This window comes from Salvelinus alpinus, chromosome 27 (assembly GCF_045679555.1).
Source record: "Salvelinus alpinus chromosome 27, SLU_Salpinus.1, whole genome shotgun sequence".
NCBI lineage: Eukaryota > Metazoa > Chordata > Actinopteri > Salmoniformes > Salmonidae > Salvelinus > Salvelinus alpinus.
The window spans coordinates 29,983,926-30,272,283 of NC_092112.1; the positions used below are offsets into that span (position 1 = coordinate 29,983,926).

Consider the following 288,358-nt stretch of genomic DNA (forward strand, 5'->3'; position numbering starts at 1 on the left):
TTTGTTCATTGTAAGTAATTGGGAGGATGACATGAGGAATTGGCTGCCAGTAGATTACTTGTGAGGATATTTACTTGGTGTGGATGGCTCAATGCAAAACTACAGTAGGCTTACAACTGAGGAGGAGTATCAGTACTTGCAGCGGCAAGGGACTGCACGTTATTTATAATGAGGGACACCAGGAGAAAATCTGACCTCTCTTAAATGAAAATGGATGGCCCTCCCTTCAGTAAAATATATTTTTACCCAACCCTAACTGAATGATTGAAAAAAAAGTGACCCTCCCCTTGAAGTCGGAAGTTTACATACACTTTAGCCAAATATATTTAAATTCAGTTTTTTACAATTCCTGACATCTAATCCTCGTAAAAATTCCCTGTTTTTCATCATTGTGTCAAGAGATATAATACTAAAACACTTGAGTGTTGTCAGGATCGTCTTGCTGAGAGAGAGTGGACCAAGGCGCAGCGTGTGCAAAATACATTCTCTTTTATTTTAGAGAAAGGAAAAACACACAACGAACACTTTAACCAACTGAAACAAACGATCGTGAAGCTATAGACGTAAGTGCACACACAAGCTACAAACGTACAACATAGACAATTACCCACATTAACCTAGTGCCTATGGCTGTCTTAAATATGGCTCCCAATCAGAGACAAGTAATGACATCTGTCTCTGATTGAGAACCATTCAGGCAACCATAGACACAGCTAGACACCTACACTAAACACAAACCCATCTACTCTACTTAACCCCCTAAACCATACAACCACCCTACACAATACAAAAACACATACATTCCCCATGTCACACCCTGACCTAACTAAAATAATAAAGGAAACAAAGAATACTAAGGCCAGGGCGTGACAAGTGTCTCCCTTGATCCTAGGTCCTGGCAGAGTTGTGCAGACTCAGGACAACTGAGCTTTGGAGGAATACACAGATTTAAAGAGTATGTAATTTGCTTTCTAATGATCATGATCTTTTCCTCAAAGAAGATCAGGAATTTATCACTGCTGAAGTGAAAGCCATCCTCTTGGAGAATGCTGCTTTTTAGTTAGCTTTGCGACAGTATCAAAAATACATTTTGGATTGTTCTTATTTTCCTCAATTAAGTTCGAAAAATAGGATGATCAAGCAGCAGTGCGTGGTACCGTCTTTCCAAGCTAGTCCAAAGACTTCCAGTTTGGTATGGCGCCATTTCCGTTCCAATTTTCTGGAAGCTTGCTTCAGAGCTCGGGTATTTTCTGTATACCAGGGAGCTAGTTTCTTATGACAAATGTTTTTGGTTTTTATGGGTGCGACTGCATCTAGGGTATTACGCAAGGTTAAATTGAGTTCCTCAGTTAGGTGGTGAACTGATTTTTGTTCTCTGACGTCCTTGGGTAGGCGGAGGGAGTCTGGAAGGGCATCTAGGAATCTTTGGGTTGTTCGAGAATTTATAGCACGACTTTTGATGATCCTTGGTTGGGGTCTGAGCAGATTATTTGTTGCGATTGCAAACGTAATAAAATGGTGGTCCGATAGTCCAGGATTATGAGGAAAAACTTTAAGATCCACAACATTTATTTGACGGGACAAAACTAGGTCCAGAGTATGACTGTGGCAGTGAGTAGGTCCGGAGACATGTTGGACAAAACCCACTGAGTCGATGATGGCTCCGAAAGCCTTTTGGAGTGGGTCTGTGGACATTTCCATGTGAATATTAAAGTCACCAAAAATTAGAATATTATCTGCTATGACTACAAGGTCCGATAGGAATTCAGGGAACTCAGTGAGGAACGCTGTATACGGCCCAGGAGGCCTGTAAATAGTATCTATAAAAAGTGATTGAGTAGGCTGCATAGATTTCATGACTAGAAGCTCAAAAGACGAAAACGTTTTTTTTTTTTGTAAATTTAAATTTGCTATCATACATGTTAGCAACACCTCCACTTTGCGGGATGTGCGGGGGATATGGTCACTAGTGTAAATCATCAAGTTTATTTTTTATTTTATATAGCCCTTCGTACATCAGCTAATATCTCGAAGTGCTGTACAGACACCCAGCCTAAAACCCCAAACAGCAAGCAATGCAGGTGTAGAAGCACGGTGGCTAGGAAAAACTCCCTAGAAAGGCCAAAACCTAGGAAGAAACCTAGAGAGGAACCAGGCTATGAGGGGTGGCCAGTCCTCTTCTGGCTGTGCTGGGTGGAGATTATAACAGAACTATGCCAAGATGTTCAAAATGTTCATAAGTGACAAGCATGGTCAAATAATAATCATGAATAATTTTCAGTTGGCTTTTCATAGCCGATCATCAAGAGTTGAAAATAGCAGGTCCGGGACAGGTGGCGGTTCCATAACCGCAGGCAGAACAGCTGAAACTGGAATAGCAGCAAGGCCAGGTGGACTGGGGACAGCAAGGAGTCATCATGCCCGGTTTGCCGTGACGTATGGTCCTAGGGCTCAGGTTCTCCGAGAGAGAGAAAGAAAGAGAGAACGAGAGAATTAGAGAGAGCATACTTAAATTCACACAGGACACTGGATAAGATAGGAGAAGTACTCCAGGTATAACCAACTGACCCTAGCCCCCCGACACATAAACTACTGCAGCATAAATACTGGAGGCTGAGACAGGAGGGGTCAGGAGACACTGTGGCCCCATCCGATGATACCCCCGGACAGGGCCAAACAGGAAGGATATAACCCCACCCACTCTGCCAAAGCACAGCCCCCACACCACTAGAGGGATATCTTCAACCACCAACTTACAATCCTGAGACAAGGCCGAGTATAGCCCACAAAGATCTCCACCACAGCACAAACCAAGGGGGGGCGCCAACCCAGACAGGAAGATCACGTCAGTAACTCAACCCACTCAAGTGACGCACCCCTCCTAGGGACGGCATGAAAGAGCACCAGTAAGCCAGTGACTCAGCCCCTGTAATAGGGTTAGGGGCAGAGAATCCCAGTGGAGAGAGGGGAACCGGCCAGGCAGAGACAGCAAGGGCGGTTCGTTGCTCCAGAGCCTTTCCGTTCACCTTCACACTCCTGGGCCAGACTACACTCAATCATATGACCTACTGAAGAGATAAGTCTTCAGTAAAGACTTAAAGGTTGAGACCGAGTCTGCGTCTCTCACATGGGTAGGCAGACTATTCCATAAAAATGGAGATCTATAGGAGAAAGCCCTGCCTCCCGCTGTTTGCTTAGAAATTCTAGGGACAATTAGGAGGCCTGCGTCTTGTGACCGTAGCGTACGTGTAGGTATGTACGGCAGGACCAACTCGGAAAGATAGGTAGGAGCAAGCCCATGTAACGCTTTATAGGTTAACAGTAAAACCTTGAAATCAGCCCTTGCCTTAACAGGAAGCCAGTGTAGGGAGGCTAGCACTGGAGTAATATGATCAAATTTCTTGGTTCTAGTCAGGATTCTAGCAGCCGTATTTAGCACTAACTGAAGTTTATTTAGTGCTTTATCCGGGTAGCCGGAAAGTAGAGCATTGCAGTAGTCTAACCTAGAAGTAACAAATGCATGGATTAATTTTTCTGCATCATTTTTGGACAGAAAATTTCTGATTTTTGCAATGTTACGTAGATGGAAAAATGCTGTCCTTGAAACAGTCTTGATATGTTCGTCAAAAGAGAAATCAGGGTCAAGAGTAACGCCGAGGTCCTTCACAGTTTTATTTGAGACGACTTTACAACCATCAAGATTAATTGTCAGATTTAACAGAAGATCTCTTTGTTTCTTGGGACCTAGAACAAGCATCTCTGTTTTGTCCGAGTTTAAAAGTAGAAAGTTTGCAGCCATCCACTTCCTTATGTCTGAAACACAGGCTTCTAGCGAGGGCAATTTTGAGGCTTCACCATGTTTCATTGAAATGTACAGCTGTGTGTCATCCGCATAGCAGTGAAAGTTAACATTATGTTTTCGAATAACATCCCCAAGAGGTAAAATATATAGTGAAAACAATAGTGGTCCTAAAACGGAACCTTGAGGAACACCGAAATGTACAGTTGATTTGTCAGAGGACAAACCATTCACAGAGACAAACTGATATCTTTCCGACAGGTAAGATCTAAACCAGGCCAGAACTTGTCCGTGTAGACCAATTTGGGTTTCCAGTCTCTCCAAAAGAATGTGGTGATCGATGGTGTCAAAGGCAGCACTAAGGTCTAGTAGCACGAGGACAGATGCAGAGCCTCGGTCTGACGCCATTAAAAGGTCATTTACCACCTTCACAAGTGCAGTCTCAGTGCTATGATGGGGTCTAAAACCAGACTGAAGCATTTCGTATACATTGTTTGTCTTCAGGAAGGCAGTGAGTTGCTGCGCAACAGCTTTTTCTAAAATTTTTGAGAGGAATGGAAGATTCGATATAGGCCGATAGTTTTTTATATTTTCCGGGTCAAGGTTTGGCTTTTTCAAGAGAGGCTTTATTACTGCCACTTTTAGTGAGTTTGGTACACATCCGGTGGATAGAGAGCCGTTTATTATGTTCAACATATGAGGGCCAAGCACAGGAAGCAGCTCTTTCAGTAGTTTAGTAGGAATAGGATCCAGTATGCAGCTAGAAGGTTTAGAGGCCATGATTATTTTCATCATTGTGTCAAGAGATATAGTACTAAAACACTTGAGTGTCTCCCTTGATCCTAGGTCCTGGTAGAGTTGTGCAGACTCAGGACAATTGAGCTTTGGAGGAATACGCAGATTTAAAGAGGAGTCCATAATTTGCTTTCTAATGATCATGATCTTTTCCTCAAAGAAGTTCATGAATTTATTACTGCTGAAGTGAAAGCCATCCTCTCTTGGGGAATGCTGCTTTTTAGTTAGCTTTGCAACAGTATCAAAAAGAAATTTTGGATTGTTCTTATTTTCCTCAATTAAGTTGGAAAAGTAGGATGATCGAGCAGCAGTGAGGGCTCTTCGGTACTGCACGGTACTGTCTTTCCAAGCTAGTCGGAAGACTTCCAGTTTGGTGTGGCGCCATTTCCGTTCCAATTTTCTGGAAGCTTGCTTCAAAGCTCGGGTATTTTCTGTATACCAGGGAGCTAGTTTCTTATGACAAATGTTTTTCGTTTTTAGGGGTGCAACTGCATCTAGGGTATTGCGCAAGGTTAAATTGAGTTCCTCAGTTAGGTGGTTAACTGATTTTTGTCCTCTGACGTCCTTGGGTAGGCAGAAGGAGTCTGGAAGGGCATCAAGGAATTTTTGTGTTGTCTGAGAATTTATAGCACGACTTTTGATGCTCCTTGGTTGGGGTCTGAGCAGATTATTTGTTGCGATTGCAAACGTAATAAAATGGTGGTCCGACAGTCCAGGATTATGAGGAAAAACATTAAGATCTACAACATTTATTCCATGGGACAAAACTAAGTCCAGAGTATGACTGTGGCAGTGAGTAGGTCCAGAGACATGTTGGACAAAACCCACTGAGTCGATGATGGCTCCGAAATACTTTTGGAGTGGGTCTGTGGACTTCTCCATATGAATATTAAAATCACCAAAAATTAGAATATGATCTGCTATGACTACAAGGTCTGATAGGAATTCAGGGAACTCAGAGAGGAACGCTGTATATGGCCCAGGAGGCCTATAAACAGTGGCTATAAAAAGTGATTGAGTAGGCTGCATAGATTTCATGACTAGAAGCTCAAAAGACGAAAACGTCATTTTTTTTTTGTAAATTGAAATTTGCTATCGTAAATGTTAGCAACACCTCCGCCTTTGCGGGATGCACGGGGGATATGGTCACTAGTGTAACCAGGAGGTGAGGCCTCATTTAACACAGTAAATTCATCAGGCTTAAGCCATGTTTCAGTCAGGCCAATCACATCAAGATTATGATCAGTGATTAGTTCATTGACTATAACTGCCTTTGAAGTGAGGGATCTAACATTAAGTAACCCTATTTTGAGATGTGAGGTATCACGATCTCTTTCAATAATGGCAGGAATGGAGGAGGTCTTTATCCTAATGAGATTGCTAAGGCGAACACCGCCATGTTTAGTTTTGCCCAACCTAGGTCGAGGCACAGACACAGTCTCAATGGGGATGGCTGAGCTGACTACACTGACTGTGCTATTGGCAGACTCCACTAAGCTGGCAGGTTGGCTAACAGCCTGCTGCCTGGCCTGCACCCTATTTCATTGTGGAGCTAGTGGAGTTAGAGCCCTATCTATGTTTGTAGATAAGATGAGAGCACCCCTCCAGCTAGGATGGAGTCCGTCACTCTTCAGCAGGTCAGGCTTGGTCCTGTTTGTGGGTGAGTCCCAGAAAGAGGGCCAATTATCTACAAATTCTATCTTTTGGGAGGGGCAGAAAACAGTTTTCAACCAGCGATTGAGTTGTGAGACTCTGCTGTAGAGCTCGTCACTCCCCCTAACTGGGAGAGGGCCAGAGACAATTACTCGATGCCGACACATCTTTCTAGCTGATTTACAGGCTGAAGCTATGTTGCGCTTGGTGACCTCTGACTGTTTCATCCTAACATCGTTGGTGCCGACGTGGATAACAATATCTCTATACTCTCTACACTCGCCAGTTTTAGCTTTAGCCAGCACCATCTTCAGATTAGCCTTAACGTCGGTAGCCCTGCCCCCTGGTAAACAGTGTATGATCGCTGGGTGATTCGTTTTAAGTCTAATACTGCGGGTAATGGAGTCGCCAATGACTAGGGTTTTCAATTTGTCAGAGCTAATGGTGGGAGCCTTCGGCGTCTCAGACCCCGTAACGGGAGGAGTAGAGACAAGAGAAGACTCGGCCTCAGACTCCGACTCGCTACTCAATGGGGAAAACCGGTTGAAAGTTTCTGTCGGCTGAATGAGCGACACCGGTTGAGCATTCCAACAGCATTTCCCTCCAGAAGCCATGAGAAAATTGTCCGGCTGCGGGGACAGTGCGAGGGGATTTATACTAACGTTACTATCTGTACTTACTGGTGGCACAGACGCTGTTTCACCCTTTCCTACACTGAAATTACCCTTGCCTAACGATTGCGTCTGAAGCTGGGCTCCTAGTGTAACCAGGAGGTGAGGCCTCAGACTTCAACTGTATAAGTGGATAGCAGAGAACATGCCTACCATTTACCCTCACTCATAGGAGAGACCAGAGCCTTAGTTAAGCGGTTCTAGAAACAGTTTTTTTTAGAAGCATTCAGAAGGTTGTGATTCGCAGACAAGGGTTGTTGTGAAAAGATCTCCATTATAATAAAGCAGTGTATGAATCTATTATCTTATTAGCCCCCTGAGATTTATTTATTTATTTTATAAACGCATTTCATGCAATTCTACGTAATTTTACATGACTGGAGGCAAGTGGAATCTTTTTTAATTTCGCAACAGAGCATGACCACGAATGAGCGAATGCTGCATAACCTGGAACAGTGCTAAAGTTGTCTGTCAACTGTACAAATTTAGCGCAACAGAACCAGTTACAACTGATCATCTGATCATCAATGAATTCGAGAAAAAGTCATTTGTTTTTTAACACAGCAGCCACATATAATCAGGTAGGCCTGCATGCAATTATAACTTTTTGTTCATTTGGGAAACTATCTGTAACGGCAGTCTACGTCGTCCTCCTCCTCAGACGAGGAGAGGCGAGAAGGATCAGAGGACCAATGTGCAGCGTGGTAATTAGACATAATGAATTTAATCAAACAAAACACTATACAAAATGACAAAACAAACTAACCGTCACAGTCCCGTGTAGCACCAACACTGACACAGGAACAATCACCCACAAACAAACAGTGAGAACAGCCTACCTTAATATGGTTCTCAATCAGAGGAAACGTCAAACACCTGCCTCTAATTGAGAACCATATCAGACAACACCTTAAACCCAACATAGAAACACATAACATAGAATGCCCACCCCAACTCACGCCCTGACCAACTAAACACATACAAAAACAACAGAAGGTGCGAACTCCGGGCGCACCCCTAAAACTCAAGGGGAGGGTCTGGGTGGGCATCTGTCCGCGGTGGCGGCTCCGGCGCAGGACACCACTCCACCATTGTCTTTGTCCCCCTCCTTAGCGTCCCTTGAGTGGCGACCCTCGCCCCCGACCATGGTCCAGGAACCTTCACCAAGGCCCCTCCTAAATATAGACAACTCAGGACAGAGAGGTAGCTCAGGACAGAGAGGTAGCTCAGGACAGAGGGGTAGCTCAGGACAGAGGGGTAGCTCAGGACAGAGGGGTAGCTCAGGACAGAGGGGTAGCTCAGGACAGAGAGGTAGCTCAGGACAGAGGGGCAACTCCGGACTGAAGGACAGCTCCGGACAGAGAGGCAGCTCTGGACAGAGAGGCAGCTCTGGACTGAATGGCAGCTCATGACTGGAGGGCAGCTCATGACTGGAGGGCAGCTCATGACTGGAGGGCAGCTCATGACTGGAGGGCAGCTCATGACTGGAGGGCAGCTCATGACTGGAGGGCAGCTCATGACTGGAGGGCAGCTCATGACTGGAGGGCAGCTCATGACTGGAAGGCAGCTCATGACTGGAAGGCGGCTCTGGCAGCTCCTGACTGGCTGGCGGCTCTGGCAGCTCCTGACTGGCTGGCGGCTCTGGCAGCTCCTGACTGGCTGGCGGCTCTGGCAGCTCCTGACTGGCTGGCGGCTCTGGCAGCTTCTGACTGGCTGGCGGCTCTGGCAGCTCCTGACTGACGAACGGCTCGGGACAGACGGCGGTTCTAATGGCGCTGGGCAGACGGATGGCTCAGATGGTGCTGGGCAGACGGATGGCTCAGATGGCGCTGGGCAGACGGATGGCTCAGATGGCGCTGGGCAGACGGATGGCTCAGATGGCGCTGGGCAGACGGATGGCTCAGACGGCGCTGGGCAGGCGGCGTTGGGCAGAAGGATGGCTCAGATGGCGCTGGGCATGCAGGCAGCTCAGACGGCGCTGGGCAGGCAGGCAGCTCAGACGGCGCTGGGCAGGCAGGCAGCTCAGAAGGCGCTGGGCAGGCAGGCAGCTCAGACGGCGCTGGGCATGCAGGCAGCTCAGACGGCGCTGGGCAGGCAGGCAGCTCAGACGGCGCTGGGCAGGCAGGCAGCTCAGACGGCGCTGGGCAGGCAGGCAGCTCAGGCGGCGCTGGGCAGGCAGGCAGCTCAGACGGCGCTGGGCAGGCAGGCCGCTCAGACGGCGCTGGGCAGGCAGGCCGCTCAGACGGCGCTGGGCAGACGGATGGCTCAGACGGCGCTGGGCAGGCAGGCAGCTCAGACGGTGCTGGGCAGACGAGCAGTGCAGGCGGCGCTGGGCAGACGGCAGACTCTGACCTGCTGAGGCGCACAGTAGGCCTGGTGCGTGGTGCCGGAACTGGTGGTACCGGACTGGAGACACGCACCTCCAGGCTAGTGCGGGGAGCAGGAACAGGGCACACTGATTTCTCAAAGCGCACTATAGGCCTGGTGCGTGGTACCGGCACTGGTGGTACCGGGCTGAGGGCACGCACCTCAGGGCGAGTGCGGGGAGAAGGAACAGTGCGTACAGGGCTCTGGAGACGCACAGGAGGCTTGGTGCGTGGTACCGGAACTGGAGGTACTGGGCTGGAGACACGCACCACAGGGAGAGTGCGTGGAGGAGGAACAGGGCTCTGGTGACGCACAGGAAGCCTGGTGCGTGGTGTAGGCACTGGTGGTACTGGGCTGGGGCGGGAAGGTGGCGCCGGATATACCGGACCGTGCAGGCGTACTGGCTCCCTTGAGCACCGAGCCTGCCCAACCTTACCTGGTTGAATGCTCCCCGTAGCCCGTCCAGTGCGGGGAGGTGGAATAACCCGCACTGGGCTGTGTTGGCGAACCAGGGACACCATGCGTAAGGCTGGTGCCATGTACACCGGCCTGAGGAGACGTACTGGAGGCCAGATATGTAGAGCCGGCTTCATGGCACTTGGCTCAATGCTCAATCTAGCCCGCCCAGTGCGGGGAGGTGGAATAACCCGCACCGGGCTATGCACACGTACAGGAGACACCGTGCGCTCTTCCGCATAACACGGTGTCTGCCCGTACTCCCGCTCTCCACGGTAAGCATGGGAAGTGGGCGCAGGTTTCCTACCTGCCTTCGCCACACTACCCTTTAGCCCCCCCCCAATAAATGTTTTGGGTTTCTTCACAGGCTTCCAGCCACGCTTCCGTGCTGCCTCCTCATACCACCGATCCTGGGCTTTCGCTGCCTCCATCTCCTCTCGAGAGCGACGATTCTCTCCAACCTTAGCCCAGGGTCCTTCTCCGTTCAATATTTGCTCCCATGACCATTCCTCCTGGTACCGCTGCTGCTGTCGCTGCTGCCCATTGCCCCGCTGCTTGATCCTTTGGTGGTGGGTGATTCTGTAACGGCAGTCTACGTCGTCCTCCTCCTCAGACGAGGAGAGGCGAGAAGGATCAGAGGACCAATGTGCAGCGTGGTAATTAGACATAATGAATTTAATCAAACAAAACAAGACACTATACAAAAGGACAAAACAAACTAACCGTCACAGTCCCGTGTAGCACCAACACTGACACAGGAACAATCACCCACAAACAAACAGTGAGAACAGCCTACCTTAATATGGTTCTCAATCAGAGGAAACGTCAAACACCTGCCTCTAATTGAGAACCATATCAGGCAACACCTTAAACCCAACATAGAAACACATAACATAGAATGCCCACCCCAACTCACGCCCTGACCAACTAAACACATACAAAAACAACAGAAAACAGGTCAGGAACGTGACACTATCATTTTCTAATTTATTCTATTTTATTACATGATATGGTTGTTACAAAGCAGATTTGTGTTGACTATAACTAGGGCATGGGAATATAATAGCATCTTAAATGGCAGGCTATAGCCTTGAAATAATAATAATATAGCCTAAATAATCAATTTTAATTTATTTCTCAGGCTACCTGGCTTGCAATGCTTGAAATGTTGAACGTCAATTAATAGTGACAGAATCACACATTACTTCCCAAGCAAAGTACATTTTTAGTCTTCTCGGCTGTAGAAGGTTGTAGCGCAGCCTCTGAATGTCATTGAGACAATGGCCCACATCAACACCATTATCCCAGAAACCCTAGACCCACTCCATTTTGCATACCGCCCAAACAGATCCACAGATGATGCAATCTCTATTGCACTCCACACTGCCCTTTCCCATCTGGACAAAAGGAACACTTATGTGAGAATGCTATTCATTGACTACAGCTCAGCGTTCAACACCATAGTACCTTCAAAGCTCATCACTAAGCTAAGGATCCTGGGACTTAACACCTCCCTCTGCAACTGGATCCTGGACTTCCTGATGAGCCGCCCCCAGGTGGTGAGGGTAGGTAGCTACAAGGCACTACAGAGGGTAGTTCCATCAGCCATTCCTGGGCTACAGCCACCTATCCGGACCCGTTTTTTTGTTGTTTTGTTGTTGCTGCAGATACGGAGCCCCACCGGGCCTTCACGACTGACTGCCGACGTTATCTGCCCGAGGGAGTTATCCAACTGGCACCTCCGTCCCGACGTTACCTGAACGCTCATCTGGGGCCCGCTAACCGTTAGCTGTCTTATCGGCTGCTATCTGAATAAGTATATCGGACAATTATTATTATTATTATTTATTTTTTCTTTTTTTCTTGGGTCACTATATCTATTTTGCCAATTTGGATTGATCCCCTCTACCACACGGAACCCCACTAACCTACCGACGGAAACGCACGAGGTATCTACAAATAGACTTCCATACTATGCTATCTTGCTACCGATAGCCATCTACCCGGCCAGCTGTCTGGATCGCCGTGACCCCAACCAACCTCTACTCACTGGACCCTTATTGATCACTCGATTAAGCATGCCTCTCCTTAATGTAAATATGCCTTGTCCATTGCTGTTCTGGTTAGTGTTTATTGGCTTATTTCACTGTAGAGCCTCTAGCCCTGACCACTATACCATATCCAACCTCACAGTTCCACCACCCACATATGCGATGACATCACCTGGTTTCAATGATGTTTCTAGAGACAATATCTCTCTCATCATCACTCAATACCTAGGTTTACCTCCACTGTATTCACATCCTACCATACCTTTGTCTGTACATTATTCCTTTAAGCTATTTTATCGCCCCCAGAAACTTCCTTTTAGTCTCTGCTCTAGAAGTTCTAGATGACCAATTCTCATAGCTTTTAGCCGTACCCTTATCCTACTCCTCCTCTGTTCCTCTGGTGATGTAGAGGTGAATCCAGGCCCTGCAGTACCTAGCTCCACTCCTATTCCCCAGGCGCTCTCTTTTGATGACTTCTGTAACCGTAATAGCCTTGGCTTCATGCATGTTAACATTAGAAGCCTCCTCCCTAAGTTTGTTTTGTTCACTGCTTTAGCACACTCTGCCAACCCGGATGTTTTAGCCGTGTCTGAATCCTGGCTTAGAAAGACCACCAAAAATTCTGACATTTTCATCCCCAACTACAAGATTTTCAGACAAGATAGAACGGCCAAAGGGGGCGGTGTTGCAATCTATTGCAAAGATTGCCTGCAGAGTTCTGTTTTACTATCCAGGTCTGTTCCCAAACAATTTGAACTTCTACTTTTAAAAATCCACCTCTCTAAAAACAAGTCTCTCACCGTTGCCGCCTGCTATAGACCACCCTCTGCCCCCAGCTGTGCTCTGGACACTATATGTGAACTGATTGCCCCTCATCTATCTTCAGAGCTCGTGCTGCTAGGCGACCTAAATTTTAACATGCTTAACACCCCAGCCACCCTACAATCTAAGCTTGATGCCCTCAATCTCACACAAATTATCAATGAACCTACCAGGTACCACCCCAATTCCGTAAACACGGGTACCCTCATAGATATCATCCTAACAAACTTGCCCTCCAAATACACCTCTGCTGTTTTCAACCAAGATCTCAGCGATCACTGCCTCATTGCCTGCATCCGTAATGGGTCAGCGGTCAAACGACCTCCACTCATCACTGTCAAACGCTCCCTGAAACACTTCAGCGAGCAGGCCTTTCTAATCGACCTGGCCGAGGTATCCTGGAAGGATATTGATCTCATCCCGTCAGTAGAGGATGCCTGGACATTTTTTAAAAATGCCTTCCTCACCATCTTGAATAAGCATGCCCCATTCAAGAAATTTAGAACCAGGAACAGATATAGCCCTTGGTTCTCTCCTGACCTGACTGCCCTTAACCAACAGAAAAACATCCTATGGCGTTCTGCATTAGCATCGAACAGCCCCCGTGATATGCAACTTTTCAGGGAAGCTAGAAACCAGTATACACAGGCAGTTAGAAAAGCCAAGGCTAGCTTTTTCAAGCAGAAATTTGCTTCCTGCAACACAAATTCAAAAAAGTTCTGGGACACTGTAAAGTCCATGGAGAATAAGAACACCTCCTCCCAGCTTCCAACTGCTCTGAAGATAGGAAACACTGTCACCACCGACAAATCCACTATAATTGAGAATTTCAATAAGCATTTTTCTACGGCTGGCCATGCTTTCCACCTGGCTACCCCTACCCCGGACAACAGCACTGCCCTCCCCTCTGCTACTCGCCCAAGCCTTCCCCATTTCTCTTTCTCCCAAATACAGTCAGCTGATGTTCTAAAAGAGCTGCAAAATCTGGACCCTTACAAATCAGCCGGGCTAGATAATCTGGACCCTTTCTTTCTAAAACTATCTGCTGAAATTGTTGCCACCCCTATTACTAGCCTTTTCAACCTCTCTTTCGTGTCGTCTGAGATTCCCAAAGATTGGAAAGCAGCTGCGGTTATCCCCCTCTTCAAAGGGGGGGACACTCTTGACCCTAACAGCTACAGACCTATATCTATCTTACCCTGCCTTTCTAAGGTCTTCGAAAGCCAAGTCAACAAACAGATTACCGACCATTTCGAATCCCACCATACCTTCTCCGCTATGCAATCTGGTTTCAGAGCTGGTCATGGGTGCACCTCAGCCACGCTCAAGGTCATAAACGATATCTTAACCGCCATCGATAGGAAACAATACTGTGCAGCCGTATTCATTGACCTGGCCAAGGCTTTTGACTCTGTCAATCACCACATCCTCATCGGCAGACTCGACAGCCTTGGTTTCTCTAATGATTGCCTCGCCTGGTTCACCAACTACTTCTCTGATTGAGTTCAGTGTGTCAAATCGGAGGGTCTGTTGTCCGGGCCTCTGGCAGTCTCCATGGGGGTGCCACAGGGTTCAATTCTTGGACCGACTCTCTTCTCTGTATACATCAATGATGTCGCTCTTGCTGCTGGTGATTCTCTGATCCACCTCTACGCAGACGACACTATTCTGTATACTTCTGGCCCTTCTTTTGACACTGTGTTAACAACCCTCCAGGCGAGCTTCAATGCCATACAACTCTCCTTCCGTGGCCTCCAATTGCTCTTAAATACAAGTAAAACTAAATGCATGCTCTTCAACCGATCGCTGCCTGCACCTGCCCGCCTGTCCAACATCACTACTCTGGACGGCTCTGACCTAGAATATGTGGACAACTACAAATACCTAGGTGTCTGGTTAGACTGTAAACTCTCCTTCCAGACTCACATCAAACATCTCCAATCCAAAGTTAAATCTAGAATTGGCTTCCTATTCCGCAACAAAGCATCCTTCACTCATGCTGCCAAACATACCCTTGTAAAACTGACCATCCTACCAATCCTCGACTTCGGTGATGTCATTTACAAAATAGCCTCCAAAACCCTACTCAATAAATTGGATGCAGTCTATCACAGTGCCATCCGTTTTGTCACCAAAGCCCCATATACTACCCACCACTGCGACCTGTACACTCTCGTTGGCTGGCCCTCGCTTCATACTCGTCGCCAAACCCACTGGTTCCAGGTCATCTACAAGACCCTGCTAGGTAAAGTCCCCCCTTATCTCAGCTCGCTGGTCACCATAGCAACACCTACCTGTAGCACGCGCTCCAGCAGGTTTATCTCTCTGGTCACCCCCAAAACCAATTCTTCCTTTGGCCGCCTCTCCTTCCAGTTCTCTGCTGCCAATGACTGGAACGAACTACAAAAATCTCTGAAACTGGAAACTCTTATCTCCCTCACTAGCTTTAAGCACCAGCTGTCAGAGCAGCTCATAGATTACTGCACCTGTACATAGCCCATCTATAATTTAGCCCAAACAACTACCTCTTTACCTACTGTATTTATTTATTTATTTTGCTCCTTTGCACCCCATTATTTCTGTCTCTACTTTGCGCTTTCTTCCACTGCAAACCAACCATTCCAGTGTTTTTAGTTTTATTTTACTTGCTGTGTTGTATTTACTTCGCCACCATGGCCTTTTTATATTTTTATTTATTTATACATATATTTGTTTGCCTTCACCTCCCTTATCTCACCTCACTTGCTCACATTGTATATAGACTTATTTTTTTTTCACTGTATCATTGACTATATGTTTGTTTTACTCCATGTGTAACTATGTGTTGTTGTATGTGTCGAACTGCTTTGCTTTATCTTGGCCAGGTCGCAATTGTAAATGAGAACGTGTTCTCAATTTGCCTACCTGGTTAAATAAAGGTTAAATAAAAAATAAAAAAATAAAAATAAAAGTAGTGCGTATGGCCCAGTATATCACTGGGGCTAAGCTGCCTGCCATCCAGGACCTCTACACCAGGCGGTGTCAGAGGAAGGCCCTAAAAATTGTCAAAGACCCCAACCACCCCAGTCATAGACTGTTCTCTCTACTACCGCATGACAAACGGTACCGGAATGTCAAGTCTAGGACAAAAAGGCTTCTCAACAGATTTTACCCCCAAGCCATAAGACTCCTGAACAGGTAATCAAATGGCTACCCGGACTATTTGAATTGTTTGCAGCCCCCCCCCCCCCTCTTTTTACGCTGCTGCTACTCTCTGTTTATCATATATGCATAGTCACTTTAACCATATCTACATGTACATACTACCTCAATCAGCCTGACTAACCGGTGTCTGTATGTAGCCTCGCTACTTATATAGCCTCGCTACTGTATATAGCCTGTATTTTTACTGTTGGACGCAAACGTCCCACCGGCCAATAGCCAGGGAAAATACAGCGCGCCATATTCAAATAACATGATATAAAAATCAAACTTTCATTAAATCACACATGTAAGATACCAAATTAAAGCTACACTCGTTGTGAATCCAGCCAACATGTCAGATTTCAAAAAAGCTTTTCGGCGAAAGCATAAGATGCTATTATCTGATGATAGCACATCAGTAAACAAACAGTGTAGCATATTTCAACACTGCAAGCACGACACAAAACGCAGAAATAAAATATAAATCATGCCTTACCTTTGACGAAATTATTTTGTTGGCACTCCAGTATGTCCCATAAACATCACAAATGGTCCTTTTGTTCGATTAATTCCGTCGATATATATCCAAAATGTCAATTTATTTGGACCGTTTCATCCAGAAAAACACAGCTTCCAACTTTCGCCAAGTCACTACAAAATATATCAAAAGTTACATGTAAATTTACCAAAACATTTCAAACTACTTTTGTCATACAACTTTAGGTATTTTTAAACGTTAATAATCGATCAATTTGAAGACGGGATGATCTGTGTTCAATACAAAAAGAAACCAAACTGACGCAACTTTTTTCATAACGTGACTCTCCAAAAATGTACTTCATGTGACCCTCATTTACGATAGCCCTACTTCTTCACTACACAAAGGAATAACCTCAACCGATTTACAAGGACTGGTGACATCCAGTGGAAGCGGTAAGAACTGCAAGCAAGTCCATTAGAAATCTGGTGTCTCTAAAAAAACTAATTGAAAAGACAGTGACATCAAAAAAATACAAAATTCTGAATGGTTTGTCCTCAGGGTTTTGCCTGCTACATAAGTTCTGTTATTCTCACAGACATGATTCAAACAGTTTTAGAAACTTCAGAGTGTTTTCTATCCAAATCTACTAATAATATGCATATTTTATATTCTGGGAGTTGAATTTTGGCATGCTATTTTTCCCGAAAGTGAAAAAGCTGCCCCCTGCCCTCAAGAGGTTTTTAACACACCAAGCCCTTCACTGACACTGAGATATTTAAGGAGTGCATGGTGACTGAAGGAATTGGCTGACAAAATCTATGGATAGTAGACTATAATTTCTTCTGTCAAACAGGAAGGTCTACCTCTTCTTTCTTGAATAGGAAGAAATATGCTCCAACACAAAGCCCTCGTGTTGTTAGTAGCCTAAAGTCTAATTAAAATTAAGACTGTTTAAATGAATTAGGCTTCGAATAAACCTACTTTCAGCACCCATGCGCTGTCCATCTCCGCAGCTGCTGCATCATAATAATGTAAATTATGTGAATTACTTGAATATGGCTTATTGTGAGGTCAATAACTCTGATAAATAGCTTCATTTTGGGCAACAAAACATATTGTTTTTATTAAAAGCAATTATAGCAGTAGCAAACTTACCTCATGTCCTCATCTTCACACTATCCCTCTCAAACTGAACAGGACCTCAGTAGACCTAGCGCATAGATTTAGCATTTCTTGGACAAATGAATGAAACAAATTCATAAGAAGACTTTGACTCGCCTCCTAAAGTGCCACTGTACACAGCACAGTCATTGGTTAGGCAGCACAAAAGGGTTCACCTCAGCAAGAGCAGGGCAGGCCAGGGCCTCTGATTAGGATAGCCTATCTATTGCAGTGTGTAATGCAGTGTAGCCTAGTTTTATATACACCATCTCAGCAGCACAAAAACTCGGGAAGTAAGCACATTTTATTAGAAATATAACTTTTCCCTGTGCCATTCAGAGCATGTTCTTCATATAGCCTAGGCCTTTAGCCTATAGTATAGGCTATGGATCATTTTATTGAGACCACACTAGGCGCACTATTACAAGCCCAGCAGAGAATCCGGGATGAGGGCCAGCATCATGCACGTCGAGATAGAATAAGCAACTAATTCTCAAACACTGAGCAATATGATATTTAATTGATTACAAATTATATGACCCTCCACTGTGTCACGTCGTATAACTGATTGGAGACAGGTGCAAAAATACGTAATAGGGAGGTTTAATACTCCACCCAGATTATAACATGTCATGAAAAGGCACGGGGACGAAGCCCAATACAAACACGTATACAAAACACAGGGATGTAACCCAAACAAAAGAGTGAGGTTAAACCTCTAATAAATACACAGGACGAGACCCGTAATGACAATACACGGGACGAGAACCGAAATAACTAGTGCACAACAATACATGGGACGAGATCCGTAATAACAAGTGCACAATATACGCAGCACGAAAGCCGAAACAACAAAGCACAGGTACTCACAAGACCAACGGACATGGGAACAATAAACGACCAGGGCAATGGGGAACAGAGGGCACAATTATACACATACTAATCAGGGGGAATGGGAATCAGCTGTGCGTAATGAGACAGTTCAGTGACGCCTAGAGGCCGGTGACGTAGACCTCCAGGACTGGTGCACAGAATGAGCAGCAGTACCGGGGGAATCCGTGACACACTGGACTGAATAAAAAATAGTAAACCGTCATGCTGACTGAAATTGAAAAAGCATGACCCTCCCCTATTTAAAAATGGTGTACATTTTGACTGCTCCCTAATAATAATAATAATAACGATAATAATAATAACAATAATAAATAATAATAACTTATTACATTTCTATAGCGCTTTTCATAAGAATCTCAAAGCACTTCAAAAGCAAAAAACAAACAACCTGACTATAGACCTGACTATAGCTAGACCTAACTAACTATAGTTAGGTCAACCAATAGAGGCCAAGTCTTTGAGTGCATGCATCCTCCAAAGATGAAGAGGGACAGTTCATGGCTTAATCAGAGGAAGGTGGTCTGGGAGATGGTTGGTGAAGAGTCTAGTGGCGATCATGTAGAGGGCTACTCTGGGAACCAGCCTGTTGTGTAGCTACTGGACTTATCCTCCTTCAATCTGTGTATCACCACTTGGGTGATGCCTCAGCAGTTCTGGGCGCCAGAAATCTCACCACACACAGTTCAGAGTGGTAGCCAGTCGTCCTCACTATGAGTCCTCTGCCTCAGCACTGCATTCCTTTACTGCATCTCCCATTCCTCTCAAGCTTCAGGTGACTCTTCAATTGATGTTTTCAAAAGATCAGGAAATAGCAGCCAGGTGAAACAAAAAAGCTGGTACAGGGTCCAGATGCATCATTCAAACAAAAACAATTACCCAGCTATCTAGCTAACTAGCCAAGCCAGTCCATCTGCAAATCTGTATGTCAAAACCACCAGAAATATGCAATAAAACTAAATGTAATCAAAAACAAAATACATGATTAAAAAACACAATTAAAAACACTTACAAATAATAAAAAATTTGCATATTTACAGGAGCTCTCTGCTTAGGCTGCTACCAGGGCACCATAAAGCTTTCGACTAAGGTCTTCACCAATAAAATTACTGTTCCAGTGCATGTTCCAGCTTTTTCATTGTCAATAATTCCATATTACTTAGACACTTGAGACCCATTCAAAACCTTTGGGTTGTGACCCGCCAGTTGAGAATCGCTCCTTTATGGGATATGATATTGTTAAAATCAAAAGCTTTCTCCAATGTGAAGTTGTTTCCACGGAAACATGAAACAGTAAATATGTATAAATATAATAAATTGACCAGTGAATTGAAATTGAAAAAAAATACCATAAATAGGCATAATAAATCAGCTTAGCATATTGCTACTATATGTCACCTGTAACGTATAATGCTAGTTCTTTACTGGTTTATAAAGCTGTTATGGCATGTTCATTATTTAGACATGCCTCAAGGAGATTTTATAAATTGAGACCCATAGAAATATAATTATTTCTAACCATAAAATCCAAATTAGAGCCTCTTAAATGGATGCAATGCATCTTTGAAGTGCTTTAGGGCTGTGTTGCAGGGATTTCAGCATATTCCCTTATTATAGTTTTAATGACACAAATCCCTCATACAGGAAAGGATGCAAGACAAGAAATCCCCTAGATGCAATATGCCCCCTTCTATCTACAGTTTTCACTGTTGCTAGGCGACCTCGTTGTGATGAAGAGTGACTTAATGTTTGGAGGGTTAGGTTAGGAATATTTATTGACAATTACATTTCCCCGTCCACTCCTTGTGAAACACTATCTGTTTGACCTCTACCGTCTCACCACACAGTATCAAGGTCACATTTCTGCCAACAATTCTACACTCACAAATGGTTTAAATTGTTCAAAATCCCCAATTAGTATACAGCATGTTATACAGTGCCATAATGGAATAATACCACTGGTACTTTACTGGAAGAATCAAATTTAGATTGTCAGAGAAAATTTCTCAAATTCTTATTAGGGGATTTCTTATTTCTGTCATAAAAAGGCGTTACAAAGAATTCATGTTCACAAGACAAGGCCAACATAATTAGGCCTGCGCATGGAGGAAGGAACCAAATCACACCAACCCTAAAGAAAATAAACACTTCAGGCAATCTACTTGGTATTATAACCCTCTTACAACATGAACATAGAGGATCATGCTCAATAAACCAGCCGATCAGAGAAAAATGTCTAAGTGGTGACTTCCAATAAGGCAGAGGGGCACTGTACTAAGGTCAGAGTAAAAGGTCCTCCTGTCATATCTAATGCCTGTCCTTGTGTATTTCTGGGAGGGTGCCATTGATTTGGACCCATACAGCCCTTTTGAGAGTGTCCTCTGATGAATTATAGCGTAAACCCAAGGTGCTACGAGGAGCTCTGATAGGATAACTCTGTGATTTAGAGTCCGAGTGATGTCAGTTCTGATCTGTGGGCCCACTGGAGACATCAGGCATGATGGCACAGCAGCAGCCAGGGAGCCCTAAATATTGTCAAAGACTCCAGCCACCTAAGTCAGAGACAGTTCTCTCTGCTACCGCACGGCACGCGGTACCAATGCACCAAGTCTGGAACCAACAGGACCCTGAACAGCTTCTATCCCCAAGCCATAAGACTGCTAAATAGTTAGTTAAATAGTTAACCAAATAGCTCCCCGGACTATCTGCATTGACCCTTTTTACACTAACTCTTTTGACTCATTATATACACTGGTACTACTGTTTATTATCTATCTTATTCCATACCTATATGTACATATGTACCTCAATTACCTCATAACCCTGCACATCGACTCGGTACTGGTACCCCATGTATATATCGTTACTCATTGTGTATGTATTATTATTTTTCTATTATTTATATTTATATTTTCTCTCTGCATTGTTGAGAAGGGCATTTCACTGTTAGTGTACACCTGTTGTTTACGAAGCACGTGACAAATAAAATTTGATTTGAGAGATTTGAATTTGCAATACGTATGATATGTTACGAATTCCAATTAGTTGTGGCTAATGTCAGCTAGGCTAGTGTTTAGGGTTAGGGGTTAAGGTTAGGGTTAAGATTAAGGTTAAGTTTAGGATTAAGAATTAGGTTAAAGGGTTAAGGGAAAGGTTAGCTAAAATGCTAAGTAATTGCAAAGTAGTTAAAAAGTAGTAAGTAGTTGCAAAGTTGCTAATTAGCTAAAATGGTAAAGTTATCTGTGATGAGATTTAAACATGCAACCTTTAGGTAAAGCATGTCTGGTTGAAAAGCATGTCTGGTTGGAGGTGTGTAACATTCAGAAATCTTTCAATACACATTGCTTGTGAGCATCAGAGGTGAACCAGTTGCATACACAGCTTGAGCAAGACATTCATCAGCATTTCTCTGACTACATTCCTCCATTGAGTCAAAAAAACTTCTGATTCCAGGAGGACCATGAGCTGTTGCTATCGATAAGGTGTTCGATTCATAATTTTCACTTCGAATAGAAGTAGAAGGACTTTTGTCAGAGGTTGCTTGTTGTAAGCGCTGAGGGAACTTTATGCACTTGGCCAGATGATTCTCCATCTTGCTGCATTTTTCACATATGATTTGACACAGTATTTGCAAATGTACCTAGCTTTTCCTTCTATATTAGCTGCAATGAAATGTCTCTACACATTAGATAGTGCCTAAGGCATTTTCCTGTAAAGATTTGAAAAACATGAGTAAAAAACAACAAATACAATTCCATGTACAGATAAATATTTAAGCAGTTATATTAAACAACTCCTTTGTGAGACAAATGTTTAAAATGAAACATGTATGGAAACAGGTGAATTAACACTCCTCATGTAGCAGGCTCAAGCAAGCTGAAACCCACATGGTAGAAAAAACGAACTAGCAGAAATTGTTAACAAGTTAGAAATTATTTAAACAATAGGCTACTATTTACTAGTTAACAAAAATCATGTATGTCATATAAAATATATTCACCCCACCCAGTATTGTAATCAAAGCTTACCAGAAAGCATGTAGTCCTTGGCTCAGACAGTGTAGTAGTGTGGGCTCAATAGCATCTCATTAGTGTGCAAGGTCTTGAGAATCAGCTGTACATGTGATTGAAGAGTGCACTGCACATGTGATGGAAGAATGCACCGTGCATGCAGAGGGTTGCAATTCCATTGAATTTGGGATAGTTTAACCAAAATATGTCACAAGACCTAGAATTGCCTTGTGTATCCCATCAAAAAAAGGTTACTGCTATAAGCTAACTTTTTTGATAAATTTAAGCAAAATTACCAAAATTCCAGGGCTCAACTTCCCATGGAAAATTTCAAGAAATTTACCGGAAAGTGTCCGACCCTTTGCAACCCTACATGTAACTATAAATTCCTTGAATTTTCTTTTGCGGATGCCTTTTCATTATCTGGATAGACACTTGCAGTTTTTAGCTAACTTTACACCAATCAAAGCAGTGGAGCGTGTTGTGAAGCAAAACTTTCGTGGTAAAAAATATTAATCTTGGAGCGATAATTATACCAAAATGGTCAGATATACAGTATATATTTCTAATACACACTAGCAAAAAACAAGTGAAAATTGACAAATTATCCAATAGATTATGAAAATATTCTGGTAAAAAAAGTGGCAAAGTGGAATAGCTTTGCAGCGGTTTCTGATTAATAAACAATGCCAGTGAACAAACCCAGTCCTGAAACAAAACGTATGCTGATGTAACGGCTGTCGTCGGTGGACGAAGGTGAGGACCAAGGTGCAGCGTGGTAAGTGTTCATGATATTTAATAATAATCAAAACTGAACACTGAATAACGAAACAACCGAAAACAGTTATGTCTGGTGCAAGACACACAAAGACTGAAAACAACCACCCACCAAAACGCAACAGAAAACAGGCTACCTAAATATGGTTCCCAATCAGGGACAACGATTGACAGCTGCCTCTGATTGAGAACCATATCAGGCCAAACACAGAAATAGAAAATCATAGAAAAACTAACATAGACAACCCACCCAACTCACGCCCTGACCATAAAAACAAAAGACAAAACAAAGGAACTAAGGTCAGAACGTGACAGCTGAAGAATTTGTATGTCATATTATAGGAAAAGACACTGCATTCACACGGATTTGCACAAAGTCGGCAGTTTGGATTTGTCACTTCAAGCCCAAGTATATCATACTTTGATTAAAACAATAACTTATTGACTTAAATCATTGTGCAACATCATGGGTAAGCTCTGGCCATAGTCTTTCAGCTCAAACAAGTGGATTTCTACTGGTGTGGGCATTTCAAGTAACCTTCTATCTTATGTAACAATACCAAAGGTAACATATCATGCTAACTTGAGTGTCGTGTCTGTTGTTTACTATGATACGTTTAGTCTATGAGACCAGCCTAATTGTCTTCGGTCTCTCTTTATGTAGTGTTGTGTTGTCTCTCTTGTCGGGATGTGTGTTTTGTCCTATATTTATATAAATATTTTAATCCCAGCCCCCATCCACGCAGGAGGCATTTTGCCTTTTGGTAGGCCGTCATTGTAAATTAGAATTTGTTCTTAACTGACTTGCTGAGTTAAACAAAGGTTAAATAAAAATAAATAAATAGTTGAACTGTGCAAGGGAGCAGATGCTCAGTGCTTGTTAGTGATGGGCATTCCCAGTCTTTTTAGTGAGCCGGATCTTTTGGCTCCGTTTACCTTATGAACGCCTCTTTGTTCAGTAGCACAGTGCTTTAAAAAATTATGAAAAATATAAACATTCTAATGTAAAGGCTAAAAAGTTGCATACCGTTATGTCAGATTGTGAAATGTGAGTTAAAATAAAAAATGTACATGACGAAATGAAATCGCTTGCAAAAACATTACTTTTTGCTCCCGCAGTGAGGATTTACCATCTTCAGATAATGTTTTTTATAATATATACATGTAATGTCTCGCGCTCAAAAGGCAGCAGTAGCAGTATGCAAATCAGTGAGTCAAATGAACGGCTCCTTCACAGATGCGATTCGTTTCCCAACAAAAAGAGCCGTTTAAAAAGAGCCTTTCGTTTGCGAACTACCCATCACAAGTGCTTGCGCGCCGCTTACGTGCACACAGTCCACTTCATGCAGTTGGTCATTTTTGGAGAGGTTTGCTCATCCTGTGTTGCGGAAGGGAGTCTTTGACAGATAGAGAATAAACAGTAATAAATAGTTCACACTTTGCCTGTTTACGCTCAACATGGACCAAAAAGACACCGAAATGAATGAGAAGGGAGTTACTTCTTCGACCAGTGGAGTTGTGGTCCAAGTAAGAGAGAAGAAAGGACCTTTGCGTGCAGCTATTCCATACATGCCATTCCCAGTAGCTGTGTTATGCCTATTTCTCAACACTTTTGTACCTGGTTTAGGTGAGTTTACACTTTGATGTTGCTACTTTTTAATCACATCATGTGTTGTAGTAACACTGTCGAAAACGTACAGTGGGCACATATGGCACTGTTTAGAATGTGATATCACATATGGCACTGTTTAGAATGTGATACTTGCATCATTTTTGTAAACGTTTTGTTGTCATCAGAACTTCGTTTTTATTATCACTGTATTTTACCATTACGCTCGCCTGGGGTGTATTCATCACCGTTTACCGTTTAAGAACAAATGGATGCAAATAGAGCAAACGGAACGAAACGGGGAGGGACTTACCAGAATTTGTCCAATAGAAACTCTCGTTTGCGTTTTCCGTTTGGAGTTAACGATTTCTGTTGCAAAACGTTTTGTAGCAACAGAATCGGCGTAATGATTACACCCCTGATGCATGTGGCGTTGTTGTAATGTTTGCGCTAGGAGTAGCCGAAACATTTTTTGAAAACGAGACAGTAAAACTGATAGAAGTGTCTCTTTTGGTAAAAGTTTACAACCTCAGGAGTTTGGACAGCATGGTGCGAACCAGTCCCCTGGTGAGACGTTCCCTCCTTTGCCAGTGATGCAAGAGAGGTTATAGCTTTAAACAAAGCAAAATACACATTAGTGATACAAACCCCCCAAAAAGCAGGCTTATGGCAACAGTTGTGGCAAACCTTTGGCCAGTTTGTCACAAATTTGCTGCATGCTCATACTTTAACATTTTAAATTAGTTTTGTGGCAAACTGTTGTAACTTGCGAAATACTGGCAAACAATTCTGGGAAACTTGTGGAGAACATTTAGCAAATTTGCTGCAAACTCCGTTGAATATGCAAATTAGATCCGGTTTTGGTTACTGTGTGCTAACAACATTTCAATGTTTTATCTTCATGAACCAAATCACATAACTTAGTTCTCTGAGAAAAAAACTAAAACATTAAATGTGGTAAATATACTAAACATTTGTCCAATACAACTTTTAATCATCAGCATGATAATGAAGAAAAGAGCAAAGACTGGATATTTCTCAAATAAATAGTTTAATGTTTTTATGTAGCTACAACATTTACATGAGAGAAATGTGAAAACTATGGGGATGTTGACCTTAGGATGTTTAAAGGGGCAACTACATAATTATTTACATGAGCCAAGTGATAACTGAGCAATAGATTTCAACCAATGGAAGTTTAAAAGATAATTAACAAAATGTTCTGAATTAAAAACAAAAACAAACCCAGTTCAGAATTATTGCCTTTTTAGTGAACTTGAGATGGCAGCCCGGTGGAAGTCCTTTGTCCAAAGCTTGTTGAATGTATGCACTGAAACAATCAGAAAACACAAAACAAACAAAATCAGGACACTGAAAGCAATTACTTTATTTTGCTTACACACTTTTGATTTCCCTACCATCCCACCCCCTCCATTTCCTACATACAATCAAGGTACAGTGTTGAATTTTAAATCATTCATTTGTTTTGCCTGCATTTCAGAAAATACATCACGTCAGAGAATTGTCCTCAATGTACAATAATATATACATATTTTAAATAGCACATTGAAACAAAGCCCTATTGTCTAAGTATGTGTTATTTCATAAGATAACAATCAATCATATCTTATGAAATCTTAAAATGTATGTATATTATTTCATGAACAAAACAGTCCAAACATCAGACTAAAGCCTCAGCTGGACTTGATGTTCACACTCAGATTGCAATCTGATAAAAACAAAGCATGTGTGCGTGTTACACTGTCCTAAGTGGTATCAACACAGATCTGTCTGTCAGACTGTGCCAGAGCAAATCCATAGATCTTCATTCACTGACACACTTCAGCTACAGTATCTTAGGTGACAGCACACACATACATATAACGTTCTATATTTGGGCAGAGTCAAAACATTGTTACACAGATAACAAGTGTAAAATATTACGTTTGAAGGTCACGCTACTAAGGACATGGACTAATGACTGTCATTACTTATAAAGCACTTTTCACAATTTCCAAAATGTAACATTTCTATTTAAAATAGATATTTGTGATAGGATGAAAGGGTAGAGGAATGTGCTTCAGCCCAGCTTGAACAAAAAATGTCATTATATATGTTAATCAAAGAGCTTCCTGGGGTTAGAGGCAGATGCTTGGAATTTAGAGTGGTAGAAAGTGGCTTTAGCAGCAGAGACAGAAGAGGAAAATGTAGAGAGGAGGGAGTGAAAGGATGCCAGGTCCGCAGGGAGGCGAGTTTTCCTCCATTTCCGCTCGGCTGCCCGGAGCCCTGTTCTGTGAGCTCGCAATGAGTCGTCGAGCCACGGAGCGGGAGGGGAGGACCGAGCCGGCCTGGAGGATAGGGGACATAGAGAGTCAAAGGATGCAGAAAGGGAGGAGAGGAGGGTTGAGGAGGCAGAATCAGGAGATAGGTTGGAGAAGGTTTGAGCAGAGGGAAGAGATGATAGGATGGAAGAGGAGAGGGTAGCGGGGGAGAGAGAGCGAAGGTTGGGACGGCGCGATACCATCCGAGTAGGGGCAGTGTGGGAAGTGTTGGATGAGAGCGAGAGGGAAAAGGATACAAGGTAGTGGTCGGAGACTTGGAGGGGAGTTGCAGTGAGGTTAGTGGAAGAACAGCATCTAGTAAAGATGAGGTCGAGCGTATTGCCTGCCTTGTGAGTAGGGGGGGAAGGTGAGAGGGTGAGGTCAAAAGAGGAGAGGAGTGGAAAGAAGGAGGCAGAGAGGAATGAGTCAAAGGTAGACGTGGGGAGGTTAAAGTCGCCCAGAACTGTGAGAGGTGAGCCGTCCTCAGGAAAGGAGCTAATCAAGGCATCGAGCTCATTGATGAACTCTCCGAGGGAACCTGGAGGGCGATAAATGATAAGGATGTTAAGCTTGAAAGGGCTGGTAACTGTGACAGCATGGAATTCAAAGGAGGCGATAGACAGATGGGTAAGGGGAGAAAGAGAGAATGACCACTTGGGAGAGATGAGGATCCCGGTGCCACCACCCCGCTGACCAGAAGCTCTCGGGGTGTGCGAGAACACGTGGGCGGACGAAGAGAGAGCAGTAGGAGTAGCAGTGTTATCTGTGGTGATCCATGTTTCCGTCAGTGCCAGGAAGTCGAGGGACTGGAGGGAGGCATAGGCTGAGATGAACTCTGCCTTGTTGGCCGCAGATCGGCAGTTCCAGAGGCTACCGGAGACCTGGAACTCCACGTGGGTCGTGCGCGCTGGGACCACCAGATTAGGGTGGCCGATGCCACGCGGTGTGGAGCGTTTGTATGGTCTGTGCAGAGAGGAGAGAACAGGGATAGACAGACACATAGTTGACAGGCTACAGAAGAGACTACGCTAATGCAAAGGAGATTGGAGTGGCAAGTGGACTACGCGTCTCGAATGTTCAGAAAGTTAAGCTTACGTAGCAAGAATCTTATTGACTAAAATGATTAAGATGATACAGTACTGCTGAAGTAGGCTAGCTGGCAGTGGCTGCGTTGTTGACTTTGTAGGCTAGCTGGCAGTTGTTGACTTTGTAGGCTAGCTGGCAGTGGCTGCGTTGTTGACACTACACTAATCAAGTCGTTCCGTTGAGTGTAATAGTATCTACAGTGCTGCTATTCGGGGGCTAGCTGGCTAGCTAGCAGTGTTGATTACGTTACGTTGCGTTAAGAGAACGACAATAGCTGGCTAGCTAACCTAGAAAATCGCTCTAGACTACACAATTATCTTTGATACAAAGACGGCTATGTAGCTAGCTATGTAGCTAGCTACGATCAAACAAATCAAACCGTTGTACTGTAATGAAATGAAATGAAAATGTGATACTACCTGTGGAGCGAAGCGGAATGCGACCGGGTTGTTGAGTGCAGAAGTTCTATTCGGTAGACGTTGGCTAGCTGTTGGCTAGCTAGCAGTGTCTCCTACGTTAAGGACGACAGATAGCTGGCTAGCTAGCCTCGGTAAATTAAGATAATCACTCTAAAACTACACACTCTAAACTACACAATTATCTTGGATACGAAGACAGCAAAGACAACTATGTAGCTAGCTAACACTACACTAATCAAGTCGTTCAGTTGGGTGTAATAGTTGCTACAGTGCTGCTATTCGGTAGACGGTGGACGTTTGCTAGCTGGCTAGCTGCTGGGCAGATGGCAGATAGCAGTGTAGACTGCGTTAGGACGACGAAATACGATAATTACGCAATTATCTTTGATACAAAGACGGCTATGTAGCTAGCTAAGAAGAAATTGCTAAGATTAGACAAATTAAACCGTTGTACTATAATGAAATGTAATGAAATGTAATGAAAAGTTATACTACCTGCGGACCAAAGTGCTGCTATTCGGTAGACGGTGGACGTTTGCTAGCTGGCTAGCTGCTGGGCAGATGGCAGATAGCAGTGTAGACTGCGTTAGGACGACGAAATACGATAATTACGCAATTATCTTTGATACAAAGACGGCTATGTAGCTAGCTAAGAAGAAATTGCTAAGATTAGACAAATTAAACCGTTGTACTATAATGAAATGTAATGAAAAGTTATACTACCTGCGGACCAAAGTGCGAAGTGCGACCGCTCGCTCCAACCCGGAAATACCAATATATTTCCAATATATTGGAAATACCAATATACAAATGTTTAAAGATATTAAAACAAAGGGGATACCTAGTCAGTTGCACAACTGAATGCATTCTGCATTTAACCCAACCCCTCTGAATCAGAGAGACACTCATGGCTCATCCATTCAATGATCTGTTAAATCACAGGAACACAAACACATCAGCCGGAAGGCTGCGCTTCCTCCTGTCACTTCTCACACTACGTACAAGAGCAGATGCTTATCCACTATTGTTCAGTGGAAAAAAATACATGTTCACAATCAATGGTTTAATTTCTTACCGGTACGGGACACTTTTTTTTCTCTTCATACTACAAAAATGACAGGGTAGGCTACTCTGCTGACACTGACAAGATCAATGAAAACGATGTCTGATCCATATAAACGGCCTACGAAAAGTGGAGACACAAATAGAAAATGACGACCATCTAACCTGGAGGAGGAAATTATTGTACAAAACAAATAGAAGTGGCACTGACCCAATGATAAAGAGATTGAATATGCACATTCACCAGGGATATGGCCGATGTTCTCCGCTGGTGCCAATAAAATAGGCTACTGTTTACTCAATAAAGAATTTTGATAGCGAAAAGACAGATTGGAGTCTTTTCATTGTCATCTCTTCACAGCAATAGCCGTTTGCTTTCCAATCAGATTTTCTGTGATTGTATTTTTAAATACTGCGATATGCCTGGCTGGGTCTCTATGCTTTTCACTGACAGTCACAATTCAACAATCATCTTGTTGGTATTTGAAGTACGTGCAGTCCCAAATTGTGGGCCCATCTCAGTGGCGGATTTAGGTATGGGCAGCAGCCCAGGGCGGCATCTTGCCGGGGGCGGCATGGGGTGCCCACATAAAGAAATTGTAATGGTGACATTTGCCCTATCGGTTTTCTATCACTCATTTGAACGTCACGTCAATGATATGTCACCGTGTGGGACTGTGGGTCAATTAACCTTGGGGCGCGGGGGTAGGTTGACCTCAGGTCTCCCCACTGGAAGCCCAAGATAGGGGGAGCAGGGGAATCTATCAAATAGCACACCTCTAGCTTTGTACAGTACTAATACAATTAGTAAAATCAGTCACACTATGAAATGCTACCTAATAAACCACAATTCATTCATAATACTGTGAATATATAGTTTCACAGACATATTGTTGTATTTTTTTCTGGTTTGTATGAAATCGTTAAGAATAATATAAAACCTGTCTGCACACCACCAAGGTGAATTGGTTTAGTTTTGACTCTTGGTTGACAGTGTTGGGGGGATGGGTAATGTATTGATGCTCGAGTGCCAAATCAACACAAATGGATAAGAAAAGGTCTAAGCCATCAGGTGCCCAGTTTAGGAAAAAGAGGAAAGAAGAGGAGAAACGCAAAAGATAAAGGTATGCAGCCATGTCATCTCTTTATGAGTATAATATTATGCATGTAATGAAGTAGGCTAGTATAACACTTATGTTTGTTAGTCTGTTGCTTGCTATGCTATTACACATAGGGCGAGTATATTAAATTTTCTGTCCAACTAGCTTACACAACATTGGATATAATTTCACACAGTTTCATCATGATAATGTGTGTAACCTGCAGCAAAACGATTACAACCTAACTAGCACACCATTGATTTGGTTGACTTTCATTAAGGTGACAAAGGTTTTGTGTGTTTGTATTGACTAGGTCCTGAGCTCAGTAAGGGGAATTTCCAATGCTGTAGGTTAACTTAAGACGTATATATTATGCTGATATCTTGTATCTTTTGTGATATATCACGTCTTTTGGGGGGGTCTTATGCCTAGAATTAGCCAAGGAGGTTGTATGATTCATTTGGTTCCTATTCTGAAAGTTTGATAAATTGTACATAATGACATGCATATTTAATTGTGCAACAAATGGATTTAGGGTGTCAGACTCATATACTGTATTCCAATGCAAATTCAGGGGCACTTCTGAAATATTTTGGAGCACCCTCTGGCACTGGCCAGGAAGAGAAGCCATCTACCTCCTCAGCCACACTGGCCAGGAAGAGAAGCCATCTACCTCCTCAGCCACACTGGCCAGGAAGAGAAGCCATCTACCTCCTCAGCCACACAGGCTTCTTCAGAAATTATCTTGGAGCCTCAGGAGGAGGAACCATCCACCTCCTCAGCCACACAGGTGTCTTCACAAATGTTGCCTGAGTGTGTTTGTGCGCATGTGTGTGTGTGTGGGTACACGCACATGTGTGCATCCCTGCATAACAAAAAATAATAATAATTTCCCTTTTGCAAAGTTGTACGTTTCCATATTGTAGGTGACAATGATGATTTTATTATGTATGTGGGATGTTCCACCACGATGAATGCTGTGAATAACGTGTGTAAACTAATACCCATGTGCTCTCCATTAGAAATGCCTGTAGGGGCATCCCCACCAAAATCCTGCTGCTGAGGATGAACCACTGTCTACAGACCCTGCTGACTGGCCTTCAGTTTTGACTGACAGAATTCGGACACAACTAGTTTGCAAAGGACCAAGTGAGGTACCACCTCACTTTGTTTTCCCAAGGAATGAGAGTGATGGAAGAAGTTGCCTCCACCAGTATTTCAGGAAGACCTTGGTGAGTGGTGAAAAAAATCCCTAGAAAGTTGGTTGGTGTATTCTGAAAGAAACAGCCTCTTCTGCTGCAAACTTTAAGAAGAACATTTATTTAGCAAACTCTGGACTGACAGACTGGAAACCTGCAAGTTCTTTGCTGACTCCACGACAGCAGTCCAGAAAACCAAAACTGCATGAAAACATGGAAAGAACTGGCAATGAGGATCAAAAAAGGGGAAACAATTAATAAGCATGAGATGGCACTTATGGAGGCTGAGAGGATAAGATGGACAGAGGTGTTGACATGTCTGACTGCTATTGTGCAGTCTCTGGCAATTAGAAATCTGGCACTAAGGGGACACAGAAATACTGTCCTCTCCGTCAAATGGACATTTCCTCAGAGGTTGAACTGATGGCACAATCTGATCCAGTCATGAAAGAGCACCATAACCGTGTTCAAAAAGGGACCTCGAGTCACACCACCAGCTACCTTGGCCACCAAATATAGAATTAACTCATTGATTTGTTGAGCAGCAAGGTCACTTCAATAATGGTGAGTGACATCAAGCTGGCAAAATTATTCTCTATCATTCTAGATTGCACCTCAGATGTCAGCCACACTGAACAGTGTGATTAGAATTGTCACTGAAGGAGGAGCCCCACAAAGGAACATTTTATGGGGTTTCTGGAGGCAGAGTCCGCGGGCCAACATTTGGCATCCCTGATTCTCAAAAGATTAGAGCTAAAAATTCATTAAGGACTGCAGAGGACAGTCTTATGATAATGGGTCCATAATGGGTCACATGAGAGGCAAAAACAAAAAGGTGTCCAGACCAGACTCCTGGAAATTAATCCAAGAGTTCTATTTGTGCCATGTGGGGCTCACACATTGAACCTGGTTGTGGCTGCTGCCACCAAAAGCTGTCGATGCCACAGGTTACTTTGGCATCTTACACAAACTGTACACCTTGTTCTCAGCCTCCACACAGCGATGGGCCATCCTGAAAAAAAACATGTGGACATCACTTTGAAGATGTGGACTGAGACAAGGTGGGAGAGTAAAGTCAAGAGTGTCGAGCCACTGAGGTATCAGACAGCAGCGGTGAGAGAGGCACTGATTGAGGTGAGGGATCAAACCAAAGACCCTGTGATAAAGATTGAGGCCCAGTCCTTGTCAGAGGAGGTGGGATCATACTGCTTCAGCATCTGTACAGTGGTGTGGTATGACATCTTGAGGCAGATCCAACATGTGATCAAGCTGATGCAGTCTCCCAGCATGCATGTGGATGTTGCAGTCAGTCTTCTCAGAAAGACAGAGAGAGGTCTCAGCAAATACAGGGCGACAGGCTTTATGACTGCACAAACGTCAGCCAAGGATATTTGCGAGGGTATGAATGTAGAGGCCGTTCTACAACAAAGGCTGAGGTCCACAAAGCGGCACTTTTTATACAAATCATTTGATGAGCCTTTGAGTGATGCACTGAAGAAGTTGGAGGTGACATTTTTCAATGTCGTTGTTGATGCTGCAACCTCAGCCCTTCAGGAAAGATTTTCCACATTGGAAAATGTGAGAGAGAAGTTTGGAGTGTTGTCAACCTTCCAACGTCTCTCTAATGAGGAGCTGACAGAACAATGTGAGGCCCTTAGTGTGACACTGCACTATAAAGAACACTCAGACTTGGATGGCAAAGAGCTTGCCATTAGTGGTGTAACGGACAGTAGTTAATCCTTGATCCTTGATCACCCCCCATGGTTCGGCACGCATGTGAACCGCGGATCATTTGCAAAGTTTAACTGTCATATTGTGCAATACAGTTTTACTGCCGCTGTTACTTTATAAAGTAATAATTCCCTAAATCTCGATGCAGAGTTGCAGTGAAAAGATAAAGACAAGACAGATATGTGCTGTGTTTTACTCTGAAGCCTGAAGGTTGACTTGATTTTTTTTTTTAATCAGTTGTGTGTACTGTTCACGTGAACGGGGCATGTTGAATCCCAATGAATCAATCCTGCTCGCGTTGCAATGAATAAAAAAGAGCAGTGACAGACATGGCTAGTGGAGGATCTGAAGAACTGGAAAAGGCTCCTGCTTCATTTGTCTCATCTATGGGAGCATTTTGGCTTCCCTGTCAAATATAATGACGGAAGAAGGGTGGTGGACAACACCATTACGGTGCGTAAGCATTGTGCCACAAGAAAGCCGTATGATCATGGAAATACATGGAGCATGGCCACACATTTAAAGCGTCATCACCCTGGTGTGTCAGTGACGGGAGCCAACTCAGCCAAGAGACAACTTCTCACCGCGGCATTTAAGCCCTTTGCTGCAGAATCAGATTGGGCTAAAGCCATCACCAAATCTATTGGGATGTTTATCGCTGCAGACATGAGGCCATACTCTGTTGTGGAAAACAAAGGGTTTAAAAATATGGTGTAAGTGCTGAGCACTGCTACGAAATCCCCTCGCTCACCCACTTCAGTATGAAGATCGTGCCAGATCTTTATGAACAGGAAAAGGTCAAAATTGTCGACCAATTATCCAAGACATCCTATGTTGCACTCACCACAGATGGGTGGACTTCCAGGGCAACGGAAAGCTACGTGACTGACGACTCAATACACCACAGAGGAGTGGGAGATGTGAAGTCCGGTGCTACAGACACTCCCCCTCTATGAGAGTCACACAGGCAGAAATCTGGCGCAGGTACTGCTAGGAGCAGTAGCAGAGTGGAAGCTATATAGCAATAGCAATTTCCCAATCACCACAGATAATGCCAAGAACCAAGTAAATGCAGTGGACTGGGGCCACAGATAGCTTGCTTTGCACAAGTGATCCATTTAGCATCCCAAAGGGGAATCTCAGTGAACCAGATGGACCGCCTCCTTGGGAGGATCAGGAAGGTGGTTTTCTTTTTCCACCGAAGCACAACAGCCGCTCATGTGCTTAAGACCAAGCAAGAAATGTTACAGCTACCGACCCACAAGCTCATACACCATGTCACAACAAGATGGAACTCCACATGTAGGAGCGCTATCTTGAGCAGCAGGCAGCTGTATACTCTGCACTGACAGACAAGACCCTGAAAAAATATAAAGACCGTCACCTTGTCTGATGACGTGAAAGTGGCAGAGGAGGTCCTCCAGGTGCTAAAACCCATCAACAGTTACAACCCTATTGAGCACTGAAACTGCACCGTCTGTGTCCATGATCCTACCTCTGAAAACAAGGGTTCTACAATCCATGGCCCCAAGCGAGGAAGACCGCACCATCACTAGAGATGTCTCTTCTTTATAAGTGTGTTATTCTAGTTGTGTATTTGTGTGATATAGGATTCGTGCAATTTAGTTTTATTTGTGTTTTTTGTTAGCAATAGGGAAATAGTGTAATAATTTGATTCTAACTTTTATTTGTATTTATATAGTACATTTTGTTTCTATTCGTCTTTGTTATGATTATTAATTTGTGTTGTTCCAAATGTCTGAATAAAAATTACAGTTAGTGCAGAAGGGTGATTTTTATTTTTATTTTGGCGGGGGAGTTCGCACAGGGAGCCATACAAGCTAGAACCGCCACTGGCCCATCTGACTGTAGGCTATGGGATTTAAAACAATCCAGTTTTTTTAAAGAAGCTAATGATGCTCTGTGGCCAAATCATGCTTTCTGGTGTAGTAGCCTATTTTGAATGATTGTATTTATTTCTGTATTGACAAGAGTAAGCTAATTAGGCTATATCATTTTAGCAATTCAGTTTATTTCAGGGAAACCTTAGCTTCCCATAGCCTTATGGAGACGGCGCCTCTACCTTTTAAAGTGGCATTAACACAACCAGTCATGACGTTTTCATCTGACTGTCAAACAATCACTCAAAGCCGCTCCTGCAGGCTACTCGCGCACATTCCTTCACTCGAAATGATTTTACCATCCAAACCTCAACAGTGAACTGTGCACCCGCAATTTGATGAATGGAAAGAGACATCTGTTACAAAACACTTACGTGTAGTGTAATGAAGTTCTGCGATTGTCATTAGGCCTACACTTGTAGCCTGAATTGATGCATCCACTGTTATCCACGCGCGCCTCGGTCTCGGCCACTCATCTCTGCCTTGTCGAGAGCATCTCTGCCACTCATCTCCGCCTTGACAAAATGTAAGTGTTCTCCTCAAACCACAACTCAATTTGGAGCGTATACCACCCGGTTTCCAGTCAATTCACTAATGTTTCATGCGGCTGACGTGCATTAATGTTAAATAATGGCCTAAGGGCCTTTAGTTTTTTGGGCATGTTGTATTCATTGTGATAGGCTCACGTTTTACCGGTACAGTATACCCACAATATTTATTTTACTGGACACCGTACCGTGCCGGACTGTACTTCCACCCCTGCTCTTAACAGTCTAACTGCGGGGGATTCTGTTCCTGATATACTGTGGTCTGTATAAAAGTTGATATCAAACACATAATAGGACTTGAAACACACATCCAGTGCCCCAAGCAATGTACCTTGCTCCAATGCCTGTCCACTAATGACTGTAAACACCTGTGAGCAGAGACAATTATCCCCAAGAGCTAACACAAATGGGTAGGATCTGGTCACCTCTGCCTGGTGCAGTTAATCAACCATGTTGGTCCCATCCTGTTAGAAAGAAATCATTGGATTTTAGAATATGAGGACTTGTGCATAGCTTGGAGACACACTGACAATGCCATCTCACACCATTTATTATTGTATACTATTTAGCCATTTACACTTCAACATCAATATAAACACCCAATCCCTGTTTGATGCCTACATCTTCCATTCATTTGGGGCTTAGGCTCATAGGTTCAATTACACAACAATGTCTTGGAGTGTGCATTTAACCGATTTTGCAATGCTGTTCCTTTCAGTCAAGGTTTACAAATGCTATCATCTAATTTCACCATCTATCTCCCTATGCCTATCCACTATTTAAACGTACAGGCCGCAAGTCAATGAAGGACGTTCTGGTCTCTTTGAAGGTGGGTCGGAATGTCTTTCTGCCAGACTTACAGACTGGTGATGGAAGGAGCACTTGCAGAAGTCTTAAAGCGATGTCACCTTGTGTATCTGGAGAGAAGAATGTTTAGTGAATAACTTGATTGTTTCAGGCTAAAAATGAATGAGAATCTGAGGCACCACCAGCAGGGTCATTTCTAACTATACCTGCACTTCAAAGAGAAGATCTTGGGCCTGCAATGTTTTTTGTCCTTGAAGACAGCGATCCAGTTCTCAGTGAGTTTCCCCGAGGCATCGAAGCAATTACTTTTTCATTGCAGTTCATCATTAGTCTGGCTAACACCTAACTTTCAAAGTCCTCCTGACTTCTGTCTGGAATGGCTCTTTGATGTTTTCGTCTCAATGCGACAATAATGAAGGGGGCTGTGCTTTTACTGGTTGGCTCTCCTCTGTGTCTTTCTCACTCAAATACCCACACGTACAGCCAGACTCAAACCCGAACGCTGCCCCCTTGTATTACAATGGTTGGATATTCAAATCCAAACAATGTGAGGTCTCAAACCAAGGAAAAAAAAACATTTGAGAGAACCAATCAAACCCTGTCGCACAATTTATGAGCGCATTAACAAACAGCCTCCTCTCCCTACGCTGAGACCCGTGGGTCGCCTCAGCCAGGCTAGTAAATCACAGCAAACAGAATCATATTCAAGTCTAATGCTTTTGTAAACAATTAAACCCACCGTGCCTGGAGTATCCAGCAGACGCGAATACTCTCAAACTATTTAGACTGTCTTGGCCCCATTCTGTCTCGTCCTCTGAGCCCACTGGATCGCAGTCTACTTCATGTAATCTGCAACTTTGTTTGTTAGCTAAAGGTTGTTCTTCAACCACTCAGTTATCTGGGCTGTCCTCTCGAGCACAAAGTATTCAATCAATTAAAAATTAAAACAATCAGTTTTGAAAATAAACAATGCTTTCAACATGTACCTGGCAAGACCCGGCTAAAGCATTATGTGTCGCTTGGTGTGTCCACAGTCCTATCTATTCACTTGTGTCCCGAGGACCTTCCCTCTTGTATGAAAAAAGTGCCATTTACAGAATACTCACTGCGTGTAAGTCTTTCATATTCTTCCACTCCAGTCATTACCATGAACCCGTCCTCCCAAATTAAGGTCCCACCAACCTCCTGTGGTTTCCTGGTCTATCTCATCCGCTGCAAAAGAGAAAGGGGGTACCTAGTCAGTTGCACAACTGAATGCATTTAACCAAAATGGATCTTCCGCATTTAACCCAACCCCTCTGAATAAGAGAGATGGGGGTTGGGGGGGGCTGCCTTAATCGACAACCACGTCTTCGGCACCCGGGGAGCAGTTGTTGTCGTTGGGGGTTAACTGCCTGCTCAAGGGGCAGAACAGCAGATTCTTCCACCTTACTGCCGCAGGGATTTGAACCAGCAACCTTTCGGTTACTGGCCCAACGCTCTTAAATGCTAGGCTTAACCACTATGGGGGACATTTTACGGAATAGTTTCACCCACATTTTTAAATGACATACTTTAAGGAGTGAAGGGTTGATAAGACAGGTCAAATGTTTGAACAAAGGCAAGGAAGTGAATGACTTAGCAAAATGAACAGGGGCGGCAGTAACTTTGAGGTTAGAAAGACAGGCTGATTACCGGCAGATTATCGGTTCGAACCCCTAGCTGCATGCGGGAAAATCTGCAGGGAGTGATTCGGCAGCCATTACCAGCTACAATATCTCTGTATACTACCTACTGCTGTTGTGCCCTTGAGTAAGGCACTTTACCCCTAAGTGCCCATGTGCTTTTCCCAGCCTGTGATGTGTGTTGTGTGTCAGGTTGGTCACTGTGACAGAATATTTGTGCAAATTACCAATAAAGCAAGTATGATAAAATGAAGGCCAGACTATCCCCTTATTTCAGTTTTACTTACCCTCAAACCTTGGAATCAAAGAGGCCATGTTACACTCATTCATCATACTCTTTACAAAGCCGTCCATTGGCCTTGACCTCTGCATTTAAGTACAGGAATAAAGCTGCCACTGACAGAAACCATTGAAAACCAGTAGCTACATTAACGCTAGCTAACTCAATCAATCCCCATGCAAGCATGAGATAAGCCTGCCATATAGCTTGGCTAAATTAACGCAGATGGGGAATAACTTAAATCTAGCTATGGTAACTTAGCTAGCCAGCTAACTTAGCCAACGTTAGCTAACGAGTGAAACAGTGAACGGCAGTCCAGAAATCAAATCAAATGTATTTATATAGCCCTTCTTACATCAGCTGATATCTCAAAGTGCTGTACAGAAACCCAGCCTAAAACCCCAAACAGCAAGCAATGCAGGTGTAGAAGCACAGTGGCTAGGAAAAACTCCCTAGAAAGGCCAAAACCTAGGAAGAAACCTAGAGAGGAACCAGGCTATGAGGGGTGGCCAGTCCTCTTCTGGCTGTGCCGGGTGGAGATTATAACAGAACATGGCCAAGATGTTCAAATGTTCATAAATGACCAGCATGGTCAAATAATAATAATCACAGTAGTTGTCGAGGGTGCAGCAAGTCAGCACCTCAGGAGTCTATGTCAGTTGGCTTTTCATAGCCGATCATTAAGAGTATCTCTACCGCTCCTGCTGTCTCTAGAGAGTTGAAAACAGCAGGTCTGGGACAGGTAGCACGTCCGGTGAACAGGTCAGGGTTCCATAGCCGCAGGCAGAACAGTTGAAACTGGAGCAGCAGCACAGCCAGGTGGACTGGGGACAGCAAGGAGTCATCATGCCAGGTAGTCCTGAGGCATGGTCCTAGGGCTCATGTCCTCCGAGAGAGAGAAAGAAAGAGAGAATTAGAGAGAGCATACTTAAATTCACACAGGACACCGGATAAGACAGGAGAAGTACTCCAGATATAACAAACTGACCCTAGCCCCCCGACACAAACTACTGCAGCATAAATACTGGAGGCTGAGACAGGAGGGGTCAGGAGACACTGTGGCCCCATCCGATGATACCCCCGAACAGGGCCAAACAGGAAGGATATAACCTCATCCACTTTGCCAAAGCACAGCCCCCACACCACTAGAGGGATATCTTCAACCACCAACTTACCATCCTGAGACAAGGCCGAGTATAGCCCACAAAGATCTCCGACACGGCACAACCCAAGGGGGGGCGCCAACCCAGACAGGAAGACCACATCAGTGACTCAACCCACTCAAGTGACGCACCCCTCCTAGGGACGGCATGAAAGAGCACCAGTAAGCCAGTGACTCAGCCCCTGTAATAGGGTTAGAGGCAGAGAATCCCAGTGGAGAGAGGGGAACCGGCCAGGCAGAGACAGCAAGGGCGGTTCGTTGCTCCAGAGCCTTTCCGTTCACCTTCACACTCCTGGGCCAGACTACACTCAATCATAGGACCTACTGAAGAGATGAGTCTTCAATAAAGACTTAAAAGTTGAGACCGAGTCTGCGTCTCTCACATGGGTAGGCAGACCATTCCATAAAAATGGAGCTCTATAGGAGAAAGCCCTGCCTCCAGCAGTTTGCTTAGAAATTCTAGGGACAATTAGGAGGCCTGCGTCTTGTGACCGTAGCGTACGTGTAGGTATGTACGGCAGGACCAAATCGGAAAGATAGGTAGGAGCAAGCCCATGTAATGCTTTGTAGGTTAGCAGTAAAACCTTGAAATCAGCCCTTGTCTTAACAGGAAGCCAGTGTAGGGAGGCTAGTACTGGAGTAATATGATCAAATTTTTGGGTTCTAGTCAGGATTCTAGCAGCCGTATTTAGCACTAACTGAAGTTTATTTTGTGCTTTATCCGGGTAGCCGGAAAGTAGAGCATTGCAGTAGTCTAACCTAGAAGTAACAAAAGCATGGATTAATTTTTCTGCATAATTTTTGGACAGAAAGTTTCTGATTTTTGTAATGTTACGTAGATGGGAAAAAAGCTGTCCTTGAAACAGTCTTGATATGTTCGTCAAAAGAGAGATCAGGGTCCAGAGTAACGCCGAGGTCCTTCACAGTTTTATTTGAGATGACTTTACAACCATCAAGATGAATTGTCAATAGAAGATCTCTTTGTTTCTTGGGACCTAGAACAAGCATCTCTGTTTTGTCCGAGTTTAAAAGTAGAAAGTTTGCAGCCATCCACTTCCTTATGTCTGAAACACAGGCTTCGAGCGAGGGCAATTTTGGGGCTTCACCATGTTTCATTGAAATGTACAGCTGTGTATCATCCGCATAGCAGTGAAAGTTAACATTATGTTTTCGAATGACATCCCCAAGAGGTAAAATATATAGTGAAAACAATAGTGGTCCTAAAACGGAACCTTGAGGAACACCGAAATGTACAGTTGATTTGTCAGAGGACAAAACCATTCACAGAGACAAACTGATATCTTTCCGACAGATAAGATCTAAACCAGGCCAGAACATGTCCGTGTAGACCAATTTGGGTTTCCAATCTCTCCAAAAGAATGTGGTGATCGATGATATCAAAAGCAGCACTATGGTCTAGGAGCACGAGGACAGATGCAGAGCCTCGGTCTGACGCAAAAGAAGTGTCAGATTTAGCTAGCTAAGGTAATTAGCTATGCTACCATTACAGACACAAGCATAGTTAGCTAGCTATCTAAATGTAGACAAAAATCGTACATTTAGCTATGTATTTAACGTGACAACACTCCAGTAAGCTAGTGTCATTAGCATTGTGCCATGGGTAATGAGCTAGCTACTAGACATTACCACAGCCAACCATATTAGCACAGAAAATGGCTAGCTAGCTCAAGCTAACATTAGCTATCTACCTAATTATGACAGAACAACCTATATAACCTGAATGACTATAACATTCATAATTCGTAACGTTTGTTACTTACCGTTCACAGTTTTCAGTCTGCCAGACACATTTCTCTGTCCTCAGTTTGATTGAAGGCCTCAATCTGTATTTTTGCCTTGTAACTGATTGCTTCTAGAATGAGAGAAGGAACAACATGATCAAGATGAGCTAGCTGCTATTAGTTTAAAGAAATTAAAGATCTAATTGTTACAAAGAATGAATGTATGGGCTACATTTGAGAATACATGCATTTGCTTACCTTCTCAATCTTGAAGACAATACACAAATGTATCACAAAAAGGTGTTATGAGTGATTACACCACAAACATATTTCCAGGGTGTTGATACATCCTCCTCCCAGCCTCTTCCAACACCACAGGTAGGGAAAGGGTACTGCAAAAGGGAAGTTTTTTTTAATCATCTAATTTTATAGCTACCTTAGCTGCTCTGCTAGCTAACTGAACCATGACAGTAGCATATTGACATGTGTATTGGTATAAAGAGAGCAATGTATTCACCTAAGAAAATAAGATTTAAGGGAAATCATTAATTAGCTAGCTACCTATCACATTAATTGTGCAAAGATATGATAGCTAGCTAGTAAGTGTACTCACAGCATGAACATGCACTCAGAGCATGGGCGGACCAGCTGGCAAGTGTCTTCACTGACATTTTCAACCTCTCCCTGACGGAGTCTGTAATACCGACATATTTCAAGCAGACCACCATAGTCCCTGTGTCCAAGAACACCAAGGTAACCTGCCTAAATTATTACAGCCCCGTAGCACTCACATCTGTAGCCATAACCCTGGTCATAGCTCACATCAACACCATCATCCCAGAAACCCTAGACCCACTCTAATACCGCCCCAACAGATCCACAGATGACGCAATCTCAATTGCACTCCACACTGCCATTTCCCACCTGCACAAAAGGAACACCTATGTGAGAATTCTGTTCATTGATTACAGCTCAGCTTTCAACAACATAGTGCCCCCAAAGCTCATCACTAAGCTAAGGAGCCAGGGACTATACACCACCCTCTGCAACTGGATCCTGGACCCCCAGGTGGTAAGAGTAGGCAACAACACATCTGCTACACTGATCCTCTACTACCCACAGCAACACAGTCTTCTATGGACCAGTTTATGCCAAAGTCTATGTCTGTAGCAAAAGAAGGCCAAATTGATATTGCATTGGCTAAAATGATTGCCACCAATTTCCAGCTATTTCCGATCGTGGAGGACATAGGTTTTAGAATGTTATAGCAATAGTCCAAATCCAATGTACACAATTCCAAGCAGGAAAACCCTTTCAAAATGACTTATTCCACAACTGTACAAGAGCACAGGCTTCAGTGCGGGAAAGAGTCCAAAAAGCTTCTGCAGTTTGCCTTACCACTGACTGCTGGACATCAAGGGTAACCACTTCTTACATGTCAGTTACATGTCACTTCATTGAAGATTTTTTGATGTCTAGCTGTCTTCTGGACTGCTTTGAGTTCAGTGACAGACACACCTCAGAGAACCTGGCAGAGGAACTGTTGAGAGTGGCCAGAGAATGGCAAGTAGATGGAAAAGTGGTCTGCTGTGTTAGCGACAGTGCAGCTAACATAGCCAAAGCCATGAAAATGTTTAAATAGACCCATCATCCATGTCTTGCCCACACAATCAACCTGATTGTAAGAGATGCTTTGAAGGTGATGAAGCCCACTGTGGACAAAGTGAAAGCAGCTGTGGAATACTTCCACAGGAGCACAGTAGGTGCTGAAAAACTAAAGTCTACACAACGCCAGATGGGGATGCCTGAGCTGATACAGTAAGCAGTTATTACTACATCATTATTTAATCCAGTAATTATATATGTATATGAGCAGTAGATTAGAATGTAGTATCAGTAGACAAAACATGAACATGAACTAATAAGTTACTGTTCTCTCTTTTCAGCTATGTGACAGCCTCAAAAATGATACTCCTGTATAAGGGTCTGCAGCGAATCACAGCCAGCTGCCAGAGAGAAGCAAATGTGACAGTGTTGATGGACACCCTATGTTTATCAATGGTCAGAAAATTCCACAGAATGGAATATAATCACGTGCTATCAGAAATCGCTGCACTTGACACCAGGTTTAAGAAGTTAGCCTTCAGTGATGCCAGAGCAATTGATGAGGCTCTTCAAAGAATAACCTCAGCAGCAGGGAGGGACAGCTACAGCAGTCAGCTGGCTCAGGCACCAGGGCAACAGGAAGAAGAGGGAGCAGATGGAGCAGAAGTACCAGCAGTCGTGCCACAAACGTCTGCTGTTTGACGAGAGAGCAACTTGCGATGCAGCACGAAGGAATCCCTCAGCAGATGCCATAATGGAGGTCCGATCCTATTTGGAGGAGCCCCTCCTCCTCTGCAGATCCTCTGAGCTGGTGGAAGAACAAGGCCTCTGTCTACCCACGGCTCACTAAAGTCATGACAGGGAGACTACATAGTGGCCACATCCGTTCCCTCTGAGAGGGTCTTCTCGTAAACGGGACAAATAATTACTGAGAGAAGAGTGAGGCAGCTTGCATTTCTGAATGAAAATCTCTCATAAAAGCAAAATATGGTCAGCATTGCTGTGTGCTGCTGGTTATAACATGGCAATAAAGAAGAGAGAGAAAAGAGGGACCAGTTTAATGTTTTAAGTGGGATGCTGCAGTTTTGCACATTGTTATTTATTTTTCTTTGGTATGGTGCAATATTCTATTATTATGTTGTTCAGATTGTATTCTTTTTGAATTGTTACATTTATATGCACTTTGTTTATATACATAAAAAACGTTATACTTTAAATGCACATGTGTAATAGCATCCATCTTTTTTACAGTTATTTCAATTTGTGGGATGCTGCAGTTTTGCAAATTGTTATTTATTTTTCTTTGATATGGTGCAATATTCTATTATGCTGTTCAGATTGTATTAGTTTTGAATGGTTAGATTTATATGCACTTTGTTTATATACATAAAAAAATTATACTTTAAATGCAAATGTTTAATAGCATTTTTTTCATAATAAACTAATGCATTTTTTAAATACATTGTGGTTAAGGTAGAGTATGATTTCATTTAATAATTTAATTAGAATTGTTTTAACACCAATCATAGTCAAACTATCGCAAACTGTTTGACTTGAAAAAATACAAAACATTTGGGAGCCAAAAGAGCCGGTTCACTGAAAAGAGCCGGAATGCCCATCACTAGTCATCAGTGGTTACTGGTGTTTGAACTTGTAGCCACAGGTTTGCCACAAGTTCAAATTGAATCTTGAGAGAATTGTCTTTCAGAAAAAAAACTCTGGCAAACTTTTTGCCACTAGTGGCAATAAATATTATTGTTGACAAAGGTTTGGCAAAAATTCACCACGAGTGGCAAACATTTGCAAACTTCTGGCAACATTCTGTTGCACACTATTTAGTTTGCAGCAAATTTGCCACAACAAATTCATTTTTGTAAGGGTAATCATTAGAACAATATTTTTAAGACATAATTATAAAAAAATGTGTGAGATGTATGTTGAAGAAAATGATACATAATGTACTTTAGAAAGACATTTCATTAGCAAACTATTAGGCCTACTCCCCTCTCTTCACCTCAATTAGGATGGATTCATTGAGTCTCAGTCAGATGCTTCCTCCCTAGAGTCTCAGTAATTGCACCACTGCTGTTTACTATATTCAGTGCCTTGCAAAAGTATTTAACCCTCTTGGCGTTTTTCCTATTTTATTGCATTGCAACCTGTAATTTAAATATATTTTTATTTGGATATCATGTAATAGACATACACAAAATAGTCCAAATTGGTGAAGTGAAATGAAAAAAATTACTTGTTTCAAAAAATAAATAAAAAATAAAAAAACGGGGGGGGAAAACCTTTGCTTTGCAACCAATTACCTTCAAAAGTCACATAATTAGTTAAATAAAGTCCACCTGCGTGCAATGTAAGTGTCACATGATCTCAGTATATATACACCTGTACTGAAAGGCCCCAGAGTCTGCAACACCACTAAACAAGGGAAACCACCAAGCAAGCGGCATCATGAAGACCAAGGAGCTCACTAAACAGGTCAGGAACAAAGTTGTAGAGAAGTACAGATCAGGGTTAGGTTATAAAACATCCCACGGAGCACCATTAAATCTGTTATAAAAAATGGAAAGAGAATGGCACCACAACAAACCTGCCAAGAGAGGGCCGCCCACCAAACCTCACGGACCAGGCAAGGAGGGCATTAATCAGAGGCAACAAAGAGACCAAAGATAACCCTGAAGGAGTTGCAAAGCTCCACAGCAGAGATTGGAGTATCTGTCCATAGGACCACTTTAAGCCGTACACTCCACAGAGCTGGGCTTTACGGAAAAAATATGCAAACACGTTTGGTGTTCGCCAAAAGGCATGTGGGAGACTCCCCAAAAATTTGGAAGGAAAATTCTTGAGGGAAACCTGTTTCAGTCTTCCAGAGATTTGAGAATTGGACGGAGGTTGGACGGAGGTTCACCTTCCAGCAGGACAATGACCCTAAGCATACTGCTAAAGCAACACTCGAGTGGTTTAAGGGGAAACATTTAAATGTCTTGGAATGGCCTAGTCAAAGTCCAGACCTCAATCCAATTGAGAATCTGTGGTATGCTGTACACCAACAGAACCCATCCAACTTGAAGGAGCTGGAGCAGTTTTGCCTTGAAGAATGGGCAAAAATCCCAGTGACTAGATGTGCCAAGCTTATAGACATATACCCCAAGAGACTTGCAGCTGCAATTGCTGCAAAAGGTGGCTTTACAAAGTAATGACTTTGGGGGGGGGGGGGGGGGGTGAATAGTTATGCACGCTCAAGTATTCAGTCTTATTTCTTGTTTGTTTCACAAATAAAAATATTTAACATCTTCAAAGTGGTAGGCATGTTGTGTAAATCAAATGATACAACCCCCCCAAAATAAATTTTTATTCCAGGTTGTAAGGCAACAAAATATGAAAAATGCTAAGGGGGTGAATACTTTCGCAAGCCACTGTATTTAGCAATTTGGGTTATAATCCTTCCCTTATTCACAATCCTCCTTAATCTTCAACTCTTCTTCATCTCCTAATTGTCAAGAGGGGGTGCTGGGCTGGCAATAGGTCCATCTGTCTTTGTACCGATGCCACTGTACCGTATCTGGAGCGTGGAGTTAGAGGAGCTGGAGTAAGAGTAATGGGATCTGTATAGTAATGATTTCCAGTTTCTCAGTGGAATGGCACACTGCATGCACCACGTAGCATCAACATAACATTGATCTCCACACTATCCTTCACTGAACCTAATGAGGGATGTGGAGCCCAGGCCCACTGATCCCTTTCATATCAGGCACATCTGAAAGGAGAGGACACAGGAGCGGCTCGGGACCCTGTTAAAAGAACTACTGCGCTGTTCTTTGCCGGGGCCATTCACTGACTGAGTCACTGTTATTATTTGATCATTTTTCTATTCAGTATCTGTTTCCCCAGAGCCAGACGGAGGCTACACCCAGTCTGTCTTAGTCTAATTACAGATACATGTATCCATGGTTATTGATCACAGATATTGACCGTCAAGCAAGTGACACTCCATGAGCTCTCTGGCCCGGGTACTAGTTATGACATGTCCGTCCTTAGACTGTCTGTGTGGTGATTCAATGGCACTGAGTGTGTAACATTAGAAATGTGTCTCCCATGTGACATATCTGTGGCATCCCAGTAATGTCGTTGTGTGCCTGGCTGGCCCAGATTGTCATGGGGTGGTCGATTCCACCAGTGAAAAAGAGCTGTCCTCCCCTCAGTCAGGACTGGCTGTAATGAGCATTGAGACTGAGACTGCCACCTGCCAACACACATTCCCAGTTCCCACGTCACCCAGCAGCAGCAGCTCTGTCACTAGCGTGTCACTTCAGGTTTGGTCTGAGTCTTGTTGTTGTGGTTGGACCCATGCCCTGGCTGGCATTGCTGTCTCATCAGCCAGTTTATACTAAACAGGCTACAGCATCTTCACACTCCCTTAACACCGCAAGGCCATCACGTCAACTGGGATGTCTCCAAGTCCCACGACTGAAAGAAAATAAATACATGTAGCCACATTCACAGGAGCTGGGCTTAGTTTATATTTTTATTAGTATGAGGGATTGATCTTTGCGAGGCCCAGATTTAGACTGGTCTCTGTTGGGCTGCTGCGATGTCACACATCTCTTCCCCTCTTGAGTCAGTGAGCCATATCTAACACACCCTGTCCTTGTGTTTCCTGTAATTGCTAGTGGCATGTGCTGTGTACCAAATTAAGTTAAACAAAATCTTGTTAATTGGCACTGGATTTGATACGGCTGTAATTGAAATAAATATATTTGCTGAACTGACTAAATAAATTAAAATCTGCTGGCATGTTTGTTAGTACGTCACCAGCAGCTTTCTAGAGAGAGATAACCAAGCGGAATATTCATATTTATTTTTAATTAGGCTGCCCTGTGAGGAAGATCAGATAGTGTGAGGACAGAGGGATGGGGATTCATTGACTGAGGGAAATGGCATTAGTTTTCATCCCCTGTGATCCTTATCTGTTTGGCGAGGCTGGTCAAATTGGAATTCAGTTTCTCTATCAGCTTTCATACTTCAATCGAGATCAAAGACTGTTAAAATTAGACTTTGGTATCTGCTATTTTAACTGTTCAGCACAGACCTATCCTCATTGTAGGCTGCATAAAGGTATCTAAAAGTAAATACAGTATATTCGATTAAACAATTAGATCAACTGTTCATTTGATTGGTCTTGATGGAGAATTAAAGAAAGGCTCCTCTTTTAGTTCATTTTCCTCTACCTTTGTGTCTTCCCATCGTTTACATCATGTCAAGCTGTTGTGGAGAGAAAGACAGAGAGAGACAGTTGGATAGTCATATAATGGCATTCTGACCATAGCAAACCATTACAATGGGATTCGCATAATGAAAAAGGCAGCATAAAAAACAACTTAGGAACCCAATTGGAAAGCCCAGAGAGACTCTTAAAAGTAAAACCACAGAAGCCCCTAACCTGTTACATAGCAGTTTTTAGTGCTTATGTTTATCACAAGGCCTTCTGAATGGTTACATGGCCCGGCCCCTATTGTATCCACTCCCATTGCACTCCCTCCCCATGGCACAGCTGCAGTTTCCATGACAGCAGCTAGAGCCTACCAGAACAGAAGGCTTTTCCTACCGGTCGTCTCCATGGATGGTTGTGCCTGTCTTTCTGGAGTAGGATGCATAACGGGGAGATTACGGGCTGTTTTAGGGAAAGCTAATTGCGTACACTTGAAACGACCACTCACATTTTTAAACCCAAGATGAAGTGATTGAAAATGAATAATGACATAGTACTGGGCTTTAGTAAACTTGTAGTACAAGCCATGACTGACATGCTTAGATTGAGCCCCTACATGCACAAGCATCAAATGCATGTCTAAGCTTCTCCCCCGCCAGTGATGAATAAGATGCTGCGCTAACCTTGACATCTCTAGAACATGAGTCATGACATGAGTTGAACACAGTAGGGCATATGTAGTATCTTACAGTACAATAGTGGTGCATCCAACACATGGAAAAGTGAACTAGCTTTATTAGGACTGTGAGAAACAGAGAGAGAGAGATAAAAGTGAGAGAGAGAGCGGAGAGAGCGCAGAGAGAGAGTGAGAGAGAGAGAGAGAGTGTGAAAGAGAGAGAGAGCGTGAGATAGAAAGTGAGATAGAGAGTGAGAGAGAGACAGAGAGAGAGACAGAGAGAGAGAGAGAGAGAGAGAGATGCCATAGAGATGAAGACGCTTGGTCCTTAGTCCGGCACCACACCTGGCTTACATATCCTCATACCAACAGAATCACAGAGGGTATATTTATGTTTCACCCTTTAGATGAGTAAGATAATGTCAGGCACACTCCTTCCCTCTCTTCATCCATCCTGCTTTAATACTGTACAACAACCAGGTGGCCATTAGAAATGTAAATACACTGGGCCATAAAACATTTGCCGTCCGTGGTGAGTGGTTAAAGTGAGGTGTCAGAGTATGTACGGTACCAGCTGCATGCTGAATGATTAATGACAAGCCCTCTCTAAGAAATACACATGAGCCTTCCTTCCTAGAAGCAACTTAATCAGCTCCATCCGGACACATTCACATTTCCATTACTGAAAACAGAGGAAAATGAGGTCTGGGTACACATCACAAAATGATTCATAAGAGTACAGATCATATGATGCACGAGCTTCGGCTGCATGCGGACATGTTGATGTGCTCCCCCAGTTTCTAATTGTGTTGACTGAACTCCCATCATGGCTTTGTGTCTTGGGTTAGAAAATAGATTCAATTGTGGGTTTATTCAGATGCAGACAAGCAGACACTAGGTTACGCTATTTGTGATCTTGGTTGAGTTGACAAATTGATCTTTGACAGTGGGAGTGCATTAAATTAAAAACTCCATGAGGAGCTCTGTTAGTCCATTTACTCAGATTAACTACAGGCTTTGGACCAATGCTCATGTTGTCCTTCTCTGCTCCACCTCTCTAGAAATAAGACTGTTGGTTGTCCTGTTGGAGACTTAGCACTGGTATCATTGGCTGACCCCCATCAGGAGAATCCTGTTCCAGTCTCTCCCTTAGAATTGACTGTATTGTAAGCTAACATTGTCATGCCCTTGATAAAGTGGGGTCTAATACCAGTGGGAGAATGGCGTCTGTTGCCAAGTTTTTCTGACTCTTTTAGATGTAGAAATGTTCTACAACCCACCACAATTACAACAGATCAATAGGGGTTGATATGAGATACTGTCTTTTATGACACAGTCAATCAATCTAGTATATTTCAATTCATACTGGATCTCTTTCTGTTCTAGATTCTGGCCATTCAAACTAATACAATTAGACAGGTGATAAATTGTTGCACCTGCAGCCTGTTAGTGTCTGGTGGCGATGTCTCAGGCCCAGAGTGCCTTCTACGCTTGTCCTGGAGCTTTAGCCGCTGCTTATTATCATAAATTGAGGTCATTTATGCTCATAGAATTGTCCATTTTGGGTCGGTGCGCCAGGAAGACTTTGAAAAATGCACCATCAGAGCAGACTACACATCTGCCATGTAACATCAAGGCTAATACCATGTCTCCCAGGCACACACACACACACACACTGTTATCAAGCTGTCACAGACAGTTTGTTAGCATCTGGGGACCAAAAACACACAGCAAGGCACAGAGTACTGTATGTGGGTCATGCTTTGATGCAAGCCCAAATGTCCAGTATTTTTATACTCTGTTGGCTGTCCCAATATGTTAGGAAGGGACATAAAGATATAACCATAACAAAATGATGTTTATGTCCCTCTCCAGCTTGCTAGAGCATGGATGTTGTGGTATGCTGCCTCAATGAGAGAGAGAGCAGACCTGGGAGGAGGTTGAGCCCAGGCAGGCAGGGAGGCCCAGTAAGAGTGGGTGCAGGTTCCTGGGTGGATGATTGATGGGGTGTGTGCTAGTAATGTTGACAAATACCCTCACCTGCCTGGCATATGTAGGTCTAGAGTGAGTGGAGGTGGAGAAGGGATGGGAAGGGTGCGGTTGTTGTGAGGCAGGGGAGTGAAAAATGAAATCTTGAGTTGTGAATTGTTGGTATTATTGCAATAAAGATGTCTTTCTAAAAAAAAATTATAATAAGAACCCCCCCCCCCAAAGTATGCTTAGCAGAGGTAATTTTCTATTTCCATCCTGGCATATCCAATGGTCTCTGTCTGTATGGGTTAGCACAAGCCTGTGAATGCTTAAGGGTCCAGTTTACTCATGCATTTTTTGCCCAAGCCTTCGTATGTTTACTTTACAAAGACAGTGTATCTAAATATTGCGGGAAACTGACCTTTTTTAATCATTCTGAAACTACATCATGTACAATGTTCAGTCATAAATGTGAAAAACTAAGCTTTGAGTAGCACAGGCAAAAGTACCATTCAAATCATGAAGAACAAGCTTTTTAGGTTATCGAACACATTAGCACCTAGACTGAAGTGTGGAACAACATACGAGGCCCATTGGTGCTCAGTACTGTTGACACTGAGTTTGAGTTGTTAAATAGGGAAACTGCAAATAATAAAACCCCTCTTACTGTAGATCAAAGTAACTCAACTTTCCTTCTCTCTCTCTCTCTCTCTCTCTTTCTTTCTCTCTCTCTCTTTCTCTCTGGAAAGTAGAAGCATTCCCAATTCTGGAGGGGAGACAAAACACACACATGAACAAACACAAACAGGCAGGGAGAGAGAGAGGCAAGAAAGCCTTTGTATAAAAGTTCTGCTTCCTCATTCTGAGCTTAGATGAGTTCCCCTTTAATTCTGTCCCAAGTGGTCCCTTCCAAGGCCACTCGCAGTGAAAGTTCTCTCTCTCAAAAAAAACAAGGACTAAAGGGGATAATTAACCTTCCACATTTTCAGTTGGCACTAAGTGCAAACGCATCAGAAAATTACAGTCATCAGTGGCGTAATGCATGACGATGATGACACTCACCATACTCCTTGCTCTCACTCCACACACAGACTCTGTGCACGGGTGGGCGGGAGGAGGGAGGGATGGATGGATGGAGGGGTTGATGGGGGTTGAAATGTTGCTAATGAGGATTGGCCTGGGTGTGAAGGCGTTATTAAGCATTTCTTGTCATTTTAGGATTCTTGAAAGATGGGACGATCTCATATTTTTTCCCCAAAATATTTGTATTCATAACATTTTAAATATACGGCTCTGGCTGGTCATGGCTGGCGGAAGGCTCTGGCTGGTCATGGCTGGCGGAAGGCTCTGGCTGGTCATGGCTGGCGGAAGGCTCTGGCTGGTCATGGCTGGCGGAAGGCTCTGGCTGGTCATCGCTGGCGGAAGGCTCTGGCTGGTCATCGCTGGCGGAAGGCTCTGGCTGATCCTGTCTGGCGGAAGGCTCTGGCTGATCCTGTCTGGCGGAAGGCTCTGGCTGATCCTGTCTGGCGGAAGGCTCTGGCTGATCCTGTCTGGCGGAAGGCTTTGGCTGATCCTGTCTGGCGGAAGGCTCTAGCGGCTCCTGTCTGGCGGACGGCTCTGAAGGCTCATGGCAGACGGGCGGCTTTGAAGGCTCATGGCAGACGGGCGGCTTTGAAGGCTCATGGCAGACGGGCGGCTTTGAAGGCTCAGTCCAGACGGGCAGTTCATGCGGCGCTTGGCAGACGGACAGTTCAGACGGCGTTGGGCAGTTCAGGCGCCGCTGGGCAGACGGCCAGCTCTGACGGCTCGGGACAAACGGGCAGCTCTGACAGCTCGGGACAGACGGGCAGTTCTAGGCAGACTGGCAGACCTGTAGGGAGGAGACGGAGAGACAGCCTGGTGCGTGGGGCTGCCACAGGACCCACCAGGCTGGAGAGACCTACAGGAGGCTTGATGTTAAAAGGCACCTGAAGGACCGGGCTGTGAGGGAGCACTGGAGCTCTGGTGCGCATCCTTGGCACCACTCCCCCAGGCTGGAGTACTACTCCAGCCCGTACCCTCCAGAGCGCAGGCACAGGTTGAACCGGGCTGTGGATGAGCACTGGAGATCTAGTGCCTACTACGCGCACCTCTCCCTTAGGCTCCACTCCCACATTTGCCCGGTACGAGCGAAGCGTAGGCATAGGACGCACTGCACCCTCCCAGCGCCCCGGAGACACAGCACGCAGAGCCGGCGCAGGATACCCTGGACCGAAACTGCGTACCGGAGACCAGATGCGCTGAGCAGGCACAATACGCCCCGGCTGGATGCCCACACTCACACGACACTTTCGGGGGGCTGCCCTATAGCACACCGGGCTATGGGCACGCACTGGCGACACCGTGCGCTTAACCGCATAACACGGTGCCTGACCAGTGACGAGTTGCTTATAATAAGCACGAGGAGTGCGCTCAGGTCTGCTACCTGGCATAGCCACACAACTCTCTAGCCCCCCCCCAAAAAAATGATGGGGCTGCCTCTCGTACCTGTCGCGCTGCCTTGCTGCCTCCTCATATCGCCGCCGCTCAGCTTTGGGGCGGCGATACTCCCCAGCCTGTGCCCAGGGTCCTTCTCCGTTCAAGATCTCCTCCCATGTCCAGGAGTCCTGGGATTTCTGCAGTTGCTGTCGCTGCCCTTCTCCCCGCTACTTGATCCTTATTTGGTGGGTGGTTCTGTAACGAATCTCTAGCTCTTCCTCCTCCTCGGACGAGGAGAGGAGAGAGGGATCAGAAGACCAATGTGCAGCGAGGTATGATGACATAATGAGTTTTAATAAAGTAAGACGAAACACAAACACTTTAACAGACTACAAAACAAATAAACGATGTAGACAGACCTGACTTGATAATTTTTAATAGACGAAGAACGCACGAACAGGAACAGACTACATACATGAACGACAAACGAAACAGTCCCGTGTGGTAACGATTACAGACACGCGATATAGCCACTCAGCAACAGACAATGTGAAACAACCTCCCTATACATGAGTTCTCAATCAGAGGAAAACGTCAAACACCTGCCTCTGATTGAGAGCCATACAAGGTCAATTAAACCTGACACTTAACATAGAACAAACACAGACTGCCCACCCAGCTCACGTCCTGACCCACTAAACACAACTATACAAAAGGAAAACAAGGTCAGGAACGTGACAAAAATCCCCCCCCAAAACAACCATTCTATCAGATCTTTCAGCACTCTGATGGAGTTTACTATAGGCAAATATCTTACGGAATTGTATTTTTCATCTTCATTGAAGTGGTATACAAAGTAGCAATTTCGTTTTTCCTCTGTTGCTTTATGACTTTAAAACCTAATTAAAATAAACATATTTGAACCAAAATTCACATGCTATCTTAATCTATCAGGGAGCTGGAGTTGACCGTTTATGGTTGTGACCTTGGTGATTTCAACTTTGTTTGTTTAAATATATCAAAGTAGAGAACTTTACAGACCGTGAGCGGTCTTGTTGTACTACATGTAATGAGGACATGAATAAGGGGTCCTTATGGTATACAGTGCATTCGGAAAGTATTTAGACCTTTGACTTTTTCCACATTTTGTTACATTACAGCCTTATTCTAAAATGGATTAAATAAAAAATACAATCCTCATCGATCTACACACAACATCCCATAATGACAACATTTTAGCAAATGTATTAAATATAAAAGACTCAAATACCTTATTTACATAAGTATTCAGACCTTTGCTATGAGACTCGAAATTCTGCTCAGATGCATCCTGTTTCCATTGATCATCCTTGATGTTTCTACAACTTGATTGGAATCCACCTGTGGTAAATTCAATTGATTGGACATGATTTGGATAGGCACACACTTGTCTATATAAGGTCCCACAGTTGACAGTGCATGTCAGAGCAAAAACCAAACCATGAGGTCGAAGGAATTATCCAAAGAGCTCCGAGACAGGATTGTGTCGAGGCACAGATGTGGGGAAGGGTAGCAAAACATTTCTGCAGCATTGGAGGTCCCCAAGAGCACAGTGGCCTCCATCATTCTTAATTGCAAGAAGTTTGGAACCACCAAGACTCTTCCTAGAGCTGGCCACTTGGCCAAACGGAGCAATCGGGGGAGAAGGGCCTTGGGCAGAGAGGTGACCAAGAAGCCGATGGTCACTCTGACAGAGCTCCAGAGTTCCTCTGTGAAGATGGGAGAAGATTCCAGAAGGACAACCATCTCTGCAGCACTCCTCCAATCAGGCCTTTATGTTAGGGTGGCCAGATGGAAGCCACTCCTCAGTAAAAGGCACATGTCAGCCCACTTGAGGTTTGCCAAAAGGCACCTAAAGACTCTCAGACCATGAGAAACAAGATTCTCTGGTCTGATGAAACCAAGTTTGAACTCTTTGGCCTGAATGCCAAGCGTCATGTCTGCAGGAAACCTGGCACCATCCCTACGGTGAAGCATGGTGGTGGCAGCATCATGCTGTGGGGATGTTTTTCAGCGGCAGGGACTGGGAGACCAGTCAGGATGAAGGGAAATATGAACGATGCAAAGTACAGAGAGATCCTATATGAAAACCTGCTCCAGTGCACTCAGGACCTCAGACTGAGGCGAATGTTCACCTTCCAACACGACAACAACTCTAAGCACACAGCCAAGACAATGCAGGAGTGGCTTCGGGACAAGTCTCTGAATGCCCTTGAGTGGCCCAGCCAGAGCCCGGACTTGAACTCGATCAAACATCTCTGGAGAGACCTGAAAATAGCTGTGTATGGACGCTCCCCATCCAATCTGACAGTGCTTGAGAGGATCTGCAGAGAAGAATGAGAGAAACTCCCCAAATACAGGTGTTCCAAGCTTGTAGCATCATACCCAAGAAGACTCGAGGCTGTAAACTCTGCCAATAGGTGCTTCAACAAAGTACTGAGTAAAGGGTCTGAATACTTATGTAAATGTGATATTTACATTTTCTAGTTTTAATATATTTGCCAAAATGTCTAAAAACCTGTTTTTGTTTGCTTTGTCATTATGGGGTATTGTGTGTAGATTGATGAGGAAAACAAACAATTTCATCCAATTTAGAATAAGGCTGTAATGTAACAAAATGTAGAAAAAATAAAGGGGTCTGAATACTTTACGAAGGCACTGTAGCTGACACTGCTCATTCCTGATACTTTACGAAGGCACTGTAGCTGACCCTGCTCATTCCTGATACTTTACGAAGGCACTGTAGCAGACCCTGCTCATTCCTGATACTTTACGAAGGCACTGTAGCTGACCCTGCTCATTCCTGATACTTTACGAAGGCACTGTAGCTGACCCTGCTCATTCCTGATACTTTACGAAGGCACTGTAGCTGACCCTGCTCATTCCTGATACTTTACGAAGGCACTGTAGCTGACCCTGCTCATTCCTGATACTTTACGAAGGCACTGTAGCTGACCCTGCTCATTCCTGATACTTTACAAAGGCACTGTAGCTGACCCTGCTCATTCCTGATACTTTACGAAGGCACTGTAGCTGACCCTGCTCATTCCTGATACTTTACGAAGGTACTGTAGCTGACCCTGCTCATTCCTGATACTTTACGAAGGCACTGTAGCTGACCCTGCTCATTCCTGATACTTTACGAAGGCACTGTAGCTGACCCTGCTCATTCCTGATACTTTACGAAGGCACTGTAGCTGACCCTGCTCATTCCTGATACTTTACGAAGGCACTGTAGCTGACCCTGCTCATTCCTGATTAATTTAGAATTTTAGACAAATCTGACGGAGTTGACCAAATCTCTGAACATATTCTTTAGGAATCACAGTTTTGAGAGAAATATTATTTAAATTCAGAGAGCACTATTGTAAGAAACTTCATAAGGCCCTTTTTCAGTTGATATTCATGATTGCCTGTTTTAGGAGAGTTTGACGTTGGGATCCTTTGCTCTGGACAAGGGCATTTCAGAGCATAGAGCTGACATGAATTAATAATATTGAAAATATTTATAAAATTCCAAAATCAAATTTCCCCTTATAAAATCCCCCTAAATGTAAGCCCAAATAATGCAACAAAATCCTTTTTTTTTCAATAAAAAATGTGTTTTCCCTGCCGGACAAGGATTGTCCCGGTTTTCAAGAATCCCCGCATTTCTAATGTATTGTGCTAATGACAGCTCTAATAATATATGTTGTTATAAATTACATTGCAGAAAGCTCTTATATCTGTGACCAGATGCTGTACTAATGGTTTTAGGCATTTTGCAGTGTGTACCAATAGACATAACATTTGTGGGTGGTACTTGATAGCTGCAGTTGGAGTGTTTGAACAAAAAATCCCCCCCCCAAAATATATTTTTGTATTTTTTTCATTAGCCCACTGTTGTATACAGTCCTAAAATGTGTTGCATGTCAGCAGTCAAGTTGATGCCCTCACATTCCTGTGTGTGCTCTGGTTGTATTTAGAATTACTGGGAGGAGACTGTTTTCTGTTATCTCTCATGAATTTATATTTTTTACTCTCCAGAACCATGGCATAATTTAGATTTTAATCACACTCGTCTGACTATCTCTAGATCAGTTTGTAACTGATTAATTTACAGCAGGATATAGTCTTGATTTGAAAAGGACATAGCAATTAAGCAGCATGCTAAGTCGGTCCAAAATCAACTGACCTGCCATGTTCAATCTCACATACATAACCCTCTAAATGATTTGGATGACATCCTTATATCAATCAATTAAAGAGCATATTACAAAGATTACGATGATGGTCCTTCTAACATTTGGTGTAGAATTGATTCTCTATGACCCCCCCATGTAAACCTACCATTCTGATCAAATTATTAAATGGGCTCACCATCTGAACAAGCCAAACTTGGCACAGGACCAGTGAACACAAGGACTGCTAGTTCCCTGCTGCTGCCAATAGATTTTTGGGCTCTTTCCCTGTAAATTATGTTTATCTGTGTTTGGAAGAAAGGCTATTCTTAGCCTGATTGGCCCTTTGTAAAGGAAAGCGAGGCAGATCTCTGGCACTAAGTACTCTATGTGTCTCGTTGGATTCTCGAGTATGATTAATGGTATGTGTCATTGATAAACCAGATTAAAATGAAACATAGTGGAAAAGGGGAAGGTTATTTATCCGTCCACTTACTTTAGTTCCTATTTAGGGGAAGTAACCCTGATTTATTTGACGATTGAGAATAGTTCATATTGTGGAAGCACTGATATTTTCCTCTTAATTGTGGTTCTCCTCCTTGCAAATGACCCAGCAATGACAGAGAATATATGTCCCTTGCATCCATCCATTTTTTGGGGGGATTATCTGTTTGATTTCCCCAAAAAAAGGTAGACTGTGACTACTGTAGAATCAAGCTAGTTAAGCGGGCATTATCTTTGGAATTCCTTTTCCTCTCCTTCCTAAAGGCTAATTTAGGGACGGGTGTTGTAAATTAGCATTAGCTATACACACACACACACACACACACACACACACACACACACACACACACACACACACACACACACACACACACACACACACACACACACACACATACACACACACACACACACAAACACACACACACAAACAAACAAGTACAAACACGCACACACACACACTGTGGTCCCTATTCAAATCAACCATAAAATATGTTGATGCTAATAAAACATTATCCTAGTCACATGAGACAGCTCCAACCCAACCCTCTGACCTAGAACTGTAAATAATATGTAATTTAGCTTTAGATCCAGGGCTGTGTGTGTGTGTGTGTGTGTGGGGGGGGGGGGGGGGTCAGGACCTGTATGAGTGGACGATAGAGAGGGTTTGGTTCAGATCCCCAAAGGCGCAAGGAGTTGCAGCAGCCTCAGCTGTATATTCTTCAAGCTTATTATTCAATCTTAGCCTAATTGACTGAACAATGTTTTGGGCCATAAGTCAGTTTATGTAGTGTTACTCTGCTGCGTAAGAATTCATACTGTATTTTAAACTGCCTTTTCTCTTTGATCTCCTGTCTTTGTGAATTTTCTTTGTCCCAAGTCCTAATATGTGTGTATGTTTGCGTGCGTGCATTCGTGCCTCTGCGTCTTCTCTCTGCAGGTACGTTCGTGTCTGCCTTCACGGTGCTGTGCGGAGCGCGGACAGACCTGCCTGACCGCCACATGTGCTGTGTGTTCTGGCTGAACATCGCAGCAGCCTTCATCCAGATCCTCACAGCCATCGTCATGGTGGGCTGGATCATGAGTATTTTCTGGGGCATGGACATGGTCATCCTGGCAAGTATGTGTCACTCTGTGTTATGCATTTCGACGTGATTGAGGTAACTTCAGAAAGTCTATGTGGATTAAGTTTATTATTGTGTATCAAAGGTCTACACAGGACATTTTCAAGGAGACCATCATAAGACAGGTTAGAAAAGGTCCAGAAGGTCATATGGGGACCCCACACATGAACTGAACACACATGTACTGAACACAGAGTTCCAGCTGATGTCAGCAGGGAGGCGTTATAAGGTGCCTAGATGCAGGCAGAACAGATACAAACATTCATTTGTCTAATTTACAAACTTGCCTGACATGAACTAATGCATTTTTGTGTGTGTGGGGAGGGTGTGTATGATGATGATGTTGTTTGTATGTTGCGTCAATTGATTTGATATATTTATGTGGAAGCAGCAGCACTCTTATTGTCCAAGTCAACGTAAATAATATCATATCTATGTTCATGGGCAGGGTTAGGAGTTTTTCTTGACCACATGACCTGTCCAGGAAAAGCTCCTGGTCCTGTTCATAGAGGGTTGTGTATGATATCCTCCCTATTCACTTTGCAGCCACAGCCCCAACAGATAGACAGGTTTTTACATGTGGTTTGATGGGTGCTGTAATTATCTCTCTCTCTCTTCAACGCTCACTGCAGATTGAATTGCGTTGCTAAAAGCACTTTTCTGAATGTGAATTTCAAAATATCTCCATCTCTTTAAGAGGAAATGACCAGAATAGATATATTGGCTCACATTGTGCATGAGATACTTGGCATATAGATCCCGTTCTTCCGCTTGTACTATCTTGTGTCTGCTTTATGTTATCACTTGAGGCAGTTTCATTCAAATTAACCATGCTCTATAGCTACAGAGTTCTCCCCATTGGTTCCACTGATGCTTCTCAGATTGCCTTGGATTTCATTATTAGAGTTCTCTCTCTCCGTGCCACATAAGGGGATGGATTCCTTTGAATCGTGACAATTGCTATTGTTTGCAGAGAGCAGGCCTTTGTCAGGATAGCAATGTGGTATTAATTGCTGTGAGCGTGAGAGGAAAAGGCTGCTCCCAGAACACTGTTGAGCGTCTTCATGTTGTTATTATTAATCCTGTTATTGAATTGAACCACTGAGCTCTGGATCCTGTCTTCTAACTAACTTCTCTTCTTTTCATATCGAAGAGGGTTGTTTTCAACAGTGTTTGTTGCTACAGTAATCTTTCTCTGGACATTTTCTAGAACATGCTGTTCCACTGTGTAACATGCAGCTTCTCACGGTGGAAATATTAATTGTTCTCATGTTTCTTTTCTCTGTTACTCCTCCTAAATGGATGAAAGTTTCTGATGGTAGGTACTGCATGCGTAGTACTACACAGCTGCCTCATCTCACTCGCTGCCACCATTGCTTTTTCCTATTCCATCAACTCTCCATCTCCGTCTATGTGCCTGTGCCTCCACCACCTCCCCTCTGGCTGTATCTCACACTGTTTGGGTTTGATGTCCTCCGTCGTGCTCATTATAATGGTCCCCTGAATGTCCTCAGCCCTGTCCCAGTCCGAGCATGCTTTGCAGCTTGCATCGTCACAGATCAGCGAAGACACTATGCTTCTGAGCTGTTCTGGATCTGCAACTGAGATCAGGACTCTGCCTCAGCAGTGCATGTCTGGGAAGAGTTTTCTAAAGGATTTTCCAATAGTATATATTAAAATGTAATTCTCTTATATCTTAAAGTTTCACTCGGAAACATTATGCCCTACTCAGTTTACTCAGGTTATTCAGGGGTCACTTATACCCCAGGCCGTTGCACTCAGTTTATTCAGGTGATGTGTAACCTCACTGCGCCCTCTCTCTCCTCCAGGCTATAGGGATCAGAGGGTTCCCCAGCAGGTTTAAGGCTGGCCCAGCCCAGCTCAACGTGAAGCCTTGATGTACAGTTGTCTCCTAACACAACATCCCCCTTGGGGGAGAGCCAAGGCAGGATGATATTCACAGGCTTAACCCCACCCTACCTACTGTACCGTATGCTGCTGCAGCTCCACTTCACAGCTCAGTGGTAGAATGAGGAGCACGTCAACATTGATGGCGAGGTGTTTTCTACATGTGCCCAAAGTGTCCTGTGAAGAAAATAACAGAATGAATTATGAATATGTGCCAACTGTATGTACAGTACTATACTGTGTGTTAAGGACTATCCATCCTGTCTGGGGCACTAATTCAGTGTTCAGAGGTTTTTATGAAAAAAATGAAATGTGCAGTTTATTCCTCTGTGTATATTATCAGCTGTTCAACCACACTCTTATTATGACTAGTAAACTTCAGTAGACTGAAGATGGTACCAGTGCCTGTCAAGCCCGCCAGGATTGTATAGTATGTGATGTTATTAAAGGTCCAATGCAGCCGTTTTTATCTCAATATCAATAATTTCTTGGTAACAATTAAGTACCTGACTGTAATAGTTTTCCATTAAAATGGTCAAAAAGAAACAAAAAGGGCTTCTTAGCGAAGGGCAATTACTCAAGCAAGAATTTCGCTAGGCCTGTCTGGGAGTGGTCTGAGTAGGAAGAGAAAACTGAAAATTAGCTGTTATTGGCAGAGAGGTTTGGAACTCTCTTTCTTATTGGTCTATTAACTATTTTAATGCATGGTGATGCCACCATGGAAGGCCAAAACTTCATCCCACCAAAACAGGATGAAATTTCAGGCAGCCATTTCAAACAGCTCTTACACTAAAAGGGCATGATCATAATTCTTACGAATTCACAGTATTATTCCAACCTCATAGTGTGGAAATATATATAAAACACAGACAAATCAAATTTTTGACTGCACTGGGCCTTTAAAACTTATGGCATATGGAGATGCCCTTGTTTTATATACAGTAATATTCTGCATGGATACCTTTGTATCGTTCTTCAGATATGTCTATCATATATAAAGACTACTCACATCACACGCACACACATTTATAGCCTTCTGTGACTTTTGTACTACTATTTATTGGTTGTTGTTTTTGTTGTTCAATGTCAGTGTATTGTTCAGTGAATCATTCTGGGCCAGTTGCCATAGATACTGTCCATTAATTAAGTGTCTGTGTGTACACGTGGGACTAAAATGAATGTAATTGGTTATTATTGCCTCATGCAAATGGCAGGAGAAGCGTGAGACACTACTACAGCGACCAGTTGTGCTGTATGATCCATTTAAATAGTGGTATTATTAAGCTAGAAATAATAGAAAAGTGAAAAAACATAGATGGTAGCATACGCTTTGATTGTGTTTTGAAGACATCTATTTTTTAAACAAGTTTATTACAGTCAATTCCCTTAAATAGCCTACAGACCCAGGCGAGAACTGACAGGAGCTTGAAAAAAGTGTCAGAGGAATGTAGCTAACTCAGTCTGCCAGATATTATATTTTGTTCAGATAGATACTTTAAGTTATGCAGTTTAATCTTGTACTTTGTCAAGATTCAAGAATGGAAGCATTCATCAGTGGCTTGTGTTTGAAGAAGAGTGTGTGATGAGTTTATTTAAGTATTACGGATTACAAAAGTATAAAGAAAAAGATTTAGCTCCAAACATTGATATGTCACATTTCATATTCCTGCACTTGAATGCAATGGATTGTGAAGAATATAAAATCCTCATTGGAGACTGCAACTACTTTCACAAAAGGAGATATTCAATGTATTTGTGAAATTTAAAGACCACTTCTAACTGTTCAATTATTTTACAGAATAAATAAGATGATTGCAACAAAAAGCTGTAAAATCACATTGGTGTACAGAACATCAAATATAAGTGACACCCTCAATAAACAAAGTATGTCATGAAAAACTCTGTTTTTGTACTGAATATGTGGAAGTTTCAACAGGCTCTCTCTTGTCTTGATCGGCCAGAGCTGTTACTAGACCATTCCCATTGAACCAGACTGTTAATAGCAGATAGTTAACCAGATTTCCCCCTCATAAGCAGACCTACTGTTGAGAGGTTTCTGGTACTTCTCCACTTGCTACGACAACAGCACTTGAACAAAGGTGCCATTGGGGGACACAGAGGCTTTGAGGGACGGGAGGATAGCGAGGGAGGGGTCAGCCATTGTGCAGAGCTGAGCGGGAGAGGTGATAGAGAGACAAAGCTGCCTGCGCGCTCTAGTGGTCAGTACAGGGCCCAAAAGTATTAGAAAACCTCGGTATGGCTTGTTGTGGGTAGGCAGACAATTGTCCTAAGATCAATTGTCTAAGGTTTATGATGGAATGTTGTATAAGAGGGTATTTACGTAGAGCAATTTGTCTTTTGCTTCTCAATTTTATTGTTGAAAATGCAACCAGACTGTAAAACAATGTGTCATTGATGTAGCGTGCAGGATAATGGTTATCCTTGGATATTCTCTTTTTCACTGCTTCAAAGCAGCAGACAGACAAACATCATCTCTATTGAATCAACAGTAAAAAGGATATTGTTACAGTATTTGTCTTTAATATGTCTTGGAAGGATTCCTTCCCTCTGATAGCAGGCTATTGGATCCCTTTTCTCCAAATTTGGAATTCTCTCTCCTGGTTGAACAGACATTTCATGTTGGATCTTGTCAGACAGCGACAGACAGTACACAGCATTCTATTAGTGATTAGGAGACAGTAAGGTGACGGTAAGATGGTGATACACCAAGACGGTAGAGATTTGATCCCAGAGCCTTCGGTGGGAGAAGAACATTAGTCTATTGTTTCAACCATGACATTACAGGCCAGTAGGGGGCGCTCTAAACTTTATAAAACGACTAAGAGACTGCTCATCTTAGCAATGGTGCCACTGAAAACCTGGCTACGCTGATCTCTAGTAGAGACTTCATGGTTATAACTCAAGGTGCCTCACGTTACTGGTTGACACAGATGCCTAATGTCATTCATTTTCACACATCACCTATCTGATGGAGTCCTACCTCTCAGCGGGCTGTTCATTTTCTGTCTCAGAGAATGTGAGTGAATGTAAGATAATGGGAGACAGTGCTTCCTCGATCCTTTGGATATGATGAGGACACAGCTCTGCTTATAGTCTGAGGGTTATCAGAGGTATGACATACACTTCCTCTGTGTTTCTGTAAAGTGGGACTCCAGCATCCCACGCTCTCTGTTTCCTATGATACTGTTGGCTGAGGAATGTACAAGAAGCGTTCTCACCATCACCAGCTGCTCTGTTTCTCAGTGACATCACTGAATAAACAACACATGCTTATGTAAAGTAAAGGTAATCCTTTGTGATGTATGCTGTACATAATTGTTTGGTCTATCGTCAGAAGCCGGGAAGCCCAAAATGTTCTGACTGTGGCATGCATCTTGGGCAATTTCTACCATGGACGTGATGTCCCTCACACTAATGCAATCAGCTAGGACTGTTGAATGGCATTAATGACATTTGTTAAAATGCAACCTCTACAAATTGACCTCATGGATTGCTCTGTTGTTTGATCGGGTGATTAATTGATTTCACTTTCCAGTAGGGGACCGGTGATTCATACAGACCAGCGATAGACCTATCCCAGGGGCTAATTGGGCATGTCGGCACGGTGATCCATAAACATCTTATGGGCAATTCCCATAACCTGATTGACAGAACTGTACTTCCCAGCAAAATGTATGTGCAAACTAACTTCAAGACATTAAAAAAGTACAGTGTTTGAAATTCTCTGAACATATTACACCCAGTTCAATTGATGACAGCTGACCACAGGAGGTTGGTGGTACCTTAATTGGGGAGAACAAGCTCGTGTCAATGAGTGGAGCAGAATGAGTGGAATGGTATCGATACATTAAACATATTGTTTCCAGGTGTTTGATGCTATTCCATTTGCTCCGTTCTGGAAATTATTATGAGCCGTTCTCCCCTCAGCAGCCTCCTGTGCAGCTGACATGTCATCCTTACCCCATGACTGAGATTTGCTTTATCACTTTCTGTCATCTGTCGTCATCTCTGGCGATCAGCCCTGAGCCTTTTTATATCGACACTTCCCGAGATGACAGGCAGAAAGGCTTACCCTGTTACACATGCCAGTCGTTGGCTACAGTATATTGTGACGAATATGGATGGGGAAGAGAGGGAGGAGAGAAGAAGAGAGGATGTATGGGTGGGTTTCCTGCATGGCCCCTCTCCAAGCCTCCCTCTCCCCAGGCCAGCAGCGTTGTTCAGGCTCCCTGCCAACCGCCTGACTCAGGCCAAGCATTACTAAATAAGGCAGTCCTCTCCTCCTACTTTGGGGAAAAAACACCCGAGCAACTCAATAAGATCATCATCATTCTCCCACGGCCACACCACCTCCTCTCACACTTCTGCATTAGTTCTGTTTTTAGTGTTCATGTAGTGCTTATTTTGAGCTGTAACTCTGACGCACGCAGAGAATTATACTGTTTGTGGAAATGTAGTGCTTCTCATGCCCCTGACCTTCCATCTAACAAATAACATCTGCTTGTCATGATGTAGTTTGGCCACTAGAGAACAGCAATTCCATCACCCAAACAAAAGAGCCTGATCTGAAATTATGAGCGAATTACACAATCTAAACACTGATAGATTTGGTGCTATTTCGGTGCTGTAACCATTTCAGGGGAAATCAACCGTTTGTTATACAGTAATTGACCACATCATAGAATTAGATTATTCTCTATTTATACTTTCAGTGCTTGGGATTGTTGACATTATATTTTTATTTTAGCTAGTGGCCAAGCGGTACATACATACGAACAACACTTTTATCTGCTACAATGCCATGTTGAAAATGACCCTTGTAATGAGCTGATGACTAAGAGGAGACATACATAGACAAACATGATTAATAAACAAACCCCTACAGCACCAGCAAATGATGTATTTGTCTTTACATGTCAAGTGGCAGATTCATATATGTCTAATTATGACCTTCCTCATCTAGGGTTGGGGTTCTTCTAAACATGTTGATGCTTGATTGTTGTCGTGTTCCCAGGTGCTGGTGGCTCCATGCCTGTCAGTTGTCACGTGAACAGTTGGTGTGAGTGTTTACTCTCTGACCATAATCATGTTCTGGTAAAAACAACACTACCTAGAACAGGTATATTCTTAGACAATACCCCATGTAGCGAAGAGGCCTTAGGGGTGGGATGATGTACTTCTCCTCTCTGCGGGGAGCTCTGAAAGCATGCTGCCATGTACCTCCTTAGATTTACCTGATCTGATTCCAAGTCGAATGTGGCTACATCTCCCTGTGCTTGTGAGATCTGGTTGGTCAAATGTCTATACATGCTCTGAAAATAGGTCAAGCAGAACAGGGAGATGAGGGAGACGGGGAGAGAGATTAGTCTCATATGACATGATGAAAAGATTAAGAGCAGACTGTGTGAAATGTGCTTGACAAGAAGCCCATGTGGAATAGCTACACTTACCTGTGTCGTTCCCGTAGCAGAGAGCACGTTGTACATTAAAATAAAAAGCACACACACATGGTAGCGTTTAAGCCATTGTTCAAATTTACTACAGTAAAAATTGTACAGTCAAGCATATTTTTGCTTGCAGTATTGACATGATGAAATGATTTACATAAGCAGATCCATGGGGTGACAGCACAATGACCTGAAGACAAGGGGTGGGGTTTGTTCCACACCTCCCTGTAAATTACATTTCATTCAATAAAAATTCCAGGTCAGTCTTTGAATTCGGAGATAATTCAATATTATCCCCAACAATTCCCACATTCCAATTCGAATTCAATTTCCTCAGGCTTTCAGACAGCCTAGCTACACTGGAAATATAAGTTGAAATTATTTCAAACAAATCCTGCGGTCAATGTTTGATACTAAGTGCATTAATTCAATTTACTAGGAAATGTACCAATATTGAATTCCAATGCCAATTCAATTTAAATTCAAACAATCCAAACAATATCATTTCAATTCAATTACAATTACATAACTTGAAGATAGTTGAATTAAATGTAACTCTCCACTTCATGAGCGAATTAAAGAATTCCAAATGAAATTGGAATGAACCCCAATCCTGCAGAGGATCTCAGGCGCAATGTCCCCACAGTGTCACAGCACAAGGCTGGGAGAGGAAGGACTCAATCATGTCAACCTGGACCAGGGATGACAGATGAGGTTGCTATGGCAATCTCCATGTCAACCACTCTGTGGCCAGCGTAGCCCAAAACCAGGTCTACAGATCATAGGTGTCACAAGGCACAAAAGAACGCCTGGTAGAGTGCACAGAACGCAGACTTCTTGTTCATCTCTAAAACATACAGTATTATTTACACATTGTAAGAAGCATTGAGTCAGGCCTATATTACAGTGACCTACTAAATGATTATATAATGACTGACTTTCAACAAAAATGAAAACACATGCATTAGTGTTCTTGTGCAAATGTCACAAAGAAATAAATATGGTCATGAGTATATCATTCTAAGAGACTTCACAAAAACGACAAGCACAACGACAGAGGGATTTGAAAGAAGCTACTGAAGAAATATTGAAGTAAGAGAATAAAGGCAACATATTAAAATCAAAGTCACAATGTGTTTCTGTAAAATGCACCCATGTCATTTGTTTTATGCTGCTCAATGTAATACAATTCAGTAACAGCAGAGGACACTCTACTCTTTATTTCTGTCCTTTCTGGTCCAGTGCAATGGACCTATAGTCTCACTCTCATGCAAATGTCCCACAATCCTGTACATCACATTAGATTTAGATTCAGAGAGTGTATTAGTCACATGCACAGGGTTGCAGATGTAAATGCAGGGTACAGTGAACATCTTAAGCTCCGAGCTCCAACAGTGCAGGCCATTAATATCAAGTCATACTTTAACATACCAAACTGTACTTATTTCGAAAAGTTTCAGGTTGATAACCCTGATGCAAAGGTAAAGTAGTTCAACGGCACTCAAAGACAGGACAAGTAAAGCACAAAGTTTTACACCTTGGGTATTGGTCAAAACTATTGGTCCAGTTTGTCCTGCTAGAATCAACTGCCTCAAGCTCCACCCATTAAAGGCCGTGGAGAAGTGAGCTGTTTCTTTAGGACATGATGTTTGCAGTCCTAACACACCACACCCCTCTCAGTTCCTTAGATATAGGTGAGAGAACAGTCATTTCAAAACAAGGCCAAACTCACCTCACTCTCATAACTAGGACTATTGTATGTGATATGGCTATTAAAGGTGAATGACTATTAAACCATGAAGTAAACATTTAAAAAAGGGTATTAACGCCCATACCATGCAAGTTACTCTTTCTATGGTCAATGTCATGCGCGTGTGATCCGACTGTGATCAAAAACATGACTCAATGCAAATTGAATCCAAACAGACAATGATGACAATGTTGACCTGTTAAATGCCTATCTCTCTGTCTGTAGACTTAATAAATAGACAGTAGACAGACAACACCCCATTCGTTTTGTTTGCCACCTCAGGATGTTTGGGCATCAGGCAGGAATGGTATATATGAATGTCAAATTGCCATGCAAACAGCAATCACCATCTGTCTTGTGCACAATAACAGGATCCTAGGAAAACAGGATGGGGTGGGTTCATTCTAAGAGCAGTGACTATTATGGGTGTACAGTGGTAGACGATATACATTAATGACGGAGTCACAGGTGATGTCATCTCTGACTAATGGAATCATTAAAATAAGAGAATAAAACCTAGGCCTGGTTTCCCAAAAGCATCTTAAGACTAAGTTCATCTTAGAACCATAGGGTCCTAGCATGCTAGCAGATACCCATAGACTTTTGAGTCATTGCGCTAATGCTAGTTAGCATTGGCTCGCAAAACTACCTCTAACTTCCTTCATACTGGACACAGAGACATGAAAATGGTATCCACTAGATGATCTGACTCTGGGGAAGTAGACAAAGGGCCTCACTGCCAAGATCCCGAAGTATCCCTTTAAGATGCTTTTGGGAAACTGGGCCCTGGTCTTTTAATGTCTGCTGAAAGGCTGAGGCACTTGGCATATTTAGAATGCAAACTCATTCTCACTTGGTTAAGGGCCATTTCCTGTTAGTCGCCCACTCCCTCTGCTTCATGTACATTGACCTCTGAACTGACAGTCACTCCTCAATGGTTTGGATTACAGGAATGTCAACATTAGCCTTAATAAAATAGGTTATAATTACATATCGGAGTGCATTAACTTATGCCACCTTCTCTACTTTCCCTCCAAAGGCACTGGAATGAATATAGGCACATCACATAATCTCAAGTACACTATTACATAATGAGGTACAAATTAATAATAAACATTGGAGAATTCAGCAAGGGAATATTACAAATAGTATTACAAATATTACAACTGAATGCATTCTACTGAAATGTGTCTTCTGCATTTAACCCAACCCCTCTGAATCAGAGATGTGCAGAGGGCTGCCTTAATCGACATCCACGGCGCCCGGGGAACAGTGGGTTAACTGCCTTGCTCAGAACAACAGATTTTTACATGGTCAGCTCGGGGATTCGATCCAGCAACCGCCCAACGCTCCTACCCGCCAGGCTACAGAATCTACAAGTTTACACAAAACACTTGTGTGATTACAGTTTGATATTTGGGGCCAGGGGAGAAGGGGAATAAGGGAGGGAGGGGTAGCTTTTTGGGGACATCAGAGGCGTCATTGTAGTGCGAGGTGGTGGTCCTGTCGGGGTTAGGATTGAGTTGAGGGGGGGAACAGTCCCTTTTTAGAGTGAATCTGGCTTTGGGGTCACCACCATGTGGGTGAGAATGTCTATGAGGTGGTCCAGGCCATAGAGGTAGCCATCCTCGCGGTTGCCCTCCTCCCAGGTGGCCCTGTGACTCAGGACCTGTCCTTTAGGCAGAGGGGTGGTCTTCCCAAAGTCTATCATCCACACCTTGGCCTGTTCACGCTTGTCATGGACAAACAGCAGTGAGCTGCCAATCACCTGGGGAAGGAGAGAGGGATCCATCTTAGTCCTCAAAACACTGATACCAAAACTAAAAAAATCTGTTTACAATAGGCTAGGACAGAAAGTTTCAAATAGAGTTGGAATGTGTGTATGGTAGCCATTTTAATAATAATAGTAACTTATTACGTTTATACAGTGCCTTGCAAAAGTATTTACCCTCCTTGGCATTTTTCCTATTTTGTTGCATTACAACCTGTAATTTAAATTGATTTATATTTGGATTTCATGTCATGGACATACACAAAATAGTCCAAATTGGTGAAGTGAAATGAAAAAAATAACTTATTTCATATAATTCTACAAAAATAACCCCGGAAAAGTGGTGCGTGCATATGTATTCACCCCCTTTGCTATGAAGCCCCTAAATAAGATCTGGTGCAACCAATTACCTTCAGAAGTCACATAATTAATTAAATAAAGTCCACTTGTGCGCAATCTAAGTGTCACATGATCTGTCACATGATCTCAGTATATATACACTTGTTCTGAAAGGCCCCAGAGTCTGCAACACCACTAAGCAAGGGGCACCACCAAGCAAGCTGCACCATGAAGACCAAGGAGTTCTCCAAACAGGTCAGGGACAAAGTTGTGGAGAAGTACAGATCAGGGTTGGGTTATAATAAAACATCAGAAACTTTGAACATCCCACGGAGCACCATTAAATCCATTATTAAAAAATGGAAAGAATATGGCACCACAACAAACCTACCAAGAGAGGGCCGGCCACCAAAACTCACGGACCAGGCAAGGAGGGCATTAATCAGAGAGGCAACAAAGAGACCAAAGATAACCCTGAAGGAGCTGCAAAGCTCCACAGCGGAGATTGGAGTATCTGTCCATAGGACCACTTTAAGCCATACACTCCACAGAGCTGGGCTTTACGGAAGAGTGGACAGAAAAAAAGCCATTGTTAAAGAAGAAAATAAGCAAACACGTTTGGTGTTCGCCAAAAGGCATGTGGGAGACTCCCAAAACATATGGAAGAAGGTACTCTGGTCAGATGAGACTAAAATTTTGCTTTTTGGCCATCAAGGAAAACGCTATATCTGGCACAAACCCAATACCTCTCATCACCCCGAGAACAACATCCCCACAGGGAAGCATGGTGGTGGCAGCAACATGCTGTGGGGATGTTTTTCATCGGCAGGTACTGGGAAACTGGTCAGAATTGACGGAATGATAGATGACGTTAAATACAGGGAAATTCTTGAGGGAAACCTGTTTCAGTTGTCCAGAGATTTGAGACTGGGACCGAGGTTCACCTTCCAGCAGGGCAATGACCCTAAGCATACTGCTAAAGCAACACTCGAGTGGTTTAAGGGGAAACATTTAAATGTCTTGGAATGGCCTAGTCAAAGCCCAGACCTCAATCCAATTGAGAATCTGTTGTATGACTTAAAGAACCCATCCAACTTGAAGGAGCTGGAGCAGTTTTGCCTTGAAGAATGGGCAAAAATCCCAGTGGCTAGATGTGCCAAGGTTATAGGGACATATCCCAAGAGACTTGCAGCTGTAATTGCTGCAAAAGGTGGCTCTACAAAGTATTGACTTTGGGGGGGTGAACAGTTTTTTTGTCTTATTTCTTGTTTGTTTCACAATAAATAATATTTAGCATCTTCAATGTTGTGTAAATGTAAAAGACAAACCCCTCAAAAATCTATTTTAATTCAGGTTGTAAGGCAACAAAAATTTAGAAATGCCAAGGGGGTGAATACTTTCGCAAGGCACCGTATAGCACTTTTCATCGAATCTCAAAGCGCTTAATTATTGTTACCTTTATTTAAATAGGCAAATAAATTAAAGAACAAATTCTTATTTACAATGACAGCCTACCCCGGCCAAACCTGGACCAATTGTGCGGCACCCTATGGGACTTCCAATCACATTCAGATGTGATACAGCCTGGATTTGAACCAGTGACTGTAGTGATGCCTCTTGCACTGAGATGCAGTGCCTTAGACTGCTGCGCCACTCGGGAGCCCAAAAATAAATGTAAGAATAAAGTCGGAGAAGCCTAATGAAGCATATCCTGTTTAGTACTGTCTATAATCGCCATATATAATCACGTTAAGTATGTTATCTGCACCGAGTAAATATCTGCCCATTAAATCAACATTCTTCAAGCACCCCTATTATTACTGTAAAGGTCCATCATGATTCAGTTGTATTTGACAACTGTATGTACATAGTTCATTTACTGTTATACTTTATCTTCCGACTTAGAAGATCAGATGCATATTTGATCAAATAGTTCTATGCTTTCTGTAGTTAGGTGAAGGGGAAAATACTATTGTATGTTACAGGTGTGTCTCACTACAGTATGTCTGGACAGATGGTTGATGTAAATGGTATTCCAAATAATCGTATTAATCAGCTATTCCTGAGTTTAAGTAAAATGTCACTATAAAGACCCACTGATGTCAAATACAGTAGGCATTTTTGAGGGATTAACAGACACACTCTGTACTTAATGTACACACCCTGTATTTGACTCCACCTAAGCAGCAGGACATAGGCTATTCCAGAGAGGTTTGTTCTAGGGCCTGTGTCTCAACCTTTCCTCTGAAACGCCACAGCATCGTCAGAAGCCTGACTACGCTTCCTGTTTAGAATAACAATGTCCTGTGATTGGTTGGTGTTTGTGTGAATGCCATTGTTCATGGGTTTCCACGGCACAGATTGTAGCCTCCTGTATCAGTTGAGTGGTACATGGGCGGATCTCAAATGCTTCCATTTCGGTAAATGTTACAACTCAAAAATACCAGCGGAGGACAAAAAATAGATTTGTTTACCTCGTGGGTCTTGAAGAAGGTTGATATTTCCAGAGTGTCCCTAATGTCCTTCAGTCGGTGCAGATAACAGTTCTGAAAACAGACAGATGAGAGCACAAGATGTATTATTAAAACTACCCAGGGTGACATGGGAAAATCTGAGCTGAAAAACTTTCAGTATTTCTCAAATTGTAAGGACACAGAAGAAAACATAAACTAAACTATTATTATACTGGATACCGGATATATACTGAACAAAAATATAAACACAACATGTAGTGTTGGTCCGATGTTTCATGAGCTGAAATAAAAGATCCCAGAAATGTTCCATACGCACAAAAAGCTTATTTCTCTCAAATGTTGTGCACACATTTATTTACATCCCTGTTAGTGAGCAGTTCTCCTTTGCCAAGATAATCCATCCACCTGACAGGTGTGGCATATCATGAAGCTGATTAAACAGCATGATCATTACACAGGTGCACCTTGTGCTGGGGACATTAAAATGTGCAATTTTGTCACACAACAATGCCACATATGCCTCATGTTTGAGGGGAGCATGCAATTGGAATGCTGACTGCAGGAATATCCACCAGAACTGTTGCCAGAGAATTTAATGTGCATTTCTCTACCAACGTCGTTTTAGAGAATTTGGCAGTATGTCCAACCGGCCTCACAACCGCTGACCACGCCTAACCACGCCCCTCCAGGACCTCCACATCTGGCTTCTTCACCTGCGGGATCGTCTGAGACCATCCACCCAGATGGCTGATGAAATTGTGGGTTTACACAACCAAGGAATTTCTGCATAAACTGTCAGAAACCGTCTCAGGGAAGCTCATCTACGTGCTCGTCGTCCTCACCAGGGTCTTGACATGACTGCAGTTCGGCGTCGTAACCAACTTCAGTTAGCAAATCCTTGCCTTCAATGACCACTGGCATGCTGGAGAAGAGTGCTCTTCACAGATGTACCAGACAGCATGTATGGCAGAGTGCCCCATGGTGAACACAGATGAATCCTAGTTCAACTGTACCGGGCAGATGGCAGACAGCATGTATGGCAGAGGGGTTACGGTATGGGCAGGCAAAAGCTACGGACAACGAACGTAATTGCATTTCATCGATGGCAATTTGAATGCACAGCGAGACCATGATGAGATCCTGAGGCCCATTGTCGTGCCATTCATCCTCCACCATCACCTCATGTTTCAGCATGATAATGTGCGGCCCCATGTCATAAGGATCTGTACACAATTCCTCAAAGCTGAAAATATCCCAGTTCTTCCATGACATGCATACTCAGCAGACATGTCACCCAGTGAGCATGTTTGAGATGCTCTGGATCGATGTGTACGACAGCGTGTTCCAGTTCCCGCCAATATCCAGCAACTTCACACAGCCATTGAAGAGGAGTGGGACAACATTCTACAGGCCATAATCAACAGCCTGATCAACTCAATGCGAAGGAGATGTGTTGTGCTGCATAAGGCAAATGGTGGTCACACCAGATACTGACTGGTTTTCTGATCCATGCCCTTAACTTTTTTTGAAGGTATCTGTGACTAACAGATGCATATCTGTATTCCCAGTCATGTGAAATCCATAGATTAGGGTCTCATGAATTTATTTCAATTGACTGATTTCCTTTTATGAACTGTAACTCTTTAAAATCTTTGAAATTGTTGCATGTTGCGTTTATATTTTTGTTCAGTGTACTTTCTTTTTTCCCGATAGAAATAACAGCATTCTCCATGCACTGTAATTTATAGATGGATAAGAGCTAGGTAAATGAGTCATCCGTTTGGATAAGGGGATTGTAAATACAAATAGCAATTGTTCCCTATATTTCGATTTATGTACATTTTAGCAGACACTCTTTTCCAGAGCGACTTACAAGAGCAATTAGGGTTAAGTACTGTACCTCCCTCAAGGGCACATCAGTATATTTTTCACACAGACTGCACAGGGATTCAAACCAGCAACTTTCCGGTTACAGGTCCAACACTCTTAACCGCTAGGCTACCTGCTGACCTTTTAATTTCTGGAGACGAATGTGAAACCAGCCATATGGAATCAAACTGAAAGTCATATCATCATGACATGTATTGCGGCCCCTTTTCCACAGTGAAATAGGCTATAAATAGCTGTGCCATTGTTCCGAATTTGTATTGTGTGCCCTCATAATTTGCGTGGATGAAATTTGGACAGCCAAGCCATAGGCTTCTTTAGGGCTGAACCTGCCGAGCTGATGTATGCGCTTTATAATGTTTTAATTATAGCCTATGCCCAGGCTTTCCTCTCTTCTTTTTTACAATTTGTATCATGTTAAATATTAGCCACTATCGGAGGCCACTGTCAGTAATACCCACATACATTTATAACTGTCACTTCAGTGTAAGTTTCCTTCAATTTGTACAGTAGCTTCCATTTTGCTTCAATCCATTCCATGTGTTACACCTTCCATTATTTCATGGAATGAACTTGAATATGACAACAGGATGAATCAAACCACTGTATCTTTTATTCATCAATATATGTTGTGCTTAAAGGCTCTCCAAACCATTTCCCTAACCCTAAAATGTGCCTAAATACCAGTTGGTGCTGAAACGGAGACGAAGATGCATAGATGGCATTCTTTCTTTGATCCCAATTTTCTGAACTTGTTCTCTCAATGTATTCTAGTCTGTGGACAAAAGTCCAATTAAAGGTAAACCGTATTTAAAGGGATGGCTTAAGATAAATGTACTGAAATCCTATTGAATGAAAACTGGGAGGGTTTTCAGCAGTTGAATTACATTTATTCAGCGCGTGCAAGGGAACCACACCTGCAAAGCACATTACGAACCTGCATAATGTAAGTCTGAATACCAACTACTGAGAACTGCGTAGGAAAGCCGTGCGTAAGAAAGGCGTAATTTCCTAAGTTGGAATCGGCCCCCATAGCCTAGTTGATTTGATTATGTTTAAAAGTTGAAATGGTGCTGGAATAGCGGATGCAGTGCTCACTTGTTGTAGCTCTCTGTGGTTCTAAATCAGTAGTTGTTTAGTAAACTGTTGGAAACATTAACTTGATTGACCATGTTGTAGGTCAATAGTAATATGTAATAGTAGTTTTTTCCTGGCTTGGCTTCCACAGTGATTTTACCCACACACCGCTACTGGATTCCTAGGACCTTTTCTGATACGCTTTGCGGATACAGGCCCTGTATTCATTACAGAACATTACCCATAAACAGACCATTCTATGAATTAGGATAACTCCATAGTGCAAAACCCTATGGGACAACAGCTCAGCTCAGTAGAGAGAGAGATGAAGACCACACATGAGTGACAGTTAAGTACACAACAGTAGGGCCAAGGCCCACCACACAGTGACAGATACAGTGTGTTTGGCTTGGCTTGCCCGCCTTGGCTTGGGCCTAGTGGTGCTAGATAAACACATGACAAACCAATGTGGAATGGAATGGAGGACATCTTGTTTGAGTGTTTAATTTCCCTTCTCTGTTTCCAGGACCCCGGGAGACCTAAATCACACACAGCCGTCCCGGCTATGACCTCACTTCCTGGGCCATTAGAGAGGTGGAAGTCCTTGGGAGTTCCCTCCAGGGGCCATTTGACCATGGGGCAGGGAGAGGTCTGCCGCAGCATTAGGGGGCTCCGGCTCACACACAAACACACCCCGAAAGAATCACAGAGACACATGCACACACACTCACCAGGATGTTCTGGTTTCCTTTGACAAAGTCGTTGAATGCCTCTGTCACTTGATCCATGCTCCTGGTCTTTTTAAAGTCTCTGTTTACCGTCCCATCTTCCTTCTGCACAGACGAAGGGAAACAAAGGCAGATATTTTTAGAGTCCAGCAGGATGGGGCCTCCAACAATTACATGATGTCTGAGGTCCCCCGTATACATGTGACACACACTGCTAGCTTGATACAAAGGCCTCCGTCATTCAAGGGGAGGCTAAAGAGCTTCAGAAGTCAGACCCATACCGTGGCATCAGCACGCTTCGGTTAGGCTGGCGGCTAGCGAAAGTCAGCTAAGCAAACCGAACGAGTGTGCTCGCATACTCCCTTAAAAGAATAAGAGGCAATAGTTTGTTCATTTTGAGAAGCCGTAGCCAGTATACGCTTCCTCAAAATAGTCCGAATTCATCTAAGATAACTAAAGAAATCGTTCATTAATTTTGACGTTTTTGCCGAGGAGATCTTATTTTATATACATTTTATATCTACTGTAACTGAGATGTTTGGTTCAGTATTTCTAACTGAAGAAATGTGCATGAAAACGAGTCATCTCTCGTTAAATGACAACAAAGACTTTATTGAAGAATCCCTACTGTTGACCAATCACCGATGAAGGGGCATAGACTTCGGCTACCGACTTCGGCTTGCCTCCAGAAAAATAATTGTCTGCCCGAACAGCCGAAAAAAAACTCACCGAAGTCTAAAACGTCACAAAATGTCATCATAATATACTGTATGCACAAACTCATCCAAACAGTTTCGGCTGGGAAGCATGCGGACTCCTTTATTCCTACTACTCAGTACTATACTATTATGCATAGCCATTTCTTTAAGCAGCAAAACCCTGCTGAAAGAGGAGACTAAAACAGGAAAATGGCCCAACGTTTTGCATCATCTAAGACAGGAGGACGTGTCTCCACACACTTAATGTGCTCATATTGTAACTCTACCACAGCACTGTGCTCTACTGTCTCCGTAGAAATGCAGGCAAATAATAATATGGGCATTGAGCTGGGGCCCAACAGACACAACAGCAGCTGTGTGCTCTCTTAAAACTCACAGAACCTTTTGATTCTACACACAGTCTCCGAGGGCAACCCCTGGTGTCATGACAACAGAGAGAGCCATCAAAGCTCTGCGGGCCGTGGCCATCTATGGACATGGCTGGAGTCGGGAAAGAGAGACAGAGGAGTGGAAACTCCGGACAGCCCTGTTGCTGCCACTGCTCCCTACGCTGCCAGTCCAGTCTGAACTATTCATCCTGCACATCTGTCTTAAGCCCTCCAGAGTCAAATATCAGGGCCTCATTAGAGGAGACAGATTCTGGAAGATGGTGTTACGGCCAAACATAGCCAGGATTTCTCCCTCTTGGCTTTAGGAGGAATTAGACCCATGTCATCTAATTGTCTTGGAAGAATATGTTGCAGATATGCTCTTTTTGTTGTTGCACCCAGCTTTCTCCGAATAGGATTATTAGTGTGCTTAGCTTTACTAAGGCAGAATCACATGATCAGGCTGTCTGTCAGTCAGTCTGTCTGTCTGTGTGCTGCTGCATTGAATCTATTAGTTTCAGCTTGAAGGAGACTGATGGTGTGTAGGAGCAAATGGGACATGTCAGCAACTGAAGTTACTGTCAGTAGAGGTGTCACAAGCAGGCCCTATGTGTGACAAAAACACGCAACACACTCTATACACACTGACACCAAATAGAGGATATTCCTTCCTGTTGGCCCTGGCAACCCTCAGTATGAAGAATGCTATTAAGGGGCGACTGCAGGGTATGTCTGTACACAAACCAAGCAGGACCATCACAGTCAGCCCTTCTAAGTGGAATTACACTCTCAATTTCACATTATTACTGTTTTAATTATTATAATATCAACTAGTAACTACTGAGTGTACAGACTGACAGATGGAGTATTTGGTCACCTTTTGTCACGGCCGTTGGAAGGAGGAGACCAAGGTGCAGCATGGTATGCGTACATTCTTATTTATTTTAACGAATGAACACTGAACAAACTAACAAAACGAACCGTGAAGCTATATGGATAGTGCAGACAGGCAACTAAACATAGAACAAGAACCCGCAAACACCAAAGGGAAAATTGCTACCTAAATATGATCCCCAATCAGAGACAACGATAAACAGCTGCCTCTGATTGGGAACCATATCAGGCCACCATAGACATACAAAACACCTAGACCTACAATAACCCTTGACATACAAAAACCCTAGACAATACAAAAACTAACGTACCCACCCTAGTCACACCCTGACCTAACCAAAATATAAAGAAAACAGAGATATCTCAGGTCAGGGCGTGACACCTTTCTTATAGTGTTTACTTCTTCAAATAATGGACTGTTAAATTAGTTTTACAGAGTATGACTTTATGTCACAATGCATCACTCCACGGCAGGGATAGGCAACTAGATTCAGCCAAGGGACCATTTTTGTCAGAGTGGATGGTCGGGGGGCCGGAACATAATTATAATAATTTGTACTCTGCTAAATTTACCACAACTAAGCCCAAATGTTGTAGGTTTTTTTAAAACTTTGATTACATTGAGACACGCTCATATACGTCTCTTTTTTAAAAATCCATGGCAATAGCTGGGAACAGATTTCCTTGATTAAACAGATTTATTTTTTGCTGAAATCCTGGTGATTTTATAGTCATTTTTGACCCCCCCCCCCCAAAAAAAAACACTCCTGTTGCCGACCCCTGCTCTACCGTATATCCCAGTGCATGATCCGTCCCGTGGCTTACCTTGATGCCCTCGATGCGGAAGCCCAGGGTAGCGGTGGAGCTGATGGTCTCTCTCCACTGCATGTAGCGGGGCTTGCTGACCGCCTGCTGCTCCTGCTCCTCTGGGGTGGGTGCCAGGGGTTCCACCTCCACCATCTTCTGGTACATGTCCTTCCTCAGACTGGAATTCTTACGGGCCTTGGTCAACTCCTCCTCCAGGTACGTCCTTTGGTGGATAGAGAAGCTACATCTGTTTGGTACTGACTTTGTTGAATGAGATTTTATGTTGTAACCAGTCCAGCAATCAAATTAATTTCCTTTTATGAGCCAATATAAAGGATAATTTGACTCTACTTCTTAGAATACAATCATTGTACAATATATTGTGCAAACATTGTGCAATACAATAATGATCATTCAGATCTTGTTTGACAAAGCCGTTGAGTGATCATGCCCCAGGGGACAACATGTGAATGAAGAAGAGAATCTGTTTTCTTTCACATAACAATTATACTGTAGAATTATTATTGCAGTGAAGACAGGAGGAGGGATTTCCTTCTCTTCAGTTCATCCCTGAATAAGGGATTGTCTTAACCTTTCCTAGATTCAAATTCTCCTTCTCATTCTTCCTGCAGTAGCCAGCTACATCAAGAACAGGCCAGGCGTTAGTCTGTTAGCACTGCACCAAATTGTTGTGTTTGGAGGGGCTGGTTTATCATTTCCTAACATCCCGGCCATTCCAGAGAAGGCTCACACAACCAAAGTTGTGCTAGAGAGGAAAGGAGATGAGAGTAGAGGGATATAGCAGGGAGAGTGATGAAGGCCACCGGTCAACAAAGCTATTCGTCACAGCGGTAGAGTACAGGATACTGTAGCAAAACAGGCCTGACCTGTTAGCACCCAGTTCAAAGTCTCCAATATTTCACTGGTCAGTAATAACTTTGCAAAGTGTCTCGGTATACCCATATCTGGTATACATCTGATGTAAACGTAACAAGGGAGATTTTGACAACTGTAACACGTACAGTATGTGGAGTTCGGCAGCCCAATAATGAACCCAAAGGAATGGAAGTTGTTTCCCAATACTTTCCCCACAGGCTGATTTAACTCATGGTGTGTCTGAGAAGGGCCAGCTGGCTACAGTACATCTCTCCTCTCTAGAGGAGTGTGATGGTCACTCTTAGACCTTACGCCTAATGGATGTCTGCCTGATTGAATATTGGACCTTACCCTAACCTGTCAAAATGGAACAAAGAGGTCTGAGAGCTACAATGATGTCCAACAATGATCTAAGGTCTATTTTCATTCACCCCCAAAAAGTTTAGATTAGGATATCCAGAGGGTAAACTGAGATATGTGCCTATGTGTAACTTCAACACAGAGATGCACCTGCCTATAAAGGTCCGTCAACCCACACTCACCTGACACCCATCTTGCAGTCCATGACGCAGGGCAGGTCGAACTCAGAGAGCAGATCATCCATCTGGTTGTACTTCTCCCCGTCCTTCTCCACGTCTCCGTGGTAGGCCGGTACGTAGGGACGCAGCACGTCTTTCATCAGCCAATCCAAGCAGCGCTGCTCACAGTCACAGTGCTTCTTCAGGATACGCCCGTTAGCCCCTGCCTTGAAACTGCCTGAGAGGAACCAAAACATGCAATAAAAACATTAGAGGATGTTCAGTGTTCACAGTAGGCCTGCTTTACTTTGTTTTGTCCTGTTGCTAAAGAAAAGGTCGTATCTGATTCTGAATGGACCATTCCATTTCAGATAGCCTAGCTACAGTATATACAAATAGGATGAAACTCTTAGTTATGCCCTAGTACTGAGCCTTTGAATATATGATTTGCAAGTATATCCCAACACTTAGCCTGAGACTAGATTTGAATTCCAAACACACTGGCCAATGGCCACTGTATCGTATCCAATCCAGCCAGGAGAAGGAGAGCGGAACACAGAACACACATTCCTTCCATAGCCTTATCCCAGAATCCCCGCATTCCAGAGGCAGCGTTGTCAAGGCCTACCTGCATGACCCGCCAGCTGGATCCAAGGGTACTTCTTCTTGAAAGACATGACGAATGGAGACCAGTGGACAATGTTCTTGATCTTCTTCCATGACTTGTGCTGTATGGATGACAAACAGAGGACGCTTCGAGTAAACCTACTGTGCGCTGTGTTCCTCGCACAATCCTCGTCTGTTTTCATTACAAGCACTGTAGTATTACAAGAGAAAAAAACACAGAACAATGCTCTGTTGTGTGTGGACGGCATTGTTACTTTATTACATTTAGAATACAGCCCACCACACATTAACATTTGACTCCTTTTGTTGTCATTCATTGATGTAGTTGAGTGTATTACTTAGCAGTTGATGATTCAAACAGGGATTTCTCTCACAGAAGACAGTCACAGAGTCAGGCACACATCTTAACCAATATTAGCATACACCACAGAATTATTACAGACCACAGGAAACAACAACAAAAAGTAGAAACAACAACAAAAAACATAATTTGCATACATAAGACATCCAGTGTCTCTCCACGTGACTGCTGAGGAGAAGAATCTGCAATTGTTTACACTAGAGTACAAATGCTTTCCCATATGAAATAAATTAAATTATTTGTGGCTATAGGAAAACGTGATAATACCAGTTATTTCAGTATAACTCAGAAAATGGTATAATATACTTCCTCCAACCCAACTCATAATAACAGTCTGAAGTCAGTATTCAGCTCATTGATTGGGGATAAGAGCTTATTTAGTTGCTCTTGCTGCTTTAACACAAAACAAATGCTGGGTTAAAAACAACCCAATTTGGGTTCTTTGGTAACCCAGTGCTGGGTAAATATTGGACAGGACACACACTGGGTTATTTTGACCCAGCCAGTTGGGTTGCGTGAATAACCCAACATGTTGGGTTGTTGGGATTACGCAAACATGGGTTCATTTAATCATCAATTGGGTAGTTGGGTAGTTATTTTCATGCTGCTGGGTTGATCTAGCAGCTGGGTCTTTTTTAATGTAATCCTCAGGTTATTTTCAGGAGGAGTGGCTTATTGGAGGCGTGGATTTCAGATAGATCTTATTGGCCACCTGTGAGAGTCATGTTAAGTTTACAGTTGAAATGTTCCTTAATTTTTTTGGTGCATTTTACACATTATTCTAGAATATAAAAATTATTTATTACATATTATAATAAGGTGGTATCTATCCCAACAATGGGATTTCCATTGGCTTTTAGGGAACTGTAAGCCTCTTTGAAGCTACAAAAATCTAAATGTTTAACCTTAACATGTGTACAGATAAACAGCAATGACATTTACTCTCACGGGTGGCTAAAAGTAACTATATGAAAGCCACGACCCTACTAAACTACTCATCCAGTCTCCTGATCTGACTCGCTGGGTCATATCTCAATAACCCAGCACCAATAACCCAGCATCAACAACCCAAACCTACTCTTTTTGAAGAAAACAACCCAACTAAGTGACCAATGCCTGCAACCCAGCAGTCGGGTCATCCAGACAACCCAATATTGTTTAGAGTGTACACATACTGAGCACCTATTCATGCAGAAACACCTCCAGATGGTCAGATTCACACACCAGTCCAGTGCTGCCGATGGTTAGCTAACTGTGCTTGGCAATCTAGTACCCATCGATTTGGGACACTTTTCAACGGAGAGCCTATCACCTCAGAGAAAAGGTGTTAGGTGTCTGCTGCTATCAAATCATTAGGATGGTATCAATCTAACTAAGGTCATATGATCAGAGCCATGGTTAACTTCCTTTAGGAGTCTGAAAATATATGGCATGGGCATTCAAATCCTCAGAAAGTTCTACAGCTGCACCATTGAGAGCATCTTGACTGGCTGCATCACCGCTTGGTATGGCAACTGCTTGGCATCCGACCGCAAGGCGCTACAGAGGGTAGTGCATACGGCCTAGTTCATCACTGGGGCTAAGCTCCTTGCCACCCAGGACCTCCGTACCAGGCTGTGTCAGAGGAAGGCCCTAAAAATTGTCAAAGACTCCAGCGACCCAAGTCATAGACTGTTCTCTCAGATACCGCACGGCAAGCGGCAAGTCTGGAACCAACAGGAATCTGAACAGCTTCTACCCCCAAGCAATGAGACTGCTAAACAGTTTAAATAGTTAACCAAATAGCTACCCGGACTATCTGCATTGACCCTTTTCGCAGTAACTTTTTTGACTCATCACATAAGCTGCTGCAACTGTTTACTATCAGTTACTTTATTCTACCTCAATTACCTCTTACCCCTGCACATCAACTCGGTACTGGTACTCCAAGTATATTGCCAAGTTATTGTTACTAATTATCTTTTTATTATTATGTGTTTTACTTTTCTATTATTTCTCTATTTTCTTTCTCTCTGCAATGTTGGGAAGGACCCGTAAGTAAGCATTTCACTGTTAGTCTACACCTGCTGTTTACCAAGCATGTGACAAATACAATTTGATTTTGATTTAATGGCAGAGTGTGTTTTTGGGTTCCAGCCTAGTCGCTGTGCTCTGCTGATGGTTACACTGTGTTATTTCCTCACTGGACGTCCCGGAGAGAGCTCTCTTTAATTTTCCGTCTTGGCATGGCCAGTGCATTCTTCACTCCGCTAGCTGCTCTCCACCATGGATGTGGGGTTTCCCTTAGCCACCAACTAACCACAGCACTCTGGTCTCTCTCGCCACAAGCACCAGAGCCAGCAGGGTAATATCGTTGTTCCAAGCCTGGGAGTTCAGTGCCTCCCTCACACACACAAACACACAACAGCAAGGACAAATGCACAAACAAGAGACGTTCTGGCAAACAGAAGTCAGTCACAAGAAGCCCCTTCTCTCTCAGAGAGACGTTTAAGAGGCATTCTTAAGAGTCAGTTCCATTAAAATGTACTTAATCAGAAGTTAGATACAGTATATTCTTGGCTATATATTTTCTCTCAGCTGACTTTGAAAAAACAATGACAAAGCAACTTCCCATACATGGAAGAATATATATCTAGATGTAATTATAAGGTATAGGGCTATCTTTGGCCAGTGGACTTCTGTTTTCAGTAACACGGTAGATTAAGTTACATTCAGACGCTCATAAAAGGCACTGGAGTTCCTCTCAGTGCTGGCTTGGTTTCTCATCACGAGACTGTGCTGCTGTGCTCCAGCGGTGGGGGGAGTCACTCAACTTGCTCTTCACACTACAGTGGGTGTGAGAGAGTATCAGACATACATGTAAGTGCGTGAAAACACACAGAGCTCTTTCTCTATCTATCTATCTATCTATCTATCTATCTATCTATCTATCTATCTATCTATCTATCTATCTATCTATCTATCTATCTATCTATCTATCTATCTCTCTCTCTCACACGCACACACACACACACCACTCGTCTTTCAGGTGGTGGAAACTGACTGATCTTGGGGTCAGCGGCAGAGAGGAGGCACTCAGGGGACAGGCAGGGCCCAGCCATCACATATAGGCCTGAGTGTGAGCTTTCCCCTTAGACCTGTTAATGTGTTTTTTAGATAGGCCACGATCATAACAGTAACACAGCCACACCCTCACAGGACAAACACTAGAAATACAGCACACACAAACACAGGCCTACAACAATACATACATCAACGACACACTTAGATGACCACATGCTTTAATGCTTTCCTGACGTTACTCGGTCTAAAAAAGTAAGCAGTTCAAGTTTAATGATGCAGTAATAACATCACACGCATTCCCACAGAGGACACACACCAGATATACTCATAAATGCAGTAGTTTAGTTCCACGAAATGAGTGCCTTTTGCGTCCCTTTGATATTTTAAGTAGAAATTCTGCACTAATATTGCATTTTAAAAGCCTGTTATATTCAATGAAGTGTCCTTTAATATAGACCACATGGAAAATTCAATAAATCAGATTGTGTACATGAATAAAGACTTGCTAAAGTGCCGAAATGCAGCATTTAGCAATGGTGAAGAGTACTTAAGTAAAAATACTTAAGTAAGTACTACTTAAGTACTTAAGTACTACTTAAGCTACTAGCTAGTAGTCAGCTAGCCACTGCTAGCGGTCATCAGCTAACCTTTAGCCAGGACAACTCCTGCCAGTCTGTACAGCGTGTTTCAACCCAGATCTTATCGGACTTTTGCTAGCCTGCTAGCCCCCAGCCCACTAGCTGTCTGAATCGACGTGTCTCCAGCCCGTCCAGCTACTCATTGGACCCTATGATCACTCGGCTACGCATGCCTCTCCCTAATGTCAATATGCCTTGTCCATTGCTGTTTTGGTTAGTGATTATTGTCTTATTTCACTGTAGAGCCTCCAGCCCTGCTCAATATGCCTTACCTAACCCTTAAGTTCCACCTCCCACACATGCAGTGACATCACCTGGTTTAATTGATGTCTCTAGAGACAATGCCTCTCTCATCATCACTCAATGCCTAGGTTTACCTCAACTGTTTTCACATCCTATCATACCTTTGTCTGTACATTATGCATGGAATCTATTCTACCGTGCCCAGAAACCAGCTCCTTTTACTCTCTGTCCCGAATGTACTAGACGACCAGTTCTTATAGCCCTTAGCCGTACCCTTATCCTACTCCTCCTCTGCTCCTCTGGTGATGTAGAGGTTAATCCAGGCCCTGCAGTGCCTAGCTCCACTCCCATTCCTCAGGCCCTCTCATTTATTGACTTCTCTAACCGTAAAGGCCTTGGTTTCATGCATGTTAACATTAGAAGCCTCCTCCCTAAGTTTGTTTTATTCACTGCTTTAACACACTCTGCCAACCCGGATGTCCTGGCTGTGTCTGAATCCTGGCTTAGGAAGGCACCAAAAACCCTGAAATGTCCATCCATAACTATAACATTTTCTGACAAGATAGAACTGCCAAAGGGGGCGGAATTGCAATCTACTGCAGAGATAGCCCGCAGAGTTCTGTCTTACTATCCAGGTCTGTGCCCAAACAAATTGAGCTTCTACTTTTAAAAATCCACCTTTCCAAAAACAAGTCTCTCACCGTTGCTGCTTGCTATAGACCACCTTCTGCCCCCAGCTGTGCCCTGGACACCATATGTGAATTGATTGCCCCCAATCTATCTTCAGAGCTCGTGCTGTTAGGTGACCTAAACTGGGACATGCTTAACACCCCGGCCATCCTACAATCTAAGTTTGATGCCCTCAATCTCACACAAATGATCAATGAACCTACCAGGTACAACCCCAAATCCGTAAACACGGGCACCCTCATAGATGTCATCCTAACTAACCTGCCCTCCAAATACACCTCTGCTGTCTTCAACCAGAATCTCAGTGATTACTGCCTCATTGCTTGCTTCCGAAATGGGTTTGCGGTCAAACGACCACCCCTCATCACTGTCAAACGCTCCGTAAAACACTTCAGCGAGCAGGCCTTTCTATTCGACCTTGCCCAGGTATCCTGGAAGGAAATTTACCTCATTCCGTCAGTAGAAGATGCCTGGTTATTCTTTAAAAGTGCTTTCCTCACAATCTTAAATAAGCATGCCCCATTCAAAAAATGTAGAACCAGGAACAGATATAGCCCGAGGTTCACTCCAGACCTGACTGCCCTTGACCAGCACAAAAACATCCTGTGGCGTACGGCATTAGCATCAAATAGCCCCCGCGATATGCAACTTTTCAGGGAAGTTAGGAACCAATATACACAGGCAGTTAGGAAAGCAAAGGCAAGCTTTTTCAAACAGAAATTTGCATCCTGCAGCACAAACTCCAAAAGGTTCTGGGACACTGTAGTCCATGGAGAATAAGAGCACCTCCTCCCAGCTGCCCACTGCACTGAGGCTAGGAAACATTGTCACCACTGATAAATCCACAATAATTGAGATTTTCAATAAGCATTTTTCTACGGCTGGCCATGCTTTCCACCTGGCCACCCCTACCCTGGTCAACAGCCCTGCACTCCCCACAGCAACTTGCCCAAGCCTCTCCCATTTCTCCTTCACCCAAATCCAGATAACTGATGTTCTGAAAGAGCGGCAAAATCTGGACCCCTACAAATCAGCAGGGCTAGACAATCTGGACCCTCTCTTCCTAAAATGATCTGCTGAAATTGTTGCAACCCCTATTACTAGCCTGTTCAAACTCTCTTTTGTATCGTCTGAGACCCTAAAAGATTGAAAACCTGCAGCGGTCATCCCCCTCTTCAAAGGTGGAGACACTCTAGACCCACACTGCTACAGACCTATATCTATCCTACCCTGCCATTCTAAGGTCTTCGAAAGCCAAGTTAACAAACAGATCACCGACCATTTCGAATCCCACCGTACCTTCTCTGCTATGCAATCTGGTTTCCGAGCTGGTCATGGGTGCACCTCAGCCACGCTCAAGGTCCTAAACAATATCATAAACGCCATCGATAAGAGACAATACTGTGCAGCTGTATTCATCGACCTGGCCAAGGCTTTCGACTCTGTCAATCACCACATTCTTATCGGCAGACTCAATAGCCTTGGTTTCTCAAATGACTGCCTCGCCTGGTTCACCAACTACTTCTTAGATAGAGTTCAGTGTGTCAAATCGGAGGGCCTGTTGTCCGGACCTCTGGCAATCTCTATGGGGATGTCACAGGGTTCAATTCAAGGTCATCTATAAGTCTTTGCTAGGTAAAGCCCCGCCTTATCTCAGCTCACTGGTCACCATAGCAGCACCCACCCGTAGCACGCGCTCCAGCAGGTATATTTCACTGGTCATCCCCAAAGCCAATTCCTTATTTGGCCGCCTTTCCTTACAGTTCTCTACTGCCAATGACTGGAACGAATTGCAAAAATGAAGCTGAAGCTGGAGACCCATATCTCCCTCACTAACTTTAAGCACCAGCTTTAAGCACCAGCTGTCAGAGCAGCTCACAGATCACTGCACCTGCACATAGCCCATCCAACTACCTCATCCCCATATTGTTCTTTTTTTTCTTCTCCTTTGCACCCAGTATCTCTACTTGCACATTCATCTTCTGCACATCTATCACTCCAGTGTTTAATTGCTAAATTGTAATTATTTCGCCACTATGGCCTATTTAATACCTCCCTTATCTTACCTCATTTGCACACACTGTATATAAACGTTTTCTCTATTGTGTTATTGACTGTATGTTTGTTTATTCCATGTGTAACTCTGTGTTGTTGTTTGTGTCGCACTGCTTTGCTTTATCTTGGCCAGGTCACAGTTGTAAATGAGAACATGTTCTCAACTAGCCTACCTGGTTAAATAAAGGTGAAATAAATAAAATACAAAAATAAAGTGGTTGTTTTTACTTTACTATTTTATTTTTGACAACTTGTACTTTTACTTCACTACATTCTTAAAGAAAATAATGTACTTTTTACTCCATACATTTTCCCTGACACCCAAAAGTACTTGTTACATGTTGAATGCTAAGCAGGACTGGAAAATGGTCCAATACATGCACTTATCAAGAGAACATCCCTGGTCATCTCTACTGCCTCTGATCTGGTTGACTCACTAAACACAAATACTTTGTTTGTAAATGATGTCTGAGTTTTGGAGTGTGCCCGTGTCTATTCGTATTTTTTTTTTTAAGAAAATGGTGCTGTCTGGTTTGCTTAATATAAGGAATTTGAAATGGTTTATACTTTTACTTTTGATACTTAAGTACATTTTATCAATTACATTTACTTTTAATACTTAAGTATATTTAAAACCAAATACTTTTAGACTTTTACTCAAGTAGTATTTTACTGTGTGACTTTCACTTTTACTTGAGTCATTTTCTATTAACGTATCTTTACCTTTACTCAAGTATGACAATTGGGTACTTTTTCTACCACTGTCATTTTGACATGTCCCTCAGTGTACCTACCCTCTGTGACTTCTAGGAAGATTTTAACCCACTTAACCCCAAAATGTTTTCACCATCATTGTAAAGCCCTCATCGTTATTTTGTTGCTTTGACAAAGTCATTTCTGAAGATTATTATTTAGTTAATGTGATTAGTGATTCATCTACGTCTGCCCCTCATTTTAAGGACACCCTATGACCTGAAACTATTCATTTTTTTTATTCAAAAGAGACATTCAACATGTAATAGTGAAATCATAGCGTAAAAGCAGGTGAGCTGGTTCTACTCGTTTTGGCTATTTTCTGGTGTTTTGTGGTGGAAAACTGAGCAGATCGAGTATAATACGTCAACCCTGTTACCCACAGATTTAAATAGCTTTTGTGAAGCTTGCATTCAATTGCCTCTCCCTGTTGCACACAACAAGCTTCCATTCCCCCTGTCACAAGGAGATTTATGGCCGATTTAAGATGAAATCATCAACCCTGTTACTGTCAACCCTGTTACTTTATTTGGCACTTAATATCCACTTACTATAGGAATTTTGTTTTATTTAACCTTGAGATTGGAAAACATGTTGTTGTTTTTGCCTAACTTTTAATGACATCATAAAAAAAAAGTGAAATCAACAACACAAAAATTACCAACTTACACATCTCAAAGGACACCGAATTGGTGGAACGACCCAGTACATGTACATCTGAGCAGAGGAGGCTGGTGGGAGGCACTATAGGAGATTTGGCTCATTGTAATGGCTGGAATGGAATAAACGGAACGCTATCAAACACATCAAATATATGGAAACCACATGTTTAACTTCGTTCCACTAATTCCATTCCAGCCATTACAATGAGCCCGTCCTCCTATAGCTCCTCCCACCAGCCTCCTCTGCATCCGACGTATAATAGCATTTTTTGATGCTACTCCATCCATAGTGAGAAAGTAGCTAAGTAGTGAGCACAATATAATTGCTCCACCTAGTTCTGTTCAAAATAAATCTCTTAGAAATCCTCAAACCCCATCCATCACTAGTGTTGGAACATTGTGAATAGATTCTCCCTTTGAGTTAACGGTTTAAAAGAGAAGGTATCTCTGTGTTCTGTGATATTTCTGTGCATTCAGATGAAAGCAGAGTGAGTTGCTCATCTGAGTCTCTCACAGCTCAGCTCAGGCACTGGGGTTCTGGTCTGTATCAAAGTTGCTGATGGGAAACAAAACCGGCCAGCCATGGTGGTTTGGGTTGTGGTTGGGGGTGCTTAAAAAGACATTACTAACACAGACTGACAGGTACTGGGCCACTGCACTGAGCCGACATGGAGGGGTGCAGGAGAAGACGACCGACAGTACCCCTCACAGACAGGAGAGACGGATCAAAACAGCTCAGTGTTAGAAGGAAGCAGAGAGGAGCCATGGAGACGCACTGGAGACTGGGGAAACAGACGATGCAGGAAGAGTCTGTGAGACAGGAACTGACTGGAGACTGGGAAACAGACGATGCAGGAAGAGTCAGTGAGACAGGAACTGACTGGAGACTGGGGAAACAGACGATGCAGGAAGAGTCAGTGAGACAGGAACTGACTGGAGACTGGGGAAACAGACGATGCAGGAAGAGTCTGTGAGACAGGAACTGACTGGAGACTGGGGAAACAGACGATGCAGGAAGAGTCAGTGAGACAGGAACTGACTGGAGACTGGGGAAACAGACGATGCAGGAAGAGTCAGTGAGACAGGAACTGACTGGAGACTGGGGAAACAGACGATGCAGGAAGAGTCTGTGAGACAGGAACTGACTGGAGACTGGGGAAACAGACGATGCAGGAAGAGTCAGTGAGACAGGAACTGACTGGAGACTGGGGAAACAGACGATGCAGGAAGAGTCTGTGAGACAGGAACTGACTGGAGACTGGGGAAACAGACGATGCAGGAAGAGTCTGTGAGACAGGAACTGACTGGAGACTGGGGAAACAGACGATGCAGGAAGAGTCTGTGAGACAGGAACTGACTGGAGACTGGGGAAACAGACGATGCAGGAAGAGTCTGTGAGACAGGAACTGACTGGAGCGACTCTGGTATGGAGGGATGGAAAAGGGTGGAGGGAGGATGTCAGGTCAAGATGACCGCATGTGTGGTCAAAAGTATTCATGGAAGTTTGTGACAGAAAAATGTTATGCATTTATTAATTCAATATTATCCATGCTGAATAAGATACAAACAGTATATAAGCATTGCAGTCATAACCTAATTCCTCATATCTAAAAGCACTTTACATATGTCACTGAATTCCTTTCATGACCTCTGACCACCCATCAGAACTTACAAAACATGATAACTTTTTTATCAGGATAGAGATAAGACCCATACAGAACACAGAACTAGTTTTGGTTTAATAAACGAGAGTAGCACCTTCATACTGCTATAAAATAAAGCAACAGGCAAGTGTTTCCCATATATTAATTGGGGGACATCGCTGCTAAATTGTTGCCACCGCTACAAAAAAATATATTGTAATTTTTCTTCAATATATATTTCTGCCCCTGCTATCCTTGCCACCACTGCTGAAAAAAATCATAGTGGAAACACTGAACAGGCACTTCAGTATAAACTGATGTCTAAAGCCAGCAAGTTGCTGTTACAGTACCTGCAGCTCTCTGAGGAAGAAGAGGATAGATGCTGAGACAACATCCAGCACAGGGACAACCAGGCTCCACATGTGAAAGACAAAAGACGACATGGTGATAGATGAATGGATGGATGCTGCACTCTGTCTCTCCACTTTCCTCTCTCAAGGATCAGACAAGCTGCTGGCTATAATCTGAGGCTTCACAGGGGCAGGACAATAGGGCTTATGGCTCATTTGTTTCACAAAGCCACCTTAGAAAAACAAAAGGCCATGCAAATGAGTTGGTATGACTTTGAGAGTGAGGACTTGAGAGGCAGGCGACCCAGCGTCCGTAGACATGGCCTTGCCTGCCTGTAGTCAGGTCTGAATCTATGTGCCTTCCGCGTCCATGCAAATCACCTGTTCCTTAAACACACAAATCACAAACATGTGGGCAATGCATAGACAGCAGACTGCTCAGATAGTGACATGTAAGACACACATCAGGACTAGGGTTGAATGGAGGGAACACGGTTACCAAGATTTACCAGGATTTAACGCCCAAAACCACTCCCTTTTCCTGGGATAAATAACTGCGAGAAACCAGTCAATTCGAATAAATTATTTATTTGAACAGCATGGCGTGAAATGGAACTGTTAAATTATATGCAATGTCTAAATCTGGCTTCTCTACGGCCTCTGCATGATGAATCATCAACGCTCAGGGTGTGAACAGACAGCCCATCTCAGTATGGAGCGCATGTAGATTTCATCATGGTAACTTTTATTCTTGTGACAGGTAGGCTTGCATTTTCTGAAGCATAGTCTATGCTACAGCCTATCACTCGAATATCATTGCTTTAAATCAGTGCATGCGCAAGCAGTCTCTAGCAGTCTTTTTCTCTCTCCATCAACTCCATTCAAATTGCATTCAAAATAGGTCATCCTGTTCTACATTGATATATAGCTCTATATATAGATGTCCTAGCCTACCTCTTTCAGGTAACACATTCAATGCAGCATTAGCCTAATTATTTGCTAATTAATGATGGGTTATGCATAATACGTTTCTAATTTATATCCTCTGTCTCTTGCACACGCACACACTATGCTTACTGGCCTCTCTCCTTAAAAAACGCTCCTTAGCTCTTGGAGCCTCATGCAGGAAAAGCTAGACTAGAATAGCTTACTGCACATAATTTTTTTTTGCATTTCTTATTCCAATAGACTATTTGAAGAGGGACGCAAGCTCTTTTTTGATGAATGTTAAATACAGAAGCCAATAGAACTCAGGGGTAGTGTGATAGAAAAGCGAACGCGCGATGGCAGTAAGCTATAACCATTCAATCTTCGTGAAGAGAAGTGAAAGCCTTCTGCATCTAATTATAGTCCTATATTATTCAAGGATGTCGTTAGAATGATGAAGATAAGGACAACAAAACGTATTTAAGTGTTGAAAGCGAGGAAGGAATGAAGCAACAATAGAGAAAGAGGTAGGCTAATAACATCAGGGGAAATATTATGAAAAGTGTACACGCATCAGCCTGCTAATTATACAAATAGGCCCTATTATATATCAAAAATCAAATTAGCTAGCCTATACTTGCAACTTTGTAGGTCGCATGTGCTGCACCATAATCGCATGTTCTCTTCTGCTGTATCATGGTTTGAACAATGTTTGTAATTCCACACCATATAATACAGTATAATACAATACAATACAGTAATACAGTTTACACTCAAAAAGATTAGCCTACTGGAGCTAGTATAGTTTATTTAGCCAAGAGAGTAAATAGCTAGCTACATCTATGGGCTTTTATGTTTTTCTGTCGTGCGTAATGTGCAGTAGCCTATATCATATATGTATTGGATAACGGCACAATAATTTGGACGTTTTTGGGCTACGGCTCATAAAATGTATTTAATGTAGGGCTCATAAAATGTCTTTAATGTAGGGCTCATAAAATGTCTTTAATGTAGGGCTCATAAAATGTCTTTAATGTAGGGCTCATAAAATGTCTTTAATGTAGGGCTCATAAAATATATTTAATGTATGGTTCATCAGGCTCAGGTAGCATCAGGCTTGAATTTTCGATCAAAGCTCTAATCAAATCCAGCCGTAGGCCTATTTAAATGCATTATAATGTTTTTGAATGAGACTTCCGGTTTTGGCAGGAAAGACTGGGTTACCCGGGAGAAAAGTGATTTATTCTCAGTATGGAACATTTGTAAAATACTGGGAAAATATTCAACCCTAATCAGGACACAGTGGGACGAACAGACGGACCGACACTCAACAGCACACAGTTAACATACTAAATCCCAGCTCTGTCTGAGAAGGAATGATTGAGGGCGGGGGTGGACTAATATGGAGTTTCAGTGTATTTAGGCTATACTTGGTAAACACTTGGTAGTACAAGAGTAGTGTTATCACTGTTTATTTTTATATCCAGATTGTAACTGCCACTAAATCCATAAAACACACAGTGGTTTACTTTTAGAATCAAGATTCAGTGTGTGACTATTGGCTAACTAAAGTACTAGAATATACCACGTGTACAAAACATGCTCTTTCCATGACATAGACTGACCAGGTGAATCCAGGTGAAAGCTATGATCCCTTATTGATGTCCTTGATAAATCCACTTCAATCAGTGTAGATGAAGGGCAGGAGACAGGTTAAAGAAGGGTTTTTAAGCATTGAAACAATTGGGAAATGGATTTCTTATTTGTGCCATTCAGAGTGTGAATGGGCAAGACAAAAGATTTAAGTGCCTTTGAATGGGGTATGGGAGTAGGTACCTGGCACACCGATTTGAGTGTGTCAAGAACTGCAATGCTGCTGGGTTTTTCACACTCAACAGTTTCCCGTGTGTATCAAGAATGGTCCACCACAGGACATCCAGCCAACTTTACACAACTGTGTAAAGTGGAGTTACAGCCTTATTATAAAATGGATTAAATAGTATTTTTCCCTCATCAATCTACACACAAAGCCCCATATTGACAAAGCAAAAACAGGTTTTTAGAAATGTTTGTAAATTTACATAAATATTCAGACCCTTTACTCAGTACCTTGTTGAAGCACCTTTGGCAGCGAATAAAGCCTCAAGTCTTCTTGGGTATGACGCTACAAGCTTGGCACACCTGTATTTGGGAAGTTTCTCCCATTCTTCTCTGCAGATCCTCTCAAGCTCTGTCAGGTTGGATGGGGAGCATCGTGCACAGCTATTTTCAGGTTCTCTCCAGAGATGTTCGATCAGGTTCAAGTCCGGGCTCTGGCTGGGCCACTCAAGGACATTCATCCCTATCATCCCCTGGTAGGGATGGTGCCAGGTTTCCTCTAGACTTGACGCTTGGCATTCAGGCCAAAGAGTTCAATCTTGGTTTCATCAGACCAGAGAATCTTGTTTCTCATGGTCTGAGAGTCCTTTACGTGTCTTTTGGCAAACTCCAAGTGGGCTATCATGTGCCTTTTACTGAGAAGTGGCTTCGGTCTGGCCACTCCACCATAATGGCCTGATTGGTGGAGTTCTGCAGAGATGGTTGTCCTTCGGGAAGGTTCTCCCATCTCCACAGAGGAACTCTGGAGCTCTGTCAGAGTGACCATCGGGTTCTTGTTCACCTCCCAGACCAAGGCCCTTCTCCCACAATTGCTCAATTTAGAATATTCTTGGTGGTTCCAAACTTCTTCCATTTAAGAATGATGGAGGCCACTGTGTTCTTAGGGAACTTCAATGTTGCAGACATGTTTTGGTACCCTTCCCCAGATCTGTGCCTCGACACAATCCTGTCTCAGAGATCTATGGACAATTCCTTCGACCTCATGGCTTGGTTTTTGCTCTCACATGCACTGTCAACTGTAGAACCTTATATAGACAGGCGTGTGGCTTTCCAAATCATGTCCAATCAATTGAATTTCCCACAGGTGGACTCCAATCAAGTTGTAGAAACTTCTCAAGGATGATCAATGGAAACATGTACCTGAGCTCAATTTCGAGTCTCATAGCAAAGGGTCTGTATACTTATGTAAATAAGATATTTCTGTTATTTGTAATACATTTGCAAAAATGTCTAAAAACCTGTTTTCACTTTGTCATTATGGGGTTTTGTGTATAGATTGATGAGGACATTTTTTTACTTAATCCATTTTAGAAAAAGGCTGTAACGTAATAAATGTGACAAAAGTCAAGGGGTCTGAATACTTTCCGAATGCACTGTAGGTTATTTACATAAGCTCATTTCCTGAGGATTCTCTGGGGCTGTGTTCAGAGAGGATCTGAGGTCACTCCAGTGGTGTGACGTATTTGGGGTGATTTGTCCCAGTGAGACTTCCTTTTCCTGTATTCCTGGGATGATGGATTCCCCCAGCTCTGCTGCTCCTCTCTGGACTCAATAATTCTCTCCACTTCCATCAAAGTTAGGAAGCACATAATATACCTGTCATTATTCCTACTCAGCAGCCATGCCAAGCACTGGAGAGATGTGTTTCGAGGGAAAAACTGACAGTACTATCCATTCAAGTGAAATCTAGTCATTGTTTACTTTCTAGTAACATAATCCTTGATGGAATACTTATAGCTGTTACCTATGCAGTTGTATAGTATTTGTCGTGCATAATGAACCATTGTGTTCACACATAGACATTAAAGGCCACTCTGTCATTGGCAGAGCTGAAAATGGTCAGGTACTTGCATCCAGACTCAGAGACAGATTTGCATGACTATACTATTGAGGAGTTGTTTCTGCTGTATCCATCAGTTTCAATTAGGTTATTGAGGCTGTTTTACATATGCAAGTTAGTCTACTAAATTCTACAGAGGTTGAATAGATTTGTTAAGTTAAAGACAAAAGGTCATACCAGGCCAAACACCAGGTATTGAGATGAGTTGAGACTACGTCATTGGGTATCTATGACAATTGTGGCCATTGGCCATAATCAAACTAACTTAGTTCAATATTGAGGTTATAACTCTCTTAAGCATTTATTCTCCAGATTTTCTCAACCTGCTTTGTGCTCTTAAAAATCTGAAATGTTACACACATCATTGCCATCCAGATCTTGGCTCCAGGTGATGTGTTTTGAATGATTTGATGAGCCCAAGTTTGTCTGTACCTGTTTGTGGCAATTATGATGACAGTAGCATATACAGCACATACAGTGCCTTCAGAAAGTATTCACACTCGTTGACTTTTTCCACATGTTGTTGTGTTAAAATGGAGGAGCCCTTTCCTGCAGTCAAATGGGTGGAATGTTATAAACTTGACTTTTTTATTGTTATATAGTACCAGTCAAAAGTTTGGATACACCTACTCATTCAAGGGTTTTTCTTTTTTGCCTAGAGTGTGCAAAGCTGTCATCAAAGCAAAGGGTGGCTATTTTGAAGAATCTCAAATATAAAATATATTTTGATTTGTTTAACACTTTTTTGGTTACTACATGATTCCATATGTGTTATTTCATAGTGTTGATGTCTTCACCATTATTCTACAATGTAGAATTTTTTTTTAAATAGAGAAAAACCTTGGAATGAGTAGGTGTGTCCAAACTTTTGACTGTTACTGTATGTGTAAAGCCTCTGAGAATATGATGTCAATTCTTCCAAGCTTTAGTCTTCCCTTAGCAGCATCACAACAGTAACCATTTAGAGGGCAATCAGACAGGAAGACAGACAGACCTAGTCCTGGAGGACAAGGGGTCCTCAATTACATTCAGCAGTGGGCCGATTCTTCTTTGAGCGGATGGTCGGAGGGCCGACACATAGTTTAAAATAATTTGTACACTGCAAATTGACTGCAACAATCCCAATCAGATATAGTATTTCACAAAAACAAAATAATTTCAAACCTTGATTACATTAGTAGACGATCACATATGCCACTATATCTATGCGTAGCAATACTTGATCAGGTGTGTCCAAACTTTTGACTGGTACTGTATATATAATTTCACAATTCATACACTTTATTATTTTTTTAACAGCAGAATATCTGTTGTTTCTATGTCAAACGATTTTGTTATATTTCAGTCTTCTATGATGTATATAAAGTGTAATATTGGGAAGCCAACTCAAAATTGAATACATTTCAACACTATATCTGACATGGTCAGGTGTCTTTTTTTCTTTAAGCCCATAACCATGTCTGTGAAATGTATACTTTGGTTTCAAAGTACATTTGTTTAAGACAACCAAGAAACACACTGTGTGACCATGATTTAGCCCACTGCAGTAAAAGGTTAAATTTAGATTTTTTTTGTCACTGGCCTACACATAATACCCCATAATGTCAAAGTTGAATTATGTTTTTTCAAATTCAAAATTTGAATAACATTTTTACAAATCAATTAAAAATGAAAGCTGAAATGTCTTCAGTCAATAAGTATTTAATGGCTGTAATAGGATAAAACTGAGGAAGGATCAAAAACATGGCAGTTACTCCACAATACTAACCTATTGTAATTGACAGAGTGAAAAGAAGGAAGCCTGTACAGAATAAAAATATTCCAAAACATGCATCCTGTTTGCAATAAGACACAAAGTAAAACTGCAAAAAATTTGGCAAAATAATGACCTTGAATACAAAGTGTTATGTTTGGGGAAAATACAAGACAACACATCACTGAGAACCACTCTTCATATCTTCAAGCATGGTGGTGGCTGCATCATTTTATGGGTATGCTTGTCATTGGTAAGGACTTGGGAGTTTTTTATAATAAAAATAAACGGAATAGAGCAAAACACAGGCAAAATTCTAGAGGAAAACCTGGTTGAGACTTTTTTCCAACAGACACTGGGAGACTAATTTACTTTTCATCAGAACAATAACCTAAAACACAAGACTAAATATACACTGGAGTTGCTTACCAAGATGACATTGAATGTTTTTGAGTGGCCTATTTACATTTTTTACCTAAATCAGTTAGAAAATCAATGGCAAGACTTGAAATGGCTGTCTAACGATGATCAACAACCAACTTGACAGAGCTTGAAGAATAAAAAAATAAATAATGCAAATATTGTACAATTCAGGTGTGAAAAGCTCTTAGAGACTTACCCAGATAGACTGCCAAAGGTGATTCTAACAAGTACTGACTCAGAGGGTTGAAAACTTATCTAATGAATATATATTAATGTTTCATTTTTCTTATTTTTTTTTTTTTTTTACAAATATTAGAATATTTCTATTTCACTTTGACATTACAGAGTATTTTGTGTAGATCGTTGACAAAAAAATGACAATTAAATCAATTTTAACTGCACTTTGTAACACAACAAAATAAGAAAAAATTAAAGGCAATATATCTATACATTTAAACGCAAGCCACACAGACAGGACAAATAGTCGAGCCGACTTCACATTCAGATAATGCAGTTGAAGTCAGAAGTTTACATACAGTTAGGTTAGAGTCATTAAACTTGTTTTCAACCACTCCAAAAATGACTTGTTAACAAACTATAGTTTTGGCAAGTCGGTTAGGACATCTACTTTGTGCATGACAAGTAATTTTTCCAACAATTGTTTACAGACAGACTATTTCACTTATAACTCACTGTATCACAATTACTATGTTGACTGTTCCTTTAAACAGCTTGGAAAATTCCAGAAAACAATGTCATGGCTTTAGAAGCTTCTAATAGGCTAATTGACATCATATGAGTCAATTGGAGGTGTACCTGTGGATGTATTTCAAGGCCTACCTTCAAACTCTTTGCCTCTATGCTTGAAATCATGGGAAAATCTAAACAAATCAGCCAAAACCTCAGAAAAAAATGTAGACCTCCACAAGTCTGGTTCATCCTTGGCAGCAATTTCCAAATGCCTGAAGGTACCACGTTCATCTGTACAAACAATAGTACGCAAGTATAAACACCATGGGATCACGCAGCCATCATACCGCTGAGGAAGGAGACACTTTCTGTCTCCTAGAGATGAATGTACTTTGGTGCGAAAAGTGCAAATCAATCCCAGAACAACAGCAAAGGACCTTGTGAAGAAGCTGGAGGAAACAGGTATAAAAGTATCTATATCCACAATAAAACGAGTCCTATATCGACATAACCTGAAAGGCCGCTCAGCAAGGAAGAAGCCACTGCTCCAAAACCGCCATAAAAAAGCCAGACTACGGTTAGCAACTGCAAAGATTGTACTTTTTGGAGAAATGTCCTCTGGTCTGATGAAACAAAAATAGAACTGTTTGTCCATAATGACCATCGTTTAGTTTTTGAGGCAAAAAGGGGGAGGCTTGCAAGCCGAAGAACATCACCCTAACCGTGAAGCACGGGGGTGGCAGCATCATGTTGTGGGGGTGCTTTGCTGCAGGAGGGACTGGTGCACTTCACAAAATAGATGCCAGGAAAATTATCTGGATATATTGAAGCAACATCTCAAGACATCAGTCAGGAAGTTAAAGCTTGGTCGCAAATGGGTCTTCCAAATGAACAATTACCCTAAGCATACTTCCAAAGTTGTGGCAAAAGGACAACAAAGTCAAGGTATTGGAGTGGCCATCACAAAGCCCTGACCTCAATCCTATAGAAAATGTGTGGGCAGAACTGAAAAAGCGTGTGCGAGCAAGGAGGCCTTACAAACCTGACTCAGTTACACCAGCTCTGTCAGGAGGAATGGGCCAAAATTCACCCAATTTATTGTGGGGAGCTTGTGGAAGGCTACCCGAAACGTTTGACCCAAGTTAAACAATTTAAAGGCAATGCTACCAAATACTAATTGAGTGTATGTAAACTTCTGACCCACAGGGAATGTGATGAAAGAAATAAAAGCTGAAATAAATCATTCTCTCTACTATTATTCTGACATATCACATTCTTAGAATAAAGTGGTGATCCTAATTGACCTAAAACAGGGATTTTTTTTACTAGGATTAAATGTCAGGAATTGTGAAAAACTGAGTTTAAATGTACTTGGATGGCTAAGGTGTATGTAAACTTCTGACTTCAACTGTAGGTATGAAGACATATCAGCTTCTGTTGAGTTTTCAGTACAGCACAGCTAGCACCACGTGAAACCACAATACTTTCCTACTACCGTCTCCCCCGTGCTGCAGCAATCACTCACCTAGTGTCAGGCATGAATAGAGGTAAGCAAGCTGCCATTGTATCCTAGCAAAGCAGGCAGGGAGGCAGGCAGGCAGCATTCATTTTGTTCAAGCGATAATAGATGGGATTTTTCTGTTCATTTTGTTCAGTGACTGTTGACGAAGACGTTGAGGTTCAAAACACCTCCATGTGCAGTGTGTTTTCCTAACTCAAATCCTCAGAGCAGAGCGAGAACGGGTGATTTGTAGTCAAGCTCATGGGATATTACCACCTTAATTGGGATATGAAGTGCTCCTCAGTGCATCAGTCACAGTCATCTAATGGTCTGGCACAGTGATGAGAATCACATGGCCAGTGCTGGAGGTAAATAGTTAGATAGACCATACCAAAACAAGCAACACAGCAGGGCAGAGGCTGGGGGCAGACGCTCAGTATAACCTCTGAACAAGTGTTCCACAGTCTTCATCCATCCTAATAGGCCCACAGATCCTCCCTTCTCCCCCTAATCCTGTATGACTGTTCTATCCTACTGTAAATAAGTCTCAGCCATAGTGGGTTGAGATTCGTGAAACCATTCTTCCTCAACATAGTCTACTCCAGTGAATACATGTCCCCACACATGTTTAAGTCATAAACTCTATTATACTCCCTGATATTAATTTGTAGTTGAATGAACCAACGTTTTGGCATCCAGTGTATACAGGGGCCCTGACAGAATGGGTGTGAATGTTCAGCCACTCTTTTCAGGACAGCCATGGACCAGAAGACCTCTCTCTTTCTCTACCCCTCACCATCTATCCATCCATCCCTCTTTCTCCATTCCAGCCGTTCTACATGCACACTATTAATAGCACTGCCACGTTTGTTAGTTGGGGACTGGAAGAGGCAGCTCCGTATCGTGGGGAGAGCGCGCAACCTCATTGCGTCGTGCTATTGTTCTGCTATAGAGACCCATGCAGCGTTCTATATTGAACAGGAGGAAAGGGATGCCGCTGTTCTACAGTGACTCCTCCACCTCATTGGTGTTGTTAAAGTTTCCACTGAGCACGGCGCCGAGCACAAGGAGGAAGTGGTTTTTAACCCCTCTAAAGGAACCTCTCTAAGAGAGATAGGGAAGTGGTAGGGGCTCGTTAGTGGCGACAGTATTTTCCACATCTGTGACAGAAAATGTATCAAGTGACAAAAAAAGAGAGATCTTATGAAGATAAGTATACACATTCCACTGGCAAAACAAAATCTGTCTGTCTGACCTTTATCTGAGCAAAGATGAGGTCCATTTAGTCATTTACATTTGACTTTTATTTATTATTATATAGCAGATGATCTTATCCAGAGTTACTTACAGTTAGTGCATTCATCTTAAGATAGCTAGGTGGGACAACCACATATCACAGGCATAGAAAGTTCATTAGTGTCAGAGCAAAGGTTTTCAGGTTTTTTGAGGTGAGGAGGATTATTAAAGATACTTTTTGAAGAGGTAGGGTTTCAGATGTTTTTGGAAGATGGGCAGAAACTCTGCTGTCCTGTCGCCAGGGGGAAGCTGGTTCCACCATTGGGGTGCCAGGACAGAGAAGAGCTTGGACATGGCTGAGCAGGTGCTGCCCTCCCGTAGGGGTTGGAGGGCCAAAAGACCTGTGGTGGCAGAACAGAGTGCTTGGGTTGGGGTGTAGGGTTCCTCTTCCTGTTCCATAGGTAAGCATCATGGTCTTGTAGCTTTGACTTGAAGCCAGTGGAGTGTGTGGAGGAGCGAGGTGACATGCGGGAACTTGGGAATGTTGAAAACCAGGCGGGATGCAGCGTTTTGGATACATTGCAGGGGTTTGATGGCACAAGCGGAGAGCCCAGCCAACAGTGAGTTGCAGTAGTCCAGCGATAGAGGACAAGTGCCTGGATTAGGACCTGAGCTGCTTCCTCTGTGAGGTAGGGTCATACTCTACAAATGTTGTAGAGCATGAACCTGTAGGAGTGAGTCACTGCTTTGATGTTTGCAGAGAATTACAGGGTGTTGTCCACGGTCACGCCAAAGTTCTTTGCACTCGGGGAGGGTGACACTGTGGAGTTATCAATCATGATGGAGAAGTTCCCGGGAGGAAGAGCAGCTCTGTTTTGACGAGGTTGAGCTCGTGGACGTGGGCCGGCGTCCAAGTTGAGATTTCTGCCAAGCACACAGAGATGCGTGTCGCCAACTGGGTGTCAGAAGGCGGGAAGTAGAAATGTAGTTGAGTGTCATCCGCATAGCAATGATAGGAGAGACCATGTGAGGATATGACAAAGCCGAGTGACTTGGTGTATAGAGAGAAAAGGAGAGGGCTTGAAACCAAGCCCTGGGGGACACCAGTAGTGAGAGTATGTGGTGCAGACAAACATCCTCTCTACGTCACCTGGTAGGAGCGGCCTGCCAGGTAGGATGCAACCCAAGAGTGTGCAGAGCCTGAGACGCCCAGCCCTGAGAGGGTGGAGAGGAGGATCTGATGATTTGTGGTATCGAAGGCAGTGGATAGATCTAGGAGGATGAGAACAGAGGAGAGAGTCAGCTTTGACAGTGCGGAGAGCCTCCGTGACACAGAGAAGATCAGTCTCGGTTGAGTGACCCATCTTGAAGCCTGACTGGTTAGGGACAAGAAGATCGTTCTGAGAGACAATGAGAAAGTTGATCAGAGACAGAATCCTCAAGTTTTATGGAAGAAAATAAAGAAGGGATACAGGTCTATAGTTTTGATGTCAGATGAGTCGAGTGTTGGTTTCTTGAGGAGGGGAGCAACTCGGGCCATTTTGAAGTCAGAGGGGTTGCAGTCAGTGGTCAGGATGAGTTGATGAGGGAAGTGAGAAATGGGAGGTCTCCAGAGATGGTCTGGAGAAGGGAAGAAGGAATGAGGTCGAGCGGGCAGGTTGTCGGGCGGCCAGACCTCACTAGTCGCAAGATGTCATCTGGAGAGAGAGGAGAGAAAGAGGTCAAGGCGTAGGGTAGTTATGTTTGAGTGGAAACAAAGGACTCAAAAGGCTGAATGAGGAGCGAATGTCATCAACTTTCTTTTAGTCCGCAAAGTCGTCCACAGAGAGGGAGGAGGGAGGGTGAGCGGGTGGAGGATTAAAGAGGGAGGAGAAGGTGGAAACCAGTTTCTTAGTTCCAAGCTAGAAGCTTGAAATTTAGAGTGGTAGAAAGTGGCTTTAGCAGCAGATACAGAGGAACAGACGGTAGAGAGGAGGGAGTGAAAGGATCCGGAAGTTTAGTTTTCCTAAAATTTTGCTCAGTTGCCCGCAGCCCTGTTCTGCAATGAGTCTCTCAGCCACGGAGCAGGAGGGGAGGACCAAGAGGAAAGGGGACAGTACGAGTCATAGGATGCGGAAAGGGAGGAGAGTAGGGTCGAAGAAGCTGAATCTGTGCTGTGCACCTTCCCATTAACACCAGAAATCTGTATATAATGATGTGATTCTCATGTCTCCGCCGCAACAATGGGAGTCGTTGTTCCAAAGGCAGGAATGCAGGCGACAAGCTTGGGTTCAAAATAAGCGCATTGAAACGCATTGGGCTTATTTTGGACAGAAGTCCTAAGCCCCTCCCCCTACCACTCAGAACAACAAAGATGAGATATCATTTTCCCTCTCTGACAAATGGTTTAAACTCACTATTTGCATTTGAGGTTTGGTTCAACAGAATCGGTCATATGGACACCGAAACATATGGAGATATTATTTTACTCTAATAGAGGAGAAGGTAACCTTTTGAACCGTGTTTATGTTTCAACTCCTCAAATTTTGAGCAGAGCAGACACTACTAAAACAGATGTACCAATGAACATTAATTCTGGAAAATTAATGCTCAGTTTTGTAGCGCGCATCACGGTACCACGTATCACTAGCAGCATTTTAGTCAAATAAAGATTGTTATAGTAGCTGTTTAGTCTGTGTTTTATAAATGTGCAATAAGCATAAAACAATTATATAAAGATTTGGAAACTCGTTCTCATTAATGAGAAATAAGGCAGGCCACTTGATTTCAACATCTGAACAAAGTGGACAGGCTAGCACGCTGTTCAAACAGTTGGAGACGAACAGAAGGGTGTGTTCATAACAATTCAACTGTTCTACCTTGTTAGCTGAATCCAGAGCTTGTGAAATTATACCTAGATCCAAGTTGGATAAACTTGAAATATAAATATTATCTGGCTACTCACTAGAACGTGGGCTTGTGCTTGAGAGATTGTTCATGAGACCGGTGTTCATTTTCTATAATGCCTGCTACATTATTAGTGAATGTGCCTTATGCATGGTTCTGGTTACATTTGCGACAAAAAAAAGGCTTTTTTATAGACAAACCTGAAAGCCAGATCAGTGATTATTGCAAAAACAAAAAAACAGGTACAACAATTCTGATAAAATAATGTAATGATTAGTGGGTCTTATGATTGTGGAAGACATATAGTCAGCCTTGGTTTAACTTCACAAGCCCTGTATTCATTACATTATTGCTGACTGTTTAAATGCAGTGTTCTTGATCTTTAATTGTACAACAAAGCTTAATTAGAAAAAACATTGAAAAAAATCGAGATATATATTGTGAATCACCCATAAGTTTGAAAACATTGAGATATGAGTTTTAGGCCATGTTGCCCAGCCCTAACCTGTAGTATACTGTGGTAGTAAGAGGAGAGGTTGTTTACAGATATAAAAGTCAAGGAGGGGCTGTGAATCTAATTCTATGAATCCACTTCAAGGAAGAGAGCATCAAAGCAACATCTCTCTGCTTATTTACTGGAGTTCAACTCTGCATGTCACTGTAGGTCATTGTGTGTCAGGCAGCAGCAGCTAGTCACTCTTCAAACACTCAAAATGTATTATATTACTGTACAGCCATATGACTGTATGGTATATCTCTCACCACTCTTCTACTAAATGAGGAATGCATTTACTTAAAGCTGATAACTACTTTCATCTCTAATCCTCAGGTTAAAGGTTCTGTAGAATGTAATAACTATGTGTAAAGCCTCTGAGAATATAATCTAAACTCATCCGGGCTTTAGTCTTCCCTCAGCAGCATCACAACAGTAACCATTCAGAGGGCAATCAGAGAGACAGACAGACAGACAGACAGACAGACAGACAGACAGACAGACATACAGACAGACCTAGTCCTGGAGGACAAGGGGTCCTCAATTACATTCAGCACTGGGACGATTCTTCTTTGAGCGGATGGTCGGAGGGCCGGAACATAGTTAAAAATAATTTGCACACTGCAAATTGACCGCAACAATCCCAATCAGATATAGTATTTCACAAAAACAGAATCATTTCAAACCTTGATTACATTAGTAGACGATCACATTTGCCACTATATTTATGTGTGGCAGTATTTGGGAACAGATATCTTCAATTAAAAAAACATTGAGCTCATTTCCTGGTGTTTTTACAGTCTTTTATATCCAAGAAAACTTGGGGGGACAAATAAAATCACCCGCTGGCCAGGCCGCTTTTTGGGGAACTCTGAAATATAGCATGCTAGTTACTGGCAATAGGCCATAAACAACAAGGAAATGCTTTAACAGGCCTCTGCTAAAATCATACCTTGTCATTACAGTCTTTATTATGCTGATACCCTGAGAGAGGCAGACATGTGGAAACTTGTAAATAACAACCCTAGACTGAAAGCATGCACACAATAAACTAATAGACTAGAGGACTCCATGTCCCACTTCTGTCCCACTCTACACAGGGTAAATGACTTGCTCTCTATGTAATGAGAATTGTTCGATGCACACCACTTGTGTTTCTTCAATAACAGTGCGAGTTAGACACACAGTAAACAAGGGCCAGGGGTAGGATTCATCTAGGTAGACTATACCTGTAGTATACTGTGGTAGTAAGAGAAGAGGTTGTTTACAGATATAAAAGTCAAGTAGGGGCTGTGAAGCAACTGCTATGAATCCACTTCAAGGAACTGAGCACCAAAGGAGCATCTCTCTACTTATTTGCTTATTTGTTCAACTCGGCATGTCACTGTAAATCATTGTGGCCGGCAGCATCAACTATACATGGGTTACCTTACCCTTAGGGTATCTAACAGGTTTATCAATTCTAAACACAAGGTTTTTGAGTGAGTGGCAGTTGCTTACAAGCCCTAGGCCCTTGTTCTCACAATCCGTTCATAACACAACTTGCAAATAAATCAACCTGGACTCAGGGATAGACCTAATATAGTAAATATAAATCTGTCTCCCCCATTTACCATGATATGTTTCGTATGGTATGTATTCATTTGTGGATGTCATTAATTTCGTATGATATATTACGAATTGCAATTCGTATAGTATGTTATGAATTTGGAATAAATATGATACACTATATATACAAAAGTATGTGGATACCCCTTCAAATTAGTGGATTTGGCTATTTCAGCCGCAATCTCCATAGACAAACATTGGCAGTAGAATGGACTTACTGAAGAGCTCATTGACTTTCAACGTGGCACTGTCATAGGGTGCCACATTCCCAACAAGTCAGTTCATCAAATTTCTGCCCTGCTAGAGCTGCCCCGGTCAACTGTAAGTGCTGTTATTGTGAAGTGGAAACATCTAGGAGCAACAACGGCTCAGCCGCAAAGTGGTAGGCTACACAAGCTCACAGAATGGGACCACCGAGTGCTGAAGCGGAATGCTCAAGCTTCGGCTGGATTGGTGTAAAGCTCGCTGCCATTGGACTCTGGAGCAGTGGAAACGCGTTCTCTGGAACGATGAATCACGCTTCACCATCTGGCAGTCCTATGGATGAATCTGAGTTTGGCTGATACCAGGAAAACGCTACCTGCCCCAATGCATAGTGCCAACTGTAAAGTTTGGTGGAGGAGGAATAATGGTCATGGACTGTTTTTCATGGTTCTGGCTAGGCCCCTTAGTTCCAGTGAAGGGAAATCTTAACTCTATAGCATACAATGACATTCTAGACGATTCTGTGCTTCCAATTTTATGGCAACAGTTTGGGGAAGGCACTTTCCATGAAATGCCCCACAATGCCCCTGTGCATAAAGTGAGGTCCATATAGAAATGGTTTGTCAAGATCGGTGTGGAAGAACTTGACTGGTCTGCACAGAGGCCTTTATGTTTACCATGTTACGTCTAGTCTATGAGACCAGGCTGAATAGAGAACTGGTAAGGCATCGCCACTTCTAAAAGTTGAGTACAACCGCCAACAAGCCTCTTGGAAATGCAAATGCCTTTTCTACGTCGAAGTTAGTAAACACAAACAGATTAGGAGTTTACTGGTACTTTCCCTACCGTGGCTACGCAACCAGCAAGCCTAAGCTCTCTGCTGTGCATTAGGGTCTGCCTCATACACACTAAAAGACACTTCCTGCCTCATGCATAAGAAAGCAGGTCCCTCCCTCCCTCCAGCAGTGCTGCTCTCTCTCAATTCAATTCAATTCAATTCAAGGGGCTTTATTGTCATGGGAAACATATGTTAACATTGCCAAAGCAAGTGAAATGGGTAAACAAAAGTGAAATAAACAATAAAAAGTAAATATTACAATCACTCTCTCTCTCTTACTCTCTCTTGCTCGCTCTCTCTCTCTCTGTTTGAAGCAGGCTTGACGTCACATGGTCTCCCAGGCAACAGGCTACCACAGGAGTGTTACTTTTTCCATTGCTTCTGAGCCCTCAAGATCCTTCCCCTAAATTAACTTGGGTTTAGAAAGTTTACTTTTGGATTGAAACCATGACCAAATAGTGTGTGTGTGTGTGTGTGTGTGTGTGTGTGTGTGTGTGTGTGTGTGTGTGTGTGTGTGTGTGTGTGTGTGTGTGTGTGTGTGTGTGTGTGTGTGTGTGTGTGTGTGTGTGTGTGTGAAAAGTGCGTGTGTTTGAGAAGTGTGTGCGTGTGTATTTTGTTAACATCACTGCTGAGTGTGAATAGTGAAAACTGCGATAGAAAAAGGGAGTGATGGGTAACACTTCATATGTCCCTCTCACTGAGCTCAGAGGAATGCCTATCTGTCAAAAAATATATATTGTCTGTAATAAGAGACTGACTATTCCTCCTGCATTGACCCAACTACAATAAAAAGGAATAATGGCGATACAAAATCATTCAAATTAATTTAGACAAATAGACCTGAGTAAACAACAATAACACAAAACATGTCAATCACTCTCATTAAAACACATGAGATAAGTTCATTATAAAGTGTTTGTTCAAAGGATATGAGGTCATCTAAACCCTGAGTGAGTGTCATTATCCTGCTAATAACCCAGGCACCACAACACATCACCTCCTGCTAGCCTTAGCACCACAACACCATGTCCAGCCTTGTGGTTGTGATAAGCGCCCTTCATCCTTCCTGTTGGAGACAGGAGGCTGTCATCAGTCACTACAGCTTCATTGACTACCCAGCCCTTTACACTGGTGTGACCAGGAAAAACCCAAGCATCAACAACAACAACAAACTGCTAACACAACAGATAAAGCTACATGGGGTTTCCAATGTGAGTCTTCCTTGTGAGTCTGGCCATTTGATTTCTGCCTGGACTTGAACTGAACTTCAATTCATGCAAATCTGTCAGGTACAAAAAGAACTGGCCACAGTCCAGGAGAAAAATAGAATTTAAATATGTATGTATTCTGTCATGTGAGTAATAGTATTTTTGGCGTCATAATAGAATATTAGCGCAACAGTCAGTCCAACTAATGACTAATGTTATTGCACCACTGTAGAACTCTTTTACAACGCTAGAGAAACGCCTGCCTGCAACACAGTGCAGACAACAGCTCCTCCGGGCACTTGTTAATGGGTCTGTTACAACAGGCAACCACAAGCCTTCTGCATCTGCACTGCAGAGAACCTTGTTAGACTTCTACTCTGAGTCGCTTGCTGTAGCACGCAGGGCGCTTTCCTCCACAGGCCGGCACAGGAAAAGGAGACACCACCGTGACATGATTTCACGGTGACATGGTTTCAGTACCCCGACCGAGCGGGTGTCACTATGCCCGGCCGCAGCCAAGAGAACCCACCTAATAAGACTGCATACAGGCCTAGTGAGCCTGGTAGCAAATCAGTTTGTTCTCCAACAAAACTCCTCTGTTGTGTTAGTTGTCATGCCAAAATCTACTACAGCTCAATAGCACATGACAAAGGACTTGGCTAAACCATTAGTTCTGCATCCAGGTTATAAAAAGCAACCTGAATACTCGATGCTATAAACAATAGAGCTATAAAGACTGTTTAGTAAAAATATATGCCATTTAGCATATGCCACTCTTTGATCCAAAGCGACTTACATTCATTCATGTGTGCATACATTTTACATATGGGTGGTCCCAGGAATTGAACCCACTATCCTTGTGTTACAAGCACCATGCTCTACCAACTGAGCTACAGAGGACCACAATGTAAGTAAGTCATAATAAGCCAATATATAATGAACCTTTCAATCATACGCTTCCTTTACTTTTGTTGTTGGGATTGGGAAACCTCATTGGTACAGAGGCAAGTAGACAGCTCCTGTCTGAATAGGCATGTTATAATGTCGTAGGTTTGGTGTAGTACGTACTTCAGTAGTTGCCATCATTTTAGTCTAATGTATACTTCTCCGGACCCACGCTGACTACAGAACGGCACTCGAGCCATAGGCCTGAGATGTAGGGAAACTCCCACAGGAGTGACACAACCTGTCCAAATGCACCTCTGTGATTGGGACAGGAAGGGGATAGATGCTAGAACATGTTGAAGTGTTTTGAAGAGCTGAGGTTTTCAGTGTGTGAGTGTAAACAAGGATACCTGCCCAGGGACATTACATTCTGAGATAATCAACCCTATCAATAGTAAACCAAACCTTAAGGAATGATCTAGTCTTCTGAGGAATATGCTGTCTTTCCCTATTGGACACTGTTCTACACTGTCTTCCTGTCTCTCTCTCTCTCTCTCTCTCTCTCACACGTATACTACAGAGAGAATACCAGTGCATGACAGATGACATCTCTCACTTAGCTTCTGTTTCTTTTTCTAATAGCAAAACATATTAGATCCTGCCAAGAAAGCCCTAAAAGGTGTGTGTTATCAGGATGTTGTAACATGGTAGCGTCTTTTAAAATGATTACAAACATATTCCTGCTGGATTCCTCTTCCATGGAACTTTCGGTGTACTTTGATCAAATCAAATCAAAATGTATTTGCCACATGCGCCGAATACAACAAGTGTAGACTTTACCGTGAAATGCTTACTTACATGCCCTTAACCAACAGTGCAGTTCAAGAAGAAGAAAATATTTACCAAATAGACTAAAATAAAAAGTAATAATAAAAAGAAACACAATAAGAATTAGAATAACGAGGCTATATACAGGGGGCACCGGTACCGAGTCAGTGTGCAGGGGTACAGGCTAGTTGAGGTAATCTGTAAATGTAGGTGGGGGTGAAATGACTATGCACAGGTAACAAACAAACAGCGAGTAGCAGCAGTGTACAAGAGGGGGAGTGTCAATGTAAATTGTCCGGTGGCGATTTTTATTAATTGTTCAGCAGTCTAATGGCTTGGGGGTAGAAGCTGTTGAGTTGGGAAGAGAAGTGGCGAAGACATTCCAGGGAATTCACAAGGTTCAACTACAACAGTACTGTCCCAAAGGAACAATTACGTAAAACTTTTGAATTTGTCCGAATAGAGAAGATACTATACAGTGATGAACTTGATGAGCAAGAAGAGAGAATACAGGTAACTTCTATTTCAGATCAACAAAATAATGTATCTGGAAAAACTATAGTAGCCCTAGTCTTAGAGGAGGTTCTTGATCTTTTTACACAGTTATCCTGTTATTTACACAGTTATCCTGTTATTTACACAGTTATCCTGTTATTTGCACAGTTATCCTGTTATTTACACAGTTACACCCAGTTAACTTGATCTAATTGTAAAGTAGCATGAATACATTGTAAAGTAGAATGAATACATTGTAAAGTAGAATGAATACATTGTAAAGTAGCATAAATACATTGTAAGGTAGCATGAATACAATGTAAAGTAGAATGAATACATTGTAAAGTAGAATGAATACATTGTAAAGTAGCATGAATACATTGTAAAGTAGAATGAATACATTGTAAAGTAGCATGAATACATAATAAAGTAGAATTCAATCTAATAAACCCCTTTATAAAACCAAATATGCCCTTTCAAGCTGAGTTCATTTCTCCTGTCTACACTCCAGACACATTATCCAACTATTTGAGCTCACTGCAAGAGATCAGTTACAGATCAGTGTATCATCGAGTGCAAGAAAATGTCTCTCATTAATAAGCAGAGGTCTCCTAGGTGATGGTTCTGCCATCACGTAGCTTGCTACATGCATCTTCCCTTTTTCTGAGACTTACACTTTCCTCAGACATTGGCCAGAAATGATAGAGAGAGGGCTGCCTCGCTGTCATGGATACATCAAAGCAAGACATTCCTCTCCAAAGCAAATCCGTTACAGTGTAAACAGCCTTCACAAAACCAGCGCAGTTCCATCCACTTAACTTCAAGGCTATCTTGGCCATCTTGGCCTTGCCGCTCTGCTCTGCATTCATATATTTATTTTGTTTGCTATCGCCAGGCCAGATGGGCACAATGAAGTGTTTTGATTCGGGCGTTTATACCAGATAAGACACCACATGGATCTCCTGGCCACAGGAGGTTGGTGGCACCTTAATGGGGGAGGACAGGCTCGTGGTAATGACTTGGGCGCAATGAGTGGAATGGTATCAAATACATCAATCTAGAGGCGAAAGAAACGCAAACCTATTTAGGCAAGGTGCTGGCTAGCGGAGTAGAACACTTGAACAATTAAAGGAGAGCCACACACTCTAGGAGCTCAGATGCAATAATTTAATAAACTAATATCCAACGTTTCGACAGACAAGCTGTCTTCATCAGGGTATGGTTTCCATGTGGTTGATGCCATTTCATTCGCTTCGTTCCAGACATTATTATGAGCCGTCCTCCCCTCAGCAGCCTCCTGTGCACCTGGCGCACATCCCGTATGCCATGTACCCCTTGGCATACGGGATGTATGCCCGTAATGTAGGACCCATTATCCTGCTACTTTAGTCTGCCACTGAAGGCCTGTGTCTGTGTGCTCCAGCTGCATGACGGTAACCAGTGATGCATCTCAGACGTAGAGTCAGAGTCAGACGTAGACAGGCCAAGGAGGTTTCTATGAGATGGCAAATTATCACAGGCGATTTCTGAGGTATATTGCAATTAATGTCTCAGTTCCTCCATCAGTACACACTCACCACTACAGACATTTATTGGTAATAACACCAATAGCAAATCGCGGTGCATTGTTTAGAATCATTGCCGATCGAGCAGGTGTAAATCACGGCCAAGCAAACTCTTCCAGTAATGTATACACAGCCCCCTCATTTATAAACAGTGCTTTAAGCCTTCTCTTTGAAGGCCGTCCAACAGCGCTCAGAGTCAAAGTGTCTGAGGCTGACGACGGGACACAGAAGTACCTTTGTTTGCGAGAATGTCAAACGTTCCTCAGGGAGGATGCCGACCGGTTTGTTGCAAGAGCGCAGTATGACAAAGAGCTTGGTGAAGAGAGGCCCTCTAACAAACTTAAAAGTTCATTTAGAGATGGGAGAGTCGGCCCTAAATGCGTGCTCTTAAATGTGGCGAAACAGAATTGTCCAATTATTCCAAAGATTTCTTAAACATTTTTATTATCAACTTCAGTCCCTATTCCATTGAACAATAAACCAAACGTAAGCCAAAACCCATTCAATGTGAAAGAGAGGATGAATTGATGACAAAGTAACAAAGTAAAGTGACAAAGTAAATAATAAATAACTTTGTTCCTTAATAAAAGTGTGTTACTCACAGCTCTCTGCTGGGTGTTGAGGAAGGCAAGTGACAGTCCCTCGGCTCTATCCGGGTCGCTGGAGATGTCCTCCTCTGATTCCTCCCAGGAAGAGGAGAAGCCTGTGGAGGAAGCTGAGGAGGAGGACAGCTTTCTCAAGCCTCGGGACGACCTGGGGCTCTGCTGGGGCTCACTGCCCGGTTCACAGCCTTCTCCCTGGGCCTCCATCCCGTGGTCGGTGACTATGACGGCTGGGATGGTGGTCCCCACTTTTGGGCAGCTCCCCTCCTTGCCGGCCCAGGGTGCTTGTGGCTGGGTTTCCGTTGGCTCTGCTCCTGCCTTTGTCAGGCAGGTCTGGGCCCACTCCGCAGGGTGCTCGCTGTTGCTGCCTGCCAAGAAGCTGCCAACCCCCAGTGAACTCGGGGAGTAACTGCCTGCTGAACTGTCAGCTTGGGCCCAAGTTCCTGCTGATTTGTTCACAAGCAGACTGCCCTGTTCCGTATTTGGGTCAGCCGTGTTATTTTCCACTCTGCCGTTCCCTGTTACTCCCTCCTCCAAGCAGAGACAACCTTTCCCGTTCTGGAGCTCCTTGGAAATGCTTGGAGGGCAGTCTCTCCGTGGGGGGTTAGGGGGAGGCACCTCGGCAGGCTGGCTGGGCTTGGAGGCTGGGACTGTTCTGCACGGGGCTCTCAAGATGTGGGCCTCAAACAGACCCACCTTTTTGTTGACCTCCACATTCAGGAGCTCCTGGTGGATCTGCAGGAGCTGCACCGTGCGCTTAACCTCCCAGTTGGGGGCCTCATCATCTCCGTTGTTGCTGAGCCGGCGGACACAGTTGCCCACGATCTCCCCCAAGGTTTCAGGGTGGCGGCAGGGGGAGCGGGCCCTGGGGCTGCTGGGGCCTGGAGAGGGGGGGGAGACGAAGGAGCCCCCAGGGGAGCCAGGAATCAGGCTACCAGGGCTGTAGTAGGTGGAGCAGTTTGGCACATGCAGCACAGGCCTCCCAGTCCGAGGGCTGCTCGCATTCGTCAGATTGTTGCCATTCATCATAATCAGACTGCTCAGGGCATAAGCAGCCATAGTATCAGGCTGGCACTGTCAGTATGGGCTCCCATCTAGCCCTAGTCCTGGTTGCTGCTCTGGTGTCTACACCCCACCATAGCATTTGGTGGGGTATGTGAGAGGAGAGGTGGAATTCCCTGCTGAATCTTCTATGGAGGAGAGTTGTTGAAGAGGAAAAACAAAAACACAGACAGTAAAAGCTTCAATAATGGCTGTGATTTTATGACTTGCATTTGAATAAGAATAACATGTATTTCCCCACTGTGGCGTGTGGACTTTCACTTTGTTCTACAAATATTATCCAGCAGATCCCTCACAAAGGGTAGCATTCCTTCCCAAAGCAAGGCGGATAACTTGCCTATTTACAAGATACAAATCAATGTTCCAAGAAAGAATCATGTGTTTGCTTTCTCTCTAGCTAAGAAAATACCCAGAGTTGAACTTTTACTACTTAAAATCTACTGTAGATAATGAGACACAAGAATAGATTTACTTGTTGCCATTAGTATTAGAGAGAGAAAGCAACAAACCATATCAGTATTCACTGTAGTTCTTACTACTGTTAACTACATTTGTTATGTGTTTGGACCCAAGGAAGAGTAATGGGGATCCCTAATGAATAGAAATACCCTGGATCAGAAGCCAGAATAACGTCAACCCTAGTGAATGTATGTCACACAAACCAAACATTGACTTAACATTTCAAAATGAGTCCCTATTAACTTTACCACACAGAGTTGGGTTTGGGATGTTCCCGTGAATGATGTAGGTTCTAAATTAGTTTTAGTTGCTTTGAAAATGACACACTTCTCCATTCAGTAGATTTTTACACTGACATACCTTGTAGAAAATACTACTGTTCACCTCAAACTGAAACATCGGTTAACGTGGCATAATGCTTCAATAACAGCAGCAGTGTGGCTCCCCACACAATCCTCCCCAGTCCCCACCATCAGCCCACACAATCCTCCCCAGAGTCCCCACCATCAGCCCACACAATCCTCCCCAGAGTCCCCACCATCAGCCCACACAATCCTCCCCAGAGTCCCCACCATCAGCCCACACAATCCTCCCCAGAGTCCCCACCATCAGCCCACACAATCCTCCCCAGAGTCCCCACCATCAGCCCACACAATCCTCCCCAGTCCCCACCATCAGCCCACACAATCCTCCCCAGAGTCCCCACCATCAGCCCACACAATCCTCCCCAGAGTCCCCACCATCAGCCCACACAATCCTCCCCAGAGTCCCCACCATCAGCCCACACAATCCTCCCCAGAGTCCCCACCATCAGCTCACACAATCCTCCCCAGAGTCCCCACCATCAGCCCACACAATCCTCCCCAGAGTCCCCACCATCAGCCCACACAATCCTCCCCAGAGTCCCCACCATCAGCCCACAGCATGATGAGGGTCTGGAGGCAAAGAAGGGGGGGGGGGGGGGGGGGGGGCTGAGCCAGCCAACATTAAAGTGGACCAAGTAAGAAGAGAAACAGGCATTCACAGAGACACCATTGTGCCTGTGGCCAGGTGCCTGGGCGGGTCAGTTTCTGTCTACCTAGCACATCTTTTTCCCAGTCAGACCCACACTGCTCAGAGGCAAAGTGACACTTCCAGTGTCTATGGAGGGAGTAGCGCCTATGATGGTTCCCATGAACCCTCCATCCTAGTCAGCACTGACTAACTGAACTCCCTGGCTCTCTTTCTATGACCTGGCATTTCCATCGAAATTAGGAAAACAGAGTAAAGAAGGAAAAAAACATGAGGATGTGCCAATCAATGATACGATAAATCGGGTCCATACAATAAATTGACTGTGGTGACTGTATTTCATTGGGATATCGTCAAACTAATATTCAATGATTTACAAGTTAAGTTTGTTGTGATTATATATTTTTCAACTTTGACAATAATTGGTTCACATGGCATAAAGCAAACGCTCTCCAGTACAATAAGCACGTGGTAATCTAACGTTACTCCACCTGCCATGTGGGTTTTACTGCAAGCTCAATTTGACAATGTTGTTATAACGCTTACTGGGATTCAATCATTACCATTATGACATTCTTTAGCGAATCGACATAAATATTTTAGCTACTCTTAATCTAAAGCAAAAAGAAACCAATAGCAAAAGTGCAGTAGTTTATAAGCCTTATGCCAATTAATAACTACCATTAGTAATATTTCCTCTGACCTTGTTTGAAATAATAACACTAATAAACAGATGTATTATTATTGTTATTTGTATTATTATTGTTATCATCATCATCATTTTTCCCAGCATCGTCATCATCACTATCATCATCTGAGCTATATCTTTACAGTTGAAACATTGTTATAACCAAGTAACAACTTGCTGCTGTTACTCTGTTGTGCGCAATCAATATTGTTGGCTTATGTCCTTGTTGCCAATAGCTACGTAGAGTGCCTATAACGTATTTCTTATTCACAATACTATTTTTGTGAACAGTGTAGGTGTAAATAAAGGCTAAAAAAGCTTTAATATAAAGAGCGTTTAATCTAAATAGATTTTACCCACGCAGCTAAATTTTATTTATGCTGACACCTTGCTTGGAAAGTTTGAATGACACTAAACAGACTCATTGGAGATGGTAAGTGCAAGTCTTACCTTGTACTAACAAACACCTCGTCCTAATAGGAGTCCTGCTATATCGAACCAGTGGCTGTCAGACCCTCAAAGCCGTTCAGAATGTCTACAGCACTGAGTGCAATTCAGCGCGATTCAGAACACTAAACATCTATTAAATTAAGCGGATTTCACATAGCACACACTCTTCTTATTCCCTCACAAGCAAAAGGAAGGCCAGTTCAAGTATAAATAAACTTTTTCTCCCACAGCGTGTCCAAAATACTTGCTCTTATGACCCCTTGACTTCTTCAACCCTTCGCTTTGGCGTAGTACTAGGCCGTTGTTTGCTTAGTGTACTTCAAAAAGCAGGAAGGAAGTAGACGCTTACAGTAATTTCTACGCAACAAGCAGCTTTTCTCTCAACTCTCCAATTGCCTAGCGAAGAAAAAAGCTCGATGCGCACACAGCCTTGAGTTTTGACTTCAACGACGACTCTGTTGTCTGGGCTAGTGTATCTGTTTGGGTCATCACATAATAAAACTTAATTGTAGTGACATTTATTCGATAAACACAGGATAATGATGATGAACTCTTCTTGTTTGTGATATTATAGGCTAATATCACAAAACATATTTAATATCATGTAGGACCAAACAATTCTGCATGTTTTTTATTTTCTTCTTCTTTTCTTCCACAAACCATGCAACAGGTGACATTTTACCTGTCAATATAACGAAATGTTCAAACATTATGGATAATTTATTACTGTTTGATCAAACAGTGTTTTAATTGCTTTATTTGGCTTACTGATTTTACAGCAACTGTTATATTGCAAAAATATTATATAATATAGGCTTACAGTAAATATACCTACAGTAGGCTAAATATTAGCATTTTACAACATGAGAATATAATGTCCTGCCTGTGCTCTTACCATATATTTAGCATATTGCTTGTATTTTCTTATGCTTTATGCTTGTGGCTCTAGGGGTAAGTGGTCAAGGTGGTCATTCCCCTAATGCCTCATCAACCAGCTTATCAAATAAGACCATACATGAATTATTCTAGTTTGTCTTGTAGGCAAGTTGTCTAAAAACATGTATCATTCATAATAATGTATTTTACTCATATGATATCAATGACCATTTTAACCTTTTTGAAAGCAACTTTGGTAGCCTACCACACAAGGTACATTGTGCACAATGTGTGAACAGATCTTTGTAAAATGCACAGAGTACTAACTTATCTATTTCATAAATTCAATCAGCCATTTGCTGTTAAGCTGTCATTACTCACCCACAAAAATTCGACCCCATGACTTCGTAGATTAGCAGCTAAACAAATTACAATTTCGTAGAATGAAAGAAGTGTGTCAGCTGGCAGAATAAACTGGATGGAAGATACAGTACAACACTAGTGGCCTTTCTGATTTGAATGGGCCCGGCTGCCTGATAGGCGGTATGAACATCTATATTTCATCCCTTAAGATTTCAGACCAGGTTAAGTCATTGTGGCTGTGAAATGAACATGATTGCCTCATGTTTGACAATGTTAGTGTCTGTTTATGCACAACGTCCAGCTTGCAGCCCCACACAACTCTGACACTTTTATGAAGTTACTAAGGAGAGAACATTTACACACGCTTTAGACATATAGTCACAGATCTACTGTGGTGTATACTTCATCAGAACAACATAAAAATATACATTTCTGATGCCAAGAAAGTAAGATTGTATTAAACCACAGCACATAAACACTGGAAAAAAGGTGTGGAACGATGAATTTTGATGTAAATGTTTGCATATGCACATGTGTGTGATGTGAATGTTTACAGACGCACGTGTGTGTGTGTGTGTGTGTGTGTGTGTGTGTGTGTGTGTGTGTGTGTGTGTGTGTGTGTGTGTGCACCTTACAAGTGGTCATAAACATGAAATTAACTTTCTACCTGTCATACACAGACATCACATCATGTGACCTTTCTATGCCCCATAAGGAGGGTATCATGAGGTGAACTTTGAGACAATAGCCCTGTGTGTCAATAAAGACCACATGGAAAGCTATGGCTGCAAGGCACTACCCAGATCTGTTGTTGACTGAGGTAGAGAAAAACAATCTATATCTGTCCCTGACCTATGCAGATGTTGGTGGTCATCATTTGTCAAATGTCAGATAAAGTGCACTGTGCATGGTCTCTCTTTTAAGTATTAACAATACATGTCATGGAGGGTGACTTTATCCTGTGATTGATCGAATAAAGAAAAGAAATGGCAGAGTGGAGAGGGCTTGTAATTCAATTTTTCAACTGCCTGAATGATAGCCATATTGATGATAAGACATTCTATAGATCAACAACAGAATATGGTTCATGAAGCTGTTATGGCTACTGCATAAAGAAAGATTCAGATGATGAACTCTATAAATAGACTAGATACAAATATGAACTAAATGAAAACGTGTAGTCCAATTCCCGAAATTCTTCAACAGTTATTGTTCTCTCGCAACTATATTTTACAAAGGTAATGTAATTTGCCTGTCACGTACGCCATCTCTTGACTGATATTGGTACAGCAAATGTGTAAACGTTATTAGAAGAGGAACACTTTCGAGAAACCACCAGCAGGCGGCGGTAAATATTCACAATAAAAACCTGTCTTTTAAAAATTCCAAATCAAATGTATTTATAAAGCCATTTTTTACATCAGCAGATGTCACAAAGTGCTTATGCAGAAACCCAGCCTAAAACCCCCAAAAGCAAGCAATGCAGATGTAGAAGCACGGTGGCTAGGATAAACTCCCTAGTGAGGCAGGAGCCTAGGAAGAAACCTACAGAGGAACCAGGCTATGTGAGGGTATAATTTAATTTGATGGTCTTCTAGACTACTACATTCCTGTAAGACAACTAATAAAATCAATTGATCCTCTGTGACTTGTATCTCTCTAATAGACACGTTTAGTTTGTAAACTATTACTTTTTTGATCCATGATAGAGAAGGTCTAGCTATTCTCATTTGTAACTAACTGTACATTGTTAAAAGTAGCTTCCTTATTTTTCTCTGTCCAGAGCAAAGACCGCCCTTTCAAAGGGGTTCTGACTTTTCATTGGCTTTAAACTTGGAGAGTACACCCTTTTTTTTGGAAGATTGGCCAATGAGGGATCAGGATTCAGCCACCACCTCTCCAAAACCTGCTTCGCTTAGCGCACGACCAATAGGAGATGTTTAGGGGCGGGGTAAAAGCCCTCTCACAATCACGGTTTAGCGTAGGTAAACAGCGTTTACCTCATGGTGTAAGACAAGACACACTGTTTAGGCCTTTAGGGGACGAGGTAGCATTGAAAAGACAACCAGACAGTCGCAATTACTGGGGGTAAGTGCATTATTTTCCATATTACAAGTAGCATAATGGAATAAATACGTATTACTTTGACAATTTGGACATTGCAGCATTGGCGAAAAAAACATCTAATCTGCCTTGAAACGTGACCTAATTCTCAACTCCACGATATGTAGCTATTGTAACTAGCTACATCACATCTGAGTTGAGAATAGCTGGCCAGTGTTATCAGAATAGCTTTATAACGTATCCTAATGTCGGTGAACACAAACAGCCTAACGTTAGCTAGTTTACTTACGTCGTGCGAAATATTTTATGCAAGTCTTTGACGAAATCCAAACATTTTTACTGGCCACTTCACCTGCTTAGTCGATGTTGTTGTTTGCTTGTTTGTCTAGACTCAGTCATGATGTACAGTGGAAGTAATACAACATGAAACTAACTGGCATCAAACTTTCATGTGCGCCAGAAAGCAAGCGCACAGTTAAGGTCGGAATCTTCTGGCTAATGCATTCTCTGCTAGCTGGTGACATTTGGCCAACAGTAGGTCATTTGTGCACATTTTCCTGCATGCATTTCAATCAGCTTGTAGACGTGAATGACAACTGTGTTTTGAAACAGTCAATTTCCATAATAGGCAGAGTAATCGCACCTTGACTACTGTTCAGTCGTGTGGTCAGGTGCCACAAAAAAGGACTTATGAAAATTACAATTGGCTCAGAACAGGGCAGCACGGCTGGAGAGATTGACTTCATTACTACTTTCGTTTATGACATGTTGAATGCACCAAGCTGTTTGTCTAAACTACTGGCACACCGCTCAGACACCCATATATACCCCACAAGACATGTCACAAGAGGTCTCTTCACAGTCCCCAAGTCCAGAACAGACTATGGGAGGCACACAGTACTACATAGAGCCATGACTACATGGAACTCTATTCCACACCAAGTAACTGATGCAAGCAGTAAAATTAGATTTAAAAAACTGATAAGATAGACCTTATAGAACAGCAGGGAATGTGAAGCACCACAAACATTGGCACAGGCACACACACGATAACATACGCACTATACGTACACGTGGATTTAGTACTGTAGATATGTGGTAGTGGTGGAGTAGGGGCCTGAGGGCACACAGTGTGTTGTGAAATCTGTGAATGTAATGTTTTTAAAATTGTATAAACTGCCTTAATTGTGCTGGACCCCAGGAAGAGTAGCTGCTCCTTTGGCTAATGGGGATCCATAATAAATACAAATCATGAGCATTAAGAAGAATCATCTACGCTATATTGGTAGTTTTGCCTGAAGGACAAAGCTCTGTCAATGGTCACAAAGGCCAGGGCTAGAAGAGGAGCTCAGATGGCCCATAAACAACATTCTGTATCAGTGTCAGTCGTGCCACATGCAGACTACAGGCCTGGTTATTTTCAAAGTGGAGGACTACCTACCAGTATGTGTCTGCAAATAGGCTACATTAAATGTGTATGCATTATTAAAATACTGTAGCAAGCCAGATACTATTTGTCCTTTACTATCAGTGAAATTAAATGGATACTATGCATTGCACACTGTACAGCGTGAGGACATTGAATTGTACAGTACAAGCTTTGAATGTCATACTGTAAAGCAGATAGTTTGCTTGATTGGGTTGTTAACCTACTGCATTACCTTCTTTTCATGGTTTGTAACTTTAAATTCTGGATTTAAGTTAAGAGCTGTCTAGTATTCTTATCAGTGGTTGCTTTTATCAATGTGATCAATAGAGAAAGCAGTGACCTACTTAATGCAATCAAATCCAATCATACTGTAGTTGCAGATGAAATCTCATGTTGATTTTGGTGCAGAGGCCACCTCAAGGAGAGAGAGAGCTATCTTGTTATGTTGAACATCAAGTGGCAGCTATGGTATGTGCTATAGGTCAAGGTCTAATCCAAGGTGTCATTAGATAAGATATATGGCATGTAGGCCTCCCGAGTGGCTCAGCGGTCTAAGGCACTGCATCTCATTGCTGGAGGCGTCACTACACACCCTGGTTCGATTCCAGACTGTATCACAACTGGCCGGGATTGGGAGTCCCATAGGGCGGCGCACAATTGGCCATACACGTGGTCTGCGGTTGTGAGGCCGGTTGGACGTACTGCCAAATTATTTTAAACAATGTTGGAGGCGGCTTACGGTAGAGAAATGAACATTAAATTATCGGGCAACAGCTCTGGTGGACATTCCTGCAGTCAGCATGCCAATTGCACTCTTCCCCCAACTTGAGACATCTGCGGCATTGTTGTGTGACAAAACTGCACATTTTAGTGGCCCTTTCTTGTCCCCAGGACAAACTGCACCTTTGTAATGATCATGCTATTTAATCATCTTCTTGATATGCCATACCTGTCAGGTGGATGGATTATTTTATCTTGCTCCATGATTACGGATAATCTTGAATGAATTGTGAATAATGAGTGAGAAAATGCTGCCCTCCAATGTTATTGTAATGGTGAGAGGTTAGCATTTCTTGGGGGTATGATATCTGTGGGTGTAACTTTCTCACTCATCAATAGTCCTGAATAAATCATGAATATCTGTAATCGTGTTAGCATCCACATGAATGTAAAGTGTTTTTAGAAACATATTCTATTCTTATTTACAATAAAAGTGACTCCAAAATGACACTATTACCATTAAATTTCTATTGGGCACAAAATAATTGTAAACACAACCAAAATGCACCCAACTAGTTTATAGAGTCACACGCTTGATGTAATCATTGCATGCGAGGAATATGGAACAAAATATCAATCTTTTGACTACTTTTAATACACATATGTGAATTTGTCCCAATACGTTTGTTCACTTAAAATGGGGGGGACTATGTACAAAAAGTGCTGTAATTTCTAAATGGTTCACCCGATATGGATGAAAATACTCTCAAATTAAAGCTGACAGTCTGCACATTAACTATAATTTCAGTACAGTACAGAGCCAAAACAACAAAACACTGTCTCAATACTTTTATGCTGAAACATGAGGTGATGGTGGCAGATGAATGGCATGACAATGGGCCTCGGGATCTCATCACGGTATATCTGTGCATTCAAATTGGGCAACCAACGTTGTGAACAGAGTGCCCCATGGTGGACGTGGAGTTACGGTATGGGCAACCATAAGCAACGGACAACAAACACAATTGCATTTAATCGATGGCAGTTTGAATGCATATAGCCCATTGTATTTGGCTGCTCTTCATAATCACAACCACTTTTTCACCCTGGCTTCCGCTATCTGATATGTCCTGTTGTTTACACTCACACTCAAGTAGCCTATCTATCTCATGAGGAGAGGCCGTTGTTGCCGTGCAGAGCTAGGCACGTGGGCTCTTAGACTGGCAGGAACAATAGGACAATTGTGGTGATATATTGGATAGTAGTGTAGGTGAATGTAAACAGCACACATGTGGAAGATAACAATTTCCACTGCTAAAAATATTATTTTCGGTTAGACAAGCTGTTCCTCTTTATCAAATGGGAACTTGCACAATTCAGCCTTCTATTACATAATCAACTGTAGCTTGGCAATATCCTTATGTTTTGCAACAGATTGACACAAACACATTCCTTCTCTGAATACCAACGTGCATGTGGATCAGGCTCTGACCTACAGACTGCTTTCAATTGTCTTACAAAAACATTAATTGACCTCAGGAATAAGCCACTCAACAATCCTTTGGTATTCTTTTTAATTAGACCGCTGGTTAATACAGTCCCAAAATGTTTTGCATGTCAGCAGTCAAGTTTTCAAGCTATATGCTGCGTTCCAAAAAACTGGGAACTCGGAAATCTCAGACTTCAGTGCATTCAAGACAACTGGGAACTCTGAGAATAAAAAGGTGCTCTGACTGGGAAAAATAGTTTTGAACGGAGAACCAACTTTTTCCCCTTTGACTTGAGCAACAATACATCCTATTGGTCCAAAAGCAGTTGTGTTGAGGCTTGGCATCACCCATACAGCTGTAAGAAATATGCCTACTGAATAACTAGGCTAAATCATAAAGCAGTGGAATGCTATGGCACTCCCACATGCCTAGCCTAAACAGGTTCATTGTGAGTTGAACTGCCAAGGTACAGAAAGGTGTTTCCTCCTACTCCCTTCGAATCACCCTCAGCGGGTTGGTAAAACCGGATGCATCTGGTTTTCAAGGGAAATTGACACGACTAAAGCTTCTGGACGTTAACAAGGTGACACTCCATAGCATTTCACTTGCATTTGTGAATAATAATAGTAAAGTAGTATCACGTTTAAAGTAAAATAAATGCTGCAGTAGCAGTTTAAGTATTTCCGCCATTTTGTTTCATAGCTGGTAAATGAATCGCACAAAGTCTTAACTATGAATCCTATATAGCCTAATCCACTTCGTGTTGCAACACCGCCTGGCTGGGGCTGTGCGCAAGTGAAGAGCTGCGCACTGACATAAAAGTTTATTTTAATTTACTTGAACTGTTTCTTGGCTATTTACATTGTTTTGTTCAAGTTAGGTTGTTTTTCTATTTGAGTTTCAACAGCTAGGGAAGAGAAGACGACGCTTCTACTAGTCAGACTCAATCTCACAGGCACAAACATGTCGTGACGCGCTACCACGGTAACCTCCCGCCCTTAAATATCTGTGAAACTTTGGTTAAAAGACACACACAAATTAAATTAAACAATATACCACATTACTTGTTACTAGTGAGACATGTATATTGTTTTAAAAACATTACAAAGCATGCTCATCATTTTTTGTGTTATGTTGGTGTAATTTTAGCAGGGGAAAATATATATATTTTTTAATCTACCTGCCACATTGGCTGGTGGACCAAAAACTAAATGTTATACCCTGCTCCCTTTGTACTCTACCACAGCAGCTCACACTAGTTTTACCCCTCACTATCCCTGAGTCAGATTATTTACTGCAAACCTACTCGTAGTTACAATGCATACAACCTCTTCTTTTTATTTCTAGCTGGTGTCACAGCAGCTCACAATAGTTTTACCCCTCACTATCCCTGAGTCAGATTATTTACTGCAAACCTACTCGTAGTTACAGTGCATACAACCTCTGCTTTTTATTTCTAGCTGGTGTCACAGCAGCTCACAATAGTTTTACCCCTCACTATCCCTGAGTCAGATTATTTACTGCAAACCTACTTGTAGTTACACTGCATACAACCGCTTTTTATTTCTAGCTGGTGTCACATAATACGTCTTGAGATTTGGATGAAAGTGCTGGAGCTGCTCTCTGCCAAACTCCAAGAGTATGTCTTAAATCAGACTTGAAAGAGCCTGTCACTTCACTGGCATGGGTGCATCTCACTGGAACTCATGGCCCAGTCATGGTTCCTATTACTGTATCTGATCTCAAAAGGTAGCTTCACCGTGGAGAACCAGAGATACAGAACACAGTTAATGCAACCCAGACTAGACTTGTACTTATTGAGTTAGGAGAAGGGTGTGCCAATCACATGCATACTAAACAAGCCTCACATGCAGTGCAGTCGTCTCAAATCAGCCCCACATCCCCCAAGCACGTGCGGTCGCACACACACACACACACACACACACACACACACACACACACACACACACACATACATACACACATTACATGCCTGTGCATTGCAATTCCCCACCTTCCTCCATTTTGTTGTTTTATTCATCATGTACAGACGTGAGAGTCGGGGTCAGGTCTGAGCAGCAAAAGGTAGGATTATTTTAGTGCCAGCCAGAAAGTCATTTTGGGAGATTTTATCTGGAGCAGAGTAGCCTGTGTATATGTATTAGAGGTCGACGGATTTAATCGGCACGGATGGTTAATTAGGGCCGATTTCAAGTTTTCATAACAATCGGTAATCGTATTTTTTGGATGCCGATTATGGCCGATTTACATTGCATTCCACGAGGAAACTGCGTGGCAGGCTTGACCACCTGTTACGCGATTGCAGCAAGGAGCCAAGGTAAATTGCTAGCTAGCATTAAACGTATAAAAAACAATCAATCTTCACATAATCACTAGTTAACTACACATTGTTGATTATACACTGCTCAAAAAAATAAAGGGAACACTTAAACAACACAATGTAACTCCAAGTCAATCACACTTCTGTGAAATCAAACTGTCCACTTAGGAAGCAACACTGATTGACAATAAATTTCACATGCTGTTGTGCAAATGGAATAGACAAAAGGTGGAAATTATAGGCAATTAGCAAGACACCCCCAATAAAGGAGTGGTTCTGCAGGTGGTGACCACAGACCACTTCTCAGTTCCTATGCTTCCTGGCTGATGTTTTGGTCACTTTTGAATGCTGGCGGTGCTTTCACTCTAGTGGTAGCATGAGACGGAGTCTACAACCCACACAAGTGGCTCAGGTAGTGCAGCTCATCCAGGATGGCACATCAATGTGAGCTGTGGCAAGAAGGTTTGCTGTGTCTGTCAGCGTAGTGTCCAGAGCATGGAGGCGCTACCAGGAGACAGGCCAGTACATCAGGAGACGTGGAGGAGGCCGTAGGAGGGCAACAACCCAGCAGCAGGACCGCTACCTCCGCCTTTGTGCAAGGAGGAGGAGCACTGCCAGAGCCCATGCTTGGGGTCATTGTCCATTTGGAAGACCCATTTGCGACCAAGCTTTAACTTCCGGACTGATGTCTTGAGATGTTGCTTCAATATATCCACATTTTCCTTTCTCATGATGCCATCTATTTTGTGAAGTGCACCAGTCTATCCTGCAGCAAAGCACCCCCACAACATGATGCTGCCACCCCCGTGCTTCACGGTTGGGATGGTGTTCTTCGGCTTGCAAGCCTCCCCCTTTTTTCCTCCAAACATAATGATGGTCGTTATGGCCAAACAGTTATATTTTTGTTTCATCAGACCAGAGGACATTTCTCCAAAAAGTACGCTCTTTGTCCCCATGTGCAGTTGCCAACCGCAGTCTGGCTTTTTTTTTATGGCGGTTTTGGAGCAGTGGCTTCTTCCTTGCTGAGCGGCCTTTCAGGTTATGTCGATATAGGACTGGTTTTACTGTGGATATAGATACTTTTCTACCTGTTTCCTTCAGCATCTTCACAAGGTCCTTTACTGTTGTTCTTGAATTGATTTACACTTTTCGCGCCAAAGTATGTTCATCTCTAGGAGACAGAACGCGTCTCCTTCCTGAGCGGTATGACAGCAGCGTGGTCCCATGGTCTTTATACTTGCGTACTATTGTTTGTACAGATGAACGCGGTACCTTCAGGCGTTTGGAAATTGCTCCCAAGGATGAACCAGACTTGTGGAGGTCTACAGTTTTTTTTCTGATTTCTTTTGATTTTACCATGATGTCAAGCAAAGAGGAACTGAGTTTGAAGGTAGGCCTTGAAATACATCCACAGGTACACCTTCAATTGACTCAGGCTAATTTACATCATTTATCAGAAGCTTCTAAAGCCACAGAATTTTTGGGAATTTTCGAAGCTGTTTAAGACACTAAGTTGACTGTGCATGTAAACTTCTGACCCACTGGAATTATGATCCAGTGAATTATAAGTGAAATAATCTGTCTTTAAACAATTGTTGGAAAAATTACTTGCGTCATTCACAAAGTAGATGTCCTGACTGACTTGCCAAAACTATCGTTTGTTAACAAGACATTTGTGGAGTGGTTGAAAAACGAGTTTTAATGACTCCAACCTAAGTGTATGTAAACTTCCGACTTCAACTGTCTATATAAAAATATTTTTTTGGTCGTCCAATAATCGGTATCGGCGTTGAAAAATCATAATCGATCGACCTCTAATGTGTGGGTGGTTTGTGTGATTTTGAGTACAGGGGAAGTCTGGCTGGCTAGTGTGCAGTAGATACTCTGTTGCCAAATTAATGAGGCCAAGTTATGGTGGTGACCTTGTTTCCAGATTTAAAATCTCGGAGTGAGGGCGTCCTTGAAATGAAATTGTATACAGTGCCTTCAGAAAGTATTCACACCACCACCATTTCTTCATTTTGTTTGTCTTACAACCTGAATTTAAAATTTTCTTAAATTCAGATTTTTTTTGTCACTGGCCTACACACAATCGCCCATAATGTCAAAGTTAAATATTTTTTTTTATATACAAATGAATGAAAAATGAAAAGCTGTATTATACCCCTTTGTTATGGCAAGCATAAATAAGTTCAGGAGTAAACATTTGTTGTCACAAGTTGTATGGACTCACTCTGTGTGCAATAAGTGTTTAACATGATTTTTGAGTGACTACCTCATCTCTGTACCCCACACATACAATTATCGGTAAGCCCCCTCAGTCGAGCAGAGAATTTCAAACACAGATTAAACCACATAGACCAGGGAGGTTATTAATTACACTTTGGATGATGTATCAATACACCCAGTCACTACAAAGACACAGGTGTCCTTCCTAACTCCGTTGCTGGAGAGGAAGGAAAACACTCAGGTTAGGGCCTCATGGTGAAAACCCTAATTGACAGAGTGAAAAGAATGAAGCCTGTACAAAAAAATATTCCAAAACATGCATTCTTTTTGCAACAAGGCACTAAAGTAATACTGCAAAAATGTAGCAACGCAATTAACTTTTTGTCCTGAATACAAAGTGTTATGTTTGGGGCAAATCCATTACAACGCAATACCGAGTACCACTCTCTATATTTTCTGGCATTGTGGTGGTTGCACCATGTTATGGGTATGCTTGTCATCATTAAGGACTGAGGAGTTTTTCAGGTAAAAAAAATGAGTTGAATGGCGATATGCACAGGTTCAGTCTGCTTTCCACCAGACACTGGGAGATTAATTCAATAACCTATAACACAAGGCCAAATCTACACTGAAGTTGCTTACCAGGAAGATGGTGAACGTTCCTGAGTGGCCAAGATACAGTTTTGACTTAAATCTACTTGAAAATCTATAGCAAGACCTGAAAATGGTTGTCTATCTTTTTAGTGATAGGGGGCAGTATTTGGAAATTCGGATGAATGACGTGCCCAAAGTAAACTGCCTGTTACTCAGGCCCAGAAGCTAGGATATGCATATACTTTTTAGCATTGGATAGAAAACACTCTGACGTCAATTACACACACACACACACATATATATATATATATATATATATATATGTATGTGTGTAAATGAGATTTCTGTATTTAATTTTCAATAAATTTGCTAAAACAACAACCAGACAGTCCTAGCAAAATAATTTCTTGAGAAATTGCTCTTTGCTAATGTAGCAGATGTTATCGTACCTCTCTTGCATTGTGTTTTTAAAGAAAGGACTGTCCAGCCAGTGAGCCCAGTTGATTGGTAGTTTACTCTGACGATAGACACAAGGAACCACATTAAATGTCTAGGACAACAGTCTGTTGATGGCTGTAGATTCGTGAGTCGTCGCTTGCATGTCAATATAAGACTGGGTATTTTGAAGTCAAACATGACAAACATAGTACAAAATACAATAAATGTAATAAGTACCTGACGATAGACACAAGGAAGCATATTAGATGTGCAGGACTCCCGAGTGGCACAGTGGTCTAAGGCACTGCATCGCCGTGCGTAAGGGTCACTGTAGCCCCGGGTTGGATCCTAGGCTGTGTCATAGCCGGCCGTGACCGGGAGACCCATGAGGCGCCACACAATTGGCCCAGAGTCGTCCGGGTTAAGGGGGGGGTTTGGCTAACCTTGTCCCATCGTGCTCTAGCGACCCCTTGTGCAAGCTGACTATTTCGTCAGTTGGATGGTGTTTCCTCCAACACATTGGTGAAGCTGGCTTCCGGGTTAAGCAAGTAGTGTGTCAAGAAGCAGTGAGGCTTGTCAGGGTTGTGTTTTGGAGGACACATGCTACCGACCTTTGCCTCTCCCGAGTTCATAGGGGAGTTGCAGTGATGACACGACTGTAACTACCAATTGGATATCATGAAATTGGAGAGAAAAAAGTACAAATAAAAAAAGATGTGCAGGACGATAGTATATTGATGGCTGTAGATTCAGGATTTGTCTGTTAGCATGGAAATAACTGAATTAGCAGAGAGCTAATGCGTGTAAAGTGTTGGTCCCATGTTTCATGAGCTGAAATAAAAAATCCTGTGTGTGCGCACACATCAGGACATGTAGATAGTGAACTCGTACACATTTTAAATATGAAAGTAGTGAACAGTATTTCAGAGCGTGACCTACTGCTTGCATGTCAATATCAGACTGGGGAGAGTTTACATTTGCGATCTCCGCCAATCAGAAAGCATGACCAATTGCATAATATTTTAATGATACAGTGCATTCGGAAAGTATCCAGACCCCTTCACTTTTTCCACATTTTGTTACGTTACAGCCTTATTCTAAAATTGATTAAATTGTTTTGTTTTACTCAGCAGTCTACACACACTACCACCATAACGACAAAGCAAAAACTGCTATTTAGAAATGTTTGCAAATGTATAAAACATTTACTGAAATATCACATTTACATAATTATTCAAACCCTTTACACAGCTTGGCACACCTGTATTAGGGGAGTTTATCCCGTTCTTCTCTGCAGATCCCCTCAAGCTCGGTCAGGTTGGATGGGGACAGCACAGCTGTTTTCAGGTCTCTCCAGAGATGTTCAATCAGGTTCAAGTCCGGGCTCTGGCTGGGCCACTCAAGGACATTCAGAGACTTGTCCCGAAGCCACTCCTGCGTTGTCTTGGCTGTATGCTTAGGGTCGTTGTCCTGTTGGAAGGTGAGCCAGTCTGAGATACTGAGTGCTCTGGAGCAGGTTTTCATCAAGGATCTCTCTGTACTTTGCGCCGTTCATCTTTCCCTCGACCATGACTAGTCTCCCAGTCCCTGCTGCTGAAAAACATCCCCACAGCATGATGCTGCCACCACCATGCTTCACTGTAGGGATGGTATTGGCCAGGTGATGAGCAGTGACTGGTTTCCTCCAGACATGACGCTTGGCATTCAGGCCAAAGAGTTTAAGCTTGTTTTAATCAGACTAGAGAATCTTGTTTCTCATGGTATGAGAGTCCTTTTTGGTCATGCTTTTTTCTGAGGAGTGGCTTCCGTCTGGCCACTCTACCATAAAGGCCTGATTGGTGGAGTGCTGCAGAGATGGTTGTCCTTCTGGAAGGTTCTCCCATCTCCACAGAGGAACTGGAACTCTTGTCAGTGTGATCATTGTCACGTCCCTGACCAAGGCCCTTCTCTCTCGATTGCTCAGTTTGGCTGGGCTGCCAGCTCTAGAAAGAGTCTTGGTGGTTCCAAACTTCTTCCATTTAAGAATGATGGAGGTCACTGTGTTCTTGTACCTTCAATACTGCAAAGAAATGTTTGTACCCTTCCCCAGATCTGTGCCTCGACACAATCCTGTCTCTGAGCGCTACGGAAAATTCCTTCGACCTCATGGCTTGGTTTTTGCATTGACATGCACTGTCAACTGTGGGGCCTTATGTAGACAGCTGTGTGCCTTTCCAAATCATGTCCAATCAATTTAATTTACCACAAGTGGACGCCAATCAAGTTGTAGAAACATCTCAAGGATGATCAATGGAAACAGGATGCACCTGAGCTCTTTCGAGCTTCATAGCAAAGGGTCTGAATAGTTATGTAAATTAGGTTTTATTTATTTTTTCTACATTTGCAAAAATGTTTATCACCCTGTTTTTGCTTTTTCATTCTGGGGTATTGTAGATTGGGAATTGTTATTTTTTTTTAATCCATTTTAAAATATGGCTATAATGTAACAAAATGTGGAAAAAGTGAAAGTGGCTGAATACTTTCCGAATGCACTGTATGTAACTTCAACCAACCAATACATTGAATACTTATTTCTGCAGTGTCAAGTGGAGAAACAACCAACCATGTTACACTAAGAAGCAATTTTTTCCCTCTTCATTTTAATTGATTTTCAATCACAGAAAGTTAAGATACTTAATTGTTACCCAGAAATGATATTGAGATAGATTGCTGCATCTGACCTTTAAGGCCAGCCCAGTTATGTAATTTACAGCAATGAGATTTATGTAATTTACAGCAATGAGATTTGAAAAGGGCAGATATTACACTTTTCAGTGGCCTTTCTCTATTTCACTCACTGCTGGAAGATACTTGCGGGTATGACTCTACAATATATCTCAAAATAATGAATAATAAGGTCCGGCACTGAGAGCCAGGCAAGGGTACTTTACATGCGAAGCCTTCCTGTTTCCTTCCAGATAATCTTACTGTGAAGCTGAAACATGCTCGTGTTTGTTGTAACGTAACACCTGTTATTCCCGGTGTAGCCCTGGCGTTGGAAGTCGTTACCTAAAGGTTTGTCCCCTTGAGTGAAAACATGTTTAACCTTTGCGAGGTTGTCTTGGCTGTGATGAGCGTTGATAACAGCTGTGTTTTGCTGCCTGCCCGACCAGGCACTCTCTAGTTGTTGACTGACAGCAGTGCTGACCTGATAGCTGGCTATTAGCATGTGAGACTTAAACCTCAGCCAATGGCCTGTAGTGGTGTGACTTTCACATCCTCCAATAGGCCATTGGTGACCGTATACGATTTTTATTCCACCAGTATGATTCATCTCCTTTCCCTTGGTCACGCTGTTATATTCACTATTGAATTGACATTTACTGTTATGAAGGTTTGTCTTTAGATTATACAAGAAGACTTTCAGCACGACTACTTTCAGTACATCTAGCCTCAGACTGTTGTATGTATGTACATACTGTCGACTTTATGTAACCCCCTTTTATGTAATCTTTCCACGTCTCTGTTCTAGGTGTGAGGGAGACCATCATGGCAGGCGACATGATGTTGGTGATGCGTGGCTTGACCAAGCTGAGCCAGGCCATCATGGAGACTCAGGCCAACACCCTGCGTAATGGAGGAGCCCAGGCCATGGCCCAGAGCATGGGAGTAGCCATGCAGAAGATGCAGGTGGGCACAGCAGGAGATGAATGGGGGTAGAGGACAACCATGATTGTTACAAAGATTCTGTATTTTTCATTGTCAGACAACACCTCCAGTAGCCAGATCTAAAATGGATGACAGAGCTTCAGTGTCAAATAGCTTCCTATCCTTCCTTTGTGCCTAATCTAATTTAGAGTAAGCACAACAAAAGGTTGATTCATAGAGTTTTGGAATATTATCATGGCTGAGTTATTTGATCGGAGTAGTACAATGGAGAACTAAGCCCCCGCAAAGCATGCTGGGATGTAAATCCAGTTTGACTTGAGATCAGATTTATAAATGTATTTATTTTTACCAGATGACCTGAAGATATCTCGGGCTGAGTTTTTCCTGGTCAGGAAACATGGTCAAGAAAAACTCTGGCCCTATCCATACCAGTGAAACCACACCAAGCTCCTCATTGACCTCTTTCACTTCTGTGTATCTGTTCAAGGAGTTTGGTGGGCAGCAGCAGCAGAGTGCGTCTGATGACTTCCCAGCAGACATGGACAGCAAGTATGACTTCTCTGGAGCAGAAGGAAGCAACATGGACAGTGGGGAACACGTGGGGTCAGGGTTCCGGGATGAGGGGGGCTTCTCGTCGGAGGGGACAGAGAGCGCAGACGGAGCGACCAGCGGGACATACAATGGCCAGGTCTCAGTAAAATCCAAGCTCTTTGATGGCTACAAGGACCCCAGCAGCCAGTTCTCAGGACAGATCCGTTCCTACCGATCCTATAGCTCCTACCGCTCCTATCACCAGGACAGCTCGGGGGTTGGGGGCCTCACGGCCGAGGACATGGAGAAGGCCAGGGAGGCCAAGAGGAACGAGAAACCACACAAACAAATGGTACATCTACACCTCATCTCACTGTTAACTGTGACTCCGAGATGTGCTGAGTGTGTATCTTGTCTACCATTGTGTTGTTCTCTCTGTTTTAGCTCAGTGAGAGGGCACGAGAGAGAAAGGTACCCGTGACACGGTTAGGGAGACTGGCCAATTTTGGAGGTAAGGCTTCACATTATTTTGGTTTCTACTGTGCTCTTACAAATGTCAAGTGTATTATGTTGTATTTTTAGGAGGGGAAGGTACTGAACATTTTATTGGATCAGTAACATGTTGCTGTTGACTACATTGCTGTGAGTGTTAAGAACTTGATCCTCGTAACTTGGGAATATTGATTTGGTGACATCGGCATAATGACAGATAGTGCTTTATTTCATCTTTGTTTCTTGCTTGAGCTCACCTTTTATCCCCCTTTTCATTTCATCCAAACATCACATTAAAGGAAAAGTATTGTACAACTGATCAACACATGCCAAACCTTCTCTCCTACCCAAAAACGTTTAGTGACCATCGTTGCTGTAACCAGTGTCAATGTTTACAATTAGAGCATGTATTTTTGAACCCTCTTACGTCATAAAGGGGGGATGGTCGATGATGAGAGCTCTCCAAGAAGGCAGAGGGACGGGGAGATTTGAATGCGGTGACCCAAGAGGGTAGATAGTTTGTATTGTTTCTTTCCAGACTTCTAGGGTGGCTGGACAGAGCTAGGTGATGTGAAGGTTAGTTGTCTAGAGTGTTGTGACTACGGTGCGAACAGATGTTGGTGTCAATCAATCCCATTCTGTGCAATTTGTGTCGAGTTCTAGATGCTCTGTGCATGATCCTGTAATGTATAAGTTGTGGTTTAGGGTTGTTAGTGGGTTCTCCTCTGAGACCTGTCCTCTTCCCTTGACAGCCAAAGGGACAGATTGAGGCCTGGAGGTTAATCTGCACTTTGACGAGTAATAGGCCTGCAAAGCAGACTGCAGATTAGCTACTAGGGAGTTCTTAACTAGTCTGCTAGTGCCAGTCAGCTTCTGCCTCTTCAGAGAGACACCTTTACTGTTATCAATCTGACCTGTACTACACTAGCTTTAAGCTCCTATTTTTTTCTCAGTGTGAATGATATTTATTTTCATGGTTTTAGCAGTGTTATATGTCATCAAATGCCGTTTTATTTGGCTACCTGTAGATGGATGGATGTATTGATATGGTGTTGAGAAGATCACATTGTATTGGTCACATACACATTTAGCAGATGGTATTGCGGATGTAGTACAATTATTGTGTTCCTAGCTCCAACAGTGCAGTAATATCTAACAGTACACAACAATACACACAAATTCAAAAGTAAAAGAATGGGATTAAGAAATATAGAAATATTAGGACGAGCAATGTCGGAGTCCGGAGTATAAATATATACTGTGTTGTGTGTACAGTATTCCATCTACTACAGCTGTAGATGTGACGCAACGAGCTGTCTTTCATGTAAGGACTATGATATCTGAGCGTCTCACCACATCACCTTGGCGTGTGACTGAATAGGAGGAGAACAGAACACTACAGATATAGGCAGCAGAGGCTGAATGAGTCAGGCTGAATGAGTCAGAGCTCATGTTATGATAAAGGGAGGTAGCGGGATTAATGTGAGCAGCGTCTCTAGCTGATATCCTGGCCTGGGTACAGCTGATCTCTGGGATCTGGACTGACAGCCGGCCCTGGCCTGCCCCGGCCTAGGTCATCCATCTCTTTGCCAGCATGCTGCACATTTTGTGGCTGTTTGGGAGGTTATCAGATCCACGCAGCGAGCCGATACACAAGTGAGAGGAAAGCCACTTAGGTGCACCTCTGGGTCCATACATGGCCCTGACACCTTCTGTATACATTACAGGACCAGCTCCGGCATTCTCTATCTGTCAGGGCACCGCACTACCACAAGCATCATGGGAGGTTGGGGGGTGGGGCGGGTCTCGGAGAGGGATCTGCTGACGGATCACTCAATCATTCAGCTGGAAATCAGGGTTGCCGGGTTTGGGGGCATTTGAGTGATGTGGGTCTCAATAGACGGACACCTGTCAGTCCAGCACTCTGGAGCCTTATTGGTCTGCTCTCCCTCCCCATCATGGCCCAGGGGGATACCTGGTAGGCTGGCAACCAAGCCCAGGGCCCGCTCCTCCAGGGGAAAAGTGCTATACTGTCCCCCGAGGACTGACCATCAACTGGTCACACGTTGAGATAGTTGCTGACAGGCTATCCAGTTCCTGATGTCTGTTAGTCGGTGAACCAATGTGAGAGAACACCAAGCCATGCAGGTTTCCTGGTTGTTATTGTGGGTTGGATTATGGATACATAAATTAACACCATGCTCTCTGAGTTTCAGTTCCTTTTGACAGGTACTCATGATGCTTCAGGAAACACCACACATGGATGCTTCCATGGAGAGATTATAGTCTTACCACTGAAGTTAGCAGGATGTTCAGAAGTTGTCTGACCAGTTGTCTTTTTATGAACCCCCAGGCCCCGCTGTTATTGTCATGTCCTAAACAAGCCATCTATTTTTCACCATAAACAAAACTCTCTATTTCTGTAAGGTGACCAGGGGGATCTATTTCTGTAAGGTGATCAGGGTGAGCCTGCAGCTTTGAGGTATGACAGTGTCAGGAGCTGATGGCGCAACTCAGTGTCACCCCTTTGAACTTCTGCAGGGTTCTTTGACTTGACTGATAGAAGGACTTAGTCAGCTGCTGCTCAGGAAGTTGAGCTATGATTGGATGCAGTTTACCAAGAAAGGAGCAATCCTGAGGGGGTCTATGGGTGTAAACAAGATATCCTAATATCATGGTGAAGCTTTCTGAATGTGTTGCTTCGATTTATTTAGAGGACAACGTAACGTTAGTGAACATATTTCAGAGTAAAAATGATCTGAAGCCAGATTTGATTAGCATATATATATGCACCTATCAATTGTGTCCTGTCAACAACCCTTAGGGATCTCTCCAGTGTAGGAAGTGCTACTCAATCATTGACAAGATTACACACAGTGGTGTTTGGGAGCAGAGGTACGGCTGGCTGAAGGGGACAAGACTGGACTTGTTTTGGATATCTATCAAAGGTCACTGGTTCAAATGGTGCACGTTCGTTGACCACATTTAACTTAACAGCATTTCAGGGGAGTCCTCAGGTGGTTTGTGCGCAGTGATTTCTTATGGAGAGTATTACGTCACGGTGGAGTTATATAACATACTAGTGTAGTGTAGGAAGGCTGAACCGTGCCCAAACTTGTTTCTGTTTCTGTGCCATGTGGGTTGTGGTATAAAGTGTTCTGAACTCAGCACTATTGATTAACATTTAAATGCCATGGAATGAGCCAGTGAGCTGTGATCTTCATTCTGTGCTGTAGATATGGATGCCCACCATATTCTCAGTACAGTGACACATTCTTTTTCTGTGCTCACATTCCTACTTGCTTATTGACTAGGAAGTAGAGAACGATACCAGAATGAATCGCAAAGGGATTTTATGTTTGTTCATGGACTCGGTACTGGTACCCACTGCTTATAGCCAAGTTACCATTTCTCATTGTGTATTCATTATTACTTTTATTATTACGTGTTATTACTTTTCTATTACTTCTCTATTTTCTTTCTCTCTGCATTGTTGGGAAGGGGCCCGTAAGTAAGCATTTCACTGTTAGTTAGCTGTTGTGATTTGATTTTAGATGTGCTATCCAAAGAGGAAAAGGGGTGATTTATTTAATAGATGACTTATTTTTTATTTTTTAAAGGGTCAAATAATCACTGACACCAAAAATACCTTCTACATGTTTATTTATACTAAACTTCTGTTAATTTCTTAAGATAACATCTGTATGTAACTGAAAGTCTGAACTGAACTCCATCAGTGTCTTAAATAGACTAGAGTGGCATAAGTGAATGTCCCATGAGCTACCAGGAACTGATTTGACCTGACTGATGTATCATGGGGAAGCAAAAGGCTGTGGGAAGCAATTTATAGGTGTACCTGTACAATATGGAAAATAAGAAAATGTACATATCAAAGGCTGGTTTGCCTTAAGGAGGGCACAATCATCTGAACGTTGTAGACAGAAATAACATATAGGAGGTTGTCTACTCACTCTGCCCAGAGTGGCCGAAAATGCGCTTTGGTGATGAAATTTTACTTCCTTATGTTATTAAATACATTTTACCAAGACATGATATGTAAATGTTCTGAATCGTTCAGTGGGGTCTTTCTCTAACATATCATTAACATTATGTCCTAAAAGTCAGATTTTGTAACCTAATTAACCTAATACAGCCAATAATAAGCACCGGGCTCTTTTGACATAGCTGAGCAAGTTTCTTGTGACAACTTTTGAGGATTGTACATTTTGTGGTCGTCGCATGAAACGAGCTGACATGCATGTTAAAAGCTTGGTATACGCTCAGTGTTCCATTGACATTTCACAGATACTCTTGTTTTTGCGAGAAATCTTCGAAAAAGAATCGGAAATGAATGCCGTGTCTCAAAATCAATATCCGTCTTTCCTTTATTGTTTTATGTCCTTCGGATTCTGAACGTCCCGTACATTGTACCCTACTGAATGACCCAGATCTTAACATCATGTTATGTCAGGATGGGATGTTGTGTGATTGTTAACACTGTGGGTTGTGTCTACAGGTCTTGCTGTAGGGCTGGGCTTTGGAGCGCTGGCTGAGGTAGCAAAGAAGAGTATGAGGCCAAGTGAGGAAAACGGTAACTGTTTAACATAAACTGATTTCTATGGTAACTGGAAACAGTCTTATGTTTCACATTACGTGTACAAGCATGCACACTCACGTACTAGACACTTACCCAGCAGTAACATGCAGGCAATGCCCCTTTGACATGTCTAACATGATTTAATTCATCTAAGAGTTACATTGTAACCTATTTCATTTGCATGCATTGGACGGGGGCATGAATATGATGTCACCTATACCTATAATTCCCATCATAATTCATTGTAGTTGAACACACTAGGCTATAGTACTTAGACTCTACTGTAGTTGGGCTCAGTTGGTGAGTGTGGTCTTAGCTCTTACAAAAAATAAGTGGTGGTGGTTTAGCAGTCTAATCTAGTGCAGGGGAGATGGACATTATAGAGCCATTCACAGAGCCAATTAGTACGGTTATTGTGGATAATCAGATTAATATAATGCTTTGCAAGAAGAATGATTTCCCTAATAATCCTGTTTTACATGGACACATCTGAAATCCGACTACCTGATGGTACTATGATAAAGGCAGAAAATCACCAATCAACATAAACGTTCTACCACTGCGACCATTTTATTTTTTGGAAGCTTGTTTGATTCTGAGTTCAATGTATATGTGAAACCGACTTCTAAAAGGCATACATTCTGTTGTTCTGATCTCCTCACGTTAGAGGGGGGCTCGCTGGTGCGGGCACATGCGCAGATCAAATCCACCGCTGAAACGCCGACTAGGGTGTTTACACGTCCTAATCATTTGAAAGATTGCTCAGAAAACCAGGGGTTTTAATCGGCGTACGCTTACTTTGATTTTGACCTTCCGCCGATTTTAAGATAAGCAGAGTAAGGTGTTTATATGACTATTGCATAGTCTGCCTACCGCTATACTCAGTTTAATAGTGAATTATTACTGTGCATGTAAACGTACTCATTGAGTGTATTTACATGTACACTAATAACTTGATATTAAACTTATTATGGCGGTAGGCAGACTGCAATAAGCAGAGTAAGGTGTTTATAGGACTATCTTAAAATCGGCCGAAGGTCAAAATCGAAGTAAGCGTACGCCGATTACAACCCCTTGTTTTCTTTTGAATTATTAGGACGCACTTAATCGGCGTTCCAGTGGTGTATTTGATCTGCGCCTGTGCCAGCACCGGCAGCGCCTGCCTCCCTCTTCACTCGCACAAAAGTACGCATCAATAGTTTTCCCCATGCAAACTTTATATGTCCAAACTCCAAATCAAATAGGCTTCGCCCAAAAAAAATCACATGATTGGCAATTTTCTACATATATCAAAAGTCTTGTCAGGTAGCCTGATTTCAGATGTGTCCATGTAAAGATGATTATTAGGGAAATCGTTCTTCTTGCAAAGCATTTAAACATTTTAAACATACTATTATATTAGTCTATCAACAATAGTCATATTATTGTGTGCATGTAACTGTGCTCATTGTCTCCTTTAATACCCAGGAAGAGGGACAGTACATTGAATCTAGGGCTTTGAATTGAGATCAACCTTTAATCCAAGAAGTTATCAGAAATGATCAAGATTGATAAATCAAACTTGATAAATCATAGATGGTATTCAAGCGCACATTCATTCTAAAATTAGCACCATTTCTGCACAATACAGCGTGAGTATGTAGTGGTAGAGTATAGTTTGTCATCAGAGCGCATAAGAAAATAAAATCTTGATCTAATGTGGGGAAACAGAGTAGCAGCAGACAGAGTAGCAGCAGACAGAGTAGCAGCAGACAGAGTAGCAGCAGACAGAGTAGCAGCAGACAGAGTAGCAGCAGACAGAGTAGCAGCAGACAGAGTAGCAGCAGACAGAGTAGCAGCAGACAGAGTAGCAGCAGACAGAGTAGCAGCAGTGTGCCTGAGCTTAGTCCTTTTTTTTCTTTTTTTTTAATCTCCTGCTCATAAAGCCTTAATACGCCCTGCTCCTGCTGTTGATGTCAGTGTGGCCCACTGACACACATTCTCCCCCTCACTCCACCTGGGCTGCCTGGCAGGCGTGCCCCTCTCTCCCTGCTTGAGGGCATCTGGGGGCTTCAAACCAGACAGACTGGTTCCGCTACACAAAACATTGCCTAGGACGCAAAGAGATTTTTTTAGCCTGCTTTTAATCAAGTCAGTTGGTTTATGAAAATGCCCCGTTTTCTATAATTAATATGTTACATCGTATAAGCTGATACAATAACAGAATATGGACTAAACAAACATTCACGTCTCAGCAGTCTTCTAGTAAACACGTTTTAGTTGTCTCTCTGATCGATGGGAATGGGGTGCTCTGGACAGGGTGTGAGGAGAGCGCTGGTGTTCTCTACCATGTCTTCAGAGACTATCAATAGCGTGGAAGTGACACTTCTCTCACCGCATTAGGCCTTCTCCTCAGTCAGGAATCACCACTGGTTTGAGTAAATAGTGTTGCCGTTAGATGCTATTTATGAAAGCATTATCTCCCTTAAGCCAGACCTGCACTATCTATCCACAAAACCCATGAGATTCAACATTAGTTTGCGTCTCACCAGGATAATCACTACAACTTCATTTTCCACGCCAACCTCGGAGTTTAGCATAGAGCTGATTGTTATTTCTCCCCTCAGCTGACAAGAAGGCCGTTCTGGACTCCAGTCCGTTCCTATCAGAGGCTAACGCAGAACGGATCGTCAGGACGCTGTGCAAGGTCCGCGGAGCCGCACTCAAACTGGGCCAGATGCTCAGCATTCAAGGTGACTACTGGCAATCCTTGATCCTGTGTGTTTTATTTGTGTCTGGGCCGTTCCCTCTGTTTACTGCCCTCTTCAGCTGTGTCTACTGTGCTGCAGCGTGGCAGGCTTCATGACCCTTAACCCTAGTGTCACGGCACTCATGAGTCATCTTCATAACCTCTACTGGGCCTCCCTCCAGCCTCTGTAGATCAGAGTTATTTCTGGCCTCTCCCACCTCACTGGCATCTATCTATTCATGCATCTCTCAGTTCACCACACCTCCGGTCAGATCACAACAACACACAACACTTATTTTAGCCTGGCTGGAACCTGCTGTGTTGCCCTTGACATTGACTTTTTACTGGCCTCCTAGCTTGCCAACTTGTCTGCTTGTCTATCTGGGCTGGTTGTTTGTTTTTGGGAATGTGAGTGGGGTTCTGATTTTAAAAATAGATTGCCCCCTGCACACAGCCTTGCCCGCCCTTCTGAGTGTTGGCACGCAAAGCGGTTACCTCTCATAGCGCTGCCTGGCGCTGAGTCAGATTAGTGCTCTAAGTTTGGCAAGCAGGTACAGCTTTAGAGGGAAGCTTACCCCTCAAGCCCCTAATTTGAGTAGTTGCTACCCAGCCAAGCCTGCCTATAGGTCTGCATGGTCACCATGGTGATGGTGTCACAAATCCTGAGCATTGTAATGTGTAGGATATAGGGGAGAAAGGGTTTCTAACTGCTCCAGCTAGCTGGTAAACAGTGTCACAGACCCAGCATAAGATTAATGCAACTCAATGCACAGGGCAATGGGGGCAGCAGGTAGACTAGTGGTTAGCGTTGGGTCAGTAACCAAAAGGTTGCTGGATCGAATCCCCAAGCTGAGGAGGTAAAAATCTGTCGTTCTGCCCCTGAACAAGGCAGTTAACCCACTGTTCCTAGGACGTCATTGTAAATAAGAATTTGTTCTTAATTGACTTGCCTAGTTAAATAAAGGTTAAATAAAAAATAAAACATTTTAAATGGTATTCTCCCACCATTCCCATGTCAGTTGTGTGACACGTACCAAATTTACTATTGATGGACAGCAACAGCCAAGGCATTGCCAGGGCTAAAAATAAGCCACCAACTATGTCAGAGCTGCGACCTTCGAGTTTGAAGTGCCCGGCCTCTGATATTTCCTTATGTAAACTGATAGTGTCTAGGCTAATGTCCTTTTGTTCTAAAACGTGTTGAATGATTTGAGATAAAACTGGTTTTCAAACTGGCTTGGTATTCTAGGAAGGTTGTTGCATATCAATGGCTGTCTAATCATAACAGAAAAATGTGTCTGTTCAGCAGTCCTCATCCAAGTTAGGATAAACATACATGACGATAATCACTGTAATTTACAGTAAGAGAAAGGGAAAATCACCATTACTTCAGTTGATCCCTCCATTTATTAAGTGCAGCCGACGCTTAAATGAGAGAAGTAATTCTCATGTCAGAAAACAGGCCGACAGATGTGATTCAGAGAATAGGTGAGTGTTCTGCTTAACTAAATACTAAAGTCGCCCTCACTCACAATCAGCCGGGTCTGGCAGGAATATCTACCCTATTAGTATCAGAAAGCAAAGACCTCAGGTCCCCTCTGACCACTGTGGTTTGGGTTCTATTTAATCTGTGTTTGATGCCATTCTCCTCCGCTGCCTTTTTCCACTTGTTGTCGGAATGGTGACCCGGTTATAGATCTTTCCCACAATGCTCTGCAGCCCAGCTCCCACCACGTTGTTTTGGTTAACATGCAAAGTCATCGTTGTTGCTATAATACATCTGAGGGACTGTTTTAAGGCACTTCCAGCTAAAGCTATGTGAAGATTGTTGCTGTGCCAAATGTGTTGGCCTCCCAGAGACGTTTAGTGAACACTGGCGAGGACTTGTGATAATCTCTGTGATTGAACTGTTTACTGTGATAAGGCCCAGAGGCACCAAGGGTTTAAAGATGATTTATAGACCTGTTCATTTATTACTCAATGTGTTGGTTGAACTGAACAGGATACTGCGATTAAGACCTGTGATTTCCTTTCCTGTATTGGTGCATAGTGTAATGAACAGGTTGACAGACGGGAACAATATGGCTTGTCTCATGTTTTTTCCTGACTGTTGTATGTCAGTCTGACACTTTCATCTCTCTGTTTTGTCCTTCTCCTTCAGATGATGCTTTCATCAACCCCCAGCTGGCCAAGATCTTTGAGCGCGTGAGACAGAGTGCAGACTTCATGCCCATCAAACAGATGACAGTAAGGTTTCACCTTTAATAACCTGCTCTTAAGTTCCCTCCTCACTAGTCCTTTAGCCTCTTGCTAGAAAGAGGTACTAGAAAACAAATGAGTATCATGCAGCTCTCTGAATCATTAGTCAGTCAGTAAGAAAAGAGAAAAACAGATTACGATCAGATCTGTTGAACCCCAGTCTTTTAATGAGGGTCCATAACTGAGACTGACGCCCATCTCTGTGACAGACAAACCAATGCTCCCTCAACAGTGTATGTGTGGTTGTGTTCCTGTCCCTGCAGAAGTCTATCAACAATGACCTGGGCCCTAACTGGAGGGACAAGCTGGAGTCGTTTGAGGAACGTCCGTTTGCTGCAGCCTCCATCGGACAGGTCCATCTGGCTAAGATGAAGGACGGCAAGGAGGTGGCCATGAAGATCCAGGTGAGATAGAGAAACCTGCTGCTGCTTATTCTGGAGTTACAGATAGAAGTGTAAGGAATAGAGCTGAGCGGACATGATTCCCTACTCTATATCACAGACTATCTTTTAGAAACAATACAGAACGTTCAGATAGAAATGTAGCGTTGCACCCTCCTAAAAAGTCCCCTGGTAATAGTACAAGTTCATATTAACACACACAGTATAGGCTTTTTACAACCTCATTAAAGGTATCGTGCATCGTCACATTGTAGAAGTCCACAGTGTAGAGATGACCGATGTTGAATGTCAGCAGTGACCACCAGCATTGGCTCTGCAATCTGATTGCTTTTCTGCTGTTCTCATGGCTGCATTGAAGGCAGTGCTCGTCTTTTCAAGAAGAAATCAAACAAGTCTTTTTTTAGTTTTTTAAAACTTTTTAAGCACATGGGAATCTTACGTGTCAACTCAGTATTGTTTATCTAAATTGTATTAGAGTAAGCTCTTCCCACATGTTCACCAGTCAAAAGACCTACAGCATGAAAAGCATGTTTGTTGTTATAAACTGTATAGGTTTATCTCAAATTGTATATAGACAAGAGAGCTAAGTGCTCCATTAGCATGTCCCATATACAATATCATGGCAGTGTTTTGTTTTCACGTCAGGGCAGGTTTATGTCAAACTGGTAAACATGGTTGTTTTATCATGCTGTTTCTCCTGCTCTGTTTGTCCCATGCAGTACCCCGGAGTGGCTAAGAGCATCGACAGTGACGTCAACAACCTGATGACCCTCCTCACCATGAGCAATGCGCTGCCTGAAGGTGACGACCCCTGGAGGGATTGAATTGGTTATTTATGGGCTCATACTATACACAACTGACATGGCATGACATAGTCCAATCACATGTATGACATGGCTCACATTACGTACAATAATGGGAATTTTCCAGCCTCCCTCCCCTCCCTATAAGCAAACACTATTATCCTGTTCCGATCCTGCTCACACACATGCAGTGTCACAGACAGCAGAGAGAGACCATCATTGAGAGACATCATCATCCTCGGTAGGGTGACTAGTTCCCATCAGTCAGGGCTTCCACTGAGCCTCTGCGTGAAAGAGAAATTATAATCAACCCCTCTCTCTTCTGCTCACCCTCTCCCTCCCTTTCTCTCCCTCTGTTTAAATCTCGTGCAGGTCTCTTCCCTGAACATTTGATTGAGGTGATGAGCAGAGAGCTGGCGCTGGAATGTGATTACATAAGAGAGGCCAAATGTGCCAAGAAATTCAAGTGAGTAATGAAAACAACAAGATGTGCTTCTTCTTACAGACCACCTCCCTGTAACTACTTTCATCATCTAACCTGTCACTGCTCCTGAAATGAAAAGTAAAGGGGGTAAAATTGCTCTATTTTGGATGAAGTTGGCCTGTAGGGGCTAAGAATAGCCACTCTAGCCCTCTGTGGAGCATTAGGTTTCGATATGAAGGTGCACCATTTGGCTTGCAGCCAGCTTTTAAATATAGACATACTAGAAATAATACAAGGAGACAACAAGCACCCCCTCCGCATGCCCTCTCCTCATGTCCCCTGTCCCCGTTCCATGATCTGTTGACGGGCAGGCAGGGTGAGGATTTATGTCCAGAGTGGGGGCTCCTGTTACACACGCAGTACACACCAGCTGTGGATGACATATGCTTTTCACCTTGACTGTGGACAGTGACACATCTCCCTTCTATGCAGTCATACAGTACATGGTTCACCCTCCCCATTAAACAGTGATTTCTACAGCCCAAGCACATGGAGTTAGTGTAGACACTGGATGGTTATTTGAGGGATTGTGGCGATGCAATGAGCTGAGGACACTCACTGATTTTATTTATTTTTATTTAACCTTTTATTTAACTAGGCCAGTCATTTAAGAACAAATTCTTATTTACAATGACGTCCTACCCCGGCCAAACCCTGACGACGTTGGGCCGATTGTGCACCACCCTATGGGACTCCCAATCACGGCCGGGTGTGATACAGCCTGGAATCTAACCAGGGACTGTAGTGACGCCTCTTGGACAGAGATGCAGTGCCTTAGACCGCTGCGCCACTCGAGAGCCCTACACTACACTGATAAATCTGTGTAGTTTGAAAAGAGGATCATGTGGTGATATTTTAAACTCACATAGTAGGACTATAATGCTATTTGCAAACTAAAGATCCCGTGAATCTTTGTCACAAATAATGTACATATACTCCCGTTTAGTCCTAATTGCTGACTTATCCAGCAGTAGTTTTCAGAGCTGTATGTTGTTGTTCCTGTCTGACGAGTGTCGCATGTATGTGATTGGTACAGGGAGCTGCTGAAAGACCACCCATTCTTCTACGTACCAGATGTAATAGATGAGCTGAGCAGCAACGCCGTTCTCACCACAGAGCTGGTCCCAGGCTTCCCTCTGGACCAGGCTGAACAACTCTCCCAGGAACTCAAGAACGAGGTCAGCACATGCTGCAACTTTATTCAATAACCAAAAAATTGCACCATTCTGGTGATTACTACTTACCTACTGTATATTGTGGAATGTGTGTTCTCTCTTGCCAAGCTTGTTTTGATGTGTAAGACAAATGCCACCACAACAACCTCCTTTCTCTGTCGCCTCATACACCAAAACACCAGTGTAATACTGCCCCTTGGTGGCCACACTGCAGAATGAAAAATTAGATCTCTCTCTCTCTCTGTCAGATCTGTGAGAATATCCTGAAGCTGTGTTTGAGGGAGCTGTTTGAGTTCAGATACATGCAGACTGACCCCAACTGGTCCAACTTCTTCTACGACCCGCAGACACACAGGGTGAGTCTGCCTTTTAACTCAATTAAAAGGCAATTTCATCATTAGAGTCCACTGATTTTGATGACCCTCCTAAAGGTCCTTTCTGTTTAAATGTAAATACGGTGTCTTCTGTAGAGTCAAGCCTATCCAGTAGCACGATTTTGCTGAATGCTTCGAATAACTAAACATTGCTACTGTTTCATCCATAGGTTGCGTTGTTGGATTTCGGCGCAACGAGAGGATTTAGTGAAGACTTCACTGACATCTACATTGAGGTGAGCTATTGGGCTATATCCCCCAACAAAACATAACCGACCATAATGATTTTGTTCTACGTGTGCGACATCCTTTATTTCTTGTTTTAACCAGCTCATCAAGTCCGCAGCAGAGGGAGACAGAGAGGGGGTTCTGAAGAGATCAAGAGACATGAAGTTCCTCACAGGTTATGAGTCAAAGGTGAGTGACTTCATTCTTTCTCAACACATGCATCAATAATGCTGTATACCATTTTATTTAGTCACAATGAATTAAGGCCCTTCATTAATCTATGGCATAAACTTAGTAGTGAACACTTAAACTTAATTTCAAAACACACACACTCTTATTACTGAGTATGTTCTGCCCGTCCCTCAGTCCATGGAGAACGCCCATGTGGATGCGGTGATGATCCTGGGTGAGGCCTTCGCCTCCACGGAGCCCTTTAACTTCGGGGCCCAGAGCACCACAGAGCGCATCCACAACCTGATCCCCGTGATGCTGAAGCAGCGCCTCACCCCGCCCCCCGAGGAGACCTACTCCCTCCACCGCAAGATGGGCGGCTCCTTCCTCATCTGCTCCCGCCTTGACGCCAAGCTCAGCTGCAAGAACATGTTCCAGGAAGCTTATAACAACTACTGGAGGGACCGCCCCAACCGACCAAGCCAGTGACGGACACTGCAGAGCTACGGCACCAGGGTTAGAGAGGGTGTGGACTATAAGGGAGGGATGTTGAACCAGCCTAGCCAGACTTGCTCTGCTGTAAATTGAATGTATATTAATGGCACTTTTCCTCGTCCCTCCCCCGAACCTGTCTTTTTTGTTGTGTTATTTGGAGTATAACCATGGCTGTCCAGTTAACATATTCACAAGACGTATGAGATGGTTGGTTGTATAGGTTGAGTTAACTGGGATGACGTGTGTCTCGAGCGAGAATTGTGAAATCAAGACATTTGGTTTCTTTTGACGTGGGGATATGATACTATCTAATGGTCATAAAACACAAGTGGGGGTGACAAGGTAATGTATTGAAGAACAGTGACCTACTTACTGTTGATCACCTATATTTTCCAGAATGTGGAAGTAGTGCTAGTGTCCTATGAGGACAAAACAAATGCACACCGATGTGTGAAAGGGAGTTTAAGTCACACTTATGCATAGTACAGACCAATTCCTGTTGAGGGAGAAGATTTGAGGACAATCTCCTATTTAGCCTGTCCCTATAAGAAACACATGACATTTTGGGCCACCTGAAATATCATAGTAGATTTAACAATGATGGCACTGTCAAGACATCAGTTGTTTCTGAGAGTTGGATGTGGATGATGGGTTTACTTCCAGTGCCTGAGGAAATAAGAACATGTGTTCTCGTTGACTGATCTACTCTACTCTGGACCTGTAGCACAAAAATTGAGTGTTTTAGCACCAGTGTTGTTCGTGTGTCCTGGTGGGCAGGTTTTCCTTTATCATCAGGGGGGGGTGACAACTGCAGGGTTTGCATCAGTTTAGAAAACACTAACTCCTGTTTTGTCATGTACTTTGTGGTGGAAAGACAGTTGAGGCAAGATGAAAGTGATCCTAAATCACTTAGTATGCAAATGTGCCTAAAGTTTTTCTAGGATATTTAGAAATAACGCTTTTTCTCTTTATATTGATATCAGAAGTTTGAAAAACATGGTTTTTACATTTTCTAATCAATGGCATTCTTAATACAAGGGTTGTGATTAAATATGATTCAACACTTTTACGCTTCTATTTTATGAAAAGAACAACTATGAGGAACTTACATTTTATTTCGCTTTAAGTCCATCTACAGAGACAAATTCCTCACGAAACACAAATGAATGAATAATGCATTGGGAAATTATTCATCCACTTGACTTTGAAATAAAATATTTCTCAATCTGCACACAATACCCCATAATGACAAAGTGAAAACAGGTTGAATTTTTTGCAAATGTATTAAAAATAAAAAAACGTATTTACATAACTATTCAGACCCATTGCCATGAGACTTGAAATTGAGCTCCGGTGCATCCTGTTTCCATTGATCATCCTTGATGTTTCTACAACTTGATTGGAGTCCACCTGTGGTAAATGTAATTGATTGGACATGATTTGGAAAGGCACACACACCTGTCTATATAAAATGTCCCACAGTTGACAGCGCATGTCAAAAAGCCAAGCCATGAGGTCGAAATAATTCTCTGTAGAGCTCCGAGGCTTAATTGTGTCGGCACAGATCTGGGGAAGGGTATCGAAAAATGTCTGCAGCACTGACGGTCCCCAAGAACACAGTGGCCTCCAACACTCGTAAATGGAAGAAGTTTTGAACCACCAAGACTCTTCCTAGAGCTGGCCGCCCGGCCAAACTGAGCAATCGTGAGAAGGGCCTTGGTCAGGGAGGTGACCAAGAATCCGATTGTTCACTCTGACAGAGCTCCAGAGTTCCTCTGTGGAGATGGAAAACCTTCCAGAAGGACAACCATCTCTGCAGCACTCCACCAATCAGGCCTTTATGGTAGAGTGGCCAGACGGAAGCCACTCCTCAGTAAAAGGCAGCCCACGAGAGCCTGCTTGAGGTAGGCCAAAAAGGACTGACAATGAGAAACAAGATTCTCTGATCTGTAGAAACCAAGCGTGAACTCTTTGGCCTGAATGCTAAGCGTCACATCTGGAAGAAACCTGGCACCATCCCTAAAGTGAAGCATGGTGGTGGCAGCATCATGCTGTGGGGATGTTTTTCAGTGGCAGGGACTGGCAGACTAGTCAGGATCGAGGGAAAGATGAACGGAGCAAAGTACAGAGAGATCCTTGATGAAAACCTGCTCCAGAGCGCTCAGGACCTGACTGGGTCAAAGGTTTACCTTCCAACATGACAACAATTCTAAGAGCACAGACAAGAACACAGGAGTGGCTTCGGGACAAGTCTCTGAATGTCCTTGAGTGGCCCAGCCAGAGCCCGAACTTGAATCCGATCTAACATCTCTGGAAAGACCTGAAAATAGCTGTGCCGCAACGCTCCCCATCCAACCTGACACAGCTTGAGAGGATCTGCAGAGAAGAATGGGAGAAACTCCCCAAATACAGGTGTGCCAAGCTTGTGGCGTCATACCCAAGAAGACTCTGCTGTAATTGCTGCCAAAGGTGCTTCAACAAAGTACTGAGGAAAGGGTCTGAATACTTATGTAAATGTGATTTTTTTTATTTTGTCATTATGGGGTATTGTGTGTAAATTAATTCATTTTAGAATAAGGCTGTAACGTAACAAAATGTGGAAAAAGACAAGGGATCTGAATACTCTATGTTGATATCACAAGAGTTTGGGGAAAAAACAGTTATTCAATATTTGATGTAACACTTTCTTACTTGTTCTGAATTATGTTCATAGATTAGGACACCTGTAAGCAAAACCATTATAAATTTAATGATACTGTAGTTACAACTTTTCAATCTCAAATGATTGAGTAGTGACATAGACAAGCATTTGTTAAAAGTACATCCAACAACTAAGTGCTTCTAATACCAAAAGAAGGAAAAGCTGAAATTCACAAATATGAGGCATCCCGCATGATTGGTAGTGTTAAGAGGGCATCCACTGCAAAGATTCCCTTTCTACAGCGAGACATCTAATTTAGTCCTGCTTGAGTATCAACAGTCATTAATTTGGTTGACTACACAGATTGATATGCTTTATTCTAAACTAGAATGAATTACCAATGCCTTGAATGGTAGAATGAGGTTTTTAAATCATGTTTGTGTGTTAAACTTCAGACACTACTTTGTGTTGCCACCAGGGGAAACTTAACGTGTGTAAGTAGTGCTGCTGTATTTCTGTAAGGCCTTGTGTATGAGAGTCGCTGCTTTATCATTTGTTTCACAATGCAGAAGTCCCGAAGAGTCATGGAAGAGAACATTAACTTCCTCCACTACGTTTTTGTAGTGAGATGCAGATCTCTGGCTTGTGACAAAGCAGTGATCAAAAGTATGGTTCATCACCACTAGAATGACATCTTTGTTACCTGTTGAGAGACAAAATGTAATCTTTAGAAATGTACTTCCACTTAAACATATATTTTTCATTAGAGTCAGTCATTCTACAATTTGGACCAATACATCCTGTTGAGTTACTTTCATGCTGTAATCTTAAAGGGCTTTCCTACTTGGAACTTTGCTCATGGCGGCATCAATGTCTGTTCCCACACGAGATGTAATAGGACAGAAGGCTATTATGACCTGGCAGTCTTCTGGTCTGGTCTCCTCTCGCTTTAGTCCTACTGCCAGATCATCCACTTGTTTCATGAGTGCAAGGTGAGTGTTCAGGGTTTTTCCACAGACTCGTGAATGGACTTTAACTGTTCAGGACAAAATTACTTCACACTTTATACAACTCCAATATAATAATAATTCACCATCTCTTTTTATAAATTAGGAGGTAAGATGAGTATCATATTGATTAGAGTCTCACCTGCTTGTTTCTCATTTCGAGGTTCAGATGTGCTAGAATTCCACCAAAATGAGGGCCTCCAATCTGAAAGTATTCATTTAAATCACACACTTAATAATTGTGTCCAATCACAAAATATCATTAAAGGATTTCATGACATTGAACAGTTTTTAGGTTTGATATTGACCTGTGTGGCATTGTGCAGAAAGCTGGTTCCTACCTCCTGCTCCTAAATGGTCTGCAGAGTTTGATTTCTCTAGTTTGCATCGTGGCTCGGTCAGCCGACTACCAGTGGAAATTTGAGAAGCAACCGTTCTTTTTTGAAAATGGGTGTCAGCACTTAAGGATGAGAACCACATAGCCTACTTGTAAATTCTAATCAAACTCTTTTGCTAAGGATTTTAATACCAGGTACACAGCCAACAGTCAAATGAAATGTTTGATATACCACATACAGTTGAAGTCGGAAGTTTACATACACTTAGGTTGGAGTCATAACTCGTTTTTCAACCACTCCACAAATGTCTTTTTAACAAACTATAGTGTTGGCAAGTCTGTTAGGACATCTACTTTGTGCATGACAAGTAATTTTTCCAACAATTGTTTACAGACATTATTTCACTATCACAATTCCAGTGGGTCAGAAGTTTACATTCACTAAGTTGACTGTTCCTTTAAACAGCTTGGAAAATTACAGAAAATTATGTTGTGGCTTTAGAAGCTTCTGATAGGCTAATTGACATCTGAGTTAATTGGAGCTGTACCTGTGGATGTATTTCAAGGTCTACCTTCAAACTCAGTGCCTCTTTGCTTGACATCATAGGGGGAAAAATATAAAATCAGCCAAGATCTCAGAAAAAAAAACTGTAGACCTCCACAAGTCTGGTTCATCCTTGGGAGCAATTTCCAAATGCCTGAAGGTACCACGTTCATCTGTACAAACAATAGTACGCAAGTATAAACACCATGGGACCACGCAGTCGTCATACCGCTCAGGAAGGAGATGTGTTCTGTCTCCTAGAGATGATCATACTTTGGTGCGAAAAGTGCAAATCAATCCCAGAACAACAGCCAAGGACCTTGTGAAGATGCTGGAGGAAACAGGTAGAAAAGTATCTATATCCACAGTAAAACCAGTCCTATATCAACATAACCTGAAAGGCCGCTCAGCAAGGAAGAAGACACTGCTCCAAAACCGCCATAAAAAAGCCGGACTACAGTTTGCAACTGCACATGGGGACAAAGAGCGTACTTTTTGGAGAAATGTCCTCTGATCTGATGAAACAAAAATAGAACTCTTTGGCCATAATGACCATTGTTATGTTTGGAGGAAAAAGAGCGAGGCTTGCAAGCCGAAGAACACCATCCCAACCGTGAAGCACGGGGGTGGCAGCATCATGTTGTGGAGGTGCTTTGCTGCAGGAGGGACTGGTGCACTTCACAAAATAGATGGCATCATGAGGAAAGAAAATTGAAGCAACATCTCAAGACATCAGTCAGGAAGTTAAAGCTTGGTCGTAAATGGGTCTTCCATATGGACAATGACCCCAAGCATACTTCCAAAGTTGTGGCAAAATGGCTTAAGGACAACAAAGTCAAGGTATTGGAGTGGCCATCACAAAGCCCTGACCTCAATCCCATAGAAAATTTGTGGGCAGAACTGAAAAAGAGTGTGCGAGCAAGGAGGCCTACAAACCTGACTCAATTACACCAGCTCTGTCAGGAGGAATGGGCCAAAATGCACCCAACTTATTGTGGGAAGCTTGTGGAAGGCTACTCGAAACATTTGACCCAAGTTAAACAATTTAAAGGCAATGCTACTAAATACTAATTGAGTATGTAAACTTCTGACCCACTGGGAATGTGATGAAAGAAATAAAAGCTGATATAAATCATTCTCTGTACTATTATTCTGACATTTCACATTCTTAAAATAAAGTGGTGATCCTAACTGACCTAAGACAGGGAATGTTGAATACGATTAAATGTCAGGAATTGTGGAAAAACTGAGTTGAAATGTATTTGGCTAAGGTGTGTAAACTTCTGACTTCAACTGTAGGTTACCAGGTGCTCCTGAAGTATGAGAGTGTGACATTGAGGTCTCATCTTGAGTTTCTTTGAAGGTCTGTCTGGTCGGCGCACCAGACACTTCTGTTCTGCATTGTTTGGACTGGCTGTCAGCGGCACATAAGGCTGCGGACCACATAAAATACTATGAATTAAAATCAACAGTATTGCAGCACATTCTTGTGAGTCTGTGCAAGTCATTGTGGTTAGCTTTGCAAGCTGTAAAAGGGTTTAATAACATCTATAAAATTATTACATTTTGACAATAAAGTGCCCTGTTAAAGGTTTTGTGTTACCTGATGGTCCTGAGGTGCCATTAACAGATGTTTTCTGGACTAAAAAAAGGATTGAAGGATTAGGGCCGTTAACTGGGGTTCTTTCAGGCTAAGACAGGACTGTGTTCGAGCGTCATTACAGTCCCACTAGTTGAAGCCAACCTAGGCCTTGAATGTTTAACTTCAACAAAACTATACTATTCATGAAATATACTACAGTGTGTATGATTTATGCCATCATCTACCATCTTTTGATTAATGAAGAATGAGGAATGAGACCCACTGTGCTGCAGCTAACGCAGCAGTTCAGTCATTTACCCTCAACATTTGATGGCTGGTTTCCTGCTGTAGCAGAGTCAACTGATGGAGATGCAGCACTGCTCTGAGCCTCCATGGACTCTTCTCCAATGTAGCTCTCGAGCAAACCAACGTGTGCCTGAATGAAGTGCAGGGCTTCGGCCAGCTGCTTCTCCAAATCTCTAAGAATAGGGAAGTAGCCATGTAACACTCCCCCAGGAACAAGTGCATCTGTAAGGAGAAAGTGACCCGTGCATACAATTACAACCAAAGATGCACCAAAACTGTAGTGGGTGAGTGCTATGCTGAATTGTTTTGAAAAGGGACTTACTCTCCATGACATCAACCGGAAGGAATTCCCTCAGCTTGTTAAGAACTAAAGCAATAGGTTTAGCTGTGTCCTAAGAATCAGAAATATTACAGAAAACAGGGGAATTAGTACATCCAATGGAATTGCACATTGAATCAAACATCATTCTATTAACTAGTGAATGATTCCAGAATAGTGGTACAGTAGCTTTAGAAGCTATTGGGGCTATACCAACCTGTTTAGATTTGTTTATAAGTTCACTGATCTTCTTTCTAAGTTTAAAATGCTGAACGCCTGGCAGAAGTTCGTTCAGATCTCCTCTTGTTAACTCTTGAATTTCAATGTCATCTGTAATTTCAGCACCTAGAAACAAACGATGTAACACAGTTGACATCGACTGAAAACACAATGCATAAAGCTCAGTCAGATGTTCCATGATGTTCCATGTTAACTTACTTGCCAGGGCATGTGCTGCAACTGGTGAGAGGCCCCTGATTTGCTCTTCCAAACTCATTGTCCTTGTCTAGGAGGAAGACATTGATATGCTATTTAGTAGTCCTAAGCATTGTTCACAGGTTAACACAGCTGCTTAATGTTACTGTATAATGTTATTGTAGTTACGTGACTCATACTTGTACTTTCACACTGATGCTGCTGTAGGGAAATAGGATTTGATCCCAGCTGCTCTGACCTGTCATTATGGTAACACAATAAGGAGGGTATGTTTACTAGTCTGGGCACAATGTTACAACACTTTCAGAAAAAACATGCATTGTGAAGTAACCTACAATATACAATTTATCTGCAACGTTTTACATGTTGCAAAATATTGAGTAAGCTAAGCCTGGACATTGAATTTACGATTCCAATAATAGGGACAAGGTAAAGTAGACGTTAAACATTCAGCCTGCCACAGTCACTATAGAAGCTCTACTCAAGAGCGCCTGGTTAAATTGTGGTTAGGAGCATTTTTAAACTCTCCATGGTTAAAGTAGTAAGAAATATGTTATTGTTTTCTATCATCTTATATTTAATTATTTTGACAATTGTATATTACACAAAAGTCCCTACGGTAGACATTACACAAACTAACGTCTTCACCACACATGATTTACAGGAAATACACATCCCTTTTACCTCAAATAAGTGACTAGTGTGTTTAGGGATGAATTGTTAATGTCTTTTCTTCAACATATAACGACTTATTTCAGCATATTGACTATGAATTTGGACATCTAAAACCGGTAATTTGACACTGGGCTACAAATAAAAATTCCATAACATCAGGAAGCAGAAACAGTATCATTTTCAATGTGTGTTTTAGGAATATAAATGATCATTTTAACATTATTTTTCAACATGAATCTACTTAAATTTGGTAAAACTATTGAATGAGTCCAAAAACCGTGCTACAATGTATTGATTATATAGGTGAAATCGTGAAAATAAGTTTGTCCTAGTGCCTAGTCATAAAGTAGACGTTAAACATTCAGCCTGCCACACAGTCACTATAGAAGTTCTACTCTAGAGCGCGAGTCATAGGCCACGAATCGAGTCGAGGCATGAAAATTATTAATATCAACTCACCTGCTGCTGTTTAATATCGAACTTTATCACGCTGCCAAGATCAGACAGGCCATACGAAACCGTCACTGGGTTTAGATTTGTTTTTAATGCAATGACTGTGGGTTGGATGAGTTGGACGTCAAAAACAGCAAATTATCGGTGTCCTTTACCAGAAATTGTACTGACATGATTTCTAGTAAAGTGAAAGTAAAGCCAAGGACAGATTCGAAAGGTTTAGTGCTGTTCGGGATCCTTGGGACGTCCACATTCTAAACCCTAACCCCTACTTTAACCATAACCCTTACCTTAACATCGATCTATAAAAAGAAGTATCATAACCATTTAAAATGTCAACTTTAATGGTGTAACGTCAGAGTTGGGACGTCCCAAGCATCCCGAATAGCAAGGACAATACAGGAACTGCTTTTCCAGTACGTCACACTTGTAGGCACTGGGTGCGTTTGAGTGGCAAACCGAAAGTAGCCGACTGTAGACGGAAGTTGATGAAGGTACATATCACAGATTTGGCCACTAACAATGAAAATAAATGTATTTAAAAATGAAGTGCAGTCGGGAAGAGGCAATGTCAAATGGACCATTCTAGCCAATGAGGCCAGATACGAATGTGATAACTGTTTGAATGTTAAATGACGAGACAGAGGCATTCATGCGAATAACCAGTCTTGTTCAGTACATTACAATTCATCCGGGTATTTCAAGCACACCGGTAAAACACTGGAGTTGCAGTAATTAACATTTACCAACAGATGGCATCATGGTGCCATCTTACACCCATAACAATAACAGGCACAACGCCTATATAGTGTTTTTTCTCAAAGTTGCCGGGATGTCACGTGTCCTAATTATATCAGTACACTCGTAACAACCTAAGCATTAAGGAACTTCTATTCAATCAAAAGCCGCACGTAACAAATAAGCCATTACATTTTTTGTTAACCAAATTTGACACCCTCCCATTGACCTCCATACAAAAACTCCTCGCTTGGTGAGCGAATAACAAAAATCGAAAAAACGCCACCTGCTGGAGAAGACAGATTTTGGGCCCATTTATCCCTTTTCCTCACAGTATATGTATGCACCTACAGCAAGTCGGGCAACTTCTGCTGTTTCTAGGGAATGCGCCTCCAGCTAGGATTTTTTATATATTGGCTACTTAACCAGACGGCCTGACGTCACCACTACTCACCAAATCTTTCCCCCAGTGGTCCCATGTTCTGAACATGGCTGATCACTTATCAACACCTGCACCAAACTTTGAGCAACAGGTAATTCATAGGTTTACCTTAGTCGTTACATGGTTTGTCATTAAATATTAGTATTACATAGACACGCTTCTAATATCCATAGATTATTGACCCGACTGACCATTTTTTAAGTACGTTAGCTTAGTTGGTTGGCTTTTGTGTCAGACTAGGTAGCCAAATGGAATGAATCGCAAGACTGCATGCATGTAATGTTACAGCTAGCCACTGCCACCCATACTGAAATTTGTGAGTTTGAGTGAGTGAGAGAGAGAGAGAAAACAGTGACAACCCTAAATGGCTATTCCCATAACAATACCTGAAGCCTAGACCCAATCTTGACTGATACCAGCTGGTTGGGTGACATTTCAAATTACAATTTGTATATGTCCTTACAGGCGATGGAGAGACACATTATGGACAAGCTCCTGTACAGATTGCAGCGGGCCATGCAACGCCTTCCTCTTGATCTTGATTACCTAGTTTGTCTGCAACCATTGAGATGATATTTGTCAGCTCACTAGCAAATCAAGTACACTTGCCTCAAGAGGTGTGAAGGGTCTCTCCAATCTGTATATTCTCGTCAATGCTGAAATGGAAGAAGGAAATGCCCCATCAATTGTTGTTGATGAGTTGGATGGCGAAATGGGACGTCTTAAACTGACTGTTTCAGAACAGCACCTTCGACAGCTGATTGAAATGGATCTGCCTGTTCCTTGCATCGCCAAACTGCTTGTAATCTCAACACAAACTGACCAACACAGAATGCAAGAATACAGTATTGTGGTGAGGGAAACATACAGCCAAATGATAGACGAGGAGCTGGACAATCTGGTGGCCACAATCAAGACAAGTTCACCACAATTAGGATGGTGAGAGAACGTCTGAAAGCACTGGATCATCGAGTCCAGTGGACCCGAGTTTGGGACTCAGTGCTTCGTGTAGATGCTGCAGGAATACAGGAAAGAATGGTATGACTTGGATGTGTTGTCAGAAGAACATACTCTGTTCAGAGTCCTCTTTCCCTCATACATGTGGACACCAACCACAAGGTGATCAGGTAAGCTTAAACTTCCTTCAGTTCGGGGGGGGTATACAAAACTGTCCAAAACGGTCTTTCAACAGATATGGCTTTGTAATATTTGGTGGCATAGACGGCTTCTCAAGAAAGGTTACCTATTGATCTCCCATGGTATTTGAAGTTCGTAATGTTTGTCTGACTCAATGTGGATAATCCAATGCTTTATATAAACAATTAGTTTGACTTGTTGTTAGGAATTTTGTTAATAAATAATTAAAACAATTTCTAGCTTTAGATAAAACTATAACTAATTGAACTCTGCACGCCTAGTGAAAAGAGATTTGTGTTGTGGGTTATAAAATAAGCAGAAAGGGTCGTTGAACTGACCCAACTTAGCCCTGAGATGTTTAGTTAAGGCAGTGAGTAACTTTTTAGGTCTTCCATTATCTTGAGTTGTCTGCTAAAGTGGTAATAAATTATAGTGAGCCTTCAGGAGGATAGATTATATTGTGTATCATGTGTGTGCGCTGGGAAGTTGGAATGAACTTTTGAACCTATTTTATATAGGCCAGGACGAGGAGATTTATTCTGTAACCTATGACATCATATCTTGTATATAAACCTGTTGTTTATGTTCAAATGGTAGCGTGCTCCGAGAATAAATACTATTATCTAATTTTAATAAGACTGTATCCTGTCTATTTTATGTTAATAAGTATCTTACAAATTCTTATAAATAGACAGATTGAATTTAATTAATGAGTACATTAGAGGAATTATTTAATTCCACTAACACTTGTACAACAGCCCAGCTGTTTTTGTAAATGTGTTATTTTTATCCTATAGATCATGTACCTCGGTGCAGCAACCAACAACAAAGCATCAACTGCCCTTGGATTGTTCCTGGAGTCTGTAGCGAAGCATGGCTTTCCATTAAGGTAACAGCATCATTCCCTCAGTAGTGTTGTGTGGAATCAGGCATTTGTTTGTAAATTGACACCGTTGGTTGCTTTGTATATGGTCTCGAATCAGACCATATGCCTGGTCTGCCTGAGGCCTTGTCTATCAAGACAAATATATTTATGTTGAACAAGTTTCATACACCACATAGAGGAGAGTGATTGAATTATGATGAACAGTTGTCTTGATTATAATGCTAGTGTCTGTATATCATCATCTAGGTGAGAGCAGACCAAGGCATGGAGAATGTGGACATCGCAACATGCATGTTTCATGTCCGTGGTTGTGGCAGGGGAAGCTTTCATCTCTGGTGAAAGTGTTCACAATCAACAGTAATTTCCACCACTATTTGTGTGTGCTGAATACATAGATTACCACATATTATTGAAATTTGATCTGTACTATACTTTCTAGAGTGTAGTTAGGCAGGTGGCCTACACCTAAGTTATAACCCCTGCACTGAGTAGAGATGACAAGCTGTGCTGTTTCATGTATAACTGGTATTTAAATGCTTTGCAAAGGAGTGCCTTATAGACAACGTTTCCAGTAATTATTTGGGCAAGTAAAGTCATACCGTATAAAAAAAGATATGCAATGACAGTTGTATTGGAAACAGGAAGTTTCGGTCCAATCTGATAAATGCTGACAGATCATTTGTTCGTTGGACATGGTGTTCGATCTTTTTGCCGGTAAAACTAATTGTGTGAGAATTGGTTAGTGGAAACGCCTTTAAGCGCAAATAATGATATAATACCCATCATATCGAAGTAAACTGAGTCACGCATTGGATTCGACATTTTGAGCATTGAGATATTAAATAAATGATAGGAAAGAAGCATAGAATGAAAGGAGAAAGACTGGGCCTCTGTAGAAAGACAGATAGCTGTGGAATGTGTTGGAATGTGTTGGGGGAAGGGAGTAGAGCAACAGTTGAGATAGGGGAGACAGATGGACATCTGTGCACTAGGGGAAGGAACGGTTGAGGTCAGGAGGTGAGGTCAGTTCCTCTTAAGGGAGTAATCAGGGTTTAGTATATGGTTACCTTCTTCCTGTTGAGCATAATATGTAAGGATTGGAGAGAAGGTGGAGTGTCTTAAGTGGGATATAAATATCTGCATGGGACAAATGTTGGGTTGTCTGAATACAGCTGTGCAGGACCTTTGGGAAGAATTAAACTTGGGTAAAGCATCTCTAGTGCCCGTTGTAGCGGTATTTATTAGAGAGGGGCAAATAAAGATTTTGTTCGGGCACCAGGCAGGTATTAACCATGCCGAAAGGAAAAGAGTAGAATAGAGAGAGTACCACTACCAGACCCACACACACATCTGCAGAAGAGACTGCCTAGAGTGTAGCCTGTTTGCCAGATAGCCAGTGGTGAGAAAAGAGAAGACACACCATATAAACCCACGTCACAGCCCAGGGGTAACCCAACCAATAATACCTCATACAATAATAATGGCAGAGCAATTCAACAGCAACTTCATAGAAACAATTTACAAGAAAGAACCCAGTCATCAACAGAGGATTTGCAATAATCTGTATTATCTTCTAGTGGAGGAGTGCAGAGGGTATGAAGGTGGGGGGGTGTTCATAGACAAACAAAGGCCTTAAAAATGTCCACAATCTTCTTGGCCACGCCTTGGTCTGCTCTCACCACCTCAATACAGTTCAACTAACAATACACAAGCAACCTCCCTTTAAACTAAAATGTCCACCCAAATACTTCTGGCAGGGCAATAATAGTCCAGCACTAATGAACATCAACGGGAAGTGCATTTGAAAAATAGAAAGTCTGCTGCAGTGTAAAGCACTGGAGCGATAGAGGGAAGAAAAAGAGAGAGAGAGAGAGAGCAAGAGAGATCTTAGCTGTGGTCTTCAGGCTTGCAGTTGTCCTGTCTGACCGTCCGATGGTTTGTATGTCAAAGCTACGCAACAATGTTGCTACTAATCCATGCGATCAACTGCCCTTGATCGCATAACAGGTGCGGTCCCAAACGATAACAACCACGACCTAGAGTGGTCACACCGATGATTGAGTTAAATACTTTATAAACTACACACGCTGAAAATAAACAAGGACATCTGCAGCATAGCACACACAATCAAACTGTCGCGCCAACCAAGAGCTCCTCCCCAGAGAGCTGAAAGAGCCGCCTTTATTTCCTCCTTCCTTACTGCTGATGCGCTCTTAAAGTGGCAGCGCACGGTGAAGGCTCCGTGCAGGATTTCGCCACACTCCTCCCCCCATGATAAAAACCCCTGTAGAAACAGAGAGGATTGCAGGCTTTGACAGGTTCATGTTCCTGCTACACAAAACCAGGGAAGTCCTCAGAGTCCTCCACGAAGAGGTCCTGCAGGTGTTGCTTTTGCCTGCGATCCAGCTCTTCTGCCGTAGGGTAGCAGGGCTTTAGGTCAACAACATGCACTGTCCTGACATCTTCCCCAGTGTCCTCCAAACAGACCAAGTAGTTCACTGGTCCCAACTGCTGCAGTACACGGTATGGACCTTTCCATCTCGAAGCTATCTTGGCAGTGAACTTCTTAGATGCCTTTGACAGATGATGTGAACGTACCCAGACACGAGATTTGGGTGGGAAACACACATCTCGTCTATGTTTGTCATAGTTTCTCAGCTGTCATTGTTTGGCTTTGATTGTGGTGATGTTGGACGGCATTAAACACTGGGAAGTCAGGTGAAACATTGGAACTTTGCAAGACTCTGTCCATCGGACATTTTAGTGGTCTTCCCAGGTGGAGTTCGGCGGGAGTGACACCGCAGAGTTCAGTGCAAAGCGAAATTCAGGAAGATGCTGATCCCACCTTGTGTGCTGATTCCCCACAAATGAAGCAATCATCCCCTTCAGGGTTTGGTTTACCCTCTCGGTCAGGTTGGTCTGAGGATGGTAGGCTGTGGTCAACTTGGCAATTATACCCCAGTAGGTACAGAGTTCTTTGTAGATTCCTGATATGAACTGCGGACCTCGGTCAGAGATGATTTGGTCTGGAATCCCCAATCTGGTAAAGACCTCCCTTCGCAGAATTAGAATAATGGCGGATGCAGTGGCTTTGTGGAGGGAAACAACTCCACCCAGTGTGTGTAGTAGTCCACTTCCACCAATAAAAATTCATTCCGGGTCCCCCGGCTGGGAGGAAAAGGTCCCATGAGGTCAATTCCCAACATTTCATTTGGATGGTTCACCACGGTCTGCTGCATTTTCCCAGCAGGTCTGCCAATGTCTGATTTGTATTTCTGGCAGACTTCACACTGCTGTACAAACTTTGCGTATCAACCCACATGCCTGGCCAGTAAACCACCTCTTGTAGTCTTCGGTAAGTCTTAAAAACTCCAAGATGGCCACTCATGGGATTGGCATGATAAACTTGGATTATCTGGTCACTTAATATAGAGGGAATGAAGACGTGGTAATGGGTGCTGTGTATTCCATCTCCTCTTGGAGTTTTTCGATACACTTTATCCTGAATTATGCTGAACTTATCATTGAAGCGACTCTTCGAGTCTTCTTCAGACAGACTCTTATGGATCGCCATGATGGCAGCATCCTTCTGCTGTGCTCTCCATACGCTCTCATCATCCAGAGGAAAGGAATCATCCAGACACTTAGTGGTAGTGTAAGTGCTGCACAAGGGAAGACAAACATTGGCAGTCTCTGTAATCCAAGAAAGGGCATCTGGTACAACGTTCAGTTTTCCTTTGCGATACTTAATGATGAAGTCAAACTTCTGCAGTCTGATAGACCAGCGAATAAGACGGCTGTTGGTCTTGCCTGATGCCAGAACCCACTGCAGAGCAACGTGGTCTGTGATAATGGTGAAGACCTTTGCCTCCAAGTAGTAGCTCCATTTCTCCAAAGCTCAGACCACTGCGAGGCACTCCCTTTCAGTTGTTGAATAATTCCTCTCGGCTGAATTAAGGGTGCGACTTGCATAGGCAAGAACTTCTGTTCCAAGTCCTGTTTGTTGAGCCAAGACTGCTCCAAGTCCTGTTTGACTTGCATCCGTGTACACAATGAAATGAGCATTCAGGTTAGGATGTCCAAGCACTGGAGGAGTAATAAGACTGTTTTTGAGTGCTTCAAATGCACTTTGGCATGCAGGGGTCCATTGGAATTTCACACCCTTCTTCTTAAGGTGGTTGAGGGGTTCGGCGACCTTTGAAAAGTCAGGCACAAACCTGTGGTACCATCCAGCCATACCCAGAAAACGCTGAACAGCCTTGAGGGGTGTGGGAATTGGGAATTCCTGCACGGCTGCAACTTTGGCTGGATCTGCATGGATACCTTCAGCATTAACCACATGACCAAGGAACTTGAGTTCTGGGAAACAGAAACGACACTTCTTCAAGTTCAAGGTCAAACCTGCAGCCTTTAGTCTGTCGAAGACGGACTGTATGTCTTGCAGATGATCCGCGACAGAGGAGGAGTAGATAATGATGTCATCCAGATACACAAGACAATTTCTACCCGTCAGATCTTCCAGGACAGGCTCCATCAACCTTTGGAAGGTTGCTGGAGCATTTTTCAAACCAAAAGGCATGACTTTGAAGGAGTACAAACCAGCAGGGGTGACAAAGGCAGTCTTGTCCTGACTAGCGGGATCCATCCACTAGTGGGATCCACCTGCCAATAGCCACTGTTCAGATCCATATTACTAAAGATGGATGTTCCTGCCAGAGATTCCAGTATGTCATTTATGTTTGGTAGAGGGTAGTCATCGCTTTCTGTTATGGCATTTGGCTTCCTGTAGTCCACACAGTATCGATATCCACCATCTTTCTTTGGAATCAGGACAACCGGAGAAGCCCATCCGGAAAAATAAGTTTCCACAATTCCATTTTTTAACATGCTTTTGAGCTGTTCATTGAGAATTGCCAGTTTGCGGGGGACAGCCTGTAGGGACGCTGCTTAATGGGAACATCATGCCTGGTATAGATTTTGTGTTTGAAGACGGTTGTACTGCCGAGTGTACAGACCTCACTGTTCATCTCCAACATCAGGGAGAGCTGCCACCTCTCATCATCCGACAGACATGCCTGTTCCACTGCTTGTTTGATGTAGAAATCAGCATCAGGTTTGCTTTTGTTCTCAGATAGAAGGGGGGGGGGGGGGGGGGGGGGTACGGCGGTAATCAGGGTGATAGTTGGGTTCTCTGACTTCACTGGTGGAATGTGTTTTTGTCTTTGTCTCTTTGTATTTTCGCTGTCTTTGTCTCCGACTTGACCTAGTCTGGCTCCAGCCTGAAATCAGTGCATTACCAGGTTGAAATGGATGAGGCTGGGAATAGTCAGAGTGCAGCCGATAGGATGGTTCGGACATCGAGATGGTCAGTCCACTGAAGAACAGGAAGTCTAGGCCAAGGACTACAGCAAATGCAAGGCTTGAGTCTGCAAGAATAGCCACAGGAAGGTTAATAGTCTCATCATGCAGTTTTATTGTTATACCAATCCAGCCCAAGGGGGTGGTAGGTTCTCCATTGGCCAAGTACAATGGTCCCTCCCATGTTCATAGCTCCTCATGAGGTAATGCCATGTTCTGCCACAGGGCCTCTTGCATCAGTCTGTAAGTTGCTCCTATGGCCTTCCCTCTCCAGTTCCTAACAGTCAGAGGAACCAATAGTTGTTGTGGAATAGGAATAAGACCGCTAGTTGTGCTGTCTAAAGGCTTTCATGGTGGGCATTAAGGCTGACCCAATTGTATGCAAGCCACCACGCCTGTCTAGACTGTCGGTCTTCTGTCCTTTCTGACCTTTTCCTGAATCCTGACGCTGGCCATAGAGGGGGCAAGAACCTGGAGGATGTTGGACTTTACAACTCCAACACATCACTGGACTTTTGTCTTGGATCTTGGGCACAAATACCTGAGATGATTTAGCCCAAGGAGAGTTATGGGTATACAGGGATGAGGGAACAGGGTTTTTAGTTTGGAGGTGGTGCTTCCAGTCCTTCTCAAACTGAGTCCCAAGACGCACCAGATCATCCACATTCTGCACACGTTCTCGAAGTTGACTAGCAAGGCGGGAAACCATGTTCTTAAGAATGAGTTTGACCATCTCCTGCTCAGTAATGTCAGCCTTCCATCTCCTACATAGAACTCGATAGAAGGCTCTGCTTCACCCTGGACTCTGTTATGAACACGTTCCGCCAGTTCATCCCTATAGTCATCTGAGAGGAAGGATGAGAGGAATATTTATTTTAACTCCTCCCAGGTTGACACATGTTCACGGGCTATAGGGGGGAGCGCTCTAGAGGAGGCATGACAGTGGCAGCGGGAGCTCTGTTGTTTAAAGTATCTTCAGAGGGGTTTTGTAGTGCTACCTGTTCCTATTCCCTTAATGGCAGAGCCAGTGGCAGAGGTAAATCCTGAGGGTGGTGCAGCGGATTTGTCCAGAAGGGAAAGCACTGCAGCTCCTCCAGTTGAAGGTCTGTGGCCTTCTGTGCTTTTTCCATTTCATTAAAGGTGTCCTTTTGAGTCTGTTCAATCAAATCATAGTTCCCCTGGGCCTCCCGGGTGGCGCAGTGGTCTAGAGCACTGCATCGCAGTGCTAGCTGCGCCACCAGAGTCTCTGGGTTCGCGCCCAGGCTCTGTCGCAGCCGGCCGCGACCGGGAGGTCCGTGGTGCGACGCACAATTGGCATAGCGTCATCCGGGTTAGGGAGGGTTTGGCCGGTAGGGATATCCTTGTCTCATCGCGCTCCAGCGACTCCTGTGGCGGGCCGGGCGCAGTGCACGCTAACCGAGGGGGGCGGGTGCACGGTGTTTCCTCCGACACATTGGTGCGGCTGGCTTCCGGGTTGGAGGCGCGCTGTGTTAAGAAGCAGTGCGGCTTGGTTGGGTTGTGCTTCGGAGGACGCATGGCTTTCGACCTTCGTCTCTCCCGAGCCCGTACGGGAGTTGTAGCGATGAGACAAGATAGTAATTACTAGCGATTGGATACCACGAAAATTGGGGAGAAAAGGGGATAAAATAAAAAAAATAAAAAATAAATAAATCATAGTTCCCCCCTGTGAGAGTTCTTCATGTCCTCCATAACTTCCTTCAGATAAGAATACACTCCCTTCACAACAGAGGCTGACTCCTCTGCTCTCTGTTTTCTGTTCCTCCTCAAGATAGATTATGACTTGATGATGGTTAGTTTCCATTTGTGTTTTGAGCCTGTGCAGTTTTCCTTGAATATCCTGCTTCAGAGAATCTTGTAAATATTTCTGTCTCTGAACAATTTGTTGTTGGTTTTCCTCCATTTGACAGGGAAGGTAATCCAACCTCTGCTGCAAATCTGTCTGATGAGCCTCCACACTTTCACTGAGTTTGCAAATGGCATTCTCCTGCATTGTCAAACTATGATTGGTGTGTGTCCATTGATGTTCCATTTGTCCAGTGATCACAGAGACACCTCTCCCAGTCTGTCTGGGCAGGGTAACAGGAAGAGGTTGAGGGGAGGGTAATGGTGGAGATGTTATAGGCAAGCCAGAAGCCTGGGGATTAGGGTTAGGGCTATCCAACTCCATTAGTTCATCGAGTCCTTCCACAATGAAAGAATCCTGAACATGATTACCATCAGGTGTGTCCACATTAACACAGTATGGGGTTACAACAAAAGACATGATTCAACGTTGTGTGGATGGTGTCATGGGTGTTTCTCTTCAAGTCCCTGTTCGGGCGCCAATTCTGTAGTGGTATTTATTAGAGAGGGGTAAATATAAAGATTTTGTTCGGGCGCCAGGCAGGTATTAACCATGCCGAAAGGAAAAGAGTAGAATAGAGAGAGTACCACTACCAGACCCACACACACATCAGCAGAAGAGACTGCCTAGAGTGTAGCCTGTTTGCCAGATAGCCAGTGGAGAGAAAAGAGAAGACACACCATATAATCCCACGTCACAGCCCAGGGGTAACCCAACCAATAATACCTCATACAATAATAATGGCAGAGCAATTGAACAGCAACTTCATAGAAACAATTTACAAGAAAGAACCCAGTCATCAACAGAGGATTTGCAATAATCTGTATTATCTTCTAGTGGAGGAGTGCAGAGGGTATGAAGATGGGGGGTGTTCATAGACAAACAAAGGCCTTAACTTCTTGACGCTAGGGGTCAGATTTTTTAATTTAAAAAAAATAACATTCCCAAGGTAAACGGACTATTTCTCAGGTCCAGATCGTAGAATATGCATATAATTTACAGATTAGGATAGAAAACACGCCAAAGTTTCCAAAACTGTCAAAATATTGTCTGTGAGTATAACAAAACAGATTTTGCAGGCGAAAACCTGAGGAAATATAACCTGGAAGTGATTTTTTAAATTTTTATCTGTGTTTTATTTCCTGTCTTTGTTCCATTTAAAGGGGCATCAACCAGATTCCTTTTCCAATGGCTTCCTCAGGCTGTGACCAGGCGTTAGATATAGTTTCAGGCTTTTATTTTGAAAAATGAGCGAGATTTTTCAAAACTATTCAGGTGTCCTTTGATTAGATCCTGCGCGCGAGAGGGGTAGCTCTCCATTTTCTTTCTCTCTTTTATTGAATAGGTTACGGTCCGGTTGAAATATTATCGATTATGTATGTTAAAAACACCCTGAGGATTGATTATAAAAAACATTTGACATGTTTCTACGAACATTACGGATACTTTTTGGAATTTTCATCGAACGGAACGAGGCTGTAGTTTTCTGAACATAACGCGCAACCCAAATGGCGTTTTTTTGTTATAAAAGTAATATTTATCGAACAAAAATAACATTTATTGTGTAACTGGGAGTCTCGTGAGTGCAAACATCCGAAGATTATCAAAGGTAAGAGATTAATTTTATTGCTTTTCTGACTTTCGTGACCATGCTAATTTGAGGCTAGCTGTTCTAGCATTGATTTATACACTCACAAAAGCTTGGATTGCTTTCGCTGTAAAGCATATTTTCAAAATCTGACACGATAGGTGGATTAACAACAAGCTAAGCTGTGTTTTGGTATATTTCACTTGTGATTGCATGATTATACATATTTTTAGTAATATTTTGCCCCCTGCAATTCAGCGGTTGTTTAAGAAAATGATCCCACTAAAGGGATCCGTAGCGCAGAGAGGTTAAAATGTCCACAATCTTCTTGGCCACATGTTATTAGTACACACCACCTCAATACAGTTCAACTAACAATACACAAGCAACCTCCCTTTAAACTAAAATGTCCACCCAAATACTTCTGGCAGGGCAATAATAGTCCAGCACTAATGAACATCAACGGGAAGTGCATTTGAAAAATAGAACATCTGCTGCAGTGTAAAGCACTGGAATGATAGAGGGAAGAAAAATAGAGAGAGAGAGAGCAAGAGAGATCTTAGCTGTGGTCTTCGGGCTTGCAGTTGTCCTGTCTGACCATCCGATGGTTTGTATGTCAAAGCTTCGCAACAATGTTGCTACTAATCCATGGATCCATAACAGGTGCGGTCCCAAACGATAACAACCACGACCTAGAGCGGTCACACCAATGATTGAGTTAAATACTTTATAAACTACACACGCTGAAAATAAACAAGGACATCTGTAACACACCCCACCCTAGCACACACAATCAAACTGTCGCGCCAACCAATAGCTCCTCCCCAGAGAGCTGAAAGAGCTGTCTTTATTTCCTCCTTCCTTACTGCTGATGCGCTCTTAAAGTGGCAGCGCACGGTGAAGGCTCCGTGCAGGATTTCGCCACACCGTGAGTTATTTACTCTGAAAAATAAGAACCTAACAGATGGCGTACTAGCCAGGAGTTCACCACGATTTTTAGTCAAACCAAAGATTCCAGATCAGTGGAGCAGAGCTGGCAACAAAGAAGGTAGGCTAAGTTCCTATATCTGTTTCCACTCATTTTGACATCTTGAGGAGATGAGAATCGTTGGCTGAACTAATTATGGGATACGCACCTGGAGAGCCTAAGTTTAATTCTATAGGCCCATTGTGTAAACGACCGGTCGTAAATATATGGTGTAGGGTAGGTTCCATGAGGATAGGTCCGGAGTGGGGGTGATTCTCTGCGAGATCCATAGCGCCAGGCTAAATAAGTGAAGGGTAGGTTCCCTTAAAACTTCTTAAGACTAGGGGGCGATATTTTCGTTTTTGGCTAAAAAACGTACCCATTTGAAACTGCCTATTTCTCAGCCCCCGAAACTAGAATATGCATATAATTGTCAGATTAGGATAGAAAACACTCTAAAGTTTCCAAAACTGCCTTAATATTGTCTGTGAGTTAAACAGAACTGATATTGCAGGCGAAAACCGGAGGAAAATCCAATCAGGAAGCACCCCTGTTTTTGAAACCTCTCTGTTCCCTATTGCCCATTTAAAGGGATATCAACCAGACTTATTTTTCTATGGCTTCCCTAAGGTGTCAACAGCCTTTAGACATAGTTTCCGGCTTTTATTTTGAAGAATGAGCGTGAACGACCACATTGCGTCAGTGGATAGGTGGGGGCTCTCAGAGTGAGTTGTGAGCAAAAGGGAAAGGCAGCCATTGTTACTCCTGGTCCTAGTGAAAAGCCAACTGTCCCGGTTGATATATTATTGAATAGATATTTGAAAAACACCCTGAGGATGGATTATAAAAAACGTTTGACATGTTTCTGTGGACATTATGGATATAATTTGGAATTTTTGTCTGCGTTGTCGTGACCGCTCTTTCCGGTGGATTCCTGGGCATAACGCAGCAAACTAACGGAGGTATTTGGATATAAAAAATATCTTTATGGAACAAAAGGAACATTTGTTGTCTAACTGGGAGTCTCGTGATTGAAAACATCCGAAGATCATCAAAGGTAAACGATTCATTTGATTGTTTTTCTGATTTTCGTGACCAAGTTACCTGATGCTAAGTGTACTTATTGTTTTGTCGAGCGATCGATAAACTTACACAAACGCTTGTATTGCTTTCGCTGTAAAGCATAATTTCAAAATCTGAGACGACAGGTGGATTAACAAAAGGCTAAGCTGTGTTTTGCAATATTGCACTTGTTATTTCATGAATATGAATATTTTCTAGTAATATTATTTACCTGTGGCGCTATGCTACGCTATGCTAGTCAGCGTTTCTGATGACAATTATCCCGGATCCGGGATGGGTGGTTCAGAAAGGAGAATTCTAGAAGATAGTGAGTTAAAAAACAAAAAGAAAGATAGGATATTCAAACACTGTTTGATTTACGTGTAGTAGCAGTATCAATATGGAGAGAGGTTGGTTTATACCCTATGAGGAGAGGGCGTGGTGAGAGATGATGTGGGTTATCAATAATAGTGATATTTGAAGAAGTACTGGAAAAGGACAAAGTCCGTATTCTCCAGTAATACATTTAATAAATTCGCAGACGTTTATGGTATTGGTTCTAATACAAAGTATTAAGTGCAGTGACCAATTAATTATTATCCGGGGAAGTGTGTAGTGCTATCTTAGAAAATAGTTAATAGAAGGTGTGTATTATAGACGGGATTGAAGAAATCTAAAATACCCTGAACACCGACGGGAATGTTTAGCGAAGAATAACTAGTGATATGGCGACAAACTGACCTGTTTCTCCCTGTAATATAGAGATAGCGGAATTTAATAAAGCCATGGAGGCGCTAAAAGAAGCGCACGAGCATTCTACCAATTCGGCTGAAATATGGAAAAAATTTAGCAAATTAGATATAATTGGACAACATTTTCCTGCTGACGGTGAATTCAAATCAAATAAAGAATTCAGGGAGGCTATTATGACTTGGCACAAGGACATAAAACCAGAATCAAAAGCTCAATATAACAGCATTTTGATGTCAGCATTCTATCAACAGAAAATGCATAACGATTAACCCAGAAAGTGTAACACCAATACGCTAATACAGAAGGACTGGGAACGGGAGTGTTTTGATTGAATTTGCGCTTCTGCTTTGATGACAGGGTTTAACCCTGTGATCAAAACGGTAATTGCGGGGATAGTAGATTTAATTCAAGATGATGTTTTGAGAGTGGAATATGACTCCGCTCACCTCGCAGACGTGCAAGGGGTTAAAAACTTCTTATGGCTGCAATCCCGTTAACGGGATCGATATAACAACAGCCAGTGAAAGTGCAGGGCGCCAAATTCAAACAACAGAAATCTCATAATTAAAATTCCTCAAACATACATGTATTTTATACCAGTTTTAAGGTAATCTTGTTGTTAATCCCACCAAAGTGTTCGATTTCAAATAGGCTTTTCAGCGAAAGCACCACAAACGATTATGTTAGGTCACCACCAACTCACAGAAAAATTCAGCCATTTTTCCAGCCAAAGAGAGGAGTCACAAAAAGCACAAATAGAGATAAAATTAATCACTAACCTTTGATGATCTTCATCAGATGACACTAATAGGACTTCATGTTACACAATACATATATGTCTAGTTCGATTAAGTTCATATTTATATCCAAAAACCTCCGTTTACATTGGTGCCATGTTCAGAAATGCCTCCAAAATATCAGGAGAAATTGCAGAGAGCCACGTCAGATAACAGAAATACTCATCATAAACTTTGATGAAAGATACATGTTTTACATAGAATTAAAGATACACTTGTTCTTAATGCAACCGGTGTCAGATTTCAAAAAGCAAAACACAATATTCAATAATCTGAAAACAGCGTTCAGCCACAAAAGCAAGCCATACAGTTACCCGCCAAATTGTGCAGTCAACAAAACTCATAAAAAGCATTATAAATCTTCCCTTACCTTTGCTGATCTTCGTCGGAATGCACTCCCAGGACTCCCACAATAAATGTTTGTTTGGTTCGGTAATGTCCATCATTTGTGTCCAAATAGCTATTTTCGTTAGCGTGTTTGGTAAACAAATCCAACGCCAGGAAGCGCGTTCACTAAAAGCTGACGAAATGTCCAAAAGTTCCGTAACAGTCAGTAGAAACATGTCAAACGATGTATTGAATCAATCTTTAGAATGTTTTAAACATAAATCTTGAATAACGTTCCAACCGGAGAATTACATTGACTTCAGATGAGCGATGGAACAGAGCTCCCTCTCATGTGAATGAGCATGGTCAGGTCATGGCAGACCTGACTAATTCCTTTCTCATTCGGCCCCCCTTCACAGTAGAGGCATCAGACAAGGTTCTACAGACTGTTGACATCTAGTGGAAGCCGTAAGAAGTGCAAACTCATCCATATCTCGCTGTGATTTCAATAGGATCTTGGTTGAAAATCGACCAGCCTCAGAATTCCCACTTCCCGTTTGGATTTTTTTCTCAGGTTTTTGCCTGCCATATGAGTTCTGTTATACTCACAGACATAATTCAAACCGTTTTAGAAACTTCAGAGTGTTTTCTATCCAATACTAATAGTAATATGCATATATTAGCAACTATGACTGAGGAGCAGGCCGTTTACTCTGGGCACCTCTGTGCACCTTTCATCCAAGCTATTCAATACTGCCCCTGCAGCCATAAGAAGTTAAGACTCTCAAACCATGAGAAACAAGATTCTCTGGTCTGATGAAACCAATATTGAACTCTTTGTCCTGAATGCCAAATGTCACGTCTGGAGGAAACCTGGCACCATCCCTACGGTGAAGCATGGTGGTAGCAGCATCATGCTGTGGGAATGTTTTTCTGCGCACAGGGACTGGGAGACTAGTTAGGTTTGAGGCAGAGATGAACAGAGCAAAGTATAGAGAGATCCTTGATCCAGAGCACTCAAGACTTTAGACTTGGGTGAAGGTTCCCCTTCCAACAGGACAACGACCCTAAGCACACAGCCAAGACAATGAAGGAGTGGCTTCTGGACAAGTCTCTGAATGTCCTTGAGTGGCCCAGCCAGAGCCCGGACTTGAAACCGATCGAACATCTCTGGAGAGACTTGAAAATAGCTGTGCAGCAACGTTCCCTATCCAACCTGACAGAGCTTGAGGATCTGCAGAGAAGAATGGGAGAAACTCCCCAAATACAGGTGTGCCAAGCTTGTAGCGTAATACCCCTCAAAAATTGAGGTTGTAATCGCTGCCAAAGGTGCTTTAACAAAGTACTGAGTAAAAGCTCTGAATACCTATATAAATGTGATACTTCAGATTTAATAAATTAGCAACAATTTCTAATAATCTGTTTTTTGCTTTTTGTAAGATATGCCTGCCCATACTATAACCCCACGACCACCATTGGGCACTCTGTTCACAACGTTGACATCAGCAAACCGCTAGCCAACACAACGCCATACACGTGGTCTGCGGTTGTGAGGATGGTTGGACGTACTGCCAAATTCTCTAAAAACAATGGTAGAAAAATTAACATTCAACTCTCTGGCAACAGCTCTGGTGGGCATTCCTGCAGTCAGCATGCCAATTGCATGCACCCTCAAAAAAAAATCTGTGGCATTGTGTTGTGTGACAAAACTGCACATTTTAGTTGCCTTTTATTTTCCCCAGTACAAAGTGCACCTGTGTAATGATCATGATGTTTAATCAGCTTCTTGATATGCCACAATTGTCAGGCGGATGGATTATCTTGGAAAATGAGAAATGCTCTCTAACAGGAATGTAAACAAATTTGTGCACAAATGTTTTTGATAAATACGCTTTTTGTGCGGATGAAAACTTTTGGGGATCTTTTACTACATGTTGTGCTTATATATTTAATCAGTGTATATTGACCCGTGACAATTTTGAAGTACGTTACTTAACTATAGTTTAGTCGGCTGGCTTAAATGTCTGACAAGCTAGCCAAATGGACTGAATCGCTAGACACTACATGCCTGTAGCTAGTCACTGCCAGCCTGTAGCTAGTCACTGCCAGCCTGTAGCTAGCCACTGCCAGCCGTAGGGTTGTCCGTATGTTTTTATTAAACCAAGTCACGTCGAAATAGGCAATTGTGATTTTAGTCCCATCACAAATATCTCCAGTTAGCTAGCTAGTTAACACCCTTACATCATGAAATTGAAATCACATTTCGCCCTTTATGTACAGCTACTTGGTTTACTGAAAGCATACGTTCAAACTCGTCATACATACCTGATTGTGTCTGAATTACCCTTAGCAAAATGTTCTGGACTAGCTGGCTATTTAAGCAAGAGACATTCAAAATTGGTCAAGTCAGTTAATGCTTTTCCCTTGTCTCTATATCCAGCTAATGTTCACTTTGTGTTCAGCAGAGAGTATTCAGAGGTGGTTTCAGCTGCACACAGCCTCATCTCTGTGCTGACCCAGACTATTAATCAGGGTCAGAGTCCAATGCCACCGCATCAACAAGCTCCGGTGCATCCATTGCATGATCAGGGACATCATCAGCAGACAGAGGTGCAGGGACAGACCCAGAGACCGCTGCATTCCTCCAGTAACCTGGAGATGGCCAGGTGCATATCAATGGTCCCAGAATCCAGGAAATGTGTCATTTTGCAGTCTATACCCAACACATTATAGGGTCTACCCCATTTTGATGATTGATAAATTCAGCCAATAATCTGTAAATGACATATTACTTTTCTCATTATCATAACTCTCGCACTCACTCGCTCGCTCACACACATTTCAGATTCGGTTTGCTGAGCTGCAGGTCACCACCCGTCTATGGCCCATGATGTGTCAGTCATGTTGTCAACAAGGCAACATGGTGCATCGTCCAGAAACACATCTTTTCCATAAAATGTAAGAATTTTCAAACTAGTTTTCATTGGAAAGGCAGATAAAGCGTTATCAGGAGTAATCACTTTTACATGTGAACACAGAACATACTCATTACTTGACGTGCTTAATTGCATCACTTTTGTTTCTAAACGTCCCTTTTTCAGGACCCTGTCTTTCAAAGATAATAATTAATGAATATGGACCTGTGGAACGGTCGTTAACTTCTTGCAACTATAGGGGGTGCTGTTCCGCATTAGCATATTTGTGTCTCCAAATTAAACTGCCTCGTGCTAAATTCTTGATCGTACAATATGCATATTATTGTTATTATTGGATAGAAAACACCTTCTAGTTTCTATAGAAGTTGGAATTTTGTCTCTGAGTGGTACAGAACAATTTCTACAGCACTTTTCATGACAGGGTTCAGATTTCAGAAATTTTTACCCCTGATCTGGGGTCTGTTTTTAAGGCGACAGTGAATGCTATGAAGAAACCGACACTGCCTACGTCTTCCTCTGGGTGTCTGTACGTCATCACGTTTTCAATGGAATCGATGGGACATTCACAGCCATTATAAAAGACCAAAATGTATAGAGACCGTCCTTTCTCGTCGTGCGCCTGAAGCGTGAAGGCCATCGGACTTGCCTCGTTCCAAATCGTTTTCTAACCAGCAATATTTCTCCGGTCATGTTTTCAGTCGTTATAGTTGTTAAAAACATCATAATGTAGTTAATTTGAACCGTTTTATAGCAATTTATATCCGTTTAGTGCGATTTTGAGGAATTTCTTTGTTGTGCACTCTGAAAGTTTGGACACGTTTTGGGGTGTCGGTCGTTGGTGGTGGACATTTCGAAGGACAGAGGACATCTATCGACCAAAAGACGTTTATAACATAGAAAGGATACATTGCCCAAGAATCTGATGGAAGAACAGCTCAAAGTAAGCAATATTTAATATGATAAATCGTGTTTCTGTCGAAATATTTTAAACGCATATTTCGCCATTTTGTTTGGTATAGCTTCACTTGGCCAACCCTGTATTGAAAAGTAAGGATAATTTTAAAAATGTAAATCAGCGGTTGCATTAAGAACTAATTTGTCTTTCGATTGCTGTCAACCCTGTATTTTTTAGTCAAGTATATGATTAGCTTTCAATTAAACTAGATCACTCTGATAGATGACGTCAGACATATTGAGGCTTGATTTCCTAGTATTTTTATTGTGTAACCACGGTTTTGTATGGCTAAATATGCACCTTTTCGAACAAACTGTATATGTATATTGTAAAATGATGTTACAGGAGTGTCATCGGAAGAATTCTGAGAAGGTTAGTGAAAAAATTAATATATTTTGGCGGTGATTACGTTATAGCGCTCTTTGGCTGGAATCGATGCTCTGGTAACGTTTGCACATGTGGTATGCTAACTTATCGATTTATTGTGTTTTCGCTGAAAAACGCTTAGAAAATCTGAAATATGGTCTGAAATCACAAGAACTGGGTCTTTCCATTGCTATGCTTTGTCTATTTTTATGAAATGTTTTATGATGAGTAAATTGGTCATACACGTTGCTCTATCTAGTAATTCTAGTCGATTTGTGATGGTGGGTGCAATTGTAAACTGTGATTTCTACCTGAAATATGCACTTTTTTCTAACAAAAACTATCCTATACCATGAATATGTTATCAGACTGTCATCTGAAGAGGTTTTTTCTTGGTTAGTGGATATCAATATCTTAGTTGAGCCGAATTGGTGATAGCACCTGAAGGAGTAAGAAACTGATGGAGTTAGAATAGTGGTGTATTTTGCTAACGTGTTTAGCTAATAGATTTACATATTTTGTCTTCCCTGTAAAACATTTTAAAAATCTGAAATGGTGGCTTTATTCACAAGATCTGTATCTTTCATCTGGTGTCTTGGACTTGTGATTTAATGATATTTAGATGCTACTATCTACTTGTGAAGCTATGCTAGCTATGCTAATCAGTGTGTGGGGGGGTGGGGGGTGCTCCCGGACCCGGGGTAGAGGCTCGTTAGAGGTTTTAAGACACTAACAGCTTACAGACGGTAGGCAATTAAGGTCACAGTTATGAAAACTTAGGACACTAGAGGCCTTTCTACTGACTTTAAAAACACCAAACGAAAGATGCCCAGGGTCCCTGCTCATCTGCGTGAACGTGCCTTAGGCATGCTGCAAGGAGGCATTATAGGACTGCAGATGTGGCCTGGGCAGAAATTGCAATGTCAGTACTGTGAGACGCCTAACACAGCGCTACAGGGAAACAGGACGGACAGCTGGTCGCAGTGGCAGACCACGTGTAACAACACCTGCACAGGATTGGTACAACCGAACATCACACCTGCGGGACAGGTACAGTATGGCAACAGCAACTGCCCGAGTTACACCAGGAATGATGTCTGGCAACACTGACGAGTCGCGGTTTTGTCTCACCAGGGGTGATGGTCAGATTTGCGTTTATCGTCGAAGGAATGAGCGTTACACCGAGGCCTGTACTCTGGAGCGGGATCGATTTGGAGGTGGGGGGTCCGTCATGGTCTGGGGCGGTGTGTCACAGCATCATCAGACTGAGCTTGTTGTCATTGCAGGCAATCTCAACACTGTGCGTTACAGGGAAGACATCCTCCTCCCTCATGTGGTACCCTTCCTGCAGGCTCATCCTGACACAACCCTCCAGCATGACAATGGCCAGCGAAGAGCCCGGATCTCAATCCCATTGAGCACGTCTGGGACCTTTTGGAATCGGAGGGTGATGGCCAGGGCCATTCCCCCCAGAAATGTCCGGGAACTTGCAGGTGCCTTGGTGGAAGAGTGGGGTAACATCTCACAGCAAGAACTGGCAAATCTGGTGCAGTCCATGAGGAGGAGATGCACTGCAGTACTTAATGCAGCTGATGGCCACACCAGATACTGACTGTTACCCCCCTTTGTTCAGGGACACATTATTCGATTTCTGTTAGTTACATGTATGCAGAACTTTTTCAGTTTATGTCTCAGTTGTTGAATATTGTTATGTTCATACAAATATTTACACAAGTTTGCTGAAAATAAACGCAGTTGACAGTGAGAGGACGTTTCTTTTTTTGCTGAGTTGACGTTACATGTATCACATAACATTCAGTGTCGATTGTTTCTATTTGAAGGCTTATTTTCTGTCAAAAGGATCACTTTTCCCCATAAATTAAAAAGAAATGAGAAGGAAAATGAAAAGTTAACATTTAACGACTGCATCTCTTTTGTATTCAAACATCTCCATTTAGTCATTTAGATAAACATTTATTATGTTGTCCATAGTGTGGTGGTAGAATTCGGGGTGAGCTGTTCTGTAGCCTGTTCTGTGTTAGACTGATGTTATGCCTTTCATTGACTCCTGGTATGTCTGCACACTAAAACAAGGCCATTGTGTTCTGGAACTGTTGCTTGTATAAAATAACTGTTGTGTAGCAATATGATTGACTGATCACCTCCCACTATATCACGGACATGTAACCATTTACTCCTCGAGTACTTCCCTGTGAAATCAGATCTCCCCTGCAGCTGCTTGATTAAATATTGATCTATTATACAATTAAATAGTCACTGCCTTAATCTTTGGATAAAATTTTCCACAACATTAGTGACCAATCAAAATCAACCAATTGGTATAATTTTGCTGCGACCACATTACATAATATTGCAGCATTTTAGAATTACTGGACAAGACGGTTATTCCTTGAGACAGTATCAGCAGAGGTATAAGGATCATTCAGCCATAAGTAGCAGCACATAGTTCAAAACAGATGCATAAATTAGTACAACGGTCTGATTTTCATTTTCATTACAGTACAACGGTTTGATTTGTTTGATCTTAGCTAGCTACATAGCCGTCTTTGTATCAAACATAATTGTGTAGTTATTGGGGTTCGCTAGCCAGCTATTTTCGTCCTAACGTAACGCTACGTAGCCAACACTGCTAGCTAGCCAGCTTGCCACCGAATAGCAGCATTGTAGAAACGAGTGCATTACAACGGAACGACTTGATTAGTGTAGTGTTGGCTGGCTACACAGTTGTCTTTGCTATCTTTGATTTGTTTGATCTTAGCTAGCTACTTAGCTGGCTACGTAGCCGTCTTTGTATCAAGGATAATTGTGTAGTTATCGAGGTTCGCTGAGGTTCGCTAGCCAGGTATTCTCGTCCTAACGTAACGTAACGTAGTCAACCCTGCTAGCTAGCCAGCTAGCCACCGATTAGCAGCACTGTAGAAACGATTACATTACAACGTAACGACTTGATTTGTGTAGTGTTAGCTAGCTACATAGTTTTCTTTGCTATCTTTGTATCTAAGATAATTGTGTAGCTTTGAGTAATTATCGGTTAGCTAGCCAGCTATTTTCGCCTGCCGCGCTGCCGTCCTCCTACCTAGCCAACACTGCTAGCTAACACTGCTAGCTAGCCAACTTCTACCGAATAGCAGCACTGTAGAAACTTACATTACAACGGAACGACTTGATTAGCGTAGTGTTAGCTAGTTGTCTTTGCTGTCCTTGTATCCATGATAATTGTGTAGTTTAGAGAAATTTAGAGAAATTGTCGAGGTCACCTAGCCAGCTTCACTTTCAACAACGCAGCCACTGCTAGCCAGGCTACTTCACCAGCCAGCAGTACTATATCATTTTAGTCAATTAGATCTTTTATTTAATTTATTTTTTTGCAACGTAAGCTTAACTTTCTGAACATTCGAGTCGTGTAGCCCACTTGTCATTCTAATCTCCTTTGCTTTAGCGTAGCCTCTTCTGTAGCCTGTCAACTATGTGTCTGTCTATCCCTGTTCTCTCCTCTCTGCACAGACCATACAAACGCTTCACACCGCGTGGCCGCGCCCACCCTAACCTGGTGGTCCCAGCCCGCACGACCCACGTGGAGTTCCAGGTCTCCGGTAGCCTCTGGAACTGCCGATCCGCGGCCAACAAGGCAGAGCTCATCTCAGCCTATGCGTCCCTCCAGTCCCTCGACTTCTTGGCACTGACGGAAACATGGCTCACCACAGATAACACTGCTACTCCTACTGCTCTCTCTTCGTCTGCCCACGTGTTCTCGCACACCCCGAGAGCTTCTGGTCAGCGGGGTGGTGGCACCGGGATCCTCATCTCTCCCAAGTGGTCATTCTCTCTTTCTCCCCTTACCCATCTGTCTATCGCCTCCTTTGAATTCCATGCTGTCACAGTTACCAGCCCTTTCAAGCTTAACATCCTTATCATTTATCGCCCTCCAGGTTCCCTTGGAGAGTTCATCAATGAGCTTGATGCCTTGATAAGCTCCTTTCCTGAGGACGGCTCACCTCTCACAGTTCTGGGTGACTTTAACCTCCCCATGTCTACCTTTGACTCATTCCTCTCTGCCTCCTTCTTTCCACTCCTCTCCTCTTTTGACCTCACCCTCTCACCTTCCCCCCCTACTCACAAGGCAGGCAATACGCTTGACCTCATCTTTACTAGATGCTGTTCTTCCACTAACCTCATTGCAACTCCCCTCCAAGTCTCCGACCACTACCTTGTATCCTTTTCCCTCTCGCTCTCATCCAACACTTCCCACACTGCCCCTACTCGGATGGTATCGCGCCGTCCCAACCTTCGCTCTCTCTCCCCCGCTACTCTCTCCTCTTCCATCCTATCATCTCTTCCCTCTGCCCAAACCTTCTCCAACCTATCTCCTGATTCTGCCTCCTCAACCCTCCTCTCCTCCCTTTCTGCATCCTTTGACTCTCTATGTCCCCTATCCTCCAGGCCGGCTCGGTCCTCCCCTCCCGCTCCGTGGCTCGACGACTCATTGCGAGCTCACAGAACAGGGCTCCGGGCAGCCGAGCGGAAATGGAGGAAAACTCGCCTCCCTGCGGACCTGGAATCCTTTCAATCCCTCCTCTCTACATTTTCCTCTTCTGTCTCTGCTGCTAAAGCCACTTTCTACCACTCTAAATTCCAAGCATCTGCCTCTAACCCTAGGAAGCTCTTTGCCACCTTCTCCTCCCTCCTGAATCCTCCTCCCCCTCCCCCCCCCTCCTCCCTCTCTGCAGACGACTTCGTCAACCATTTTGAAAAGAAGGTCGACGACATCCGATCCTCGTTTGCTAAGTCAAACGACACCGCTGGTTCTGCTCACACTGCCCTACCCTGTGCTTTAACCTCTTTCTCCCCTCTCTCTCCAGATGAAATCTCGCATCTTGTGACGGCCGGCCGCCCAACAACCTGCCCGCTTGACCCTATCCCCTCCTCTCTTCTCCAGACCATTTCCGGAGACCTTCTCCCTTACCTCACCTCGCTCATCAACTCATCCTTGACCGCTGGCTACGTCCCTTCCGTCTTCAAGAGAGCGAGAGTTGCACCCCTTCTGAAAAAACCTACACTCGATCCCTCCGATGTCAACAACTACAGACCAGTATCCCTTCTTTCTTTTCTCTCCAAAACTCTTGAACGTGCCGTCCTTGGCCAGCTCTCCTGCTATCTCTCTCAGAATGACCTTCTTGATCCAAATCAGTCAGGTTTCAAGACTAGTCACTCAACTGAGACTGCTCTTCTCTGTATCACGGAGGCGCTCCGCACTGCTAAAGCTAACTCTCTCTCCTCTGCTCTCATCCTTCTAGACCTATCGGCTGCCTTCGATACTGTGAACCATCAGATCCTCCTCTCCACCCTCTCCGAGTTGGGCATCTCCGGCGCGGCCCACGCTTGGATTGCGTCCTACCTGACAGGTCGCTCCTACCAGGTGGCGTGGCGAGAATCTGTCTCCTCACCACGCGCTCTCACCACTGGTGTCCCCCAGGGCTCTGTTCTAGGCCCTCTCCTATTCTCGCTATACACCAAGTCACTTGGCTCTGTCATAACCTCACATGGTCTCTCCTATCACTGCTATGCAGACGACACACAATTAATCTTCTCCTTTCCCCCTTCTGATGACCAGGTGGCGAATCGCATCTCTGCATGTCTGGCAGACATATCAGTGTGGATGACGGATCACCACCTCAAGCTGAACCTCGGCAAGACGGAGCTGCTCTTCCTCCCGGGGAAGGACTGCCCGTTCCATGATCTCGCCATCACGGTTGACAACTCCATTGTGTCCTCCTCCCAGAGCGCTAAGAACCTTGGCGTGATCCTGGACAACACCCTGTCGTTCTCAACTAACATCAAGGCGGTGGCCCGTTCCTGTAGGTTCATGCTCTACAACATCCACAGAGTACGACCCTGCCTCACACAGGAAGCGGGGCAGGTCCTAATCCTGGCACTTGTCATCTCCGGTCTGGATTACTGCAACTCGCTGTTGGCTGGGCTCCCTGCCTGTGCCATCAAACCCCTACAACTCATCCAGAACGCCGCAGCCCGTCTGGTGTTCAACCTTCCCAAGTTCTCTCACGTCACCCCGCTCCTCCGCTCTCTCCACTGGCTTCCAGTTGAAGCTCGCATCCGCTACAAGACCATGGTGCTTGCCTACGGAGCTGTGAGGGGAACGGCACCTCAGTACCTTCAGGCTCTGATCAGGCCCTACACCCAAACAAGGGCTCTGCGTTCATCCACCTCTGGCCTGCTCGCCTCCCTACCACTGAGGAAGTACAGTTCCCGCTCAGCCCAGTCAAAACTGTTCGCTGCTCTGGCACCCCAATGGTGGAACAAACTCCCTCACGACGCCAGGACAGCGGAGTCAATCACCACCTTCCGGAGACACCTGAAACCCCACCTCTTCAAGGAATACCTAGGATAAAGCAATCCTTCTGCCCCCCCCCCCCCCTTAAAAGATTTAGATGCACTATTGTAAAGTGGTTGTTCCACTGGATGTCATTAGGTGAATGCACCAATTTGTAAGTCGCTCTGGATAAGAGCGTCTGCTAAATGACTTAAATGTAAATGTAAATGTAATAAATATCTTGTCCATAGTCTTGATGGTGAGGTTGGGTCGATGGCTGCTCTGAGCAGTATCATGTCCTGCTCTGTCAGCGGGCACTCCACTGGTGGGACCAAAATTCCCTGGCCATGCTCCTCCGACAGGCAGGCATCGTCCCCGACCAAGTTGTTTAAATCCTGAACATGGAAGATCATGTTAATTTACAAACAACCCATTTTTTTTTTAGATAAGACTTAATTACATTTTCATAGTGGCTCCTTTAAATCTATACTTCCACATTGCCAGGGAAGGTGACAGGATTCTCTGCTTGTCCCATTTCCCATAGCTGGTAGGGGTCAGATTTTGCTCGGTGTACAGAGAATGTTTATCCCATCCATTGGATAAGGTGTCTAGGTCTGCTTGGAGGCGTGGGAGGAATACATAGTGCACACAGAATAAGTGAAGGCTGTTCCACAATGTCCTACACAGTTTGGAAGATGAGGGCTCCCTTGACCTGTCAAAGATGTTTGACATGGCCATCCACAAGTCCCGCCATAACTGTTCAAACCTGAAAGCATATGAGAGAACATTTGAAGCAACATAATGAAACATTCAACATCATACCCAGTCCTCTGTCCTACACAAGTTATTACTATTATTGTAACCTTACTGAGCATAAGGAGATGTAATTAGTCAAAGTATTCTAAGGTACTTTGCATTTCTCTTCACCGTCTCCTGTTGAATTGAACTGTTTTTGTAATGAGGTCTGTGTGTAGCTTGTGTAGAGGAGTCAGGCGCAGGACAGCAGATATGAGTAAATAAACGTAATTTACTCAAAATAGCCAAATACAATACAATAAAGCAAGCCCACAATAACTTACCGTAATACATACAAACAATTACTCACAAACACGGGGGAACAGAGGGTTAAATAATGAACAAGTAATTGGGGGATTGAAACCAGGTGTGTAAGACAAAGACAAAACAAATGGAAAATGAAAAGTGGATCGGCGATGGCTAGAAGGCCGGTGACGTCGACCGCCGAACGCCGCCCAGACAAGGAGAGGGACCGACTTCGACGGAAGTCATGACAGTACCCCCCCCCCCCCCCCCCTTGACGCGCGGCTCCAGCACCGACACCGACCTCGGGGACGACCCGGAGGACGAGGCGCAGTGCGATCCGGGTGGAGACGGTGGAAATCCCGCAGCAACGAAGGGTCCAAAACGTCCTCCACCGGCACCCAGCATCTCTCCTCCGGGCCGTACCACTCCCACTCCACGAGGTACTGAAGGCCCCTCGCCCGACGCCTCGAGTCCAGGATGGCTCGAACAGCATACGCCGGGGCCCCCTCGATGTCCAGAGGGGGCGGAGGGACCTCCAGCACCTCAGACTCCTGGAGTGGACCAGCCACCACCGGCCTGAGGAGAGACACATGGAACGAGGGATTAATACGGTATGGATCGCTCCTTTGTGTCATATATCCGGGACAGTGCGTCTGCCTTAGCGTTCTGGGAACCTGGTCTGTAGGACAGAGTGAAAACAAAATGGGTAAAGAACATAGCCCACCTTGCCTGGCGAGGGTTCAGTCTCCTCGCTGCCCAGATGTACTCCAGATTGCGGTGGTCAGTCCAGATGAGGAAAGGGTGTTTAGCCCCCTCAAGCCAATGTCTCCACGCCTTCAGAGCCTTGACAACAGCCAACAGCTCTCAATCCCCCACACCATAGTTTCGCTCCGCAGGGCTGAGCTTCTTCGAAAAGAAAGCACAGGGGTGGAGCTTTGGTGGCGTGCCCGAGCGCTGAGAGAGCACGGCTCCTATCCCAGCCTCGGATGCGTCCACCTCCTCTATGAACGCCAAAGAGGGATCCGGATGAGCCAGCACGGGAGCCGAGGTAAACAGAGCCTTCAGGTGACCAAAAGCCCTGTCTGCCTCAGCCGACCACTGCAGTCGCACCGGTCCCCCCTTCAGCAGTGAGGTAATGGGAGCCGCTACCTGACCAAAACCCCAGATAAACCTCTGGTAGTAGTTGGAAAACCCTAGAAACCGCTGAACTTCCTTTACCGTGGTGGGAGTCGGCCAATTACGCACGGCTGAAATGCGGTCACTCTCCATCTCCACCCCTGAAAATGCGGTACCCTAGGAAGGAGACGGACAGTTGGAAGAACAGACATTTCTCAGCCTTGACGTACAGGTCATGCTCCAACAGTCGACCAAGCACCCTGCGCACCAGGGACACAAGCACGGCGCGTGTAGCGGAGTATATCAGAATGTCGTCGATGTACACCACTACACCCTGCCCGTGCAGGTCTCGGAAAATCTCGTCAACAAAGGCCTGGAAGACTGATGGAGCATTCATCAACCCGTACGGCATGACAAGGTACTCATAGTGCCCTGAGGTGGTACTAAATGCCATCTTCCACTCGTCCCCCTCCCGGATACGCACCAGGTTGTAAGCGCTCCTGAGATCCAATTTCGTGAAGAAGCGCGCCCCGTGCATTGACTCGATCACACTGGCAATGAGAGGCAGCGGGTAGCTGTACCTCACTGTGATCCGATTGATACCCCGAGAGTCAATACACGGGCACAGACCTCCATCTTTCTTCTTTACAAAACAGAAACTAGAGGAGGCAGGTGAAGTGGAGGGCCGAATGTATCCCTGCCCCAGGGATTCGGAGACATATGTTTCCATAGCCGCCGTCTCCTCCTGTGACAGAGGATACACATGACTCCTGGGAAGTGCTGCGTCTACCAGGAGATTTATCGCACAATCCCCCCGTTGATGGGGTGGTAATTGAGTCGTCTTCTTCTTACAGAAGGCGAGAGCCAAATCGGCATATTCTGAGGGGATGCGCACGGTGGAGACCTGGTCTGGACTTTCCACCGTAGTCGCACCGATGGAAACTCCCACACACCTCCCTGAACACTCTCGTGACCACCCCTTGAGAGCCCTCTGTTGCCACGAATAGTTGGGTCATGACAGGCCAACCAGGGTAGGCCCAGCACCACGGGAAACACAGGAGAATCAATAAGGAAGAGACTGATTCTCTCCTTGTGACCCTCCTGCGTAACCATGCATAGTGGAGCGGTGGCCTCCCTAATCAGCCCTGACCCTAATGGTCGACTATCTAGGGCGTGCACAGGGAAGGGCATATCTAAAGGAACAAGGGAGATCCCTAAACTATGAGCAAATGAACGTACAATAAAATTCCCAGCTGCGCCTGAATCTACGAGCGCCTTATGCGGTGAAAACTCAGGAAATGTAATAAACACATACATGTGAGCAACAGGGGGCTCTGGGTAAGCCTGGCACGATAGTGCCCTGCCTGCTACCTCGACTCCTGCCTGCTACCTCGACTCGCTTAGGGCGACCGGAGGAGGAACCACCCCAGCACCGACCAGCAGTGTGCCTTCTGCGGCCACAGATGGTGCAGGGAATGGCCCCTCCTCCGGTCGCCCTAAGCGCAGCACCTCCCAGCTCTATGGGCGGAGGTGCTGGGGGATGGAACTGACGGGCCCCGATCCGGACGTACGCGGTTAGCCAGCAGGTTCTCCAGCCGGATAGCAGGTCCACCAGCTGGTCCAACGTGAGGGTGGTGTCTCGGCAGGCCAACTCCCGACGGACGTCCTCGCGCAGACTGCACCGGTAGTGATCGATCAGGGCTGTTGTTCCAACCCGCGCTGGCGGCCAGGGTCCGGAAGTCCAAAGCAAAATCCTGCGCGCTCCTCGTTCCCTGCCTCAGGTGGAACAGACGTTCACCCACCGCTCGACCCTCAGGCGGGTGGTCGAACACTGCCCGAAAGCGGCGGGTGAACTCTGTGTAATGATCCAACGCCGCGTCTCCCTCACTCCATACGGCGTTGGCCCACTCCAGGGCTTTTCCTGGTAGGCGGGAGACGAGGGAGGACACGCTCTCACGTCCCGAAGGAGCCGGGTTGATGGTCGCCAGGTAGAGCTCCAGCTGGAGTAGGAACCCCTGGCATCCGGCAGCCATCCCATCATACTCCATCGGGAGTGCGAGCCGAATCCCGCTGGGACCGGGTGAAGGAGGGGTGGACCATGGAGCTTGCTGTAGTGGGTGTGGTGGAGGCGTTGGAAAACCTCCTTCTCTCTCCCATCTATCCATCGTCTGCAGCACGCGATCAATGGCGGTGCCCAGACGTTGTAACAAGGTCGCGTGCTGCTGGACACGCTCTTCGACCGAGAAAGGGTCTGCTCCTGCTGACTTCATTTCAGGTGAGTAATTCTGTAATGAGGTCTGTGTGTAGCTTGTGTAGAGGAGTCAGGCGCAGGACAGCAGATATGAGTAAATAAACGTCATTTACTCAAAATAGGCAAATACAATACAATAAAGCAAGCCCACAATAACAGACCGTAATACATACAAACAATTACTCACAAACAAACATGGGGGAACAGAGGGTTAAACAATGAACAAGTAATTGGGGGATTGAAACCAGGTGTGTAAGACAAAGACAAAATAAATGGAAAATGAAAAGTGGATCGGCGATGGCTAGAAGGCCGGTGACGTCGACCGCCGAACGGCGCCCGAACAAGAGAGGGGCCGACTTCGGCGGAAGTCGTGACAGTTTTCTTCAATGCATGTGAGAGATTGAATTAACATTGGATTCTGTAGCTAGGTTTCCATCCAATTGGCGACAGATATTTTATGCGAATATTCTGAAGTCTGCGTTTAGATAATATGCACATTTTCCCAACAGTGGTGTTTCCACCAAACAGACTTGTTGAAGATCCAAAATCAGTGTGTGATGACGTAGTGTACACGAAATCCATCACATTTTCAACTCTACGGATAGTTGTCACAAATGTTTGCGTTAAATAGCAAACGCGCCCACTCTGGTCTTGGTACGTGCGCTCTAGACAACAGCTTGCTGATACAACAGCTTTACGCACTGTAGGCTTTGTGGGTAGGCTAGTCTACATGATGAGATTATTATGGATAAGAACAAGAATATTTGTCAATTGGCAGCCAAGTACCGATCATCATGTCACCAGAATAAGACCCTAAATATCTATTGGAAAGGAGCATCAAGATCACTGTGCACTTTCACCACCCTGTGAAGTTCATAATTTATTTAATCTGTAGCCTAATGAACTGCATGGTGTTAGGTTCTAATTTTTCAGAGTAAATAACTCACGGACACTAGAGATGCTTTACCCAAGTTTAATTCTTCCCAAAGGTTCTGCACAGCTGTATTCAGACAACCCAACATTTGTCCCATCCAGATATTTATATCCCACTTAAGACACTCCCCCTTCTTTCCAATCCTTACATCTTATGCTCAAGGTAAGAAGGAAGAAGGTAACCATATACTAAACCCTGATTACTCCCAACTTCTTATGGATGAGAGGCGCTATTTCCACGTTCGGATGAAAAGCGTGCCCAGAGTAAACTGCCTGCTACTCAGGCCCAGAAGCTAAGATATGCATATTAAGTGGATTTGGATAGAAAACACTCTGAAGTTTCTAAAACTGTTTGAATGATGTCTGTGAGTATAACAGAACTCATATGGCAGGCAATAATCTGAGAAGAAATCCAACCAGGAAGTGGGAAATCTGAGGTTTGTAGGTTTTCAAGTCTTTGCCTATCCAATATACAGTGGAAATTTGGTCCGATTGCACTTCCTAAGGCTTCCACTAGATGTCAACAGTCTTTAGAACCTTGTTTCAGGCTTCTACTGTGAAGGGGGAGATAATAAGAGCTGTTTGAGTCAGGTGTCTGGCAGAATGCCATGAGCTCAGTCAGGCGCACGCCTGTGAGAGCTAGCTGCGTTCCCTTTCATTTCTAAAGACAAAGGAATTGTCCGGTTGGAATATTATTGAAGATTTATGTCAAAAACATCCTAAAGATTGATTCTATACATCGTTTGACATGTTTCTACAAACTGTAATATAACATTTTAGACTTTCGTCTGGACTAAGTGTGCCTGCGCCTCATGAATTTGGATTTGTGAACTAAATGCGCAAACAAAAAGGAGGTATTTGGACATAAATTATGGACTTTATCGAACAAAACAAACATTTATTCTGGAACTGGGATTCCTGGGAGTGCATTTTGAATAAGATCATCATGTCACGTTCTGACGGGTCGCCGTTCCTAGGAGGACACTAAAGCGGACAAAGACTATGGTGGAATGGGGTCCACGTCCTGCGCCAGAGCCGCCACCGCGGACAGATGCCCACCCAGACCCTCCCCTATAGGTTCAGGTTTTGCGGCCGGAGTCCGCACCTTGGGGGGAGGAGGGGGTACTGTCACGTTCTGACCTTTATTTCCTTTGTTTTTGTCTTTGTTTAGTATGGTCAGGGCTTGAGTTGGGGTGGGCAGTCTATGTTTGTTTATCTATGTTTTTCTATTTCTGTGTTTGGCCTGATATGGTTCTCAATCAGAGGCAGGTGTTAGTCATTGTCTCTGATTGGGAACCATATTTAGGTAGCCTGTTTTATGTTGGGGTTTGTGGGTGGTTGTTTTCTGTCTTTGTGTGTCTGCACCAGACAGTACTGTTTCGGTTTTTCACATTTGTTGTTTTTGTATTTTGAGTGTTCACCTTCATTAAACAAGATGAACAATTACCACGCTGCACCTTGGTCCTCTTCTTCTCTTCCAGACGACAACCGTTACACATCAAAGTTAAGTGAATATTTATAATGCTATTTCTGACTTCTGTTGACTCCATAACATGGCGGGTATCTGTATGGCTTGTTTTGGTATCTGAGCGCTGTAGTCAGATTATTGCATGGTGTGCTTTTTCCGTAAAGCTTTTTTGAAATCTGACACAGCGGTTGCATTAAGGAGAAGTATATCTTTAAGGGAAACTCCACAGATGTCCATCTGTCTCCCCTATCTCAACCGTTGCTCTACTCCCTTCCCCCAACCCCTTCCAACACATTCCACAGCTATCTGTCTTTCTACAGAGGCCCAGTCTCTTTCTCCTTTTATTCTATGCTTCTTTCCTATCATTTATTTAATATCTCAATGCTCAAAATGTCAAATCCAACAGTCCCTCTTGAACAATAGCATCCTAATGCATCCTAAACAATGATAATAAAACAAGAACTAAACAAACAAACAAATGAACAAACAATGAACAAACAGTCACCGCGTGGTGTACAAATTCAGAGACTTATGGCCTCCGAACTATGATCACACAACAAAATGCCATTCCAGCTGAATCTGCGGTCTCGTTCAATGGCAGATGGAGCAGCTTTAAGTTTCTCCACTTTCACCTTCTCCACTTTCCCCTTCTGGTTCCTAAGAGAGTGATAGCACAAGACTTGGAATGCAACAAAAAACATCAAACATAACAGCATTAATACCATGTTAAGATATTCACAATTATATAGGAATGACAACTCAAAGTTAGATAACAATTCCCACTCTCTCTTAGCCTGACTATGCCTTCAGGATACTTTTCTGCTGAGCTTGGCAAAAAAGGAAGCGCTAAAAAGCTTCCTCATGCTTACAACCAGTCTTCCCCATCAGACTACAGGATCCAAGAGGTGTTCCCAAGCCATGTCATTCTCACTTTGCTCCCCATCATCTATGATATCCCAACAATATCACCAAAGTAACCACGGCTATTACTAACACTGCTCCTGACACATATCTCACTCTTCCCCTCATTTGCGCTGTAGTCCAGTTCCATGCAGTCACTATAGCCTCCTGCACTTCTTCTACTGCTCCTTCTGTTACTGTCCCTACAGCGACTGCTGTGAGAATAGCTATTGCTCGGAATTTGTCTCCTATTGTCTTCGTGGTTTACTGATAAGTCTAGGACTGAACCTTTCAGATACCCCCTACCTGTTTCCCAGTTTATCCCTTGGTCTCTAGCCACCAACATCTTCAATGACCTCCTGTATTCTGCTACAGTTGGTACCTGCGGATATACATCCCTGCACTCAAGTTAGGTACACATCTCTCATCCCAAGGCCGATCTACCCCCCACCCGTTTGTAAACACCTTTGTTACAGTGTAGACTTTGGGCCCCAACGGTTGATAAGCAGCCACCTTCTGACACTTTCCGTTTACTGTGGTTCGGTCCCAATCTACTGGGAGGTATGTCAAATGTTTACTATCTGTCAGAAATGGGGGAGAGATTAGTGGCGTTGGAAGAGTATCCAACAGTACAAAACTCTGAGTCACATGTTTCTTAATCACACTCTGCAGGCTATGTGATGCTATTATCACAGCAAACTACCCTTCTGGCGATGTGGCCTCCTGTATACAGGGATCTGTAGCTAGTCCTTCTGGTGATGTGGCTTCCTGTATACAGGGATCGGTTGCTATTCTTTCAAGTGTTATGCCTTCTGTGACAAACTCATTACTGAAAGTTGACAACATTGTCTGAAATGAGCACAATATCTCTGCTACTTTCACCATGATCTGGGTATGTGTAACGTTCAATTAAATCCTCATATTGTGTACAGTTAGCTGCTCTCCTTCTTCTATGAGCTATCTGTTATGCTGGTGAATGAGGACCCAAAAGCGACGTAATAGTAACAGAGTCTTTATTCCAGTATTAAACAAATAATGATTCTCCTGGATATTATCAATGGTAAATCCAAAACAGGAAACTGAAATCCTCTCGTCAATAGAGAGGAACGACTGGAGACGCGACCACAGACTGCAGGTCGCTTCAGGAAGGCACTGGCCGTAGCTGACATAGACACCTGCTCACACGCAGCATCTGAAGAAGGCAAAGAACACGACAGGGCGGAACAAGGACACAGGAACAGCAAACATCAAACAAGAATCCGACAAGGACAGAAGCGAAAAACAGAGGGAGAAATAGGGACTCTAATCAGAGGGCAAAATAGGGGACAGGTGTGAAAGAGTAAATGAGGTCGTTAGGAGAATGAGAAACAGCTGGGAGCAGGAACGGAACGATAGAGAGAGAGAGCGGGAGAGGGAGAGAGGGAGGAGGAGAGAGAGAGAGAGAAAGAGGGAAAGAACCTAATAAGACCAGCAGAGGGAAGCACAGGGACAAGACATGATCAAAGACAAAACATGACAGTACCCCCCCACTCACCGAGCGCCTCCTGGCGCACTCGAGGAGGAACCCTGGCGGCAACGAAGGAAATCATCAATCAACGAACGGTCCAGCACGTCCCGAGATGGAACCCAACTCCTCTCCTCAGGACCGTAACCCTCCCAATCCACTAAGTACTGGTGACCACGTCCCCGAGAACGCATGTCCATGATCTTCCGTACCTTGTAAATAGGAGCGCCCTCGACAAGGACGGGGGGGGGGGAGGGAAGACGAACGGGGGCGCGAAGAAAAGGCTTGACACAAGAGACATGGAAGACAGGGTGGACGCGACGAAGATGTTGCGGAAGAAGCAGTCGCACAGCGACAGGATTGACGACCTGAGAGACACGGAACGGACCAATGAACCGCGGAGTCAACTTGCGAGAAGCTGTCGTAAGGGGAAGGTTACGAGTGGAAAGCCACACTCTCTGACCGCGACAATACCTAGGACTCTTAATCCTACGTTTATTGGCGGCTCTCACAGTCTGCGCCCTGTAACGGCAAAGTGCAGACCTGACCCTCCTCCAGGTGCGCTCACAACGTTGGACAAAAGCCTGAGCGGAGGGAACGCTGGACTCGGCGAGCTGGGACGAGAACAGAGGAGGCTGGTACCCAAGACTACTCTGAAACGGAGATAGACCGGTAGCAGACGAAGGAAGCGAGTTGTGAGCGTACTCAGCCCAGGGGAGCTGTTCTGCCCAAGACGCAGGGTTTCGAAACGAAAGGCTGCGTAATATGCGACCAATCGACTGATTGGCCCTTTCTGCTTGACCGTTAGACTGGGGATGAAACCCGGAAGAGAGACTGACGGAAGCACCAATCAAACGACAGAACTCCCTCCAAAACTGTGACGTGAATTGCGGACCTCTGTCTGAAACGGCGTCTAACGGGAGGCCATGAATTCTGAACACATTCTCAATGATGATTTGTGCCGTCTCCTTAGCGGAAGGAAGCTTAGCGAGGGGAATGAAATGTGCCGCCTTAGAGAACCTATCGATAACCGTAAGAATCACAGTCTTCCCCGCAGACGAAGGCAGACCGGTAATAAAGTCTAAGGCGATGTGAGACCATGGTCGAGAAGGAATGGGAAGCGGTCTGAGACGACCGGCAGGAGGAGAGTTACCTGACTTAGTCTGCGCGCAGTCCGAACAAGCAGCCACGAAACGACGCGTGTCCCGCTCCTGAGTAGGCCACCAAAACCGCTGGCGAATAGAAGCAAGCGTACCCCGAACGCCGGGGTGGCCAGCTAACTTGGCAGAGTGAGCCCACTGAAGAACAGCCAGACGAGTAGAGACAGGAACGAACAGAAGGTTACTAGGACAAGCGCGCGGCGACGCAGTGTGAGTGAGTGCTTGCTTTACCTGTCTCTCAATTCCCCAGACAGTCAACCCGACAACACGCCCTTCAGGGAGAATCCCCTCGGGGTCGGTAGAAGCCACAGAAGAACTAAAGAGACGGGATAAGGCATCAGGCTTGGTGTTCTTATTTCCCGGGCGATAGGAAATCACGAACTCGAAACGAGCGAAAAACAACGCCCAACGAGCTTGACGTGCATTAAGTCGTTTGGCAGAACGGATGTACTCAAGGTTCTTATGGTCAGTCCAAACGACAAAAGGGACGGTCGCCCCCTCCAACCACTGTCGCCATTCGCCTATGGCTAAGCGGATGGCGAGCAGTTCGCGGTTACCCACATCATAGTTGCGCTCCGATGGCGACAGGCGATGAGAAAAGTAAGCGCAAGGATGGACCTTATCGTCAGAGTGGAAGCGCTGAGACAGAATGGCTCCCACGCCCACCTCTGAAGCGTCAACCTCGACAATGAATTGTTTAGTGACGTCAGGAGTAACAAGGATAGGGGCGGATGTAAAACGCTTCTTGAGGAGATCAAAAGCTCCCTGGGCGGAACCGGACCACTTAAAGCAAGTCTTGACAGAAGTCAGAGCTGTGAGAGGGGCAGCCACTTGACCGAAATTACGAATGAAACGCCGATAGAAATTAGCGAAACCGAGAAAGAGCTGCAACTCGACACGTGACTTAGGGACGGGCCAATCGCTGACAGCCTGGACCTTAGCGGGATCCATCTGAATGCCTTCAGCGGAAATAACAGAACCGAGAAAAGTGACAGAGGAGACATGAAAGGCGCACTTCTCAGCCTTCACGTAGAGACAATTCTCTAAAAGGCGCTGGAGTACACGTCGAACGTGCTGAACATGAATCTCGAGTGACGGTGAAAAAATCAGGATATCGTCAAGGTAAACGAAAACAAAAATGTTCAGCATGTCTCTCAGTACATCATTAACTAATGCCTGAAAGACAGCTGGAGCATTAGCGAGACCGAACGGCAGAACCCGGTATTCAAAATGCCCTAACGGAGTGTTAAATGCCGTTTTCCACTCGTCCCCCTCTCTGATGCGTACGAGATGGTAAGCGTTACGAAGGTCCAACTTAGTAAAGCACCTGGCTCCCTGCAAAATCTCGAAGGCTGACGACATAAGGGGAAGCGGATAACGATTCTTAACCGTTATGTCATTCAGCCCTCGATAATCCACGCAGGGGCGCAGAGTACCGTCCTTCTTCTTAACAAAGAAAAATCCCGCTCCGGCGGGAGAGGAAGAAGGCACCACGGTACCGGCGTCGAGAGAAACAGACAGATAATCCTCGAGAGCCTTACGTTCGGGAGCCGACAGAGAGTATAGTCTACCCCGAGGGGGAGTGGTCCCCGGAAGGAGATCAATACAACAATCATACGACCGGTGAGGAGGAAGGGAGCTGGCTCTGGACCGACTGAAGACCGTGCGCAGATCATGATATTCCTCCGGCACTCCTGTCAAATCACCAGGTTCCTCCTGAGTAGAGGGGACAGAAGACACAGGAGGGATAGCAGACATTAAACACTTCACATGACAAGAAACGTTCCAGGATAGGATAGAATTACTAGACCAATTAATAGAAGGATTATGACATACTAGCCAGGGATGACCCAAAACAACAGGTGTAAAAGGTGAACGAAAAATCAAAAAGGAAATGGTCTCACTGTGGTTACCAGATACTGTGAGGGTTAAAGGTAGTGTCTCACATCTGATACTGGGGAGAAGACTACCATCTAAGGCGAACATGGGCGTGGGCTTCCCTAACTGTCTGAAAGGAATGTCATGTTTCCGAGCCCATGCTTCGTCCATAAAACAACCCTCAGCCCCAGAGTCTATCAAGGCACTGCAGGAAGCAGCCGAACCGGTCCAGCGTAGATGGACCGACAAGGTAGTACAGGATCTTGATGGAGAGACCTGAGTAGTAGCGCTCACCAGTAGCCCTCCGCTTACTGATGAGCTCTGGCTTTTACTGGACATGACATGACAAAATGTCCAGCAGAACCGCAATAGAGGCAAAGGCGGTTGGTGATTCTCCGTTCCCTCTCCTTAGTCGAGATGCGAATACCTCCCAGCTGCATGGGCTCAGTCTCTGAGCCGGTGGGAGGAGATGGTTGAGATGCGGAGAGGGGAAACACCGTTAACGCGAGCTCTCTTCCACGAGCTCGGTGACGAAGATCTACCCGTCGTTCTATGCGGATGGCGAGTGCAATCAAAGAGTCCACGCTGGAAGGAACCTCCCGGGAGAGAATCTCATCCTTAACCTCAGCGTGGAGTCCCTCCAGAAAACGAGCGAGCAACGCCGGCTCGTTCCAGTCACTGGATGCAGCAAGAGTGCGAAACTCTATAGAGTAATCCGTTATGGATCGATCACCTTGACATAGGGAAGCCAGGGCCCTGGAAGCCTCCTTCCCAAAAACTGAACGATCAAAAACCCGTATCATCTCCTCTTTAAAGTTCTGATAATCGTTAGAACACTCAGCCCTTGCCTCCCAGATAGCTGTGCCCCACTCCCGAGCCCGACCAGTAAGGAGTGATATGACGTAAGCGATCCGAGCTCTCTCTCTTGAGTATGTGTTGGGCTGGAGAGAGAACACAATATCACACTGGGTGAGAAAAGAGCGACACTCAGTGGGCTGCCCAGAGTAACATGGTGGGTTATTAACCCTAGGTTCCGGAGACTCGGAAGACCAGGAAGTAGCTGGTGGCACGAGACGAAGACTCTGAAACTGTCCAGAGAGATCGGAGACCTGAGCGGCCAGGGTCTCAACGGCATGACGAGCAGCAAACAATTCCTGCTCGTGTCTGCCGAGCATTGCTCCCTGGAACTCGACGGCAGTGTTGAGAGAATCCATAGTCGCTGGGTCCATCTTGGTCGGATTCTTCTGTTATGCTGGTGAATGAGGACCCAAAAGCGACGTAATAGTAACAGAGTCTTTATTCCAGTATTAAACAAATAATGATTCTCCTGGATATTATCAATGGTAAATCCAAAACAGGAAACTGAAATCCTCTCGTCAATAGAGAGGAACGACTGGAGACGCGACCACAGACTGCAGGTCGCTTCAGGAAGGCACTGGCCGTAGCTGACATAGACACCTGCTCACACGCAGCATCTGAAGAAGGCAAAGAACACGACAGGGCGGAACAAGGACACAGGAACAGCAAACATCAAACAAGAATCCGACAAGGACAGAAGCGAAAAACAGAGGGAGAAATAGGGACTCTAATCAGAGGGCAAAATAGGGGACAGGTGTGAAAGAGTAAATGAGGTCGTTAGGAGAATGAGAAACAGCTGGGAGCAGGAACGGAACGATAGAGAGAGAGAGCGGGAGAGGGAGAGAGGGAGGAGGAGAGAGAGAGAGAGAAAGAGGGAAAGAACCTAATAAGACCAGCAGAGGGAAGCACAGGGACAAGACATGATCAAAGACAAAACATGACACTATCTCCTGTAACAATATTCAGTCTCTGGGAATGATACTCCTCTATGATTACATCGAACCCATAACACACTATACTCCTAATGCATTTTCTACATTTACAAACATACTAACACATTCTCAAATCAGTTAGTCAATATTCATCATTCCCTCCTCTGGAACAATGAACACCCTCATGTTCCACGAAACTTAAAAACATATTGACTTGAAACGAAAAGAGAAACAAAGTACATGTTTAGTAACTTAGCACCATTCATTGATGCGTTGTAACATAACATTTTTGAATACAGGGTAAAACTAAAAAAACTTTCATGGTTGTCCCAAGCTGTCATCCAGCGATTGCCCCAACAAACTACCTCCCCTCACGATGACACTTAGAGATTCTTAGAGAGACACTTAGAGCGTTTCTGGAAACACTCTCAGCCACATAAATGTTAGCAGCACCCCGCCCCTCATCGTGCTTTAGCAATTCTCTCTGGCAGTATCCCAATCACAACGAAAACATTTCATAAATTATCCAACCCGAATTTAGAATGACAGACCTGTGCTTACTTTGAGACTAAGGCTCAAATTCCTGTTTTATCAACTTAGCACAGATCATCCCTGTTAGTACATACATTTATAAACAACCTTTTATTGCCAGTCATAACTCTTCTCATTACAGCCCCCCTTTGTCCCTGTTTTCCTGTCATGAGTGGCCTGGTAAAGAAAGATCAGTATCTCGATGCATTTTATTTTAAAAAGTTAGCAGGGCGTATACAATTATTTCTACCATGCATTAGAACACGATCTCACGTCACATTCCATGATAACCTCAAAAAAGCACAGATCATAACAGTTAAGTTCATTACATTTCTGTTTCAGGAAACCAGACAAACATTGACTATATGACGAATTATGACATTAACCTTTTCTTAATAACATCTCTAAGACAAATGTCAAAAAGCATAACATAATGTTACTGCTAAAAAACATTTTCTAAATTAGTCCATACTCCCTTATTCTACTGGCGACCTCTAGGAAGAGTTACCAGATCATGAAGATAGCACCCTAACCCCTCACAGAATTCCCACACCACGATCCCAATCTGGTGAAATTTATGTTAGAACAAAAACACAACATGAAATCAGCAATACATATAATCACAATCCATTTGAAGTTACTGTCATCCCTTATTGACATATATTTTCCTTTCTATATGCAGCCTGAACACAGTACCACTTTATAAGTACCCCAAAAACCAGGACCTCAGGGAACTGGTAATTTTCCCCTTTCAAACACGTGATTAAACAAAAACATGTTAAATCCAAAATAAACCAATTCGAATAACTAATCAACTTAGAATTACAACTCTTTATAACTCCCTACGGAAATAATAATAATCTCCTAAAGTAATGGTACAATTTGGATAGAGAATGGAGTTTATTATGAATTATATAATGAAATCTCCCTGTTATTTAATTCCTAATGAAGTTGATCATTCTTCATTAGGAATTGTTAATATTCAGGGCTTTCGTCACCATTAAAATGTTTCCTCTCCCTTTCTTTCCCTGTCATTCGAAAACCATTTAAATACCTCTTCAAAACATTTCATCCTCCTGCATACCCATTTCAACTGAATTGAAAAGACCCCTTCCAATAAATCCCACAACACGGCGATAGTATCTCTCCACCGAGTCTTATGATTCACTGGTCTCCTTTTCCCCATGATTCTCCATAACCATCATACCATATAAAAAAAAAAAGAAGCTAATTCCTCGTGACCCCTCCACCCTTTCGTCCATTCTAGAATTCCATTCCAGAATAAGACGACATCAAACGTACATGTATTTAAAAATAAACCACATAAAATGTCTAATGATTTAAACAAACCCTAAGGCCTTCTGCATTTGCGAGGAGTGTTTGGCCATATCATTTAAATGTGTTACCTTTAGAATCCATTCCCCTGGCATTTCGCCTAGAATCTTCAACCTAAAATATTTTCCTGTGGCAAATTTAGCCACTTTCTCATCGTAGGTATTCCGCAATATTTAATCCCTGGCCTCTACTAAACAGTTCGGTAAAACGTTATCTCATACGTCTTCATTCACATAGAAACTGTAATCTCTATGTACCACCTATCGATCGAACAGAGACTATACACCGCCAGGTGAAAGTTCCATTCCTTCTACTTTCCGGAGGATTTGTTGTTGCGCTTTTGAAAATGATGCAAACGCTTACCTGGCAACATTTTCTCAGAATACAGCAGGCTCCATACCCACTTTACACTCCCTTTTCCAATGACCAATAGCCCCACACCTAAAACAGGTCTCCCTACGCTTTGATGCTTTTTCGCTACGTTTCTTAGTTTATCCTGGCCATTGATACTACAGTTAGTGATTTTCTCTATGGCCCTATTAAGGTGCCTCTTGGCAAACTCCAAGTGGGCTGTTGTGCATTTTACTGAGGAGTGGCTTCCGTCTTGCCACTCTAACATAAAGGCCTGATTGGTGGAGTGCTGCAGAGATGGTTGTCCTTCTGGACGGTTCTCCCTTCTCAACAGAGGAACTCTAGAGCTCTGTCAGAGTGACCTTTGGGTCTTGGTGTGTAAAATTTTTACAAATTAGCAAACATTTCTAAAATAATTTTGTCGTTATGGGGTATCGTGTATAGATTGTTTATTTTTATTTTTTATTTAATCCATTTTAGAATAAGGCTGTAACATAAGAAAATGTGGATAAAGTCAAGGGGTCTGAATACTTTCCGAAGGCACTGTCTGTATTTCCTGTATGTATGTATTTCACTCAATCTAAAGCATAGACTTTGAATATGACATAGTCAGATTTTAGTTTGGAGAAATTACTTAACGGACTATTGGTGAAATGCATGTTGTCAATATAGGATGAATGAAATGAATGATTGATGATTTACATTTTTATTTTGGGTAGTAATGCAAGCGACCGTTACTGAAATACTAGCTTTTTATTTTTTGATTGGTGATTCAGTAATGATCATCTATTTTATTTTGGGTGTATATTGCGAGCGACCATTATTAATGCTAGTTGTTTTGGTTTTGGAGAGGTGGTTATAATACTCATCTCTTCTATTTTATTTTGAGTTGTAATGTGAAGAGACCATTACTGTAACACTAGTTAATTTCTTTAGGAGAGGTGGTTCAGAGATAATAATCACCTATTTTTTATTTTGTAATTCAGAGATACTAGTTATTTTGGTTTTGGAGAGGTGGTTCAGCGTTAATCATATATTTTATTTTGGGTTGTAATGCGGGCGACCATTACATAAATACTAGTTATTTCTTATTTTGTAGTGTTTATTTTGAAGAGGTACCCAGTGAATGAGTTGAGTTGTTTATGAATAGTGGTAATTCTGTGTGAGATTTACCAAGTGAATGAGTTGAGTTGTTTATGTATAGTGCGTTGTATGTTTCATTGTTTGGTTGTCTGTGGATTATGGCAGGGTTTATTGGGTAATGGCCCAATAGTGGAATAAAAAAGTTAGGAGTAGGACAGAAATTTGAATAGAAGGTTAAAAGTATTTGTTCATATATTGTTACTTTGTATTACCATCAGGGGGCACTGGTGTATAACATATTACTACTACTCTACACCCTTAAGATATAACATTAGGAATTAAATATATATATATATTTCACCTTTATTTAACCAAGTAGACTAGTTGAGAACAAGTTCTCATTTGCAACTGCGACCTGGCCAAGATAAAGCAAAGCAGTTTGACACATACAACAACACAAAGTTACACATGGAATAAACAAACATACAATCAATAATACAGTATAAAAATATATATACAGCATGTGCAAATGAGGAGGATAAGAGAGTTAAGACAATAAATAGGCCATGGTGGAAAAGTAATTACAATATAGCAATTAAACACTGGAATGGTAGGATGTGCAGAAGAAGAATGTGCAAGTTGAGATACTGGGGTGCAAAGGAGCAAGATAAGTAAATAAATAACAGTATGGGGATGAGGTAGATTGAATGGGCTATTTACAGATGGGCTATGTACAGGTGCAGTGATCTGTGAGCTTCTCTGACAGCTGGTGCTTAAAGCTAGTGAGGGAGGTAAGAGTCTCCAGCTTTAGTGATTTTTGCAGTCTGCCATGCGGGTTTCTCTGTGAGGCCCGTGTGTGACATATATTTGAGTTTAGTAGAACCAATTACTATCTATAGCCTGGATTAAGTGAGAATAGAATTAGGATTACAGTATCACCCACTGTTATTTAACACACACTGAAAGAAGATAGAGGAGAATTTATAAAGGCATATTCCTACACATTACACCCACTTTAGAATAACCCTATAGAAATTGGAAAACACAGTACACGCAGACTATCTAAATAAAAAAAAGCCAGAGCACCATGGAACAGTCAAACCAGAATGAGGAGATAGGAGCAATGAAACCTGTCACACATGTTGAATATATGCAAAAGAAGTTTACTGCAGTGGAATTTACGTTCACTTTTAAGAAATGGCATGTCTGGACAAAGATGGCAGGAGAAAATAGATATCCAATGGCTGGAGATGTTGTGTTGACAGGATTAAAACCTACAATAACTTCCCCTGTTTGTATCTGCAACTCAGGAAATGTGGATGTAGGAAACACCACTAATTGCCTGTCTTACACAGGCCTAAAAACAGATACCAGTAGTTTTGATGTACTGGATGGGCAACAATTAATAAGCTTATGTGTTGTCTCAGATAGAGATGGCAGCCCAACGTAATCTGTCCAGGTGCAAGAGTCGTAGTAAAGGGTAAGGGGATTAACAATTTGACATACTCCATGCAGGCCCTTACTAATTTGATAGTACAGGGTTTTACTCAGTTGTCACTAAATGTGCGAATTTGAAGGCAGTAGTGACCAGAGACGAAATGGCACATATTGGCTAAAGACAGAGGGGCCTACAGGTCCCTTGGAATAAACGATGAGGATTACTGTGTCATGTTGCTTCCTGACTCCTCTGACAACATGACAGCTATTATAAACGACCTGGCTAAATTAGGACGTACTCTGTGAAAAGCTGACAACATCATCTTTGACCAAATTGGACACTGGTTTAATGGTGTATTTGGAAACGTGATGGGTAAGGTAATGCTGTTCAGGTCTGCCATGATTGATCCACTCCTGGTAGGACTACTGTGTTTTGCTGTTGCTTTATGTATAGTAAAGTGCTTGGCTAGAAAGACTGTTGAACATTTGGGGATTATGGGACACATGTATGTTTGGGTGGTCACAAGAAAGGAGCAAACTTACCTAATGTGGTAGAGGGAAGATATGGGAGATACTAGAGCTTGTCGTGTATATATGGGTCAACTGAGAGAAGAGTATAGTGATAGGAGAAACTATGATAAAGGGAATTTTAGTGTGTTAGACTTACAGCAACAGGTGACAGGTGTAAACATTTCCAGGATAGGAGAAGGCATGGGAGCACCTTTTGGATGGATGTGGGTATGCAGTGAAAAGTGGTATCTCACTTTACCTTCTGGATGGGGGGGGTGTGTTGTTATTTGGGGAGAACAGAAATGTACATGTTAAGAATTCCGGTCACCGATCTTTTCAATGAGACAGGTAAAACCAACTCTGGGGTACTGCAGCGTGTCAAATGACTCATCCCAGACAATCAGGAAGCCTATGGTCATGTCCTACACCTGGGTGAGATTTTGGTATGTCAATCATACCGTCCTGGGGTGTGGCTGTCCTAGGAAAGTGGGTAAACAATTGAACCTATTCTTTACAGGCCCATATGAATTTAACAATCCGAGGATTTAGCCAACTCTCATTAGATGTCCAAAATCTGAAAGCAGTCGTCAGCCGCCATGAGTTGGCTTTAGATGATCTTTTGGCGAAGGAAGGAGGACACTGTAACGTACTAGGTATTATTGATCCTAAAAATTGTGTTATGCTCCTCCCTGACTCCTTTGAGAATATGACTGCAATACTTGATAAGATTGCTGATCTTAGTAAAACTCTCTCAAAATCTGAAAAATCTGTTTTTGACAAAATTGGTGACGAGTTTAATGCTGAATTTGGAAATGTGATGGGAAAAGTTATGTTGACTCTGTTTTCATTGTTTATTCCTATACTTGTGGGAGGTTTGGTGATTTTGGTTACTGTTTATATTTGAAAGAAAATGACTGTAACTGCTCATGAACATGCTGGAATGATGGTGTTGGTGGAAGCTCATACAAATCATGCTGAAAATGATACTGGTACATTTCTGGTTTCTCTTAATCCCATTGTTTAATCAACTCGTGTGGTTTCTCCCAGGACTCAAGAGGAAATGGGAGTATAGACAGACTCACCCCACCCCCACCAGCATTCTAGGAACCTCAGGAGTTGTTTCTCACTTTAGCAGGCCATCCCTGGGATCAAATGAATCCAGGGGATTTGCCTAATCTATTTGACTTCAGAGGAGAATATTATGATTGAAGCTGTGAGACTAATTAGTCTCAAAGGGGGAAATGTCAGGAGTTCACCTAGGGGTCCTGATTGGGGCTGTACCAAATGGTTGATGTATTAGAATAATTGATTATGCTTATGTTGTATTAATAGAAGGGGAGGGGTTATAAAACCAGATTAACAATATATATACATTATGAGGTTTTAATATTGTTCCACAGTTGTTTTCTAGTTCTCTCTCTCTGCCTCTTATAAAGAGACCCCTCTGAGAAATGTGTGACTGAGACAGAACTCTGCAGGGGAGCGTAGGAGATAAGACTAGTCAGACATTCCACTATAAATCAACTTGGACATTTACTGCTAAGCTTTTAGATAACACACTAAAAGCCTTGTTTATATAGCTTTGTAGGCATGGTTTCGGTCTCATGAGTAGAAGATAATGATGTAGGCAGTGACATCACAAGGGCTGGACTTCGGGTTTGATGAAATAACATGGGACCTTTTCTTTGATGCAGAACTTACTCGGAAACATGCGTGCTATGTTCCTGATTGTCAACTTCTGTCTGCAATTGCATTAATAAAGGTTTTTGACTGATTTAATGAAAGATATTGTCATAATGCTAATTCCACCAATGAGCCAATGATTGACAAGGAAACAGGAACGAACTCTAACAGGGGCTGAAGGGAGGGGTTCGCCCAGGGAGCCATACAAGGTAGAACCACCATTGGGCGCAGGTGTTGGTAACTGGTCAGCCACTAAACCCCCTAAACTGCTCATTGGGCGCTGCACTGCGGCTGCTAAAGCCTCTCCAACCTTGTGTGTATGTGTGTGTGTATATGGGGGGATTTGGATAAAAGCAGAAGACACATTTCCATCTCACAGCGACAAATAAAGTATATCATCTAATCAATGGGGTAATGAAAGAGTTGGAACGTCCCAAAGATTACGTTTAGAATTTTCCACCCCAGATTACATTATGATTAAATTAAATGCAACACAGTGAACAATAGTTATTGACCTCAAATAATACTTGAAGAAAGAAGGGTTGCCTACGCTCCTTTAAAAATACATGCAGCTGACACAAATTGACCCTCCCTCAGATGTGTTAATTCATTTTTATCAAAAGGTACAATCTGAGATATTCAATGCTGTTGAATAGTCCTTTTAACAGGCCCCTTGTCACACCCTGATCTGTTTCACCTGTCTTTGTGAGTGTCTCCACCCCCTCCATCTTCCCCAATATCCCCTGTGTATTTATACCTGTCTTCTCGGTTTGTCTGTTGCCAGTTCGTTTTGTTCATTCAGACCTACCAGCGGTTTCCCCCTTGCTCCTGTCCTGTCTATAGTGCCCGTTTCCTAGTTTTCCCGGTTTTGACCTTTCTGCCTGCTCTGAGCCTGCCTACAGTCCTGTACCTTTGCCCCACTACTCTGGATTACCGACCTCTGCCTGCCCTGATTCTGAGCCTGCCTGCCGTCCTGTACCTTTGCCTGCCTGTGTTCAATTGAATACACTTTTGTTACTTCAACATTGTCTGAACCTGGGTCTTACCTTCAAACCTGATATCTATTGATTCTTGAATAATATCTTATATGCCACGTGGACTTAGTAGGTTACAGCTGTTGATGTGAGAGTAGTTATATTTCTCTTTATTCCACACCCAAGTGCCAGGGCTGCCATTGGGCCAAAACACTTCAAGATAATGTGGTAATGCAACAACAACAAAAATACAATTTCAGCTATATTGAAATGCCACATGATTATGATCAACCCTGTGTTTGCAAAATCACAGTATGTAGCAGTATAAAGTATATTATTTATATACAAACCACCGGTCAAAAGTTTTAGAACACCTACTCATTCAAGGGTTTTTCTTTATTTGTACTATTTTCTACATTTCAGAATAATAGTGAAGACATCAAAACTATGACATAACACATATGGAATCATGTAGTAACCAAAAAAGGGTTAAACAAAATCAAAATATATTTTATATTTGAGATTCTTCAAATAGCAACCCTTTGCTTTGATGACAGCTTTGCACACTCTTGGCATTCTCTCAACAAACTTCATGAAGTAGTCACCTGGTATGCATTTTAGATAATTAACAGGTGTGCCATCTTAAAAGTTAATTTGTGGAATTTCTTTCCTTCTTAATGTGTTTGAGCCAATCAGTTGTGTTGTGACTAGGTGGGGGGTATACAGAAGATAGCCCTATTTGGTAAAATACCTAGTCCATATTATGGCAAGAACAGCTCAAATAAGCAAAGAGAAATGACAGTCCATCATTACTTTAAGACATGAAGGTCAGTCAATACGGAGCATTTCAAGAACTTTGAAAGTTTCTTCAAGTGCAGTCGCAAAAACCATCAAGCACTATGATGAAACTGGCTCTCATGAGGACTGCAACAGGAAATGAAGACCCAGAGTTACCTGTGCTGCAGAGGATATGTTCATTAGAGTTACCAGCCACAGAAATTGCAGCCCAAATAAATGCTTCAACAGAGTTCAAGTAACAGACACATCTCAACATCAACTGTTCAGATGAGACTGCGTAAATCAGGCCTTCATGGTCAAATTGCTGCAAAGAAACCACTACTAAAGGACACCAATAAGAAGAGACTTGCTTGGGCCAAGAAACAAGAGCAATGGACATTAGACCGATGGAAATGTATCCTTTGACCTGGAGTCCAAATTGGAGATTTTTGGTTCCAACCGCCGTGTCTTTGTGAGACGCAGTGTGGGTAAATGGATGATCTCCGCATGTGTGGTTCCCACTGTAAAGCATGGAGGAGGAGGTGTTATGGTGTGGGGGTGCTTTGCTGGTGACACTGTCTGTGATTTATTTAGAATTCAAGGCACACTTAACCAGCATTGCTACCATAGCATTCTGCAGCGATACACCATCCCATCTGGTTTGGGCTCAGTGGGACTATCATTTGTTTTTCAACAGGACAATGACCCAACACACCTCCAAGCTGTGTAAGGAAGGAGAGTGATGGAGTGCTGCATCAGATGGCCTGGCCTCCACAATCCCCCGACCTCAACCAAATTGAGATGGTTTTGGGATAAGTCGGACTGCAGAGTGAAGGAAAAGCAGCCAACAAGTGCTCAGCATATGTGGGAACTCCTTCGACTGTTGGAAAAGCATTCCAGGTGAAGCTGGTTGAGAGAATGCCAGTGTGCAAAGCTGTCATCAAGGCAAAGGTTGGCTACTTTGAATTATTTCAAAACATTTAATATATTTTGATTTGTTTAACACTTTTTTGGTTACTACATGATTCCATATGTGTTATTTCAAAGTTTTAATGTCTTCACTATTATTCTACAATGTAGAAAATAGTAAAAATATTGAAAAACCCTTGAATGTAGGTGTTCTAAAACTGTTGGCAGGTAGTGTATATTTATTTATACTCCCATCAAAAGTTGTCTCAAGCATTATATTACATTATCTTTATACTTATCCACATTAATGGAGTTCATTATTAAGCAATTTTGACAAAACACACTTTAGTTGTTCCAGACTCACTTAGGCTATAAGTGCATATTCTAACGCTTATAGTTAGTTATATTTCTAGGGTTAAATTGTCAAATGTTTTGACTATGAATAGACATTTTTCAAAATCAGACTTCAATCCACAACTTAAAGGCTGGGGAGCAATGTGCTTCATCTTAATGTTGCACTTCATGATCGCAAACAGGCACTTCATCTGTTGCAGTGGTTGAGGTAAGACTCGGCCACTCTGGCCAACCCACCCATTGCCGACCTAAAGAAACAAAACCACATCAGATGTTACTGACAGTATCTTGTCCTGATATAAATCTAATATCCTGCAGCTTTATGAGAGTCAGGCCCTTGTTGTGTCATCCTAAATCCTAAACATCCATTGAATATGTTTTTCATTAAAGGGATACTTTGGAATTTTGGCAAAGAGCCCCTTTATCTACTTCCCCAGAGTCAGATTAACTCGTGGATACTATTTTTATGTCTCTGCGTGCAGTTTGAAGGAAGTTGTTAATTAACTAGCGCTAGTGCAATTGCTAACTAGCGTTAGCGCAATGACTGGAAGGCTATGGGTATCTACTAGCATGCTAGCAGATACCCATAGACTTAGTTATTTTGCTAATGCTAGTCAGCATTTGCTCGTGAAACTACGTCTAACTTCCTTCATACTGGACACAGAGACATAAAAATCACATCCACACGTTCATCTGACTCTGGGGGGAGTAGATAAATGGCCTCATTGCCAAAACCCCGAAATATCCCTTTAATCTTCCTGTTATTCATAAAAGCAATGTCAGCATCATTGTCTTCTTCACACGGTAAACACCCAGGCACAATTAACAGTTAGTACAACTAGGAGCTAGTGTGGTATCAGTTTGCAGAATTCAATTTTGATTACTGATGCTAACATAACATTTGAAATTGTACTTTCATCTTATCTTGATGTGATATTGATTTGACCTGTGTTCATGTAAAGAATAATATCAATTAATACACTTACATGAAGTTAGAACTGACTTAAACAATTGGTAAACTTCAGTTGAGAACTGCCAGATGATACGAGGGTCAAAGGAAGAAACTGCAATCTGTGAAAAAATAACAAGAAATAAAAACTGGTTCTCCTTGTATAAAATGTGTTCTATAGAGTCACATTGTATTTAAAAGAGTGTACAAATTATAGAATACCTCAGGATGTATATTAAGCTTCTTCAGAATCTCTTTGACTGCTGCTTCATTGCGATGACACTCCAATAGTCCCTGGCTCTCATGGAAGAGACAGTCCACTGTGAGTATTACATCACCTCTGGTCACTAGTCTGCTGCTGTCAGGTACAGTGTAGTCTGGGTTGAAGGTGTGATGCAGTACTACCAGAATGACAGGTTTACCAGCTGTCAAAAAGGAATCAAAATACATGTCAACTCTAAACCATGGCTATGAGTAGCCTAGCAACGTATGCTAAATGTAATAACATGTATAAATTACTGTTGCCATTGTTAATTACTTTTACTTCGACCCATCTAAACATGGAAGACAGTAGCTGTCAGAGGAATTTGGTCAGATTACTGAATTACCTGGAATCTGCTGCAGTGCTGCTTCAATATCAGTCCCAGCACGAGAGACGATGGGACAGAAAACCATGATGAAATCACTCTCCTTTGGTGATTTCACCCCAGTTACACTACTGGTTGTGGTTAGTTGCTGTGTTATGCCCTCATGAGACCCCAGAGTATTCCCTGCTACAATAGCTAGTAGAGCTATCCTTGGCACTACAGAGAGAAAAAACATTTAGGTAAAAAATACCTGTGCTGCAACAATGGTACATTCACAAGCGTCAAATTTGTTTGCAAAGTATGTCATGAAATACATAGGGGACATTTCGTAAATATGCCCCTGAAGGTGCAGTTGTATGCGCTTTGCAGCCGCACTTTTCTTAACCTGTGCTGCAGTGCAGGGAAACGTAATAAACTGCCCAACTGTGGGTATAATATCAATGTTCGATTTATAACAGGTACTTTCTTACCTTTTGGAGAATCCTGCTGCAACAGAGAGAGAAGTTCAGAAATGACCCCAAAAAGTAAGCTCTCTTATTTTTGTATAAAAGTTAACTGTTTTTTTTGTGCTGTGACTCATTCTGATCAACCGGTCAATGTCTATCAGTTGCTGGGGTTGCTACAGAGAGGAGTTCAAAGGGGGGTGCAGTGTAGCCATGTAATAAGTAACCCTGCTGATTGCTTCATTGCTTATTGCTTGTTTTTAGCTCCCAGAGCTAATGCCCAGGCTATAACTAAGTGGTCTAATGCAGTCTTGACAGTCCAGATTCAATACATTTAATCATCCCTAGGAAAGTGTTTGGACACCAGCATAATACAGTGCATATTTTTGTACAGTTGTACAATCACATCAGCCTTTGAGCAAAGTAGCAAAATCTGAAATTAGAAAAAAATACCTCCAGGTTTTTATGCTCAAGGGCTTTACTGGCTTCACTGACTTCACTCTTGTCAATAATCTCCCAGCCATTCTGCAAGTTAAAATACACAGTATAGGTAAGCATGCAGGAGGTGCAACTTGGTGTTAGTATTCCCAACTGAAGCTTGCATTACCCCACAGGATAAACTACATTACCTCTGGCGGTATTATGTTCACAATCGTTTTGACTGCTGCTTCATTGCGATGACACTCCAATAGTCCCTGCCTCTCATAGAAGAGACAGTCCACTGTGAGTATTACATCACCTCTGGTCACTAGTCTGCTGCTGTCAGGTACAGTGTAGTCTGGGTTGAAGGTGTGATGCAGTACTACCAGAATGACAGGTTTACCAGCTGTCAAAAGAGAGAGGGACAAATAAGAGCATTTGGAATTAGATAACACTTTTTGAGAAGTTTCTTTATGGATATTGTTGATCTGGAAATAGTCTCTGATGACAGACTGTTACAGTACACTTGGTTCTGGGTGCCAAGATTACCAGGAATCTGCTGCAGTGCTGCTTCAATATCAGTCCCAGCACGAGAGACAATGGGACAGAAAGCCATGATGACATCACTCTCCTCCGATGACGTCACCTTAGTTAAACCATTTTCAGTGAGCCGGCGATTTATTTCCTCATGAGACCCCAGAGTATTCCCAGTCAGAATGGTGAAGAACTTCTCCATCTTCGACTCTATAGAACAATAAACATATGGTGTAAGTATGTGGTTAAGCAACTGTGACACCTCAGTTACAACATAAGCATATTGAAAGAGTCTTACAGCCTGCCATCATGATGGATCTCAATTGCATGTTCCCTAGGCTAACTTCAATTGTATTGAAGCCTCTGCTACAATAAAGACATCTAACTAGCCTGCGGGAATCACTTGTTGTGCCCTTACAGGCAATGTCTGCGAAATTGATGGGCACCGACAAAATGACAGAGCCCATTCATTTTCAATGGAAGGAAAGCGGATCTCGCTAAAATGAGCACGGCCAGAGGAATGCAAAAAGTTGGAGATAGCGGAACTTCGCAGTGCGATTGACCAATTGGGGACAATAACTGTTCTACTGGTGCACAAACTTTCACCACTATGGACAGCACAACAGCAGCGTGAACTGTATATCAGCACACACGTTCTACACTCCTAAAAATAAAGTTGCAAATTGTAACCAAATAAAGGTTCTTGAGAGTGATGCCATAGGGCAAACTCATTCCACGGAGTGCGAGTGTCTGCAAGTTCTCTCATCCCTTATACTTGATTGAGGAATTAAAGTCACTGATTAGTAAGGGAGAAATCAAAAACCAGCAGACTCCAGGCTCTCCATGGAATGACTTTGACACCCCTATGGGTCTCTGAAAACCATAAATTGTATGGTTCTTAAAAGAACCATAGAAAAATCCAAAACCAGAAATGTTTTTGCTCTCCAGGACCTGAATGGAATAGCTCTGCAGTAGGGTTATAACCCTTATTTGCATATTTCCCAGGATGCCTTTCGAGTACATTTTTGAATTACCAGTACCACCCATGACTTTGTTAGCTAGTGACAGAGACATGGTTGTTGCATCAGGCCTGCAAGTCACATTGGTTGTTACATCAGGCCTGCAAGTCACATTATGCTGGCTTGCAAAGTGATGTGTAATTCCTATTGGAATCCAGACAGAGAGGTGATATCCAACATTTAGTATTTTTATTCACCTGTATTCAGAATGAAGTAGTTGAAACGGTAACAAAGCATCCCCCCTGTTTGGTAAGAAGCTGAGGGATGGGTCTGGAGAAATGTAACCTCTCTCAAATTCAAATACAAAGCTATGCATGCAAGCTTGCATGGACTGACCATACTTTATTTAAAAATTATAGTTTTAAACATGTTATGAGGCTATATAGTGTTCGTTTACATTGCTTACAAACCCACAAAACAAGCTTATATTTTGGGTTTTGATGGGGTACGACAGTTCAACTAAACTCATGAGGCATTTATAAGTTATATTCTTCAAGATTCACTGGGTACATGTCATTCATTTATAAGTCCAACAATGTGCATAGCAGCTGCTGATTGCCCCTTTAAAACATCTAAACTGGAACAACCATTTCAGTAACGGGTGAAAAACGTCCAAGTAACAGACTGGAATAGCAAAGAAAAATGTATGTTATTCATATTTGAGTAGCATAGGATAATTAATAATAATAATAATTAACACACCTACTCATTCAAGGGTTTTTATTTGAACTATTTTCTACATTGCAGAATAATAGTGAAGACATCAAAACTATGAAAAAACACATATGGAATCACATAGTAACCAAAAAAGTGGTAAACAAATCTAAATATATTTTAGATTCTTCAAAGTAGCCACCCTTTGCCTTGATGACAGCTTTGCACACTCTTGGCATTCTCTCAACCAGCTTCATGAGGAATGCTTTTCCAACAGTCTTGAAGGAGTTCCCACATATGCTGAGCACTTGTTGGCTGCTTTTCCTTCACTCTGCGGTCCAACTCATCCCAGACCATCTCAATTGGGTTGAAGTCGGGTGATTGTGGAGGCCAGGTCATCTAATACAGCACTCCATCACTCTGGTTTTTGGTCAAATAGCCCTTACACAGCCTGAAGGTGTGTTTTAGGTCATTGTCCTGTTGAAAAACAAATGATAACCCCACTAAGCGCAAACCAGAGGGGATGGTGTATGGCTGTAGAATGCTGTGGTAGCAATGCTGGTTAAGTGTGACTTGAATTCTAAAAAAATAACTGACGGTGTCACCAACAAGGCACTCCCATGCCTCCTACTCCATGCTTCACGGTGGGAACCACACATACGGAGATCACCTACTCTGCATCTCACAAAGACCCGGCGGTTAGACTAAAAAATCTCCAATTTGGACTCATCAGACCAAAGGAGAGATTTCCACCGGTCTAATGTCCATTGCTCGTGTTTCTTGGCCCAAGCAAGTCTCTTCTTATTGGTGTCCTTTAGTAGTGGTTTCTTTGCAGCAATTTGACCATGAAGACCTGATTTACGCAGTCTCCTCCGAACAGTTGATGTTGAGATGTGTCTGATACATGAACTCTGTGAAGCATTTATTTGGGCTGCAGTTTCTGAGGTGCAGTTAATACTAATGAACTAATCCTCTGCAGCAGAGGTAACTCTGGGTCTCCCTTTGCTGTGGCGGTCCTCATTGAGAGCCAGTTTCATAGCGCTTGATGGTTTTTGCGACTGCACTTGAAGAAACCTTTAATGTTCTTGACATTTTCCACATTGACTGACCTTCATGTCTTAGAGTAATGATGGTCTGTTGTTTCTCTGCTTATTTGAGCTGTTCTTGCTATAATATGGATTTGGTATTTTACTGATTGGCTCAAACGCATTAAGAAGGAAAGGAATTGCATAAATTAACTTAACAAGGCACACCTGTTAATTGAAATGCATTCCAGTTGACTACCTTTAAAAAATATATATATATATTTTATTTCACCTTTATTTAACCAGGTAAGCCAGTTGAGAACATTTACAACTGTGACCTGGCTAAGATAATGCAAAGCAGTTTGACAAAAACAACAACACAGAGTTACACATGGGATAAACAAATGTACAGTCAATAACACGTTGGAAAAATCTATACACAGCATGTGTAAATGTAATAAGATCAGGGAGGTAAGGCAATAAATAGGCCATAGTGGCAAAATAAATTACAATTTAACATTAAAACTGGAATGAAAGATGTGCAGATGATGATGTGCAAGTAGGGATACTGGGGTACAAAAGAGCAAAAAGAAATAACAAAATGGGGATGAGGTAGTTGGGTGGGCTATTTACAGATGGGCTGTGTACAGGTGCAGTGATCGGTAAGCTGCTCTGACAGCTGATGCTTAAACTTAGTGAGGGAGATATAAGTCTCCAGCTTCAGTGAATTTTGCAATTCGTTCCAGTCATTGGCAGCAGAGAACTGGAAGGAAAAGCGGCCAAAGGAGGTGTTGGCTTTGGGGATGACCAGTGAAATATATACCTGCTGGAGTGCGTGCTACAGGTTGATGTTGCTATGGTGACCAGTGAGCTGAGATAAGGCGGGGCTTTACCTAGCAAAGACTTATAGACGACCTGGAGCCAGCGGGTTTGGCGACGAATATGAAGCGAGGGCCAGCCAACGAGAGCATACAGGTCGCAGTGGTGGGCAGTGTATGGGGCTTTGTTAACAAAACGGATGGCACTGTGATAGACTACATCTAATTTGCTGAGTAGAGTGTTGGAGGCACTCTACTTATAAATGACATCGCCGAAGTCAAGGATCGGTAGGATAGTCAGTTTTACGAGGGTAAGCTTATCAGCATGTTTGAAAGAGGCTTTGTTGCGAAATAGGAAGCCAATTTATAGATTTAATTTTGGATTGGAGATCCTTATTGTGAGTCTGGAAGGAGAGTTTACAGTAACCAGACACCTAGGTGTTTGTAGTTGTCCACACATTCTACGTCAGAGTAGTGATGCAAGTCGGGCGTGCGGGTGCAGGCAGCAATCGGTTGAAGAGCATGCATTTAGTTTTACTAGCATTTAAGAGCAGTTGGAGGCCACGGAAGGAGTGTTCTATGGCATTGAAGCTCGTTTGGAGGTTTGTTAACACAGTATCCAAAGAAGTGCCAGAAGTATACAGAATGGTGTCGTCTGCGTAGAGGTGAATCAGAGGGATCACCAGCAGAAAGAGCGACATCATTGATATATACAGAGTCGGTCCGAGAAGTGAACCCTGTGGCACCTCCATAGAGACTGCCAGAGGTCAGGACAACAGGCCGTCCGATTTGACACACTGAACTCTATCTGAGAAGTAGTTGGTGAACCAGGCGAGGCAGTCATTTGAGAAACCAAGGCTATTGAGTCTGCTGAAAAGAATGCAGTGATTGACAGAGTCGAAAGCCTTGGCCAGGTCGATGAAGACAGCTGCACAGTACTGTCTTTTATTGATGGAGGTTATGATATCGTTTAGGACCTTGAGCGTGGCTGAGGTGCACCCATGACCAGCTCGGAATACAGATTGCATAGCGGAGAAGGTACAGTGGGATTTGAAATGGTTGGTGATCTGTTTGTTAACTTGGCTTTCGAAGACTTTAGAAAGGCAGGGCAGGATAGATATGGGTCTGTAACAGTTTGGTTCTAGAGTGTCTCCCCCTTTGAAGAGGGGGATGACCGTGGCAGCTTTCTAATCTTTAGGGATCTCAGACGATACGAAAGAGAGTTTGAACAGGCTAGTAATAGGGGTTGAAACAATTGCGGCGGATCATTTTAGAAAGAGAGGGTCCAGATTGTCTAGCCCAGCTGATTTGTAGGGCTCCAGATTTTGCCGCTCTTTCAGAACATCAGCTATCTGGATATGGATGAAGGAGAAGCAAGGGGGGGGGGCTTGGGCAAGTTGCTGCGGGGGGTGCAGAGCAGTTGGCTAGGGTAGCCAGGTGGAAAGTATGGCCAGCCATAGCAAAATGCTTGTTGAAATTCTCGATTATCATAGATTTTTCGGTGGTGACAGTGTTTCCTAGCCTCAGTGCAGTGGGCAGCTGGGAGGAGGTGCTCTTGGTCTCCATGGACTTTACAGTGTCCCAAAACTTTTTGGAATTTGTGCTACAGGATGAAAAATTCTGTTTGAAAAAGCTAGCCTTTGCTTTCCTAACTGACTGTGTATATTGGTTCCTAACTTCCCTGAAAAGTTTCATATCGCAGGGGCTATCCGATGCTAATGCAGTACGCCACAGGATGTTTTTGTGCTGGTCAAGGGCAGTCAAGTCTGGAGTGAACCAAGGGTTATATCTGTTCTTAGTTCAACATTTTTTGAAAGGGGCATGCTTATTTAAGATTGTGAGGAAAGCACTTTTAAAGAATAACCAGGCATCCTCTACTAACGGGATGAGGTCAATATCCTTCCAGGATCTTTATTTTATTTTTTATTTTACCTTTATTTAACCAGGTAGGCTAGTTGAGAACAAGTTCTCATTTGCAACTGCGACCTGGCCAAGATAAAGCATAGCAGTGTGAACAGACAACAACACAGAGTTACACATGGAGTAAACAATAAACAAGTCAATAACATGGTAGAAAAAAAGAAAAAAAGAGAATCTATATACAATGTGTGCAAAAGGCATGAGGAGGTAGGCAATAAATCAGATAATTACAATTTAGCAGATTAACACTGGAGTGGTAAATCATCAGATGGTCATGTGCAAGTAGAGATACTGGTGTGCAAAAAAAGCAGAAAAGGAAATAAAAGCAGTATGGGGGGGGTGAGGTAGGTAAATTGGGTGGGCTATATACCGATGGACTATGTACAGCTGCAGCGATCGGTTAGCTGCTCGGATAGCAGATGTTTAAAGTTGTTGAGGGAGATAAAAGTCTCCAACTTCAGAGATTTTTGCAATTCGTTCCAGTCGCAGGCAGCAGAGAACTGGAAGGAAAGGCGTCCAAATGAGGTTTTGGCTTTAGGGATGATCAGTGAGATACACCTGCTGGAGCGCGTGCTACGGGTGGGTGTAGCCATCGTGACCAGTGAACTGAGATAAGGCGGCACTTTACCTAGCATAGCCTTGTAGATGACCTGGAGCCAGTGGGTCTGACGGCGAACATGTAGCGAGGGCCAGCCGACTAGGGCATACAGGTCGCAGTGGTGGGTCGAATAAGGTGCTTTAGTAACAAAACGGATGGCACTGTGATAAACTGCATCCAGTTTGCTGAGTAGAGTATTGGAAGCCATTTTGTAGATGACATCGCCGAAGTCGAGGATCGGTAGGATAGTCAGTTTCACTAGGGTAAGTTTGGCGGCGTGAGTGAAGGAGGCTCTGTTGCGAAATAGAAAGCCGACTCTAGATCTGATTTTGGATTGGAGATGTGTGATATGAGTCTGGAAGGAGAGTTTGCAGTCTAGCCAGACACCTAGGTACTTATAGATGTCCACATATTCTAGGTCAGAACCGTCCAGGGTGGTGATGCAAGTCGGGCGTGCGGGTGCAGGCAGCGAACGGTTGAAGAGCATGCATTTGGTTTTACTAGCATTTAAGAGCAGTTGGAGGCCACGGAAGGAGTGTTGAATGGCATTGAAGCTCGTTTGGAGGTTGGTTATCACAGTGTCCAAAGAAGGGCCAGAAGTATACAGAATGGTGTCGTCTGCGTAGAGGTGGATCAGGGAATCGCCCGCAGCAAGAGCAACATCATTGATATATACAGAGAAAAGAGTCGGCCCGAGAATTGAACCCTGTGGTACCCCCATAGAGACTGCCAGAGGACCGGACAGCATGCCTTCCGATTTGACGCACTGAACTCTGTCTGCAAAGTAGTTGGTGAACCAGGCAAGGCAGTCATTAGAAAAACCGAGGCTACTGAGTCTGCCGATAAGAATATGGTGATTGACAGAGTCGAAAGCCTTGGCCAGGTCGATGAAGACGGCAGCACAGTACTGTCTTTTATCGATGCCGGTTATGATATCATTTAGTACCTTGAGCGTGACTGAAGTGCACCCGTGACCGGCTCGGAAACCGGATTGCACAGCGGAGAAGGTACGGTGGGATTCGAGATGGTCAGTGATCTGTTTGTTGACTTGGCTTTCGAAGACCTTAGATAGGCAGGGCAGGATGGATATAGGTCTGTAACAGTTTGGGTCCAGGGTGTCTCCCCCTTTGAAGAGGGGGATGACCGCGGCAGCTTTCCAATCCTTGGGGATCTCAGATGATACGAAGGAGAGGTTGAACAGGCTGGTAATAGGGGGTGCGACAATGGCGGCGGACAGTTTCAGAAATAGGGGGTCCAGATTGTCAAGCCCAGCTGATTTGTATGGGTCCAGGTTTTCCAGCTCTTTCAGAACATCTGCTATCTGGATTTGGGTAAAGGAGAAGCTGGGGAGGCTTGGGTGAGTAGCAGCGGGGGGGGGGGGGGGGCTGTTGGCCAAGGTTGGAGTCGCCAGGAGGAAGGCATGGCCAGCCATTGAGAAATGCTTGTTGAAGTCTTCGATCATCACGGATTTATCGGTGGTGACCGTGTTACCTAGCCTCAGTGCAGTGGGCAGCTGGGAGGAGGTGCTCTTGTTCTCCATGGACTTTACAGTATCCCAGAACTTTTTGGAGTTAGAGCTACAGGATGCAAATTTCTGCTTGAAAAAGCTGGCCTTTGCTTTCCTGACTGACTGCGTGTATTGGTTCCTGACTTCCCTGAACAGTTGCATATCGCGTGGGCTCTTCGATGCTATTGCAGTTCGCCACAGGATGTTTTTGTGCTGGTCGAGGGCAGTCAGGTCTGGAGTGAACCAAGGGCTATATCTGTTCTTAGTTCTGCATTTTTTGAACGGAGCATGCTTGTCTAATATGGTGAGGAAGTAACTTTTAAAGAATGACCAGGCATCCTCAACTGACGGGATGAGGTCAATATCCATCCAGGGTACCCGGGCCAGGTCGATTAGAAAGGCCTGCTCGCAGAAGTGTTTTAGGGAGCGTTTGATAGTGATGAGGGGTGGTCGTTTGACCGCGGACCCGCAGCGGATACAGGCAATGAGGCAGTGATCGCTGAGATCTTGATTGAAAACAGCAGCGGTGTATTTGGAGGGCAGGTTGGTCAGGATAATGTCTATTAGGGTGCCCATGCTGACGGATTTAGGGTTGTACCTGGTAGGTTCATTGATCATTTGTGTGAGATTGAGGGCATCTAGCTTAGATTGTAGGACGGCCGGGGTGTTAAGCATATCCCCGTTTAGGTCACCTAACAGTACGAACTCTGAAGATAAATGGCGGGCAATCAATTCACATATGGGGTCCAGGGCACAGCTGGGGGCTGAGGGGGGTCTATAACAAGTGGCAACAGTGAGAGACTTATTCCTGGAAAGGTGGATTTGTAAAAATTGAAGCTCAAACTGTTTGGGCACAGACCTGGATGGTATGACATAACTCGGCAGGCTATCTCTGCAGTTTATTGCAGCACCGCCCCCTTTGGCAGGTCTATCTTGACGGAAAATGTTGTAGTTGGGGATGGAAATTTCAGAATTTTTGGTGGCCTTCCTAAGCCAGGATTCAGACACGGCTAGGACATCAGGGTTGGCGGAGTGTGCTAAAGCAGTGCGTAAAACAACACTTAGGGAGGAGGCTTCTGATGTTAACATTTATGAAACCAAGGATTTTACGGTTACAGAAGTCAACAAATGAGAGTGCCTGGGGAATAGGTGTTGTACTGGGGGCTACAGGGCCTAGGTTAACCTCTACATCACCAGAGGAATGGAGGAGTAGAATAAGGGTATGGCTAAAGGCTATAAGAATTGGTTGTCTAGTGCGCTGGGAACAGAGAATAAAAGGAGCAGATTTCTGGGTGTGGTAGATTAGATCCGGGGCATGATGTACAGACAAGGGTATGGTTGGATGTGTGTACAGTGGAGGTAAACCTAGGCGTTGAGTGACGATGAGAGCAATTGCATCTCTGGAGGCACTAGTTAAGCCAGGTGAGGTCTCTGCATGTGTGGGGGGTGGGACAAAAGAGCTATCTAAGGCATGTTGAGCGGGACTGGGGGCTCTACAGTGAAATAAAACAATAAGTACTAACCCGAGACAGCAGTAGACAGGGCATGTGACATTAGAGAGAGGCATAAAGCCATCACGGGTGTTGATTGGGAGAGCTAAGACAACAACAGGTAAATGGCAATGAATGGGCAGTTAGGTATGCACAGGACCTGATTTCGAGGCTGGGGCCGATAGATAAACAAAAAGAGGTACCGCGTTAGTGAATAGTCCAGCAGGCATCAGCTGTGTAGCCGAGTGATCACAGGGTCCAATGAGCAGCAATAGGTGAGTCAGGGAGCAGCAATAGGTGAGTCAGGGAGCTGTTTGGTAGTCGCTACTATGCTAGGCGAGAGGGAGACAACGGCGTTCAGAAAGCTAGCGGGCCGGGCTAGCGGATGGGTCTTCGGCGACATCGCAGCGGAAAAGCCTGTTGAAACAACATCGGACGATTACATTGGCAGACCAGTCGTGATGGATCGGCGGGGCTCCGTGTCGACAATAAAGGGTCAGGCCAGTTGTCAAAAGAGGTATTGTAGCCCAAGAAGTTAGCTGGTATATGGGCCTAGCTCAAGGCTAACTGGTGCTTGCTTCGGGACAGAGGCGTTAGCTAAAAGTAGCCACTCAATTGCAGCTAGCTAGCTGCGATGATCCGGTGTAATGGTTCAGAGCTTGCGGCAGGAATCCTGTGATGTGGTTGAAAGAATAAAGCTGGTTGAAAGAATGCCAAGAGTGTGCAAAACTGTCATCAAGGCAAAGGGTGGCTACTTTGAAGAATCTCAAATATAAAATATATTTTGATTAGTTTAACACTTTTATGGTTACTACGTGATTCAATATGTGTTATTTCATAGTTTTGATGTCTTCTCTAATATTCTACAATGTAGAAAATAGTAAAACTAAAGAAAAACCCTGGAATGAGAAGGTGTGTCCAAACTTTTGACTGGTAATGTACATGCAAAAACATAGATATTAATACAAACTATTCTAAAAAATCTACCTGCAATAGAGCATGCTGGGAAATATGATAATAATGGGCATGGTTTTGGTTCAATGCTGGTTATTAACACCAACAATGGGGTTATTTTACACCACTGAATTTTTATTTAACTCTTTACAGTGTTAATTTAATTATTGCATCGACACTAGAAATGTTACACTGACAAATCAACACTGGCCAATTTGCTGTGTGCTATGAAAGGGACACATCTGCAGGCTTTCTATACATTTCAAAAACCTTTTAGAATTCTGAAGAACTGTCGATGCAAGGTTATTCTTGGGCAAGAGTTCTCCAAGAAACCGGACTACCCATCCCGGATCCGGGATCATTCTCATCAGAAACGCTGACTAGCATAGCATAGCCTAGCGCCACAGGGATATAATATAATATAATTTCATGAAATCACAAGTCCAATACAGCAAATGAAAGATAAACATCTTGTGAATCCAGCCAACATGTCCGATTTTTTAAATATTTTACAGCGAAAACACAACATATATTTATGTTAGCTCACCACAATATCCAAAAACACACCGCCATTTTTTCACAGAAAAGATAGCTTTCACAAAACCCACAAATAGAGATAAAATTAATCACTAACCTTTGAACAACTTCATCAGATGACAGTCATATGACATCATGTTATACAATACATTTATGTTTTGTTCGATTATGTGCATATTTATAGCCACAAATCATGGTTTTACATTGGCGCCATGTTCAGAAATGGCTCCAAAATAGCGAAAGTAATTACAGATAGCCACATGAAATACATAAATACTCATCATAAAACTTTGATGAAAAGTACATGTTGTACATATAATTAAAGATAAACATCTTGTGAATCCAGCCAAAATGTCCGATTTTTAAAATGTTTTACAGCGAAAACACAACATATATTTATGTTAGCTCACCACAATATCCAAAAACACACCGCCATTTTTTTACAGAAAAGATAGCTTTCACAAAACCCACAAATAGAGATAAAATGAATCACTAACCTTTGAACAACTTCATCAGATGACAGTCATATGACATCATGTTATACAATACATTTATGTTTTGTTCGATTATGTGCATATTTATAGCCACAAATCGTGGTTTTACATTGGCGCCATGTTCAGAAATGGCTCCAAAATAGCGAAAGTAATTACAGATAGCAACGTGAAATACAGAAATACTCATCATAAACTTTGATGAAAGATACATGTTTAACATATAATTAAAGATACACTGGTTCTTAATGCAACCGCTGTGTTAGATTTAAAAAATAACTTTAGTAAAAAGCACAGCATGCATTAACCTGACACAGCGCTCAGCCATTCTCCGCCATGTTGGAGTCAACAGAAATACGAAATTACATCATAAATATTCCCTTACCTTTGATGATCTTTCATCAGAATGCAGTGCCAGGAATCCTAGTTCCACAATAAATAGTTTTTTTGTTTTATAATGTCCATTACTTCTGTCGAATTAGCAACTTTGGCTAGCATGTGTAGTTCACGTGTCCATCGAACTTTACGCTAATGAACGAAAACTTCAAAAAGTGATATTACAAATCGAATAAACTGGTTAAACTCAGTTGAGAATCAATCTTCAGGATGTTTTTCTCATATATATCCAATAACGTCCCAAACGGAGCATTTCTTCATGTCTATCTAACGCATTGCAGACAAGGACATCACATGCGTAGTGTGCGTGGCCAAGAACTGGCAATATGCCTGACCAGTCACTCCATTGGCTCTCATCCGGTCCCACATCAAGCTATATGCTTCATTCCACGTTCTACTGCCTGTTGACATCTAGTGGAAGGCGTATGAAGTGCATACAGATCCATAAATATAAGGCAATTGAATAGGCGATGCCTTTCACAGCGACCCATTTCAGAATTTTCACTTCCTGTTTGGAAGTTTGCCTGCCATATGAGTTCTGTTTTACTCACAGATATAATTCAAACAGTTTTAGAAACTTCAGAGTGTTTTCTATCCAATAGTAATAATAATATGCATATCATATGATCTAGGACAGAGTACGAGGCCGTTTAATTTGGGCACAAATTCATCCAAAAGTGAAAATGTCGTCCCCTATCCCTAAGAAGTTTAAGAGCTGAAGAAGTACCATCATTTAAGAACCTTCATTTTTTCAGTGAATGGGCGCACAAAAGTTCTGCACCATGGACAGCACGAACTGATAGGTAGCAGGCCTATTGTTTTCAGACACAACCTTTTTTGCCAGATGCCCAGATGCCTATTCCCCTGAAATGTTGAAATGTTAAATAAATAGAAGATGATTGCAATACTGATCTCGGGACTCTTTGATATCCTGCTACATGCGGTTACCACAAGTTAATTGGGACCCAGATACTTGATTTCACAGTAGGCATACCTTTTGGAGGTTCCTGCTGCAACAGAGAGAAAAGTTCAGAAATCACACAAGATTGTATTATAAAAAATGGATAAGATTACAAGGCTTTATTGCATGATGACGTCACCCTTATTAACGCTGCATATTTAACATTTAATTAATGTCAATGATCTAATTTAATTGTACAGTTGGTAATATCAGCTGATAAGAACCAAAGTTTGAAATGAGAGTATATGCTACACATACAGTACCTGGATGTTATTCTGCTCATAGGTCTCCATGTCATCTGCATTCCCCACCTTGAATAAACACACTTTAACACTCACCACTAGAACTCAAAGCACACGATCCAAAATTGAATGAAACACCAAATGTGATTTTTATTTCAATTAGCTAATTATGGAAAATTGTCTCGTAATCAAACTTCAACAAAAAACCTATTAGAAAACGATAACAGCAGCAACCTTAATGACAGCCTTGCTTGAAAGCTTGGATGATTTCTCGCTGTCGGTGGGAAGTTTGTTTACATCTTGAATTGATTCTTGAATGTTAGCGTCTTTGTTAACGTCTGTAGGAAGTGTGTTTGGTTCGCCTCCTGTGGCTGAGTAGTTTCCCATTGCATCTGACAAGAGGTCCTCTTGAGGCCTACTTAAAGGTGCTAAGATTTCCACCTGCAAATATACCTAATGTCAATAACATATCAATAGAAGAAAATGAATAAAAAACTATGATAGAGAGGTCAATTGAACATTTGCAGCATCTTTACCTCCTTATTGTTCATGACTGACTGCATTTCACTGACCCTGCAGAGCGACACAGACATGATCACCTGTTACTGAAATAGAGACAAGATGGTAGCTGAATCCCAATATGGCAACCAAATCACAATGGGCGAGTGCGTGTGTCGAAAGGAAAGGAGTGAGCGTGTCGAGAGGAATGGGTGTGTCGAAAGGAGTGGGTGTGTCGAAAGCGCTCTGCTATAGGTTAGACGGTTTTGATTGAACTGTGAGTTTTTTTTCTTCCATTTCTTATTACGCAACTACCTTACATTGAAATATAGTTTGGACTTCTGTTTTCAAGCCAGATGATGAGTCTCAGTCATATTTAAAAGTGACTTATTAAAAGTATTTACGATGGGGTGTACTGTTGCTTCATGTGTTGTTTGTGTGTGATTACTGTGACGTTCACCCTGATATTGGCTACGAGGTAGCTATTTCCCATGCCGTTGCCAGACAGTACATTTAAGTCATTTAGCAGACGCTCTCATCCAGAGCGACTTACAAATTGGAAAGTTCATACATATTCATCCTGGTCCCCCCGTGGGGAATGAACCCACAACCCTGGCGTTGCAAGCACCATGCTCTACCAACTGAGCCACACAGGACCACACAGTAGTGCTCAGTCAAGCTGGAGCAAAGGGTACTGTGTCCCGGTGTTGTTGCCGTTCATGCCCTCCCCATTTAGTAGTAGACCGTATGTACAGTTGAAGTCGGAAGTTTACATACACCTTAGCCAAATACATTTAAACTCATTTTTTCACAATTCCTGACATTTAATCCTAGTAAGAATTCCTTGTCTTAGGTCAGTTAGGATCACCACTTTATTTTAAGAATGTGAAAAGTCAAAATAATAGTAGAGAGAATGATTTATTTCAGCTTTTATTTCTTTCATCACATTCCCAGTGGGTCAGAAATGTACATACACTCAATTAGTATTTGGTAGCATTGCCTTTAAATTGTTTAACTTAGGTCAAACGTTTCGGATAGCCTTCCACAAGCTTCCCACAATAAGATGGGTGAATTTTGGCCCATTCCTTCTGACAGAGCTGGTTTAATTGAGTCATTTTCTATAGGATGGAAGTCAGAGCTTTGTGATGGCCACTCCAATACCTTGACTTTGTTGTCCTGAAGCCATTTTGCCACAACTTTGGAAGTATGCTTGGGGTCATTGTCCATTTGGAAGACCCATTTGCGACAAAGCTTTAACTCCCTGACTGATGTCTTGAGATGTTGCTTCAATATATCCACATCATTTTTCTACCTCACGATGCCATCTATTTTGTGAAGTGCACCAGTCCCTCCTGCAGCAAAGCACCCCCACAACATGATGCTGCCACCCCCATGCTTCACGGTTGGGATGATGTTCTTCGGCTTGCAAGCCTCCCCATTTTTCCTCCAAACATAATGATGGTCATTATTGGCCAAACAGTTCTATTTTTGTTTCATCAGACCAGAGGACATTTCTCCAAAAAGTACGATCTTTGTCCTCATGTGCAGTTGCAAACTGTAGTCTGGCTTTTTTATGGCAGTTTTGGAGCAGTGGCTTCTTCCTTGCTGAGCGGCCTTTCAGGTTATGTCGATATAGGACTTGTTTTACTGTGGATATAGATACTTTTGTACCTGTTTCCTCCAGCATCTTCACACGGTCCTTGGCTGTTGTTCAGGGATTAATTTACACTTTTCGCACCAAAGTTTGATCATCTCTAGGAGAAAGAACGCGTCTCCTTCCTGAGCGGTATGACGGCTGTGTGGTCCCATGGTGTTTATACTTGTGTACTATTGTTTGTACAGATAACCAATATACCTTCAGGTGTTAACAAGAAATCTGTGGAGTGGTTGAAAAACAAGTGTTAATGACTCCAACCTAAGTGTATGTAAACGTCCGACTTCAACTGTATGTATGTATGTATGTATGTAGGTATCAAGGGGACATCTACTGAACAAAAATATAAAGTGTAAAGTGTCGGTCCCATGTTATATGAGTTGAAATAAAAGATCCCAGAAATGTTCCATATGCACAAAAAGCTAATTTCTCTCCAATTTCACATCCCTGTTAGAGAGCATTTCTCCTTTGCCAAGATATTCCAAAAAAACTCATTCTGATTGGCTGGGCATGGACTCCCCTGTGGTTGGGCCCCTGCCCAGTCATGTGAAATCCATAGATTAGGGCCAAATAAATTAATTTCAATTGACTGATTTCCTTGTATGAAATGTAACTCAGTAAAATCCTTAAATTGTTGCATGAAGCGTTAATAACTTTGTTCAGTATAGATGGTTATCAAAATGTGTTTTTATGGTGTATGCCAGACTGCTATTCTACTTTAAATAAAATCCCGTGGAGAGAAAATGGCCACGTTAGCTACCGCCGGCGACACTACCATGATACCCAGTATGAAGCCCCTTAAATTGTCAGGCACGTTGATACAACACTGCTGCAGTGGTTGCCGATTTACTCGTCATCCAGCTCAATCAACCACGAAAAACGGTTTTGAGTAGCAACAAATCTGCCCAATAGCTGACTTGATTTCTTTCGACACACCCACTCGCCCATACTCCGATTGCCATATTGGACTGCAGCTACCTATACATGGAAATACAGTACATAGGCTAATTCTATTGTGGCTGGGGCAAGAAAAATATGCCCAATTTAATAATATATATTTTTTACTTGCACAATACTCTCACGATGTCAATCAACAGAGAAAATAAACAAACTTGTCACAACGTCAGGTTTGGATGAGAGGGTCGTCAAATACCAGATCAAAAGTCGTATTATCTTAACAGGTTATGTAAACACGTCTGTACTGCTTCTACTTTCACTCTTGAAACATCCTCCCGATTTCCAGTAATCAGAAAGTGAAAGTGTAAGTATGCACAGCCCGTTGGTCGGGGATAACGTTCAACGCATTATCAACCAACACTCTCGCTCTGACAAAAATAAATGTATCTATTCGGTTTTATTGGTTACTTTCACAACAGTTCATTCTCGTCACAACAATACAAAATGTTCTGATAAAGTAAAGGTCAAATTGCATTACACAATGCAAATATTGATTGGTTTAACAATAATAATAATCTGCATGAATTTGTGAGTTCATTTACTGACTATTTCACTGACCCTGCAAAGCAACACAGACAGGATCACCTGCTACTGAAATACATAGCTAATTACATAGATTATGGCTGAGGCAAGAAAAAGATGTGCAATTTAAGAATATCAATTCGTTTAGCTACTTACCGCACAATACTGTCACGATGTCAACCAAGACAGAAAATAAACAAACTAGTCACAAACATCAGGTTTGGATGAGAGGGTCGTCAAATACCAGATCAAAAGTCGTATTATCTTAACTTGATCTGTCTGTCCGTACTGCTCTTCCAGTAATCAGAAAGTGAAAGTGTAAGTATGCACAGCCCGTTAGTCGGGATCATTTTCAAAGCATAATCAGCCAACACTCTTTTGCTCTGACAAAGATAAATGTATCTATTCGTTTTTATTGGTTACTGTCACAACAGTTCTTTCTTGTCACAACAATACACAATGTTCTGATCAAGTAAAGGTCAAATTGCATTACACAATGCAAATATTGATTGGTTTAACAATAATAATAATCTGCATGAATTTGTGAGTTCATTTACTGACTATTTCACTGACCCTGCAAAGCAACACAGACAGGATCACCTGCTACTGAAATACATAGCTAATTACATAGATTATGGCTGAGGCAAGAAAAAGATGTGCAATTTAAGAATATCAATTCGTTTAGCTACTTACCGCACAATATTGTCACGATGTCAACCAAGACAGAAAATAAACAAACTAGTCACAAACATCAGGTTTGGATGAGAGGGTCGTCAAATACCAGATCAAAAGTCGTATTATCTTAACTTGATCTGTCTGTCCGTACTGCTCTTACTTTCACTCTTGAAACGCACAGATAGAACAATGAGACAGATATTTAACCGGATGTATAAATGTAGTGAGAGGAAGCCCACTGGACGGCAGCGGCAGAAGGATGAAACAAGATGGATTTTGGCCGACACTCTGTTATGAACAGAGTGGACTAAGTTTTGTAGACTTTACCCTTTGCAAACGTTTTTAAAAATCGCGTTGTTTAGAAGGATTGCAAAAGCAAATTGAGTTATTGCACACGCAGACAATAGCGCTCTGAAATCGGAGTACATAGCCACAGCGAATTTACGAACGCATCCACGAATAATTTGTTCCCATTGGAAACGACAGGCTGGGGTCTAGCTTGGTTTAGTAATACAAAATATTTGGTGCAAGTGTCAGTAGCATCCTTGGCTCCCCCTGACAACGGTGAGTCAAGGAAATTTCTGGTTGCGACAACCAATCATATAGCAATTTGTAACCAACAAGTAACCAATAATTGCACTCACCAACCAATCTGAGACGCCTGTGCAACCAAGACGTAACTAATAATTGACCAAATAGAAAAGAGGTATAGAATTGGCCGGAACTAGAAGAGGAGCGTCTCTCCTCTCTGTCTCTACCGTGAACATTTAATTAAACTGTAACGTTTTAAACTTTGGTGGCTTATGTTACCTTTTTCTGAAATCAGATGTTTTGTTGTCTGTCGTTTTCGATTGGAATATCTAGTAGTAGCAGGTAAGATCAGTGCATTAGGCTACATCACGTTAGTAGAGTTGACTAACAACTTAGCTAGGTAGTTACAGTACTTACAGTAACAGTAGCTAGCTGTGTGTTTTGACTGGTTTTCAAAATAGTTTGTCACATCATCAACAAAGTAGTCTGTCAGCTAGGCATGGGCAAAATGGCCAAAATATAATATCAGGTTATAACAAAATATATATTTTATGTTTTTGAATAATAAAAGTTATACATTTGCTTTATGAGTAGTGTGTGAACCTAGGGTGGCAACACATACATTCTAAGTGATTTCAATGGGTCTTTCCCTATTCTGATTGTTTTATACTGTTAACTTCAACTTAAACCAAAAATATTTAATATATTTCTGCATTCCCTGCACTCATTTGAGATCATTTCCACACTGCCACGAAGGGCAGCACGATATGGGCAAACCATTTAGGCCTTATTTTTAACCAAATGTTGCAATTGAGATTTAGAGCAAAACACTTGGGTAACTGTTGGAATCATGGAAATATAGTAGTTATTCTAATTCTATAGTTAGAATATAATAGTGGGCACTTTGAATACAGTGTTTAACATGCCAACAAATGAAAATGCCAGGGAGGAGTTATTGTGACAGGGTACGAACCAAAGGGATGGTCAGTGTTTTCTAGGGACCCTAAAGTCTTTGGCTACATTTAATGTTGTCTCTTAGCTACTTCATGTAGCTAACATATTCATGCATTGCGTAGTCCTCTTTGATTTAAAAGATACTGTTGCACAAACAACATGCTGATTTAGGTCACACCATCCCTGGTATTATCTGGCTGTACAGCTAGCTATGTTTGCTCAGACTCAGTACATTTATTAGCTAGCTAACTAGCATTAGTGGCTAACACAATTTAGGCCCAACATGCTAAGAAAAGACAAACTAGCCATATGCAGATGTAAGAAACTCAAACTTATAGTGTGAAAAAATCTCTCTATTTCTCTCTTGCTTCTCCTTCATTATGGAAGAAATTAATATATTCAAAACTGTTCAACTATTTTCTTTCTCTCTCTTTGAGTCAACTACTCATCACATTTTATACACTGCAGTGCTAGCTAGCTGTAGCTAATGCTTTCAGTACTAAATTAATTATCTGATTCTTTGATTGGATGGACAACATGTCAGTTCCTGCTGCAAGTTCTTGGATAGGCTGGAGGACGTCCTCCGGAAGTTGTCATAATTACTGTGTAAGTCAATGGAAGCGGGTGAGAAGCATGAGCCTATTCATTTTTGTATTGACGTCAATGCACTGTCATGAATTACCAGTCCTGAGATGGAGATTGGGGGTGCCGGCTAGGCAAAGGTCTGAAGACCCCCTCTCTTGGGGCTGTTGGCCAGTTTTATGATGGTCGTAAATACCTTCCCTCGCCAAGCCGTATGGAGGGAGAGACCTTAGTAGAACAAAGGATCTTCTCCCGCCAAAACTACCTCCCCAAAATTGGAGAATTAAACAATATTTATATTTTTGAGAATGTGGAAATGTTCAGTGGAGACTAAAAGAACCCTTATGTTGAACACTTAAGTTTGTATGTTGTGACTTCATGAAAGATGGTAGAACCACATAACTGTATCTCTGTTTGTCTACACTTCTCAATTATGAGGTTTGCATCTGAATGTTGTATAAAATTAATGATTAAGTATCAGAATACTATTGAAAAAATAGAAATGTGACTTTAGTCATCTAAATGAGAAAAGGGTTTTTCATGTAAAGTTTATCCAGTCAGTAACCACGCCCACATGAGCACAGACATTATGCGAAATGTAATGGAATGCCCTTTTTTCCCCAAGTGTTTAAAAGGACACGCTGAAGAATTAACATATTAGATCAGTTACGTGCAGCGTGCAACTGGTTAAGAAATCTACCACTCTATAGACCAAGCAGAATAAGGCGTGAGCCAGATGTTGCAAAAAGGTTTAAAACTACAACTCTACCAAAGGACAAGACCAGAGAACGTGAGGACGCTGGTACCCGTTACCACTCTATAGACCAAGCAGGCTGAGGTGTAAGCCGAATGTTGCAAAATGGTTATAAACTCTGAAACTATTGATCACTACAGAAAAAGCAAATCCTTGAAATCGCGTTATCAGTCTGCAGCTGAAAACGTAAGTAGCCTAGGACGAGAACACCAACAACCTCTGAAGTATTCTATCAAGATCAACTCTTAGAACTACTGTACAGGGTACGTCGAAGTATCCATTCTTACCAGCACCACGACCAGGAGCTCTACCTAAGGACTTGGGGATCTCTGGTGGCCGAACCAGAGTCGTACACCCAACATCTTTGTGACCAAAGGATTTGGACGATAAAGCACAACTCAATCGTAAATAATCATAAATTGCATTCTCTTTTTCCGAATGAGCGGTTATTAGAGTGCTTAAGATTTTGTATTTTCGTGAGCGTAGCTTCCCAATGTCCAATAGAGTAACTCCTTTGTCTTCCCCCCCCCCCTCCTCTCTCTGAATTCGCCAACGTGTTATAACCAAACTGTCCTGTTTTGTTAGTCTTTTAGAGACTATTTACTGTATAATGTTAGTGTGTATTTGTGTATTCTGTAATTGTTTAATAAGTTAGTAAATAAATAATTGAGCCAATTTGTGTATCGCTGATTCATCAATAAAAAAGGGTTTGTGCAGACTACAAGAAATTACGACGTTCAGAATGACTGATGAGGTAATAATACTTTAATAAGTGACAGTAGTCGATAAGATATGAAAAGATCTGAAGAGAGTTAAATTCGGGAAATACTAACTCTTTAAACAACATTTTCCCGTGGTGCCGCGACTTCCTAGTTAATTAATGTTTACATGATTAGTTTAATCAAGTAATAATTACACATAGAGAATTGATTTGATAATATAGCAGTCTTCACATTAATGAATAGTCCAAGACACGACAGTACCCAGAGGACGACGGAAGCTAGCTGTCCTCCGGCTACACCGTGATGCTACCCTACAGAGTGCTGTTGAGGCTACTGTAGACCTTCTTTGCAAAATAGTGTGTTTTAATCAGTTATTTGTTGACATGATTATATTTAGTATAGTTTTAGTCTAATACATTTTTCTAAGTTTTACAATTTGTATTGTTATGAAATTCACTGAGGAGGTTGGTCTTCCCCATCCTCCTCTGAGGAGCCTCCACTGCTAGGTAGCTTGCAGTTGATATTGAATAAATATACACTTGCTTGTGTGTTTGTGTCTGTGTGCACTAATGTGCTGAGCAAGTTGAGATGTTAGGTAAAGGTTAGAGACTTCTTTTAATGTTCCATCTATACATCCAATCTACTCACTGTGATTACGTTTTACATCTTATCCTCATAATTACAAACTTTACCCCTTATTTCCATAGAAGACATGGAGTAGCCACTGTTCAAAAAGATGCCAGATGACACCAGCTTCTACAGATGCATCATTGAGAGCATCCTGTCTGGCTGCATCACCGCCTGTAAAGGCAGCTGCACTGTCCCTGCACTGGAAGATGACCAAGGACTTCAGCCACGGACTGTTATCTCCTCTTACGTCTGGCAGATAGTAACACAGCATCCACCACCAGGCCATAAGACTGTTGAAAAGCCTAGCTATCCACCTGCACAACGTGCTGTTCACCTGCATCTTTAGAGACTATTTCCACTGACTCTCTCACAGTATTGCTTCCGTCACTCTCCTTGCCCCAACCTGGGCTCGAGCCAGGGACCCTCTGAACACATCGACAACTTGTCACCCACAAAGCATCATTACCTATCGCTCACTCACTCCCATCACTGCTGTTATTATTTATTACTATTTATTTTTCCTGCTCTCTTTCTACTTGTTGACATAGCACATTTCACAGTACATACCGTTACTGCTAGTTTTACTTCTACTTTTATACCTATATTTGTTTACCACTTGCCTTACTGTGTTATTGTTGTTTTATTTTTTATATTTTGATATTTCACTGCACTGTTGAGAGGTAACATGTTTGTGGTGTCCGTCTTCCTTTTACACACAGGTATTAGGAGACACAGGCAGCTAATTAGCACTGTCACGCTGTCACACTCTGACCTTAGAGAGCCTTTTTATGTCTCTATTTGGATTGGTCAGGGTGTGATTTGGGGTGGGCATTCTATGTTGTGTTTTTCTATGTTTCTCTATTTCTATGTTTTGGCCAGGTATGGTTCTCAATCAGGGACAGCTGTCTATCGTTGTCTCTGATTGGGAACCATACTTATGTAACCGATGTGAAATGGCTAGCTAGTTAGCGGTGGTGCACGCTAATAGCGTTTCAATCAGTGACGTCACTCTCTTTGAGACCTTGAAGTGGTGGTTCCCCTTGCTCTGCAAGGGCCGCGGCTTTTGTGGAGCGATGGGTAACGATGCTTCTTGGGTGACTGTTGTTGATGTGTGCAGAGGGTCCCTGGTTCGCGCCCGGGTCGGGGCGAGGGGACGGACTAAAGTTAAACTGTTACATTGATGCTGTTGACCCGGATCACTGGTTGCTGCGGAAAAGGAGGAGGTCGAAAGGGGGGTGAGTGTAACCAATGTGAAATGGCTAGCTAGTTAGCGGTGGTGTGCGCTAATAGCCTTTCGATCGGTGACGTCACTTGCTCTGAGACCTTGAAGTAGTGGTTCCCCTTGCTCTGCAAGAGCCATGGCTTTTGTGGAACGATGCTTCGTGGGTGACTGTTGTTGATGTGTGCAGAGGGTCCCTGGTTCGCGCCCGGGTCAGGGCGAGGGGACGGACTAAAGTTGCACTGTTACACTTAGGTAGCCCTTTTCCCTCCTTTCAGTGTGGGAGGTTAACTTTGTTTGTGGCACATAGCCCTTAAGCTTCACGGTTGTTTTGTATTGTGTATTGTTTTTGTCGGCGTCATTTCTAATAAAAAGGAATATGTACGCTTACCACGCTGCGCTTTGGTCCAGTTCTTTCAAAGGGCGTGACACACGCCTGCTCGCGCTCTCCCTCTCTCTGGCGCCCTTAGGCCCTCAGACTGCCTATCTTTACGCACACCTGTCCCCTTCATTACGCGCACCAGTGCCTCATTGGACCCAGCTGAACTCTATTATTATTATTATTTGATTGCCTTCCCTTTATCTGTCTGTTTCTCACGTTATTCCCTGTGTCAGCATTGATTTCGTTTCTTTGTCCTGTCCAGACGCTGGTCCTGTCCTGTTTTATTTCTGTAGTTGATTAAATGTTCTCCCTGTACCTGCTTCCTTTCTCCAGCGCCATGCCTTACAAGCACAGGTAGTCGACTCTGTCTTCCGTAAACACACGCTGTAACATGGAGATACGGCGGTGTGGTAACACTAACCCTATAAAGGTGTGTATCAATTTAACCTTTTGTTTTTTGAAAATAATTTCTCGCTGATATGAAAGATAAGGTCCTTAATAACCTTTCTGGCGCAGGGGTCCCGCTAGCGACCCACTTTGACAACATCCGGTGAAATTGCAGAGTGCCAAATTCAAAATACAGAAAGTGTAATATTAAACCTTCATGATAATACAAGTGTCATACATGATTCTTTAGCTTAGAATCTTGGCAATCTAACCGCATCGTCGGATTTCAAAAAGGCTTTACGGCGAAAGCACAGCATTCGATTATCTGAGGTCAGCGCCCCACAACAGCATATTTTTCAAACAAGCACAGGCGTCACAAAATCCCAAATAGCGACAGAATAAGTCACTTACCTTTGAAGATCTTCCTCTGATCACAATCACAAGAGTCCCAGGAACTCAATGAATGGTTGTTTTGTTCGATAAAGTCCTTTATTTCCCAAATAGTCCAATTAGTAGGCGTCATTGAGTTCAGTAATCCACCCGTTCAGAATGCAGACATAGGAGTTCCAAAAGTTACCAGTAAAGTTTATCCAAACAAATCAAACAACGTTTCTAATTCATTATTAGGTACTCTAATATCTAAATAAACGATAATATTTCATACGGAGCAAACTATTTTCAATAGGAAAGGAAAAGAACGTAGCGCATGCTCTCGGTCATGCGCTCAATGAGACGAGTTTTGCCATAGGACTTCCTCAGGATAAACAACTATTCCTCGTTGGTTTTTATAATACAAGCCTGAAACCATTTATAAAGACTTGACATCTAGTGGAAGCCATAGGAACTGGGAGGCGAAAGTCTTTGATTTCAATAGCTTAAGCTTGGAATTGGCTGTCAGGTCAACAGAAAAAAAATTGGTCCTCGGGTTTTCGCCTGCCAAATCAGTTCTGTTATACTCACAGACATAAAAATTTTTTTAACAGTTTTAGAAACTTTAGAGTGTTTTCTATCCAATACTACCATGCATATGCATGTATGTCAAGATTTTTCCTAATCTCTAACTGCTTCTTCAATAAGAGGACAGTTCAGTAGTCCACTCTGACTCTCATGGAACAGACAGTCCACTGTGAGTATTCTATCACTTCTGGTCACTAGTCTTCTGCTGTCAGGTACAGTGCACTCTGGGTTCAAATAGTGACGCAGGACTACCAGAATGGCATCTTTATCATTTATCATCTATTTTTTGTAATGGACAAAAAAGAGAAAAGTATAGACCCTAAAACTAAAAGTAGCAATGTTTTGGTTTAGATCAATGCCCAGACAGCTATTAGCCCAACCTAAGATTTGGCCTTAAACATGATTTAAATAAATGGTAGGCCTTTGTCCTGTTAAAATAATTACCTCTGCGTTCCATTGTGGATATGTAAGTGGAGTGAACAGGGAAAAAATATTTATTAATCATGTAACAGACAATAAAATACATATCTTACTGTATAATATAACAACCAGTGTAAATATTTCAAGTCATCTTTCATTCTGACTATGACATATCCCTCTGAGATAAGATATGCGGTCTCCCAGCCACCTCCCCTCTTGCCTTTATTTGACCATGTGATCTACAGGAAACAAGTGAAAGTCAATTGCTGACATCTATTTTACACCGATATAATTAGCATCATAAACCCCATTATATGTTCTTGTTTGCACCAGTAGCCTATACACATCACATCAATTTGACTTATTCATAAAGCATAGTGGTGTTAAATAAGATAACTCAATGAAGGATGAACAATGAGCAATGCATGAGAATTCAGACAGGTGATCTCCTAAGAACAACTCATCTGCAACATAATGGCTGTATTTATACAGGCAGACCAATTCTGAAGTTTTGACCAATTATTGACTAAAGAGCTGATCTGATTGTTCAAAAGGTCAATTAGTAGAACAAATATCAATGTTGGGGTGCCTATGGAAATGCAGCCAATGATCCCATGACTCATTCTGTGTGCCTATCAATTTGGAAATGATTATCTGTCTTTGTTGTCATCCGTCCGGATATCAATTGAACAAACGATACAGAGCTGCCTTTAACTGTATTATGTGTCAGTTAGTGCCAAATGTAAGCAGGAAAATTTACTTACCGAACCATAATGGTGTATGAATTTCTTTGGAAGATGACTATTGAAAGACAATCAGCCTATGTTTTTTGATGCCCAGAGGAAAGTGAAAAAAAGTACACAGCTTGAGGGAAAAGAGGAGGAGAGATGGTTTTATCAGAAACAGTTTCACTTTCATATTCAAGAGACACTATAGTAGGCTTTTAAAACTGCAGCATCACCTGATTTTTCAACTGGCATTTGGTTAAAGATTGGTATGCCCTAGTTAACCATTAGCCTGTGAAACAACCTAAAAAGCCTCTACGACATTCATTGTAAAAGTAAAACAGAAAAGTTAAAGTATAACTTGTCACCAACGCTATGAGTATTATTCATACAGAAATCACATCCAGTATTGTTAGACACTGTCACTGGAACAGCTTTAAAGCTTGGTGGCCATGTGGGGGAATGCATGTAGGGTAGAAGTAGCTGATCTGGAATCTGTCTTGCGTCTGCTCAACACAAAACCTGTTCCTTCTGGTTGGCCGCAAGAAACTGCCCCTTTTACAGTTGTGGTGAATGAGATGAGAATCTCATTTGTTGTCTCCACTAAGAGGGGGTTTCAGGATTGAAGTCATCTCAAAGAAGGTATGCAATACGGAGAATTAATACTGTAGTATTTGTCTTTGCCAGAAGATACTGACTACTGCTACGCTTGTTTACACTAGCTGCACTGAGGTCGGAACGCAAATATGGTTATATCAAGACACCGTAAAGCCGGCGGCAGATATTGGTCAGAAAACATACCTCAATGCAGGGATGGGATATGCCACTGTACTCCAAATAACTTCCCTTTTCGTCCTCATGATAGCTACCTGAAGCCACAGAAGCCATTATGGAATGGCACGTAGCGTTGAACAACAAAGGAGCTGATTGGCTGACATTGCCATTCTAAATGGCTGTGGTGGCTACTGCTAGGGAAATTTTCTGTAAAACTAGCAGTATTTCAATATTCTTAATATATCAGTGTAGAAAAGGTAACATTTTGAGTACAGTGGCATATACTAGGATTGTGCCGAGTAGTCGGACAAAATGAGTATCACCACTGATATGGGCAATTTTCTGTATAACTCAGCTGGCTGTCTGTAAAAATAAGGGCGGGCTATGTTGATCCTGCTTCTCTGATTGGATAGAGTGAAGCTGTATTTCTCCAGCCACTTTCTTCATAATTTCAGCCTATCAGTTTTCCTTGCATGTTTTTGGTCTGATCATTTAGATTCAGGGGTGGTCGGTGTCCCATTTAAGATTATTATTTAATGAGCACGGCACATATTGGATGACTAATTCATATTCCATTCACCCAGCTCAATGTAACATCGATAGGTGTAGGCAACAACATTATACTAGAATTTCCACTGTACCCATCATGAGGTTGCTACAACCTAGCCTATGAATAACATTTTACAATAACGTAGGTGCACCCCTGATCACACGCAAACACATTTCACTTTCATAACAGCCACATCAAAACAGCATGATCCCTTTGCAAGTTGTATATATAATTCATTTTTGCAATTATCTACGCACTCTCCTCCTCTCACCTTTACCATTTACATGTGGACTTCGGTGCACAAAACATCAGCTGTCTGTGACCAGGAGAAAAACCTTTCCAAGCCAAACCTTCATATCATGACCGCTAAACATACCCTACATCACTGTCAAGTCATAGTCAACGAGAACTACTAGAACTAACGCATTAGGAAACCAGCTACAATCATGCAGTACAGTGTACAGTCAAAAAGCAATTTTGCAGATACACTGGTGGGCCTTGGTGGCAATAAATTAATAAAACCAAAAGCTTACCTTGACTTGAAGAGTTCCAATGTTGGATAGCCATAGCCAGATAGCTAACATAGCATCCCTCTCTGTTTGAGCCGGGTGTTTGAGTAGGCAAAACTAGCTATATTTTTCAGGACCCTGTCTTTCAAAGATCATTCATAAAAATCCAAATAGCTTCACAGATCTTCATTGTAAAGAGTTTAAACACTGTTTCCCATGCTTGTTCAATGAACCATAAACAATTAATGAACATGCACTTGTGGAACGGTCGATAAGAGACTAAAAGCTTACAGACGGTAGGCAATTAAGGTCACAGTTATGAAAACTTAGGACACTAAAGAGGCCTTTCTACTGACTCTGAAAAACACCAAAAGAACGATGCCCAGGGTCCCTGCTCATCTGCGTGGACGTGCCTTAGGCATGCTGCAAGGAGGCATGAGGACTGCAGATGTGGCCAGGGCAATAAATTGCAATGTCCGTACTGTGAGACGCCTAAGACCAGGCTACAGGGAGACAGGACGGACATCTTATCGTCCTCGTAGTGGCAGACCACGTGTAACAACACCTGCACAGGATAGGTACATCCAAACATCACACCTGCGGGACAGGTACAGGATGGCAACAACAACTGCCTTAGTTACACCAGGAATGCACTATCCCTCCATCAGTGCTCAGACTGTCCGCAATAGGCTGAGAGAGGCTGGACTGAGGGCTTGTAGGCCTGTTGTAAGGCAGGTCCTCACCAACAATGTTGCCTATGGGCACAAACCCACCGTCGCTGGACCAGACAGGACTGGCAAAAAGTGCTCTTCACTGACGAGATGCGGTTTTGTCTCACCAGGGGTGATGGTCGGATTCGCGTTTATTGTCAAAGGAATGAGCGTTACACCGAGGCCTGTACTCTGGGGCGGGATCGATTTGGAAGAATCACAGCATCTCAAAGCTGTGCGTTACAGGGAAGACATCCTCCTCCCTCAAGTGGTACCCCTCCTGCAGGCTCATCCTGACATGACCCTCCAGCATGACAATGCCACCAGCCATTCTGCTCGTTCTGTGCGTGATTTCCTGCAAGACAGGAATGTCTGTGTTCTGCCATTGCCTGCGAAGAGCCCGGATCTCAATCCCATTGAGCACGTCTGGGACCTGTTGGATCGGAAGGTGAGGGCTAGGGCTAGGGCCATTCCCCCCAGAAATGTCCGGGAACTTGCAGGTGCATTGGTGGAAGAGTGGGGTAACATCTCACAGCAAGAACTGGCAAATCTGGTGCAGTCCATGAGGAGGACATGCACTGCAGCACTTAATGCAGCTGGTGGCCACACCAGATACTAACTGTTGCTTTTGATTTTGACCCCCCCTTTGTTCAGGGACACATTATTCCATTTCTGTTAGTCACATGTCTGTGGAACTTGTTCAGTTTATGTCTCAGTTGTTGAATCTTGTTATGAATCTTATGTTCATACAGTTGGGCAAAAAAGTATTTTGTCAGCCACCAATTGTGCAAGTTCTCCCACTTAAAAAGACGAGAGAGGCCTGTAATTTTCATCATAGGTACACTTCAACTATGACAGACAAAATGAGAAAAGAAATTCCAGAAAATCACATTGTAGGATTTTTAATGAATTTATTTGCAAATTATGGTGGAAAATAAGTATTTGGTCACCTACAAACAAGCAAGATTTCTGGCTCTCACAGACCTGTAACTTCTTCTTTAAGAGGCTCCTCTGTCCTCCACTCGTTACCTGTATTAATGGCACCTGTTTGAACTTGTTATCAGTATAAAAGACACCTGTCCACAACCTCAAACAGTCACACTCCAAACTCCACTATGGCCAAGACCAAAGAGCTGTCAAAGGACACCAGAAACAAAATTGTAGACCTGCACCAGGCTGGTCTACAATTACAGGCCTCTCTCATCTTTTTAAGTGGGAGAACTTGCACAATTGGTGGCTGACTAAATACTTTTTTGCCCCACTGTACATGTTAAGTTTGCTGAAAATAAACACAGTTGACTTTGGACTTTACTTTTTTGCTGAATTAACAATCATATTGTTTACATATCGTTATTTTACACAAGCAACTGTTACAGAACAAAATGGCCTTGTATTAGAGTGCAGACATACCAGGAGTCTATGAAAGGCATAACATCAGTTCAACAGAAAACAGGCTACAGAACAGCTCATCCCGAATTCTACCACCACACTATGGACAACATAATCAATGTTTATCTAAATGACTAAAATGTAGTCTAAAATTGAGGTGTTTGAATACCAAAGAGCTGCAGTCATCAGTAAATGTGAAAACTTTTCATTTTCCTTCTCATTTTTTTTTACTATATGGGAAAAAGTGATCCTTTTGACAGAAAAAAAACCTTCAAATATAAATACTCGACTCTGAATGTTATGTGTTACAATATGTAACGTAGAAACAAAAGTGATACAATTAAGCACGTGGAGTAATGACTAGGATTCTGTGTTCACACGTAAAAGTGATTACTCCTGATAACGCTTTATCTGCCTTTCTAATGAAACTAGTTTGAAAATTCTAACATTCTATGGAAAAGTTATGTTTCTGGACGATGCACCATGTTGCCTTGTTGAAAACCTGACTGACACATCATGGGCCATAGGCCGGTGGTAACTTGCGGCTCAGCATAACCGAATCCAAAGTGTGTGTAAGAGAGTTACGATAATGAGAAAAGTAATACATAATTGACAGATTATTGGCTGAATTGATCAATCATCAAAACGGGGTTTACCCTATGATGGGTTGGGTATGGACAGCAAAATGACACATTTCCTGGATTCTGGGACCATTGATATGCACCTGGCCATCTCCTGGTTACTGGAGGAATGCAGCGGTCTCTGGGTCTGTCCCTGCACCTCTGTCTGCTGATGATGTCCCTGATCATGCAATGGATGCACCGGAGCTTGTTGATGCGGTGGCATTGGACTCTGACCCTGATTAATAGTCTGGGTCAGCACAGAGATGAGGCTGTGTACAGCTGAAACCACCTCTGAATACTCTCTGCTGAACACAAAGTGAACATTAGCTGGATATAGAGACAAGGGAAAAGCATTAACTGACTTGGCCAATCTTGAATGTCTCTTGCTTAAATAGCCAGCTAGTCCAGAACATTTTGCTATGGGTAATTCAGATACAATCAGATATGTATGACGAGTGTGAACGTATGCTTTCAGTAAACCAAGTAGCTGTACATAAAGGGCGAAATGTGATTTCAATCTCATGATGTAAGAGTGTTAACTAGCTAGCTAACTGAAGACATTCGTGATGGGACTAAAATCACAATGGCCTATTTCGATGTGACTTGGTTTAATAAAAACATACGGACAACCCTACGGCTGGCAGTGGCTAGCTACAGGCTAGCAGTGACTAGCTACAGGCATGTAGTGTCTAGCGATTCAGTCCATTTGGCTAGCTTGTCAGACATTTAAACCAGCAGACTAAACTATAGTTAAGTAAAGTACTTCAAAATTGTCACGGGTCAATATACACTGATTAAATATATAAGCGCAACATGTAGTAAAAGATCCCCAAAAGTTTTCATCCGCACAAAAAGCGTATTTATCAAAAACATTTGTGCACAAATTTGCCAAGATAATCCATCCGCCTGACAATTGTGGCATATCATCAATTGTGGCATACCTTATACTGGGGACAATAAAAAGCAACTAAAATGTGCAGTTTTGTCACACAACACAATGCCACAGATGTCTAAAACAAATTTGAGGGTGCATGCAATTAGCATGCTGACTGCAGGAATGCCCACCAGAGCTGTTGCCAAAGAGTTGAATGTTAATTTTTCTACCATTGTTTTTAGAGAATTTGGCAGTACGTCCAACCAGCCTCACAACCGCAGACCACGTGTATGGCGTTGTGTTGGCGAGCAGTTTGCTGATGTCAACGTTGTGAACAGAGTGCCCAATGGTGGTCGTGGGGTTATAGTATGGGCAGGCATATCTTACGGACAACGAGCACAATTGCATTTTATCAATGGCAATTTGAATGCACAAAAATACTGTGACGAGATCCTGAGGCAATAAAAAAAGAAAAAGGTAACTGTGACCAACAGATGCATATACAGTGCATGCATGGAAAGTAGTCAGACCCCTTGACTTTTTCCACATTTTGTTACGTTACAGCTTTATTCTAAATTTGATTGATTGTTTGATTGTTTTTCCCCCCTCATTAAACTACACACAATACACCATAATGACAAAGAAAAAACGGATTATTAGAAATTGTTGCTAATTTATTAAATCTGAAGTATCACATTTATATAGGTATTCAGACCTTTTACTCAGTACTTTGTTAAAGCACCTTTGGCAGCGATTACAACCTCAATTTTTGGGGGGTATTACGCTACAAGCTTGGCACACCTGTATTTGGGGAGTTTCTCCCATTCTTCTCTGCAGATCCTCTCAAGCTCTGTCAGGTTGGATAGGGAACGTTGCTGCACAGCTATTTTCAAGTCTCTCCAGAGATGTTCGATCGGTTTCAAGTCCGGGCTCTGGCTGGGCCACTCAAGGACATTCAGAGACTTGTCCAGAAGCCACTCCTGCATTGTCTTGGCTGTGTGCTTAGGGTCGTTGTCCTGTTGGAAGGGGAACCTTCACCCAAGTCTAAAGTCTTGAGTGCTCTGGATCAAGGATCTCTCTATACTTTGCTCTGTTCATCTCTGCCTCAAACCTGACTAGTCTCCCAGTCCCTGCGCGCAGAAAAACATTCCCACAGCATGATGCTGCTACCACCATGCTTCACCGTAGGGATGGTGCCAGGTTTCCTCCAGACGTGACACTTGGCATTCAGGCCAAAGAGTTCAATCTTGGTTTCATCAGACCAGAGAATCTTGTTTCTCATGGTTTGAGAGTCTTAATTCTGGCTGCAGCCCGACACCGGTACACCTATGACAACATCCAGCTCAAGTGCAGGGCGCGAAATTCAAAATCTATTTTTTTTTAAATATTTAACTTTCACACATTAACAAGTCCAATACAGCATTTGAAAGATAAACATCTTGTCAATCCAGCCAACATGTCCGATTTTTTTAATGTTTTACAGAGAAAACACCACATATATTTATGTTAGCTCACCACCAAATACAAAAGAGGACAGACATTTTTCACAGCACAAGTAGGATACAAGTAGCATGCACAAGCCAACCTAACTAACCTAGAACTAACCTAAATAACCTAGAAAAAACTACCTCAGATGACAGTCCTATAACATGTTACACAATAAATCTATGTTTTGTTCAAAAAATGTGCATATTTTAGCTATAAATCAGTTTTACATTACTGCTACCATCATAGCTACAGTCAGAAATCGCACGGGAGTAGCCAGAGAAAATACAGACACCAACGTCAACTACTAATTACACATCATAAAACATTTCAGAACAATATATGGTGGATAGCTAATGAAAGACAAAGATCTTGTGAATAGAGCCAATATTTCCGATTTTTGAAGTGTTTTACAGCGAAAACACAATATATCGTCATATTAGCTTTCTACAATAGCTAACATCACAACAGCATTGACTCAAGGCAAACGGTAGCATAGCACAGTTCGACAGATATATATGAAATAGCATCCCAAATTGGGTCCTTATCTTTGTTGATCTTCCATCAGAATGTTCTCCAAGGGGTCCTTTGTTCAGAACCGACTTTATTTGGATCCATAACGAACGATTTCCCTCTTGAATTAGCAAGCACACTGGCCGTGCGTTGCTAACCTCTCGTTCTTGAACCAATTCTTGCGTCGCATCACGTCTAAAGTCCAGAATAAATTTCAATAATATAATTAAACTATATTGAAAAAACATACTTTAGGGTGATATTGTGACATGTATCGAATAAAATCGAAGCCAGAGATCATATTCACCTTTAATGAGTGTTTTCCAGGAGCCGAGTCCAGGTCCTACTTCGTGCCCAGAAAAAAATATAAAGTGCGCAAGTCTCACTCCAAGAGGTTGTGTTCAATCCCAGGACGAGATAATCAAGTCATTTCTTCTCTCACTTCCGCATGACACCCAGAGGAAGGCGTATGACGTGTTTCTACAGTCCTAAGTGACATGCCCTTTTATAGACAAGGTCTTGAAGAGCGACATCGATTTTGGAAATCTCACTTCCGGATAGGAAATGGGCTGTAAAAATAGTTCTGTTCCACTTAGAGAAATAATTAAAACGGTTTTAGAAACTAGAGACTGTTTTCTATCCAATAGTAATAATAATATGCATATTGTAAGAGCAAAAATTGATTAAGAGGCCGTTTGAAAATTGGCACATATTTTCCAGTTTTTCAATACGCCCCCTGCAGCCATAACAAGTTAACTTCTTATGGCTGCAGGGGCAGTATTGAATAGCTTGGATGAAAGGTGCACAGAGGTGCCCAGAGTAAACGGCCTGCTCCTCAGTCATAGTTGCTAATATATGCATATTACTATTAGTGTTGGATAGAAAACACTCTGAAGTTTCTAAAACTGTTTGAATTATGTCTGTGAGTATAACAGAACTCATATGGCAGGCAAAAACCTGAGAAAAAATCCAAACGGGAAGTGGGAATTCAAACGGGAAGCTGGTCGATTTTCAAGCAAGATCCTATTGAAATCACAGCGAGATATGGATGAGTTTGCACTTCCTACGGCTTCCACTAGATGTCAACAGTCTGTAGAACCTTGTCTGATGCCTCTACTGTGAAGGGGGGCATAATGAGAAAGGAATTAGTCAGGTCTGCCATGACCTGACCATGCTCTGACCATGCGCATTCACATGAGAGGGAGCTCTGTTCCATCGCACATCTGAAGTCAATGGTATTCTCCGGTTGGAACGTTATTCAAGATTTATGTTTTAAACATTCTAAAGATTGATTCAATACATCGTTTGACATGTTTCTACTGACTGTTACGGAACTTTTGGACATTTCGTCAGCTTTTAGTGAACGCGCTTCCTGGCGTTGGATTTGTTTACCAAACACGCTAACGAAAATAGCTATTTGGACACAAATGATGGACATTACCGAACCAAACAAACATTTATTGTGGGAGTCCTGGGAGTGCATTCCGACGAAGATCAGCAAAGGTAAGGGAAGATTTATAATGCTTTTTATGAGTTTTGTTGACTGCACAATTTGGCGGGTAACTGTATGGCTTGCTTTTGTGGCTGAACGCTGTTTTCAGATTATTGAATATTGTGTTTTGCTTTTTGAAATCTGACACCGGTTGCATTAAGAACAAGTGTATCTTTAATTCCATGTAAAACATGTATCTTTCATCAAAGTTTATGATGAGTATTTCTGTTATCTGACGTGGCTCTCTGCAATTTCTCCTGATATTTTGGAGGCATTTCTGAACATGGCACCAATGTAAACTGAGGTTTTTGGATATAAATATGATTCCAAGAACACAGGATGAGATGTTACTATCCTTTGTGCAAGCACTTCCAAGAGTTCATGAACAGTGAGACTGGTGAAATTTGGGGAGCGCATCGTCAGTAGTGTACCTTTTGTTCCTAGGGTATTTCGGCCTTTCACACTATACACCCTCCCCAAAGGCGGCCAGCGACAGGGTGATCAATCCTACGCTTGCGTCCCATTCCCAATTAGTCATAGGAGTTGCCTTGTTGTTGATAGCCAACATCCCATGGGACTATGCATGGCAGGGGCGTCTTCCTCCCTGAGTCAAGCATTGTTGACCGCATACCTCCTGGCCCTCTCACTTCGGGGCCCAGCTGGGGTCTTTCCTCTTCATCCAGAGCCATTGACTGCTGCCTTCTGCCGCCTCTGATACAGCTTTGATTGCCGAACGCTGGCTCTGGCCCTTAATTCCCAGGTCTCTAAGCAGTCTGGTTGTAGATGTTGCCACAAAACCTCTGCAGCCCACCTCCACTGGTCGGACTTCTGTGTTCCAGCCATGATGCCGTGCTTCGGCAGCTAGATCGGCATAGCGCAGATGTTTTCGCTCATAAGCCTCATCTACTGAGTCCTCCCAGGGTACTGTGAGCTCAATGATGAAGACCTTCTTGAGCGAATGGGACCAGAGCACCATGTCAGGTCTTAGGGTGGTGGTTGCGATCTCCGGAGGAAACACAAGTTGCCGGCCAATGTCAGCTAGCATTTTCCAGTCGCGGGCCAAGCGCAGCTGGTCTCGCTCTAATGGTGTAGAGCCGCTCTTCGGCGGTTTAGCCCCTTCGCGGACAAAGGTCGTCCGTAAGGGGTGTGATGCTGCTGGGGGTGGTAGGGAGTTGGTGGCAGCTCGCTTGTCCTCCAAGGCGGACGCAAGGTTTTTAAGGACTTGGTTGTGACGCCAAGTGTAGCGTCCTTGGGTGAGGCTTGTTTTACACCCTGTGAGAATGTGCCTGAGGTTGGCTGGCATGGAACAGAGGGCACAGTCCGGATCTTCACCATACCATTGGTGAAGATTAACTGGTGTTGGAAGGACGTCATATGTTGCTCTGATGGAAAAGCTCAACCGCCTCGCTTCCATGGCCCACAGATCCTTCCAGCTGATCTTCCTCTTCTCCACACTGTCCCATCGAGTCCACTGTCCCTGTTTGGCAAGAGAGACTGCCTTGGCCCACCTTGCAGCCTCCTCCTGATGGCGTACTTCCTGCACTACCATCTTCCGCCGCTCTGGTGCAGTGGCCTTACTCCAAGCAGCACGGCTAGTTAGCCCAAGGCCTCCTCTCCCTTGCTGAACATGACCCACAATGTCAGCATGTCTGAGGGCTGCTGGTGCCTCCTGGACTGCTTCTCCTGGCCTCCATTTGCGCCCAGTTGCCAAGGTCGGCGCGTTGTTGCTCACCACTGGGTCTCGAGATTCATTCAGTGTCATCTGGAGCCTGGGTTTTGCACACTTGAATTCCTCTGTTAGACTGGTGACTGGTGAATATGAACTTAATCGAACAAGACATATATGTATTGTGTAACATGAAATCCTATTAGTGTCATCTGATGAAGATCATCAAAGGTTAGTGATTAATTTTATCTCTATTTGTGCTTTTTGTGACTCCCCACTTTGGCTGGAAAAATGGCAGAATTTTTCTGTGAGTTGGTGGTGCTTTTGCTAACATAATCGTTTGTGGTGCTTTTGCTGAAAAGCCTATTTGAAATCGGACATTTTGGTGGGATTAACAACAAGATTACCTTAAAAATGGTATAAGATACATGTATGTTTGAGGAATTTTAATTATGAGATTTCTGTTGTTTGAATTTGGCGCCCTGCACTTTCACTGGCTGTTGTTATATCGATCCCGTTAACGGGATTGCAGCCATAAGAAGTTTTTAAGGTGCCTCTTGGCAAACTCCAAGTGGGCATTTGTGCATTTTACTGAGGAGTGGCTTCCGTCTTGCCACTCTAACATAAAGGCCTGATTGGTGGAGTGCTGCAGAGATGGTTGTCCTTCTGGACGGTTCTTCCTTCTCAACAGAGGAACTCTAGAGCTCTGTCAGAGTGACCTTTGGGTCTTGGTCACCTCCCTGACCAAGGCCCTTTTTCCCCGATTGCTCAGTTTGGCCAGCTCTAGGAAGAGTCTTGGTGGTTCCAAACTTCTTCAATTTAAGAATGATGGAGGCCACTGTGTTCTTGGGGACTTTCAATGCTGCAGAAATGTTTTGTTACCCTTCCCCAGATCTGTGCCTCAACACAATCCTGTATCGGAGCTCTACGGACAATTCCTTTGACCTCATGACTTGTTTTTTTCCAAATCATGTCTAATCAATTGAATGTACCACATGTGGACTCCAATCAAGTTGTAGAAACAGCTCAAGGGTGATCAATGGAAACAGGATGCACCTGAGCTCATTTTCGAGTCTCATAGCAAAGGGTCTGAATACTTATGTAAGTAAGGTATTTCTGTTTGTACTTTTTAACAAATTAGCAAACATTTCTAAAAACCTGTGTTCATTTTGTCGTTATGGGGTATCGTGTATAGATTGTTTATTTTTATTTTTTATTTAATCCATTTTAGAATAAGGCTGTAACATAAGAAAATGTGGATAAAGTCAAGGGGTCTGAATACTTTCCGAAGGCACTGTCTGTATTTCCTGTATGTATGTATTTCACTCAATCTAAAGCATAGACTTTGAATATGACATAGTCAGATTTTAGTTTGGAGAAATTACTTAACGGACTATTGGTGAAATGCATGTTGTCAATATAGGATGAATGAAATGAATGATTGATGATTTACATTTTTATTTTGGGTAGTAATGCAAGCGACCGTTACTGAAATACTAGCTTTTTATTTTTTGATTGGTGATTCAGTAATGATCATCTATTTTATTTTGAGTGTATAATGCGAGCGACCATTATTAATGCTAGTTGTTTTGGTTTTGGAGAGGTGGTTATAATACTCATCTCTTCTATTTTATTTTGAGTTGTAATGTGAAGAGACCATTACTGTAACACTAGTTAATTTCTTTAGGAGAGGTGGTTCAGAGATAATAATCACCTATTTTTTATTTTGTAATTCAGAGATACTAGTTATTTTGGTTTTGGAGAGGTGGTTCAGCGTTAATCATATATTTTATTTTGGGTTGTAATGCGGGCGACCATTACATAAATACTAGTTATTTCTTATTTTGTAGTGTTTATTTTGAAGAGGTACCCAGTGAATGAGTTGAGTTGTTTATGAATAGTGGTAATTCTGTGTGAGATTTACCAAGTGAATGAGTTGAGTTGTTTATGTATAGTGTGTTGTATGTTTCATTGTTTGGTTGTCTGTGGATTATGGCAGGGTTTATTGGGTAATGGCCCAATAGTGGAATAAAAAGTTAGGAGTAGGACAGAAATTTGAATAGAAGGTTAAAAGTATTTGTTCATATATTGTTACTTTGTATCACCACCAGGGGGCACTGGTGTATAACATATTACTACCACTCTACACCCTTAAGATATAACATTAGGAACTAAATATATATATATATTTCACCTTTATTTAACCAAGTAGGCTAGTTAAAAACAAGTTCTCATTTGCAACTGCGACCTGGCCAAGATAAAGCAAAGCAGTTTGACACATACAACAACACAAAGTTACACATGGAATAAACAAACATACAATCAATAATACAGTATAAAAATATATATACAGCATGTGCAAATGAGGTAGGATAAGAGAGTTAAGACAATAAATAGGCCATGGTGGAAAAGTAATTACAATATAGCAATTAAACACTGGAATGGTAGGATGTGCAGAAGATGAATGTGCAAGTTGAGATACTGGGGTGCAAAGGAGCAAGATAAGTAAATAAATAACAGTATGGGGATGAGGTAGATTGAATGGGCTATTTACAGATGGGCTATGTACAGGTGCAGTGATCTGTGAGCTTCTCTGACAGCTGGTGCTTAAAGCTAGTGAGGGAGGTAAGAGTCTCCAGCTTTAGTGATTTTTGCAGTCTGCCATGCGGGTTTCCCTGTGAGGCCCGTGTGTGACATATATTTGAGTTTAGTAGAACCAATTACTATCTATAGCCTGGATTAAGTGAGAATAGAATTAGGATTACAGTATCACCCATTGTTATTTAACACACACTGAAAGAAGATAGAGGAGAATTTATAAAGGCATATTCCTACACATTACACCCACTTTAGAATAACCCTATAGAAATTGGAAAACACAGTACACGCAGACTATCTAAATAAAAAAAAGCCAGAGCACCATGGAACAGTCAAACCAGAATGAGGAGATAGGAGCAATGAAACCTGTCACACATGTTGAATATATGCAAAAGAAGTTTACTGCAGTGGAATTTACTTTTCACTTTTAAGAAATGGCATGTCTGGACAAAGATGGCAGGAGAAAATAGATATCCAATGGCTGGAGATGTTGTGTTGACAGGAATAAAACCTACAATAACTTCCCCTGTTTGTATCTGCAACTCAGGGAATGTGGATGTAGGAAACACCACTAATTGCCTGTCTTACACAGGCCTAAAAACAGATACCAGTAGTTTTGATGTACTGGATGGGCAACAATTAATAAGCTTATGGGCATGTGCTGTCTCAGATAGAGATGGCAGCCCAACGTAATCTGTCCAGGTGCAAGAGTAGTAGTAAAGGGTAATGGGATTAACAATTTGACATACTCCATGCAGGCCCTTACTAATTTGATAGTACAGGGTTTTACTCAGTTGTCACTAAATGTGCGAATTTGAAAGCAGTAGTGACCAGAGACGAAATGGCACATATTGGCTAAAGACAGAGGGGCCTACAGGTCCCTTGGAATAAACGATGAGGATTACTGTGTCATGTTGCTTCCTGACTCCTCTGACAACATGACAGCTATTATAAACGACCTGGCTAAATTAGGATGTACTCTGTGAAAAGCTGACAACATCATCTTTGACCAAATTGGACACTGGTTTAATGGTGTATTTGGAAACGTGATGGGTAAGGTAATGCTGTTTAGGTCTGCCATGATTGTTCCACTCCTGGTTGGACTACTGTGTTTTGCTGTTGCTTTATGAATAATAAAGTGCTTGGCTAGAAAGACTGTTGAACATTTGGGGATTATGGGACACATGTATGTTGGGGTGGTCACAAGAAAGGAGCAAACTTACCTAATGTGGTAGAGGGAAGATATGGGAGATACTAGAGCTTGTCGTGTATATATGGGTCAACTGAGAGAAGAGTATAGTGATAGGAGAAACTATGATAAAGGGAATTTTAGTGTGTTAGACTTACAGCAACAGGTGACAGGTGTAAACATTTCCAGGATAGGAGAAGGCATGGGAGCACCTTTTGGATGGATGTGGGTATGCAGTGAAAAGTGGTATCTCACTTTACCTTCTGGATGGGGGGGGGGTGTTGTTATTTGGGGAGAACAGAAATGTACATGTTAAGAATTCCGGTCACCGATCTTTTCAATGAGACAGGTAAAACCAACTCTGGGGTACTGCAGCGTGTCAAATGACTCATCCCAGACAATCAGGAAGCCTATGGTCATGTCCTACACCTGGGTGAGATTTTGGTATGTCAATCATACCGTCCTGGGGTGTGGCTGTCCTAGGAAAGTGGGTAAACAATTGAACCTATTCTTTACAGGCCCATATGAATTTAACAATCCGAGGATTTAGCCAACTCTCATTAGATGTCCAAAATCTGAAAGCAGTCGTCAGCCGCCATGAGTTGGCTTTAGATGATCTTTTGGCGAAGGAAGGAGGACACTGTAACGTACTAGGTATTATTGATCCTAAAAATTGTGTTATGCTCCTCCCTGACTCCTTTGAGAATATGACTGCAATACTTGATAAGATTGCTGATCTTAGTAAAACTCTCTCAAAATCTGAAAAATCTGTTTTTGACAAAATTGGTGACGAGTTTAATGCTGAATTTGGAAATGTGATGGGAAAAGTTATGTTGACTCTGTTTTCATTGTTTATTCCTATACTTGTGGGAGGTTTGGTGATTTTGGTTACTGTTTATATTTGAAAGAAAATGACTGTAACTGCTCATGAACATGCTGGAATGATGGTGTTGGTGGAAGCTCATACAAATCATGCTGAAAATGATACTGGTACATTTCTGGTTTCTCTTAATCCCATTGTTTAATCAACTCGTGTGGTTTCTCCCAGGACTCAAGAGGAAATGGGAGTATAGACAGACTCACCCCACCCCCACCAGCATTCCAGGAACCTCAGGAGTTGTTTCTCACTTTAGCAGGCCATCCCTGGGATCAAATGAATCCAGGGGATTTGCCTAATCTATTTGACTTCAGAGGAGAATATTATGATTGAAGCTGTGAGACTAATTAGTCTCAAAGGGGGAAATGTCAGGAGTTCACCTAGGGGTCCTGATTGGGGCTGTACCAAATGGTTGATGTATTAGAATAATTGATTATGCTTATGTTGTATTAATAGAAGGGGAGGGGTTATAAAACCAGATTAACAATATATATACATTATGAGGTTTTAATATTGTTCCACAGTTGTTTTCTAGTTCTCTCTCTCTGCCTCTTATAAAGAGACCCCTCTGAGAAATGTGTGACTGAGACAGAACTCTGCAGGGGAGCGTAGGAGATAAGACTAGTCAGACATTCCACTATAAATCAACTTGGACATTTACTGCTAAGCTTTTAGATAACACACTAAAAGCCTTGTTTATATAGCTTTGTAGGCATGGTTTCGGTCTCATGAGTAGAAGATAATGATGTAGGCAGTGACATCACAAGGGCTGGACTTCGGGTTTGATGAAATAACATGGGACCTTTTCTTTGATGCAGAACTTACTCGGAAACATGCGTGCTATGTTCCTGATTGTCAACTTCTGTCTGCAATTGCATTAATAAAGGTTTTTGACTGATTTAATGAAAGATATTGTCATAATGCTAATTCCACCAATGAGCCAATGATTGACAAGGAAACAGGAACGAACTCTAACAGGGGCTGAAGGGAGGGGTTCGCCCAGGGAGCCATACAAGGTAGAACCACCATTGGGCGCAGGTGTTGGTAACTGGTCAGCCACTAAACCCCCTAAACTGCTCATTGGGCGCTGCACTGCGGCTGCTAAAGCCTCTCCAACCTTGTGTGTATGTGTGTGTGTATATGGGGGGATTTGGATAAAAGCAGAAGACACATTTCCATCTCACAGCGACAAATAAAGTATATCATCTAATCAATGGGGTAATGAAAGAGTTGGAACGTCCCAAAGATTACGTTTAGAATTTTCCACCCCAGATTACATTATGATTAAATTAAATGCAACACAGTGAACAATAGTTATTGACCTCAAATAATACTTGAAGAAAGAAGGGTTGCCTACGCTCCTTTAAAAATACATGCAGCTGACACAAATTGACCCTCCCTCAGATGTGTTAATTCATTTTTATCAAAAGGTACAATCTGAGATATTCAATGCTGTTGAATAGTCCTTTTAACAGGCCCCTTGTCACACCCTGATCTGTTTCACCTGTCTTTGTGAGTGTCTCCACCCCCTCCATCTTCCCCAATATCCCCTGTGTATTTATACCTGTCTTCTCGGTTTGTCTGTTGCCAGTTCGTTTTGTTCATTCAGACCTACCAGCGGTTTCCCCCTTGCTCCTGTCCTGTCTATAGTGCCCGTTTCCTAGTTTTCCCGGTTTTGACCTTTCTGCCTGCTCTGAGCCTGCCTACAGTCCTGTACCTTTGCCCCACTACTCTGGATTACCGACCTCTGCCTGCCCTGATTCTGAGCCTGCCTGCCGTCCTGTACCTTTGCCTGCCTGTGTTCAATTGAATACACTTTTGTTACTTCAACATTGTCTGAACCTGGGTCTTACCTTCAAACCTGATATCTATTGATTCTTGAATAATATCTTATATGCCACGTGGACTTAGTAGGTTACAGCTGTTGATGTGAGAGTAGTTATATTTCTCTTTATTCCACACCCAAGTGCCAGGGCTGCCATTGGGCCAAAACACTTCAAGATAATGTGGTAATGCAACAACAACAAAAATACAATTTCAGCTATATTGAAATGCCACATGATTATGATCAACCCTGTGTTTGCAAAATCACAGTATGTAGCAGTATAAAGTATATTATTTATATACAAACCACCGGTCAAAAGTTTTAGAACACCTACTCATTCAAGGGTTTTTCTTTATTTGTACTATTTTCTACATTTCAGAATAATAGTGAAGACATCAAAACTATGACATAACACATATGGAATCATGTAGTAACCAAAAAAGGGTTAAACAAAATCAAAATATATTTTATATTTGAGATTCTTCAAATAGCAACCCTTTGCTTTGATGACAGCTTTGCACACTCTTGGCATTCTCTCAACAAACTTCATGAAGTAGTCACCTGGTATGCATTTTAGATAATTAACAGGTGTGCCATCTTAAAAGTTAATTTGTGGAATTTCTTTCCTTCTTAATGTGTTTGAGCCAATCAGTTGTGTTGTGACTAGGTGGGGGGTATACAGAAGATAGCCCTATTTGGTAAAATACCTAGTCCATATTATGGCAAGAACAGCTCAAATAAGCAAAGAGAAATGACAGTCCATCATTACTTTAAGACATGAAGGTCAGTCAATACGGAGCATTTCAAGAACTTTGAAAGTTTCTTCAAGTGCAGTCGCAAAAACCATCAAGCACTATGATGAAACTGGCTCTCATGAGGACTGCAACAGGAAATGAAGACCCAGAGTTACCTGTGCTGCAGAGGATATGTTCATTAGAGTTACCAGCCACAGAAATTGCAGCCCAAATAAATGCTTCAACAGAGTTCAAGTAACAGACACATCTCAACATCAACTGTTCAGATGAGACTGCGTAAATCAGGCCTTCATGGTCAAATTGCTGCAAAGAAACCACTACTAAAGGACACCAATAAGAAGAGACTTGCTTGGGCCAAGAAACAAGAGCAATGGACATTAGACCGATGGAAATGTATCCTTTGACCTGGAGTCCAAATTGGAGATTTTTGGTTCCAACCGCCGTGTCTTTGTGAGACGCAGTGTGGGTAAATGGATGATCTCCGCATGTGTGGTTCCCACTGTAAAGCATGGAGGAGGAGGTGTTATGGTGTGGGGGTGCTTTGCTGGTGACACTGTCTGTGATTTATTTAGAATTCAAGGCACACTTAACCAGCATTGCTACCACAGCATTCTGCAGCGATACACCATCCCATCTGGTTTGGGCTCAGTGGGACTATCATTTGTTTTTCAACAGGACAATGACCCAACACACCTCCAAGCTGTGTAAGGAAGGAGAGTGATGGAGTGCTGCATCAGATGGCCTGGCCTCCACAATCCCTCGACCTCAACCAAATTGAGATGGTTTGGGATAAGTCGGACTGCAGAGTGAAGGAAAAGCAGCCAACAAGTGCTCAGCATATGTGGGAACTCCTTCGACTGTTAGAAAAGCATTCCAGGTGAAGCTGGTTGAGAGAATGCCAGTGTGCAAAGCTATCATCAAGGCAAAGGTTGGCTACTTTGAATTATTTCAAAACATTTAATATATTTTGATTTGTTTAACACTTTTTTGGTTACTACATGATTCCATATGTGTTATTTCAAAGTTAAAGTCTTCACTATTATTCTACAATGTAGAAAATAGCAAAAATATTGAAAAACACTTGAATGTAGGTGTTCTAAAACTGTTGGCAGGTAGTGTATATTTATTTATACTCCCATCAAAAGTTGTCTCAAGCATTATATTACATTATCTTTATACTTATCCACATTAATGGAGTTCATTATTAAGCAATTTTGACAAAACACACTTTAGTTGTTCCAGACTCACTCAGGCTATAAGTGCATATTCTAACGCTTATAGTTAGTTATATTTCTAGGGTTAAATTGTCAAATGTTTTGACTATGAATAGACATTTTTCAAAATCAGACTTCAATCCACAACTTAAAGGCTGGGGAGCAATGTGCTTCATCTTAATTTTGCACTTCATGATCGCAAACAGGCACTTCATCTGTTGCAGTGGTTGAGGTAAGACTCGGCCACTCTGGCCAAGCCACCCATTGCCAACCTAAAGAAACAAAACCACATCAGATTTTACTGACAGTATCTTGTCCTGATATAAATCTAATATCCTGCAGCTTTATGAGAGTCAGGCCCTTGTTGTGTCATCCTAAATCCTAAACATCCATTGAATATGTTTTTTATTAAAGGGATACTTTGAAATTTTGGCAAAGAGACCCTTTATCTACTTCCCCAGTGTCAGATTAACTCGTGGATACTATTTTTATGTCTCTGCGTGCAGTTTGAAGGAAGTTGTTAACTAGCGCTAGTGCAATTGCTAACTAGCGTTAGCGCAATGACTGGAAGGCTATGGGTATCTACTAGCATGCTAGCAGATACCCATAGACTTAGTTATTTTGCTAATGCTAGTCAGCATTGGCTCGTGAAACTACGTCTAACTTCCTTCATACTGGACACAGAGACATAAAAATCATATCCACACGTTCATCTGACTCTGGGGGGAGTAGATAAATGGCCTCATTGCCAAAACCCCGAAGTATCCCTTTAATCTTCCTGTTATTCATAAAAGCAATGTCAGCATCATTGTTTTCTTCACACGGTAAACACCCAGGCACAATTAACAGTTAGTACAACTAGGAGCTAGTGTGGTATCAGTTTGCAGAATTCAATTTTGATTACTGATGCTAACATAACATTTGAAATTGTACTTTCATCTTATCTTGATGTGATATTGATTTGACCTGTGTTCATGTAAAGAATAATATCAATTAATACACTTTCATGAAGTTAGAACTGACTTAAACAATTGGTAAACTTCAGTTGAGAACTGCCAGATACGAGGGTCAACGAAAGAAACTGCAATCTGTGAAAAAATAAGAAATAAAAACTGGTTCTCCTTGTATAAAATGTGTTCTATAGAGTCACATTGTATTTAAAAGAGTGTACAAATTATAGAATACCTCAGGATGTATATTAAGCTTCTTCAGAATCTCTTTGACTGCTGCTTCATTGCGATGACACTCCAATAGTCCCTGGCTCTCATGGAAGAGACAGTCCACTGTGAGTATTACATCACCTCTGGTCACTAGTCTGCTGCTGTCAGGTACAGTGTAGTCTGGGTTGAAGGTGTGATGCAGTACTACTAGAATGACAGGTTTACCAGCTGTCAAAAGGAAAATAAAATACACTTCACCTCATTACCATTTTATTTTGTTTGCCGTTTCCAATTAATTTTGGATGGATTGACCCTGCCCTGACTAGATTACCAGGAATCTGCTGCAGTGCTGCTTCAATATCAGTCCCAGCACGAGAGACGATGGGACAGAAAGCCATGATGACATCACTCTCCTCTTGTAACATCACTTCAGTGAAGCCTCCTCCAAGTTGTCTCATAAACTTGCCAGTGGTGATGGTGTAGTACTTCATCAACCTTGGCACCTCTGTTTTGTAATGGACAAAAAAGAGAAAAGTCAAGTATAGACCCTAAAAATAAAAGTACCAATGTTTTGGTTTAGATCACTGCCCAGACAACTATAAGCCTAACCTAAGATCTGGCCTGAAACATTATTTAAATAAGTGGTAGGTCTGTGTCATGTTAAAATAATTACCTCTGCGTTCTACTGTGGATCTGTAAGGGAAGTGAACACGGAACAAATATGTATTAACATGAAACAGACAATAAAATACATATATTACTGTATAATATAACAACCAGTGTGCAGACAATGTAAATATTTCAAGTCGTCTTTCACTTTCACTGACATGACATATCCCTCTGAGATAAGATATGCGGTCTCAATCCCAACACCCCTCTGTCCTTTATTTGAAGATGTGATACAGGAAACAAGAAAGTGAATTGCTGACATCTATTTTACACCAATATAAATAGCATCATAAACCCCATTATATGTTATTGTCTGCACCAGTAGCCTATACACACCACATCAATTTTACTTATTCAGAAAGCATAGTGGTGTTAAATAAGATAACTCAATGAAAGGTGAACAATGAGCAATGCATGAGTTTTCAGACAGGGGCACTGCTAAGAACAACTAATCTGATACATAATGATCTCATTTAACAAGCAGACTAATTCTAAAGTTTTGACCAAATATTGAACAAAGAGCTGATCTGATTGTCCAAAAGACCAATTAGTGGAAAAACATAAAAATCAATTTGGAAATTATTATCAGTCTTCAATGTTAAAGTCTGGATATCAATTGAACAAAAACTACACAGATCAGATCCGCCTTTAACTGTATCATGTGTCAGTTAGTGCTGAATGTAAAGAGGAACATTGACTTACTGAACCATAATGGTGTGTGAATTCCTTTGGAAGATGACTATTGAAAGACAATCTGACTACCTTCTTTGATGCCCAGAGGAATGTGAAACATAGCTTGATGGAAAAGAGGAGGAGAGATGGTTTTATCAGAAACAGTTTCACTTTCATATTCAAGAGACACTATAGTAGGCTTTTAAAACTGCAGCATCACCTGTTTTCTCATCTGGCATTTAGTTAAATATTGGCATGCCCTAGTTAACCATTAGCCTGTGAAACAACCTTAAAAGCCTTTACGACATTCATTGTAAAAGTAAAAGTATAACTTGTCACCAACGCTATGAGTATTATTCATACAGAAATCACATCCAGTATTGTTAGACACTGTCATTGGACCAGCTACAAGGCTTGGGGGCCATGTGGGGGAATGCATATAGGGTAGAAGTAGCTGATCTGGAATCTGTTTTGCGTCTGCTCAACACAAAACCTGTTCCTACTGGTTGGCCGCAAGAAACTGCCCCGTTTACAGTTGTGGTGAATGAGATGAGAATCTCATTTGTTGTCTCCACAAAGAGGGCGTTTCAGGAATGAAGTAATATCAAAGAAGGTATGCAATATGGAGAATTGATACTGTTGTGTTTATCTTTGCCAGAAGATACTGACTACAGCTACGCTTGTTTACACTGCGTACACTGAGGTCAGAACGTGAAAATGGTTATATCAAGACACCGTGAAGCCAGAGGCAGATATTGGTCAGAAAACGTACCTCAATGCAGGGATGGGATACAGTATGCCAAATAACTTCCCTTTTCGTCCTCATGATAGCTACCTGAAGCCACAGAAGCCGTTATGGAATGGCACGTAGCGTTGAACAACAAAGGAGCTGATTGGCTGACATTGCCATTCTAAATGGCTGTGGTGGCTACTGCTAGGGCAGTTTTCTGTAAAACTAGCAGTATTTCAATCTTCTCAATTAATCAGTGTAGAAAAGGTAACATTTTGAGTACAGTGGCATATACTAGGATTGTGCCGAGTAGTCGGACAAAATGAGTATCACCACTGATATGGGCAATTTTCTGTATAACTCAGCTGGCTGTCTGTAAAAATAAGGGCGGGCTGTACGTTGATCCTGCTGCTCTGATTGGATAGAGTGAAGCTGTATTTCTCCAGCCACTTTCTTCATAATTTCACCCTATCAGTTTTCCTTGCATGTTTTTGGTCTGATCATTTAGATTCAGGGGTGGTCGGTGTCCCGTTTAAGATTATTTTTTAATGAGCAAGGCACATATTGGATGACTGTAATTCATATTCCATTCACCCAGCTCAATGTAACATCGATAGGTGTAGGCAACAACATTATACTAGAATTTCCACTGTACCCATCATGAGGTTGCTACAACCTAGCCTATGAATAACATTTTACAATAACGTAGGTGCACCCCTGATCACACGCAAACACAGTTCACTTTCATAACAGCATGATCCCTTTGCAAGTTGTATATATAATTCCTTTTTGCAACCATTTACGCACTCTCCTCCTCTCACCTTTACCATTTACTTGTGGACTTCAGTGCACAAAACATCAGCTGTCTCTGACCAGGAGAAAAACCTTTCCAAGCCAAACCTTCATATCATGACCGCTAAACATACCCTACATCACTGTCAAGTCATAGTCAACGAGAACTACTAGAACTAACGCATTAGGAAACCAGCTACAATCATGCAGTACAGTGTACAGTCAAAAAGCAATTCTGCAGTTACACTGGCGGGCCTTGGTGGCAATAAATTAATAAAACCAAAAGCTTACCTCGACTTGAAGAGTTCCAATGTTGGATAGCTGTCACGACGTCGGCCGAAGTTTGTCCCTCTCCTTGTTCGGGAGGTCGACGTCACCGACCTTCTAGTCATCACTGATCCATTTTCCATTGGTTTGTATTGTCTTCCATCACACCTGGTTCCAATCCCATCAATTACATGTTGTGTATTTAACCCTCTGTTTCCCCTCATGTCCTTGTCAGTGATTGTTTATTGTAAGTGTATGTGTACATCTGTACTAGTGTGCGTCGGGTTATTGTCACGATCGCGTGGAGAGACGGACAAAGGCGGAGCGTGATTGGAGTTCCACATCTTTATTAAGTGAAACTTAAAACAAACAAACAACGACCGTACAGTACTGAGGCGCTACATGCACTCTCTCAAAAACAATATCCCACAAAGCAGGTGGGAACAGGGAACCCTTAAGTATGATCCCCAATTAGAGACAACGAACATCAGCTGCCTCTAATTGGAACCATACCAAGAGCACCAACATAGAAATATATCACCTAGAACACCCCTAGTCACGCCCTGACCTACTACACCATAGAGAACCAAGGGCTCTCTATGGTCAGGGCGTGACAGTTATGTTACCCATTGATTTTTATTATTATGTTTTCGGGTGGGTTTTTGTAAATAAACTGCGCCGTTGGAAACACAGTTATTTCTCTCCTGCGTCTGACTTCTCTGCCGCCAGTTCACACCCTTACAATAGCCATAGCCAGATAGCTAACATAGCATCCCTCTCTGTTTGAGCCGGGTGTTTGAGTAGGCTAAACTAAGGGTGATTGACCATCATCTTGAACTTCTTCCATTTTCGAATAATTGCGCCAACAGTTGTTGCCTTCTCACCAAGCTGCTTGCCTATTGTCCTGTAGCCCATCCCAGCCTTGTGCAGGTCTACAATTGTATCCCTGATGTCCTTACACAGCTCTCTGGTCTTGGCCATTGTGGAGAGGTTGGAGTCTGTTTGATTGAGTGTGTGGACAGGTGTCTTTTATACAGGTAACGAGTTCAAACAGGTGCAGTTAATACAGGTAATGAGTGGAGAACAGGAGGGCTTCTTAAAAAAAAACTAACAGGTCTGTGAGAGTTGGAATTCTTACTGGTTGATAGGTGATCAAATACTTATGTCATGCAATAAAATGCAAATTAATTACTTAAAAATCATACAATGTGATTTTCTGGATTTTTGTTTTAGATTCCGTCTCTCACAGTTGAAGTGTACCTATGATAAAAATGACAGACCTCTACATGCTTTGTAAGTTGGAAAACCTGCAAAATCGGCAGTGTATCAAATACTTCTTCTCCCCACTGTATATATATTTACTTTTGGATTCTCATTTTTCAGGGGGTGCGGCAGCACACCCAGTACGCCTACTTCCTGCGGCTATGCATAGCTGTAGTTTTAGTTTATGGTTGACGCAGCTTGTTTGCCTTTAGCCAATCAGCGTTTCTCAACGAGTGCAAACTGGTATTTACGACTTCACAACTGGTAAATAGCACCTTCCCAATTGGTTATCAACGCATTATCTCTCCTACCCCAATACAGGTTCATGTTCTTAATATCCAAATATAATGATGACTATTTGTGCTTCATCAATGGCTCACTCATTAAGCAACTGAATTTCAATTACTTTAATATTTAAAAGAAGGGCAGTCAAAGCAGAATAAAGTGACAACACAGAATATACAATCAGAGTAGGCCTACAATATTACATGAGCATCGTGCAATCTTAAACTAATACACTATCTTGATTGATAGAGGTAGGTAGAGTAGGTGCTTTATTAGGCTTTATTCATTATTTTTAATGCACAATTAAGTCAGTTTATCTGTGTTGTTTGTGTAATTTCCACAGTTTATTCCTCTATTGCTGTTTAGACCTACTTGCTCTGTTTCCATTAGGTTATTCCTGAAATAAACAATCAAAAATACCACCAAACACAAAAGAACAAGAAAAATAATGGGCCCAACAAATGCAAATGGTGATCTCTGGCAACCTGTAAGATAGTAGTAAACATAAAAGCTGTATGTTAGTTAGCTACAGTAAAGTACAATTATCACAATACAGTCTATGTTTCTGAAATGCAAACAATATAACCTCTATAAAAACATGTCATAATTACCAACAACTACATATATGGATTATATAGTTATTAGTTATGAATATAACGTGTATATAAGCAACTGTAAATAGTGTAATGTTGTAGAATTTAGTTTTAATTAATGATGGACTTACAACGCCTGTCTGCCCTGGTGCAATCAAGGATACTGGAACACACCATCTGGAAATTAAAACAATCGGAAAAAGACACATTGGCTTCAGAACCTTCAGAATAGTATGGAGGTTGTACTGTATATTTACTACATTACAAGCAACAAGTAGACCTCTGAATAGGACTTTGACCAACAATACAAAAGCTGAAGAAATCATGACAAAAATAGGACCTGCTTTAAAAAAAATCCCAATACGAACATTGGTTGAGAGGGTATAATGCAGTATAATGCTGATGTATTTTGTCATTTGCATTGGTTTGTCATACCATGAGCAGACCCATACAGACAGATCCAGATTCAGTTTGTCAAAGAATTCAAGATTAGTCTAATAAAAAGTCTAATAAAATGTTTCAGTTAAAATGTCTGCTTTTGCATGTATTGTTTTGCTAACCAGCTGAGTCTGGTTTGTGTGTCCAATTCATGAATGATCATGAATGAATGACGGATATACACATAGAACATGGGTGAACTACCTTTGGCTTCATGTTCAGCAGGTTCAGAATGTTACCAACTGCTGCTTTGTTGCGAGGACAGTTCAGTAGTCCTCCCTGACTCTCATGGAACAGACAGTCCACTGTGAGTATTACATCACTTCTGGTCACTAGTCTGCTGCTGTCAGGGACAGTGCACTCTGGGTTAAAAAAGTGATGCAGGACTACCAGAATGACATCTTTACCAGCTGTCAAAAGAATCAGGGACAAACAAAGCATTTATTCATGTCATTAGCCACCTGATACATGTCCTATCTAGATCAACTCTGATATGGAGATAGAAGAGATAGAATTGACAGTAGGATAGTTTGAGGATACTTTGGGGGTTGGCTACCTGGAATCTGCTGCAGTGCTGCCTCAATATCAGTACCAGCAGGAGAGACGATGGGACAGAAAGCCATGATGACATCACTCTGCTCTGGTGACATCACTTCAGTGAAGCCTCCTCCAAGTTGTCTCATAAACTGGATATGAGAATCCATAGTCTTGCCAGTGGTGATGGTGTAGTACTTCATCAACCTTGGCACCTCTGTTTTGTAATGGATAAAAAGAGAAAAGTATAAACCCTAAAAATAAAAGTAGCAATGTTTTGGTTTAGATCACTGCCCAGACATCTATTAGCCCAACCTAAGATCTGGCCTTAAACATTATTTAAATAAGTTGTAGGTCAGTGTCCTGTTAAAATAATTACCTCTGCGTTCCATTGTGGATATGTAAGGGGAGTGAACAGGGAAAAAAATATGTATTAATCATGTAACAGACAATAAAATACATATATTACTGTATAATATAACAACCAGTGTGCAGACAGTGTAAATATTTCAAGTCATCTTTCACTTTCATTCTGACTATGACATATCCCTCTGAGATAAGCTATGCAGTCTCCCACCCACCTCCCCTCTTGCCTTTATTTGACCATGTGATCTACAGGAAACAAGAAAGTGAATTGCTCACATCTATTTTACACCCATATAATTAGCGTCATAAACCCCATTATATGTTATTGTCTGCACCAGTAGCCTATACACACCACATCAATTTTACTTATTCAGAAAGCATAGTGGTGTTAAATAAGATAACTCAATGAAGGGTGAAAAATTAGCAATGCATGAGTTTTCAGACAGGTGATCTCCTAAGAACAACTAATCTGCAACATAATGGCTGCATTTACAAAGGCAGACCAAATCTGAAGTTTTGACCAATTATTGAAATAAGAACTGATCTGATTGTTCAAAATACCTGTTAGTGGATAAAGATTAGTATTGTGTTGCTTGTGCCTATCAATTTTGAAATGATTATCAGTTTTCTGTTGTTTAAGTCTGGATATCAATTGAACAAACAATACACAGATCAGATCCTCCTTTATCTGTATCATGTGTCAGTTAGTGCTGAATGTAAAGAGGAAAATTGACTTACTGAACCATAATGGTGTGTGAATTCCTTTGGAAGATGACTATTGAAAGACAATCTGACTACCTTCTATGATGCCCAGAGGAGAGTGAAACAGTACACAGCTTGATGGAAAAGAGGAGGAGAGATGGTTTTATCAGAAACAGTTTCACTTTCATATTCAAGAGACACTATAGTAGACTTTTAAAACTGCAGCATCACCTGTTTTCTCATCTGGCATTCAACTGGCCGTAGTTAACCATTAGCCTCTAAAACAACCTAAAAAGTCTCTATAACATTCATTGTAAAAGGAAAAAAGGAAAAACTAACATAACTTGTCACCAATGCAATGAGTAATATTCATACAGAAATCACATCCAGTATTGTTAATTAGACACTGTCTCTGGACCAGCTTGTGGCTTGGGGGCCATGTGGGGAAATGCATGTAGGGTAGAAGTAGCTGATCTGGAATCTGCATCTGCTCAACACATCCTGTTCCTACTGGTTGGCTGCAAGAAACTGCCCCGTTTACAGTTGTGGTGAATGCGATGAGAATCTTGTTTGTTGTATCCACAAAGAGGGGGTTTCGGGAATGAAGTAATCTCAAAGAAGGTATGCAATATGTAGAATTAATACTGTAGTGTTTGTCTTTGCCAGAAGATACTGACTACAGCTACGCTTGTTTACACTGCCTACACTGAGGTCGGAACGCAATCATGGTTATGTCAAGACACCATGGAGCGAGTGGCAGATATTGATCAGAAAACGTACCTCAACGCAGGGATGGGATATGCTACTGTACTCCAAATGTTACCTATATCCACATTGCTCTATCGAGAAGATTGAAATACTGCTAGTTTTCCAGAAAAACTTCCCTTTTCGTCCTCATGCTAGCTACCAGTAGCCACAGCAGCCAGTGTGGAAACGGTAAAATTGAGTACAGTGGCATATATTACAGGTGTGCCAAATAGTCTGACAAAATGAGTATCATAATAGATATGGGAAATTTTCTGGATACGATTATTGTCAAACTACTTTTTCTAATTATCCATGATAAAAAATAAATAATAATATACGAGTGCCATCACGCATCGTTCTCATGTCAGTCAATCAGGTGCAAGGTTCTACGTGGTCTAAATATGTCACGCCCTGACCATAGAGAGCCCTTGTCTCTCTATGGTGTAGTAGGTCAGTGCGTGACTAGGGGGTGTTCTAGTTAAAATGTTCTATGTTGGTGTTTTGTATGGTTCCCAATTAGAGGCAGCTGGTAATCGTTGCCTCTAATTGGGGATCATATTTAAGTAGCCATTTTTCCCACCTGTGTTTGTGGGATATTGTTTGTGTTTGGGCACTACGTCTTCACATTCTTTGTAAGTTTTGTTGTTTTGTTTCTAGTTTCACTTTGTATTAAAAAGATGTGGAACTCAATGCACGCTGCGCCTTGGTCCGCTCATTTTGAAGTTCGTGACAAAATAACTAAACTGGCTGTCTTTAAAGAGGGGGGGGGGGGGGCTGTACTTGATCCTGCTGCTCTGATTGGAAAGAGTGAAGCTGTATGTCTCCAGCCACTTGCTTCATAATTTCACCCTATCAGTTGTCCTCGCATGTTTTTTTCGGTCTGATCATTTAGATTTAATTGGTGCCATTTAAGATGAGGGAGGATTACTCTTTTTTTATAAGCATGGCAGCATATTGGATGACTGTCATTCATATTCCATTTACCCAGCTCAATGTAACTTCGATAGGTTTAGGCTACAAGTTGATACTCAAATGTTCACTGTACCCATCATGAGGTTTCTCCAACCTAGCCTATGAATAAAATGTTACAATAACGTAGGTGTAGCCCTGATCACACGCAAACACAGTTCACTTTCATAACAGCCACATGAAAACAACATGATCCCTTTGCTCGTTGTATATATAATTCCTTCCCGCAACTATCTACGCACTCTCCTCCTCTCACCTTTACCATTTACTTGTGGACTTGAGTGCACAAATCCTCAGCTGTCTGTGACCAGGCGAAAAACTATAAATTATTTGGTGACGTGAATATATTTTGTATAGTTTTATCTGAAAATATTAACTTTTAATTTTTCACTATTCTTATTTAATTCATTGAGGAGGATGGTCCTCTCCTTCCTCCTCTGAGGAGCATCCACTGTTTAGATTGCTACTGCCTGCTACTTTGATAAATCTCATGGCGAGGATGTTTTCTATCAAGCTATTAATCTACCGATTCACCCTCCCGGATCCGGGATCCTCCTCATCAGAAACGCAGACTAGCATAGCCTAGCCTTGCGCCACAGGGATATCATATAATATAATTTCATGAAATCACAAGTCCAATACAGCAAATGAAAGATAAACATCTTGTGAATCCAGCCAACATGTCCGATTTTTAAAATGTTTTACAGCGAAAACACAATATATATTTATGTTAGCTCACCACAATAGCCAAACACACAACGCCATTTTTTCACCGCTAACATAGCTTTCACAAAACCCACAAATAGAGATAAAATTAATCACTAACCTTTGAACAACTTCATCAGATGACAGTCTTATAACATCATGTTATACAATACATTTATGTTTTGTTCGAAAACTTGCATATTTATAGCTACAAATCGTGGTTTTACATTGTGAATACGGCGCCAAAATGCACCAAATTGTCCGGAGATATTTTGGACAGTCACGTAATCTAACCAAAAAACTCATCATAAACTTTGCTAAATAATACATGTTGTACAGCAAATGAAAGATACACTGGTTCTTAAAACCTGTTGGGGACCAGGGGGTGCTATTTTCACTTTTGGGGAAAATCATATGATTTTTAAACGGCCTCGTACTCAATTCTTGCTCGTACAATATGCATATTATTATTACTATTGGATAGAAAACAGTCTCTAGTTTCTAAAAACGTTTGAATTATTTCTCTAAGTGAAACAGAACTCCTTTTACAGACCATTTCCTAACCGGAAGTGAGATTTCCAAAAGCGAACTCTCTCTTCAAGAGCTTGTCTATAAAAGGGCATGTCACTTATGACTGTAGAAACACGTCATACGCCTTCGCCTGGGTGTCATGCGGAAGTGAGAGAAGAAATCAGTTGATTATCTCGATCAGGGACTGAACACAACCTCTTGGACTGAGACGTGCACACTTTTTTTTTTTTCCTGGGCGCGAAGTAGGACCTGTACTCGGCTCATGGAAGAACCTTTTTAAAGGTGAATATGATCTCTGGCTTCGATTTTCTTTGATACATGTCACAATATCATCCTAAAGTATGTTTTTTCAATATAGTTTAATTATATTATTGAAATTTATTCTGGACTTTAGACGTGATGCGTCGCAAGAATTGGTTCAAGAACGAGAGGTTAGCAACGCACGGCCAGTGTGCTTGCTAATTCTGAGGGAAATCGTTCGTTATGGATCCAAATAAAGTCGGTTCTGAACAAAGGACCCCTTGGAGAACATTCTGATGGAAGATCAACAAAGATAAGGACCCAATTTGGGATGCTATTTCATATATATCTGTCGAACTGTGCTATGCTACCGTTTGCCTTGAGCCAATGCTGTTGTGATGTTAGCTATTGTAGTAAGCTAATATGACGATATATTGTGTTTTCGCTGTAAAACACTTCAAAAATCGGAAATATTGGCTATATTCACAAGATATTTGTCTTTCATTAGCTATCCACCATATATTGTTCTGAAATGTTTTATGATGTGTAATTAGTAGTTGACGTTGGTGTCTGTATTTTCTGGCTACTCCCGTGCGATTTCTGACTGTAGCTGTGATGGTGGCTATGATGGTAGCAGTAATGTAAAACTGATTTATAGCTAAAATATGCACATTTTTCGAACAAAACATAGATTTATTGTGTAACATGTTATAGGACTGTCATCTGAGGGAGTTTTTTCTAGGTTATTTAGGTTGGTTCTAGGTTGGTTCTAGGTTAGTTAGGTTAGCTACTTGCATGCTACCGTTGCTGTGAAAAATGTCTGTCTGTCTTTTGTATTTGGTGGTGAACTAACATAAATATATGTGGTGTTTTCGCTGTAAAACACTTCAACAATCGGAAATATTGTCTGTATTCACAAGATATTTGTCTTTCATTAGCTATCCACCATATATTTGTCTGAAATGTTTTATGATGTGTAATTAGGTAGTTGGTGTCTGTATTTACTCTGGCTACTCCCGTGCGATTTCTGACTGTAGCTATGATGGTAGCAGTAATGTAAAACTGATTTATAGCTAAAATATGCATTTTTTTTGAACAAAACATAGATTTATTGTGTAACATGTTATAGGACTGTCATCTGAGGTAGTTTTTTCTAGGTTATTTAGGTTGGTTCTAGGTTAGTTAGGTTGGCTTGTGCATGCTACCTGCAGCCTACTTGTGCTGTGAAAAATGTCTGTCTGTCTTTTTTTATTTGGTGGTGACCTAACATAAATATATGTGGTGTTTTCTCTGTAAAACATTTAAAAAATCGGACATGTTGGATGGATTGACAAGATGTTTATCTTTCAAATGCTGTATTGGACTTGTTAATGTGTGAAAGTTAAATATTTCAATTTTTTTTTTTGAATTTGCCGCTCTGCCTTTTCAATGGAATGTGGGAGGAGTGCCGCTAGCGGCACCCCTGGCCTAAACAGGTTAATGCAACCGCTGTGTTAGATTTTAAAAAATAACGTTAGTACAAAGTACAGCATGCAATATTCTGAGACACGCCCAGCCATTCTCCGCCATGTTGGAGCCAACATATTCCACAAAAATACAAAATAACATCATAAATATTCTCTTACCTTTGATGATCTTCCATCAGAATGTAGTGCAAGGAGTCCTAGTTCCACAATAAATCTTTGTTTTGTTTTAGAATGTCCATTTCTTCTGTCGAATTAGCAACTTTGGCTAGCATTGTGGAGCGCACATGTCCATCAACTCTTGGCGCATGGAACGAAAAATTCCAAAAGTCACAATAAACGTAGAATAAACTGGTCAAACTCAGTTGAAAATCCATCTTTATGATGTTTTTCTCATATGTATCCAATAAAGTCCAAGACGGATCATTTCATCGTGTATACCTAACGCATTGCAGAAAACAATGTGGTGTTCCCTGGTGCGCAGCTAAATACTGCCAATAGGGCGGACCTGTCACTCCAAAAGCTCTCATTTGGTCTCACATCAAGCTAGACACCCCATTCAACATTCTACTGCCTGTTGACATCTAGTGGAAGGCGTATGAAGTGCATACAGATCCATAAATATAAGGCAATTGAATAGGCAAGGCCTTACACAGAGCCCCATTTTCAGAATTTTCACTTCCTGTTTGGAAGTTTGCTGCCAAATGAGTTCTGTTTTACTCACAGATATAATTCAAACAGTTTTAGAAACTTCAGAGAGTTTTCTATCCAATAGTAATAATAATATGCATATCGTATGATCTAGAACAGAGTACGAGGCCGTTTCATTTGGGCACGATTTTTTCCCAAAGTGAAAACAGCGCCCCCTATTAAGAAGAAGTTTTAAGGGTAGGGAAAAGATATGAAATGCTGATGCGCATTCTGACTAAGTGACAGAAAACTTGGCAGTCCGCTGCAAATTGAAAACACACACACGCACCCCTCCACACACGGCTCCTAATTTGCAGCTGTTTTGCAGTGAGAATGTGCAGGGACGTATTTTGCCAACATCTATTTAGGCATATGAAAAGAGTCATCCTATCCGATATCACTATCAACTGTCAACTTACAGTTACGATTACGAATACGAGTATGGCCATGTTGGCACACCCCTGCGCACATACCATCCCTACGTGTCTCACGCCGACTCCACTGTCTCTTAATGTAACCATGATTGCGTTCGAACCTCAGTGCAGTTCGATGTAAACAAGCTGAACTGTACGGTTGGTATCTTCTGGAAATGTTTGTCTGGGCAATATATTTCATAAGTAGATAGCCTATTGAAAATATCAACATCAACAAAACGTGGCACACGTAGCACACGTCGCTCTGAGTTCAGGAGTGACGTTCCACAGATTCTGAACAGATGTTGAACTAAAACCCAACTCCTATTTACAAATCGCTATTGACCATTAGTACTCTAGTTCTCTCGTCCTCTCATCCAAGATGGCATAGCAGTCAGACGTATTTGTCCTCGTCTTGTCGTGTCCCATGTGTATATATCTTTTTATATATTTTTTCTTCGCATATCTTTTTTATATTTTTCTAAACCTCAACATCAGAATAGTCTCCTGCAACCCGCCTCACCCAACGTAGTGTGGATCTGCTTTTTTGCTTTTTTCTAAAGTATTTTTCTTTACTTTTGAACCGGAACCCCAACAGCAGCTAGCCAGCTACTGCTAGCGGTCATCAGCTAACCTTTAGTTCGGAAAACTCTCGCCAGTTTGCACAACGCGATTCAAACCAGAGCATACCGGACTTATTTTCTCTCCATATCCCCAGATTCCTACCGCAAGCTCTGAACCTTTTCACCTGGATCATCGCAGCTAGCTAGCTGCAATCAGAATGGCTACTCCTGGCTAACGTCTCTGTCCCAAAGCGAGCACCAATTAGCCTGGAGCTAGCCTATGCTAAGCCCATCTCCCGGCTAGCTGAAGAGGTCCATCAGCCACTCCTGGGCTACAATACCTTTTTTGCCAATTGGCCTGGACCTCTCTTACTTCCGGTTCGGAGCCCCACCGATCCTTCACGACTGGACTACCGATGTAATCTGCCCGTGGGGGTTCTTCAACTGGCTACAACGTTGCGACGTCCCCTGAATGCCCAACTGCTAGCCGCGGCCCGCTAGCTGTCTGCATATCGGACTGTTAGCTGAATAGGTCAATCGGCCAATTTCTGGGCCACTATACCTATTTTGCCAATTGACCTGGCTTACCGAACCCTGCTTATCCATCTCGACTGGATTACCGATGTACTGCCCGAGGGATTTTTTTAACAGGCCCCTCAGTAGCGACGTCCCCTGAATGCACATCTGCTAGCCGCGGCCCGCTAGCTGTTGAGCATATTGGACTGTTAGCTGAAGAGATCCATCGGCCAATTTCTTGGGCTACTATACCTATTTTGCCAATTGGACTGGACCCCTTTACTACACAGAACCCTACTAATCCATCACGACTGGTCTGCCGATGCAACCACACGAGGAGGCTCCGCACGAGGAGGCTATAACAGACTTCTTCCGCTGCAACGTCCCTCTAAGGCCCTTCTGCTAGCTTACTAGCCCCGGCCCGCTAGCTGTCTGAATCGCCGTGTCTCTAGCCAGCTTAACTACTCACTGGACCCCTATGATCACTCGGCTATACATGCCTCTCCCTAATGTAAATATGCCTTGTCCATTGCTGTTCTGGTCAGTGATTATTGTCTTATTTCACTGTAGAGCCTCTAGCCCTGCTCAATATGCCTTACCTAACCCTTTAGTTCCACCTCCCACACATGCGGTGACATCACCTGGTTTAAATGATGTTTCTAGAATAGAGGTCAACCGATTGTGATTTTTCAATGCCGATACCGATTAATCGGGCGATTAAAAAAACGTATTTGTAATAATGACAATTACAACAATACTGAATGAACACTTATTTTAACTTAATATAATACATCAATGAAATCTATTTAGCCTCAAATAAATAATGAAACATGTTCAATTTGGTTTAAATAATGCAAAAACAAAGTGTTGGAGAAGTAAAAGTGAAATATGTGCCATGTAAAAAAGCGAACGTTTAAGTTCCTTGCTCAGAACATGAGAACATATGAACGCTGGTGGTTCCTTTTAACATGAGTCTTCAATATTCTCAGGTAAGAAGTTTTAGGTTGTAGTTGTTATAGGACTATTTCTCTCTATACGATTTGTATTTCATTAACCTTTGACTATTGGATGTTCTTATAGGCACTTTAGTATTGCCAGTGTAACAGTATAGCTTCCGTCCCTGCTGCTGGCAAAACGCACGAAAGTGCTGTTTGAATGAATGCTTACGAGCTTGCTGGTGCCTACCACCGCTCAGTCAGACTGCTCTATCAAATCATAGACTTAATTATAACATAATAACATACAGAAATACGAGCCTTAGGTCATTAATATGGTCGAATCCGAAAACTATCATCTCGAAAACAAGACGTTTATTCTTTCAGTGAAATACGGAACCGTTCCGTATTTTATCTAACGAGTGGCATCCCTAAGTCTAAATATTCCTGTTACATTGCACAACCTTCAATGTTATGTCATAATTAGGCGGCCCAAACTGTTGCATATACCCTGACTCTGCGTGCAATGAACGCAAGAGAAGTGACACAATTTCACCTGGTTAATATTGCCTGCTAACCTGGATTTCTTTTAGCTAAATATGCAGGTTTAAAAATATATACTTCTGTGTATTGATTTTAAGAAATGCATTGATGTTTATGGTTAGGTACAGTCGTGCAACGATTGTGCTTTTTTCGCAACTGCGCTTTTGTTAAATCATCCCCCGTTTGGCGAAGTTGGCTGTCTTTGTTAGGAAGAAATAGTCTTCACAGTTCGCAACGAGTCATGTTAGCAGGCAATATTAACTAAATATGCAGGTTTAAAAATATATACTTCTGTGTATTGATTTTAAGAAAGGCATTAATGTTTATGGTTAGGTACACGTTGGAGCAAAGACAGTCCTTTTTCGCGAATGCGCATTGCATCGATTATATGCAATGCAGGACACGCTAGATAAACTAGTAATATCATCAACCATGTGTAGTTATAACTAGTGATTATGATTGATTGATTGATTGTTTTTTATAAGATAAGTTTAATGCTAGCTAGCAACTTACCTTGGCTTCTTATTGCATTCGCGTAACAGGCGGACTCCTCGTGAGGCAGGTGGTTAAAGCGTTGGACTAGTTAACCGTAAGGTTGCAAGATTGAATCCCTGAGCTGACATGGTAAAAATCTGTCATTCTGCCCCTGAACAAGGCAGTTAACCCACCGTTCCTAGGCCATTATTGAAAATAAGAATGTGTTATGTGTTCTTAACTGACTTGCCTAGTTAAATAAAGGTGTAAAAAAAAAGAAATCGGCAAAATCGGCGTCCAAACTTACCGATTTCCGATTGTTATGAAAACTTGAAATCAGCCCTAATTAATCGGCCATTCGGATTAATTGGTCGACCTCTAATTCTGACCATGATAGTTTGTTGGAGATATGGACACCAAGGAACTTGAAGCTCTCAACCTGCTCCACTACAGCCCCTTTGATGAGAATGGGGGCCTGCTCGGTCCTCCTTTTCCTGTAGTCCACAATCATGCCAATCTGTTATTCTAACTTTCTCCTTCCACTTCATAATTTCAACTGATCAGTTTTCCTCACGTTCTCGGTCTGATCACTTAGATTGCTGCTGCCTGCTAAATCAAATGGCGAGGACGTTTGCTATCAATGTGCATAATATCTAACAAGCAGGGCAAGATTAGGGAGAAAATAGGAAATGCTGATGTGCATTCTGACTAAGTGACAGCAAACATGGCAGCCCGCTGCAAATTGAGGACACACACGCACCCCTCCGCGCGCTGCTCCTAATCTGCAGCTTTTCTGCAGTGAGAATGTGCAGGGAAGTATTTTGACAACATCTACTTAGACATATTAAAACCGTTTTGTTTTTTCCAATCAAGACTGTCATCCGATCCGACTATCAACTGTCAATTACGGATATGATTACGAATACGAGTATGGCCATGTCGGCACACCCGTAGCATTTACCATCACCCCTAGCATATACCATCCGTACGTTTTCCTACCAATGTCTCATGCGGACTCCACTGTCTATTAATGTAACCATGGGCAATATTTTTCATAAGTATATAGATAGCCTATTGTAAATATCAGCATAGCCGTTTGATGGTCTCTATTCAAATAACCGAACGCAAACACTGGTTTGCGGACCGTTGTCAGGTGGAAATGACAGAGGGGGCCTCAAACAGAAAGGAATGGCTGCTAACCTTGCTAAAATGTCCCAGACAATGTGTGGTGCTCTATGAAACATGTCATTATCAGGATAGTGTTTTGTGTGTACAACTGCTGTCCACATTTGTTGTATGATCCAATGTCACTCATATTGATTGCCCTTTAGGCACGTATGAGCTCCCTAAATCTAGGGCAAGCGTTCATATTTATTACCTGGAATCTGCTGCAGTGCTGCTTCAATATCAGTCCCAAGTAAACAACTTGGAAAAAGCTCACTGTGGTAATTTCTGCTATTTGAGATTGTGTTCATAGTATCACAAAGAACGCATTAAAACAACAAAATGCTTGAAAATGTACTTCCTACAATTTATTTATTTTAGCTTGTCTTTCACTGTCACAGAATGCTTTCCAAAAAGCCAATAATTAGAGTGGTGTTGTGTATTACTGCTGATTACACTTTCTCACATGCTTCTAATGACAGGTTGGTCCTGTCATCCATTTCATATTGAGGTGAGTGTGCATATCCTGGTCTTTTGTATTTGTATTTATTTTGGATCCCCATCAGCTGCTGCCAAGCTACTCATCCTGGGGTCCAGCAAAATTAAGGCAGTTTATACAATTTTAAAAACATTACATTACATTCACAGATTTCACAACACACTGTGTGCCCTCAGGCCCCTACTTCACCACTACCACATATCTACAGTACAAAATCCATGTGTGCGTGTGTGTATAGTGTGTATGTTAGAGATAGCCTGCAGAGTTCTGTCTTACCATCCTGGTCTGTGCCCAAACAATTCGAACTTCTACTTTTAAAAATCCATCTTTCCAGAAACAAGTCTTTCACTGTTGCCGCTTGCTATAGACCACCCTCTGCCCCCAGCTGTGCCCTGGACACCATATGTGAATTGATTGCCCCCCATCTATCTTCAGAGCTCTTGATGCTAGGTGACCTAAACTGGGACATGCTTAACATCCCAGCCATCCTACAATCTAAGCTTGATGCCCTCAATCTCACACATATTATCAATGAACCCACCAGGTACAACACCAAATCCGTAAACACGGGCACCCTCATAGATATCATCCTAACCAACTTGCCCTCCAAATACACCTCTGCTGTTTTCAACCAAGATCTCAGCGATCACTGCCTCATTGCCTGCATCCATAATGGGTCTGCGGTCAAACGACCACCCCTCCTCACTGTCAAATGCTCCCTAATAACACTTCAGCGAGCAGGCCTTTCTAATCGACCTGCCCCGGGTATCCTGGAAGGATATTGACCTCATCCCGTCAGTAGAGGATGCCTGGTTATTCTTTAAAAGTGCCTTCCGCACCATCTTAAATAAGCATGCCCCATTCAAAGAATTTAGAACCAGGAACAGATATAACCCTTGGATCTCTCCAGACCTGACTGCCCTTGACCAGCACAAAAACATCCTGTGGCGTTCTGCATTAGCATCGAACAGTCCCCGTGATATGCAACTTTTCAGGGAAGTTAGGAACAAATATACACAGGCAGTTAGGAAAGCTAAGGCTAGCTTTTTCAAGCAGAAATTTGCATCCTGTAGCACAAACTCAAAAAAGTTCTGGGACACTGTAAAGTCCATGGAGAATAAGAGCACCTCCTCCCAGCTGCCCACTGCACTGAGGCTAGGAAACACTGTTACCACCGATAAATCCACTATAATTGAGAATTTCAATAAGTATTTTTCTACAGATGGCCATGCTTTCCACCTGGCTACCCCTACCCCGGTCAACAGCCCTGCGCTCCCCACAGCAACTCGCGCAAACCTCCCCCACTTATCCTTCACCCAAATCCAGATAGCTGATGTTCTGAAAGAGCTGCAAAATCTGGACCCCTACAAATCAGCCGGGCTAGACAATCTGGACCCTCTCTTTCTAAAATGATCTGCCGAAATTGTTGCAACCCCTATTACTAGCCTGTTCAACCTCTCTTTCGTATCGTCTGAGATTCCCATAGATTGGAAAGCTGCCACGGTCATCCCCCTCTTCAAAGTGGGAGACACTCCAGACCTAAATCTATTCTTCCCTGCCTTTCTAAGGTCTTCGAAAGCCAAGTTAACAAACAGATTACCGACCATTTCGAATCCCACTGTACCTTCTCCGCTATGCAATCTGGTTTCTGTGCTAGTCATGGGTGCACCTCAGCCACGTTCAAGGTCCTAAACGATTTCATAACCGCCATCGATAAGAGACATTACTGTGCAGCCGTATTTATAGACCTGGCTAAGGCTTTCGACTCTGTCAATCACAACATTCTTATTGGCAGACTCAACAGCCTTGGTTTCTCAAATGATTGCCTCGCTTGGTTCACCAACTACTTCTCCGATAGAGTTCATTATTTCAAATCGGAGGGCCTGTTGTCCGGACCTCTGGCAGTCTCTATGGGGGTGCCACAGGGTTCAATTCTCGGGCCGACTCTCTTCTCTGTATACATCAATGATGTCGCTCTCGCTGCTGGTGATTCTTTGATCCACCTCTACGCAGACGACTGTCACGACTTCCGCCGAAGTCGGTCCCTATCCTTGTTCGGGCGACGTTCGGCAGTCGACGTCACCGGCCTTCTAGCCATCGCCGACCCACTTTTCATTTTCCATTTGTTTTGTCTTTGTCTTACACACCTGTTTGTTTGTTTGTGATTGATTGTTTTTATGTAATTACGGTCCGTTTATGTGGGCTCGCTTATTTTGTATTGTATTTGTCTATTTTGAGTAAAATATGTTAATTTACTCATATCTGCTGTCCTGCGCCTGACTCCTCTACACCAGCTACACACAGACAACATTACAACGACACCATTCTGTATACCTCTGGCCCTTCTTTGGACACTGTGTTAACTAACCTCCAGATGAGCTTTAATGCCATACAACTCTCCTTCCGTGGCCTCCAACTGCTCTTAAATGCAAGTAAAACTAAATGCATGCTCTTCAACCGTTCGCTGCCCGCACCTGCCCGCCCGTCCAGCATCACTACTCTGGACTGTTCTGACTTAGAATATGTGGACAACTACAAATACATAGGTGTCTGGTTAGACTGTAAACTCTCCTTCCAGACTCACATTAAACATCTCCAATCAAAAATTACATCTAGAATTGGCTTCCTATTTCGCAACAAAGCATCCTTCACTCATGCTGCCAAACATACCCTTGTAAAACTGACCATCCTACCGATCCTCGACTTTGGCGATGTCATTTACAAAATAGCCTCCAACACTCTTCTCAACAAATTGGATGCAGTCTATCACAGTGCCATCCGTTTTGTCACCAAAGCCCCATATACTACCCACCACTGCGACTTGTATGCTCTCGTTGGCTGGCCCTCGCTTCATACTCGTCGCCAAACCCACTGGCTCCAGGTCATCTACAAGTCTCTGCTAGGTAAAGCCCCACCTTATCTCAGGTCACTGGTCACCATAGCAGCACCCACCCGTAGCACGCGCTCCAGCAGGTATATCTCACTGGTCACCCCCAAAGCCAATTCTTCCTTTGGCCGCCTCTCCTTCCAGTTCTCTGCTGCCAATGACTGGAATGAACTGCAAAAATCACTAAAGCTGATACTCTTACCTCCCTCACTAGCTTTAAGCACCAGATGTCAGAGCAGCTCACAGATCACTGCACCTGTACATAGCTCATCTGTAAATAGCCCATCCAATCTACCTCATCCCCATACTGTATTTATTTATTTGTCTTGCTCCTTTGCACCCCAGTATCTTTACTTGCACATTCATCTTCTGCACATTCTACCATTCCAGTGTATAATTGCTATATTGTAATTACTTCGCCACCATGGCCTATTTATTGCCTTACCTCTCTTATCCTACCTCATTTGCACATGCTGTATATAGATATATATATATATTTTTTTCTACTGTTTTACTGATTGTATGTTTGTTTATTCCATGTGTAACTCTGTGTTGTTGTATGTGTCAAACTGCTTTACTTTATCTTGGCCAGGTCGCAGTTGCAAATGAGAACTTGTTCTCAACTAGCCTACCTGGTTAAATAAAGGTGAAATACATTTTTTTAAATGTATCTTGTGTGTGTGTATGCATGTGTTTGTGCCTATGTTTGTGTTGCCTCATAGTCCGCTCTATTCCATAAGGTGTTTGTTTATCTGTTTTTCTAATCAAATTTTACTGCTTGCCTCAGTTACCTGATGTGGAATAGAGTTCCATGTAGTCATAGCTCTATGTAGTACTGTGCGCCTCCCATATGGTTCTGGACTTGGGGACTTTGAAGATACCTATTGTGGCATGTCTTGTGGGGTATACGCATGGGTATCCGAGCTGTGCGCCACCAGTTCAAACCTCCCATAAATACAAGTAGTGATGAAGTCAATCTCTCCACCACTTTCAGTGTCACGCCCTGACCTTAGTTCCTTGTTTATGTCTCTATTTTGGTTTGGTCAAGGTGTGAGTTGGGGTGGGCATTCTATGTTTTGTTCTATGTTGTCCGTATCTATGTGTTTGGCCTGGTATGGTTCCCAATCAGAGGCAGCTGTCAATCGTTGTCTCTGATTGAGAACCATACTTAGGTAGCCTGTTCCCACCTGTGTTTGTGGGTAGTTGTTTTCTGTTTTGTGTATTGCACCTTGCAGAACTGTTCGTTTGTCGTTTTGTTGTTTTTGTTCATGTGTTCGTATTTATTAAAAGTATTATGAATACTTACCACCTTGGTCCTCTTCTCCTTCTCCCGACGACGTTCGTTACATTCATAACTCTTTATCCACCATATAGCAGGGGGTGTAAAGCCATAACACTTACATTTTTCCAGCAACAGACTATGATCGATAACATCAAAAGCCTCGCTGAAGTGTAACAAAACAGTCCCCACAATCTTTTTACCATCCATTTTTGATTACAATTTTCAGCCAATCATCAGTCATTTGTGTAAGTGCTGTGCTTGTTGAATGTCCTTCTCTATAAGCATGCTGAATTTTTTTTGTCAATTTGTTTACTGTAAAATAGTATCTGGTCAAACACAATTTTTTCCAAAAGTTTACTAAGGGTTGGTAACAGGCTGATTGGTTGGCTATTTGAGCCAGTAAAGGGGGCTTTACTATTCTTAGGTAGCAGAGTGACTTTTGCTTCCCTCCAGGCCTAAGGGCACACACTTGCTAGTAGGCTTAGATTGAAAATATGGAATATAAATCGTCCGCTACTATCCTCAGTCATTTTCCATCCAAGTTGTCAGACCCCGGTGGCTTGTCATTGTTGATAGACAACAAAACATTTAACCTCTTCCACACTCACTTTACAGAATTTAAATTTACAATGCTTGTCTTTCATAATTTGGTCAGATATACTTGGATGTGTGGTGTCAGTGTTTGATGCTGGCATGTCATGCCTCAATTTGCCAATAAAAAAATCATTAAAGTAGTCGGCAAAATCAGTTGGTTTTGTGATGAAATGAACCATCTGATTCAATTATTTTTTTCCCAAAATGTCATTTAAGGTGCTCCAAAGCTTTTTACTAGCTTTCTTTATTTCATTTATCTTTGTGTCATAGCATAGTTTCTTCTTTTTATTCAGTTTAGTCACAGGTTTCTCAATTTGCAATATGTTTGAAAATCGGCTGTGCAGCCAGAGTTATTTGCCATTTCTTCTTGCCTCATCCCTAGCAACCATACAAATGTTCAATTCCTCATAAATCCACAGGGATTTAACCATTTTTACAGTAATTTTCTTAAAACCTGTTATGGCTGCAAGGGAAAGTATTGAGTAGCCAGAAAAAAGGTGCCCATTTCAAACGGCCTCGTACTCAATTCTTGCTCGTACAATATGCATATTATTATTAATATTGGATAGAAAACAATCTCTAATCTATGCTCTCTTCAACGTTATGCCTATACATGGTCATGATACGTAGGACCCTACGTACACTTCATACGCCTTCCTCTGGGTGTCAAGAGGATGTGAGAGAAGGAATTTTGTGTTCATCTTGTTCTGAGGTGGAATAAGAGCTATTTCTTTGACGTGACCGACCACTTCCGGAAGTCTGAAGCGCGCGACTTCGAAGTGAGATTGCGTTCTGTTTTGCTGCCGTTTCGGACGACAACTATCTCCGGCTCGGTTTTTATTTGATAAATGTGACCATATCATCGTAATGTATGTTTTTTCAATATAGTTTAATCAGATTATTTGAATTTTTTCGGGAGTTTTGCCGTGTTCCGTTCTCTGACTTTTTTTACGTTGGACAGATCCGTGCCAGTCGACCAGTACCCATGCTAAATGAAGAGGGAAAGTTGCCATTCTGAATCCAAACAACGACTCATCTGGACAAAGGACACCTTGATCAACATTCTGATGAAAGATCAGCAAAAGTAAGACCCAATTTATAATGTTATTTCATATATCTGTCGTGCATGTCAACTGGTCGTGGGCGCCCAAGTGTGTCTGGCTATTGTGGCTATGCTAATATAGCGCTACATTTTGTTTTCGCTGTAAAACATTTAATAAATCTGAAATATTGTCTGGAATCACAAGAATCCTGTCTTTCAATTGCTGCACAGTATGTATTTCTCAGAAATGTTTTATGATGAGTAATTAGGTATTTGACGTTGGTGTCTGTAAATGTTATGGCTGCTTTCGGTGCAATTTCTGATTGTAGCTGAAATGTAATTTATGATTTATACCATAAATATGCACTTTTTCAAAAAAAACATATGCTATACAATAAATATGTTATCAGACTGTCATCTTATGAAGTTGTTTCTTGGTTAGTGGCTATATATATCTTTATTTGGTCGAATTAGTGATAGCTAGTGATGGAGTAAAAAACTGGTGGAGTTAGAAAAGTGGTGTCTTTTGCTAACGTGGTTAGCTAATAGATTTACATATTTTGTCTTCCCTGTAAAACATTTTATAAATCGGACATGTTGGCTTGATTCACAAGATGTGTACCTTTCATATGCTGTATTGGACTTGTTAATGTGTGAAAGTTAAATATTAAAAAAAAAATAGATTTTGAATTTCGCGCCCTGCACTTGAGCTGGATGTTGTCATAGGTGTACCGGTGTCGGGCTGCAGCCATAACAAGTTTTAATGAGTGCATGCTTATTAGTAACTGGAATAAGCAATTTCATAAATGTGTCAAGTGCAGTGTCTGTTTGCTCCTCATTACAACCAAGGACCAACAAATATTCTTTGGACCTTTCATAAGGAAATGCTGCAGCAACCGCCCTTGCTTCCTTTCTGTTTCTTTATTGTTTTCAAAATGTTTGTGATTGCTTTGTTATTGTGATGACACATCAGTAGTCCTCCCTTGCTCTCATGGACCAGAAGGTTTACAGTCTTCATTACATAATCTCTGGTCACTAGTCTACTGCTATCAGCTACAGTGGAGTCTGGGTTGAATGTGTGATGCAGCACTACACTCTGATCAAGTGACAGGTTCAGTTCCATGAATTGCTATAGACAAGTGTAATCTTAGTAATAGTTAAGTAGTAGTTACGTAGCTAGTAGGGTAAGCATTAACAAAACAAAAACAACTGCTATAATAACTTATTTAATGGATATTGATTACCTGGAATCTGCTGCAGTGCTTGCCTGATGACTCAAACTGAACTCTTGCGCTACTCTATCTTCACTACATATAGGACTTCAGTCTGAGACTGACATCATTGAAGTTGTTTGTGGTGACCTCAAAACGAGGGGTGTTGTACAAAACAAAGTAATCAGTGATTGGATAATCTCTAACCAATCAGAGTATCAAAGCCAATGACTAATTTTCAAAATGGCTCTGGCCCAACACTCAAAATGGCTCTGGCCCAACCCATTGGTTTCTAGGACCAATCAGAACGGTTAGAATATGTTTGCATTCTAGAAATCGTCAGGGAGGTACTCAGATCCAGAAACTAACGTCCGTAGACGTGGCATAGCATTTGGGTAGCAAGGAGTTTGGGTAGCAGGCAACTGCAGTGCTGCTTCAGTATCAATCCCAGCACAGTCCTCCCTGGCTCTCATGGAACAGACAATCAGTCCACTCTATTATATCAGTTCTGGTCACCAGTCTGCTGCTGTCAAGTACAGTGCACTCCGGAATTGACTGTGAATTAACTTTAAATAATCATTGGGTGAATGCTCACTGCCTGATTGGATAGAAAACATTCACTGCAAGAACAACTCTAGCTTCAGTAGCCAGCTGGCAGTTACTGTGGTTACAGGCTTGATTTTGACTTTTGAATTTGACCATTTGTGTGTTGGCGTAAGTGGGGAGAAATGACACAAAGCAAGTGGCAAGTCCTCTATGCTCTTATTATTTTTGAAGGATATCACATCAGAAAATGTATATCTGGCGGGAAACATGTTTACAATTGGCCCCACTTCCACAGTTGTGAGGTTATCATTGATTCACTGTTGGAACAGACATGCAGCCAAAAAGCTAAGCATATTTCTCTGAAATCATAAAAAAAAAAAAAAATGATGGCCAATGGCCAAGATTACAACTATACCAAAACAGACACTTAAAATCCACTGAAAAAAAGAAGAAAAAATATATTAGATAGGATATAGCATAATATGTTAGAAATGTCAAATTAAAAAGATATTGGCATACCACACTGTCCATCTGGTCTTTGGTCTTAAAAAAAAAAACAAGAAGCACAAAAAGATACTTTATCACAGTACATCATCAACTCATATTTGTTTTTTTCTTGATTTAGCTTACCCGGCATAATAGAACCAATAAAATACTCCCAAAAGTGCAAACCCCACCCACTTAGATTTGCCAACAACAGAGTGAAGATATTGATAAATTGATGCTTCACCTCAGGATGTATGTCAAGCTTCTTCCTAATCTCTTTAACTGCTTCTTCATTAAGAGTACAGTTCAGTAGTCCTCCCTGACTCTCATGGAACAGACAGTCCACTGTGAGTATTACATCACTTCTGGTCACTAGTCTGCTGCTGTCAGGGACAGTGCACTCTGGGTTAAAAAAGTGATGCAGGACTACCAGAATGACATCTTTACCATCTATCAAAAGAATGAGGGACAAACAAAGCATTTATTCATGTCATTAGCCACCTGATACATGTTCTATCTAGATCAACTGATATGGAGATAGAAGAGATAGAATTGACAGTAGGATAGTTTGAGGATACTTTGGGGGTTGGCTACCTGGAATCTGCTGCAGTGCTGCCTCAATATCAGTACCAGCACGAGAGACGATGGGACAGAAAGCCATGATGACATCACTCTGCTCTGGTGACATCACTTCAGTGAAGCCTCCTCCAAGTTGTCTCATAAACTGGATATGAGAACCCATAGTCTTGCCAGTGGTGATGGTGTAGTACCTCAACCTTGGCACCTCTGTTTTATAATGGATAAAAAGAGAAAAGTCAAGTATAGACCCTAAAAATAAAAGTAGCAATGTTTTGGTTTAGATCACTGCCCAGACATCTATTAGCCCAACCTAAGATCTGGCCTTAAACATTATTTAAATAAGTTGTAGGTCAGTGTCCTGTTAAAATAATTACCTCTGCGTTCCATTGTGGATATGTAAGGGGAGTGAACAGAGAAAAAAACATGTATTAATCATGTAACAGACAATAAAATACATATATTACTGTATAATATAACAACCAGTGTGCAGACAGTGTAAATATTTCAAGTCATCTTTCACTTTCATTCTGACTATGACATATCCCTCTGAGATAAGCTATGCAGTCTCCCACCCACCTCCCCTCTTGCCTTTATTTGACCATGTGATCTACAGGAAACAAGAAAGTGAATTGCTCACATATATTTTACACCCATATAATTAGCGTCATAAACCCCGTTATATGTTATTGTCTGCACCAGTAGCCTATACACACCACATCAATTTTACTTATTCAGAAAGCATAGTGGTGTTAAATAAGATAACTCAATGAAGGGTGAAAAATTAGCAATGCATGAGTTTTCAGACAGGTGATCTCCTAAGAAAAACTAATCTGCAACATAATGGCTGCATTTACAAAGGCAGACCAAATCTGAAGTTTTGACCAATTATTGAAATAAGAACTGATCTGATTGTTCAAAATACCTGTTAGTGGATAAAGATTAGTATTGTGTTGCTTGTGCCTATCAATTTTGAAATGATTATCAGTTTTCTGTTGTTTAAGTCTGGATATCAATTGAACAAACAATACACAGATCAGATCCTCCTTTATCTGTATCATGTGTCAGTTAGTGCTGAATGTAAAGAGGAAAATTGACTTACTGAACCATAATGGTGTGTGAATTCCTTTGGAAGATGACTATTGAAAGACAATCTGACTACCTTCTTTGATGCCCAGAGGAAAGTGAAAAAGTACACAGCTTGAGGGAAAAGAGGAGGAGAGATGGTTTTATCAGAAACAGTTTCACTTTCATATTCAAGAGACACTATAGTAGGCTTTTAAAACTGCAGCATCACCTGTTTTCTCATCTGGCATTCAACTGGCCGTAGTTAACCATTAGCCTCTAAAACAACCTAAAAAGTCTCTATAACATTCATTGTAAAAGTAAAACAGGAAAAACTAACATAACTTGTCACCAATGCTATGAGTAAAATTAATACAGAAATCACATCCAGTATTGTTAATTAGACACTGTCTCTGGACCAGCTTGTGGCTTGGGGGCCATGTGGGGAAATGCATGTAGGGTAGAAGTAGCTGATCTGGAATCTGTTTTGCATCTGCTCAACACATCCTGTTCCTACTGGTTGGCTGCAAGAAACTGCCCCGTTTACAGTTGTGGTGAATGCGATGAGAATCTTGTTTGTTGTATCCACAAAGAGGGGGTTTCAGGAATGAAGTAATCTCAAAGAAGGTATGCAATATGGAGAATTGATACTGTAGTGTTTGTCTTTGCCAGAAGATACTGACTACAGCTGCGCTTGTTTACACTGCCTACACTGAGGTCGGAACGCAATCATAGTTATGTCAAGACACCATGGAGCCAGTGGCAGATATTGATCAGAAAACGTACCTCAACGCAGGGATGGGATATGCTACTGTACTCCAAATGTTACCTTTATCCACATTGCTCTATCGAGAAGATTGAAATACTGCTAGTTCTCTAGAAAAACTTCCCTTTTCGTCCTCATGCTAGCTACCAGTAGCCACAGCAGCCAGTGTGGAAAAGATCAAATTGAGTACAGTGGCATATACTACAGGTGTGCCAAATAGTCTGACAAAATGAGTATCATAATAGATATGGGAAATTTTCTGGATACGATTATTGTCAAACTACTTTTTCTAATTATCCATGATAAAAAATAAATAATAATATAAGAGTGCCATCACGCATCGTTCTCATTTAACATTTAACATTTACGTCATTTAGCAGACGCTCTTATCCAGAGCGACTTACAAATTAGAAAGTTCATACATATTCAGCCTGGTCCCCCCGTGGGGAATGAACCCACAACCCTGGCGTTGCAAGCGCCATGCTCTACCAACTGAGCCACACGGGACCGTGTTGCTCATGTCAGTCAGTCAGGTGCAAGGTTCTACGTGGTCTAAATATGTCACGCCCTGACCATAGAGAGCCCTTGTTTCTCTATGGTGTAGTAGGTCAGTGCGTGACTAGGGGGTGTTCTAGTTAAAATGTTCTATGTTGGTGTTTTGTATGGTTCCCAATTAGAGGCAGCTGGTAATCGTTGCCTCTAATTGGGGATCATATTTAAGTAGCCATTTTTCCCACCTGTGTTTGTGGGATATTGTTTGTGTGTTTGGGCACTACGTCTTCACGTTCTTTGTAAGTTTTGTTGTTTTGTTTCTAGTTTCACTTTGTATTAAAAAGATGTGGAACTCAATGCACGCTGCGCCTTGGTCCGCTCATTTTGAAGTTCGTGACAAAATAACTAAACTGTCTGTCTTTAAAGAGAAGGGGGGGGGCTGTACTTGATCCTGCTGCTCTGATTGGAAAGAGTGAAGCTGTATGTCTCCAGCCACTTGCTTCATAATTTCACCCTATCAGTTGTCCTCGCATGTTTTTTTCGGTCTGATCATTTAGATTTAATTGGTGCCATTTAAGATGAGGGAGGATTACTCTTTTTTTTATAAGCATGGCAGCATATTGGATGACTGTCATTCATATTCCATTTACCCAGCTCAATGTAACTTCGATAGGTTTAGGCTACAAGTTGATACTCAAATGTTCACTGTACCCATCATGAGGTTTCTCCAACCTAGCCTATGAATAAAATGTTACAATAACGTAGGTGCAGCCCTGATCACACGCAAACACAGTTCACTTTCATAACAGCCACATGAAAACAACATGATCCCTTTGCTCGTTGTATATATAATTCCTTCCCGCAACTATCTACGCACTCTCCTCCTCTCACCTTTACCATTTACTTGTGGACTTGAGTGCACAAATCCTCAGCTGTCGGTGACCAGGCGAAAAACCTTTCCAAGCCAAACCTTCATATCATGACCGCTACACACAGCCTGCATCGTTGTCAAGTCATAGTCAACGAGAACTACTAGAATTAATGCGTTAGTAAACCCGCTACAATCATGCAGTACAATGCAATTTTGCAGTTACACCGGCGGGCCCCGATGGCAATACATTTATAAAACCAAAAGCTTACCTTGACTTGGAAGAGTTCCAGTGTTGGAAAGCCATAGCTAGCTTGCTAACATAGCATCCCTCTCCGTTTGAGCTGGGTGTTTGAGTAGGCTAAACTAGCTAACTGCATTCAATAGATAAGTGAAAGTATAACAAGTTCAACCAAATATCTTTATCTCTCTCTTCATTTTGGAAGAAATTAATTTGTTCAAAACTATTCAACTATTATCTTTCTTTCTCTTTGAGTCAATTACTCACCACGTTAATGCACTGGAGTAATAGCTAGCTATAGTTTATGCTTTCAGTACTGGATTCATTCTCTGATCCTTTGATTGAGTAGACAACATGTCAGTTCATGCTGCAAGAGCTCTGCTACTGTAGGTTGGAGGATGACGTCCGGAAGTTGTCATAATTACTGTGTAGGTCTATGGAAGAGAGTGAAAACCATGAGCCTCCTAGGTTTTATATTGAAGTCAATGTACCCAGAGGAGGACAGAAGCTAGCTGTCCTCCAGCTACACAATGGTGCTACCCGACAGAGTGCTGCTGAGAATACTGTAGACCTTCAATGCAGAACAGTTTGTTTTAATAAATTATTTGGTGACGTGAATATATTTTGTATATTTTTACCTAAAAAGATTAACTTTAAATTTTTCACTATTCTTATTTAATTCATTGAGGAGGATGGTCCTCTCCTTCCTCCTCTGAGGAGCATCCACTGTTTAGATTGCTACTGCCTGCTACTTTGTTAAATCTCATGGCGAGGATGTTTTCTATCAAGCTATTAATCTACCGATTCACCCTCCCGGATCCGGGATCCTCCTCATCAGAAACGCAGACTAGCATAGCCTAGCCTTGCGCCACAGGGATATCATATAATATAATTTCATGAAATCACAAGTCCAATACAGCAAATGAAAGATTAACATCTTGTGAATCCAGCCAACATGTCCGATTATTTTAATGTTTTACAGCGAAAACACAATATATATTTATGTTAGCTCACCACAATAGCCAAACACACAACGCAATTTTTTCACCGCTAACATAGCTTTCACAAAACCCACAAATAGAGATAAAATTAATCACTAACCTTTGAACAACTTCATCAGATGACAGTCTTATAACATCATGTTATACAATACATTTATGTTTTGTTCAAAAATTTGCATATTTATAGCTACAAATCGTGGTTTTACATTGTGAATACGGCGCCAAAATGCACCAAATTGTCCGGAGATATTTTGGACAGTCACGTAATCTAAACAAAAAACTCATCATAAACTTTGCTAAAAAATACATGTTGTACAGCAAATGAAAGATACACTGGTTCTTAATGCAACCGCTGTGTTAGATTTAAAAAAAAATAACGTTAGTACAAAGTACAGCATGCAATATTCTGAGACACGCCCAGCCATTCTCCGCCATGTTGGAGCCAACATATTCCACAAAAATACGAAATAACATCATAAATATTCTCTTACCTTTGATGATCTTCCATCAGAATGTAGTGCAAGGAGTCCTAGTTCCACAATAAATCGTTGTTTTGTTTTAGAATGTCCATTTCTTCTGTCGAATTAGCAACTTTGGCTAGCATTGTGGAGCGCACATGTCCATCAACTCTTGGCGCATGGAACGAAAAATTCCAAAAGTCACAATAAACGTCGAATAAACTGGTCAAACTCAGTTGAAAATCCATCTTTATGATGTTTTTCTCATATGTATCCAATAAAGTCCAAGACGGATCATTTCGTCGTGTATACCTAATGCATTGCAGAAAACAATGTGGTGTTCCCTGGTGCGCAGCTAAATACTGCCAATAGGGCGGACCTGTCACTCCAAAAGCTCTCATTTGGTCTCACATCAAGCTAGACACCCCATTCAACATTCTACTGCCTGTTGACATCTAGTGGAAGGCGTATGAAGTGCATACAGATCCATAAATATAAGGCAATTGAATAGGCAAGGCCTTACACAGAGACCCATTTTCAGAATTTTCACTTCCTGTTTGGAAGTTTGCTGCCAAATGAGTTCTGTTTTACTCACAGATATAATTCAAACAGTTTTAGAAACTTCAGAGAGTTTTCTATCCAATAGTAATAATAATATGCATATCGTATGATCTAGAACAGAGTACGAGGCCGTTTCATTTGGGCACGATTTTTTTCCCAAAGTGAAAACAGCGCCCCCTATTAAGAAGAAGTTTTAAGGGTAGGGAAAAGATATGAAATGCTGATGCGCATTCTGACTAAGTGACAGAAAACTTGGCAGTCCGCTGCAAATTGAAAACACACACACGCACCCCTCCACACACGGCTCCTAATCTGCAGCTGTTTTGCAGTGAGAATGTGCAGGGACGTATTTTGCCAACATCTATTTAGGCATATTAAAAGAGTCATCCTATCCGATATCACTATCAACTGGCAACTTACAGTTACGATTACGAATACGAGTATGGCCATGTTGGCACACCCCTGCGCACATACCATCCCTACGTGTCTCACGCCGACTCCACTGTCTCTTAATGTAACCATGATTGCGTTCGGACCTCAGTGCAGCTCGATGTAAACAAGCTGAACTGTACGGTTGGTATCTTCTGGAAATGTTTGTCTGGGCAATATATTTCATAAGTAGATAGCCTATTGAAAATATCAACATAGCCATTTGATGGCTTCCCTTAGCAAGGTTAGCTGCCATTTCTTCCTGTCTGAGTCCCCCTCTGTCATTTCCTCCCGACAACTATCCGCATAACCAGTGTTTGCTTTCAGTTATTT

General features: G+C 42.5%; 7 protein-coding genes and 1 long non-coding RNA gene across 24 annotated transcripts; 2 read left to right on the top strand and 6 right to left on the bottom strand.

Annotated features, from left to right (window-relative positions):
• Window positions 1-472: 472 nt before the first annotated feature.
• Window positions 473-16,602, bottom strand: LOC139556365 (uncharacterized). Its single transcript, XR_011671113.1, has 2 exons — window positions 16,294-16,602; window positions 473-2,458 (listed from the first exon to the last, which is right to left on the bottom strand). It is a non-coding gene; the product is annotated as an uncharacterized lncRNA (long non-coding RNA).
• Window positions 16,603-24,392: 7,790 nt separating this feature from the next.
• stum (stum, mechanosensory transduction mediator homolog) lies at window positions 24,393-63,309 on the top strand. Its single transcript, XM_071370189.1, has 3 exons — window positions 24,393-24,744; window positions 59,319-59,498; window positions 61,332-63,309. The coding sequence occupies exons 1-3, from the start codon at window positions 24,576-24,578 to the stop codon at window positions 61,364-61,366; spliced, it is 384 nt and encodes a 127-aa protein (XP_071226290.1). The 5' UTR covers window positions 24,393-24,575; the 3' UTR covers window positions 61,367-63,309.
• Window positions 63,310-69,322: 6,013 nt separating this feature from the next.
• Window positions 69,323-117,971, bottom strand: LOC139556340 (inositol-trisphosphate 3-kinase A-like). Its single transcript, XM_071370190.1, has 8 exons — window positions 117,702-117,971; window positions 114,032-115,221; window positions 81,715-81,814; window positions 81,111-81,324; window positions 79,711-79,915; window positions 76,908-77,009; window positions 73,213-73,284; window positions 69,323-70,396 (listed from the first exon to the last, which is right to left on the bottom strand). Exons 2-8 carry the CDS (start codon window positions 115,088-115,090, stop codon window positions 70,175-70,177), a joined length of 1,974 nt encoding a protein of 657 aa, XP_071226291.1. The 5' UTR covers window positions 115,091-115,221; window positions 117,702-117,971; the 3' UTR covers window positions 69,323-70,174.
• Window positions 117,972-120,893: 2,922 nt separating this feature from the next.
• coq8aa (coenzyme Q8A, genome duplicate a) lies at window positions 120,894-149,697 on the top strand. Of its 3 annotated transcripts, none has more exons than XM_071370191.1 (15): window positions 120,894-121,028; window positions 133,757-133,914; window positions 134,381-134,776; window positions 134,869-134,935; window positions 139,433-139,507; window positions 142,120-142,245; window positions 144,403-144,488; window positions 144,764-144,904; window positions 145,621-145,702; window positions 146,077-146,170; window positions 147,225-147,366; window positions 147,612-147,719; window positions 147,908-147,973; window positions 148,068-148,154; window positions 148,332-149,697. In XM_071370191.1, the coding sequence occupies exons 2-15, from the start codon at window positions 133,774-133,776 to the stop codon at window positions 148,623-148,625; spliced, it is 1,905 nt and encodes a 634-aa protein (XP_071226292.1). In that variant the 5' UTR covers window positions 120,894-121,028; window positions 133,757-133,773; the 3' UTR covers window positions 148,626-149,697. The 3 variants fall into 3 exon arrangements, with proteins under 3 accessions (XP_071226292.1, XP_071226294.1, XP_071226293.1); XM_071370193.1 differs by having other exon boundaries at window positions 139,433-139,495; XM_071370192.1 differs by lacking the exon at window positions 120,894-121,028 and adding an exon at window positions 125,105-125,226.
• A 1,660-nt stretch (window positions 149,698-151,357) lies between these two features.
• On the bottom strand, window positions 151,358-157,321 carry LOC139556342 (uncharacterized). 8 transcript variants are annotated; one of them, XM_071370196.1, is made up of 11 exons: window positions 156,937-157,298; window positions 155,982-156,040; window positions 155,806-155,872; window positions 155,585-155,712; window positions 155,371-155,440; window positions 155,061-155,270; window positions 154,764-154,802; window positions 154,465-154,593; window positions 152,422-152,484; window positions 152,117-152,308; window positions 151,358-151,975 (listed from the first exon to the last, which is right to left on the bottom strand). In XM_071370196.1, exons 3-11 carry the CDS (start codon window positions 155,861-155,863, stop codon window positions 151,758-151,760), a joined length of 1,107 nt encoding a protein of 368 aa, XP_071226297.1. In that variant the 5' UTR covers window positions 155,864-155,872; window positions 155,982-156,040; window positions 156,937-157,298; the 3' UTR covers window positions 151,358-151,757. The 8 variants fall into 8 exon arrangements, with proteins under 8 accessions (XP_071226297.1, XP_071226296.1, XP_071226300.1 ...); XM_071370195.1 differs by having other exon boundaries at window positions 155,971-156,040; window positions 156,937-157,143; XM_071370202.1 differs by having other exon boundaries at window positions 151,817-151,975; window positions 152,190-152,308; window positions 155,971-156,040; window positions 156,937-157,074.
• A 48,228-nt stretch (window positions 157,322-205,549) lies between these two features.
• Window positions 205,550-227,781, bottom strand: LOC139556366 (uncharacterized). 6 transcript variants are annotated; one of them, XM_071370263.1, is made up of 13 exons: window positions 227,310-227,781; window positions 223,522-223,558; window positions 223,220-223,426; window positions 223,007-223,054; window positions 222,777-222,792; window positions 210,389-210,583; window positions 210,049-210,245; window positions 209,873-209,944; window positions 209,447-209,462; window positions 208,998-209,192; window positions 208,612-208,814; window positions 208,427-208,511; window positions 205,550-207,688 (listed from the first exon to the last, which is right to left on the bottom strand). In XM_071370263.1, exons 2-13 carry the CDS (start codon window positions 223,546-223,548, stop codon window positions 207,594-207,596), a joined length of 1,356 nt encoding a protein of 451 aa, XP_071226364.1. In that variant the 5' UTR covers window positions 223,549-223,558; window positions 227,310-227,781; the 3' UTR covers window positions 205,550-207,593. The 6 variants fall into 6 exon arrangements, with proteins under 6 accessions (XP_071226364.1, XP_071226360.1, XP_071226361.1 ...); XM_071370259.1 differs by having other exon boundaries at window positions 223,522-223,590; XM_071370260.1 differs by lacking the exon at window positions 227,310-227,781 and adding an exon at window positions 226,773-227,214 and having other exon boundaries at window positions 223,522-223,584.
• A 27,524-nt stretch (window positions 227,782-255,305) lies between these two features.
• Window positions 255,306-260,407, bottom strand: LOC139556368 (uncharacterized). 3 transcript variants are annotated; one of them, XM_071370267.1, is made up of 5 exons: window positions 258,912-260,407; window positions 256,431-256,450; window positions 256,089-256,262; window positions 255,783-255,961; window positions 255,306-255,685 (listed from the first exon to the last, which is right to left on the bottom strand). In XM_071370267.1, the coding sequence occupies exons 1-5, from the start codon at window positions 259,109-259,111 to the stop codon at window positions 255,602-255,604; spliced, it is 657 nt and encodes a 218-aa protein (XP_071226368.1). In that variant the 5' UTR covers window positions 259,112-260,407; the 3' UTR covers window positions 255,306-255,601. The 3 variants fall into 3 exon arrangements, with proteins under 3 accessions (XP_071226368.1, XP_071226367.1, XP_071226369.1); XM_071370266.1 differs by having other exon boundaries at window positions 255,307-255,685; window positions 255,783-255,985; XM_071370268.1 differs by lacking the exon at window positions 258,912-260,407 and adding an exon at window positions 257,129-257,241 and having other exon boundaries at window positions 255,310-255,685; window positions 255,783-255,985.
• A 135-nt stretch (window positions 260,408-260,542) lies between these two features.
• Window positions 260,543-262,546, bottom strand: LOC139556370 (uncharacterized). The gene is made up of 5 exons (XM_071370269.1): window positions 262,380-262,546; window positions 262,023-262,217; window positions 261,671-261,876; window positions 261,160-261,205; window positions 260,543-260,920 (listed from the first exon to the last, which is right to left on the bottom strand). The coding sequence occupies exons 1-5, from the start codon at window positions 262,390-262,392 to the stop codon at window positions 260,739-260,741; spliced, it is 642 nt and encodes a 213-aa protein (XP_071226370.1). The 5' UTR covers window positions 262,393-262,546; the 3' UTR covers window positions 260,543-260,738.
• Window positions 262,547-288,358: the final 25,812 nt, after the last annotated feature.

Coding starts and splice junctions, on each gene's coding strand:
- stum (XM_071370189.1), top strand. CDS start 24,576: ATGGACCAAAAAGACACCGAAATGAATGAGAAGGGAGTTACTTCTTCG. Junction 24,745..59,318: donor CACTTTTGTACCTGGTTTAG/GTGAGTTTACAC, acceptor TTCTCTCTGCAG/GTACGTTCGTGTCTGCCTTC. Junction 59,499..61,331: donor GGACATGGTCATCCTGGCAA/GTATGTGTCACT, acceptor TCTCTCCTCCAG/GCTATAGGGATCAGAGGGTT.
- LOC139556340 (XM_071370190.1), bottom strand. CDS start 115,090: ATGGCTGCTTATGCCCTGAGCAGTCTGATTATGATGAATGGCAACAAT. Junction 81,325..81,714: donor CCAGCTGGCGGGTCATGCAG/GTAGGCCTTGAC, acceptor GGTTCCTCTCAG/GCAGTTTCAAGGCAGGGGCT. Junction 79,916..81,110: donor GACTGCAAGATGGGTGTCAG/GTGAGTGTGGGT, acceptor TATCCACCAAAG/GACGTACCTGGAGGAGGAGT.
- coq8aa (XM_071370191.1), top strand. CDS start 133,774: ATGGCAGGCGACATGATGTTGGTGATGCGTGGCTTGACCAAGCTGAGC. Junction 134,936..139,432: donor GAGACTGGCCAATTTTGGAG/GTAAGGCTTCAC, acceptor TTGTGTCTACAG/GTCTTGCTGTAGGGCTGGGC. Junction 147,367..147,611: donor CCCAGGAACTCAAGAACGAG/GTCAGCACATGC, acceptor TCTCTCTGTCAG/ATCTGTGAGAATATCCTGAA.
- LOC139556342 (XM_071370195.1), bottom strand. Junction 154,594..154,763: donor TGGCACCTCAGGACCATCAG/GTAACACAAAAC, acceptor TGTGGTCCGCAG/CCTTATGTGCCGCTGACAGC. Junction 151,976..152,116: donor CGCCATGAGCAAAGTTCCAA/GTAGGAAAGCCC, acceptor GTCTCTCAACAG/GTAACAAAGATGTCATTCTA.
- LOC139556366 (XM_071370259.1), bottom strand. CDS start 223,578: ATGTCTGTGTCGCTCTGCAGGGTCAGTGAAATGCAGTCAGTCATGAAC. Junction 210,246..210,388: donor AGCACTGCAGCAGATTCCTG/GTAATCTTGGCA, acceptor CTCTTTTGACAG/CTGGTAAACCTGTCATTCTG. Junction 208,815..208,997: donor AGCACTGCAGCAGATTCCAG/GTAATTCAGTAA, acceptor CCTTTTTGACAG/CTGGTAAACCTGTCATTCTG.
- LOC139556368 (XM_071370266.1), bottom strand. CDS start 259,111: ATGAGGGGAAACAGAGGGTTAAATACACAACATGTAATTGATGGGATT. Junction 256,263..256,430: donor ATCCACAGTAGAACGCAGAG/GTAATTATTTTA, acceptor ATTACAAAACAG/AGGTGCCAAGGTTGATGAAG. Junction 255,686..255,782: donor AGCTTAATATACATCCTGAG/GTATTCTATAAT, acceptor ATTTTTTCACAG/ATTGCAGTTTCTTTCGTTGA.
- LOC139556370 (XM_071370269.1), bottom strand. Junction 261,877..262,022: donor AGCACTGCAGCAGATTCCAG/GTAGCCAACCCC, acceptor TTCTTTTGACAG/CTGGTAAAGATGTCATTCTG. Junction 260,921..261,159: donor CACCAGGGCAGACAGGCGTT/GTAAGTCCATCA, acceptor ACTATCTTACAG/GTTGCCAGAGATCACCATTT.